The sequence below is a fragment of the Cynocephalus volans genome, chromosome 3 (genome assembly GCF_027409185.1).
Source record: "Cynocephalus volans isolate mCynVol1 chromosome 3, mCynVol1.pri, whole genome shotgun sequence".
Taxonomy (NCBI): Eukaryota; Metazoa; Chordata; class Mammalia; order Dermoptera; family Cynocephalidae; genus Cynocephalus; species Cynocephalus volans.
The window spans coordinates 161,602,413-161,890,770 of NC_084462.1; the positions used below are offsets into that span (position 1 = coordinate 161,602,413).

Below are 288,358 nucleotides of genomic sequence, written 5' to 3' on the forward strand. Positions count from 1 at the left end.
ATGAATTATAAATCAGCTCTAAAATCATGATTTCATCTTATGAGTTTCAGCCTTACTATCTATCTCAGACTTCCATCCTACTATGGTGACAAAATAAATACCCAGTAACATTGGTCAGTGGTTCACATTGGGGGAAACAAGACCTAGCACACCAAGACTGGCTGGGTCTCTATCAAATGCTTTCTTCTCCCATTGACCATTAAAATGGGCAAGGCTCAGGCTCACAGATCTGTTTGACTCCTAGGAACAAAGCTGAGTCAATAATCTTGACTATGGGCAGCATTTGTGCTACTGTAACTTTGGTCACAAAAATGTTTTTCAATATGAATAGAGTACACTGTAGTTCAAATTCAACGCTTAAGTGCTAACAGTTATTATTTTTTGGTGGCTGGCCAGTACGGCTGACAGTTATTATCAGTTGACTCTTGGGGCAGGAATAAAAAAGAAAGCAAAATTATTTAAGTCCTCCAGGAAACAGAAGTAGGCAGGCTTGCTTGCTTTAATATGAGTATTTGATGAAAACTAAGGGTCAAGTAGCCTTAGAGTCTCTGGGTCAATATTCTTTCAGCAAACATTTATTGAATACCTAATAATTTTCCTTTATTTCATGAATATATGTTTGCCTTACCAGCAAGGTGGCTGAACACTATCATATTCCAAACGTTGTTCTACATACTGAAATAAAATAGGTTCCTTGCCTTCCTGGATCACATGTGAATAGAAATTACTCTCATTTCAAATAAGAAATATTTTAAATGAAAAAATTTTCTCAAGGATCATGAGCCCTGCCAATAATGCAGGCTCTTGATATCATGTGACATCTAATTTGTGTTCTCCTAGTAATACCATGTGTTGGTAAAATGAATTCACTTTTAATATTTTCACATTATTGATTACATAGACAGGGACTACTCGTAACCACACACACAAAAAAAATAAATCCAGTTTCAGAGTGGCAAACGTAGACTCTACACATCAAAAAGGCAATTTACCCAACTGTGTTTTTCTATGTAGGTTATTACTGAAACACTAGGTCTAAAAATACATAGTTTTATATTCCCAAACCCCTAAATGCTACTCATAATCAGCTTACAGTAGTAGGAAAATAAATTTGATAAAATCAAGATGTAGGTTTTTAAAAATTAATAAATTTGCTCGCTGAATGTAGATAGCGGAGAAGAAAATTCCCAACTCTTGGTTTAAAAAAAAAAAAAGTCCAGATAAAAGCACAAAGGCAGTGAGAATTAACCAAGGTGGGGAAAATAAGATCCAACCAGCAACACAAATGTGATGCTAGCAAGGTGAAGTAGAGATCTCAACAGGGTGCTAAGTATGGGTGAGTAAGGAAGGTGCTGGCATAACCTTCATTCACCTTGCCAACTCTCCAACCCATCCGGATGTTCTATGAGGAATCTCAGATGCCTTTAGTAAAACAGGAAGAGATATGCTGTGGAATCCCTTGACAAAGACTTTAGGGGACTGCGCTGTATTTCAAGGAGCATGAAAAACCACTTAGGAAGGAAAAGACAACTGGAGTTAAGAGAGTCCTATTACTATTGAGACTAAACGTATATTTAGAAAGGATCTCAGTAGTCATCTAGCCCAATCTGATGTAAGAGTCCTTTTCATAGCACCTGGGATAAATGGTTATTTTAACCTTTGGGTATTTGCAGCAACAGGAAATTTTACTACTTGAGTTCATTCCTCTTTAGAACAACTCTTATAAGAAAATTCAAACTGCCATCTGAAAAGTTGCTCTTTGTTCCTAATTTTTGCCCTCGGAAGCTACACAGAATAAATCCAATTCCTCTCTTTATAGCTCAACAGAAATTTCAAGGCAGCTAGTATATTATAACCTCCTTCTCTGCACTCCCTTCCCCTGTTCCTTATATAATCAGACCCTTCACAACCCTGGTTACCTGCCTGTGGACACAATCAATTTATTAATGTCTCTCTTAAAATATGGTACCCATAATTGAACCCAACCCTCCATCCAGATATTAACTGACGAACAGAGCATGTAGGGCTCACTGAACTTCTACTAATGTGAGTTGAATGCATTAGCTTTGTGAATAGCCATAATATACTCCTGATTCAAAACTGAACTCCCATTTCCCTAAAACAGTTCTACATGAACTGCTGTGAAATGGTGTCTTCCCGCCACCTTTCCTATCAACACATACATGTAAACACACACATCCACAAACACACACATATGCACGCTCCACTCTATATACCTACAGGTTTGCATTTTAAAAACCCAGAATATAGGGTTTCTTATTAATACCTATTCAGTTTCATCCTTTTTGTTTCAGTCCTTTGTTCAGATATTTTAAAATATCCTAATGATTTCGATATCCTAGTTTCAGTACATAGTTAGAATTCAATGAATGTTCATTGAATATATTGATCTTGAATCTCTCAGCCAAAAACTGGAGATATTGTCTATTTCTACATCACCTACAAATCTGGAAAAGTGTGCTTTCTGTCCCCTCACTCTGTTCTTCATAGGAGAAAACACCAGGGTACAAATAGGGAATGGATAAAGAAAAGAATATTGAGTGTCTTGACTCTTTGGAATCAGGATTCAATGTTCCTAACATTAGAAAAATATGGCTTTCCCCCATATCTAGAGGAGTCTTCTGCCTTTCGATCTATTACAATACGTGATTATCAAACTCTGAATTTTAGGGAAAAGCACATGCTAGCTCAGTTTTAAAACAGCTTTTAAAATGATCTCTTCAGCTTAAATTTACTATAAAGTTTGAGATAAAGAGACATGAAACTGTCTATTAGCTATGAGGTATAAAAAGAGCTCCCAAATGCCCCTGACAAGTGCCTGAGATATAGGATATATATGTGTATATATATATATCTATTTGCTTCAGGAATCAGAAATGGCCTGTATTTTTCAGTGTGAATTTGGGAATTCACTGTGATTGAAGCTTTCTCCCAAACTGAATATAATCTTACATTTAATGTCTCTTTTCCCCAGAATGAAGAAAAACAAATTCAATTTTACTTTCCCTTCAATAGCCACTCTTTTGCAGAATGTAGGTCCAAGCACAGAATAAAAAAGAATCTTGTGCCTTTTTCCATTGTCTTTTGTAACTCAGGATAGTAGTAAATCCTGCAACTGAAACCTTAGAGAAATGGAAAAAATGTTTCACCCTAAGCAATCTAGAACCAGGAGGGAAACATCTCAAAAACTTCTGTTGCATAGTGTTAATATTTAAAGAATGGAGTTATGTATAAAAGGTCTAGTAGACCCCAAAAGGAAATTTGTTTTGCACCTTTTCTGAACCTTTTCCAGAGGGAGTGACAGAAGTGATTTCTTAATTACCTTCTCAAGACTGCCTTTATCAGAAACTCATGTGAGTGACAGATGAACATCAGAAGAAAATTGTACCAGCACTGATGTGGGAGGTTCTTTTCTTGTCACAACAAACCACATACCAGTGCTGTGAAATAAGCAGAGACGAGACAAGGAGGCTTAATTATACAATAAGTTCCAAAAGTCAGGCGAACCACATGCTTCAGGCATGATCACAGCCAAGGAGCCTCTTCAAAGCAACCACCTCAGGGGTTCCTGTTAAAATACAGGTAACTGCAAACAGGAAGGTCTGATACACTGTTCCCAACATGGAGTGACCACAGCAGGTATCGACTTGAACTTCAGCTATTCAGAAAGACACCCTAACATGACTCTTGGGTCCCTTGCTGTAGAGCTTTGTCACTGTACTCCACACTCCTTAGGATTTTCCATTTCATCTCCTTCAAAGTCTGGCTTCAAACTCTTTTTTTGCTCAATTTCCACCTGCCAAGAATAGAAGTTGGAGATAATTATCAGAAAAAAGAGAAAACCATGCAAACCAATAAATAAACCAAAGAGAATACTCCAGTAGGTTTTTTGAGATTCCATGTAATTTTGCTAATGTTTTGGGCTTTGGCCACACTGGAGCTACTGACCCTGAGTATATCATGATTCTCAGTTTGCACATGTTCTTTCCTTGGTCTGGAATTCCCTTTCCCTCATGGTCCGTGTGGAAAATTCTTATTCTTTGACTTGCACAGTTGCTTAAAGGTCACCTCTGTGATGCTATTCTTGACTCATTAAGTAGACTTAGGTGCTTCCCCTGTGATTATTTGCACTGTACCTTTTACTCTTGTCTGGCTCCACTATACCATAGGCTCCCTAGGAAAGGGGCAGGATCTTGTTCACTGTTTTATACAATAATGTAAGCATATAGTAGGCAACTGTCAAAGGTTTATCAAATGAATACTTCTTCAAAGTCTGTAACTGATTGTTTATATTCCTCCAATACGTTATCTCTTTAAAAAGCCTTCAAACTGATAAGTATCAGAGTGTTTATAGTTCTACTGTATTTTCTGCAAAAAATATAGTATCTATAATTATAAAGGGATTAATAAATTAATCTTGCCTTGAAAGTGATATACCTTAACTGAAGTCTTTGACAAGTCAGGCAGGGAACTCTTCAAGCTCAGGAATTTTATAATTAAGGCTGCTCTGCTTGGCAACACTCTGGATCTTACAATGCTTGACTTAGAGGGTAATAGTTCAAGACAACAGTTGACAAGGGTCATGTTTGAGGGAAGTGCTATTTTTTTCCTGGCCACAAGATGGAGTATTTGTTCCTTTTAGTAGTTAAATGTTTTAGACCACAAAAATAAGGAAACATTTAGAGGAATAATCACCATATAAATCTCAGATTGTTATTATGAATAGAAAATTATCAAGCCACTTTGCAAAATCCTTCAACAACCCTCCTTTTCAGTCTTTGATATTTAATCTTCTCCCATTGAATTTCTAATTCTTTAGGATATTAACACTTTCTATTTATATCAGAAAACTTCATCTCTGATTACTCCTTCCACAGCCCTGATCCCATTACTATTACATGGCTTTTGAGCTGTGTACTATTACAGCCCATTGACCAGGTTACATGTGTCCTAACTTTGTTCAGATCCACTTCATCAACTCCTGTAGCTGTAATTTAAGCTTTGGGTTAGCACTTTCCTGATACTCCCCTCTGCTTCCAAGTTCACTACTCTGCAACATTTGCAATTCTATTACAAATGAATAATAATAATAATCCCTTTATCCCATTACTTTTTGTTGTTGTTGTTCATGATGACAGAAAGTAATTATATTCTCCTCTTTAATGAGCCTCTTTTTTTCCAACCTTCCTCTTGCCCACAAGAGAGATTATTAATTTAAATCACAACAGACTCATCTACAGCTGTGGACAGTGAACCTCCTCTAAGGCGGTAAGAGAATACCTTGCACCCATGGTAAGCATTGCTAAAAGGAGTAAGAGTGGGGAGGGAAGTGAGGTGAACAAATGGACTTGGAAGCAAAGCCAGATGCCTCCCGAGGCTACCTGGTAGCTGTAGTGTGCAGAATAATTGACCCACTTCCTGACATCAGTCTTGTCTTCCACAGAGATGGATCGTACAGCGGCTTTGGAGGCAGAAGTTGTGGGCATGCTGAACTCGACATTCACGTGATTGGCAAATCTGGAAGGCACTTCCCGGTCAGAGCCAAGTTCAAGGTGGCAGAAGAAACAGTGTGGGTGACCAGAAGCTATAAAAGACAATGAATCCAGAGATCAGGTTTTTTGGGTGGAGGAAGTGGAAGAAGAGGCCAAAGGAGCCACCTCAATAACAAAGGAGGCCTGCAGGCTTGGCACGCGGCAGGCTTTTAGAGGGTCCAACACCAAGCAGAGTCTTTGTCTCAGCAGCAGTCACACTGTGTGTGCCTCAGACCCTTTGATATGTGTAACACCATCTGATTACAGCAGGCTGGTATCCTAGAAATAGAACCCAAGGCCTGAGAAATGGGTCATTCTGTCTGCTCAGGTCAGGGTGATATGTGAATGCAGCACAAATACTAAGAAATAAGGGCTGTAGATTGGAAGAATGGAATAAAGGATCAGCACTTAGCGCCTAATAAAAACATCGGTGACAGCCACCTGAAGCAAAATCACTGTTTTCCTTTGAATATGAATTAAATTTTCTTAATAGCATTTCCTATTTTCAAAAATGCATTTGGCTTGTTTTTTGGGGGGCGAATGATATTTGTAAATGACAAAGACCTTATAAACAGCACCCATGTATTAGGGCAGCAAATGGTACACTGGACAGAACACCCACCTAACAGAGCACCTGGGTTTGATTTCCAGCTCTCCTACTAAATGACAGAGATCCTGCACCCAAGTCCTTTGTTCTCTCCAGGCCTCAATTTCAATTCATGATTGTAAAGTGGAGAGATTGGGGTGGAGAGGCTGGGGGTGGGGGGTCGGGCAGATGGAGAGGTAGAAAGAGTGGGCTGGACAATGCCAAGCATAGTCCCTTGCTGCTCTTTAATTCTATAAATGTATGGATAATTCTACTGTACTTGGGTGGCCAACTTAGGGTTTTATTTTCACATTTGAGAATTGTTATTAGATTTTTGAGGAAAAAGAGAGTTTAATTCTGTGACTATAATCATTGAAGCATCATTTTCATTCATCTGACATAGATTAAATGGGTTTGTTAAGCACCTGAGCCCGGTACTATGCTAAATATTTTACCCAGATTCTCTTAATCTTCATAACAATTCCTTGAGGTCATCATATCATCTTCATTCACAAGACAAGGAAACTAAGGCTGTAGTGAACTGCCTACGGTCGTAGCTAGAAAGTTGCAGAGCTAAGAACTGAACCCATTAGACTGACTCCAGATTGTCCTTAACCACTTTGTCTGAATCATAACCTCAGGGTCCCCAAACCTCGGTTTGCAGGGTGACAGGGTCCAGAGAAGGGAGTAAGCCTTTGGAACCCACATATAGCAACTGGCGATGGAGAAACAAGAAATGGCTTTGACTTAATTATGCATCTGAAATAGCCCCTTAGATATCCCATTTTCCCCAAATGAACAATTCCAATTTTCTTTATTGGTCTGGGCAGGACTTTTCAATTTCAGAGAGAGAGGATACATACACCCTCTCTCCAAGGAAAACACTGCAGAGTGAAATATTTGTTTTGCTCTTGTTTCACAAATGTAACATACTTCAATGGCTATCTCTAAATAATACTTTGGGAAATTAATTGAAAAATTTACACTGGTTTTTAAGAAAGGAATTTAAATTATATATATATATAAAATAGTAAAAATTACATTATTTGAAAATAAATTCAATTTTTAAAAAAATGTGTACCACAGATGTAATTACATAGCTCTCATTTATTGGGCATTTATTATAGGCCAGATACTGTGCTAAACACTTAAAAGCATTATCTAATTTCATTCTGAACGAGCTAGGATTAATAACCCTGTTTTATAGATGAGAAAAATTAGGTTTCTCTTAGAGGGGCTAAGTAAATCGCCTGAGGTCACACAGCCATCAGGTGGTAGAGCTGGAAACAAAACACAAATGTGACACCGACTCCAAACTACATCCTAAATTCTTCTCAGTATTGTGCTATGGAATTAGATCTCACAAAGTATATAGAAGAGTCTTAGTTTAATTCAATAGCAATTTGAACGACGGTTTTTATCTAATTACCTTCATTTGCACATAGTTGGAATACTGAGAAATCATTTCTTTCTATAAAACTCTCCCTCCTCTTGCTCCACCAAGCGTATTCACAGCAAATTCTGAAAGCAACATTCTTTCCTAGATTCCCACCATCAACTGTTTGGTGTGTAGGGCAGGTGGACAGTTAGGGAAATGCAACTTTGAAAGCTGATATGGTTGGTTTAATTCATGGTAATGAAGTAAATAAGCCCACACATTATGTCATCTTCCTTGATGAAGCTGAGAAAATTTAACATTAAAATTCAGATTTTTATTTTCCATTAAAGGATAATCATATTGGGATTGTTTTCTCTTTACCTAGTCTAATGAGAACTGGAATTCCAGCAAAGAAAGCTGCCTATGCAGGACAATATATTATTTGCTGTTGGATGATCTGTGGAAGCAGCAGGACTTGTTCCAGTGCCTCTTAAGACTAAGAAAAACCCTTGAAATTACAGTGGCAGAGGTCCTTGGAGAGCTCAGAGAGGGGAGCTGCCCATATGCTGGCTGGGCTGGGCCCTGCTGGCAGAAGTCGTGGGAATTCAAAGGCGGCTACCTAATGTCTTGGTGGCGGGGACTGGGAACAGCCTGCTGTGGCTGCAGACCTGGGATGCCAGCAAAGCCAGGGTGGTGACCTGCTTGCCCACACTGCCTATGGTCTGACCACCCTGTCTTCTGGGGCCTGGGGAGGCAGGGCCACTGCAGGCCAGAATGGGCAAGGAGAGGTTCAGGCCTCCTAACCCTCCTCCGGGCCTTTTGACCTCAGCAGGGTCCCAGCTTCCTTCACTGTAAATATAGGTATGAGGATTATGACAACCTGTCAAAGGCACGTTCCCAAAGCTGTCTGAATTTCTAGACAAAATAACTCAGAAAAGGGCTATTCCTAATACACCATTATCAATTCTCTGATGGAGGGGGTGGAAGGCTAGACGGGGGGAGGGGGTAGGCTGGAGCTGGGCACAGTGAAAACCAGCAACAAGTAAAAACTTGCATTCTGGCTGGAATTCAGATCCTGTACATTTCAAGTTTCCAGAAAAGGGTATTATCAGTTTCTTGAACTGGTACAGAAATATACCATTGGCCAGAAGCAGCACAAGAAGCTTCTTTTCAGGGTTCTACTACTAAAAATATATAATCATGACAAGCAAAAGCAGTAATGGCGGGTAGGGGTTTAAGTAAGAAACATCCCTAAATACTCATATGCTGTCCCGTATTTTAAAAATCTTCCACAAATGAGGTTCCAGTAATCTGGAAATATATAGGTAATATATAAGCAGCATTTACTTGGCCTTGAGCCTCCTGATCACTTTCTGCTGGGAAGCATTAAAGAAAGCATTTGCTGAAGACCTATTCTTTTTTTCCCTGACTCATGTCCATTCTTCCTTTCTTTGGGTAGCAGTCTTTTTCTCTCTCTCCCTTTGAGAAATAATCTTCCCTAGCGCTGCATGTCATCTCAGTGGTCATGTCAGTCAAAATGCACTGCCCTCCCCTCAACTCTTAGGCCAAGTGGCACAAGGATAGAAGACGCTTTGTGATGATTTGTCCTCAGGTGCTGTCCTTTCCCAAGTCTGCTTGTTCAACATTCCTTCAGCTCTCTGCTACAGCCATCCAACAATTTCTTTCTTTCCTTTTTTTAATTTGTTTTTGTTTTTGCTTAAGGTAATCAGTCAGTCTTTGTTGCTCATACTGTACTTTTAAATATTTGAGAGAAATCACTTTGAAACAAACAAGATATGTTTGTATATACTGGGAAAACTGCAAATCTCTGTTCTCATAGTGGAAATTATTTCAAGTTTGTGTCTATTTGGTTTCATCTACTAAGAGGCAGCTATGGTGTTGAGAAAAGACCCCTGGACGTGGCTGTGTGACTTCAGATGAGTCACATCACTTCCTGGGCCTTAATTTTCTTATCTGTAGATTGAAGAGGTTTGGCTTAGTTATCCCCAAGATCCTTCCTAGCCTGAAAATCCAGGAATTCCACAGTTTTCCCTTCCAGAGGGCTTCTGGGCCAGAGGAGAACTCAGGGTTTTTCCTTTCCTCTGTCAAGGCAGATGGGCCCCATGACTGAGGTAGAAATCACAGGGGAACACAGTGCTGATTTCAGGGGAAAGAAATAAACGAGCACAGAGAGGAAGACTCTTTTTAAAATTCTGTCAGTTTAGAAATAGGGGGTAGCAAATCCAGCCTCCCGCACAGAGGTCCGATTGTCTCTTCAGTTTGCACCACTATACCCAGTGTCTGACACAGAACGCCCTGCTGTGTGCCACTCCCAGGACTGCCTGGGGAGTTGACCAGATTGTACTGCTTCTTGCTATCACATCTTATTACATTTAGGATATGATAACATAGCCACTTCACATGCAGGGCGGGCGAGGAAGACTCGGAACACACTGTTACGACTAAATAGTGAGAATAGAAAAAAGGACAGCCGCATGAGAAAGACATTTCAATCAGGAGTTTTTCCAGGCCTCATTCTTTTTGCTCAGTTAGCATGTGCACTTTTGTTAACAGATGGGCATAACGTACTATGAACAAGAAAAGAAGTGGGTTAACAGCTCACAGGATCATGGGCTTGTTGCCTGCCTTCGGGGTCACCCGGACTCACTCTAAGAAATAAGACTATTAGAGCAGGTTTGATCACTCCCGTGTTTTGTTGTTTCATTAAATCTCACTAGACCCAAGAGGAAAGTAAGTGCTTTCTCGGCTCACTCACACAAAAGCATCCCTGATAGCTGTAAGCAGGCCAGCTATGGCTGGTACACTTTTTCTGTTTGTTTAAATCAAACATTCCTTCCTTTACTTTTTGTCTGATAGAATTTTGGGCATGTTGGACCTCTGGGTCCTGGCTGGATCTTCAGTCTGATTGGAGGCCATTTCTATCCCATCCCCAAGTTTTAGAGCCAAACCCTGAGCTTAAGATGTTATGACTGAAATGCTTTGCACAGAGGGGTTGGAGTCATAAATCTAACTTCTCACGTGTACTGCACATATGATTGGCCATAAACCGACGCTTATACCCACATCCAGGGCATGGTTACAACAATACCTCTTCAGAACCCAGAAGCCTTCTAGGATCTGGAAATGGACCACTTGCAGCACCACAGTTAATACTTTAATGAGTCCCTGATAAACTGCTTAGCAGCTCAGCTAAGAAGAATAATACACAGTTTTATGGAAGATGTGTGATAAGGGGGTGAAAAAATGGAGTGAACTATGTTCATTACTTACTTTGCTCACATATTTTACTTTTTGGTCCCCTCTCCCTCTATCATCATTCCCCCCACATAACAAAAACGAGCACTTTATATAGGAATGGGATATGGAACTCTGATCCAAGCTCTTTCGCAACCACATGGTTGCTTTCGGAGAAGAGAAACCACTGCCTACCTGAGTTTTTGTCGGGCAGTCGGTTTATCCTCCACACGATGGAGTTGAAGGCATGCTCATACTTGGCAGTTCCCAGAGTTACTCTCATGACAGGCTCAGAGCCAGAGACACTAGTTGACCCAAAGCTTGCCCCCCGGTTCACTTTGGCTTTCAAAGACTTTTCCCCCAGGACACTTTCCCTGCGGAAGTTTTTCACCCACTCACTGGGCACAGGGTAACGGACCATCACATTCTCACAGGGAACCTGAGTGAGGGGGTCACGGTTAGAGGAGAAGCCTGTTGACATCCTCAGCCAGCTCTGCACCTCCACCTCGGCTCCGTTGATGCTTGCTGCTGTCCTGAGCGTGAAAGGCAAGGTCTTCTCAGCAAACACTGTCCTGAACCGCATGAGCTCAAACCGGCATGCATCCAAAGGGTTGAACAGAATAACCCGGGAGCTGCTGAACACCTCCTCATCCACACACCCATGAAAATGGCACTCGTGGAGCCTGATCCACTTTGTGGTGGTGGTGGGCATGATGTCCTGCCGTGAAACTACTTCGTTCCCTTTGACGAGGACATCATTGAGGCCCAAGCGGCACTCTGCTAGCCCAGAGAGGAAACTCAGGATGTGGATCCGTGTCAAGACATGGTGCTGGAGAATTTGGTTGTCTCCTTTGCTCAGAATGCCAGAGAATTCATCTCTGACATCCACCGTAATCTCCTCTTCAAGGTAGTTCAAGCCAACTGTGCTCAAGTCCATTGATGACACTGGCAGATACATGAGATGGTCTTGAACTGCACGGATGAAGCTGAGGAAATCATCATAATTGGTGGTGCCCAGCTTAATCACTTGTTCCCTCTCTGCTGTGTGAGTCACAGCAAGTTTGGGCTGGTATTTCTTCTTCTCCTTGTAGGTGACACGGTCTATCCGCAAGCTGTGGATCCTGCCATTCTCATCGTAGTTTTGGAGTCGGGGTTCTGAAATCTCATGGCAGATTTCCAGCTTGAACTCACGGAATGGTTTTTCTAGGCCCTGCTCATAATACAGCTGCAGGTAACCACTGTCTGTCAGTTTGATGTAGATTGGTCCCCAGTGCCTAGAGGACATGATGTTTTTCTTCTCTGGGATCCTCAGCATCATTGGCCACCCATCCCTGGGTGGGGACGGTGCTGACCCAGGCAGGTGAGCATCTAGTTCCATCCAGGCTATTGGGTCATCATCGGGTAGTATGGCACTGCCAAAGTGATCAGGATCATCAATTTGGAGTTGTTTGAGTTTTTCAACAGCATCAGAGTGTGACTGGTTTTTGCTTGAATCATCAAAACTGATGGCATCCTGGTAAATGACAATGAGGGAATCTCTTTGGCTTTTGCCTGTGGTACTGGAAATGGAACTGTTTTGGGAACGCCTCTCTTGCTCCTCAAAGAAAGCACTGAAAGGGTTGATAGGGGAGGGCTGTACATCTTGTAGAGTCTCATTCAGGAAAGGATTGGTTGCCCTCCAAGGTGGAGCCTCGGTTACAGAAGGTGGACGGTTTAAGGAGGAAATGTCCAGCTTCTGAACTTTGGAGAAGTTCATCAAAGTGCTCCTGGGACGGTCCCTCTTCTTAAATGACCCAGTTGAGTTATAAGGTGCCTCTGGTGTCACAGATGCAATAGGTGGTGTATTTGGCTTCAGAGGAGAAGTGATTGGTGGCAAAGGGCCACTGACTTCATTGTCATCAAAAGTGACCCAGCTGGGGAAACGAGCAGAGGTCACTGGAGGGGCAGGGTGCCCATTCATGGCAGGACTGCTGGCCTGCCAGCTGATGGCCTCCATCTCTATCTCTTCATCCTCCTGGGGCGAGGAAGAATTATCTAAAAGGAAAAGAAGCACATATGAGGGGCTGCCATTCAGGGCCTCTAGAGGTATGGGGAACTGAGGGATGGGAATGAGGGATTATTAGAATTTTATGTGGAAGCCAGTAAATCCCAAAGCAGCTCATTACCTGTCTCAAGTGCTTAGTCTGGGCACAAATCTCATAATTTTGTAATGAGCACACCAAAGGGGCTGTCTCCTTAGATGCAGTAAGAATATAATGGCTATATCAATACAAAGCACTGCCTGGTAGGACCAAGGTCCCTTGCAATTTAATTCTACATACTCTTTCTTCATTTTACAGACTAGGTGTTTTCTGCACTTAGCTCCGGGGAGTGTATTTTTAATTTTTAAACATTGAAAACTACCTCCTAAATAAAATGATATAAGCTGATCTCATTGAAAAAAAAATTATCTTCTGTAGAATAACATACTTGGAGGGATTTTAGCTCAAATATGATCACCTGATATTAAAGACAAAATGTTAACATCCTTAAAAATTCATGTAAGTGAATAAGAAAAATATAAAAACCCCAATAGAAATATGGGCAAAGGACATAAACAGAAAACTCATGAAAGAGAAACTAAAAATGTCTAATAAGCATGTGAAAAATATCCAATCTCACTAGCAGTTATAAAAATGCAAATTAAACAAAAAAATCAGTGAAGATTTTAAAAGTTTTTAGTACTTAATGAGGATGAGGATGCCATAAGAACATTAAATAAACCCTTAATGAGACTGTAAGTTGCTACAAATGCTGTGAAAAGAGGTGTGGCAATTTATATTAAGGCAGTTTATATTAACGTCTTACAAATGTTCATAAACAATGACTTAGTAGTTCCACCCTAAAGAAATAAATCACAATTTATTTCCAAACCAAGTCTGAAGAACAGAGATGTCCATGTTATTATATTTATAATAGGGAAAGATTTTAAACATCCAACAATTGGGTGAATGTTAAGAAACCGAAGCACACGATGGAATAACCAGCAATTAAAACGTTTACAAGTATTCAGTAGCGTAAGAAAATGCTCATGATATAATCTCTTCTTTTTTCTCTAAAATACTTTGCCATCTTCGAGTTTATTTTAGGATGTAAAGGTTATTACAAATAAAACTCCACCCTAGCAGGCTTTCAAAGGAGATACAGGACCTGAGTTTTGATGAGGCAAAGATCTATACCTTTTCAGTAGCATAAGGATCCCGTGTGTCTGCTGGGGCTGTAGGAAGGGACGGGAAAATGAGACTTTTAGCAAGCAGGAATGGATTCTGATGAAGGAACGGCACAGACAACAAATGTCTGGCATGTAGTAGATACTCAGTACAGGTTTGTTGATTGAATGAGTGAGAAAAGAAACTTTGCATTGGAGTAGCTTTTCTTTCTATATGTCTCTGGAGGATTGTGTATGGGGATCTCTGTCACCATCTCACCCATGGTATCAACTGCCAGTCATTTGGAACCAAAGAGAAATAGATACTCAAATGGTTGAGTTTTCTGACTGCCTCACTAAACTTTCATGCATGTCACATCCAACCATACAAAATCAGCAATGCCACACATAATTGCATATGTAATTACACATGGATTTGATGGCTAGCTTCGCATCCATCTTTCCAAGTAAATTATTTAACACATAGCAATCCCCTCAACTGAAAACATCAGTTTGAAAATGTAGGCTAAACACGTATGTCCACACCCACCCCAGAAATATAATGAGCGAAAAGTATTTTCTATATACATAGCACCACAAAAGGATTTCAAAGCATTTTAAAATTAAAGATGAGAATCTCCTTTAAATTAATCATAAATCTACTTTTGTAGGTGGGTAAGTGATTAATTTTCTAGAAAGTAAAGGGGGGCTGGCTGGTTAGGTCACTTGGTTAAAGCATGGTGCTGATAACATCAAGATCAAGGGTTTGAATGCCCTTACCAGCCAGACACCAAAACTAAAAAAAAAAAAAAGAAAGAAAGAAACAAAAGAAAGGGAAAGGGTCAGAAAACAACAAACAACCAAGGTTTGTAGTGTCTGTATTTTACTTTTTTATTATTATTACTATTACTAGTATTTGGGGGTGGTGCACAACAAGAGCTAAAAGGAAAACTGTGACCCAGAGTAAAATATAAACACTTCTTTGGAACAGTGACTGGTCTTCCCTAGAGAACTAGGAAGGGGGTGTATCTCAAAACTCATCAATTTCTAATGTGGCAGCTCTCTGGAGCTTCTGTAATACAGTGTTTCCACCCAAATAATCCCTTATTGGACAACTCCTTGTATCAGGGATATCCTTTTCACCCTGGAGTTCATCACCATGGAGGGTGGCTTTCTGCCAAAGCTGTTTATACTTGCTGCCAGAGGATTCCTTTCTGTTGGCAATCTTGTCCCCAAAACAGCATTTTTCACCTTCTTCTCCTAAGCGAAAAAAAAGGAGGAGGAAACATGCCTTTGTCTCTACTGAAGATCATTTTCTTACAATAAATTCCCTTTCAAACCAAGTTATTTAAAATCGCACCAAGTCCTGGACAGTTTCAAAGCATCAGACTCATAATATAATTTAAATAAATTATCTTTAGATTTGGAGGAAAGTGTTTTGAATTAATTTCTAGAGATTCTATTTTCCCTTTGACAGCCATTAAAAAAAAAAATCAAAAGACTTTGTTACAAAAATTTTCTCTCCTTTGGCAGTTTCACGTCCCATAATCTATCCTTTGGGACAATAGTAGGGCATAGGTCCAATTTCCAAAATTGAGAATTTGTTTTTCTCGAAATCATTAATAAACAAAAAATATTTTAGTAATGTAAGACACTTGTACAGATGAAAAGCAGAAGTGCTCCACAGTTCACATGAAAATAAAGCATTTCTCTGAAGTGAATCCCAGGACTGCCAAATACCACTTTTAAAAATTATCCCTTATTAATACTGACTTTCCTGTTTTGAGCTCTTAATTCTGCTTCATTTCTCATGTAACTGAAAGGCATCTTCTAAGCCCCTTTTATTTTATTTTTTATTTTATTTATTTACTTTTTGTTCATGATCCAATTTTATTTACTCATAAAAACAAATCCAAAGCCCTGTGCAGCAGCTCTGAGCTCAGGCCTGGCTCTGCCACATTCCCTGCTCTACTCCCTGGCAGTAGCACATTAATCCCCACAACAAATCTGTGAGGTAGATAATCACTACCTTCCCCTCCTGATCCATGCTGCAAGTGGGGAAACTGAGGCACACACTAAACAGAGAGCAAGAATATGGGGAATTCAGGGTCAGCCCTGGAATCAACACAAAGTGACCTCTTGGTTCTCACCACAGACTAGTCAGTGATTCACCTGTGAGCCCTTTGTTATTGAAGGATGTTCTTTGGACTTTTACACTCAAAAATAAAATAAAATAAAACTTCTGGAGGGAAATATTTGCATTATAGATGACAAAAAGTTAATATCCTTAATATATAATGAGAATGTATTTTTAATAAAAATTAATATTCCTTTATAAATAAATAGGATAAGAACAAACAATTGACTAATGAAGAAATATAAATGTCTAATAACTATTTGGAAAAAAGAGTTTAATAAAACAATGAAAATCAGACAAATTAATAAATACTAACCATTATTGGTGATAAGTGGGGAAATTTACTTTCTCTTGAGAGTGATATAAATTTTTTCTGAAGGGCAAATTTGAAAATTTGTCTTTAAGTCTCAAAAACTACAACAACAACAACAACAAAACAACCTGATCCAAGAATACTACTTGTAGGAGTTTATTTTAAGGAAATAAGACAAGCATACAACAATGTATGCAGTGGATGTTTATCATAGCAATGTTTGTATCATAGAAAAATTGGAAACAACCTAAATGCCTACCAATGGGAAACTAGTTATATAATGTTACACCTTTGAAACGGAATCTCAGGTAGCCACCAAGAGGATGCTCTTGATGCATGTGTACTTGCATGGAATTTGACCATAATATATTGGTCTGTGAACAACAAGAATCTATAATCTGAAGTCAGATTGTGTGGGTGTCAATTCCGTATCTGCAGCTTATTAGCTATGCGACTTTGGGGGGCAAGTTTTTAATTTTTCTGTGTCTCAGTTTTCCCATCTACGAAATTATGAAAATATTAAATCCTACCTGGCAAGCAAATAATAAGAGTTCAGTAGATGTAGGCTGCTCTTACTACTATAACTAGAATGACATTTTTCATTATATAAAATATATATGTATTAGAAAGATTTGGAATATACTTCATAATGTTTTGATGTGAAAGCACATCTTGTGGGGTAAGAGGCGATTTAAAAAATCTTAAATCTGTATTCTTTTTTAAAAAATGCTGTATTGCCCACAAAATAAATAAATAAAAGTTGAAAACATGTCTTTATTACTAGTACTAATTAACCTTAGAGAAAGGAAACAAACAGTTTAGGTATAATCTGTGTTGAGAAAGCAAAGCAGCAGTTAGATTTCTCCTAATATAGTTATGACTGTGCATCTGGTACTAGAAACAACAAAGGGGAAAAAAGGCTGGCAAATTTCTCCAGTAAGAAATAGGCAAAAGCTAATTATCTTGAATACAAAATTAACTACTATCCACAATTCCAATTTACTGACATTAAAATAAAACCAAAACCAAAAATCCAGTATTACTTTAATTATTATCTCTTTCATTTGTGAACTCCAAATTGCTTTTATTATGAGTTGGGCTGCTGCCAAACAAAAGCAATGTATAAAGATTAGGTTCTCAGTCTATATCACAGGGAAAATTTTTAGTGCCTAAGAGATTCCTAGTGTATTTACTGATGCAAACTAAAGAGAAATGGTGGATTCTTTTAATCTGTTATAGACCACAATCTATTTTAAGTTACCGAAATATTAAATAAAGTGATTACAATGGTAATCTAAGCCACCAAAACCAGGAAAAAAAAAAAAAAAGAACTAGGAGTGAGATTTAACAGTTTCTATATTTTGAACATAGCAGATACTCTGCCATCTTCTTTTCCCTGTTTGTTAACCTAATTTGTTAATGCAATGACAAATGCAAAAACATACTGAGAGATGTTCACTGGAATTTATTAGGAGTGGCTAGAACAAATATTCTTCAATTATTGCAGGTTTCTCAACATGAAATAGCAGTCACTGTTATATAAGAGCATATACTTAAAACTGTATAACCAGCCCCAGACACACAGTAGGCACTTAAATATTTAATGGCGTAATCTGTAAAGTGAAAAGAGGAACACAGAATTTTAGGGCTTGGGGGAGGAGAAAGGGGGCTAGTGAGAAGTTGTTTAAGGGTCAAAAAGAATGATTACGTTCTGTAAAGATGAATATACTAATTATCCTAATTGATCATCACGTATTGTATGTAGGTACTGATATTCAACTCTGTAAACCACAAATATATATAATCAATTATGTTTCAATAAAACACACACACACACACAAACACACACACAAAAAAAACAAAACTTAGGGCCTGAAGAGATTTTAGAAGTAGCAAAACTTGCCCTGAGAAGACTGAGGCTCAGTAATTTTAAGTAAACTACCAAAGGTGAGATTAGAAGTCAAGTCCTGCTTTTAATTTTCATTAACTCTGATATTTCCTTAATACTTGTTTATTAAGATAAAATTTGGTTAATTTTCCCATTACCTTTGAGACTGGCAAGAGTTATCTTGACGCAACTTTATAGGAGCATTGTTCAAAGTGGAAAAGAAATTAAACAAAGGCCAACATCCATTTATATAGAGAAGTCTTTGGGCAAAAGGCCAGGCAATGTCACCCCTAATGTATAAATGCGTATGGGTGTGAGAAGGGAGACAGTCATCTGAACCTTATCAAGGGAGCTTCTAATTTGCATAAAATATGCCAGGACCTACTCAGTCGTCCCAATATACTATGATAAAAAGGACAGCCAGAGGATGAGTCTATTTATCTGTCTTCAGCGCTGTCCAGGAGAGAGGAAGCTTTGATACTGATAATAAAGTTGGTCAGAGATATCCCCAAAGCAAAGAAGCCAATTCACCAAACTTCCACTTACCACTACTCAACAGAATCTCTATCAAGAACATACGACACTACATTCCAGTTTGTATTTACTAGGGAGACTATGAAACAGTACTGAGCACCTTTTTCAAGTGACTGTTCCAGCTTGCCCTGCCAACTCCCTCACTGCTTATCAAGACGGGCTCATTCAACACACTTCATTTTTTTTTTTTTTTTTTTTTTTTTTACTCAGAAAAGCTAGTTTGTTGAATGGTCCAGGAATATCCCCAATTTCTTGCCTGTTGCTGAAGTGTATCCTCAAGCGGTGACCAAGAGTCAATCTTTTAAACTTTTGCCTGTTTTCCCAACACCTATGTATTAGTCTGTTTCTGTTACTTATAACGAAATATACAGAACTGGGTAATTTGTTAGAAAATGAAATTTATTGCTTACAGTTTCTGAGGCTGGGAAGTCCAAAGTCCAGGGAACACATCTGGTGAGGGTCTTGGTGGTGGTGTTAGTGACTCAGGGGTCTCGTTTGGAAGAAATGGCAGAGCAGAAAGAAACTCGCACGTGCTCTCCTTTTACAGCCCTCAGGACCACACCCCTGACCACCACTATTAATCCATTCACTATGGCATGTTCCTACAATCTAATCACCTCTTCAAGGCCCCAACTTTCAATTACCATAACAGGATTTCCCACCCTCAACAGTTACAATGGGGGTTAAGCTTCTAATATATGAACTTTGGGAAACACAATTCAATCAATCCACAGCAGCCTACTTCCCCAGTACTCAACCTTTAGATGCCTACTTTTGGCCTCTCCCTCTAACAACCAAACTTTGATTAACTGGCTTACTGATTCCCTGACTTAATGTGCCTTTCTGATGTCAGTTTTTCCTGATGTCTTAGATGAGGGTTCCGTTCTGACTCACAGCCTGGTCAGAGTCCACTATAACTAACGCCTTGCTATTGTATGACAGGGCTGACTCCAGCAGATGTCCGAGGCAGGGGGCAGGGACAGATTCTGACATTTACGGTACACTGAAAAATCAGCATTCTGCTTCAGAAATTAATTTCTTAACATTTTATATATCAGGGTATCTTGAAAAGAAGTAACTAGTGATGAGACCTGTTGAGAACCTAACCTGTGTTTATTTATTTATTTTATTGCCATTGCAAAAAGTATCCCTGCTTCCCTCCCATTCTCAACTACTTATGAGCCCACCAAAGAGGAGTAAACAAAGAGGAGTTGCTAGGGTCTGAGCCTTTTAGATGGGTTGTGAAACGGCTTGATGGACCACCAAACCCTTCTATGAGATGGAAAGAAATGGAAAGGGTTCCTTTGCCTCAGGAGCTTAAAAGAGGAGTAGTGTCCAGAAGTTACCAGAAGGGAGAACACAGGGTAGGAGCAAGGAAAAAAAGGAGTCTCCATCCTAATTGCTTTGAGCATAGTTCTTATGTCCAGGAAGTGCCAGGGCTGGGACACAGGAAAAGCACTTCCTGGAGGAAGTACTGGCAAGTCCCCAGAAGCAATGGCAGGACTACAGTACCTATGCTCTAACTATGACTAGGACAGGTGGCTCATCAGGACTGCCTGCTTCAGTGCCATGGAAGTCTCCCTTGTGTGTGCCTCCACAACTTCACTCATGGGTCACCTGGTCACCACATGGGGATACACCGCAGCAACTACCTAGGACACCTATAAGCTCTAAGGAACCTATGGACTCCCGAAGAGAGGGAAACAGTCAAGTTCCTGGACTTTAATGAAGGACTAGGGTGAATCAGTACACACTCTAAAGTGGGGTTAGAAGAGACTGAAACCTGATGGTACATTTGGTCAGATCAAAGAAGACATTCTTACAGATTGATGGTAGATGCAATTTATAAAACTGTAAACATATCGAATTAAGATGATCTCTTAGAAAAATAGGAAAACAAATTTCTAGCATGGCAATAGACTGATTCTAGCAGGTTGCACTCCTGACATTCTCAAATTTCTCAGAAGACCTCATGAGGTAATCTGTGGGCAAACACAAACTCACGAATATATCACTTCCTCACTGTGCTTTGTAATAGCAGGCTGTCTTGTCAGTCTAAAAGTAAAGATATTTTGGCAAATAAAAAGGATCCATTATTCCTTTAAACCCTTCTATTAATGGGGCAATAATCAAATCTTAAATGCCCCAGCTCCATGGTGGCAAGGCTACCAGCCTCTCTCAGTCTTTCCCTGTCACCTAGACTCCAGCTAAACGTTGACTTCACCACTGCCTCTTCTTCCTGTCTAGAAAGTTTTAAAACCAGCCTTCCAATTCTACAGAAATTATGAAACTGATTTAAACAACTGCTGGAGTCGCTGCCAGGGCCGAGGATCATGTGACTTCACATTAGCACACCAGTCTTTTCATGTCCCTTTCTTGGCTGTGCACTTGGTGCCCGAAGACTACATGGCAATGACAAGAACAGGGGATGTCTGTAAGATCTTGACCTGCTCCAGGGTCATCAGTAGCTAACAGCAAGTGTCTTTTGAGTAAAATGTTTAACATTTTCTGTTTTTCAAGTAACAGGCTCAGACTATTACTTTTGCTTTTAGTAAAGTCTTATAAGAGAAGTCAACCCACACGGTTCAGAAAGGAAGGACAAAGTCAATATAGTGATCAGTATAGAGAGAAGGAATACTGTATTGCCTGCTCTGCATCCCTCCCCTCTACTTTGGGTAGCAACTTCACAATTGCCACTTTGGAGACTTTTCCCCTCTTATTCAAAGCTTCACAGATGTCAATCAAGGTGCCCCATCCATGATGCATTTGACTCAAGCAAAGGCAGATTCTCTTTGGAAATCTTGAGTAGACTGACTCAAATGTGGGAAAACGGTAGGGACTAAGTCATTCAGACGGAGACACCCTAAAGAGCCTGCAAATTAATTCTTGCTGACTGGAGCCTTAAAACTGCCAAGGTTCCTGACCATCTGTGGGCGATAGCAAACATGGCCAGATTCTTCCCTTCTCTATCCATGTTCTTGGGCACTCCTCTCCCACACTGACTCTGAGCTTGCCCATGTTATTTGCTTTAGTCAAAATTCAAAATCAAATATATAGATCACTGTTGCTTTGCCTCCCACAGATTTGTCACCCCTCTTCCCCTGGGTGACGGAGCCACAAAGGATTACTCAAAGCCCATCTCGTCTGAGCAGTGAGAAGCCCCAAAGGGGTTAATTTCCTGGAACCCTCAAGAGAGCGGCATTCCTTCCATATGGGAAATTAACTACGAATTGGGGTCCTCTTCCCGCATTTATTCTCCAGACCAGGAAGTTACAGGAAGAGAACATAGGTGGGGTTATAGTTTAACAATATAGGCTGGTAACATTCAGTAAAACACGCAAGGTGACATTCCATAATGCGGTTTGCAAGAGGTTAAGTCAATCCACCAACAAAAGCTTGATTTTAGCAAACATTCTCTCTCCCTACAGAAATTTCCCAGTACTTTTACATATCAATCAGTAATCTGTCTGTCCCTCTAAGCCAGCAACCTTGCTGTGCTACAATTCTTTATCTTACAACAGAGACTAGCTTGCGGAAAATTTCCTGTCTTTTGCAAGGTCAACATTTTATATGTACTTTTAAGAAGTTAGGCTAAACCTGAAACTGCAAGGCTTTGGAAAACCAGGCCCTGTGAAATACATTTACTTTATGTATACTCCACAGATCATAGGCGGAGACTTGAAAAGTGCTTGTGCTTTTGACTTGCCCTCTTTTGCTGTACTTGGAACTCAGCATGATGTGAGTGAGACTTCCAGGGAATGAGTGACCATATGGAGGAGAATCAAGAAGGAGTAGCCAACCAGGCAACTGACTGCAGACCCATGAGTGAGTCCCTGAGGAGATCAACTAAGCCTAGCACAGACTGGGATGCTCAAGCCCTGCCCAGATTGCTGATTTGCAGAATCATGAGCTAAACAAATGGTTGGTTTTTTTTGAGCCACTCTATTATAGAATGGTTTGTAACACAGTAAAAGCTGATACACCAACTTCCTAAAGCCTGATTGTTCAGCTTCTCTTTTAATTACGTAAACTACTATATCCTTAGGATAAATTCCTTTTCCTTAAAGTTAGTGAAGTTGGCTTCTGTTGTTTGCAATCCCAACCCCTTAGCAGCCAGGCAAGATATAAAAGAAAAGATCCTTGCAGGAACCATGAGCAGATATAAATTCCTAGAACTTTCCAACTTGTCTGACTATTGAGCAAAAATATTTCAGTTTTTTTACTGCTTTCTACCCTCCCTTGTTCTTGCTACAAAAAGATTGAACAGTATTCTTTATTGCTTAAGGCATTTAAGACACACACTTCAAACTCTGTAAGTTTAGAGGGAAGGAATACTAGGACTCATAGAAGAACTTTCATCTTTGCCTGGGTCACTCTAGGCATAAACAGGTGGGAAGCAGAGAGGACTTTCTGCATCATCAGGTGGTCAAGAGCATGATCTGTGGCTCTGTGTGGTTCAAATCCTGGCTACTCCACCTACCAGCTCTGTGACCTTGGGTAAGCTACTTAAAAGCATGAAGCCTCCATTCCCTCAACTAAGGCCTACTGAGATAATATGAAGGTAATTCAAAAAGTTTGCAGAAAAATAGACTTGAAAGATAATATTAATCTTTTCACGAACATTTTGAAGTACCCTTGTGATAGTACCTATCTCTTAAGTTGTGAGAACTGAGTTAATGTATATGAAGTGTATACAGCAAGCATAATATAAGTATTTGATATTATTATCATCATGATTATTCTGTAGAGTCCATGTATCCTTGGGGAGATCTTGGAAAGAGACATTTGGCATTGTGGGCCTTTGATAAAGCTATGGGATAGAAGGTTTTTATTTCTAGTCCTGGTTCTACCACAAACTCACTGTGGTCTCAGGCAAGCCTCTTTGTGGCATTTCCTCACTGTAACATGGAATAATCATAATCCCTGTTCTAGTCCACAAGTTGTTTGGAAGGAAGCATGAAATAACACATGTGAACATGCTTCTAAACATTCAGAAGTGCTCAACCACTCTATGGTAAGGCCAATAATTAATATTCCAATATTGAGGTAGCTTTAGGTTCCAAATGAGTCCTATATTTCTCATGCCGTTTGAGTAGGTGCCAGGTGGGCAGTTATTGCATTTTATAGATTGAAGACCATAACAATGCAGAAAGCATTCCTGGAATACTTATTAACACATATATTAAACCAAAACTTGTCTATACCAACTGTGAATCTGTGTTGAGAGTTTTGGTTACATGTCAGATGAAGGAAGTCATGGGCATTTCAGTCTCCTAGAGACTGTCAGTGTTTCTGTGAAAGGATATAAAATCAAGTAACCACAGAATAGGGGAGAGTAGAAGGGCAAGAATACTCTCAGATCTTTACACATCCTGAACTGACAGATACAACTTAATTGACTTGTCCCCCAACCATCCATAGGGCTGGTTGAGTGTTCTTCGCCTGAGATACGGACGACTCAGGATTTAAGGCACGCTGAATCTAAGGCACTCACATGTGAATTCATTTCAAAGCACACTGGTTTTATAGATGTTCTAGTCATCAGGTTCTAAAATAAATAAGTTTGTTTCTGTAAATATCAAGAAGATTAAATTTCTTGATAATGTTAACAAAGAAGCCTTACGTTAGAAAATTTGGAAGGTGCAGAAACATACAGACAATTCAAAGCACCTCAATCCTGCCGCCTCCCTGCCCCATGATCAATGACATCACAGTGTTTCCTTCAAGCTGTCTTAATCTGCACATACACATTCATAAACATAAACATTTCTACAACATAGGAATCATTCTACATATACAGTTTTAGAGCCTACATTTTCTGCTTAATATTCTGGGATGAGGCTCTTCAAGGGACAACATTCAAAATGGGAAGTGTGGAAGACAGTTCAAGTGGTTGTTGGCAGTGTCTGAGCTCTAAGTATGAGCACTATGTATGCTAAAAGAGTCTGGAGGACAGAGCATTAAAATATATTAAATTCCAGTGCATATATGCAACATCTGGCACCTCAGTGGGGCATACAGGATATGTGAGAAAGTGTGATACTAGATAAAGAATGATCGATGCTGATTTGTTTCATGAAGTGAATTTGATTCTTGTTGAAGTCAGGGACCTCAGTGGACAGAAATGAGGTAATGGGACTAGGATTTCTATTTTCAGATCTAAAGCTCCTGCCTGGCTATGACATACTGTGAAATGTTGACAAACATGCTGCCTTCCTCTCTTTAAAAATAGTAACCTTTGTTTCCTACACTGAGCATTTCCTAGGGATCAGCTTGAATCTTTCTTGTAGCTAGACACACAGCAGATTGGTATGTGTGATTACTTGTTGCCTCCTCTTCTCTGCACATGTGAGAGAAGCCAAGCAGAGGACGTAAAGGTGGAATCGACTGCCTACCTCTAAGCAAGAACCTTAGTTACATCATAGGGCAGGTTGCACAACACAAAACACAGAGGTTTGCTTCCTCAAAGACATTCCAAGAGCATGCACTATATAGCATAGGAATTTCTATGCTATCTTCAAGAGCAGACACTAGTCAGCATGAATTTGATAAAGACTATTAACAAATAAAAAATAAGGTCCCTAAAATATTTAGAGAGGAAGAATGTAACTACCCTATCTAAAATCGTAAAATTTCTGATGAAGACTAAGAGTGTTAAGGGGTGTGTAAGAGGAGATAAGCACAGACTGTCTTTAGCATCAGGGCAAAATTGAACCAGGAAAGAAATTGTCACTGGTGTGCTTTTCTTCAAAGTATTTAATTTGGGATTGGATTTTCTAACCCCACAGAGCTCTTGGTGACTTTTGGAATGTGTCTGGATCACTCTGGTGACTCCTGGAGTAGACTTCAGGTTTTAGAGCTGGAGTGGTAGCTGCAATGAGTGAAGGGTAATAACCCACCACTGCCTGTAAGACAACAGCATGGCCTGGCTGACCCTTGTCAACCATGAACTGAATGCCAGATGCTCAGTCTAGAGCTGTACCAAAATGATCTAATTTGATCCTGGAGACCCCTACAGGAGTCAGGTCCTACCATTACCCCTATTTCAGCAATGGGGACACTAAGGCACAGATGTTAGGTGACTTGGCCAAAGTCACAGAGCTAGTGAGTAATGGAGCTAGGAGATCCCAGGAGGTCCAAGATCACAATCCTCAGTCTTGACCACTCTGGTATATGGCAGCATTGAGACTGCAGCTCAGCGTTGTTGCAACTGTCCAATCTTGAGCAAATTTCTCAATTTCTGAATCTGTTTTCTCACTTTTAAAGTGGGTAATAATAATCTGGCATATATACTACAATATGGTTGTGAGGACCAAATGAGACATGTGAATGCATGTGAATACCATTTGTAAAATATGGCATGCTATACAATTTAAATTATTTTCATTATTACTGATGAAAGATGAGAAAGCAGGCACCTATTAATTCATTTTGAGTTTTGGGGTTTTTTTTGACTAGTATAAAAGTTTCTAATTTTAATAATATAAGGCAATGAAAATAACTGTTATTCACTGGTACACACATTAAGTATTGAAAAAGAACAGAAAATATTCCCTGTATCAGGAACTGTAATCAGAAAAAAAAAAGATTGTGATTATTTTGACAAGACAGTGACTTAGAATAGCTCCTGGGGGGGTGGGCGGGTGTCTGTAATTCCAGTGATGAAGCCACTGCTGGCAGGAGAATGACATTTCCTTACTGCAAAGGGGAAATGAAGAAATGAACTATCAAGGATTTGTGGCTCTCTAGATAATGACTTCCTGTTCACAAAAACAAAGCACAGCAGCTGGAAATAACAGGCTATTTCCAATCCCTATTCCATATCCTACAGCTACCATCCAGAGTCCAGTCTGAAGGAGGTTTCCTCTAGCTCCAGGTCTCTAAAGCCTCAAGTGCTTCAGATGGATAAAACCACCAGAACATAAAAGCCAAGCTTAGAAAAAGTTACCTCTGAGCAAAATTACCCTGGATTCAGACTCCATCTGTTGGAAGCCCAAGCAGGGCTGAAGTCCCTGATCTATACTTCTATCATGCTACACGAAGACATGATCTGTGTGTGTGTTTATTTTCCCACTATGGTCAGCAAGTTCCTAGGGAAAAGAAGCTACAGAAAATCTTGTTGAACATAACTGTACTGGGAGTTTCATCTAGGAACCCAAAGTTGGAACAGAGGGAAAAATGAGTACCTTCTAAACTCAAGTGAGTGAGGGATCAACAAAGAAGAGCTTAGTCGTGGACCATTCAATGGTTTGTGAATGTGTTCCTCTCGGAGATTTAGGCAATGCCCAAATCCAATAAAGGTGACTTGGATATAATTTTAGAAAGATTTGATAAGAATGGGTGTAAAGTCTATTAATCTGTGATCTAATTATATACAACTTTAAAAACTTTCTAAAACACAAGTAGGCCATTTCACTGAAGAAAATTTAGAAAATACAGACAAATGAAAGAAATAATAAAAAGCACCCAAAGTCCCACCTTTACCATCAAAATAAGAGACATCTGTGCTGTGACTGATGAAGGAGAAATTGAAAACAACAGCGTAAAGTGTTCATGAGTTAACTATAGGACTCAGGTGACACCAAACTGTGTATGGTACCAGAGCCATTGTGGTGACTTTACATGTATGGACTTCTTTCCTCTTAGGCAATTCCTCTGCACGCCCCAGCAATATTATTGAAGTTATCTATACATGCATAGAATGAATGTGTTATACAAGAATATACTGAGAGATCATCTCAATAAATGCAGAAAAAGTATCTGGTATAATTCAATACTCATTAATAATAAAATCTCTGAGCATATTAGGAATGAAAGAGAACTTCCTTAATCTGATAAAGGGCATGTACAGAAAACTTTATAATGGTGAAATATCAGTGAGTTCCCCAGTCTTACCATTTCTCTTCAACATTGTACTGGAGTCCGTAGGCATTGCAACAAGGAAAGGAGAAGAAATAAAGAGCAAACGAAGACAACTGGTCTCAGCAAATCCAAAAACGTCCACAAAATTATAAAACTAACAAATGAACGCAACAATGTCTCAGGATACAAACTCATTATTTAAAAATCAATTATATATTGGAATACTAGTAACAAATTAAAAATAAAATTTAAAAAATACTATTTACAATAGCTTGAAAACATAAAATACACAGAAGTAAATTCAATAAAAGATGTGTAAGTCTACATTTGAAAACTATGAAACACTGCTGAGACAAATTAAAGAAGGCCTAAATAAATGCAGAGATTTCATTTTCATCCATTTGAAAACTCAAATCTATAGAATCGATAAAATCCCAATAAAAATCCCCAGGTTTTTTTTTTTTTTTCTTTTGTTAGAAAGCCAGTCATGAAGCAGAAAAATGTTAGTGTATTTACATTAACAAATTTTGAGATTTACTATAAAGTTTCAGTAATTAAGACAGTATAATAGGAAAGGCAAATAGATTAATAGAACAGAATGGAGAGTCTAGAAATGGACCTACACATAGAGACACTTGAGTTTTGATAAAGGTGCCATGGAATTCAATGGGGAAGGAAAGTTCTGTTCAATAAAATATGCCAGAGCAACTGGATAGCCACATGAAAAAAAAAAATCAACCTTAACCCTTTCCTCTATAAATACTAAAATTAATCTGGGAGGGATCATACATCTATATGAAAGCCAAAACTATAAAGTTTCTAGAAGAAAACAGAAAAATATCTTCATGACACTGTGTTAGCCAATAATTTCTTATGATACAACAGGCACTAACCATAAAAGAAAAAAATATAAAGAAATTGCATTTCATCAATTTATTTATCAAGACCATATTTAAAAAGTTAAATGGCAAGCCACTGATAAAAGACTTGTATCCAGAATACATAATGTAAATCAACACAATAAGATAAACAACACTTTGTAAATAAAATAAAAAATAGGCCCTTTGTAAAGGAAGCTATATGAATGGCCAAATGGCACAAGAAAAGGTGTTCAACATCATTAGACACCAGGGAAGTATAAAATTTAAGCTACAATGAAATACTGCATACTCACTAGAGTGGCTAAAATTAGAAATCTTGATCATATAAAATGTTAACAAGAATGTGGAGCAACTAGAACTCATGTGCATTGCTGGTGACAGTGTAAAATGGAAAAATCACTTTGAAAAATGGTTTGGCCTCTAATAAATTTAAACATTCACCTTCCTTTTGACTCAGCAATTCTACTTCTATATTTGCATGCAAGAGAAATGAAAAATGTGTCCACAAATAGATTTGTTAAAGAACGTTCACAGCAGCTTTATTCATAATAAAAAAATGACAACACTCCAAATAACTATCAATAGGAGAATGGATAAGCAAATTGTATCATATCCATATAATAGAATGTTACTATAGTGACACAAATAAATGAATGATTTATACACACAACACCACGATGAAACTCAAAACCACTATATGAATCTCAAAAGTTACCATCACCCCATCACTCATCCTGATTTGATTCATTCATTTAATCTCACACCAACTCTATAAGGTAATGACTATTGTCCTTCAGTTTTAATAATGAAAAAGACTCATAGAGGAAAAATAATACCCAAGATTATATTCATCCCTTCATTCATTATTTACTAAGCATATAGTATTTGCCACCAGGCAACATGCCACTTAACACACTGAGGATATAGTGTTAGTAAAAATAGGCCCAAGATTTAAACCCAGTCCTTCTACTACACAACACTGCCAGGAACTGTGATGGGCCTAACATCAAAAAATGAATAAGACACTCTTACCATGGCCTTCAAGAAGTTCAGAGTCTAGCAGAGGAAACAGGCGTATGCGTGACCAATTATACAAAGTGCCCTTAGAGGTGCACACAAAGTGCTACCTATCCCCCCCCCCAAAAAATGGACTAATATTTCTGCTTAGGATGGTTGGAGCCAAACTGGCAAAGGAGCTGACCTTTCAGCTGGGTAAGATAACAGCGGCAGAGTGGAAAGTGCTCAAGTTGTGGAACTAAACATACCTGGTTGGGATGCCAGCTCAGTATTCACATTTGTGAAATGAATAATTATCAAACAACATGAAGGGTTGTTGTGACAACTGGAAATGATACCTGCAAAGATGTAAGCGCATGCAGAAGAAACTCAATTTATAGCAGCTTTTAGTTTTTGAACAAATAACTGGTGCTAATCATACTGCCAATACACATGTCCTATTGTAAATTGGTGTCAGTCTCCAGAAAGTCTCACCTCTCAGTACAATAATATTAAGTTTCCAAGGCTGAAAGGCTTGAGACTAGATTCTAACCCATGGTGATTTGCTGACTTTTGACCTCCCCCTTACTTGAACATGACTTAAGCCCCAATACATACCTTAATACATGTGTCTTAAGTAGAATTGGCTGTCTCAATTTAAGTGGTTTATGAGAAGCTTAGAGGCCAGGCCCCAAAAACATTAGGAGTAGTGGGAGCAGTAGCCACTCTGGACTGTGCTTCCTTGCAAAAAAAAAAAAAAAATTCCAAAGTATGCACCTTTATCAGCTGCCTCTTCTGTGCCCAGCTCACGGTAATATTCACTTCAATTAGCATGAGATACCCCTATCTGTCTACAAATTTCTAGAACAGAGGCTAGCAATAAGTATTAAATGAATCTGAGAGAGACAGTCCAGTAAGGTAGGACCAAAATGCAGAACTTTCTCAATACACACAGGCTTTTCCTGTAGTGACTTGCATTCGGGATTTTAATATAGATAATGAAATAGGCTCAGTATCCCTTCTCATGGTACAGCAGGTTAGTGTTACTGAATATATTAAGGCAGTTATAAAACAAGAGCTCAGAAGCTGTTTGCAAGGCTGACTGGCTCTTTGCTGATATCCCCAGTAACTAGAATCATTAAAGCGAGAGAGGGAGCACAGTGTCAGAGCTCATGGTGCCAACCTCTCCCAACCACATGTATTTACATGTGCACAGCTGACTGACGAACTGATGCAGAAGGTTGTTTACATCATTTCACCATCAGAGCAAACACAGCAAGCAGCTCTACAAGGAGCATGACACAAGGAGAGAGGGTGGGGCTGTGCTGCACCACAAATAGGCTGTGGGTGATGCTGGGACAATTACTTAAGCCTCCGGGCCTCAGGTCCCTCACCTATAAAATGGGATAATGATGGCCTGCGGAATGTTGTGAGAGTTACAGATAATGTGGGCAAGTGCCAGGCATAGTGCCCTGCATAGAATGGACACCTAATAAATGGTGGTTTCTGTTACTATAATTAATGTAAGGCACTGCCATCTATAGTTGGAGGGGAAGGAGAGCCAGGAGATGATACATGCTATGAGTTGACTACTTTTGTTACCTAGAGACCATGGCAAATGGCTTTTAGTCTGCTTATATGGAATAGGGTTCAGTGGGGGGGGGGGAGCAGAGAATGAACATGCATTAGAATGAGAATATGAGAGAATGTATACTGGGTGAGTGGAGGATAAGGAGGAAGAGAGGGGAGAGGAGAAAAAAGTAGCTTTCAGAAGAGACTTGAATAGCTTATTACTAGACTCTAAGCTATTTGAAGGCAAAGCCTTCAATGTTTTATGTTATTTTACTTTTTTCCCTGTATTTATCATCATTATATGGTCCATCAGAGTCTAACATAGCACCTGGCCTGGAGCAGGCACTCAGTAAATATTTACTGAGTGCACATCTGGATCAGGCACTGTGCTCAACTGCAGGTGTGGCCATACTAAACACAGGAAAAGGAAACCAACAATGGTGGTGTGGGACAAACGTCAAGCAGTGGCTCTGATAAGCAGCAGTGCCCTTTGCCCCAGTGGTTGAGTCATCGTGCCACCACACTGACACCAGTGACATGTTCTACTCACACACCAATAACGACATGAGGTCATTCCCCCAACAAAGCAAAGAACACCAGAGAGAGGCTCTAAATGTTAACACGGGAAAGGTCTGCTTCAGTTTATCATCCTCTAGTCCAGCCCCAGTGAGCAGATCAGGTGCATGAAATATTTTACTGTCCCATCCTGGACTAGGATACACTACCTTCATTAATTCTCATCACAACTCTATAGGAGATATTTTTTATAGTTTCTATAGAAAGGAAATGAAATTAATAGAGCTTAAGTAACTTGCCTAGGTCAAATATCAACCCAGTTTCTAAACCAGTGCCCTTTTCATGTACTTAAAGTAGAACGCACATACAGAAAAGTGCACATAATGTGGGTGCATAGCTCCATAAACTTTACAACAGAACTCATTCATGTAACCAGTACTCAGATCAAGAAATGAGTCCCTCTGTGCTCCTTTCCAGTCATTCCCCCAACCAATGGTAACCATTATCCTGACTTCTAACAACTTTATGAATTTTGCCCAGAACACTGTAACCTACAGTAATCTCTCCTTCCAATGAATCCTTTGGTTTTTCTTATCTTGTATGACCCATTTGGAATTTCCCAGTACTCTCTTGTAGGATCAATTATTTGTTCTTTCACATATCTTGTCTTTCTAATTATAAGCTCCTTGAAGCCAGGGTTTTAAACTTCTCTATATTCCCTTATCACGTCTAGTATGGAGCAGTTACCACACAACATATGAACCTAACAGTTACTTTCTGCTTACTGTGTATCTGACACTACTTTAAGCACTTTACCTGGATTATCCCATTTAATCTTTCCAACAACCCAGCGAGGTAGGTACTGCTATTATCTTCCTTTGGATCTCAGATGACAAAACTGGGGCACAAAGACTTTAAGTAACTCGCCCAATGTCACACAGTTAGGGAGAGATGGAATCAGGATTCAAACTGAGGCATCATTACTTTAGAATTTCTCATTGTTATTTATTTAATTTTTTTGCAAACTTTTTATTGACATATAAAACAGAAAAGAACATAAATCATACATTTAAATTTCAATGAATTTTCACAAAGTGAAGACAACTAGGTTATTCACCAGATCAAGATACAGACCACTTCATGCCCCATTCTGTCACTAACAACCCCTTCCTCCCAGGGTAACCACTGTCCTGACTTCTAACACCAAACAGTAGTTTGCTCATTTTTGAACTTTATGTAAATAAAATCATATAGTATGTCCTCTTTATGTTCATGAGATTCATTCATTCTGTTGCATGTGGTATGTTAATTTGCATTTCTGTATTATATTCCATTGTGTGAATGTGACACTATTTATCAATTCTAGTGTGGATAGACATTTGATGGCTTCCAGATTTGGGCTATTATGGCTAGGGCTTCTGTGAACATTCTTGTACATCTCTTTTGGTGCATATAAGCATGCATTTTTCTTGGGTACCCAGGAGCAGAATTGCTGTCATCAACTATGCAAAGTGATGGTACCAATTACACTCGCACCCACAGTGCATAAGTGTTCTGGTTGTTGCATGTCCTTGTCAACACTTGATGTTGCCTGTCATTTTCATTTTAGCTATGATGGTAGATGTGTTGTATCATAGTGTGGGTTTAGCTGGGTTTTCACTAATGACTAGTGAAGTTGTACTCCTTTTATGTTTATTGGTCATTTGGGTACCCTCTTTTGTGAATTACCTTTTCAAGGTTTTTGTCCACTGGGTGGTCTGCTGTGTTCTTGTTGATTTGTACAAGTTCTTTATATATTCTGGATAGGAGTTGTTAGAGGTATCTATTGCAAATATCTCCTCCTCCTATGCTGTGGCTTGCCTTTAACCTTCATAATGGTGGCTTCTGATTAACAGACATTCTTAATCTAAATGTGGTCTAATTAATCAATTTTTTTCTTTAAAGTTAGTGCTAGGCCGGCCCGTGGCTCACTCGGTAGAGTGCGGTGCTGATAAAGTTAGTGCTGTTTGGGTCTTGTTTAAGATGCATTTTTTAGGGACTTTTCTCATTAGAGATTGACTGGTGAGACTGTCAGTCAAGGTTCCCTGTCCTCCTGTAACGACAGGCTAAGCTAAGTCATTACAAAGCTCTTTCTCTGGAATTTGACTCTTTAGAAAAATGAAAATGAAACTGAAAACAGTGGATGTTCATTCAGCAGAATGGTGGCACTTGGAAGAAACCATGTGCAAGTCCTTACCAGAGAGCCAAGAGCTGCTCTAGCTCCTGCCCTGAGTCTGGCTTTTCAGCTTGATATTTCAGCTTTCTTTTCAATTCTGTGAGCACATCTCTCCTTCCCCGAATCCTTCCAAGAAACTCTCCCTTTTAAATTTTTAGTTAGCCAGAGCCTAATTTTGTTGCTTGTAACCAAAGAATCCTATTGATTCCTTAATTCACTCTCTTTATAATGATGTTCTCTATATTTATATACGGCACTATGCACAGAAGTATAGTCTGATCAGTCATACTGCACAAACAAGAAATTTCACCTTCATGGAACTCAGTCTTCATTCTTTCAGGATGGCAGCATGGCTTTTAAAAACTGGGGCTTCTTGACATCCCCAGAGATGGCTCTGCCTTGACCATCACCACACTAGGAAAAACAAAGGCATTTTCATCTCATTGGTGCTTAGGGAACTAAAAAAGAGGAAATTCAGCTAAAACTGGGCATTTTCCAATAAAGCAGACAATAGAAAAGCACCAAAGGGTATCAACCCCTTAATAAATTAGCAAGAAAAGACAGCTCTGCAGCTGTGCCTAAGCATGATAATTATTATTTTTAGCTGGTGCTATAATACCAAGCACCGATTATTTAAATGGAAGAGCAAACCATAATTTGGGTGGAATATTATTTAAATAAGGAGCACTTCTAAAAATCAAATTTATCCTGAAGGGCCGGCCCGTGGCTCACTCGGGAGAGTGCGGTGCTGATAACACCAAGGCCCCGGGTTCGGATCCTATATACGGATGGCCGGTTCACTCACTGGCTGAGCGTGGTGCTGACAACACCAAGTCAAGGGTTAAGATCCCCTTACCGGTCATCTTTAAAAAAAAAAAAAAAAAAAAAAATTTATCCTGAATAGGAAGCATGGAGAGGCACACACCAACAGAAACACTGACTGTTATAACTGGAAGGGTGTGTGGCGAATCATCTCAATGATCACTCCCTCAGACCTACCGCATTTCACAAAATGTGAGCATAGGCCATCATTAAAAAGAGAGATTAAAAAATCAAATAGAAATTATACCTCCATATGAGTCTAAGTTGGTGAGCCGTGTACCACTGCACTGATGCAATTATAAAATTAGGCATTTCTGGGTTGCCTGTTCTGAAAGAGTTTTCAGAACGGGCCGTGTTATCTTCAGCATGACCTAAGTGGTGGCAAATCTTCAGTCCTTAAGGTTGATTGGTTGTAATTTTTGAATACAGTCAGAACTCACTCAGTGGACTGAAGGATGGCCTTGACCACTGCCAGGAAGACTTGAGCACCCTGGCCAAGGTTGCTTTCTGCAACAGCCACCTGGTGATGTGGGGCTGGGGAGTGGGAGGGGAGTGTGGCACTGCCTGGCTCTCCATGAGCCCCTGGCTCTGACTACCTGGACTTGACCCTGGCAGCTCCTGGTCACTGTGGCTAAACCTCCAGTCCCACCCCAGCAACCACCAGCAACCCTGGGCCCTGGCTGGTGCCCCTGCAGCACCCACACTCTATCTCTCTGTGTCTTTGCCCTGCTTACCTCTCCATGGCACTGGTCAGGTGCCAATGTCTAAACATCCATCATTCTCAAACCCTCTCACCCCCCTAAAAAAAGCAAACCTCAATTGGATCTAAATTTCTATCCATTTATTTGCTTTTTAAAAAATGGACAATACAACATAGCAGTTAAGAGATCTAAAGTCCAACTGACACTTGCTGATGTGTAATCTTGAACACAAGACAGCCTAGTTGAGCCTCAATTTCCTTCTGCCTAAGAAGAGACTATAATAATCTGATGGGTATGGTTGATAAATGAGTTAATGTATTTGAAACTATTATATCTTTAGTTTTTATTATTAGGATAAGGAAGGAGAACGGCTTTTGTTTATTGAATATAAATTGGGTCTGAAAGGACTTCCCAAACAGACATTTACAAGCTTTAACTATTGCCATTATCATTAGTCACTGTCAAGACTTACACTGTTTCAGGATTTATGCAATCCAGCTCAGATCCAGAAATTATTTTTAAAAGGACTCTTAGCAGACAAAACACAACCACAGAGTCCACATGCTCAAGGTGGGGTGTTTTTTCACAGGTGTACTTCTTGGTGTCTAACAAGGCCTAGCCACTTGTGCTGTAACTCTGAGTCCATCTTTAGCAACTCATAGGTAATGGAGGGGACAATGAAGAGAGAGTGTCTTTTGGTGCAAGGAAAAATGAAAGAACTGATGGAGAAAACAGAAATTCTCAAGGGAGAGCCAGATTCCCCGAGAGGACATGGTTTTACCCACAGACATATAGATGCTGCTCAGCTTATGATGGGGTAACATCCTAATAAACCCATTGTAAATTGAAAATATCGAAGTCCACAATGGATTTAACACACCTAACATCATAGCTTAGCCTGGCCTACCTTAAATGTGCTCAGAACACTTACATCACTGTATAGTTGGGCAAAATCATCTAACACAAAGCCTATTTTATAATAAAGTGTTGGAATATCTTATTTATTGAATACTGTACTGAAAGTAAAAAACAGAATGGTTGTATGGGTGCTTGAAGTACGGTTTCTACTGAATGTGTATTGCTTTTGCACCATCGTGAAGTTGAAAAATCCTAAATCGGAACCATCGTAAATCAGGGACCACCTGCAGACACTGAGGAGTTGTGGGAGGATTAGGGACAGAATGGCTGCTTTAATAGGCTGCATCTTTAAAAATCAGAAGGCCTTGCTTCTGGGATGGTGTCAGACAGGTAGAACAGGCTGATCTTCTGATAGGAACACTTTATTTGGTTCAGCAACTAGATTAACGACTTTTCCATGGTGTTTGCCTAAAACCTCGCTTTGCCCTCCTTCTGTTGGAACAGAAATAGGCTGTCAAACACCCAAAAAACTGGTTACCTTGACCCAAGTTTCCACGTCCTTATCAATAAAATGAGGGAAATCATACCAACCTCACAATACTATGCAAATTAATTGAGAGCTCATGAAAAGCATTTATTACTTTGTCTAGCACATAGCAGTTGTTTGATAGATAATAGTTATTATTACTATTGGCTTTAAACAAAGAAGTAGATCCCAAATACTGGATCTGAACTAAGAAGATAATAATTTATAGACTGAGAGAAAAATTTAGTCTAGTATGGATAATTGCAGAATTTGCCGAATCTTGGTTGGAACAATTGCTATCATACCTTGAATGGATATCTTCTCCAAATACTTTCTCTATACCTTCTCATTTATCTACATATACTTTAAAATTTTACTTAGTTAAGAGAATAAAAACAAATTTTTACGAAAATCTATTCATAACTATCCAGGTCTTGTATGCTCTGCAGATCTGATCCTTCCTTGGAGTTGCAGAGCAAGAGAATTAGGTTCCACTATGAAATATTCTTTCCAGTCAATCCCCCAGGCCAAGTATGGAGCTCAGGAAACTTATTTTGTTTTGATTATGATTATGTGTCTAGGGGCACAGAGTTTCGGGAGGAGTTGTCCAACAGAGGGACAAAACAGGAACTGTCTGTCATCATTGCCTCTTTTGAATAACAGATGTATATTTCCTACAGAGAGTCAGGGATAAAGTGCCAAAGACAGGAAGAGACTGGGACAAAGGTGGTGTTATTTGAGAACCCTCCATGCAGATGACCACTCTTACATTTCAAAACAATGGCTCTCAAATTGTTTTATGTTCATGGTCACCTTTGCAGTAGGCAAAGAAGCCTTGTACACAGGGCTCTGAATTAGGGCTAAAAGGCCTGTCCGTCTGCCACTTAATTCATTTAATGCCTTCAGACCACAATTTCCACATTTTAAAGTGAGGGGGTCATGGATTACATGATCCTGAATCTGTCCTGTCTTTAAAATCCTATAATTCATATCCATGCTCCTTCTACTTTTATTGTGAAATGCAACAACGTAAGCCACCCTGCTTGGCCAGAATGAATTAAGAATATGGCACTGCTTTTAATGAGTAACAAACAAAACAAACAATAAAATATGAATTCATGTTAGAGTTATATAGATAGATAGAGCATTCCTACAGTCGTTACCAGGAGAGCTGCCTGCTTATCGTGTACTTTTTCTTTACACCACCTTTGGTAATAATAGAACAATATCCGTGAACCCTCAAAATGGGTCATTTAATTCCAACCTATAATCAGTCAAGACTAACTAGAGCTACAGAGAGATGGGCCAGTGGGAATGGCACCTCTCCTCCATTCATTGTGGTCAACATGTGAGCGGTGGACAGCATTAGGAACAGGCAGTAAGTTTAGGTTACATGAGGGTACTTCAAAAAGTTCAAAGATTCATATTATCTTTTAATTCTATTTTTCCATGAACGCTTTGAAGTACCCTCACATGGGAGAAGTCTAATTCACCTCTGAATAGCTCAGTATCCAGGTGTTATTCATGAGCTAATTATGGCTAACATTTATTGAGTACTTATTCTATGCAGGGCCCTAAAGCCATGTACTTTATATACATTATCTTATTTAATATTAGATTATCACTCCTGTGTTGTGGGCCAGGGAGGCCCAGGGTCCTGGCCATCCTGCTCAGCTGCATTATGCTAACAGCTCCTTCACAGCGGAGGTGAACAGGAAACCTCCTGTTTCCTCTCCCCGTGCCTTCTATCCAGGTCCAATGATACACACTCCTCCTCTTAAGCCTGAAAGTCCTAAGAGATTGGATGGCTCAGACAGTTTCAGACTTGATCGGCACTTTGACTTTTATTTTTTTTAACTTTTATTTATTGTTTTGTTTTTTAATTTATAAAGAAATGAAATTTATTTCTTTGGAGGTTGTGAAGTCTGAAGTCCAGGGAACACATCTGCGGACAGCTTTCTTTTGGGTGGTGACTCTCTACAGCAACTCAGGGTGTCACATGGTAAGAGCATTGCTCTTTGACTTTTTATTTTTATTTATTTATTTTTGGCAGCAGGCCAGTACAGAGCTCGAACCCTGGACCTTAGCGTTAACAGCACCACACTCTAATCAACTGAGCTAACCAACCAGCCCTGACTTTGATTTCTTAGAAGTATTTTCCTCTAAGAGCCCAGTGATTCTCTAACTACCTCTCTGTCTTCCATGATCAGGTCAGCTGGTATCACTGATATCCCTTGAGTCCTTGTTCTGGTTTAAGCATTAGTTCACACAGTAGGTTGGAGCTTGGATTAGAGCTGAACAGCAAGCAAATGTAAAGGACATAGAGAAGAAAGGAAAGTGAGCCTGGAACTTAGATTACCACTTCCTGCAAGACAGAGCTGAATTTATATTCCTTTTTGTATTGCACCTGGTACTGAATCCAGCTGTCAACAGGTAAAGAAGCAGCATGGCACAACATAAAGTGATGGAAGAGGAGGGGAAGAGAACGTGGAGCGTTGCTCTCTGTCACCACCATTTCTGCTCAACCGTCTCTACTCTGGTCTCCTCTCCTCTCTCCATACCCCAAGAGAACCCGTGACACTGAGAAGTTCCAAATGTCAAGAGCATTTCTAATTTGGGAGGGGCAAAGGAGAAAAGAAAAGGCTGAATATCTCAGAGGTATCTATTAAAAACAGTAACAATTTTAAAATTCATATCATGTGCCAGGCACTATGCAAAAACGATTTCTTAGATGATCTTACTTGATTTTCACAAGAATTCTATGACAGAGATATTACTATTAACCCAATATAAAGATGGAGTAAACGAGGCACAGAGAGGTTAAAAACATGCCTGTTAGTTGTATAGCTAGGAAGTGACAGAGCCAAGATTTAAGAGAGGCTTTGCCACTGAAAAGAAAGGGATTGCTTTGTAAAGGATTTTGTTAAAAAGTTATTTCTCTCTGACAGGTCTAGAAAGAGGCAAAACTCTAGAAGACCAAGAGTTTGCTATTAGCAGAACATCTCTGGAACTAGCTTGGGCCATCAGATAGGAAAGCACCATATTCCCACGTATTACCTTTGTTTTGTGTATTTTTGTATAAATGAAGGAGTGGCCATATTGCCCAGTGAGACATACGAGCCTTACGGTTTGGCTACTTGTCAACCCAGCACAATTATTTTCTGGTCTTTGGCCAACATGGCATACCATACTGTCTCTGCTAAAGTAAGTGAAAAAGCAGAATGATGTGTGTATGTGTGTGTATGCGTGTTTGTGTAGCATTTGTGCGTGTAGGCGTAACGCCCACAGGCACACCTTACATTCCTGGCTAAAATTCCTTCCTTCCCATAAAGGAGATTATGTGATTGCTTTAGTCATTCTTCCCTTCCTGAAATGGTTAGGGGAGGGATACAGTCTGGCTGGGGTTTAAGCTCCACATTGGACTAAGCATTAAGAAAGGCAGGCGTCTGGGGGTGTTGGTAAGAAAGGGAACTAGCGACAACTGTACAGAGAAATTCTGTACTTCACTATTAAAGCTGGACTCTTAAGGACAGGAGTCAGATGAGAAACACTACCTGTCTCAACTGCCCATACTCTCTTACCTACACCTGTTCTGAAGATTAATCGAGGCTCCTTCGGCTTTCTGAAGCTAGAGACTTAATGCTTTCTACTGAAACTTACTTAGTAAAACTCTTCCAAGCCACTTCCTCTACAAATTGCAAACTCAGTGAGAGCAAAAGGAGTCATATCTTCTAATTCAATCAGCTGCCCCGCTCCCCCTGCCCCCAGTCTCCTGTACCCAGCTGATGAATACCCATCACACCACCAACCTAAGGAATTTCCACTCTTCCCTCCCGGCATCTAGACTTAGGCTTCCTGCTTAAAATCAAATTGCCCCTCACTGTTTAAATGTGATGTGTGTAATGGCCAGCACTGGTTTCATGATTTATTTGCCTGTATTGACCACAACTGTACTGGTTTACAGAAACCTGCCAATCCTTTTGAAAACTGGTACATTTCTGTTTTTTGGTGTTTTTGCAAAATGATTTCTGGAGTCCAGTCCAGTTAGCTTTTTGGTGTATATAATCATCTTTTGTTAGCAAACTCTTTGTGCCATTACTCAACACTGCAAGTAAGAATTCTATTGAAGAAACATGTCCTTGCTTGTAAAGCCTGGCAGTCAAAAAAGAAAGACTCTTACAGGAAAATTAATAAAAATAGCATAGCCCATGTTTCTACTACTCTCCTGCTCCTGCTCCTCTTCCCTTCCCTTTTTCTTTCTCCTTTGGTCTATTACTTCCCTTCCACATACTCTCTTCTAGAATCTCCTTTCAAGGCCGGCTGGCCTCTTCATGGATTCTGTCACGAAAGACTTATCGGTCCTATCAAGGAAAATGAAAACCTATCTAATGATCGGATCAATGATGAGAACCCAGTGTTTGTTTTAATATCCTGCAGCATATTTTGGGTCTGAGGTACAGATGGTAAAGGAAGAGAAGAAAAGCAGAGAAAGTAAAACTTAGAACCTTGAGGGCAGAGACTGATATAATCATACGGGCCCTCCATAAGGCCTAATGCAGCACCTTCAGTCATTCAACCAGTGTTTGAGTGGCTCCTACGTGCTGATAGACACAATGGTGAAAAAAACCGATTGGGTGCTTGTCTCACAGAGTCCTCAGTCTCTTGGTGAGAGAGAAAATTGATTTTTTTTAAAAAAACATGAAATAGATTATTATAAACTGTGGAAAGTGTGACGAAAGAAAGAACACACTTAGGGAACATATTCTGGGAGTCCTGATCTAGCCTGGGGGTCAGGAAGGCTTCCCTGAGGAAGCAACTTGCAGCAGAGATCTGAAATGTGAGTAAGAGTTAGGGAGAGGCAAGCAGTGGAGCTGTCCAGTGCCTTGCAAATTATAGGACTTCAACAAAGCAAAGCCTGTTCTACTTTTAAACAACTGGAGTGCCACTTTTTTATGTGTGTGGGAAGAGATAAGGATATGGAAGAAATCTTAGACAGCTCATCCAAGTCTTTCACTTTACATATAATGGAATTGAAATCTCCATATGAGCTGCCCAAGGCCACCCCTGGCTAGGACTAGATCTTCAGGTTTCTGGCTCCCAGCCCAGCATCCTCTCAACTACACTGCAACAAGACTGGCAGTTTCAGTGGGACTTCAAGGCAGCGATGATGAGCCCTGAAACTTAAGAGAAGCGCTTATCCCATATTCAAATGGTTTGTAGTGTGTTGGTGAGAAAAGGTTTTCATTTATTTATTGGGGCAGGGGTAGCTGGATAGTAAGGGGATCCAAACCCTTGACCTTTGTGTTAGAACAGAGAAAAGGTTTTTAAAATTGAACTTTTAATAAAAATTCAGTGCTGCTTGTGAAGAAAGGCTCAATATGGTATGGTATTTTTGACCAAAATGTGCTTGTAAACCAGGAACAAAGAGTCAACCAGGCAGATTTCCCTGTGTGCGTGCAAAGTGAAAACAAGATGGAGAAGGGATTGTGGTACTGTGGCAACGTGATCGACCAGTTCAAAGTGATGTTTAACGTCTACTGATTTCATCCATTAGCACAGCAAGAACTGCAATTAGCCCTAAACCTTGATTATTACCACACCTGAGCCTTCTTGGCCCCTCACAGAGATAACAAGAAGGCAGCCCTGAGTAACAGGCTGGGCATTTTTTAAGTGCCTGTGAAGCCTCCTAAGAACTTAATACTACTTAAGGAACCGTCCTCAGTAGCTTCCCGTTTTTTTCTTCTCTTCACAACACTGCTCTACACCAAGTAAAAAACGCCTCCATTTCTCATCCTTGGTTAGCTTTTCCTTCTCAGTAAACACAGGTGTAGAATTGGTTAGAAAGACTGATAAACAAAGAGGGAAAAACCTACATTCTGGTCATTTCTGACATCTCCAAACTTAGAAGTGAATGCAGGCAATAGTCCAAGACCTTTCACTATGGCTCTACGTGCTAAGTAATGACAGCAAGAGAAAGTTTTCCAAATGTTACTGGGGGGGTGTCTCTCAGAAAAGAGGCCTCATTAAGAAGGGAGAAAAAGATGCTATTGACTGCAGATTAAACCTCAGTTCCTTCCCCATCTCACACCTCTTTAGGGGACAAAAGATTGGAAATGTCTCTCCAATCAGAACTAGATCGCTCTCTGCCTTTCCATGATTCTTAGCTTTTGCTTTGTGTTGGCCTGTTTTTCTCTGCAAAGAAGCTGCTTCACTGAAGCATCACAGAAACACAGCTGGCCCCCAGACAATGAAGTCGCTCGTGCACACAGGCATTTCGAATGCAGACGGGTGACAATGCTGGCAGAATTCTCAACCTGTTGCTATAGTAGCAGTAAGAATGTGATTCAAGCAGCTCTGCTGAGATCCATATCCAAATCCCTCTTGCTTCCCCAGAGAACATTAACCCTTCACTGCCCTTTCTCAGGGGCAGAAACACCTAGGAAGAACCCCCAAATTCTTCCTAGGAGCAGGATACTGTAGTCTTAGCATTTGCTTATTGATTCATTCAATAACTATTTATTTACATGTTATGCTAACTCTTAGGTTTTCAGTAGTAAACAAGGCAGACATAGCCCTTGACACTGAGCAAGAGGAGAAGCAGGATATTAAGTTATTGTGAAAATAACAATATATTATGTAGGATCTGTTTGTATGGGAGATGTAGGAGGCTTTCAACAAAGACACCACCAGAAAGGAAACAACTTATCCAAGATAACCAGCTTATTCATTAATTGTAGTGACCCTATATTTTCTGGGCCATTGCAATTATTTGACTGTTTGCATGTGTTAATTTGACAAAAATACCACTAGAACCCCCTGCTTCAGTCATGTCTCCTACAAAGAATTCGTTTAAATGAGTTGTTTAATTAAGCCAATTTTTCACATAAAACAAATAGCATGATCTTTCAGAGAACCACTGCAAATAATGGCTGGCTATGCCCCCTCATTTACAGTCACCAGGCAACAGAAATGGCAGGTGAGGACTCAGAAAATACACAAAAGCAGCACAGTCGTGAGGACCCTGGGAGGACCTCTAAACAGTCCCTACACCTCAATATATTTCTGTGGTCAAGGCAGTAATGAAGAAACTTCCAGAAATATAATTTAGAAATGGCCTATAATCCATTTTACTTTCCCTAACATTGTAATGTGGAAATCTCACATTGTTGAACACCTCCTGCTAGACTTCCTGTTTCCCATGGAGCACAAATTCTAGGAAGGCAGGGTTTCTTAGGAGTATATACTCAGTTGGTAATGATATCTGGATAAGCATTTTGCTAAACAAGGCAGCATCAATCGGATTGCCAAGAAAAAGCTGGCAGGAAAAAAAAGACAGCAAGTTGCTAATCTCTGTAGGCTAACAGATATGATCTCAGGAAGGTTACATAATCCTGTACCTCAGTTTCCTCAGAGGTATATTCGATGCACCATGTATATCCAAAGGCACAGAAAAATCAATATAAAAGCCTATAAATCAGTGAACTGAAATAAAGTGTTCAATTATTATTTTTAGTCAGGAACGTTGTAAGCATGGTTTCTGCCCTGGAGAATACTTGAGAACCTCAATCACATATTAGAACACTAGTTTCCTATCTCAATTAGAGAGGATTAGGCCACAAACATTTAGCAGAACAAACCAGGGAAAAATGGGCCATCAGGAAAGGATATTCACCCATATCTGTTTTGACTACTGCAACATTGGGCTGGGGTTTGGGAAAAGGTCCCAAAGTTCAGACTAAATGAAACTGGCTCCTTTTCACCTGAGAAAGAGGGGATGATAAGAAAAGGATGTTGTGTGATATAAAGTAATGGCTTCACCCAAAGACAAATACAACCCATCCTGGAACTGGGCAGTGGACAACTAAGCCCAGTGACCCATACCCTTTACATTTTGGAGGATGAGGTGTAAATGGAAACACAGGCATTCTATGGGATTCCAATGCCATCTCTGCAAACATCAAGTCTGAGCTATCTTCAGGAAATCCTTTCCCTTTAACCTTCCATCAGATAGATCATAATAAGAAAGAATCCAATGCTTAACGCCACATTACAAGGAAGAGCTGGCTCCAAAAGATAGACACTGCCTCTTGTTTACTCTGGGATCCAGCTGCAACTTCAAAAAAATGCACATACACAGGGTACAAAAGTAATTTCTGGTAATAGATATGCCCCCAGTATGAATCTGGCCCCCACATCATGGACAGGAGGGGAGACAATCAGCTTTGTATCTCATGAATATTCGTAATAAATAAATAAATAAATAAATAAATACAAATGCAACTCCCTCACTTGCCCCTCCCCCATTGTGAAAGATTACTTTAATGGACCTATTTCTTCATCCCTCTCTGTATCCATGCCCTTTGCCCCAAGACTGCAGTTTCTCACACTAAAGTGAAATATATTTCCCTGCCCTTTGACACTGGGCTTGGCCATGTGACTGTCTTTGACCAATAGGGTGTTAACAGATTAATGACATAATCAGCTTGAAATGAGCTTACACACCTTGGCTTGTGGTTTTATCTCTGTCATCATGTGAAGCATATGCTCAGGCTAGCAGCTGGTGCCAGGGGGAGGATGAGGGATGTGGAATAACGCCACCCCCATTTGAGCCCAGCCTAAAATCAGCTGATTTCCCTCCCTCAACCTGCAGGCACAGACATTAAGAAATACATACTATTGTGTGCCACTGAGGTTTTGTGGTTGTTTATAATGCTGCCTAATTGTAGCAACAACTGACACATCCACCACAGTAAAATTTGACTTGTAGTTTAAGGGTTAAAACACTGTTTGCTTTGTTTTCTTAAAATATAACAAGTAGTAGATCGCTGATTTTCTCCTATTACACTATAAGATCCTCAAAGCATGGTCTTATTATATTCCCAATGCCCAGGATTTGTTCATGAGTCCACACCATGTTATAAACCCCAGGGGATACAATGGTAAACAACACACAACTCTAGCCATCAATCTGCATCTGGGAATTTTTTCCATCTAGCATCAGGGTCGATGTGCTTTCGCCCAAAGTTGATTATAAAGCTTGTTTTTGCAGCTTGGAGTATACCGTGTCAGTAATGAACTCTAACTCTGAACCATCTGAGTGTTATTTGCTTAAGTACAGATGAACTGGAATCACTATATCTTTCAGTAATGGAAGGAATTGAAAAGACCATTGAATTATTAGTTTTTAATCCTAGACAATTACCAGAGCTTTTTAACTACAGACTCCTAGTCCCCAGCTATAGATATTTATGATTAAATACTCTGGCACAAGGCCTAGGCATCTGTGTTGTTAAAAACATCTCAAAGTAATGCTGGCGATCACAAGAACTGAGACACGCCCCCCCCCCCCCATCTAATAGACCCCTCTCCATCCAATGATTGAATCTTTTCTGCTGAGTTGAACTAAAGTGTATGTGATGACATTAGCAAACTCAAAAGTGAACACAGAGGGATCATGTCCAGGTAACCACATGTATCAGTGAGATGTTGTTAGCATAACAAACCACTCCAAAACTCAGTAGCTTAAAACAATAAGCATGTATTATTGCTCATGATTCTGTAAGTCTGGATGGGTTTGTCTGATCTCTGCTGGGCCTGTTCAAGTGTCTGAGGGCAGTAAGTTGGCTGGTCCAGGATTGCCTTACTCACATGTCTGGTGTAGGGTCACTTTTAGCTGGAGTGAAAGGGTCTCTGGGCCACAGCAAGTGAGCCCAGGATGTCTACGTGATGACTGGGCTGGATTCCCAGAGAGCAAGCAGAGCATGTAAGGCCTCTTAAGACCCAGGCTTGGGAGTGGCATACCCGCATACCTTTACTTCTGCACCTTCTACTGGCCAAAGTAATAAGGCTGAGCCCAGACCCAGGGGCTGGGGAAACAGACTCCACCTCTTCATAAGAGCTGCAAAGTCATATCACGAGGGAATCATTCAAAGAGGGTAATAATTGGGATCATTTTTGCAATCAATCACACAGCATAACAGGAGAAAAATACCACCTCCAGCCAAATGTATTTCTAAGCAAAGGTCAAAGTTTTCACCCTCATCTCAAAAAATTATAAAGCTGCATCTGATATTTCTCATTGCTACTCCCGCCTGCACAAACACACACCTTCCTTAATCCTCAAGATCTCAGTCTCAAACCAAAGCCAAAGCAATCTATTTATTCTCCACACTATTTTATATTATTCTTAGAGGTTTTTAAAGATGTGGATGACATGCCATCCCGATGAGGATTTGTTCAGGGCAAGTCTCTGTGTGAGGTCTTTTCCTGGCTTAGGATGTACCAGAAATGTGACAGTGATCATCAGGGCTACATCTTGTAAAGGACCCCACATTGTAAACACGAGGAGCACTAAAGCACAAGAAGAAACATTACAGGGAGAAGATAATCCACAGGACCAGCAAATAGCCCAAAGAAGCAGGAAACTGGAGCTCACTAAAGGCTACAGGGTGATGCTAATTGAACTTCAGTCATCAGTGGCTGACTGAGCCCTCTCACTCCACCTCCCTATTCCACTAACCCCTGCCCCAACTGTGACCACTTAGGAAATGCACTAAGACTACAGGGCCTGAATCCACAATTATTTTTCCTGATCTCAGCTCCAAGATGTATGCAGCCAGACTGTGGTATATAACAGCAGTTATCACAGCATCCCTACGACAGCTGTTTTTTAGAAAAATCACCATGACCTTTTGGTTAGCTCTATTTAAATTCTATAGACATCTACTTGTGAGGTCTGGGACAGTAAGGGGTGGAAGAGAAAAGAATTCCAGAAACCAGAAAAACACAGGATAATAGAGGGGTGGCCAAGGCTAGGTGGTGTCTGAAGGCTCTTTGGAGGGAATCCGGCAAGTGGGAAGAAGAAAGTACATGCTATTCAAAGTCTAAGTTGTGTTATGTGCATAGTTTGGTTCTTATTTATATGTCCAGTTTTCAATCTGCTTGGTAGGATCACTGCTTAAAAGACTAAGCAACAGAAATGGATAAAAAACACAATGAAATATAAAGAAATGCTAAATTCACCATGAAGTTGCCTCTGCAAAGCCAAATTCAAGTGGATGTTGCATTCAATTTGGTTTATGAAGAATCTCCAGTACGTTCTGAAAATATACCAAACAGGTCATCAATGGGAGGAAGTGTTGCCTGCCACTTCTAAATCATACTGCATCCCAAGCACTAACTCTGGGAAAGAAGCAGGTTTGGCAGGGATGGTGATGTGTTTATACTGTAATGCATAGTATCCAATGTGCAGTGGCTATCAGTGCTGTCAACTCCACGGGCGGCTTGGAGTGGCATCCATGTTTTTCAATCACAACTGAAAGGAATCTCCAGGTAAAATCATCATAATGGTTCCCACCCCCACTTTTTATCCACTTGGCCTCAAAATTAAGTGGCATTCTTGGATCATCTAATGAGCTGGTTGATTGGGCTGCCATCAACCTATGCTTTCGATGAATTAGCCAAGGGGAAACCAGCGCTGTAAGTAAGGGGGCATTATCACCACAGGAACACTGATAATGACAATGATGAACTACTACTGAGTTCTCTTCAGCAGAGGACATGCGGTCCTTTCCTGAAATGTGGAAGAGTGGTATGTACTCTAAGATGCGGTTTTCCACCCTGCCTGTACCCTCCCCACTCCAACACCCACACACGGCCAACTTCATACTCTTCTTATATGCCAGAAAGTTTAGATGTGCCATCTTGGTACAGTATTTGTTAGGCCTGTTGTTCACTGCTGCTCTAAAAACGTAGATAATGTTAAATATAGGCTTCTCCTTACAGAGAATCTTCAAGTTGTCTGCACAGAGGTGCTAAGAACGAACCTGTGCTGCATTGGCAGAGATACATGGGCATGAGCCAAACATTCACGTGTCCCAGGAGAGCCTCTGGTTTGGGCAACTTCTATTGCAGTTTCCTATGCCGCTCTCCTAGGAAACCCCTTAGCTCAGCATGCTCACACTCTAAAGTAATGAAGATGGGATTCCTCCGGGCTGTTAAAAGAATAGGGCTGTCTCAAATACACTACAGTGGTGTAGTATCAAATTAACTTTACGCACAGTTTTATCTTGCCTACGTTTTTCTTGAAACCGCCCCAGGTATTAACGTTCAGGCTAGGCCAGGAAACAGAGGCAGCAGTTTTATTCCTTCACATGCCAGTGCAATCAAGGGCTTGTGTTGAGAATAAATATTTGAAACCCAGAAGCCTGTTAACAATGCAGCGCTTGATTACTCTGAATTGCTCTCTCACCCACAGCAGTTGAGGAAGCCCTTGGCACCAGCCCCACGCACAAAAACCTGCTTCCCAGCCGCCTCCACTTGCCTTCCGACCCTCCCCTCGCAGAATTCTCCACACACTATACAAAGATCTCAGTTTTCTCCGTTAAATGCCACACGAATCCCACGTTGAACATCAGACTTTTCTTCCCAGAGCACCACAGGTTTAATTCAATACTTCCATGCTCACATATACTTAATGAGACTGACATCTTTTAAATCTTTCCCTCAAAGCCCACTTCTGGCATCTTTCATTCAACACTGAGACCTTCTAAATAGGGTTTTCTGTTTGCTTGTTTTGAGACAAAACGTCATCTTGGTCTATTTTAAAGCTATGGTAACAAATGAGCTACGTTTCAATTAGTCAGAGTTGCCCACGTATCAAAATGCCCGCAATCCTTAGCACTTTTTCTTCCTCAAAACCTATTTGGTAAGCAATATAGTTCTTTTTTTTCCCTGCGGGGCTAAAAGGCTAAGTTGTACTAACCAGAGGTAATTAGTATGTTGAGTTTTGTTCCAAGGCCAAGCTATCAGGTTACAAGTTCTAATAAACCCTGCTGGGAAAAGACGTTTCTTTGTCTTGGGACCACTGAGAACTAACTAACCAACCAACCAACCAACCAAAACACCTTCAATTCTCACAGAAACTCTCCCATCTAAAAGAAAAGAAAAGCCGACACCAAAGCAAATCAAATGAATGAAGTGGGCCTGCTGTGGCAGCCCTTACCATTGGGAGCGGAGGACCCCTGGGGACCCTCGCCGGGGCTCTGGCTCCTCCCGGGGTGGGGCGAGGGTGGCGAGGGGTCCAGGAGGTGGATGCGGGTGGAAGTAGGAGCTTTGCATGCTTGAACAGGACTCACCGCCGTCTGCCTGCCTGTCTGCCACTCAAGCCTCTCGTCTGGGTGGGAAGGGCCAAGACGAAAAAAATGTGCAGGTTACTCACTGGCCTTCCGGGGCGGACACACCCAGGAGGAGGGAGAGGCAAGGCACAGGCAGGGAGATTCTTCCGAGGCCGTGCCTAAGATCTTGCTTCTGATTCCTTTTGTTACCACTTCCTGAACTTTAAGCTCCAGCTGCACAGGCGTGGGTTCTTAGGGGAGGCTAATAACACATGGGGAATTTAGATTCCAAGAGTGTAATGCAAAGTTTACTTTGAAAAGGCAAGACCTTTGCACACAGAGCATTGACACTGGCATAGGAAATGAGAGTCAATCGTTCCCCTGGGGCAGGGGCCTGGAAGAGCCTGGAGCAAGCAAACCTGGGTGTGATTGAGACGAAATTCTAGGGTCTCATTTTCAGGCTCAATTTTAGAGAAATGGGATTTTCAACAGTCTCCCAGGTTCTGTGAACTTTGCCTTTCCCATGAGGCACATTCTTGAAATAGGTATCTGTAAACCAAGATGTTAGAAGTGGATTCACATTGTAAATGCAAGAACTTGTTACCTGATAGCCTGGCCTTTGATAAATCCTGAAATGAAGACTTTCACAAATGGAGGGATACTTTAGTAATCTGTTTGGGTAAGTGTGGGTGTAGCGGCTAGGGTGAGAGGAAGGGAACTAACACTAGTACTGACTACAGGCCAGATACTTACATCATTTAATCCTGAAAATGCCCTTATGAGGGAGGGATCATTCTTCCCCCTTCACATGTGAGCACATTGAGGCCCAGAGATCAGGCAACTTGGCTGGCACTCAGAAGCGCCAGGATTTGGACCCAGGTTTGTCTGAATTCAAGACCGTGTGGGGTCCCACCCCTCCAGAAATGTCTCCCACCATTTCTGAACAAACACTTACCTTTTTAAATTTTTATAGCTTTTCCAAAACTGACATGCCATGGACTATTATTCTGCGGGATATTAATAGGTGCAATAAAAGTGAGGGAAAAAAAGTACTGTATAAGTCTCTTTACAGTAGCTTCTTTAATATGCTGATATATATTGTCAATCTCCAACTTCAGGACTTAACTGTGTGCCATGCTTCCTTTCCCAGAGATTTTTTAAAAATTCTTTTACTTGAAGGGAAGGGATCTTTTAAGTTTGGAGAACACTCTTATGGAGATGGGTTATTGTACTTTTCTCCCTTCTTTTTAAAAATTTTATGAGCTTATAAAAATATTCATCATAAAAAATTCAAACAATATACAAGGGTATAATATAAAAAGTAAAAATTTCTCTATTCCTAACAACCAGTCCCGTTCCCTAGAGGTAACTACTGTTAGCAATTTGTCTTATGTATCTGGTTCAGAAATTTTTATGCATATAAAGCATATATGAATACCTTTTGAAAAATAACACAGCCAGGATTAAAGTGTACTCATGCTGTGGTATTTGGAACTTTTTTTTAACTTAATGATACATTTGAGATTTTCCATATCAGCATATAGAAATTGGTATTAGCAAGTCAGAGTCAAGAAAAGTAAAAGGTGGGTGTAAATTAGGGGATTATTGCTTTATAAAAGGATCCCTACATGGGTCACAGTCTACTTCCTGACTCCACGTCGGAATGCCTGGCTTCCCATTCCAGCTCTACCTGTGCAACCTCCACACTGGATGCTCATGTGTAGAATGGGAGGATCCTACCGCCTACCTCACAGGTTGCTGTGAGGATCCGTAACAATAATAGTAATAATAACAATTCCAACAATCTCAGCCAACACGTATTAAGCACTTAACTCTGTGCCAGGCACTTTTCTTAACGCTTGTCTATAGTAATTCAATTAAGCCTTACCCTCCACAACCCTATGAAGTAGGTGCTATTACTATCTCCATTTTACAGGGTGAGAGAGCCATCTCAGAGTGCATATCCAGAACACAAGAAGGGCATGATAAATGCTTCAGGGTGTTGTATTAACGAAGTAAACATGATCTTGGCAACCCTGATCTTTGCCACAATGTGTTCCTAAAAGTGGCACTATAAAGTGGTGTGGAATATACTAAAAAGCATATGTACTTCACAGGGCCTAGTTTTCCAAAGCCTTGCAGTTTCAAATATTGACCTTGCAAGGACAGGAAGTTTTCTTCAGGCTATAAGTCTCTGTTGCAAGATAAGGATTGTGGCACAGCAGGTTTCTGGCTCAAAGACAGACTAGTTATTGATTGTTATGTAAAGATACTGAGAAATTGCTGTTAAGAAGGAAGGTTTACTAAAATCGAGCTTTTGTTGATAGGACCACTTAATTGTCTACTGGAATGTCATCTGGCTTGTTTCACTGAAAGTTATCAGCCTATATTGTTAAACTATAACCCCACCTATGTCTCCTCCTGTAACTTCCTGGTCTGGAAAATAAATGCAGGAAGAGAACCCCAATTTGGCGTTAATTTCCCAAGGAAGGGATGGCTCTCACTTGAGTGTCCCAAAGGGCGATTAACCACTTCGGGGCCTCTCACTGCTCAGTAGAGATGGGCTTTGAGTAATCCTTTGCATCTCCGTCACCCAGGGGAAGTGGGGTGACAAATCCGTGGGGGGCAGAGCAACGCAAAGCAACAAAGTGGATCCTGTTTTCTTTTAGAAACAATGTCGTAACTGGGAGTTCCATTCCAACACTTCACCTTGGCTTCCTATAAATTCCAGACACAATCAGTGAAATCTTGTAAAAATAGAGATACAATAACAAATCTCATAATCATTTAAAAATAGTAAAATGATGTTCCACGACGCAGAAATTTTGAGAAATTAGCTTGTACAATCCCTCCTTTTTACTGAAGGAAAAAAATAGTATCCAGAAGATTGTGTGAGTCTTCTCTAAGGATACATACTTTGACAGACTGTCTTAGTAATGAAACAATTTTTAAATGTGCATACACTTGAACCACATATTATAGAAGGGACTCCAACATATTCTGTAGTGTGCATACAGAACATATTGTATCATAAATTTCACATAATATTAATATGCAAGTTAGAACAAGCATTACACATTTAATTAGAAATAGCTTTCCCTGCCTGCCTCCTTGGAATTTAAAAGGTCATTTGAGGAATTTTGTTTTTGTTTTAGGCCTATTTATCTTATTTTTATTATTTTTTAGTTTTGTGTATCAAGTGAGCCAACTCATCAGGTGGTAGATCAATCCTTTCTTTTCTTCTTCTTCTTCTTATTTTAATTTATTAATATACAATATAGTTGATTTTCATGACCCTTTACCAGTTCCTCCTTTTCCTCTCTCCCTCTCACCCCTCCCCCTCCATCAACATCATATCTGTTCACTTGTCTTAACAAGTTCAAGGAATTGTTGTGATTATTGTGTCTTCTTCCCCCATCCCCTGTTTGTTTGTGTATTTACTTATTTATTTTTATTAGCTCCCACAAATAAGTGAGAACGTACAGTACTTCTCTTTCTGTGCCTGGCTTATTTCACTTAATATAATTTTTTCTAAATCCATCCATGTTTCTGCAAATGGTAGTATTTCATTTTTTTTTTTTTTAATCGCAGAGTAGTATTCCATTGTGTAGATATACCACAGTTTCCTTATCCACTCATCCAATAATGGGCATTTGGGCTGGTTCCAACTCTTGGCTATTGTAAATAGAACTGCTATAAACATGGGAGTGTAGGTATCCCTTCAACATGATGATTTCCATTCCTCTGAGTATATACCCAGCAGTGGAATAGCTGTATCATATGGTAGATCTATGTGTAATTGTCTGAGGAAATTCCAAACCAGTTTCCACAAAAGCTGTACCATTTTGCAGTCCCACCAATGGCATAGGAGGGTTCCTTTTTCTCCATATCCTTGCCAGTACTTGTCATTCTCAGTCTTTTGGATATTAGCCATCCTAACTGCAGTGAGATGGTATCTCAAAGTGGTTTTGATTTGCATTTCCCGAATGCTGAGTGATGTTGAGCATTTTTTCATGTGTCCGTTGGCCATTCATATATCTTCCTTTGAGAAATGCCTATTCAGCTCCTTTGCCCATTTTTTAATTGGGTTACTTGTTTTTTTGCTATTAAGTTGTTTGAGTTCCTTGTATATTCTGGTTATTAATCCTTTGTCAGATGTATATTTTGCAAATATTTTCTCCCACTCTGTTGGTTGTCTTTTTGTTCTGTTAATTGTCTCTTTTGCTGTGCAGAAGCTTTTTAGTTTGATATAACCCCATTTGTTTATTTTTTCTTTGGTTGTCTGTGCTTTTGGATCATCTCTGTAGATGCTGAAAAAGCATTTGACAGAATTCAACATTCGTTCAAGATAAAGACTATCTATAAATTGGGTAAAGAAGGAAAGTATCTTAACACAATTAAAGCCATATGTGACTCATTTCTCATATATGACTCACATATGACTGACTCATTTCTTAGAAAAACTGCCCAGGGATAATGTGAATCAATACCTTCTTATTTTCTCCATATATTTTCCTTCAAAACCAGAGGCCTTCAAAATCAGTCCACTGGGTTTATCCCTAATAATGTAGTTGCAGACACATCTCCATAGTTTGAGACATCACTCAGGACCTTAGCTGGGTTTGGAACGCAGTGCAGTGACCTGATCCTCCTGCCAATTCTTCCTCTTTCTCTGTCTCTGTCTCTCTTTTGCTCCCCACTCACCTTCCCAAGTAAAGAAAGCATTGTAGGTGAAGTAAGTTACAGAGGGGCAGATTGAGAAAAGGAAGGGAGGTTTACAGGTCTTTAATGTGATTACAGTAGCAGGGATACTATGCATTTACTCTAAAAGTTAAAAAAAAAAAATGACAGAGAAACTACCTCCCTCCCTCCTCCAGCTTTGACCCCCACCCCAATATTAGACTATGACTTTCAGCACAGTGCCTAGAATATGGTAGGAGCTTGTTTGTTACTTGGGTATTTGTTCCCCTCTCTGCCCTCTAATTTAGCATAATCTTCATGCTTGGTGGGATCACCACTAAAAAGATAAATGTTCTTTCTTATTCTCAATTATATTCAACAATGACTGTCCACCCAGAAAGAAATCTACACCTGGAATAGATAGGGCAGTCCTGCTTTGGAATACCACATGTTTAAACGATATAAATGCTGCTCTAGAGTCAGTAGGAGGCAAGAAACAGCAGTGCACGATGATGCTGAAGGCAGGGGTTGAGCCCGGTTCTGCTACTTATGCTGTGGTCAAGTCACAGGTCAGAGTTACAGATTCCTGGTCTCTCGAGTGAGGAAAATATCATCTCAATCTTAAGGCTGTGATCGACAATTAACTGAAAGAAGTATGTAAAACATTCTGTAAACTGCAGAGAACCACACAAACGTTAGGTGGTAACCATCACTGCTTTCGGCTCTCTGAAGGTGGCTGCCGTGGGGTGTGATGATTGCTATAAGAGAGGAACCAAGTTGTTTCTGTGGTTCTTGATCCCCTGGCGCATGGTCTACTCCCTGCTATACCCAAAAGAGGCAGGTCCATCAGAATATGAACCAGCAAGTGGAAAATGGGACCTGCTTGTTTTCATGTAGACACAGATCTTTTCCTCCATTCCTCTTGCTTTCTCAGACCTTCTGAACTACTTACTTCCTTTTAGCATATTTACAAAACCATTTTTTTAAACTTTTTGTTATGGAAAATTTCAAATGTACATGAAAGTGGAGAGAAAGGTGTAGCAAACCCCCACTTGCACATCACCAGCTTCGAGGATTATAGATTCATTCAAATCTTGTTTCACCTATACCTCTACTCACTCTGGATTATTTTGAAGCAAATTTCCAATATCATACCATTTCATCCATAAACATTTCTGAATGTATCTCTCAAAGATAAGGATTCTGTTCTTAAACACAATAAAAATATTATTACATCTAAAAATGAACTATAACTTACTTAATATTATCCAATATCCAGACAATATGAAATTCTTCTAAATGACTCAAAGTTTTTTTTTTTTTTTTTTTTGTACTGTTTGTCAATCCTGCAATTGGTTAATAGGTGTTATCTATTTTAATCTAAAGGTTCTTCTTCCATCTTTATTTTCTCTTGCAATTTATTTGTGGAAGTACTTGGTTCTTTTTCACATAGATCATCCCACAATCCACATTTTGATGATAATATGATTTAATATTTTCCTCTGCCCCCTATATTTTCTGTGAATTCACAGTTAGATGTAGAGGCTTGATGAAATTCAGATTTGACTTTTGGATGGACTAGTTAGTTGATCGGTGGTCTTATATACTTCAATCAGGAGGCATTTGATGTTTTGTAGCTGTGGTTTTTGTGTGCTTAGCAGCCATTGAGAAGCAGTGCCTCAGAATTACTTCATACGGATTTAAAAATGGTGATTTTCTTCCATTACTTCCTAACTTATTAAGTGGTAGTTGTTAAGGTTTACATTTGCCCAAAATCAAAGTATATATTTCCCACTTCTGTTTTTAGCCATGAGACGTGTTATGTTAGATGATATATTAGTTCCTTTCCAGATGGAAATATTTCATTAAAATTTATTATACTGAAAAGATGATTTGATTTAATAAAAAACCTACTCAGATTTCTGGGGAAAACAAATGGAAAACATAATTCAGAAACCTTTAGTTGAAGGATGGAGATGAACTGGTCCAAAGCACATCATTCAAGTTCAAATCTGATCCTGCCACTTGTGAGCTCTATGACTTTGTCAAGGCTTTTAACCTTATCCTCAGTTTTCTCATATGGTAAATGCCTACTATATTAGTCCATTTCTGTTGCTTATAACAAAATACCTGGAAGTGGGTAATTTATAAAGAAAACAAAATTTATGGCTTACAGTTTCAGAGGCTGGGAAGTCCAAAGTCCAGGGAACACATCTGGTGAGTTGTCTCTACAGCAATGCAGGGGGTTACATGGCGAGGACGGCAGAGTAGAGAGATAGCTCCTCATGTGCTCCCCTTTTAAAGCCCTCAAAAGCACACCCATGACCACCATTAAACCATCAACTTAATCACCTCTTCAAGGTCCCACCTTTCAATTACCATAATAGGATTTCCCACCCTCTGAACACTGTCAGAGTGGGGATGAAGCCTCTAATTCATAAAACTTGGGGGAAACAATTCAATGCATATCACCTACCTTATAGCTTTAGTAAAAATTCATGATAAAGTATGCAAAGAGCATGTTTCAGTGTGTGACAAATAGTAGATGCTTAATAATTGTAGTTACTAGTCTCACCATTGTCTCCCCATACCTAACAGATGCCTGGCAAACACTAGTTGCCCAATAAATGTTGGGTGAATAAATAAAGGGTGGGTTGACTTTACTTTGTTCCAAGCTGATGATGGCTTTAATATTTCAAGATGCTGGGCATACAGAAGTGAACAAAACAAAGTCTCTACCCATGAGCTTACATTTAATTGGATGTAGGATGAAAAAGGGGATTATTTGCTCCCGGGTTTAATTATCCCAGTTGACTAGTATGAAATTATGTACCGTTGGTATTCCACAAGGTCGGGGACAGAGAGAGGAGCAGGTTCAATACAACTGCATCTCTGGAGATGTAAGAAGACATCAATTTTCTCCAAAAGAAAGATGCATCAGTATTGCTATTACCTTTGACTTGGCCTAAGTTGCCTTGAGGGCTCACCCAGGGTAGTGGGTTGAACTGTGTCTCCCAAAAGACAGGTTGAAGTCCTGTGAATATGACCTTATTTGGAAATAGTGTCTTAAAAAATGTAATCAAGTTAAGCTAAGGCCACACTGAATAAGGATGGACCCTAAATCCAATCACTGGTGTCCTTATAAGAAGAGACAGAGAGATGCACAGGGAAAAAGGCCATGTGAAGACAGAGGCAGAGATCGGAGTTATGCTGCCACAAGCCAAAGAATGCCAAGGATTGCCAGAAACTACCAGAACTCCTACCAACATGTTGATTTTGGATTTCTAGCCCCCAGGACTGTGAGAGAATACATTTCTGTTGTTTTAGGCTACTCAGTTTGTCGTGATTTTTGACAGCAGCCCTAGGAAACTTAAACATCCAGTGAACTCAGACCAAAAATATGGATAAATTAGTCTACCTTTGGCTTCAACTGTTTAGTGCAAAAGAGAGAGAGAAAGGGGTTCAGGAAATCCTAGACAGGAGAACCTGAAATCAGCTTTAATTTGTCTTACATCAACTGGGCCCACAGCCGACTTGTCAAAGCTGCACAAGTACCAACAGGTAAGTCAGCTTTACCTGAAAAGCAGGTGGGCAGAAGCCACAAAACTTGTTGGCACTGATACCTTTCAGAATGAGAATGCTCTTTGTAGAGAGGCAGCTTTCATTTTCTGACAAGGGGGGAAAGGGGAAACATTAACACCATCCAGGCATTGTGGGAAAAGCACTCTATCCTTATTGTATCTCAGGAAGGCTCTGTGGTCTAATGGAAACATCTACACACTGTGAAGTGAGATGTTCCTAAGCACTCCCGTAGTTACCTAACCATGCTAAGCCTCAGCATGTTACCACTGCCTCTCAGCACTGTGAGAAGAACTCCACGCAATAACGCAGTAGAGAACCTGGCATGCGAGAAGGGCTGGTTTGGCACCCTTTACAGAGCCATGGTCTGGATATCTGTAATAGTAAGCAGTGGTGGTCATTCACAAACATCCACTGAGCTGCCCTTATGTGCCAGGCACTGAGATGGACACTGGAGAGACCAAGAATGAGCCTTTGATAAATGAATTGTTTAGGGCTGTGGGATTTCAGATGGTGTCTCTCTCTCTCTTTTTTTTTTCTCTTAAAATGTCTTTCAGTGTTATAATGTTTTATAATGAAATGGCTTAAAATTAAACCTCTGATCTAATTTTCTAAAAAATGGGAAAAGCTGCCACATTTATTTATTAAAAACATATTTTTTTCAACATTGCCCAATCATTCAGCAAGGCACAGCACTAGGTACAGAGGGGGACAGTGTCCGCCCTCAAATCCACCCTCACCCACACTGAATTCCAACACTGGGTCAGTAGCAAACGATTTAGCGTTTAATTGGTGGCTAATTGTTTCAGGTGTGCTAGTTTTACTTTCCCAGGTTAGCTCCCGCAGGGCAGGAACTACCGTCTTTTACACCATCTTTTATACCTACTCAAAAGCCTACCATGCCCAGGATTAGCTAGCCTTACAGATGAGGGAGACTGTGCAACACACTTCTCTCTACTTCTCTGGAAAACGAGCCCTAACAAGCTGCCTAGTGATTATGTTAGGGCAAGGAAAGACACAGAAAAGACAATGACTAAGAAGAGATCTGCTCACATTTGGGGTCTGCTTAATCATTTCCAATTGGTTCACCCTGAAACGGCACCACCAAGACAAAACATGCAGGTAGGACTAAGAGATCCAGCTATGAGTCACAAGCACCTGGGACACACAACAGGTGTGTGTGTGTGTGTGTGTGTGTGTGTGTGTGTGTGTGCATGCACAATGGCATGTGTACAACACCTCAAGACTACAGCAACTAAAGGCTTTTTTAGGAAGAGATTTTAAAAAACAGCCTTTCTCAGAGACTTCCAGAATATATTGTTCCTTCATGACTGGCACAGATGCTTTGGGTATTTGCTGGAAGCCAACAGGAGACGTCAGCCTCATACGTCTTTGGAAGTGTGGATGGGAGTATTAACTGCCAGACACCATGTTAAGTTCTTTATGTTTGCTCTTTTCTTTTTCTTTGGGTGGCTGGCTGGAATGGGAATCTGAACACTTGACCTTGATGTTATAACACTGTGCTTTAACCAACTGCGCTAACCAGCCAGCCCCTCATTTGCTTTTTAATTTATTCTACTCAGAGGCTCTATGAGGTGGTACCAACCCCATTTCACTGATTGGAAAACTGTCTAGAAAGGGCAGAGCCAGAATTGGATCCCATGTCTTGGTGACTCTGGCACAGACTTTCCGCATGACCACAGCTTGACACTGTTGGGAGGGAAGGAGAGAATCACAGAACCAGTGCCAAGTAAAACTGTCAGTCCTTAGCCGTTTTTCTCCCATCCCCTCCTGCATCACCTACCAACATAAGCAATGAACTTTGACTGGAGACGCTCAAATCAGTCCACAAGGATGGCCTCTGCGCCCAAATCCAGCCTTGGACAGAGGGAAAAGAGAGAACCGTGATGAAGCCACTGAACTGGAGTTCAAAGCTGCATTCTCCCTCCTCTCCATGCAGAGCAGCTAATTGAGGTTCCGGCCATAGAAACCAAACAAAAGGCTCCCAGCAGCCCACACATCCCATCCTAACTGCTGCCAGCCACTGCGGGGAGGGCACGAGGGAGTCCCTGCCGCCCCCCAACAGTTCAATGAAGATTTGGCCTGTTATCTTCCCAGGGAACAAACTCCACGGCTGTCTGACAGAGATTGATTTGTACTCTCAAACAAAACAGTGAATCCTTCTTTAAGGCCAGAAGTCAGCAATAAAATGGGTCATAAACATATATATGGGGTTATAACCTCTTTAGAGTAGGCAATTGGATTTCTCCCAGCCCCTGGGCCTGCCAAAACCAAACTCCTGAGGAAGAAAGTTCCTTGCACCATCCCTGGGGAGGGATGGGAGGTCTGTGGTGGGCATGGCTGTGGGCATGGCTCTGTGCTGTCGCCTCAGATGGCATTCTTTAGGCCAGATCCTCCCTGGTCTCTGGAAGTTAGGGGCGTATTCGCCCAGTACCATCTATTAGCAAATGAGGATATCCAGCTTGCTTTGCAGGTTTGGGATGATTCTGAAAAAAGTCACATTCACACTCTAAAATGACCAAGATTCTATCACATAAATGAAAAAAAAAAAAAAAGTATATACATCCTAAGCAAGCACTACCTTTAAAACCAGCATATAAAACCCAATCATTTTCTTGTTACACTTATTTTATTTATACTCTTTAAAATCTTTCTTTCGTGGGCTCTCCAGAGCCAGGGCAGCGGGGGGCCAAGGGCCTCAGCCACACCCCCCTGACACCTACAACCAGCCCAGCAATGATCACTGAGCCACCACAGGAGGAGCCCCGGTCTCTCCAGAGCCAGGGCAGTGGGGGGCCGAGGGCCTCACCCATGCCCCCCTGACACCCGCAACCAGCCCAGTGATGACCACCAAGCTGCTGTAGGAAGCACCCCAGGCTCTCCTGAGCCAAGGCAGTGGGGGGTGAGGTTTCAGCCGCACCCACCTGACATCTGCACCCGGCTCAGGAATGACCAAGACACCACTAGAAGCCCCCTTGAATTCCCTGCAGGAATAATAGGGGTGCTACAGGCCTCAACCCCACCCCTCCTCCTTCCTCCTCCTCCCACCCTATTTCCTTCCCCCTTTCCCTCTCCCCCTCCCCCCAACCGCTCGACAACAACATCATAGAATGTAAAAATATAACATTAATAAATAAACTTAAATAAATAAATAAATAAAATCTCTCTTTTGGGAATAGAAATTCCTGGGAAGAAGTCATCATTACTCAGATATTAAACATATTTTACTGTGGAGTTCTCCAAGTGGGCTTGAGTATATTAAACCAACCTCAGTGCCTTGAACTTTTTGTCGTCTTCTGTATCTTTTTGTCATCTTTGTAGAACTAAGTTGACAAGCAGACTGTTTGGGGTATACTGAGGATGTTTATTAGATCTTTTCAAATAGGGAAGAAATAGTCATATGGAAAACAAATCAGATTTGCTCTTTGTGGATCTAAGATATGATGATAATAACTATAACAAAAATTATTTTATTGACAGAGTTGACATTAAGTATATTTATTATATAAATCATTATTCTAAGAGCTTTAAATACATTTTTCATTCAATCTTCACAGTGCTATAAAATTGTTACTCTTATTGTTCTGATTTTGTAGATGAAGGAACTGAAGTTCAGAAGAGTTGTCTTGTACTAAGTCAAACAACTAGTAAGTAGGGAAGCAAGTATTCAAACTAGGCAGTTAGTTGCCAAAGGACTAGTGGGGAGATATTAAAACGATATACCTAGTTCATTGTAACATTGCATGAACATGGAATGGGCTGCCTCTCTAGAGAGCAAGGCCTTCAAAACAAGAGGCAGTGACTGTTCAGCAAGAACCTGAGCTTCACCTGGGACACTGGCAAGTTACACTATCATGTCCCTGGCAACACTGAGTTTATGTCACATTGTGTGAAGCTACTTGGTATCAACATGGTTTTCTAGCTTTGAACAGATTCTATAGTTACGCTTTTCTTTTTTGTCATAGTACATCATGCAAAAAGCAGAAGGGGGATCAGTTTGTCATCTCAGGTGATATTCATATTTCTGTCTAAAGAAAAGATTTAGGTTTGTACACCTGTTCTGAAACTGCCTGCCTTTCTTCTTCTTGGAAGCAGATGGTTAAATATGTCTCTGCCAAAGTTTCTGTTTTAAAGCCAAGAAGCTCATCAGGGAGGCAGATGCTACATAGCACTTGTAGCTCGTATGACTCTTACTCAAACCCCAATTAGAATGGATGTCAAGGTTCAAGCATGGTGATGGGGCCACAGGTGACTCTGGCACTGACAGACCAGGTAGGATTCCATTAAACCAGACTTCTCTAAGCCACTGTGCCTCCTCCAAGGCATTAGTAATTGGCCAAGTCCAACACCCACTTCCTCTCTGCTGGAAGTGCTGAGTCCAAGAAACATCTATAAAGGAGAGGTAAAATATTAGATTTGTTAAAAAACTGTTCATTTTGTCTCCTTTAACTGTTTTGTTTTCTCCTCTTCCTTTACTTAAATATTAGGACACAATTCAAACTCCACACATGATGGAGTTTACAAAACAGAGGAAGTGGGTAATTTACTAAGTTCATCCTCCAGCCTTGGGTCATTAAGAATGAGAATCTTGACCAAGCTTCTAGAACCTCTAAAATAGTGATAGCAACCCCCCCCACCCCACCCTTTATTATTCCGAGGGCCAAGCAATTCTAAGCCTCCAGAATTGCAGACCTCAAGCAAGCTCTTCATGTCTTCCTCTCTTTCTACTTCCAGTTCTTAGCCAACTGTGTCCAAAATGCCCTTTCTGGGCACCTGAAAGGAAAGAGGGATATATTCTTTTGTAGGTGTCTAAAGTATGTCATATGTTGTTACCTCTACAAGTGAAGCTAAGCAAGGAAACACTGCAAGCCTAAGGTGAAAACAGGGCAGAAGGAAGACTGGGAAAGAGCAAGACAGGGAGGGAAGGAATGTCCTCCAGCAGTCTGGTTGCCTTCACAAGGAGCTGGGCTGCTCTTTTGAACAGACTTGCTGCCAATTTTAATGACAAGAGTCGGCACTAAAAATGGTGACCCATTCTCTGTATAAAGACTGACCAGAGACACTCTCCAGTCCACTCTTCAAGACCCAACTGTGTCATAATGGGAGAGAAAGAAAAATGGAAGAGAGGAAGAACTAGAAAAAAGAAGAAAAAGTAGTGGGGAGGAGGCCTCAGTACAAGTCTTAATCATGAGCCTCTCAAAATGACCAAGTATATCCCTCCCCACCACCAAATATTTCCTGTCACTTGCACCTAATGAGATGTGCAGGACAGTCTCCAGAGATACACTCAACAGGAGAGGAAGCTGCTGGGTGAAGAATCTCCACCGTTTCACCTCTCAACAGCTGTCAGTCACATTGCCACACGAAAAATCCTGCATCAACAGGGGAGACAAAGGAAGGGCCTGAAGAGACAAAGATCCAAGTTGGAGGAAGACCCAGATTTCAGACCATGGCTGTGGGTTCCACAAGTTTCAAAAATAATATTCTTGTATTTACTATGAAGTCAGTCCTGCCAAAATCCACACTTGAACTTGAAACCTGATTGAGAAAAGTCATTCAAAAGTATCAACATGAGAGGAAGCTGGACCAAAAAACTTATGTTGTTAAGAGTAAAAAATTAATGGAGCATAGAGGGTACTTCTAAAAGTTCATGGAAAGATCTGTATTATCATTCAATTCTATTTTTCCATGAACTTTTAAAAGTACCCTCTTATGTAGGTAAGAGAGAGTATAGGGGTGGGGCAGAGAGACAGATACACACACAGTATGCAAGGGGAGGTTTCGAAGGAGCAAGGTTCTTGAAGACGTAACAAGATTAATACAAGACTTTATGGTTTATAGTAGAGCTCAGCAGCATAGAGTTTATGAGAGTCTGGTAGGGGTTACTTAGGACTGAAAACCCTCCAAATGGTATGGTAATTGGTCAAGGAATCAAAGAATTCTAAGGCTGTTGGTACCAGTACCAAAGGAAAAACTGCCCCTGGAGTCCAGGCTGAGTGAGAAGGCAAATGAAGCCAGGAGATGACTGAGAGAGGCATCCAGGTGAAAATGAGATCCAAAGTCTGGTGTGCTATAGAATAGCCGAGAGAGGGTACCTTCAGTAATGCCTGACATCTGTGTAACAGTCATAGTTCATAAGTTGACTTGCATACCTCATTTCATTCCTTGGTAAGCCCTGTGAAGTGGTTAAGTAGAGTACGTATCATCATCACCACATTCCAGATGGAGAAACTAAGGCTGAGAGGTAGGCGTTCAGTGATTTCCCATGGTCTTATCCCTGCTAAGTGGGAGAGCGAGGCCTCCAGATGAGTTCTCTGATCCCTAATCCAGTCTCTTTCCACTATACCATGACTCCAGGGTACCAGAAATATCATTAAGGGGTAGATGGGTTTGGGGAAGACTGAAGTCAGGGCCCGAGTCAGCAATGCGAAGCGCATGACCTGGGTGGGGGCAGGTAGAGACGGACCCTGGAGGCTTGTGTAAAAATGTGGAATGATGGCAGCTCGACACAGTGTGAAAGTAACAATGGGGAAAGGAGCTCACGCCAGTCCTTCCAAGGGTGAGGAAAGTAGGGGAGAGGGGAGGGGGGAGCCAGACTCCTTTAGGACAAGGAATTATGGGAAGTACAATGCACAGGTAGAAAAGGCAGGACTATCTCCTCATCATCAACAAGGGTTTGAAAGATACAAGATGGCTCAGGATGGAGTGAGTGAATGAAAGAAAGCCAAAGGAGCTGGGCACAGGGGCTCTGACCTAAGATGAATAATCAGCAACAGCAAGGATTAGGGAGACCATGGGTTGAGGAGGGGGTCGGGGCTGCATCAGTGACAAGAAAGGAGGTAGCTGTTGGAGAAGTTGTGGAACTTTTCTAAGGTTCCTAGTCTTAGTCCCAAGCTTCTAACTGGAACACTAATTTGAGCATATGAAAATCACTGTGAGCTTTAGAGTGGCCGATGTATGTGAAAGCATGTGATGGTGCTTTGGTTTAAACTGAAGTTGAATCATGTGGGCCCTGAGAAATTTTGTCCTCACTAGCTGACCTTTGTCTCTGAGCCAAATATTTACTACATACTATTATGGGCAATGTGTTTGGGGTGATCTAACAACGAATGAGACATTGATACTGCTTTTACCCTCTCGGCACAACTGATACAGTTTACAGTGTAATCTGGTAGCAAATAGTCACTTGTGCAGTCACTGAGCATCTACTATGCGCCAGGCACTAGTGATAGGTCAGTGACAACAAAACATCCCCGCACACATGCATTTCACATGGGCATGACAAACAGAAACAGACAAATAATTTCAATTGGGGGTAAGTGCAAGGGAGAAAAACAAAAGAGAGGAAAGAGGTTGAGAACAAATAGGGCACAAAAGGCCTACTCTAGACGGGGTGGTCTCGAAAGGCCTCTATGAGGAGGGGACAATTGAGCAGAGACATGAATGGAGTGAAGGTCTTGAAAAACAGCCTGAGATACAGAACAGCGGGTATGACCAGGAGAATGCAGAAAGTGGTGAGGGACGAAGTGGGGCTGCTGTGACAGAAGAGGAGTTAATCCCACCTTGGGGTGTTGGTGTATGTGTAGGGGGCGATATTATACTATATTAAGAAATATATATTTGGTCTCTGCCCCCGGTTCCTAAGATAGATCTCCTAAACCTCTTATAGGTAGGGGTGCCTGGAGAATCTTTTGTCTAGAAGGGGTACAATGCTAAGTCTATACCAGGTAGTCAGTACTTGATTAATAGTCTACCCAATTTTAAGTTCAGAGTCAAAAAAAGCACAGCACCCGCGCAGTCTAGTCCTTTCCTTGTGACTAGGGTTATGCATGAGATATTCAGGGATGTTCTTTCTGGCCTGCCCAAAGAAGGCTGGGCATTTTTAGCCTTTTCTGACTATAGGGCAAAGTATTAGGAAGGAATGACTTTCTTGATCCTCAAATATTAAAACATTTGTTTTTGTGTTTTTAAAATAATAAAATAAAGCACTGTGCTATAATGAAATGATGGACTACCACTCCGCAATAGAAAGGAATGGGCTGATATGCACAACACCATGGATAAATCTCAAAGTAATTATGCTGAGTGAAAGAAGCCAAGCAAATTAGAAAATCTACTCTACAATTCCACTTACACAAAATTCTTGAAAATGCAAACTAATTTGTAGTAACAGAGAAGTGGGTGCTTGGGGAAGGAGGGTGGTGGGGGCAGTGAGAGAGGGAGGGACTATAAATGGACACCAGGAACTACTGGGGGTGGTGGACAAGTTCATTATCTTGATTGTGGTGATGACTTTGCAGGTGTGTAATGTGTCAAAACTCATCAGACTGTACACTTTCAAGCTGGGGAAAAACTCAGTGGCTCTACAGATCTTAAACAAGGCCCTATAATCTGAGGAGATAAGCACTATGGATTTCTACAACTTTTGTGACACAGATTGCTCATGAATATTTGTATTCTTTCAGAGCACAGAGCTGGACCACATCTTCCACGCTCTCTGGCAGTAAGGTGTGGCCAGGCCCTGAGTTCTGGCAAACAGAATGTGCAGTTCCACTTCCCACCACCACCAGGACGGGGGAGACTCTGAAGACCCACAGTGGCTCAGCTCTCTGAACTCCGGAGCACAGCTCCCTGACACCAACCCGCACCGACAGTGGCGTGAATGAAAAATAAACTTGAACTATTTTGAGTCACTGAAATCATGGAGTTGTTACAGCAGTTAGCCTCCTGGACAGGACGTTATAAAAATTTTTAAATAATATTAATATCAATAGATATTGTTAATAGATAATGCACATTTTATGATACATTAATCATTAATGTAATGTTTTATATCATGCATATTAATATATTAATTGGTATATTAATATTCCTAATACCAATATTAATACTGGTAGCAGAACAGAGGGCAAATCTTTGAAACTTAATAGGCCTTAGTTTCCTCCTCTGCAAAAAGGTAGGACATTTTTCTGCTTATCTCACAGGCTGTAATAATGAATGAACTCACATATTTGAAAGCATTTTGAAAACAATCTATTTTTCACGTACAAGATAATGATCATAACTGCTATTATAAATTTTTGTATTTGCTTTTTTTCGTTTTACTTCCAGTAAGAACCAGGTGACTTTTCTTTGTTCTAAGTCAGACAGCCCTTACTCTTAGCTACGCCAACTCCTTCCCATTTGATATTATCTGAACAGATATGACCTGAAAACCATTCATGGGGACAGTTCTTTTTGACCCAAGATAGGAGATGGATGGTTGTATACATTCAAATGTAAATTCTAAGATAAGGAATACATTTTTTAAAATAATACCATCAGCTATTCTTCATGTTTTATTTACATATTCTTATAAGTTTTTTTTTCTCAAAAGTCTGGCCTTGAAGCCTATTTCTGGAAGGTCACAAGGGAAGCAAAGCAAGACAAATGTATTGCTAAACTACACATCCCTACTGCAATCTGGCAATCAAGAAGCAGCAAAGAGAGCAATTGCATGTGTACAGGGCACACATGTGCTCACCCACAGAACTCCAATAAACTCCTGGGATTTCTTCCAGACTCTTCTGGATAGTGCTACTGTGTATATTATAACAGAAAGTTCTGCCAATGCCATATATATTTTTATTTAAACCCGTAACCTTGGTGTTTTAAGGCCGTGCTCTAACCAACTAAGCTAACCAGCCAGCCCAATACCATAGGTAAAGTGGGTGAAGTCAGACACCTTTCCATGAATGTCACCTGCTCATTTTGCAATCAGTCATCTTACTCTAAATTATGCTGCAGTAACAGATAATCCCAGAATTGTGGTGGCTTACAATTACAAAGATTTATTTCTCCCATTATACCCATTGAGGGTCAGCTGCAGCTCTGTTCCACATCTTCATTCCAGGGCCCAGGCAGGCCACAAGAGCAGCCCTAGACTCATCTCTGGCATTGCTGGCACTAGCCTGAGAGTTCAGATGCAGGCTCCCAAAACATGTCTCAGTATTTAAAAGTAAAAATCAAGCTAAAAACTATTAAATAAAGTATGTCCTATCCTTCTCAACCAGTAAATGTTCACAACAACCCAGAAGGCCAAGATGGAATTTTGATTTCTTGGACTCCTTGGAGCCCCCCACAGAAATGTCACAGTGCAGGAAAAGGTGGCCTACTCTCTTCCCTTTCCCTTCCCCCACGCTGCTCCACCCTGTTCTGTGAAGGCCCTGTGTGCTTGCATGTGGCCCTCCCATCCACACGTCCAAGCTCTACTTCTGGTGCCTGTAAGTTTAGGGGTGCACGCACCAGCAGCGTGGTCCATGCTTGGGCACACACATGCTGGAAGAGGCCTGGGAGTGGGCCTGGGGCTGTGGAGGCAGAGGATTCTGGAGTCCTGGGTACATGAACCATGGTCTAGAAGGTGGGGCGTGGGGACAAGCGAAGCCAAAGGAGCACCAGAACAGCATCCGAGCCAGGGCCTGAAGGCCAGTGGCCTGAAGGACAGTAATAGGTGGCTCGGATAGAGAAAAAAGGAGTGGTGGTGGAACACATGGAAATCTGCACCAGAAGGGTCGCATTGCACTGGCAAAGCTGATGACAGTGGGGCAGGAGCATCATCCTGTTGTAAGGGGCCTGCATCATAGGAGGGACGGGGTATGTTTTCACCAGCCATATCATCTTCTTTCCTCAGACATCAGTACTGAAGGTTTAAGGAGGGAAGAAAAAAGTCCGAGAGTTGAAAATACAGATGAACAGCTCACAACTGGTTGCTTTCTAGGTGCGGTGAAATGACACAGAGCCTCCCACAGAGCAGGCACGTGTGGAAGGTGCAGGAACCGGATTGAAATATGCCCAAGTGGAAAATACCTTCACAATCCCAGCATCCTCTGCGGGAAAAGGACAATAACTTGGCAAAAGGGAAAGCAGTAAGTCTCCCGGGAAACATTCCGGCTCAAAGTAATAATGTGTTGCTTGAGGCAACCAATTTGTACAAACAACCAATCCTGAGGAGGAGGAGGAGCGGTCAAGAAAGTAACCCTGGCAGTTGCTCTCTCCCCCCCAGCCCTCCCCCTCCCCTCCCCCCCAGGAAAGCTTTCCTTCCCGCATCCAATTTTGCAGCAAAATGCCATAGACACCAGCAGCTTCACAGAGCTTGCTGGGGGAGCCCACCCTTCAGTCAATGAGAACCGAGAGAGTAAAAGAAACTGCCCTTTTGGAAAGGCAGTTTACAAAAACTAGCCAAGGACATAAAATGGGACTTTTTCTAATTAGATTTAGCTGTTTTTCTACAACTTTAAAATTTTTCTTCCCACTCACTAAGTCTTGGCTTTAAAATATGAGGAATTCTATTGCTTCTCACCTTTTGGCTAAGATCAAGTGTAAAATATGAGGAATTCTGAGATGTACATTATATTGCTGTCATCATAAAAGCTACTCCTTATGATGTTCCAGGACCTTAAGTACCTGGCCTCACTTAACCCTTAAAACAAACCTGCAAGCTCAGTGCTGCTGTTGTTGTTGTTGTTATTATTATTATTATTATTATTTCCATTCTTCAGTTGAGGAAACTAAAGGTCACTGAGGTTAAAAAATTTGCTCAATATCACAGAGCCCGGAAGTGGTAGAGCTGGTGTTTAAACCTAATCTCTCAAACTCTGAAGGAGGGCTTTCCATTAAACCATATCTACTTCCTGCAAAGAATAAGCAACTAGCATTATGCCAGTGAAAAGTTACATACAGGCACATGGTTCTTTTACACAGAAAACACAGAAATATTTGAAAGACGAGGCCTCCCAAAGCAAACAGGACAGCTCCCACCCCCCAAGCAAATAGTCCAGCCCCCAAACAAACATTATCATAAAAGAAATTTTAAAGTAGCTCCAGTAACGTATTTAATTTTATTTCTAAATGGAAATATTTTCATTCTTTTTTTTTCTTTCTGATTTTTAGAGTAATCTATGATTATTGTAAATAAATCAGATCCTATAGAAATAAATGTAGTAAGTAATAAAAGTCCTACTCCCTCAAGATAACCATTATTAGCATTTTGGAATATATCCTATCAAACTTTTTCCTATATGTTTAGAAATATATATGTGCATATATATATATATATATATATATACACATATAAACACATGCATGCTAATATAGTAAAACTATTCCAATTAACAATATTCTACAATTACTATAGTAAAACTATTCCAATTAACAATATACAAAACTATTCCAATTAACAATTGTATTGTTAATTGGAAAGGTAGGTTACAAAATAGAATGTGTAATACCTTTCCAATTAACAATATAATTGGATACTTCCGTGACTGCATAGCATTCCATATATGAATGTATCATACTTTATTTGACATTTGATTGGACACTTGGGCTTTGTTTGTTTGCTTTTGCTAATATAAACAGTGCTGCATTGCACACACAAGTATATGTCTAATTATTTGCCTGGGATAAACTAATAGTTAAAGAGTATGACATTTAAACTGACATTGATTGCTAGAATGCCCTCCAGAAAGGTCGTTCTTCAATCCTTTCATGCATATTTTCATCTCTCCACACCTAACACTAGATATTTCAACATAGACATAGACTTTGCCAAGCCAACATTCAACATTATTGTTTAATCTGTGCACCTGATTATTGGAATTAGTCGTCTTTTCATAGCACCTCTTTGCAATTTTTCTTTTGTGAACTAACAAATTTACTTTTGAATTGGATTGTAAGTCCATGAGTCCAGCAGGATAAACTAGCTCCTTGGTGAACCACCAAGTCATTCTGTAGATAAGCAGGTAAAAAGGCTAATTGAGGGATTTATTTAGCATAAACAACTCTTTTCTCCTTACTACAGCTGTGGGAAGTAGGCTACAAACTGTGTCACATCCAAAATCCAGTTTCTATGGCAAGTGGCACTGCTCATGACGACTCCAGAAATACTACATAGTATGGGCTTACAGTGTCAATGCGGCTATCTCGGGCAGGGATGGGAAGGGACTTCTAAGTTGTGTTTGCTGAGTGTTACAGGCTGAATTGTGCTTCCTCCAAATTCATGTATTGAGTCCTAACCCCTGGTACCTCATAATGTGACTGTATTTGTAGACAACATTTTAAAGAGATAATTAAGTTAAATTGAAGTCCTTACGGTGAGTCCTAATCCAATATGACTGTCCTTACAAGAAGAGGACATTAAGACACAGACACACACAGAGTACAGACCATATAAAGACACAAGGAGAAGACTGGCCATTTTCAGGCCAAGGACAGAGAGGACTCAGAAGAAACCAACTCTACTGACACCTTGATCTTGGACTTTTGGGCACAGAATTATGAGAAAATAACTTTCTGTTGTTTAAGCCACCCACTCTGTGGTACTTTGTTGTAGCAGCCTTAGCAATCTAATATACACAGCACTCCACATAAGACTAGGAAAAATCAATTTTCAATTTCACAGAAAAAAGACCAATGAGCATCCTTGGTGCTATCACTGGAAAGGGCTGACCTCTTGTTGATGTTCATAACCCTGGTTCCAGAGGCACCACAAGGTGGTGACATAAATTTGTTCTTGAGTCTCAGGCAGATGTGCTCAACAGCAGTGAATTCCACCAAAGACAGCTGCTCTTTTCTAGTCGCTCAGCTTCTTGAACTTTCTTATGATTTGTTTCCTCACTTGACCCCAGTTGTGAACTCATTCTCTCCTTCGAAGCAAACATGAAAGATTAACTCCCATTTTTCTGGAAAACCTATATTAATATAACATTAATGAGGAGCTTTCCTAAGCCCTGAGTAATTTGAGAATGAAAGGAAGAAATGCCCCCGAGGTAAAGTCAGGTGGGTGTGAACGGATCTCTAATATAAAGAACTTTGGCACATCTTCAATAAGAAGATGCACTACAGGGCACCCCAAAGAGACCCAAAGAGAATTACAAAGACCCAGACCTTACCCCACAGGACTTTAGGACCAGAGACAGAGACGTATGATCTGGAATACAAAGGTTGGGAGTCGAGAGACTTTCTATGGCCACATCTCATTATACTGTCAAACTTGCTCTTAAGAAAACAATGTTTTATAGGATCCAGAGCTTCCATCTCCATTGGCTCCATTGTTTTTAACTTTTTGCATGAGTGAATGAAAACCTTAGGAAAGGCAGTCTATTGTTTAATGCAGAAAGAAAAAAAAAAGAACTTCAGAAAGCAATGAAATGAAAAATAACCAGTTGTGCTTGGCTAACCTCTTAGGTTTTTAAATGATTCACAGAATGGTTGGGGGACAAGGAATTACAAGGCCATGCTCTGCTCCTAACACTTTTTCTAGACCTTGACTTTCTCACCCGTACAATGTGGCAATTCTACTAAATAAACTCTCAAGTTTCTTCTAACTTTAAAGGTCTGTGATACTTAAAGAAGTCAATCAATCACTATGATCCTAAAACCAAATAAGAAGACATCTATTTCCCAGAGGCTTTGGAGCTAATCAAGTAATTACAAAACTTGAGAGGGTACTATGTACCAGCCACTATGGTTTGAGTGCTTATACTATTTGATATTTTGTTGAGCTTGAATTAACATTTTATTATCTGAAAGAAGCATAGCTCATAATTCTCTTTGAAGCCTGACTTTTCTGGGCGTTGAATGGTTTGCACAAGAGCCTTAGTGAGCAATTTCCAATCTCATTTAAGTCACTAGTGTTATATCATTTACCTGGGGAGCTACTTAAAGTGAAAGATACCATCCTTCACAGGTGAACTTGATGACTATGCAAAAAGCTACCTACATTTAAAATATTTAGTAAAATAATTCAGAATTATGACCAGAGGAACTTATTTCTGTTTGTCTCAATTCAAGAACTTGGGACCAAGGTGTTTTGAAATAAGGTGAGAGGCAAGGGCATGACGCTGATGCAATGTGCCAAAAAGAGGAGACGTAACTACACAAACATTCACTGGCCATTTCCTTTGTTCTAAGCATTGTGCTGGAGACCAGACTGTGAGGACAATCCATAAATGAAAACATCACTGTTGCCCTGGAAGACCTAATAGTTTTGTAGGGAGATGACATCCATGCAAAGAACCCTCCTACCAAAGGTAGAATAGGTGGTTAAAGGGACTGTGACCTGGAGCAAAACTCAGGAGAGAATCTGCTTGAGGCAGCTTACTTTGAATTTCATCTTTAGGACCATACTTTGGCACAAAGTAAGAACTTTGTGTGACAGAACATCATCTGAATTTCACTTTATACCATGAATAGGACTCTGCCATGGATAAAAAAGGAGTTTTCAGGTGAAAAGCAACAGTAGAAGCATAGAAATGGAAAATTTTGAAGCATAATGGGGGAAACTGTTTGGTTGGGATTCTGTCTATTTGGAATACTAAATGCCTTCTGAATTTGTTCAGTTTTCTCTAACCTAGTCCTGTCCAGGCCACCACCTGTCCTTCCTGGATACTGCCTAGCCTCCAACCAGGGTGAGCCTGTCTCACCCTGCCCTATCTACACTTTCCAACATCTGATCATGTCATTCCTTCCCCAGCTTAAAATCTTGAATGGCTCTCTGTCCCTCTTAGGAGTAATTACAAATTCCTTAATAAGAGTTTACCTAGCATTGTGAATGTAATAATTCCACACAAATTTATGTTTAAAAATGCTTAAAATGTCCATTCTTATATGGTTGCACAGTGTTGTGAATGTAATTAATTCTACGTAATTGTATATTTAAAAATACTTAAAATGGTGATCCTTTGTTATAGATGTCTTACCACAATAAAAGAAAAAAGAATATGAGTTTGCCTATGAAGCCCTGTACGTTCTGCCCTTTCCTAGAGTCTAAGATCTTGCACTGTCTATATACGTAGCCACTGTACAAATGGCTATTTAGATTTAAATTAATTAAAATTATAAATTAAATTCTTCAGTCCCACTATCCACATTTCAAGTGTCCATTAGCTAAATATGGCTAATGGCTCCTATACTGGATATCATCACAGAAAGTACTACTGGACAGGGCTGGCTGGATAAACCTCTCATTGTTCCATGGATGAGCGACACCTTATAGTCAAAGTGAGGTACTTTCAGTCCTCTGAACTCACTCTTCTTTCTCTGGCTAATATTACTGTGGCTTATTGTCTATATCAATAATTGAGAGAAATGCTCATTTCACTAACCTCCCTTAGAGGTTAGAGATAATAAAGATGTAAATCATCCAAGTTCATGTACCCTCTAGATTCTAAGTGGTTTCAAATATCTAGTTTTCATTACCAGTTTAGAACCAAAAAGAAAAACACAGCATCTTAAACTCTGCCCTATAAGATTAGGAGCAAATGAGAGATCCTTCCAGAGGGCCCAGCCATAGGAGGAGCAGAGCTGCACAGCCTTTGACAAGTCTGGATGTCAATCTTAATCTTGTCACTTAACTAATGTGTGACTTGGCACTGGTGTTCTCATCTGTACAAGGAGGACTGCAATACTAAGAAAGACACCACAGAAGGTAATTGATAAAAGGCATTACAGCTGTCACCTCCTCTTCAGGATTAGCATGTTGGCAATTCTAAAATGGACTTACAGAATCTCTGGGTAGGGACCATGGGTTTTTTAAGAGTTCTAAAATATCTACTTAAGATCACCTGTTTGGAACAAAGCATCTTAAACTCTGCTGCTCTTTCTCAGGTTTTGCACCACACAGATGTTTCAATAACTCCAAGAATCCATTTCAAATATCATGACAAAGCTTTCCCCAACTCATGTTCTTTGCACTCTGTAAGGTGAATATATGGAGGGGAAATGGCTGCTTTGGTCAAAGAATATATAGGACAATGAGATTCTGAAATACCCAAACTTAGAAAGCATACCCCCACTGCACCACACACATTCACATACATCCACATAAAATACTAGTAAAATCCAAATAAGAACAAGAAAAACAAAAGGAATGGAGACTACTGGATAATAGCCTAATATTTAAGAATATGGGAAAAGGGTCTTATTCCCACACTAGTCACATCTACTTGTTCTCTTTTAATTCTTCCCAGTCATGAAATGACATTTTGATGAGTAAACACACTTAAGCCTATGTAACTGGAGAGTAGGTTTGGGAACGGGGGCCTTCCAGCCCTATATCAGAATAGTTCATTTATTCCACAAAGACCCACTGTGTAATTTCAATGTGCCAGGCAGCATGCTGGGGAGATAAAATGGACATGGTTCCTGCTTCCAAGAAGGTTTCAGTTCAGTGGGGTCTCCTGAACAAACCATTGCTATCCAATGACATTGGTGCAGAGGGGAGGCTTGTATGTAGCTCCTGGGACGCAGAGGAAGCAGCACCGCATCTGTGGGAGGTTCTCTAACCTGCTCCTTCCTCACAAACATCAGCCTCTTGCAGTGCATCGGGCACAGCACAGGGTGAGCAGAGGAGACAGACTCAGGTTGAATCCCAACTCTACCCTTTTTAGTTGTGTGACTTTGGTCAAATCATTTAACGTCTTTGGCTGTTGTCTTTGCATCCTTAAAATGGGATAGTAATATGCACTTTTAAAACTGTGAAAATTAAATGAGGTAATATATGTATAAAATGTGTAGCACATTCCTGGGACATAGAAGATTTTCTATAAACAATTTTTTAGTTATACAGAAAAATCCTTTAGTGGCAAAAAATTCTGATTGTAGATTATCAGTTCTTCATGAGAAAATATCACATAACTTACTCTTCTTTGTATTCTTAGCGGCTGGTAAAAGGTAGAGAATCAATGACCATTTTGCGTTTATGAGAAACTTTTGAACCTCTCTGGAGAAACGTTCAATGAAAGTAAACATTAGAGTTTTTTGTTTTTTAATACCGATTAAAATCCAAAATGCACAACTAATGGAGACAAGAATACACAGGAACAGAAATGAGGCCAAATCTGTACTTGTTAATGAAAGAGAAAAAAGATGTAATTTGTCTAAAAAAATACTTTGCTCTTCCTCCATTTTGAGGGAGGAAACTACTATTCAGGAAGAATTTGAGTATCTCTGAAATTTGTAGCTAGGGAAAAGAATTGTAAAAATTAGTTGACTTCATTTTTTTGTTTTCCAAGCAAAAACCTTTACCTTTCCAAGGTGAAAATATATATATATGTGTGCTTTAAGAACAACAAAAATCCCCTGTAATCCCATCATGCACAATGATAATTACTGTTTATCTGTAAATCTGGGCCCCTGATTCTGATTTAGAGCTCTACCAGCTGTGGCAGGATTATGACAAAACAGGCAACAGAGAAACATGCTACATCTTGTAAGGGGACACGCAACCCAGGGGATGCTACCCTTAACAAATAACGACAAGAGAACCTTTCTGAGCATTTACAAAGTTGTTGTCACAGAAATTAAAGTCTCCAGTCCATAAGTCTCTTCCCAGCAAGAGAAGAGAAAACACTTGTTTCTGACCAAAAAAATGAGTCCAAAATCTCCAAGGATATTCTACTGCTCTGGCAGAATTCCACTGTAATCAGTTAAACACAGATGAATCAAGAATACCTGTCTTAACTTGTTTTACAGCCCATGAGTATTTAAATACAAAGAAAGTTTGGCAAAACGTAGTCTTGGGTCTGCTGAATCTAGAATTTTTTTAAAAGGCCAAGAGGTTTAGCAGAGGATGAGACAAGGTAGGGCTAACTTTATAAAGCTAACTAATCCAGGCAAGTTTTTCAGCATATTTCACTTTGGTTTCTCTGGTTTTCTAACACTTTAGCAACGGCATGTACTTCGAAGTCAAATTTGCCAATTTATGTATGTTTGGGTTTCCATACACTGAGATCTGACCAAGTAGGCAGTATTAATTGGTGGAGAGCTAAGTTTTCATATATATATATATATATATATATATATATACACACACATATATATATACACACACACACACACACACACATACATACTTATACATACACACACATACACACATATATGTATATATAAATACACACATATATAATTTAAATTATACACATACATACATACAATTTCAGGACTTTTCAAAATCTTTAATAAGCTAATCCATGTTATGAGTCTCCACCAGAGGGGGCCCAGCATGACCTACCACACTGGCCCCAGCATCCGACTTTTTCTTGGGCTTCTACATGGGACACACTCGGAAATGCTGGAATCATCAATCTAAATGGGATAGAAATGTCTGCTATGCAGATGACTCCTGCCCCCTGCAATCTCACACCATTCATTTGAGGATCCATTCAACAGACAAGTATCAACACCTTCTGTGTGCCTCATCCAGTCTTGACATTTCTCAGTCTGCACATATCTCAGCATTCTAACCCCACATTTAAATCTACGTTTTTCTCATGCTTAGAAAAAAACCAGAACCGAAGCCCACCACCTAACAGCACCTTGTGCTAGTGCAAACATTTATGTGTTTTCTCTTCTCTGGTTGAATGAACTTCAAAGGCAAAAGGCTTGTTGTTATTCCCTAGACCATCTCACCATTTATCAACCCATGTAAATCTAGTGGCATTACAGAGCTCCTCTGATTGGTGAAGATGACATGCTGTGCCCGTCTTATCTAGGCAAAGGGAACCCCTGCGGAGATAGGGGGTGAGAGAGGAAGTGATCTTTATTTGGGATCTTGCCTATTTCCAATTCTCCACCATTTGCTCTGGAGATCTGGCCCCAGAGCAAACATCAACACTACTCTGCTGCTCTGTCTCACACCCTGTGATTTAACCAAGATGAGGGGATGTGTTTGTTTTCCTCCTAATTATCCCCTTGGTGAGAAAATGAGAAGAAAGTGTAGGCTGATCATAGATTCTTTCCCTCCACAATTATGCTGGGAATAGGATTGCCCTATGGGGCAGCCAAATCTCTGCAGAACTCTTGCTGCAGATGATAGGGAGGAAGGTAAGACTCGGCTCACTGCCGCCCATGACCAAGTAACAGGGGCCAAGGTAAATGGGCTGGAGCTGGTGCAGCATAATCCCCCTCCATACGAGAGATGAAGCACACACTGTGCCGCCAGGGCAAGCCCGGGTCGGCCAGCTGAGGGCGCTCCTGACAGAGGCTGCAATTCTGCAGGCGCTCATCACGCACCACTTCCTTCTGCAATGCTAAAGGGCGTGGGTGTGGAGTGGGGAATCGATGACAAAAGTCTCCCTAAGGCAGATCCTCCCAAGGATCCCCAAGCTCTCAACACAGAAGCCAATCATACTTGAGCTCCCCACCGCGCCTGTCTGTACATACCTACTGCTTGCTGCTGAGAAATGCAAAGCCCTTCTTAGGTCTCATCCCACAAACGTATAGTTTATAGTCCTCTTCAGAGTAATAAAGGAGTAGGTAGTAATTATCCTTATATCCATATCAAAGGGTAATGAAGCAGAGAGATATTAAATTAGGATTTTTGTTTTTGTTCCTACAGCACTTTGTACTGAACAAAAAAAAACCTTCACATGCACCCTGTCACCCTGCCTGGGCAGGGATGCTCAGCCCCATTTCACTGAGGAAGGGAAGCTCTAGAGGGGTGACTCACCTGGAGGAGACACAGGCACATGGGAATCTGCACCACAGCCCCAGAAGGATCCAGTTTACCCTGATGGAATCATCTGGCCTCAAACGAGGGTTCTCCCAGAGGTTGGCACTTCCACAGGCCTGGCGACAGGCAGAGGACAGGTACTTACCTGTGGCTGTGGAGCTTTCCATGTGTATAGTGCATGAGTATATTGTGGGTTTTGTCCATGGTTCCTGGCTCATAACTCCCATAGCTCTTGTTCTAACCTTCTATTTTTCCCCTGCCTTTCTGTCTTGGAGTTGGCCTTAACAATAACCTCAGACCTACTTTTCCTGATTGTAAGTCACAAGATGCCCATTCCAGAAGGCATCCTGCCCCATTCCCAGAAGGAAGGAATGCTGCTGCACAGAGAGGCCAAGAAGAATCTGATCAAACAGGCACTGCTGGGTGTCCCTTCAGTCTGTTACTGTTAGATCATACCCTTTTTGTCTAATCATATTTCTACACGGTCGTCCATGCTTTAATCATGCCTATGTAATAAAGCTTAGATAAAACCCAAAATAACAAGGCTCAGGGAGCTTCCAGATAGCTGAACCCGTGGAGATTCCTGGAGGGTGGTGCGCCCAGGGAGGGCAAGGAAGGTCCACGTGTGTCTCTTCATCTGTATCTTATTAATATCCTTTATAATAAACCAGTAAATGTTGAGTGTTTCTCTGAGTGGTTGTGAGCCACTCTAGCAAATTAAGCCCAAGGAGGGGGTCATAGAAGCCCTGATTTACAGCCGGCCAGTCAGAAGCACAGGTAAAATAACCTGGGGCTTGTGACTGGCATCTGAAGTGGGGCAGTCTTGGTGACCGAGCCCTTAACCTGTGAGATCTGACGCTATCTCCAGGTAGACAGCGTTGGAATTGAATTAGAGGACACCCAGTTGGTGTCCGCTGAAGAACTGCTTGGTGTGTATGGGAAAAAAACCCCACACATTTGGTCACAGAAGTTTTCTGTGTTGATTGTTGCTGAGTAAGAGTATAAGAAAAACACTTTACTTTGGCTGGGTTTTTTTCCTATATAGACTCAACAGATTTCCTTGAGGATCTCAATAGCTCATCTGAAAGCATTTTTAAGTCTCCACTGCTGGGGTAGATGGATGAATGCTACAGGTTTGAAAATAGTTGGTCGTTCTCCTAAATCTTAATCTTCTTTCTCTTCCTTCTCTCCTAGGATACAGGATGTATTTAAGTAGTAAAGACTTTTCAAAGCCAGAACTCCACCCTGATTGCACAGGTCAGGATGTTCAGGACGAGCCTCCTGGGGTTCCCACGGCTTGGCTGTAACCAGACACTTTCCCCACAGCCTGGGGAACTGCTCCCTGAGGATTTGCCCCACATTTCCCAAGGTCCTGGAGATACACTCCTGTCACCTCTGGGCCTAGAGGAGTGGATGGAGGCAAGACAAGAAGAAAGACGACTTCATCATAAGCAGATAGAAGCGTTCCCAAGCACCTGGGCCAACCCTAGCCCTGACCTGATTACTGAAGAATAGGGAGGTTCCTTTTCAAAGTGGAGTGTCTAGAAACTTGCTTTTATAACACTGTTAAGTACTGTGGGCACACAGCTGTTATCTGTAAGCACTCATACCTGTTAAGGAAACATGAGCTTTACCTTCAAGCTCTCCCTGCTACACATCTTTTAAACCCCTTGATCCTTTTTATGTCAAAAATAGCCCCAAGGCAATAGATGCATATATATTTATACATGTCCTCCACACATATCTGTGCAGAAGGTCTGGAGGATAACACTGGTCACCACAGTGACTAGGGGCACCACCAGGTTTAGGAAACCACTGGAAAAGGCTTTGGAACTTTGATTGAAATATGGATGATCCGTTTCTTAGTGATGGTCTCTTAAAGAAGTTTCTTAACCTTCCTCAGACTCAGTGTCAACTAGGAAAGGGGAGAATGATATCTGCCTTGCAGGATGGTGATAAAGGCCAGACACAATACATCTCATACGCTGGCACACAGCACACACTCAGTAAGTGCCAGCTATGATTATTACTCCTGCAAAAGTGGATAGTTGCCAAAAGGCCATCCATCCATCCTCCCATAGCCATGGAAACTGCCTTTTGTTGAAGGAGAGAAGAGCATCGTTCATCATTCTCTAGTCCTAGTTTTGCATTTGAGTCTCCGGAACTCTAGCCTAGGAGGCTTTTAGTTCCTGGTGGGGACCAAAGTATGGCTATTCTCTATCTGCTCCATGCCCACCCCATTCTCTACCTGCTCTGTGCCCTGGCGGCTGACCTCTGTAGGCTGCCTCGCCAGGGCTTCGTGCTCTTTGGCTTCCGCCTGGGATCTGCCATCTGAGTATTTATTGCCCCCATCTCCCTATTTCGGCAAATCTCTGCAGTGGCTCTGTCGTGCCTATAGCCATAGCACCTGTCAGGCAGCCCTTCCTCTGTGATTCCAGCTCTTGCTTCCTCTGTAAGCAGTCCCTTCATGAAACTCTCTTCAGAAAAAACCCTTTCTAGGGTACCATCTGCCTCCTGCTAGGATCTCGACCAAAGCAACCGGGGAGGAGGCTTTCTTGATGTAAATTATAACACTATTAGAATGACTTTAGAAAAGGAGATGCTAAAAATAATTATAAGCTCTGGAGACAGATGAACAATGTCCAGTTCAGCTGAGGACTCTGATTCTCATCACTTGACCCTCTAAGTATTAAAGCAAATTTCACCTAATAAGAAAGTAGAGAGGCCACTGAAAAAAACAGTCTGAGCTTAGAGAACTTGACTTTTCCTTTTGCAGGGGGCCCATTTTGCACCTCTCTGAAGCAGTAAGAACTCTGCCGCAGGGAAGGGGAGAGTTTCGTTCTTGGCAATCATTTACTCTGTGTCAGGCATAAATTGTCTCACTTGGAGCTGAAAACAACGTGGTGAGGTAAGTACTATTATTATCCCCATTTTTCAGATAAGGAAACAGTCATAAAGAGAGTAAGGACCTTTCCCAAGTAAATGGCAGAACAAGGATTTGAACCTGAGCCGTCAGACTCCAGGGTCTGGGCACGCTTAACCAATGCACACCCCATACCCCCATCCCCTTCTAAGGCTTGGAAAGGAGGCCATGACCACAAGAGGCAGACCAGGGAGACCAGCTCAGCCTCTCTTCCTAACAGCTGCAGCTACTGATGGGGACTTCCCATCCAGGAGACACTCTCCACAGTGGAAATGGGGTTGGGCGTACATATTTCAGCCACTGACCAGGATCGTCAGCCACGGAGACTAACCAGAATTGAAGGAGTGTCTATGACAATGCTATAAAGAATTGTGGCTTGAGAAAAGAGAGTCTGTGATAAACTAGAATTCTCTGCAATATTATCAAATAACAAACCAAATCCTGTCTGAACCCTTTAGTCCATGAGAGAGATCCCTCTTTGTTCCTGTAGAACGTAATACCACACAGCAGGAGAGCAAATGCTACCCAAATTTGAAAAATGACCTGGAGACAAACTCCTAACCAACACTTTTGAGAAAAAAAAAGCAAGCACTGTTGACACACTGCAGAATTTCATCCACAGAGAATCTAGCAGTAACCCTACCACTTTCAGAGGAAAACAATCCCTTGGGCCAAATAACAAAACACCAAGAACATACAACATCTTTCCAATGACATCCCAAACCTCTCCCATAATACAGAGCTTGTTGGAGGCTCCTATTCCACCTGCAAGGGAAAGCCAACATTCCATCCTACACCCACAGCAAAGTTTAGTAAGTGGACCATGGGACACTACAAACTGACATATTGCTCAATTAAGGCACAACAGAATAAACATTTAACTGTAAAATGATCTGTAGTCTGGATACAGTGGCTGAGACCTGATTCTCATTCTGATTCACATAACATTTTACTTTTTCTCTGCTTAAATCTACCTCCCTCTTGCTGAAGAGGGAAGATGTGTGGGAGGGGGGATGAAAGATTCAGTGTTGTGCATATTACCCATAGGTCAGTAATCCAAGGAGAAAATAAATTGGCAGGGAAGGGCACTTGTACCAAACAGCCAGAAAATAACACATCATGATATATTGTCAAATGGTCTCCCAATATGAATAATCTGACAAGCAATCAGCCAATCTGTTTATACATTTTTTCCTAATGCAATTTCAAACCACTCTGGAGTTCAGCTTTTTGACTAGATGACTACACCTGAGCTTACTCTGCAAAAAAGCTGGCTGCAGGGATTTTAAGAGGAACTTAAGAGAACCTGGGAACACCGAAAGTGATTTGCAAAGTCCTGCGGCTTGCAGCTTTGACTTACCAGTCGAGTCAGCCCCAGAAGCCCTGCCACTCATCTGCTCCTCAGCATGGATGAGCTGCAGGTCTGTGTATGAAGGGCCCAAACTAGGACTGCTGGTGTCTTCAGAATGGGTGGTCCAGCTGCTCTCAGAGGTCAGAGGGCATCTCCCCAGGGAGTCAAACGAAGGGCATGTCCAGCAGGGCATGGTCAGTGATGAGGCTGGGGACAGACAGAAAGCCAAAAGTATAAAATATAAATAGTTGTACTTTGTTTCAGTGCTTATCTTACTTTGATGGTGCTCGGATCCTATAAAATCTCAACAACCTCTATCTTTTAACATATACAATAATCAACTCAAAATGGATTAAAGACCTAAATTTAAGACCCAAAACTATTAAAGTACTAGGAGAAAGCATAGGGGAAATGCTACATGAAATTGGTCTTGGCTCTGCTTTTTTGAGCGAGACTACAAATGCACAGGCAACTAAAGCGAAAATAGACAAATGGGACTACATCAAACTGAAAAGCTTCTGCACAGCAAGGGACACTGTCATCAAAGTGAATAGACAACCTACAGAATGGGAGAAAGTGTTTGCAAACTAAGCATCAGACAAGGGGCTAAAATATCCAGAATATATGAGGAAATCAAACAATGCAACAGCAAAACAACAAATAACCCAATTAAAAATGGGCAAAGGACCTGAACAGACATATCTCAAAAGAAGACATACAAATGGCCAATGAGCACATGAAAAAACGCTCAACATCACTTAGCATCAGGGAAATGCAAATTAAAACCACAATAAGATAGCATCTCACTCCAGTTAGAATGGCTACTATCAAGACAGAAAATAAATGCTGGCAAGGATGTGGAGATAAAGGAATGCTCCTACATCGTTGGTGAGAAAGTAAATTGGTACAGCCACCATGGGAAACAGTATGGAGGTTCCTCGAAGAACTAAAAAGAGATCTGCCTTATGGCCCAGCAATCCCATTACTAGGTATATACCCAAAAGCAATGAAGTCAACATATTGAAAAGACACCTGCACTCCCATGTTCATTGCAACACTATTCACAATACCAAGAGATGGAATCACCCTACATGCCAATCAGCAGATGAATGGATAAAAAAAACAAAAAACAAAAAAAACTGTGGTTGTTCCTCAAACAACTACAATAGAACTGCCACACAATCCAGCAATGCCACTGCTGGGCATATACCCAAAGTAATGGAAATCATCATGTTGAAGGGATACCTGCACTCCCATGTTTATCACAGCTCTATTTACAGTATCCGAGAGTTGGAATCAACCTAAATTCCATCAATGAATGAATGGATAAGGAAAATGTGGTATATATACTCAATGGAATACTACTCAGCTATAAAAAAGAATGAAATCCTGCCATTCACAGCAACATGGATGAACTTAGAGAAAATTATGTAAGTGAAATAAGCCAGGCACAGAAAGAGAAATACCACATGTCCTCACTCATAAGTGGGAGAGGGAGGGAGGGAGGGAGGGAGGGAGGGAGGGAGGGAGGGAGGGAGGGAGGGAGGGAGGGAGGAAGGAAGGAAGGAAGGAAGGAAGGAAGGAAGGAAGGAAGGAAAGAAAGAAAAGAAAGAACAATCACAATAATACAATAAACTTTCAAAAAAAAGAGAACAGAACTGTGGTTATTAGAGATGGGAAAGGAGGTTAGTGAGAAATTGGTTAAAGGTCACAAAGATTGATCACGTTTTATAAACGAGTACACTAAATTATCCTGATTTGATCACCACATATTATACACAGGTACTAATAGTCAAATCTGTACCCCACAAATACATATAATCAATTATGTTTCAATAAAAAAAACTGTCAAAAAACCCCACTGTGATTTATATACACAATTCCATTGTGTATATAAATCAGGTATAAAAAGAAGTGATATCCTATCATTTGCAGCAACATGGATGGAACTGGAAACCATCATGTTAAATGTAGTAAGCCAGGCACAAAAAGACAAATATTGCATGATCTCACTCATATGTGGAATCTAAAAAAAAAAGAAAGTGGTTCTCATAGAAGTAGAAGGTAGAACAATGGTTACCAGAGGTGGGGGGGAAGAGAAGTGGTGGACTAATGGTTCCAAAGCTATGCCATCTACCCTAAGTGAACCATTGTGCAGCATATACATGTATTGAAACAACACACCGTACCCCACAAATATGTTCAAGTGAATGTTAAAATTTTTAAAATAATAAAATAATATCTCAGCAGCCATACAAAGCGAGGAAACATAGGAAGTATCACTCGTGATACAGACAGGGAAAACTGATGGACTGAGACCTCATGGTGAGTCGGTATAAAAGCCAGTATTAAAACTAAGGTTTCAGGACCCGCAAATCAAAGAAAATCTCACTAAAGGAATATGAGTTACTTTAAGGTCTAATTTTATTTCTAAATTTAGATTTCAGCTTCATTCAAACTATGTGAGTCTTGAGTTTCACCCTTACCCTTACATTTCTTCCATTTTTGGAGGCACACCAATAATCTCAAGAAAACTCACCAATTTACACTGCAAATTCAGAGCCCGTTTGGGTTAAGGGATAAAAGTATATGTGACTATATGTGTACATGCACACGATATGCCTCTGGCTTGCTTTGAGTTCCATGGGAACTGGAGATTCTGCAGACTGTTACACATACAAATGGAGATTTATTGGGGCTGCTGACCTGCAGGCAATATGATGAAAATCTTTAAGGGGGAAATGCACAGGGCTTGGCTTTATCTCCCTAATCCTGAGCACCAGATCAGCCATCCAAAACCACTTTAGAAAGTGGTTTTTTAAAATGAAACTTTCAAATTCCCCTAATTTGTCTTTAGTTAATTTCCTACTATGAGCTTTCTCCATTGTGCTGCATAAGAATCATATCACTGCAAATTTACCAAGTACTGAAAACAAGTGCCAAAAAGAGTGTGGATAGGGAAGGAAGAATGAAAAATAAAGAAATTACCATATTTACTGAGTACTCATCAAATGTCAGGCATTTTTACAAATATTATCTTGTTTCATCTATCAATCCTGAGAGGTAGGCAGTAGTCTTATTTTGCAAAGGGAGAAGAAATACACTAAGTGAGGTAAGAAACTTGCCCAAGATGGTACAGTCAGTTTTTCTGGCTAGAGAACCAACACTGCAGAGGTGGATTAAGAAACAGAAAGAGAAAATTGAGATTTAAGAGAGAAGAAAGAATAAATAGCAATACTTGAGATATAATATAAATAAAAAACTAAATAGAATTTTCATCCCTCATTTTCTTAGGCATTTATAAAACATGTAGGTCTTTTCTCTGGAGTGCTCATAGCTCATACCCCTTTTCTTTAAAAATGTCACTCTCTCTACAAGATATTCTTGAGCTATTCTCTCCAATGAAGAATAGGCCCCCTTCTCTGCTTTATTTCTCCTTACCATTATCACTGTCTAATGTGCTACATGTTCATGTCTTCCCTAACAGAATTCAAGCCTCATGAGGGCAGGGGTTTTGTTCCCTTCTGTACCCCCATTCCCAGAATAGTGCCTGGCGCAAAGCAGGCAATCACTTACTACCTACCGGTAATGTCAACAGAAGCACCACAAATCATTCCATATATTAAATATAGACTGTTAAAACTTAACTGGTACCTATAAAATCCCCACACAAACATAAAAAAATTAAAACAACTAAAAATAAAAAAGCAAAGCTGAACTCATAAAATCTTATTATAGGACTCCATTTCTTACAGTATAGTGGATTAGTGCTATGGACTGATTGAATTGTGTCCCCCAAAGTTCATATATTAGAAGCTTAATTTCCACTATAACTGTTGAGGGTGGGAAATCCTATTTTCGTAATTGAAAGGTGGGGACTGGAAGAGGTGATTAGATTGTAGGACCATGCCATAGTGAATGAATTAATAATGGTGGTCAGGAGCATGGTTCTGAGGGCTTTAAAAAGAGAGTGAGTGAGGAGGTTAGACTCTCTCTCTGCTACACCATTCTCTACTAATGTGAGACCCCCACATGGCTGTAAAGCCACTACCAAAGAAGGCCCTCACCCTAAGTGCTGCCTGGACTTTGGGCTTCCCAGCCTCTGAAACTGTGAGTGATAAATTTTGTTTTCTTTATAAATTACCGGTTCCAGGTATTCTGTTATAAGCAACATTAATGGACTAATACAATTAGATACTTCGAATTACTGTGGAAATAAAATTAAAATATTAGATAAAATGTATTAATATTATTTAAAATACATCACAGGGCTAGCAAGTAAGTAAAGAATTACCAGAGGCCAGGTGAAAGCTGGAACCCAGGAACAGTATACAACCTGATTTTCACATCCTGAGAATTTTGAACAAACCAGAAAAACTCTTGAGTTTGAATTTTTTAAACCTCTTGTGAAGAAGGTAAAAAAGAAAGAATTTCAGGCCAACTCAAGATATAAAATCTAACAGAGGATCTGATACATAAAGCAAGAACTCCCAAAGGCTTAAGGGGTAAATTAGGAATAACTCCCACCCTCACACTGGAGATAGCAAAGAAAATTGTCTGCCTTAGGCTTGGATGCAGGGTAGAGGAAAAAATATATCTCCTGAGAATTAATAAACACAAATTGTCCCACATAGGGGTTTGGAGCTAGAGCTACTCATGTGACAGAATCAGATCTGCAAAGAATTTGGATACTAGATTTATTAAACAGAAAATATAGCTATGCTTAATATGTTTAAGGAATTAAGAAAAGAAGTGGAAAATATGGGAAAGGAGCATGGAGAATTGAAAAAGAACTAAATGAGCTCCTGGAGAAAAAATATACTACTATAAATACAAAGTTGAACAGACAACATAGAAAGACAGAAAGATGAAAATATGAAAGAGAGATGAAAATACAGGAAGGACACAGTAAGAAGATCTCATTGATATCTGAGTTCCTAAGGAGAGGAGAGAGAAACAGGGAGAGCAGCAATATTTGAGAAAATCCTGGCTGAGAATTTCCCAGAACATATGAAAGATTTTACTCGACAGATTAGAAATTCCATGGCATCTCAAACATGATAACTAAACACCAGTCACAGGTAGACATCAAAATTGTGTAAGACCAAAGACAAAGCAGATCTCAGAAGCCACCAAAGAGAAAATATAGGTTACTTTCAAAAGAATAATGACTAGACTGACTATACCATCTAAACAGCAAGAGAAGCCAGTGTGCACTTCAAAGTTCAGACAGAAAATAACTATCATGTTAGAATTACATACCCAGTGAAAATATCTTCACAGAATGAGAAAAAAACCCCACAATTTAGACAAGGAAAATTATCACTTAAAAACTACAATTAATCTAAAAGTAGAAAAGGTGAGAAGAAAACATAAGATGATAGAAATAAAATTATATCAGTACTTAATAATAAACATAAACGGATTAAACTTTCCAGTCAAAAGAAAAAGACTGTTAGGCTAAATAAACAAATGAAATCCAATGTGCTATGCACAAACGATACATCTAAAATATAAACAATCATCAATACTGAAAGTAAAGGGATGGAAAAGCCATATAAGACAAAACATTGGTGAAATGAAAGTTGATATAGTTATATTACAGACTTTACAGCAAAATGACAAAAAGTTCAGTTCATCAGAAGTAATTCTAAACTTGTATATATTTAATAATACAGCCTCAAAATTAATGCACAAATTGACAGAACTACAAGAAATGTCATTATCATAATGCGAGATTTTAAAATACACCTTTCAGTAATTGATAGATCAAGCAGGCAAAAAAATCAGCAAGGAAACAGAAGATTTAAACAACAAAATGAACAAGCTGATCTAATGGTCATACATAGAACATTACACTCAACAGGTAGAGAATGCATATTCTTTAGAATCACACCTAGAACTTTTATGCCAAGTGACCACATGCTATGACATGAAGCAAGTTTTAACAAATTTTATAAAACTGATATACAGACCATGAACACTGATTACAATACAATTATCTAGTTATCTAAATAATTTGTTTAGATAGCTATCTAAACTAGATAAAAGACCATCTGAAAAATTTAGACATTAAGAAACATACTTCTAAATGATTCATTGGCCAAAGAAGAAATCTTAATGAATGTTGGGAAAATTTAGAAGAAAACAATAATGAAAAACTATATATGAAAATTTTAACAATACAGGTATGCAGTACTATCAGGGAAAGTTGTATTGCTTATATTAGAAAAGAAGAGGTGACATTTAATATAATAAGCTTCCAAATAAACAAGCTACAAAAGAACTGCAAAATAAACCAAAGAATGTTAGAAAGAAGGAAATAATAAACATAAAAGCATAAATTATTTAAAAATTTTAAAATACATATAGATAAAAGATTCTTTGAGGAGACTAATAGAATGGAAAAGCTGTCAAGAAAAAAAATCAAGAAAAAAGAGCATGAATAAATAACAGTAAGAATGAAAAGGGTACACTACTACAAATGCTACACATCTTAAGAAGGCAATGAGGGAAAAATAATGAATGTCTATGTCAATACATTTGAAAACACAGATAAATTTGTAGAAGTCCTAGAAAAATGTAACTTCAAAACTGATTCAAGATGAGAGTTAAAAATGTGACTTGTCCAATAATCATGAAATAAAGTGAATCAGTACTTAAAACCTTCCTATATGGAAAATATCAGGCCAGGTGGTTTTTTAAAAATTATATCAAACTTTAAAGTAAAAAAAGATATTTTACTTTTCCTCTAACTATTCCAGAGTACAGAAAAAGAAGGACTACTCACCAACTCATTTTATGAGGTGAGCATTTCCTGACACCAAAATCTGACAATATATAGCTAATTTATATTTTATTCTCTAATAGAATTTCAGACTAATCTCAATCACGAATATAGTTTTAAGAATCCTAAACAAATTATTATGAAAGAAAATCTAGTGATTTATGAAAAGAAGAATTACATCACGACTAAATTGTGTTTATCCAATTTGTATAACTTTGGTTTAACACAGTGTTTCTCAACCTTTTGTCATTACTGTCCCCTAAGGACTTTTTTTTTGCACATTTTTGTCTTCATCACTCTCTCTCTTGAATTCCCTCTCTAACAGAATACCACACCAGGAAATTGACATTAATACAAATCATCAATCTTTTTCAGATTTCCCCCATTTTACATGTACGTGTGTGTATTTAGTTCTATGCAGTGTTATGAGTGTGTAGGTTTGTGTATCTGCCACCATAGTCAAGATTCAGAAAAATTCCACCACTGCAAGGATCTCCCATGTTGCCTTTACATAATCACAACCATTTCCCTCCCTGCTTGCCTCTATCCCCATGCTCTGTTGCTACCCCCTGGCAAGTACTAATCTGTTATTCATTTCTATAATTTTGTCACTTCAAGAATGCTATTTAAATGGAATCATGCATGTATGTAACTTTTTTGAATGGTGTTTATTACTCAACATAATGCCTTTGAGATTCATCTAATTGTTGCATATAGCAATAGTTCTTTCCTTTTTATCACTGAGTAGTATTCCATGGTATTGATGTACCATAGTTAGTTTAACTATCTACCTATCAAAAGACATCTGGGCTGTTTCTGGTTCTTAGCTATTATGAAAAAAGTTGCTATGAACATCTGGGTAACAGGTTTTCATATGAACTTAAGTTTCCATTCCTCTGGGATAAATGTTCAAGAGTGGAATTGCTGGGTCATATAGTAATTGAATGTTTAATTCCATAAGAAACTGCCAAAATATCTGACATTCTACCAGCAACATGAGTGATCTAATTCATCTGTTTTCTCATCAGCATTTAGTGTTATCACTACTTTTCGTTTTAGTCATTCTGATAGGTCTGTAGTGATAGGTTATTTTAATTTGTATTTCCCTAATGGCTAATGACATCGAACATCTTTTCATGTGCTTATTTGCTATCTACATATCCTCTTTGGTGAAATGCATGGTTATGTCTTTTGCCCATTTTTAAATTGCATTATTTGGTTTTTTATTGTTGGGTTTTGAGATTTCTTTATATATTCTAGATTCTAGTCCTTTTGTTGTATATGTGGGTTGCAAATATTTTCTCCCAATCTGCAGCTTGTCTCTTCGTCTTTTTAACTGGGTATTTTGCAAAGCAAAAGTTTTTAATTTTGATGAGGTACAATTTATCAATTCCCTTTGAAATTTTAATACCACAGATATGTTGTATGTCTATTTATGTACTGAGTAAACAGCTATGCTGTACACAAAAAAAGGTTAAAATTACTTTGCCCCCACCCAAGAACTTATTTTTAGCCCCCTTAGGCTAAAATATGACAATATGTGGGTTAACATTAGAAAATCAACTAATGTAATTCACTGCAATAATATATTAAAGGAAAAAACCCATATTATCATCATAATAGATATAGAAAAAGAATTGAATAAATTTTAATATTCATTCATGGTAGTAATTTTTGGCAAACTAGAAGCAGAGGAGACACCTTAAACCTAACAGAGACAACTCTAAAACCTCATAGCAAACACCATGCAAGGTTGGAAAGTTTTACCCTTGGAGATTCAGATTAAAATGGAGATGTTCATTACCCCCACTTCTGTTCAATATCATATTTGCAGTCAGAGCTTGCACAGTAAGGCAGGAAGTGATAGATGTGAAAGAAACAAAACTCTTATTTGCAGATGATATTTTTGTGTACATAAAATAAAAGACCCTACTGATAAATTATCAAATTAATAATCTTAGCAAGGTACTTGTGATTTTAAAAATTAACATATAAAAATAAATTGCACTTCTCAAAACTGGTAACAAATATTTAGAAAATGAAACTTAAGATAGCATCTATAAGAGCAATAGAAAATACGAAGCATATATACTAATAAACCTAACAGATATGTGCAAAGCCTCAGAAGAGATATTTCTAAAGTTTATGAACAGGCAGTAAATAAAGAAGACCTAATAAATGGGTGTGTGTGTGTTTATATACACACTTATATGTTTATATATATATATATGGATTGAAAGATTTCATATTGTAAAGATGTTAATTCTTTCCAAACTGGTTTATAGATTTACTGAAATCTCAGTTAAAATCCTAGTAAGTTTTTTCTCCATGTTAACAAGCAAAATCATACTATTTAGATATAAATAAATTACTATTTTAATATATCTTTATAAGTATACATGAGGGTACTTCAAAATCGTCATAGAAAGATTTGCATTATCTTTTAATTCCATTTTCCACAAACTTTTTGAAGTACCCCCACCTATTAAAAATAAATAAAATAATAGAAATGGTATTGGGAAAATTGGATATGTACAAGTAAAAAATTAAATTAGACTTACACTTCACAGCATACAGAAAAATCAGTTATAGGTGGATTGAACGTCAAGGTGGATTGAATGTCAAAGTTGATTGAATGTAAAGGCTACACAAGAAATATGTTAGAAGACAATATTGCCAGATGTACTCATGACTTTGGGGTAGGGAAAGATTTCCTTTACCAAGACATAGAAAGCACTATGCTTAAAGAAAAAAATAATAAAATTTCATGTCATTAAATAAATAACTTCTTTTCACCAAAAGGTGCCATGAAGAGAATGAAAAGACAATCCACAAGGTAGGAAATAGTATCTGCCATACATTGCACCCACCAGGAACTCCTAGAAATCAGCAAGAACAAAAGGAAGAGAACCCAACAGGACTATACTTAAAAAGGCATTTTATGAAAAGAAAAAATCTAAATGGCACACAAAAAAAATCTCACCGTTTTGGTAATCTAGGAAATGCACATTAAAACCACATAAAATACTCTTTTCTCTTCTTCTTCTCTGCCCCTCAAAATGAAAAAAATAGAAAAATATGACAATCCCAAGTGTAGGTGAGAAAGTAGAGCCACAGATCCTTCACATACAGCTGCTGGAGAGTAAATGGAAACCACATTAGAAGGTGATTTGGTGTTATCTGATCAACTTGAAGATAAACACATCCTACAGCACAGCAATTCCTTTCCCACTTTTTTAGACAAGAGAACCACTTGCACATGCTCACCAGGATACAGGTTAAGAATGCACATGTAAAAACAAAAAGAATGCTCTTGGAAGCCTGTTCTTAACTGCCAATAAGTAGAAACAACTCAAATGCCCATCAATAACAAAATGGATAAATGAATTATGGTATATTACTATAATGGTATGCAACAGCTATAAAAACTAAAGGACTATAGCTACAGATAATGACACAGACAAATCTCACAAAGAATGATGTCTTAAAGGAGCGCAGTGAATTGAATGGCCCCCAAAGTCACTGAAGCTTAATTCCCATTTTAACTGTTGAGGGTGGGAAATCCTACTATGATAATTGAAAGGTGGGGCCTTGAAGAGGTGATTAGATTGTAAGGACCATGCCCTAGTTCATGGTCATGGTTCCGAGGGCTTTAAAAGGAGAGCATGTGAGAATCTGTCTCTCTGCTTTGCCATTCTGTCATGTGAAACCCCTGTGTCACTGTCACCACTACCAGGGCCCTCACCAGGTGCATTCCCTGGACTGTGAACTTCCCAGCCTCTGAAACTGTAAGAAATAAATTTTGTTTTCTTACAAATTACCCAGGTCCAGGTATTTTGTTATAAGCAGCAGAAACAGACTAATACTAGGAACAAGCCACAAAATAATAAATACAATATTATCCCATTTATATAAAGTTCAAAACCAGGCTGAATTAAATTATATCATTCTTCAAGCATGTGTAGGTGGTAAAACTATCAAGAAAAGTTAATGCAGTTATTATCCCAAAACTCAGGAAGGTGGTGATACAGGGAGAGGGAGGGGATGGGGTCAGTGCAGAAGCACGGGGGGCTTCCGGGTGATGGCAATATTGTATTTATTAAGCTGGGTGATGGGTTGTACTGCTGTTCTTTATAACGTGATATACATTTTTAAAATGTTCCTGTGTATTACACAATAGTTAATAAAACGTATTAAAACCACATTTCAAAAAAAGACTGATTACTCAGAAAGGAAGCTATTTTAATTATCTGTATCTTCACATTGGCTCTTTATATTTGTTAAATAAAACACCAATGTTTCCCTTGAAAGCGAGACTAAGAATAACACAGCTAGAAAAGGCAAAGTCCCTGCAGCTCACAAACTGTTCTCATTTGGTCTAATATACTTCATTTATCAGCTCAGACATCTTGGATGAGCTATTTTATTTAGGCTCTTAGCTGAATATCCTGAGGCCACAAGCTTAGCTTAAGCAAGAAAGTATTGAGCCTAGAGCTGACTCTCCTCCCACAGCAGATTGTCGCCACATCATGATGCTTCACAGCCACGTCCACCCACTTACCACATTACCTACCACACTCGCTCCATATCTACTTCTTTCTTGTGTTTCTGGTACACCTTCCAGCAGAATTGTGCTGATGAGGCAGGAATATTTGGCTGTATCCACAGTGCCTCAAACAGTGACTAGCACATAGTGGGGCTCAAAGCGACATTGGTCAAATGGATAATAAGTTTACAAGTTGTCAGCTGATACAATTAATACAACTAATACAATATTTTTCTCTTTTTGTCCTTTGGGAGCCTGGGTGGATTAAAAATGTAAACACTTACATAGGTTTTAATGTCATGTCCTTTATTTTTACTTTGATGTCTAATCACTAAGGCTATACAATTTTTCCAATGCTGTGAACGTCCCCACCCATGAATACAAAATAGATCAAATTCCACCTTTGTCTGTGGCTCCCCTGCTACTTCATAGTTGGCAATACCAAGCAGCTGTCCCCAGGACTGGTTCAGAGGAGCTCTTGTTCATTCCCCAAAAGCTCCTTTAGCAACAGACTGCCCAACTGTTAAGTAACCTCAATTTGAGGAGAGCAGGGACTGTGTTCAGCTTTCTCATAATTGTATTGCCAGCACCTAAATATTTTTTGCATGAATGAACTAGTTAATTGATGCATGTTTGGGTAGTTGATTGTGTTCTATGTCCTACACTGGGGGTGAGATAGGCCACAAGGCCTCTCTGGGTGAGCTAGCACATTCTCTGGAGGAGGAGAATATTGGGGTTTTAATAAAATATTTTAAGGTCCCTTTTGAATAACTGGAATAAGTTACCTTTGAGAGTACTTCACCACCTACCATGGCATGGTGGTACCTTTAAATACAACAAAAATATAAAGGGTAGTTTTCAACATGCTTTTGAAAGCAGCTCCCAGGAAAAAAAATGTGTACTTGTGTATATATATATGTATGTATGTGTGAATATGTGTGTATCTATCTATCTATCTGTCTATCTATATATATATGTGGTATGTATGTGCATATGTACATGTGTATGCATATGCATGTATGTGCATGTGTATGTATGTACGTGTGTGTATTTGTGTTGTATGCATAATAATGATGTATTAGTCCGTTTCTGTTGCTTCTAACAAAATACTTGGAACCCTAGGTACTTTGTAAGAAAATGAAATTTATTGCTTACAGTTTCAGAGGCTGGGAAGTCCAAAGTCCAGTGAACACATCTGGTGAGGGCCTTGGTGGTGACAGTACCACAGGGGTCTCATATGGCAGAATGGCAGAGCAGAGAGAGAGAATCATGTGCTCTCCTTTTAAAGCCCTCAGAACCACGTCCATGACCACCATTATTAATCCATTCATTAGGGCATGGTCCTCAGAATCTAGTCACTTCTTCAAGGCCCCACTTTTCAATTACCATAAGAGGATTTCCCACCCTCTTAACAATCACAGTGGAGATCAAGCTTCGAATGCATAAAACTTGGGGGACACAATTCAATCCATATCAAATGGGAAATCATAAACTGATTACAATAGTTAACGAGAAGAGACCATGATAGGTAAAGAGGCCAGCCTAGCTTCCTTGCCTATTTTGTTTAAAAAAAAAAAAAAAAAAAGCTGATTTCATTGAATAAGCCATCCTGCAGGTTCTACCTAACATCTCATTAGCTCCATAAATGGGAGTTGCTTAGTCATTCTGTAGTAGGTTTTATTTACATCTTTCATCTTATCATTCACTAATACCACAAATACTAAGTGAGCACCTCGTAAGTTCCACGCACCATATCCTGGGATGGAGAGTAAATCAGATACACAAAGTCCCTTCCCTCTATGGGGAAGAGAGACAACAAACAAACAAATAAATACATGACCAAGTTTCAGGTGGCGACATGGGCTGTGAATAAATTTAAAGCAGGAAAAAGCTACAGAGTGGAGGTAGAGTGCTCTGGGCCTCCCTGAGGCGGTGAGCTTGGGCAGAGTTCTGAGTGAAAACATGGAGAAAGAGCCCTCAGGATGGAGGGAACAGCAAAAGCAGCAATGAACTTGTCTGGAACAGCAAGAGAAGCGGTGAGGATAAAGCAGACTGGAGCCCAGCAGAGACGATCTGAGATGTTATCAGCCCTGATGAACAAGGGCTCTGTTGAAATTCATTCCTGGGTACCTCACTGTATTAGTTTGTTTTCTGTTGCTTGTAACAGAAAACCAGAAATTAGGTAATTTTTAAAGAAAAAAAATTATTTCTTAGTTTTGGAGGTTGGGAAGTCCAAAATCTAGAGAGCACATCTGGTGAGCACCTCCTTCTCAGTGGCAATTCTCTACAGCAATGCAGAGTGTCACATGGTGAGAATGGCATAAGCAAGAGAAAAAAAGCCATCAGAACCACTCCCTGATAACTCATTACTCCATGAACGTATTAACCCGTTCATGAGAGCATAGTCCTCACAATACAATCACCTCCTAGAGGCCCCAACCTTTCACGAGCAGTAATTGGATTTCCCACCTTCTTAATGTTACAATGGGGATCAAGTTTCCAACACATGAACTTTGGGGGGACATTCAACCCATAGCAATCACCATCTGTGATGGACTCCAGAAAGGTCATCAACTACATTCAGAAGCAGAGAAGAACAATTCTAGGTATTAAAAGAAAATAAGCCCTCCTCTGTTGAGGAGAAAATACATATGCATGCAAAATGCAGTGGGTCTTGTCTAAGTATTCATCAAATGGGTTGGGATCTTATTCCACCCCCACCCACCACCTACTCCCAGTAGCCGGAATGAACAACATAATAGAAATTAACTGCTGGACTAGACTTCTTTGGGATGAAGTCTCTCAGCTGTCACCCCTGCTTCCCTCTTAAATGGCTGACGTCATCTCTGATCCTTCCCCAAACAAGTGGTTCTTTCTCTGGTCCTAGATAATTAGCTTCTCCAGACACAATGGGAAGGCCTTAGTCCACGCTTTTAGGGAAGATATCGGAAGCACAAGGGAATACTAGTGTTTTCCTTGGGCTGTGGGACAAATGCTCCAGCAATGAAAGTTTTTTTATGTTTGTAATTATGCACATCCTGCAGTATCTGCATAATGGGTCCAATTCAGCCGTGGCCTTGCTGAAAAATAGCCATGTCCATGGAGGGAGGTCAGTGCATGATGAGTGAACAGGAAGCCACATGCTGATAATAGCGCCTTAATTTTATTTTATTTTGAGAATGAACTTTGCTCTTTCAGTCAATTTGTCTGCAAGCATTTGCAAGCATATTCTAAACACACACACACACTCTAAAATGCACATACTTAAAACCAGCCTTTGCTCTGTGAGAATCTTCATAAAAAGATTTTAGGTTAGGTGGTAGGTAAGCTTACTGGTAGATTCTTCCTGGTGCATGGTAGATTTTTAAAGCCAGAGTGGGCCTTAGATAAGTTAGTCAAATGTATTGCAGCTAGGGAAAGTCAGGAACACTACTGCTAAAGCATGCAATGTAACTAAAACATGAGCTGGGTTTAGGTTCATCTTTCAAAACATTTCTTTAGAGAACAATACAAAGTTTCAATTTTGATTTAAATAGATTCACCAGAAGCTCTTTCTCCCCTTTTTACACTTTGGTTTTGCTCATGGCTTAGCAGAATATCTATGCATCTAGATCAGGGCTCAACTAAAAAGTTTTCAGATAAATTTCTTGACATTTTTCACTATGCAAGGAACATCAAAAAGTTCATGAAAAAATTGAATCCAGATAATACAAATCTCTCCATGAACGTTTTGTAGACCCCTCATATGACCTTAGTTTGCAATGGCATCTTCTAACTGGAGCTGTGTACAGTGTTCTTGTAGCTAATTTGTCTCAACTTTAAGTATGTGACAAATGTCAAAGGTTCTAATAAAATCATTCTGAAGAGATCATTTATCAACATGGCCCGACCCAAAGTGGTGTTATTAAGTCAAAGAGATATGAATTCCTTATTTGCCCTCTACTAAATATCAGGGTTTTAATGGAGGAAACAATTTTCACAAAATGTTCAAGGGGAAGGATTTTATATGCCCCCTCATTCCTAGTATCCTCAGGTCCAGAGAATTGATGCCACCTCTCTTTCTCATATATGTGTTTATAAAAAGGCTTTTATGGCTCTCACTTTATTTTAATCGTATTTTTCTAAGAGACAGTGTGTATCTCCTTTTTCCTGGAGCAACCACAATGGCACTCATTCACTTCAATTCCTGCCCTAGTTGAAGTCCAAAATAAAGTTGTTCCCTCGATGAACTTAATCATTTCTGGAGGTGTTTTCCCCACCAGCTGTTGCTCCTGGTTATCCAATCAACCTTGGTATGCTTCAGTACACAATTAAATAAGTAGCCAGTTCACCAGGGTGGGTACTAACAACTCCCTGGCTTCTCGAAGCTTCCCACTGCAGCTTCTGGCCATTTAAATGCCATAAAAATAAGAGATTTACCACCAATGACAGTTTCTTTGTCCCTAACTCCACTGTGCCTACAGCCTTCTTGCATTTTAATTAGGGCAAATAGTACATTCCCATTCCAGGCTGAAATCCAATGCTCCCTTGGCTTTATTCTTAGGTGGCACAGTTTAAACGATATATTCTTCTGTTTTTCACTCTTCATCTGCCAGAAAAACTTCGAAGAGTAGAGGAAAGGGAACTGGGGACTGATTGGGAAAGCAGTATCCCAGACAACATTTTTCCATCTACCTACTCCTGATGTGTGTTTGCTATCCTTTCTTTCCCAACTTCTCTTTGCAAGCCAGGATGTTCAGGTATGGAACAGCTGACTAAGTAAGGCTTCACTTTTACTTCCAAAAATCAAGACTGGGAATAGCACTAATCAGTCCCACTTCTCCTCCTCCTAGTCCTCCCACTTATTTCTCTTAGGCCAAGATCATGATCTCAAAAAAGGATTCCACAAAGAAGTTGTATGGGACAGGTACCAAGATAAACATTTTTACCTTTCACCTGACACAAAGACATCCTATCAGAAAGTCGGGGCATCCTATCAGAAAGTTGGGGCATTTAACATGGAAAATAAAATGGAAGTAACTGAAAATTGCAACTATATATTATACAGAAGAGTCAGTTTGCTCTGGTAATACTGATGTGACTGGGAAAATGACTGAAGCCAAAAATCAGTTTCCATGGTTCATTTTCTCTAGTTGGACTTTGCCACCTGGATGCATGAAGACACAACCTACATACTCCACACTTCATCAAGGATTCCAAATTTTTGCGTGTTTAAATACACAGCATATCAAACATCTCTCTTGCCCCAATTCCATTTCATTCCATACTAAGAAATGTTTGCTTGATATATACAGGTGAAACTAGTCCAAAATAGACACAGGATCTGACTGATGGAAAGTAAAAAACTAAGAAAAGCATTTTTTAGAGTTAATAAATGAGAAATTGATGGACAAATCATTTTTATGTTGTTAAATTAGACTACAAAGCACTGGATGGCCACTCACTTATATAAGTTGGCCACCTAGCAATGAATTTTGTCCAAGTGGGCACCACTGATCTAGGGAAAAACTGAGTAGGGGCTTTGAGGAAACCCCAGAAGTAAATGACAACTAACAAGGGAAGTTACTTTAAATTCTGACTTTAATCCTTCACAGGAAGAGACAATGGATGCACGTGGCTATAAAATGAACCTCTCAGGTAAGCAATTCTCCCAACATCTACTTCTTCCTTTGCTTCCCCTCAGAGCCAGTTCTAAATTCTCAGCTGCCATGAAATGGAAAACACTAAACAAAATAAATAAATAAATAAATAAATAAAGAAGAAGGAGACATGCAGGAGTTGAAAGATGAGGGAAATCACAGGAGCACAGGTTAGCTCTGGTTTCCTACCAGAGGGCCCAAGAAGAAGCTCAATGGATTTCTACTAAATTCTGAGCACTGTACCTATGTCTGAATATTCACAACTAGCAGAACTACAGAGAGGAAGTGCTTAATAAATATTTGGTGACTCAATGAATAAATTATAAAGAGCTGTAAAGTTTGGAGACAAAGCATAGTGGCTAGTACACATCTGCTTAACAAATGGCCTGGGCTACAAGGGTGCTTCAAAAAGTTCATGTAAAAACAGAGTTAAAAGACAGTACACATCTTTCCATGAACATTTAGAAGCACACTCGTATTACAGAAGCTCTCCTAGCCTAGACTGACTCATTCTCAGCTGTATGCAAATAGCTCCACTTTAAGAATTTAGAGACTTAGTGTATTAGTTTTCTATGGAGGCTGTAAAAAAATGGTAACAAACTTGGTAGCTTAAAATAACAGTAATTTATGCTTTCACAGTTCTGGAGGCCAGAAGTCAGAAGTCAGAATCTCTGTACTGAAATCAAGATGTCAGCAGGACTGCACTCCCTCCAGAGGCTCTAGGAGAATCCTTGCCTCTTCTGGATTCGGGCACCTGCCAGCATTCCTTGACTGTGGCTTCATCAGTCCAGTCTTCAAAGGCAGCATCTGCAAACCTCTCTCGGTTCCATCTTCACATTGCCTTCTTCTCCGTGTGGGCAAAATTTCCCTCTGCCACCCTTGCGTAAGGATACACACGATTGCTCTTAGGGCCTATACAGATAACCCAGGATTATTTCCCTATCTCAAAATCTGTAACTTAATCACATCTGCAAAGACCCTTTTTCCAAGTAAATAATCTTTACAGGTCCAGAAACTAGGACCTGATATCTTATCCATTATTTCACCTACTATACCATGAAAATTTAGTATTACCAAAAGAACAGAGAAGGCAGCAGTGATTACAAGAAGTCTCACACTGTCCTTATCACTGTGAGGATACTTGATGCAAACGTGTTATTTCTGCCTACAGTTATGTATGTGGTATTACGGACATAGCACACGTATCCAAACATTTTGGATTCAAATGAAAATCTGAGCTGCCCAACAGCCTCCAGAATAAAACAATTATCTAACTTGGGGAATGTCTACATTATCCATATTGAGTGAGCTAAAGCCTAGTTTCTCCTGCTTATCACTTTGCCTTAGCTTTACCAACCACTCTTCCTTATTGGTAAACACAGTATGTGGGAAGAAACCCATGAGGGAGTTAGCTTATGCAGAGAGATTAGTTTGTGCAATAAGAATGTACCCTATGGTAATATACAAATTCACACACACACACACACACACACACAAAAACCGGGGGTGGGGGGGAAGAAGATATAACAACCACAATTACTTGAAGTTGATACGACAAGCAAACAGAAAGGACATTGTTGTGGGGGGGGGAGAAGGGAGGGAGGTTTTGGTGATGGGGAGCAATAATCAGCCACAATGTATATCGACAAAATAAAATTTAAATAAATAAATAAATAAATAAAATAAAATCACTCCAAAAAAAAAAAAAAAAAAAAAAGAATGTACCCTATGGGCAATAAGAATATACCCTACGGCCTTTTATTTAGTATATTCATTGATGGGTCAAGTTGGGTACTGGCAGGAGATTTGGAATTGAACTCTTAGATTTATTGCTATTTTCTTTACCACTCTAATGTTCTGCACAGTTCTCCATGGTTCTTGGGTTCCTTGGTTAGAAACACTGCCTGAGGTGGGGCCAGCCCTACGCATGCATGGTTTATTCCTGCTCTTGCCTACTGTGAGACAGTGAGCATAGCTTACTCCATATTGAAGCCCTCACCACTCGTTATGTCCTTTGTGTGAAACTTGCCTGCAAAGGCCTACAGTAACTAGGGGTAAGATAGTTAAAACAATAGGTAGAAACAGCTTGTTGATACAATGATTGAACATTGAAATTGAAATTAAATATTGAAATTGACTTTTGAATTTTTACTATGAGTACACAATGGCTAGAAATTTAACCCGCCATTATTTTTGCACCATCAGTGCATATGTCAATGCAGTGAAAAAGGCAAATAACATCTTAAAATTATTACAAAAATAATTTAGACCCCACAGACCCCTGGAAAAGGTCTTGGGAAACTGAAGGGATGTATGGATCACATTTTGAGAACTGCTGCTTTAAAGGATAAAGTTTTAACAATACGTCAAAGCCATTGTCAATAACAAGCTAAGATCTTCAGTCAGATGGGGGCAACATAATTATGACTAATCCCAAAATTAGTTTTGCAAAAATAAGTGGTGAAAAGGTCAAAGAAATTGACCCCATTTATCATGTAAACAGTTTTGAGCAATCAGGAAATATTTGAGGCTAAAGGTAAGCTATGAACAAGATGTGAAAGAATCTGAATGACATGGATATAATCAGTGACTTGAAGGCATGGCCATCCTAGGGCAACTGAGTGGAAAAACACCTCCCTATCCATCCCTTACCTCCCACGCCTCACCTCCCCTGCCTCCCACGTTATGAGGGAGCAAAGGAAGCCAGAGCAGCTCAGTAGCAGCAGGAAGAATGAGGTAAACAGAGCACAGTGTATCTCTTGGTTGCTCTGACATCCTGGGGCCAGCCTTCCTGATGATGAGGTTCTTTCTTGCCACTTCCCAGCAGACAGCCTTGGGCAAATTCCCAAACCACTATCTGTCTCAGTCTCCTCATAGAAATATGAATATAATATTAATACTTTCCTCATATGATTCTTGTAAAGAGTCCATGAGATGATGTATTTAAAGCATGGAGCACTATGTCTGAGAGAGCAAGCATTCAATAAATATGTCTTAATAAAAATAAGAAACATATTTCTACACTGATTCACTGCCCAGTTGTCTTAGTCTGTTCCTGCTGCTATAAAGTACCTTGGACTGGGTAATTTATAAACAATAGAAATTAATTCCTCATAGTTCTGGAGGCTGGGAGGTCCAAGATCAAGGCACCAGCAGGACAGTGTCTAGTGAAGCCTTGATCCTCATTGCTATGGGTCAAATGTGTTCCCCAGAAGTTCTTGTATAGAAAACTTGATCCCCACTGTAGTAGTGCTAAAAGCGTGGGAAACCTGATTACGGTATTTAGAAGATGGGGCCTTTAAAGGTGACTGGATTGTGAAGATTATGCCCTTGTGAATGGATTAATCCATTCACAGGGTAATGGGTTATCTGGGGTATAGACTGGTGACTTTATAAGGAGAGCACATGAGAGAGCTCTTGCCATCCTTGCCATGTGATTGCCTACATTGCCATGGGACCCTGTAGAGTTCCCACCCAGAAGAAGGTCCTTACCAGATGTGCCCCCTGGACTGTGTACTTAACCAGCCTCTGAAATTATAATAAATAAATTTTGCTTCTCTATAAACCACCTAGTTTCAGGTATTATAACCAAGAGAAAATGGGCTAATATACTCACAGATGGTGCATTCTCACTGTGTCCTCACATGGTGGAAGGGACAAGTGCTGTATCCTCACATGGCAGAAAAGGGGGCAGGAAACTCCCTCAAGTCTCTTTTATAAGGGCACTAATCCCACTCATGAGGGTTCCAATCTCATGACCTAGTCACTTCTCAAAGACCCATCACTTAATACCAACATATTGGAAATTAGACTTCAACATAAATTTCGGAGGGACACAAACATTCAAACCATAAAACCAGTGTTCGGTAACTTTTCCCTACATGTATAAATGCTTAGCCCAGCATCTTGCCAGTGATAAATGTGTAGTAATGTTTACTTCTGCCCTCTCCAGCCGGACTGGGAAGCTTGTCTGGACCTGTCAATTCGTCCACGCTGCTTTGAGTGTCATTGCTCTCTGAAAATCTGATGCTTAAATATGAAAAAGTATACACAAATGTACAAATTTTTATGTAAAAATGGAAACATTTGTTATATGGTAGAATCATGTTTTACATTTTCTTAAAATCTTTTTATTGGTGTTGAAAACATGTTTGAAAAACAAAGGAATCATTTCTAAAAAGTACAACTAGCAAAACATTTAACCCACCAACAACAGAAAAAAAACGTATCAATCCTTTTTGCTAGTAGGTTTCTGTGGTAGAGAGAATAATACCCCCCCCCAAGATGTCCACATTCTAATCCCGAGAACCTGTGAATGTGTTGCCTTACATGGCAAAGGGACTTTACATATGTGATTACGTTAAGGACCTTAAGATGGGTAAATTACCCTGGTGAGCCCAATATAATCACAAGGGTCCTTAAAAATGGAAGAGAGAGGCGGAAGTAGAGAAAGTTGTCACTTCAGAAGAAAGGCAAAAAGAAATGCTACATGCCTGCCTTTGGAGAGGAAGGGGCCATGTGCTGAGTAATGTGAGTGGCCTAGAAGCTGGAAAAGGCTAGGAAACAGATTTTCTCCCAGAGCCAACACCTTGATTTTAGCCCAGTGACACCCTTGTTGGTCTTCTGAAACACAGACTTGTAAGATAATAAATTTGTGTTGTTTAATTCTCTAAATTTGTGGCAATCTGTTACAGCAGCAAGTAAAAAACTAATATAGCCCCAAAGATTACCCAGTCACCCATGGTATGCTTCAGTGCACATCAAAATAAGTAGCCAGCTCACCGAATGGGGACTAACAATTCCTACGGCCTCACTAAGCTCCCCAGTGTAGCTTCTGGCCATTTAAATGCCATGAAATAAGAGATTTACCATTAATGACTGTCCTCACCCCTGAAGATTTAGATTCAAGAGGCCTGGGGCATTAGAATACCTATGTCTAACAAGTCCCACTGGTGACTCTATTAAAGACAGCCAGTGGTCCATACTTTGAGAGACATTCATTCTAATGTGTAATGAGTTTATAATTTAGGTGCTGAATACATATAATTTCGATCCCTAATAGATAAATATATATGCATTCTTCCAAAGACAGGTCCACAGCAAGGGGCAAGGGTAAAAGGTTGAAAACATCCCAGACCACATAAGTTCTTTTGCATGGCTATGTCAACAAAAACTAGATACAGAATTAAACCAGATGAGATCTCGTCTGCTCTCTCCTGTGTGGCCGATGCTTCAGGGCTCTGGAGCAGGTAAAGCAGAATCCTGGCAGCCCAAGCACATGCCCAAGCCAGAACCCCTCCTAGCCTCCCACCTGGCCCACCTGTTTCTTTAGGAGGTGGTGACATGCTGGCCCAGGGTGTGTCATCTTCAAATTGAACCCAGTTGCTGATGGCTGAGGCCAGGTCAGGTGGGGGCTGTTCAGGGCTCCCAGGAGGGGTGGCCGCTTCAGAGATGAGGCCCATCTTTTCAGAGGAGTCATCCTGCTCTGAGTGGGAAAGGTCCTGAGAGCCTCCATCCACCATGTGATTCTCCCCAGAGGAGCTCTCGGACCGGTCTGAGGACGACGACAGTACTGGGAGGTGCTCTTCGGTGCCCCCTGAAACAGATACCAGACACTACCATCATATGAGGAAGGCCACTCTTCAGAACTGTCTCATGGAGGCAAGAACTAAGGATGGGCAAGGGTGACTGCGGCACCAGTAGGTGGGGGAGAAGAAACAGCCTCGCCTATCTGCCTCGGTGCTGAAGGATTACCTCCCTAATGATGTGTAAAAATGATAGCCTCAGCATGTCCTCAGTCAGTATGCAGGAAGAGTGAGACCAGGAGTCTTGTTCACTATTCCTATCCCAGCACCTACTCCAGTGCTTGGGGGTCACAAATGAAAATGCCTACGGAGGTCAAGCAAGAAGTATACTTGAGTTGAATCGGATGAGTGAAAGGCAATAGAGACTGGTGGAGACTGTGACTGAACAGGAAAGCTTCTATCTGAACTAAAGACATTTAAATTCAAATTCTCTCTTTTTTTTCTTAAAAGATGATCAGTAAGGCGATCTTAACCCTTGACTTGGTGTTGTCAGCACCACGCTCTCCCAAGTGAGCCAACCAACCATCCCTATATAGGGATCCAAACCCATGGCCTTGGTGTTATCAGCACCACACTCTCCCAAGTGAGCCACGGGCCGTCCCTTAAATTCAAATTCAAACTCTGTGCAGTCCAAACTATACACATCTTCAGTCCACCAGGTAGAAACCTTACACAAATGACCAGATGAACATGACATAGTCTCTTCCTGAATCATTTTATTGGTCCTGGAATATTCAATAGCCTTCAAAAATTTTTTTTGAAAATAAAAGATCTATATCGTGATTATGGTGGTGGATACACAAATCCATACATAGGCTAAGATTCGTCAACTGTACACCAAAAAATGTCAATTTTACTGTATGAAAACTTTTTCAAAAATCAGAGAATATGAAAATCCTTTATCCCATCACTATCCAAACCAACTGGTCTAACTGCCTGTGATCCAAGCCTCTAGACTAGCACTGTCCAATAGAAATAAAAGGTGAGCCACATACGCAATTTTAAATACTTCAGTAGCCCCATTTTTAAAAGTAAGAAGAAATAGGAGAAAGTATTTTTATAATACATATTTCAACCCAGTGTCATGAAAATTTATCATTTCAATATGTAATCAATATGAAAATTGTTAATGAGATATTTAACCCTTTTTTTTTTAAACTAGGTCTTCAAAATTCAGTGTAGGTATTTTACACTTATAGTACATCTCAATTCAGATTCACCACCATTTCAAGAGCTCAGTAGCCATAGCCAGATAGCCACCATATCAGATAGCATACCTGTAGACTCACTCTTCCCAGGTATTATAAATGAAGGTGGGATAATTTCAGTTGGTACTGGCAGCTATAGTAGAACAGACCAACTGATATGGCTTGCAAATATCCCCCAGATCCTACCTTGACCTTCACACCTGAGCCCCAGTTCCCTAGAAGTGAATATGCCATATTCACTGTGTTCAAGGATGACAACGCTGAGCTCTTTCCATGTGCCAGACTCTGTTCTAAGCACGTTACATATGTTAATTCACTCAATCCTCACAACAACCCGTGAGATAGGTACTGTGATTATCCTACTGTACAGATAAAGAACTACGCACAGAGAGGTTAAATAAACAATCTACCCAGGGGCACGTCACTCATCGGTGATGGAGCCAGTCCTTGAGCCCAAGCAACCCGGCTCTAGAGCCTGTCAGTCTTAACAACTACACTTTAAAAATTGAGAAATTCCAAGTTGTTGGTGGGAGTAACAACCAAACAGGCTGAGAGTAATGCACTTTGTAAATATTAAGTTTACATTACTGGGAAAAAAAGAAGATCGTGTTTCCAGGCCCCTTTTAAGGGCCCAAAGTTTCCTAAGATGCCTCTTCCGGGCTTCTAAGGGAAAGAATTCACACATCTCAGGAAAATGACGAACTAGCACTTTTTTCTGTATTAGGATCCCACCCAAAGAATGATCAAGTAGAAGCCACAACAAACAGACACAGTTCTTCGCCAGTCTTTTTACCTTAGGAAACAAAAGCACTCCTTACCCTCAGAAGGGACAGGAAAGAGTGGCTCTTCATTGAAGGACACCCACTCTGACTGGTGGCTAGCGATCACATGGTCCAAGGTCGTCATGCTAGAAAGGCACTGGTCATCTTCAGACTGCTGACCTCAGGCGGACCCCAGAATAATGTCTGGGGTGGTAGCACGGTGCACTTGGGCTTAGGGTCTGTTACACGGGTCTTACCAAGGACAGTACTCAGAACGTAGACCAATTAGTCCCTCTTGCCTTTATTATATCTGCCAGTCAGAAATCTGTTTAAAAAAAAAAAAATTAAAAAGGATAACCATCACATTATACCCAAATCCACATGGGTCTAGGGCCTTTAGCACTGCCCACAAGGAGGTCTGAGGTGGTTTCCAACTTGCCTTACTTCTGTCTGCTCCTGTCTTTCCCCCACCTTTTATACTGAAATATCTGCCTTTAGCATCAAGATCTCTGGATAAGCTTTCACATGAACTTGTAAATAATCCAACAAATTTTAGCAATTAGATTTCCTAATTTCCCCAATTATTATATTTTAGAAATACTATCTATAATATAGTGCTATCATTATAAAACAAATATTAAAACTTTTCAAAGTGCTTTCACTTTCTTTTCCCAGGCGGTTAAATAAAAGCATGTTGTTTTCTATTAAATCAGTGCAGTTTCTTGCCTTAGGCAGGTAACTCCTCACAAGCCTAAGTTAAATCTTTGGCAGAAACCCAACAATATCCAGATGGTATCTCCAAGCGTGGTTTACCAGTCAAGAAAAATAGAAATGGAGTCATCTCGTTCATTTGGAGTAAGAGGATAGCGAATATCCACGTTAGAGAAAAGTGTGAGTTAGAGAAACACATTTTCAATCTAAGCCAGTTCAAATTAGTATGTAAAGGTCTAGCCTTTACTCACATTGCGATTATGTTCTATGTACATTGACTTATAACTTTGTTTATGCCATTAGGTCTTTTTCAAACCTGAATCTAGCTCTTGATCTAATAATGAATTAATAAAATCTGAATTAATGCAAAATTAATGTGCTTCCACAAAAGAGCTACTATCTGCCTTGAACAAAGTCAGTTCTTATGAACTGAATGCTCACAATATTCAGATAGTTTCTAAAACAACTTAAATCATAGCCTTTCAATTGGCACACATAAAAAATAAAATGTTGAGAAAATTTGACTACAGGTTATTATCTGCAGCAAATAATCTACAGTGGGGAAAAATCAGAGCAGAAACAATGAACAACTTTTGCTTTTTTTGGTGATTAAAACAATTAATTTTGCTGTATGATACTTCCTAAAAACAACTAGTGTTTACATAAAATCCATAATTTTCAGAAATACATTCTCATACCATACGTCATTTGATTCAACAGCCATTTTAGTTGAATAAGACAAGTGGTACATAATTCTTCCATAGATATATGAAATTCTTTCATAGATATATATACTCTTTCTGTAATTCTTTCATAGATAAAGAAATCTGGGCTAAGAGAAGTTAAGTGACTTATCCAACAGTTTTAGTATTTCCAGGTCCTTATGTGGTACCCTAAGCTTCCTAAAATGCTTCCTCTAGGCTTCTAAGAGAAAGAATTCATGAATCTCGGGAGAGTGACAAAGTGACTCTTTCTCCATTATGAGATCCCACCTAAAGAATGATCTACTAGATGCCATTACAAGCAGGTGAGTTAGATGCACCAAGCTAGGAAGTGATCAATCCAACCCTCGAACCCAACTCTTCTGATGCCAAACACTCTAACCTTGGGTGACAGCCACAAAATAGTACCACAGAATACTGTGTATATAGACTTGCACCCAACTTTACACCCAAGTACTTTACAAATATCAATTACAACGGAACTACAATGAAATGCCCTGCAAAACTCCCATTGTGGAAATCTGCCAGAATACCCAAGCTATACATGGGAAGGAGAGCCCAGAAATCTCTTCTCCAAGTGCCTCTTCTAAGATCCCGGGACTGCAAACAGCCTGGAGAGTGCAGGTCTCCTAAGTCAGATCGTATCAGAGAGCAACAGAGTCCAAAAACCCAAAGAGCTGATTCCCACAGGCTTCTGCCTAGGAAGCCTTTCTCAAGCCCTGTCAAGTGTTAGTGCTGCTCAGTGTGGTAATGGCTATAGGCCAAGATAAGACAGTAAAACTGAAGAGTCAGATTCCTCCTCTCACAACAATAGCAGCATGTAAACCAGCTCCCCTGCCCTCTCCAAAAAAAAAAAAAAAAGCCACAATACAAGTCCATGTGCTGACACATGCAGTGTCATAACTCAATGGGGAAAACATCCTGCCAATCTCGTGATGATGAACCCAGCGAAATTCATGGATAAGGGGTGGGGGAGGGAACAGAGGGGGAAGAGAAGAAAACATGTAATGGGGAAAATATATAGAAATTTTAGAACTGGAGGGTTTTAAAAATCAGTAGTCTACCGCCCACGTTTTACAGATGAGAAAATTAAAGCCCAAGGAAATCAAGTGTAACGACAGAGTTTGAAAGCATGGGCCTGGGCGTTAGACTGTCTAGATTTGACTCTATAAGCCTCAGTTCACCTTTGTACAGCAAGAATAACAAAACTCACTTCATAAATCTGAAAATTAAATGAGTCAATGTATGCCAAGTGCTTAGTACTGGGCATAATAAACCCTATGTAACAGTGACAATGATAATAATAGCAGGTGACCTTACAGAGGGCTTACCCTGTGCCAGGCCCCATTCCAAACTCTTTGTAAAGGTTAGCTCCTGCCACCACTGTTGCTATTGTTAAATGACTCACCCAAGGTTGCACAGTTTGTGAGTGGAAGTCTTGGGACTAGAATGCAGATTTCATGAAATCACCCCATTTCTGTCATTTACACATTGTGGTTTTAGTGATTTCCTTACGGCTAATGCTGGAATCCTGCCAAAGTGGCCAACTGTGGAGCTCTTTTACCTGCCCATAATCCCGCACCGACTGGGCTGATTGTCGAGCTAGGGCTGGGCCTGGAGCTCACAGACCCTGCAAGCCCATTGTCCAGACTGGGTCACAAACCGTTCACACACCAGGCTGCATCACCAGACCCCTTACACGTAGGTCTATGAGCTAGGTAACCGGCAAACAGGTCCTTGGAAGCCACAGGTTGGAAAAGCAGGGCTGCATGCCTGGCGGCCGCCCAAAACAATAAACTCCAGCCAAGGTGGCAGCACCCCACAATTGCACTATCTTCACCCACACACAACCTGCCCACAATTTGTTTACTGAACCACCCCCAACCAGCCCCGAGGCGAGGGGAGCCTGATTTAAAAATTCCACTTTCCCAACTGCTTGTTAAAGCAGTTCACCTAGACCATTCTAAGTGGAGTCAAATGCTCAGTTACAGGGCCCGGAAGACAGTCTCTGAAACTTCCCCCTTACAGATATAGGCACATTCTAGCTGAGGAACCAAGAACATTTACTCAGAAAGTATGAATGAAAAGAAAAGCCCAAAGATTTATCTATTCTTCCTTAGCTTGTCCATCCCAGATCAGACATGGGCTGTTTACAGAGAATGAGTAGTCCCAAGAAAGGCTGGTGGAACAAGTTTATTACAGAGAACCCCCTCCATTACCCTGTGAAAGGCATTCTAGGGATTTGCCACAGAACAACCCCATCCTATAAGCTTAAGACACTGGATCTTGAGAAGTGCTGTGCTAGCAGCTACAAACCCACAAAGGAACCCAATAATTGAGAGCCTAAGTTCACACTGGAATTAGTTTCTTGGTAAAAACCTCACCCCATTTTTAGAGTGTGAATCATAAAGTCAGGCTTAGAATCACCACAGATGAGTGGTGACTCAGTACCAGCAGCAGGATTGGCCAAGAGACACTAAATATTTTATTGAAGTAATTGGGTTGCCATTTCAGAGAGACACTTCTGTCTCAGAATCCCTTACACACTAAAGCTTGAGGGTGGAGAATGCAATTGGCTGATAAGATGGGAGTCAGAGGAGTAGATTTGTCTCTAGTTCTCTAATATGGCAATCTCTAATATGCATTCATGGGCTTCATGTGTCTGGAAACGTACCAGGTACCCTTTGAAATAGTGACCCTCAGCAGCTCACTCTCTAGTTGGGGAGATGAAGATACACAGAATAGCAAACTGAAGTCCGGGGAATAACTAACTGCCTTGGGCACGCTGGAAGTCCCACTAGGGAGGACTTTGGGGGCTGAGACCATAAGGGACCGGGCAGGTTTCCTGAATTTGAAAGAGGTCCTTGGTTCCACCAGAAGGGAAGAGTGAGGATGTCCTTGGGACAGAAGACCAGCATGTGCGAAGACTAAGAATCAGACTCAGTGAGGCTTGTTTTGGGGTCAGTCTGATGACAGCAGAGGTGTCTACTTGGGTAATTTGGGGGGAAGGGATGCATGGACCTTAATAGCTAAGGAGAGTTCAACAGGAAATGAGGAGCTGCTGAAGAGTAGAGAGTGACTCAAGCAGTGTGCTTAAGGGAAATGAGCATTCTTCACACTGCTGAGCAGGAGCTTGGGGATGGAAGTCATCAGCCCCAACAGTACCTCTGGCGTGTGCCACAAAGTCAGGGGCCAGCATCATCAGGAACACGTACTGTGTGCTGGGCCCATCTTGGGCCTGGGGGTGCAAGAAAGAACAAGACAGCATTATTGCCCTCAAGCAACAGGGAGGTGTGACTTCCAGGAGGTGTGACAGCCACACAGAACAATTACTAACCTCTGCTCTCTCCCCCTATTCTGACAGGTTCTCCATCAAAACAATAACAGCAGAGAGTATGGTGCTGAAGAGACAACTGAGGGCTTGAGCAGTGGGTGGTCTTCAGCTGCACCTTAAACTAGAAGGAGGGCTCTCAGCAAAAGAGCAGAGGGGCAAAGGCACTTAGGAACAGGGAGCAGGAACGGCATCTGAAGAGGGCAGGAGTGGTGTTGAGTGCACTGGAAAAGGAGGGGTTGGAACAGTGGTAGCTTGGAATTTCTGCAGGAGTTTGACCTCTCGAAACTACCCTCTCCACTGCCACTGCCTCAGCTCAGGCCCTCATCATCTCTCAACCAGACTGTTACTAGTCTCTTATCTGCCTCCCTGCCTTCAGCATCGCCCCTCCAACCTATTACCCAACCTCTCATCCTAGAGCAGTCTTCCTAAAACCTGAAAATGGCCATGCCATGGCTCTGCTTAAAAACTCCTCGAAAATTGTGCTCTCCAATTCCAAAACAGGAGCCACTAGACACAGGGACTACTGTGAAATGTGGCTAGTCCAAACTGAGTTGTTCTTTAGGTATAAAATACACCATATTTCAAAGAGTACAAAAATGTGTAAAATATCAAAATTAATAAACTTTATATTGATTACATGTTGAAATGACAATATCTTGTACATACTGGCTTATGTAAAATATATTGCTAAAATGAATTTCACCTATTTAAGTTTTTTTTAATGGAGCTATTAAAAAATTTAAAGCACATACGTGGCTCGCACTACATTTCTATTGAACAGCATTACTCTAAAGCAGTCCATTCTTCATTTTATCCTTGTTTTTGAAGGCTATTTTTCACCAGACATAGAATTTTTCCTTGAGTATTTTGTCTTTGGGTCTGAATGTTTCTAATGTGGAGTTGGTCATAATTCTCCAAGCATATAATGCATCCTTTTTTCTCTAACTGCTTTCAAGATTTTCTCTTTATTTTTAGTTTTCAGCAGTGGACTACGGTATCTGTAGATGTGGTTTTTTAAATAACTCATCATACTTGAAGTCTGTGGAGTTTCTTGGATCTGTATGTCAATTTTTTCATTAAATTTGGAAAAATTTAGTCACCATTTCTTCAATACGTTTTTCTGTTTTCGGCCCCTTCCTCCATCTTTTCTATTGATCCATCTTCAACTTCACTTTTTCTTCTGTCATCTCCATTCTCCTGTAAGTTCATGCTATGAATTTTTCATTTTAGTTATTCAACTTTTCCATTCTAGAATTTTCATTTGATTCTTTTATAGTTTCTATTTCTACGCTGAGATGCCCTATATATTCACTCATTGTAATAATATTTGCCTTTAGTTCTTTGAATATATTTAATAGCTTTTTATTCTTTGAATGGCTGCTTTAAAGGCTTTGTCTGCTAAATCCAACATCTGGAACATTTGAGATTAATTTCTATTCACTACTTTTTTCCTTGACTATAGGTAATATTTTCCCTTTTTTTTTTTTTTTTTTTTTTGCATACCTAGTAGTTGTTGATTATACTTGGACACATTCTGAATCTAATCTTTCTCTGTAAAGTGCTGATTTTTTGTTCTTAGCAGACTGACTACTACTGGATGCTCACCATGAGCTTGTGCGGGCTTGGTCTTTCACTTTGTTGGATGAATTTGTTTCCTAAGCCCCTCTAATTGCTGCAGGACTCAATTTCCGAACTCTGTCTTTCCTGCAGATCTTGGCTTGGTTCTAGGCTTTGTTAGAGTGGGTTTAAAGTAAGACTTACTCTAGAGCAAGAATTGGCAAATGTATTAGTCTATTTCCATTGCTTATAACAAAATACCTGGAACTACGTAATTTATAAAGAAAACAAAATTTATTGCCTCACAGTTTCAGAGAGTGGGAAGTCCAAAGTCCAGAGAGCTCATCTGGTGAAGGCCTTGTTGGTGGTGACAGTGGCACAGGTGTCTCACATGGCAGAATGGTGGAGCATAGAGAGAGAGAGTGATTCTCACATACTCTCCTTTTAAAGCCCTCTGAATCATGCTCATGAACTAAGGCATGGTCCTTACAATCTAATCACCTTTTCAAGTCCCCATCTTCCAATTACCACAATAGGACATCCCACCTCTTCACACTGTCACAGTAGGGACCAAGCCTCCAACACATTAAACTTTGGGGGACACAATTCAATCCACTGCAACAAACTACAGCCATAGCCTAAGTCAGGCCTCTTGCTTTTTTTGTAAATAAACTTATTTTGGCACATAGCCACACCCACTAGTTTATATATTCTCTATGGCTGCTTTTGCTCTGCTGTAGCAGAGTAACTGTAACAGATACTGTTTGGCTCACAGGGCCCAAAATAATTACTGATTCTTAATAATAATAATAATTACTACTTACCTTTTATAGAAAAATTTTATAAACCCTCCTTGACAGCATGGTCCTTACCCCTAAGACACAGACTTTCTGTATCTTGGCTTGCTTGGAATGTTAGTAAGTTGTTAACAAAGTCTTTCCATTGTGGCTGAGCTGGATTGCCCATGTCTTCCAGTATGGCCTGACTTCTAGTGTCTCTGTCCCATTCTCAGTCGTGAGGCAGCCACTGTTAGTAAACTTTATGTGGTTTCAGTCTGTAGATGTGCTCTCCAGCTTGGCCAGGACTCTCTGGGTCACCCAGACACACTTTTGCTCCTCTCTCCCCATCCCCATGAAACTCACTCCTCTCTATCCCCTGTCCTGCAGATTCCAGCTGCTTCCATTGCCCCACACTCTGATCTCTGTGTCCTTAGCTCAGCAGGACTGTTGTGCTCAGCTGAGACTCCTGCAGGGGATTGTGCTGCAGTCAGGAAACTCTCCCCTGGAACAGAGCCAAGAGCTCACCTCATGAGTTTTCCTTTCCTCAGGATAGAAATCTTATGCTGCCAGTTGACCAATGCCTTAAAACAGTTGCCTCAGACATTTTGTTGTTTTGTGGTTGTTTACCAAAGAAGGGCTAGTTTGTTACCAGTTATAACCAGAATTGTTCCTTTCCTGGAACATTCCTTTCTGACTTGTGCTCACTTTTAAAAGGAGAAAAAGAGACCAGTTCAGATAGTCTAAATCATTTAATACTGATGTCCTGAAAATTAATTAGAAGTTTTATAAAACTTTTATAAATCATTTGAGAATGAAAGGAAGGTTTCATACAGCCATATGGACTAATTCTGTCCCTCCAGAGCTGGGACAATGTTTTATTTTGTCAAGTTAGCTATAACCGTATAATACAAAAACAGTATTCTTGCCTGATTAGTGATCCAAAAGAGGTTGCTTAAGTCTTTGGCCGTTTTCCCTTTATACCTCATTTTCATTATGTATTCAGCTAGACAGCTTCTTTGAAAATATCCATATCCACTTGTTGGGTTTGAGGCTACTGACAAACACTATCCAGCCATCTGTTTAGCGTTTATGCAGAAACATCTTAAACTATGTCCTGGTGCCAATTTCAACTCCCAAGTAAGGCCTGTTTTTTTCTGATCAAGAACAAGCATCTAAAGGTCAAAAGGCAAATGAGGAAGAAAGGAAGAATGGGAAAAATAAGACTACATGAATTCTATGAACAGTCGGCCCTCCATATCTATGGGTTCCACAGCCATGGATTCAATCAACTGTGGGATGAAAACATTAATAATAATAATAATAATAATAATAATAATAATAATAAATAACCAAACAATTCTGCATGACAACTATTTACATGTGAGGTATTATAAGTAATCTAGAGCTGATTTACAGTATACAAGAGGATATGCATATGTTACATGTAAATATTATGCCATCTGATAACAGGGACTTGAGAATCAGTGGATTTTGGTATTCACAGTGGGGGGAGGGGTGGTGTCCTGAAAGCAATCCTCCACGGGTAATGACTGTATTTCTTCACAGCTTTCTTCTAAGGCATTCAACTAACTTATCGAGCATCTACTATGCACTTGGAATTGTGCACAATACAACGATACAAAATAATATTGAACACAGTTTTATGCTCTGAGATCTCTGTCATAGTGGACAACAGAAGCCACAGAAGTTTAATGAGGAAGCTGAAGTAATCATGCTCCTGGCTTCACAAGTTCTTAGAATAAACAGAATACTGGAAGGCCCCATTACCCATGAGAAAAACCTAATTCAGATTAAGGACTTCGCTCTTCTACATTCTTTTCCTTTATATGAGAACAGACTTCTCATTAATAGAATGAACAGAATTCACTGGAGAACACACACACACACACACACACACACACACACACACACACACACACTTTAATTAACAGGTGCCCTGATTCTCCTTTAAGAGAAAGAGATTTGAGAGACCCTGGTTGTTTGCTCTTCTTATTTCAAACTTTTTTCTTTCTTTCATTCTTTTATTTAAAATTTTCATTCTTTAAAAACAAAAGGAGACTGACTACTCTTCTTCCAATTTCCAATGGAAAGTGGAGAATAGAATAGACACCTCAGCCTCAAATCAAAAACATATGAGAAAGAACCCCAAAAGGAACATATGTCATATTCGGACTATAGTCAGGATCTATCCACAATTCTTCATAAACTAACTTCCCCCTTCCTGTCTTACAATCATACACACCATCATCCCCGATCCCTAGGTGGCTTCTCCTCTCTCAAGTCACATTAATTGTGTGTATGGATGTGTGTATGCATGTGCATATAAGTATACATATTCATAAATACACACATACATGTACATGCATATGCATACGTACATCACAAGATTATAGTTACAAAATTTTCTACTGTGTGATTTTTCTTAAAATAAACAATCTTGATGGCTGTGCTATCCAACAATTCCATGGCTCCACATTTGGAGACAAGGATCTAAATCACACTTGGCTTGAAAAACAGGTTAGGCATTGCCTCTGATCTCTGGTACATTCCTGAGGCAGTGACCTTGAACGACATTTCCAAGCCCCAGAACAGTGTGTCAAATTGGTGAATGGCCCTGGTAGGAGGTCAAGCTTTAAAGTCTGGAGAACACTTTCATGTCCCTTGAACTCTTAGAAGGTGCTGGCTTATCCCATCTTTGTAAATTCATCTTGGCTCATCTTTGTTTCATATTTTTGGAAAGAGGACACTAATATTTTACCTGTATAAAGGGAATTGATGTGGATAATTTCTTCTCATCTATATTTTAGAGCCATAAGTCCATCATTTTGGATGCTCCAACATGAAACTTTCAGTTCTACAAAAGTCTACAGGAGTCTTCCGGGTCCTAATGATGGCCATATTTCCTGGGCATAACCTTAGGCTTTCCAAGAATCTTAACAAAATATTATTACCATATTTCATTGAGCTAGGATGCCACAGATTTGTAAAATGCATCTAATTTCAGAGATGATAAAATATTTACATACAGAAATCCGACTCATATCATATAGTTTTATATTTATGCCAAATAGTTACCAAAAATCATAATTAGTATATAGTTCCAGAATGCAAAGAACTTTATAGGTTATTTCAATTCATTTTTACAACAACCCTGAGATAAGTAAAGCAGGTATTTCCCTCACTTGATAAAGGAACTGCCTCAGAGAGGTTGTGTGACTAGTTCAAGGTCACACAGCCAACCATGACAGAGTTGGGACAGATCACAAATCCCCTGAGTCTAAATTCTGCACTCTTTCCTATACACCACATTCTGCCTTCTGGAAAGCAGGTATAACAGACAGCGTTAGCTGCATCTCCCACATCTATTTCCTCTCACCACCCAACACCAGAGGACGGATCATTATTGGTTTCAGCCAATCACAGCAATGCCTGTTGCTGCCTTCCCAGCCTCCCTTGTACCTAGGGATGGCCACTCCACCACATTCGGGCTACTTAGGCATAAATGGAGATATGATGAGAAATACAGTTCTGAGAAGTATTTTTTGTCTTTATTGATTTTGTTTTGATTTCCCAGTGAAGAAGACAGATATAGCTCCTGCAGCCTCACTTTCTCTTTCTTCCTGTCTTAAATACAGTCATGATAGCGGGAGCTACGGTGATCATATGAAGGACAGTCTAAGAGAATCACAGTCATTGGCCCTGAAGTCACTGAGCCTCTGACCAGTATCAACCATCATTCATCTATTTCTTATGAGAAAAAAATATATATTTTTTTGTGTAAGCTATTAATATTAGGTTTTCTGATGCATACAGATGAATGCAACTCTGACTGAAAAAATATCAGAGATGAGTTGTGGTAAGCAGAATTCTGTGATCACCACACCTTGGCATTACTCCTGTGATTATATTACATTGCATGGCAAAACAGATTTTACAAATGCAATTAAGGTTACCGCTCAGTTGACCTGAAGATAGGGAGATTATCCAGGTAAGCCTAACGTAATTAATAAACCCTTTAAGCAGGAACTACAATCCTATACTCACAGGAACTGAATTCTGCCAACCACAGGCTGAAGCTTGGAGCAGACCCCGAGTTCCAGTGAGAACACCACTGGCCAATCCTTGATTTCTGCCTGGTACCCTGAGCAGAGAGCCCACTCATTATGTGCCAGACTTCTGACTTAAAAAACTCAAGGTAATAAATGAGTGTTATTTCAACACTTATTTTGTAATAATTTGTTATGCAGCAACAGAAAACTAACATATAAATCAAGAAAATCTCTGATTTTCAATTAGATAGTAAAAGAAAAAGGAAGTACAAGAATAAAAAATGGAAGGAGAATTTACCCTGGAGCTCAAAATCTTGAGGTCCTGGACATAGCCATTTTTAAATAATTTTCCAATATGGATAAGGGACTGAACAACTAAAATCAACCATCATCCATAGTAGGAAGTAACTCAAAGATAATACAAAACATAAAACTTATACATGTGGCACTTTGGGATATATTACATGGTTATTCTCTCTCCCGAAGGCTTCATTCCTTTTTGTGCCTTGCTTATTTAGGCCACTGCAAAATTAGCTTGCCTTTCAGAGACATGGGGCAAGCCTGGGGGGGTGATGATCATTTTTAATGCAAAAAGTCAAGAAACAATTTTGGGTACTTTCCCTATGAACTTCAGGAAACCAACTCCAGTTTACTGGAGCAGGAAGGATTATACCACGCCAATGACTCTTCCTAACAGTGAGAGATTTTAACATTTTGGAATGCATTGAAGGTGGCATGAGTGGAGTGTGAGCAAAAAAGGAAGGAAATGAAAAGTAGAATGGATTGTGAAATTTTCTCTCACACTCTTCTTAAATAGGACATTTATTAATTCTTAAAAAAAATGGTTATTAACAGCAATCACAACAATTCCTTGAATTTGTCAAGACAAATGAACAGATATGATGCTGATGGGAGGGAGGAGGGAGAGGGAGAGCGGAAAGAGGAATTGGTAAAGGCACATGAAAATCAACTACACTGTATATTGATAAATTTTTTAAAAAATTAATTAATTAATTAATTAATTAAAATGTTTATTAAACATCTGGTGAATGTTCCAGATACAAAAGTAAATGTGATAGATATAGACCCTGCCTTTAAGGGGCTACATCCAAGAGGAAAAAACAGGTATAAAACAAGTCAATTATAAACAGATAAAATACCTGCAAAATAAATAAAGCATTAAGACAAGGAATAACAAGGGATCTTATAATACACAGGGTGATAGGAGACGATCTCTCTGAAAGGTTACACTTATCTACTACCTCAAAGATGAGAAGAAGCCAAAATGAAGAGTATTCACCAAAGACACAAAGAGTCAGAGATGGGAAAAACAAACAAAAACAAGAAAAAAACTCAACTTGGGAATAGGTCAAGAGTAGGCAAGAAGGAAAAGGTATGAGATAAGGCTGTAAAGGTAACTAGTCTGCAAAAATATGGGGTCTTGTGAGCCAGATTAAAATGTTTAGGTTATATTCTAAACACAGTGAGAAGTCACTGAAGGATTTTAAAGAGGAGCAACAAAATTTGTTTTACCTTTCAGAAGCCAGTGGAGAAGAATTGAAAGGAGAAAGACTGGAAGTGGAGAAAACAATTAGGAGGCTGTGGAATAGGTGAAACAAAAGATGATGTGGCCTGAAACAACCCAAGTGACCATCGAGGGACAAATGGACAGACAAAATGTGACATATCCAGACAATGGAATATTATTCAGCCTTGAAAAGGAAGGAAAGTCTGACACATGCTACCACATAAACCTTGAAGACATTATGTTAAGTGAAACAAACCAGTTGCAAAAAGATAAATACTGTATGATTCCACTTATATGAGCTACCTAGAGTAGTCAAATTAATAGAGAACAGCAGTTGCCAGGGGCTGGGAGGAGAGAAGAATGAGGAGTTAGTGTCTAATAGGTAAAAGTTTCAGTTCTACGAGACGAAAAGAGTTCTGGATGGATGTAGTGATGGTTGCACAACAATGTGAAAGTATTTAATGCCACCCAACTGCAGTTGGTTTTGGGGTTTTTTTTTTTTTTTTTTTTTTTTTTTTTGGTGGCTGGCTGGAAAAAAGATCCAAATGAACCGTACTCTTAAAAATGGTTAAGATGATAAATTTTATGTTGTGTATTTTAACCCAAATCTAAAAATTAAATTTTTAAAAAATAACCATGCCAGCTGAAATTAGGCAATCTTCATAATCAAAGGGAAAAATAAGGTTGTTTTGTGACCTTTAAAACCTTTTGTCAAAACATTAAAAACTCTCTTACTATTCTAATTTAAAATATTAGACACATAGAGGGTTGGCCAGTTAGCTCAGTTGGTTAGAGCACAGTCTTGTAACACCAACGTCAAGGGTTCAGTTCCCCATACTTCCACCCACCAAAAATAAATAAATAAATAAAAATTAAATTAAATATTAGAAACATGGGAATAAAGTGGTTTCTTTCTTTTACAAGGAAAAAAAAAAAAAAGCTGATGGTTGCCTGAATCCTGATGGGGCAATGGAGATGGAGAGAAAGAGAAGTTATCTGAGATATCTTTTAGAGGCGGAGTCTACAGGACGTATGGATGCTGCAAGGGTGGACGTGGCTCCCGGGATTCTGGTTCAGGCTGGGTGGGCGACAGTGCCTTTGACTGCAATTGAGGAGACGAATCAGGATTTGGGAGTAAAACAAGCATTTCTTTTTAAATATGACACATTTAGGATACTTATTAGACATCCAAAAGACGTGTCAACCAGGCACTTGGACGTGCGAGTCTGGAGCTCAGGGCTGGAGAGACAAGTTGGGAAGTCATCATCATACAGAATGGATCGGGTATCTAGGGAGAGGCTATGGCAAAAGAGGAGAAGCATCCTGTAGTGGATTGAATTTTATCCCCTCAAAACACTGAAGCTTGAATTGTGTTCCCCAAGTCTTATGTATTAGAAACTTAGCCCCCACTGTGACTGTTAAGAGGGCGGGAAATCCTATTATGGTAATTGAAAGATGAGGCCTTCGGGGAGGTGATTAGATTGTAGGACTGTGTAGTGAATGGATTAAATTTGGTGGTCAGGGGCATGGTTCTGAGGGCTTTAAAAGAAGAGGAGAGTCTGTCTCTCTCTCTCTCCGCTCTCTCTGCTTCCACCATCTTCCAATGTGAGACCCCTGGGTCACTGTCACCACCAACAGATGGACTTTGGACTTTCCAGCCTCAGAAACTGTAAGCAATAAATTTTGTTGTCTTTACAAATCACTCAGTTCCGTGTATTTTGTTATAAGCAACAGAAACGGACTAATACACAGCCAATGCTGGCACATGCCAGGGGCAGAGTGAGTGCAGCCCTTGAAGCTCCATCCAAGTCCCAGAACCATGTGGCTCCAAATGGACAGAGAGGATGGGGGAACCCCAGTTACGGAGTGCTGCTGTGCCCTGCTTTTCAATACTTGGCTATGCAGGGCTTACAGGACCTAGACCAAGCAGGCCATGCCATATCTGGCCACTTGGAAACAGAAGAGTTTGAAATGGAGCTTTTCTCCATGAGATTCCTTGAATCCCAGCTTTGGAAAATATGAAAATGCTGCCAAAGAACTCAATAAATACAGGATAAAATACCCTCTGTGATGACTCTGCCATTAGGAGAGGGGCAGGGGCCAGTCATGTTATAACAAGAGCAGGAATTTCCTGAAACCAGAGACAATTTAAAAATTCTGAATAATTTTATTCAATAATTTATCAATGAGATAATGTGGGTGAAAGTGCCCGGTAGACTGCAGGGCATTATTTAAAAAGAGTGGTCTGCACATTGTTGTCAATCAAGTGGTAGAATGAAGAAAGGGATAAGGACCCTGGGAACAAAATTAGGTGCTTTGGAGACTCCTTGGGCCACCAATCCTTCTTCTCCATGCTGGTCAGGGAGGCAGAGGCAATGGGAAGGGAAAGGAAGTGGCTGGAGTGGCTCCTGCTTTCCTTAACCTGCCTCCTACCACCCCACCCTGGACCCAAGCACTGTCCATGTGCAGGCTAACTTGTGCCATCCCATAGATGAGGTACATTATCTCCTTTGTTCCCCTCACCAACCTCATGAGGTAGGCACTATTATTAATAATATCTCCATTTTAGAGATGACAAAAGCTGAGGCCAGAAAGGTCCAGTAACTTGCTTAAGGTCTGAGATTCCAACCAAAATCATTGCAACTTCTAAGACTGTTCACAGACAATTCATTGTAACCAACTAACACAGATTAAGTGCCTCTAATATACCAAGTCTTGACCCTATGCTAGATGTTAGGGATATAGAAAAAAATGATACAGAATCCAGAAAGACCAATTAACCAGTGGCCTTGTACTCATGAAGGACTTCAAGTATTATGCTGAAAAGACTGAAAGATGTGCTGCCTACAACCTTAAATTCATATCCCAATACCAGACCACTCTGCATAGAGAGTTCAATAAGTATCTTTCGTAAGTCCTATAGTTATCTTGAGTGTAGCAAAATTATATTACATTGCAGGTTTCTATGTGTGTGAGTATATATTAAAGGTTTTAAGTTGGTCAAATAGAAATATACAAAAAAGATCATAATATTTTTCTAATACTGTCTTGAAAATTCTTCAGTTTCTAATATAATGGGAAGCTCACAAAAAACAAGCAACATAGGTCTTTCTCCACCACTTCTGAGAGGTTTTGAACTTGAAATGACAGTGCAGGTAACTGTGGAGGATGGTAAAGGTCACAGGAGTGGGGTTTAGGAAGCCCAGGGAGGCTTCCTGGAAGAGGCTACATTTAACCTGAGTCTTATGGGGATGCAGAACATACTGATTCAGACTATAAGCTCTTCAGGCAGGCAGGTCAGGTCCCCATTATTAACTATAATCATGGAAATATCTCTTATACTCTCTAAGCCTGAGTTTCATCTAATAGTATCTACCTCAGAGATTTCTGTAGGATGGACAGATGCTACATGTAAGACTTTCAGCACAGTGAGTAATAAGTGCCCAATGAATGTTATCTATTACCACTGTTATTTCTACCAGAAGGAGTGAGGCTGGTAAAGAAAGAGGGTAAGAACTTGCTGATTTCATTCCTGTGGTGATGGCATTCAGGAAGTGAAAGTGGAAAGAAGCGGGGAGACCTTAGAAATTTGGTGAAAAAATGAAGTAGTGGTGTGAGCTTCATTCAGCCTGAGAAAGGAAATGGCCTGGCCAGCTCGATATGAGGCGGTGATTGGCCTCGAAATGAGCAGAGAGAGAAAGTACTGGAGGCAGGGCCACCATATTGGACAACTTTGGGACCCCATTCACATGGTCATCTGTGTGACCAGTGCCCATGGAATGTGTACTACGCAGTGTGTGCCTGTGCAGCTGAAGGTAGCAACCTGCCTGGATGGGTGCCCCAAGGGCCTCTGAACAGCAGACCCTGCTGTGATAGACATCAGCCAAGGTGTCCACAGCTGGTGTGTCATCTGAGCCATTCCAGTCAATAGGGGCAGCTATGTGACCAGAGCTATCACCAACCTCTGGGCCATATGGAATCTGTAGTGGATTGAATTATGTACCCCCCAAACTGCCTGAAGCTTGAATTGTGTTCCCCAAGTTTTATGTATTAGAAATTTAGTCCCCACTATGACTGTTAAGAGGGTGGGAAATCCTATTATAATAATTGTAAGGTGGAGCCTTGAAGAGGTGATTGGATTGTAGGACCATGCAGCAGTGAATAGATTAATAATGGTGGTCAGGGGCGTGGTTCTGAGGGCTTTAAGAGAGAGGAGAGTCTGTCTGTCTCTCTCTCTCTCTGCTCTCTCTGCTTCCACCATCTTGCAATGTGAGACCCCTGGATCACTGTCGCCACCACCAGATGGACTTCGGACTTCCCAGCCTCAGAAACTGTAAGCAATAATTTCATTTTCTGTATAAATTACCCAGTCTCAGATATTCTGTTATAGCAACACAAAAAAGACTAATACAGAATCCATATCCAAAGATGTCCAATTGTGACATGAGAGTCTAGGATTATCATAAGTTATCAGTACAGCTGCAGGAACACAGAACCTTCATTTCAGAAGCTCCTGCCAACATTCTCTATACCAAGAACAGCAAGGATTAGAGGAAATCAGAGCTCCAGACCACAAATCTCAAGCTTGGTGAGAGACTCTACAATGAAGTTAGCTCAATAAAGATTTGTCTAGAAAAACACAGAGCTTCATCCCCCACGTAGACGACAGAGAGAAAAACTATTCTTTATCCTTCCTTCTTTTGTAGAAATGAAAATTTCCTCCTAGGCTGAACTGCCAGCTCCCCTCAACTCTGTGCCTGCTACTCAAATCTTCCACATCCCAGAAGCCCTTGCACCCTGACATTCTCACAGCACGGTTGTACAACTGCAGGAGGCACCACGCATGTATGGTGCAATGTGAACTGTGCCCCCTTATCCGAAGGCTGCCCTGGATGTGTGCAACCCATCGCCTGCAACGACACACACCCTCCCACACCACCTTCCACACTTTAGAAAAAGCAGGGAAATGTTGAACAATCAGGAAAAATCATTGACTGGTCAAGAAGATGAAAGTAGAGAAAACACCTACAGCCATAGGACTTGGGCTTAGTCTTCATTCAACAGGATAAAAGAAACAACAGTGATAGGAAACAGCAATTAAGCTTGGGTGATTAGGAGAATGGTCATGCCATTACTAGATGAATTGAGGGCAGAGAAGGTCCCAGTACATATCCTAAGGAAATTAGGGGTGGCCCTTTAAAACGTGCAATTAATTGCAATTAATGGGGGGTGGGGATAGGAAATGAGTTTTATTTGGGATATGTTGAGATTCAAGCATTGTGAAACAAGAAGGTGGTTGTAGAAAATGTAGATTTGACACCTAGAGAAAAATTAGGGGTAAAAAGTTAGATTTTAGAGTCATCCAAGAAAAGATGACATATACAGCCAAGGGAATGAATAGGTTATCAATAGGGGAAATAAAAAGATAGACAAAAAAAGATGACTGACTCTTGCAGCATGTCCAAATACAGGGGATGGGAAAGGAGTTAGAAGGGGGGTGGAAAGGAAAAAAACAGGACCTAAAAGAGTCAGATGGTGGGCCGGCCTGTGGCTCACTCGGTAGAGTGAGGTGCTGATAACACCAAGGCCACGGGTTCGGATCCTATATAGGGATGGCCGGTTTGCTCACTGGCTGAGCGTGGTGCTGACAACACCAAGCCAAGGGTTGAGATCCCCTTACCGGTCATCTTTTTTTTAAAAAAAAAAAAGAGTCAGATGGTTAGAGAAAGAGAGGAAAACCAGAAGCCTCCAGGACTATAAAGGCAAGAGAGAATTTTCAAGAAGGAAGGTTTCTCTAGTGGTCCAATGCCGTAGGAGGACATAAAGGGGCTTGAATGATCAGTGGGGACTCTTAAGAAAATTCGCTGGAATGTTAGCTCTTTGAGGGATGACGCTGCCCTTCCTTGCATTATTTCCAATGCTCAGCGCTGGCTACACAGAAGGAAAGTGACAAGCATTTGTGAAATGAAGCACAGCAGCTGATCTGGAAGCTTGATCGCAAGGAATTAATAATAAACCATGATTACAGTTTAAAGTTTACTGACTCTTAATACAGCTGTGTAAAAGAGGGCAAAAAATTACCAGCGTACACGTTGTTAATCTTGATTACACGCTTCTACAGAGGAAGCACTGTTCTATCTACCTGGCACAAACTGAAACTCCCCTCAGGTAAGGGGCAAGAAGCTATTTCCTGGGATCTTCTCTGAATGACCACAGCAATACTGCAAAACCTTTCCACTTTTATTTCCACAAACGTATTAATTTGGACTGATATAAACATATTCGCAAAGACCTTAAAAAGACTTGGAAGATAGGAACTAGATCTCAAACCATATGTGGTTCTCATGCATTTCCAACAAGATAAAATACCTAGCAGGTAAACACTGCTTCCATAGAAGCTTTTTATGATGCCTTCCCAACCTGTTTTAGCAAGATTAAAACTGGGCCTGAGATTTTCAATCCCTAGAAAAAATTTCCAGACCAAGAAAATACCTTTTGAAATCCCGATAAAATCTCCAAACACTACAAATTCCAAACAAGCCTCATCTTAAATTTGTTTTCTATACAGGGATTAACACTCTGATTCTTGTGAGAAATGTCCTCACCTGTCCGATGCCAAAGGATGGACACGGAGACATGAGGTACAGTGAAGCAAGACTTTAATTACGGCCTTGCAAAGTTGGGGTGTATGAAGGGCAGGCACACACGAAACGGTTACATAGAGCAATTTATTCCCTAGAGCAAAAGTCCCTCCCTACACTTCCTCATTGGTTGACTACTACGGGGTGCACAATCTTCACAAATAACGCCTAAAATTTATTACCCCCTTGCAAGGAATTCCTTTTTCTGGGGGCTCAGGACAAGCCCGTGAAAAAGCCCCGCTGAAGCCCTGTGAAGGGAGAAACACCAGAGAATGAAGAAAACAAAAGGGGCTAGTAATTACTTACCATGTCAATAAAACACCCTCAGATAAATCATTTCTGAAAATGAATAACTTAGATTATTTTTTTACAATTCTCAAATTGTACTTTGAAAAGAGAATACTAATAACTATAGTACATTAGTCTGTTTATGTGGCTTAGAACAAAATACCTGAAACAGGGTGATTTATAAAGAAAACAAAATTCATTGCTTACAGTTTCTGAGGCTGGGAAGTCCGAAGTCCAAAGTCCCTCTGGTAGTGGAAACAGTGACCCAGGGGTCTCACACTGCAAGATGGTGGAAGCAGAGAGAGCAAAACAGACTCTCCTTTTTTTTAAAAGCCCTCAGAACCACACCTTTAACCACCATTTAACTAGTCTCTAAGACATTCCAAACTTTCCCTTGTTTCTTTGTCTTCTTCTGAGTTCTCCAAACTCCTCTAAACTTTGCCTATTACCCAATTCCAAAGCCACTTCCACATTTTCAAGTATCTGTTATATGCAACACCCCACTTCTCTGGTACCAATTTTCTGTATTAGTCTGTTTATGTTGCTTATAACAAAATACCTGAAACTGGGTGATTTATAAAGAAAAATATTTATTGCTTACAGTTTCTGAGGCTGGGAAGTCCAAAGTCCATCTGGTGGTGGTGACAGTGACCTAGGGGTCTTACATTGCAAGGTGATGGAAACAAAGAGAGCAGAGAGAGAGAGACAGACAGACTCGCCTCTTTTAAAGCCCTCAGAACCATGCCCCTGAGCGTCATTTTTAATCCATTCACTACTGCAGGGTCCTACAATCCAATCCCCTCTTCAAGACTCCACCTTTCAATTACCATAATAGGATTTCCCACCCTCTTAACAGTCACAGTAAGGGCTAAGTTTCTAATACATAACTTGGGGGACACAATTCAAGCTTCAGTGAGTTTTGGGGGGTCATAATTCAATCCACTACATATAGCTAGCATCTTTTTTTTTTTTTTTTTTTTTTGGCACATGGCTGGTATGGGGATCTGAACCCTTCAACCTTGGCATTATAACAACGCACTGTAATGAACTGAGCCCTATGAGATACTGTGAGGGCTGTACCTACATTCTCTTATCTAATCTTTACAACAGCTTCATGACATAAGCTGCTATTACAAATGTCTATTTTCCAGATGAGAAAACTGAGGCTTAGGTCAGCTGACTTTCTCAAGGTCACACAAATAGTTAGTGGCAGAACTAGGATTGAAAACCACAATACATCACAGATCCTCATAAGGATCCATTTTCACAACTATCTAATATTCCATTGGAGCACTGACATTAAAGTTATATATATTTGATTTTTTTAATTAGTAGGATTTTTGTGTTTATCATTATACAATGTAATCAATTTTCATAGCCATTTTCCCCTCCCCCTCCCCCTTTACAACCCTGACAATCTCAGTTCTGTTCTCTTCTCTTAAAAAATTCAATAAGGGCCGGCCCCGTGGCTCCCTCAGGAGAGTGCGGTGCTGGTAGCGCAGAGGCCGCAGGTTCCGATCCTATACAGGGATGGCTAGTGCGCTCACTGGCTGAGCATGGTGCAGACCACACTGTGCCAAGCATTGCGATCCCTTTACCGGTCAAAAAAAAATTTTTTTTTCAGTAAATTATTGTGATTGTTGTATCTTTTTTGTTTATTTGTTTGTTTGTTTATTTTTATTAGCTCCCTCATATAAGTGAGAATACACAGTATTTCTCTTTCTGTGCCTGGCTTATTTCACTTAACAATTTTCTCCAAGTTCATCCATGTTGCTGCAAATGGCAGTATTTCATTCCTTTTTATAGCAGAGTAGTATTCCATTGTGTAGATGTACCACATTTTCCTTATCCATTAGTCTGATGATGGGCATTTTGGCTGGTTCCAACTCTTGGCTATTGTAAATAGACCTCTAATAAACGTGGAAGTACAGGTGTCCCTTCAACATGATTATTTCCATTCCTTTGGGTATATACCCAACAGTGGGATAGCTAAGTCATGTGGCAGTTCTATCTGTAGTTGTCTGAGGAACCTCCATACCATTTTCCATAATGGCTGCACCATTTTACAGTTTCACCAACAGTATAGGAGGGCTCCCCTTTCTCTGCATCCTCACAGCATTTGTTTTTCTCAGTCTTTTTGATAATAGCCAGCCTAACCAGAGTGTGATATCTCAGTGTGGTTTTGATTTACATTTCTCGGATTGTGAGTGATGTTCAGCATTTTTTCATGTGTCTGTTGGCCATTCATATATCTTCCTTTGAGAATTGCCTATTCAGCTCCTTTGTCCATTTTTTAATAAGGTTACTGGTTTTTTTTACTGTTTGAGTTCCTTGTATATTCTGGATATTAATCCTTTGTTGCATGCATATTTTGCAAATATTTTCTCCCACTCTGTTGGTTGTCTTTTCACTCTGTTGATTGTTTCTTTTGCTGTGCAGAAGCTTTTTAGTTTGATATAATCCCATTTGTTTATCTTTCCTTCAGTTCCCTGTGCTTTTGGGGTCATATTCATAAAGTCTATGCCCAGTCCTACTTCCTGAAGTGTTTCCCTTATGTTTTCTTTTAGGAGTTTTATAGTTTCAGGTCAAATATTTAATTCTTTAATCCATTTTGAGTTGACTTTGGTATATGGCAAGAGGTACTGGTCTAATTTCATTCTTCTACATACAGATGTCCAATTTTTCCAGCACCATTTATCGAAGAAGTGGTCTCTCCCCCAGTGTATGTTCTTGGTGCCTTTGTCAAAAATCAGATGGCTGTAGGTATATGAGCTGATTTCTGGGTTCTCTATTCTGTTCCATTGGTCCATGTGTCTGGTTTTATGCCAGTGCTATGATGTTTTGGTTACTATAGCTTTGTAGTATAATTTGAAGTCAGGTAGTATTATGCTTCTGGCTTTATTTTGTTTGCTTGGGATTGTTTTGGCTATTTGGGGTCTTTTGTTGTTCCATATGAATGTTAGGATTTTTTTTTCCAGTTCTGTGAAGAATGTCATTGGTATTTTGATGGGGATTGCATTGAATCTATAGATCAATTTGGGTAGGAAATAGGAAAAATAGGAAGTCGTGGAACAGCTGGCCAACCTGCACAAAGACCATTTCACAGATTCCAAATGATGGATCTTTTCCTACTAATGGACCCATCCTCCCAGTTCCCTGAAATGAGGGTGGCCAATGCCACTCAGTACTGCACAGTCCAGGAAGGACAGAGGATGTCTGACTGAAGCCTGGACTCCTAGCTGAGCCCTGCTGTCCCCATGCTCTGGAGACCCGACCTGTGGCAATCCTCCCTCTTCTACCCTCCCTGCCCATGTTTCTCTAAGGTAATAGCAGCAGGTTTGACTGTGTCTCAGGTTAAATTCTCTAGAAAACAGAGCCTGAGGCCAACCTTCTATGCCAGTGCTTTATAGCAATCCCAGGGAAGCCTTGAGTGAGGAAAGAAGAGAAGTGAGCTGGGCAAAGGAAATATATAAGATGGAGCATGACTGAGCTGGCCATGACTTCATAGTTTGTTGCTTGGTCATCTCCTGAGAGGCTCAAAACCTGCCAACAGGGAAGGTGGTGCTAAGAGAGGGAATGTATCTGCCACCTCCTCCTGCTTTTTGTTCCCCTTTGGTCAGAGTGCACTCATGGTGACCCAGCTTCCCCACACTTTTGGGTTCCTTCAGTCTCAGATGGGGAACTCAGATTCTACACCCTTCAGTATGGCACTCATTGAGTCCAAGAGTGGTGAGAGACCCTGGCAGTTGCCTGGGATGGCAAAATGGTCAGTCCAGCAGTCAGTCATCACAGCAGCCCAGAGGTAGAGGGTCTGAAGTGGTGTCCAAGAGGTAGTTAATACAGGAAGTTTAAATCTGGACAGGAATCAATGCTGGTGTGGAAACCCACAAATAAAAAACATAGAAGAGATGAGCTAATAGGTCTTGTTGAATTCTGGGCTATTTGTGCTCACTTTGCTTCTGCAGGTTATTAGAATTCTGTCTGTCACAGAACATCACCCATTTACTTAGGCATTTCTTCATTCAATAAGCATTTATTGAGTATCTCCTATTGCTCAGCATATTCTGGTGAAATACTAGGTATAGAAAGAGGATTAGGATCCAGCCCCTGCCTTGAAGAGAGAGACAAGCAAAGAAACAGACAATCAGGATATAGTGTAATCAGGGCTACCCCAGGAAAATACAACAGTGCCCTGGGTGCAGAGAGGAGTGGCACCTAGACCAGTGTGGGGTCAGCAGAGAATAACTTAGGGAAGGTGACACCTGGCCAGGGGTTTGAAAGATGAACAGAAGTTATCTGGGGGCAGGGGTTACTGGCAGAGAAATAGGACATTCCAAGCTGGCAGTATGACTTCTACAAGAACAAAATGTGACAACATAAAACAGTCAGTTAGAGGGTGCTGTTTTACTCAGCCATGTTTAAATGGTTGAGTTAACATGCAAAACCACTGTTTGCTACCAAAAAGTGTGTGCAACAGACATCCCTGGTTCTTACGTGCATCCCCTGACCTCCCGCCTATCTAACTCTATACCTGAACATCACCCATCCCTTACCCCAATCCCTGCAGTGTGTATCAGAGATGGGGTAGGATCTGGAGATAAGACTAAGACATGGTGTGTGGGGAGTGTGAGGCTCAGAAATGAGGTTTGAGTTCAGGGAGGACCTGAGGTTCAGGGTTAATGTTAGGAATAGGGCAAGAGGAAGGGAGGGAGTGATGCACAGAAATGAAATGAGGATGTCTGTTTTGTATATCACCTGGAAGTTTCAAGTATGGTAGTTTTTTATAAAGCCCCCATGCAAACAGCTGCATTAAAACGTAATAGGCCCACACAAAGCCTAGGAGATGAATGAAAGCATGTTGTGTTTTCCGAATTCCAGGTAATTCAGTTTGATGAAGCAATAAGCCAAAAGGAGAGTAGTAAGACAGGAGGGTGGAAAGGCTCAAAGAAGTCAGGTCAGACTGGCTCCTGTAGGCCATGCCAAGCAGGGTGGGTTTTATCATAAAGGCAATGGAGATCAATTAAGCAATTTAAGGTGGGAAATAACATGGTTCCATTTGTATTTTGGAAAGATCATTGTGGAAACAATGAGGAAGGTGGTCTGGAGGGTGGGAAGAAGGGCTAGTTATTATAGTGATCAGGCACTGCAAGGTGATGGATAGAAAGGAGGGATTTGTTTACAGCCACATAGGATATAAGATCACCAAGACACAGGGATAAAGCCTCTTTGGGTTTCATATAGATTGAGGAAGTAGTGATGTGATGGGTGGATGAGAAATATCTGTGGAAAACTGGATCGATTTTTGTACCACTCACAAAGACAAGGACTTCAGGAGCAAGAAGGGGTGAGGGGTGGCAGGGATGTGATGAGCTAGGTCAGTGCTAGACCCAGTGGGTTTGATGAGATGTGCAACCACCACCTTGAGATGTCTTTGGGGCCTGTTAAGTAAGCAGGTCTGGAGCCCAGAAGAAGGGAAATGAGCACTGATAAGATAGACTGAGAGGTCACTGGAAGCCGGGGCTTTGGATTAGGTCACGCACAGAGAATAATATGAGGAGAAACAAAAGCCACAGTTGAGACCCTGCGGAAGGTCAACATTTATGTGCTGGGCACAGGATAAATAGCCACTTGGGAGTTCATTATAAATGTCTTCTCTTATCACCATGATGGAAGCCTGGGTCAAATTCAACTTCCCAGTGCAGGGAAAATCAACCTGATTCTCTTAGAACCCAGAGGAAGACCAGATAAGAGATATTTGTGCTGACTCCAACTAGTGAACTCTTCAGGTAATACAGGGTTAAGCAAGCTCTGCATAGGCTCAAGACAACAGAGAGAGAGGAGAATAGGAGGCATTAGGACAGAACTCCGGAGGTGAAGATTTCTGCATTTCCAGCTTTTAGCCCTTGATGAAGTGAAACCTTCTTCATCTTTCTGCAGCATGGGCTTCTGTGGGTGCACCTAAGGTGTCTTCCACGCTTATGTAGATACTTCCAGCACATACACATAACGCAAATCAGGAAGAGTTCTCTAGTAAGGGTCAAAGTCAAGATGCACAACTCAAATTTGAAGGCCTCTCCATAGAACTGGTTGTTAACCTTTTTTAAAAATATGCTCTCCGGATCTCTTTGAGTTATAATGTAAACCAAAGACTCTCATCTCTGGGAAAATAAACAAACATGCAACATTATTTATAATTTAAGGTGCTTCACAGACACCACTCCCAAAGTCCATGCATGAATCCCCTCGGGATCTCTGGACTCCCAGTTAAAAGCTCCCACCCTAGAACAATTTATCTAGCTCAAGTTGCTTTCAGGCCTTTCAAAACAAAATGAAATCATTCCAGAGGAGCACAGCAGAAGGAAGCCAGGCACTGTGGCTTCTACTGACCCCAACTGATAATTCCTTATTTCCATTTTCAGTAACGCAAAGGATATTTCCTTCCCTTTTCTGAGAATCCTTCCCCTCCCTCTTCCCCTAACAAAACAGACACACAGGAATAAAACCAAAACCTCCGAGCCAAACACTAAAACTCAGGCTGCAGCAGTGGGCCTCAGAGGCCACAGCTGCACAGGGTCCTGAGCTGACTGCGACGTTACCTTGTGACCCAGCTTCTTCCAAACAAGACGTATCTCAAGTTTGTGTCTGCTGACTGAAGGCAGGGGCGTGTGGATGTCTCCAACTGCCAGGGACAGCCACAAGGAACCAGATACCCTGGGTGGGCTTGGCACAGTGTTTGAGTCAAAGAAATATCTGTTGGCTGAGGGCTGTCTCTGCTTTGGTAGAACAGCATCTGGGATTTTGATACATGAAATTCACTATTGACATCTCACGCTTTTTTTATATATTGTAAATTTAGAGGCCAGATATGTTAAGAAGTGTCACAACTGTTTAGGACAAAAGAATTCTCACATTGGGCAGGCTGGTTAGCTCATTTGGTTAGAGCATGGTGCTGATAACACCAAGGTCAACGGTTCAGATCCCCGTACTTGCCAGCCACCAAAAAAAAATAACTCTCACTTTATAAAATGCAAGCAACTGAGAATCTTTAAATGGTGAACTTATTCATCCCCTTGCTCCTAATTTATATCCTTCTTTTAAATTTATTTTTCTAATTTCTATACATTTTTATTATAAAAAGAACACAATCTCAAGAAAGAAAATTTGAAAAATATAGAGAAGTATAACCACTGGTGTACTTCTAAAATGACTGGATTTATAAAAATTCCGTTTGCATGCACTTCAACTTCCCAGGGACACTTCTATTGTTTAAGGGTAAGGCTGTCCTTGTAGGGGGAGGAGAGGCTGTCATCACAAACAAATGGGACAGGATCCTCTGACCTTGTGACTCTCACCTCCATGGCTAAGAATTATTTATTCTATTGTTTTTTCCAAGTTGATGGAAATTTCCCACCATTTATGCCTATCCCCTTTATTTCCTCAATCTGAAAGACCAGAAAGAAAAATTTAATCACTGGGAGCTCTTTCCTGTTAATTTTTCTGTTCTGGTGTCTCTAATGTTTTCTTTCAGTCCTCACGTCACCCATGTCCATCTGGAGAAGGTTTCTCAAAAACTCTACTTGGGATTTAGAAACAAACCACACCATTACATATATTTGGTCCTGCCACCACTAATAGTAGTTATTTCTTTTGGTAGACGTCTCACTGACAGTAACTCTTGCAAAACAGAAAAACCACAAATTCAAAGCATCTAAACCATAAATGCAAACACAGCAGACATACTAATTAGAGAATGGAGAGACCAGAGTTCAGAATGTGATTCTCCATATCTCTGGATTCTTATTTAGCTTTAAGAATGAGACTTTAAAAAAAAAAAATAGATTCAGAAAAATACTATCTGCTGAGTTAAAGTGGCTTAGATGTATTTTCCAACTGAGTGTAAAACCTGAATTCAAAACAGTAGGGAGGATCAGTTAGTCTATAAGAAAAAGTGAGTGCCTGCTTACCTAGCTCACAGTGATAAAGAGCAAGTATGAATTTAGTGTGAATAACATTGAAACACTGTCATTGCCAGGGATATCCCTTTTTTCTGTTTCAGTTTTCAGACCTCTGAATGCTTATGCATCGGTATTTCATGCAGTAATTGCTAAATGCACAGGCCAGACTCCATCTTTGGATGCAGTGTTGCAATTACAGAGGAAACATAATAAACTAAAATATGTGTGTGGAATTTATTGCACTCTCCCTGACCTCTCTTCTATTTTTAATAAAAAGAAGGAAAATAGTAGCAGTACGAGTTAAATTAAAAAGTGGTTTTCAGCTTAGGGAAAATTCAAAGGGCTTTCAAAATGTGTGAGCTGCTACTGCTCCTTACTTCTAACACACTGGCATGAACGGTGAGAATTCTGCAGTGATAAAGCGGTGAACAGCTTCATAGCATTAACTGTGGGTGTACTTACTAAGCCCTCAAACCTATGAGATAAGCATTTTTACTACAAGTTCCCATCTCACAGATTAAAAAATGGAGTCTCAAGAGATTAAGTAACCTGCCCAAGGCCACAAAATGATTAAGAGGACAAATGGTATCTGACCCTAGCCTATTAACTCTAAAGTCCATGCACTTATCCATGGTCTTATAGAGATCAAATGATAAAACTATCCAAAGAAAATGCCAATATCCAACAGGTCCACACTTCATTTCACATTGGCATAGTGAAGAAAAGAACAAACTAAAGCCAGCTTGACTTTTCCACTAGAGCTGGAATGCCCCATGGTTCAGCCCTAGGACCCTTTCTCCGGCTTTCATTCCTTCATCGCTTTAGACCCCATCTATAAGCTAGGAGGGATGCCCCATAGATGATTCCAGTTTTGACTTCTTACCTGAATCCACCTGATGCCCACTGAGCATCTTCATTTCAACGTCTAACAAGCCTCTCAAACTTAACATATCAAAAATTGAATGACTACTCTCCCTCCCCAAGACTACTGATGCAGAAGCCTTCCCCATTCAACATGATAGGCTCTATCTTTCCGGTAGCCTTGGCCAAAAACATCAAGTCACTCTGACTTTTCTTTTCCTCTAACACTGTTTCTCTCACACTCATTTTACAAAAAGGACTTTACAAACATATTTCTCATATGATTCTTTAAAGGGTTAGTTCCCCTAGTACACTTAACAAGATTTCATGTGCATGTAACTCATCATGAGGACCCCTACAGAAGCAGTTGCATGAGCTTTACCGACATACATAAAGATGTTTTCCTACCACTTTGTTTTTTTAAATTTTAAAAAATTTTTTATTGGTTATGAATATTCATGAGATACAATCCTATCACTTTATTTGTATGTGCTATTTGATAAACACTTATGTAACACTTCCTATCCCCCAGATGTTGATATCAAAGTGCCTTACAACTCATTTAAAAACTTATGTAATCTTCATAAGAATTCTATGAAGTAGATTCTATTATTATCCCCTTTATAGAGATAAGGAAACTGAGGCATGGGGAGGTTAAATAATTTACCCAAGACCATACAATTCAAACCTGGACAGTCTGGCTTCAGAGTGTGCTCTTAACAACTTTACCATGCTTCATCTATAACACATACTTTTTTTCCCTTTGAAGTTTTTGTGCTATAAGTAGACACATATGAATAAATGAACCTACACTCTCATCTGGTTTTCCTATAGCCACAACCCACTTCTGCAAAGTGCCCAGCCCTGACTGGGTACATATTCTCTACCCTCTTCAAAGGGAAAAGGCAACCAAATGACAGTATTAAAGTCCCTGGTCCCACAAGCACTGTGCTAGGACCAGTCGAGTCACCCTGACCAGAGTCTGATATATGCGGCAGTCAGTGACTCTGACTCCTCGAACTGGCTCCCCAAGGCCTGCACAGGGATCTGGAACTTAAAACCAAGCAACAGCAGTCGAGCATGTGAGCTGCAGGGCGCCTGAGTCTGATGGACAGCACAGCTGGGGGAGCCCCAAACAGCCCCGCCCCACCGTGCCCATTGGGTTGATGGTGAATGGCTGAGAGACATGCTGTGGTTCCCCACTTAGATCCCAGCTCCCAGACCCACACCCTTTTTAGAGGTTACTTTAGTATATGTGCTGCCAAAGCGAGCACAAGAGGTTACTTTATAACAAAAATACTGAGGAAGAGAAAGGGAAAAGAGAAAGAAGTGGGCTTCAGCGGCCTTGCTGATGGTGTAAACTGACAGCGCAAAAACAAGGACAGTTTTCCTCCTACTGGGCTCTCCAAGTGCGTGGTCAAAGTGACAAACAGCTCCTGTTAACTCCTTTTTTTTTTTTTTTTTTGGCGGCTGGCCAGTATGCACAGGGGATCCAAACCCTTGACCTTGGTGTTACCAGCACCACGCTCTCCCAAGTCAGCCACTGTCCCGGCACCCTGTTAACTCTTTAGGGCACTTTTTTTTTGTTTCCAGATACCATAGTGCTAAAGGCAGAGGTTCTAGTGCTGAGAGATTATGAGAGGTCTTTGAAGCCCAGTTCCACTACAATCCTTAACAAATTACGTAACCTCAGCCTCGGTTTGTCTGTCGGTAAAATGAGATACTACCACTCCTGACCTTTCAGTGTGGAGGTGCAAATAAGTGAGATAACATGGTGTAAACCGCTCAGCAGAGGACCTGGCACACAGCAACACTCAGTGAATAACTGTGATAGTGATTTTGATCATTTCAATAACGATAAAATTTTTCACACCCTTCATCTATTCAAAGTCTGAAGTGGAGGGAAATGTAGGGACAAGGAGAGACGCAGAAATATATTACTATTTTATGTTTGGCAAGGGTGGGGAAACACGCACATAAAGTATATTTCTGACAGCTCTGGGTTCACACAATAGGCAACCTTTAAACAATGTATAACCAAATAAGTCCATTGAATATGGGTCACCCCAGCCTTATCCACATAACCACAATATTATAATTCTTCACTTTTAAAAGCTTAAGTCAAAAAAGACAGGCAAATATATGCAGTTTCTAAAGCAAACAGTGAAGTAAAATCTGATTTCATTTAAAGCATATCATTTTTTTTTAAAGAAGCAATTAGCCAACTTCAAAATGCAGCCTATGGAGTGATTCCATCAAGCTGGTAATGATCTGATATCTCACTTCAAAGTTCAGGCAGATTGAAAGCCACTGACAGTACTGCTATACTGGCTGGCTTTTGGCATGAAAAATGCTTGAGAATGCCATTTCATTCAGATGGTGTGTTTGCACAGATCCACAGCACTAAAATGGTTCCTTCTTTCAGTGAGAGCCAGGGTTACGCTTGAAAGAGAAAGGTGTAATTACCTCACTCCCAATTTAAAGTTAATGAGAGCCTTTTGGGGTACAGTTGAGGGTCTCCATGTTGTATAATACTAGCTGGAGAAATCCTAACTAGATGACAGGGGCCCTAAGTTCTCAGTACCACCATCCTTTTGGGGATCTGTGAAGCAATTTAAACTAGACACCACCAAATGTCAGAGGAGGTGGGGGTCTGCTAACTAGAAGTGCCAGGCGAGTCCTGCACAACTTTAAACAAGCCACTTGACCTTTCCGGGTCATTTTGGAAGCGGGGAGAGATCGACTGCCTGCCAGTTTGACAGAATTTATGATAGGATTAGGTTTTATTTATAAAGAGGTTTAACATCCTTAGTTCCAAAGTGCTTTCCTATTAATAAAATGAATACGTTAAGAAGGTAAAAACAGAGTTCAGTGTTACTCATCCACTAATGAATCGCTGAATGGCCTCGTTTGTTAGGAGGTTATGCTAGCTGTCAAAACATTCAGATTAGAAGGTCTGTCAAGAAAGGAAGACTTCAAGAAGTCACCTAGGTCGGACTTCCCTTCTCCTCTCCTACTTGACCCTTTCACTCCAGATACAGCAGTCTAGTCAGTGGGCCTGAACCAGGCAGTTCACATAGGTCCATTCCCTAAAAACCAGTGCTCCAACCTAGCTATATCCTACTTCTACAACCTTCCTACCCCAACATAACCTCAGAAAAATTTCCTGTCTGAATTCACAGCACTTAGTACCCGCTTCAGTATTTTCCTGATAGTATATTGTTAACTAGTATTGATTTTGCATAAATAATATGCCCCTTTTCTCTCAGAATAGAGGCTGTGTCAGAAGCCTGAGCATTACATGTCTCTGAATTCCTCATAACATCTTCCTCAGAGTCTTGTGCCCAGAAGATGACCAATGCCATTTACATGAAGCCATCTTCCAAAGGTTTAACTGGGCCATTAGCAATGTGCAAAGCAGCTTCACACTCCTCATTGTGACTAAACCTCACAAGGAACACTGACTACCCCTTGCTGATTAGTGAGACTACCCCAAGGGCACAAGTATGGGGCCAGTTGGACTGACAGAGGTGTACATAATCAATGAAAAATTCAAGGAGCCTTCAGTTTTTAGTCCTGCCCTTTTATCATCTATCTATAGAATTTTGACCAACATAATCAATGAAAAATTCAAGGGGCCTTCAGTTTTTAGTCCTGCCCTTTTATCATCTATCTATAGAATTTTGACCAACTGTTTCTATTTTAGTTATTACATTTCAGAAAGACAGCAATAACACTGAAACTTACCCCCTAAAATTGCTAGAGATGTTAAAAAATATATATGATATATATGATAGCATTTATTCAATATAAACATATAGAGAAGATATTATTTATCTAGTGATTCAATACTTAAATTTCTTAAATATCAAATTGCTGAATAAATGTTATCCAGCAGGTATAGTAGCACTTTCTAAGGAATATGTTCAGCATTTTAATCCCTCCTGGCTAGTTTAAGCATCCTTTCTCTCACTGGCTCTTACTCTTAAGTCTAGGGTATTGTTTGCTGCATCTTTTGAAACTTTAGGCCAAGTTTCCTAGAAACCTAAGATTGACAGTTAACCAAGGGAAGGTAGCACTGAGGCCAAGCCTGCAGGAGGAAGGGAAACAGCTGGATTTCCAAAATCACCTGGAGAGGAAAACAGAGTTGGCCTTAGGCCTCCTGGACAGAACTTACGGTTCTGAGCTTCCTCATCCACCTCTGGAGGTACACAGAATCCTGGGAATTCTTCTGTCTCAAAAAGCACACCTTCAAAGTGTGATTTGTCTGTCAAATCTCAATTGGGACAAAGGTCTTTTCAAATGTTACTCACTTCATTTTATAGCTTGGGCCCACCATGATATTTCTTCTTTTATAAAATTTAATATGAATAGAATTTCTAGAATTTTCTATGTACACCCCAATGGACCATTTTACACTCATCCCACCTTGAAACAAATATTCTAACCCGCTAGCCAGCACTCAAAATTTTGACCCTGGAGGTATTGCACGTATCCACATGCTGTCTGTTGGGTGGGCATATCACTGATTATCTGGACCCGCGGCAGAGTTCAAACTTTTGCCATGTCCACAATTGAGAAAAATTTAGTAAAATGAAAAGAAACTCTCACTGTGTTTTATTTCCTGTGTCATGTTATACATCCCAACAAATTTTGTCCTTAGTGTTCATTTTTCAAACGCTCTGTCATTACAGAAGTGATGAGTCACAGCTAGGGGAGTTGCTGTGACTGCTCTACCTATTAGCACAAGCCAAACCATTGGGTTCTCAGAAGGTAATTTATCTGGAGGAGGGAGGGAGGATTGACCACAATTTGCATGACCACATGGTACAGATGTTTACTCATGATCTCAAGTGAAGCTGGTAATTTCTTGGTCTGACTATAATAAAATTAAGCCAAATATATACACAGTGGGCAAACTCAGTGTCCAAAGAAATTACATCTGGAATGATAAAAAGTGTGATGGATCAAGATTGGAATATGTTGACAGGCTTGAGTGAGTTTGGAGCCAGAAAAAAGGGTGTATGCTCAATGACAGGATGGGGAGTCTGGGCAGAATTACAAAGGGAGGGGACAAAGCAGCACTTGTACACTTCTATACTTCTCTTTGAATCTGGGCTTTTTCATTTCCTTACTATGAGAATTGCATCAGAGACTCAGTCACTCTTACAGACTCCACTGCCCGTGGTCAGAGCCAGCCTTTCGCAAAAGTGCTACATGAAGAACACTGGGACTTCCAGCCTTTGTCCTCCTTCATTTGGGCCCTTTCATTCAAGATGTGGGCCTCAAACACATCTTAATTTCTCCCTTTAGTTCACTGGCTTTCAAAGTGTGGTCTTTGGATCAGCAGCATCAGCATCACCGGAGCACGGATCAGAAATGCTCATTCTCAGGCCCCACCCCAGACTGACTGGCTCAGACACTCTGGGGGTGGGGCCCAGCAATTACTGTTTTCTTAAGTTCTCCAGGTGATTCAGGCGCACATTAAAGTTTGAGAAGCTTTAGATGATATTAGAAGATAACTTTAAGGTGAGAGAGCATGTGCATTTTAGGAGAAGACTTGTGAAGAGAACAAACCACTCAAGTGCCAAATGCATTTTCTAGTCATGGAATTTCAAGTCACGTGACAGTGAGAGAGGGATCTGAGAGTGCTGTACTCCTTCAGGCCCTCATCATCTCGTCTTTAGTCTCACCTATTTCAATCTTCTCTCCACATAGTCACTAGAGGTGTACTTGGCCTTATAATCTGACTCTGTCAAACTCCAACTTAAAACCCTTCAGTGGCTTCTCCCTGCCCATAGGATAAAGCCCCAAACCCCTGGCACATGACCAAGGGCCCTTCATCACCTGCCTCTGGGCCACCTCCCTGACCTTGTTTCCTCCTGCACTTTCCCTCTGCTCAGCCATACCTGCTGCCTGCAGGAGGTTTATACTTCTCCATAGCACTGCCATCAGGCTTGGCCTTGGGATTTACTTTGGCCAACAGCATGAGAGCTGAAGTGACAGTAAAGTCTGCCTATTTCTGGGCAGACTTTAAGTGCCACAGTTTGGTTCTGTCATGTTCTCTTTTTCCCTTTGCCACAAATGAGATCAACTTTGTCCAGAGAAACTGTTTCTTAAGCCTCAGAATAAAGGCAGCTGAGGAGTAAAGCTATAACTGGCCTATGCTGGACTTGTAGCATAATCAGGAAATAAATCTTGGTTGTTATCGACCACTGAGATTTGGGAGTTATTTGTTATTTACCATAAGTCGACTACGACAGCATTTTTGATCATTCCTGTCTGCCTGGAATATCTTCTCCCTTCTGCTCTACCCTCCTCTCCAATCCCACCTCACTGCTGTCTGCATAAGACACTTGCTCATCGTTCCATACTCAGCTCAGATGTTACCCCTCAATCGAGCCTTATCATCTTTCACAGGTATAACTAATCACTCTCACCTTCAGCACCACCTCCAGATGCTCAGACCTGTAACTATGTCCCTGGGACTGAGCTAGGGGCTTTCTATTCATTAGCAATATCCTTAGAACAACCCCTCTAAAAAAACAATAATAATAAAATTAAAAATTTGAGTTCTCATTTTACAGAGCAGGAGACTGGCTCAGAAAAGCAATGCAACTTGGCCAAGTTCCCCAGACCAGTCAGGGCCAGAGCTCTCAAGAGGTGGGAGTGTGGCTCAGAACTCAGGAATCTGCCTGGCCCCACACACTTCTCTCCTTTCCCCAGCAGCAAGCTTTCAGATATTCCCACTCTACTGGAGAGAGCAAAAGTTTCCTCATCAGCAACTGAAAAGGCTGGCACATTAATTGGAGACTTAAAAGATTTGCATCTGGAAGTAGGCTTTTACCCCCCAAGAAGATAATCACTTTCTCTAAGTGGATGTATTTATTCTAAGTTTCCTGGCAAAGGCACTGAAGACCCTACAAGAACTAGTGTATTTTATCTGGGCCTTTTTCCCAGGTCCCAGGCTATTGGGGATAGTATGGGGTAGTAAGACAGGCAGATATCCACTGACATCACCCTAGAGAACCTTTGGGCAGGTCCTTTTGGGTTTGTCACAGGGTAGGGGGCAAGTAGCAGAGAGTTCAGAACTCCAAGCAGGTTGGCTATGTGTTGAAATTTTAGGTTTTAAAAAGAAAAATGAATGGGGGCAAATGTTTATTTGACTCTTCAGATTAAACAAGAAAAGTGACACAGTGGCAAAGAATTAACTTGACCACCTAGGTCAGACAAGGGGACAAACATCTAAAAGTAGCAACTGCAATTTAGGTTTCTATGAGCTGCTGGCATTTTATTATGTGGTTGAGTTTTTTGTTTTTCTTTCTCTCTCTCTGTTTAACTTTATTGGTTTGTTTAAAGGAGAAATAGAAAGTATAAAAACCTTCCAATATTTCCCCCCAAATCAGCCAAACTAATGAATGACGAGCATTCAACAACATACCATATTCTTTTCACACGACATTCATACTAATTTTTTCAACGGTTACAAAGCTCTTCTCACTTACTAGATGGAATCCATTTATCTCTCTCACCATTCCACTCTCTCACCATGCCAGTGGAGCAGTTTTTGTTTGCTTGTTGGTTTTTGTTTGGTTTGTTTGTTTGTTTGTTTGTTTGTTTTACTCCTTTCCCCCAAGGATATAGTAGTACCTTTAAATGATACCATCAGTAACAATAGCATTTTTATCCCTTCGAGTGTAGAAAGCTGTTCAGAGCACAAAATGGTTGCTGGGCCGGTTTGGACACGTGTGGTTTACTCTTGAAAAGACCATCCACTCCGCATAATAAATAATAAGAGCCAGCATTTATTGAGTACTTAGCACTGCGCTGGACGTTTTTCAGACACTGGCTCAGATAATCCTCAAAACAACGTTATCGGGCAAATGCAATCATTATCGCCACCTTACAGATTAGAAGAGTGAGGCCCAGAGAGCATGAAGGACTTGTTCCAGAGAGAGAGAGAGGGAAGGCGGGGAGGAGAGAGAGAGAGAGAGAGAGAGAGAAACGGACAGACAGAGAGACAGGAAGGGACGGAGAGGCAGGCAGAGGTCAGTAGCTACACAGACCACAGTTAATGATTCACTCACAACCCTCTGGCAGCTCCTTTCGGTAGGGGCTGCACCGGAATACACACACGCACGCACACACACACGTATACACACACAAACGCACACGCACACACACAGTCTCATCTTCAACTCTCTTCATCACAGCGAGAGGCGAGTGTCCTGCAAATTGCTTGGCACCAGAATACACACACACACACACGCACACACACACACACACACACACCACACACACACCACACACCACACACACACACACACACACACACACACACACACACACGAGTCGCATCTTCAACTCTTCATCACAGCGAGAGGCGGGTGTCCGACATACACACACACACCACACACACACCACACACACACCACACACACACACACACACACACACACACACACACACACACACACACACACGAGACTCATCTTCAACTCTTCATCACAGCGAGAGGCGTGTGTCCTGCAAATTGCTTGGCAACGCGCGTAGGAAACTCCATCCAAAGCCCCGGGTCCAGGCGGCCTCTGGGCGCTGTCCAGCGGGCAGCGCGCCTGAGAGGCCAAGCTGGGGTCCCGTCTCCCGACACCCCGCAGGTGGGGCGTACGCCAAGGCCGGGACTTCAGGCCAGGGGGGGACCGTCCCCAGGGACACCTGTTGTTGTCTCCCCTCGGGCCAGTGAGGACGTCCTGGGCGACCCGGACCTTGGGGGAAGACACCCCTTGGCAACATGTGTCTGCGTAAGGGTGCGGGGGTCTCAGGTGTCCTCCCCCACCCCCGCCCTCTTTAGGCAGACTCCCCTCATCCCCTCCCTACCCGGGACGCCCGCGGCTTATGGAAATGTCGCGCCTCTCGGTGACTCCGGCTGAAGCAGGTTTGGGGAGCGCGAGGGGGCGCGGAGCAGCCCCGCGGCGCTAGGACCTCGCGGCCGCCCGCCCCCCGCCCGCTCCACCTGCGGGGGCCCCTCTCGGGGGGCGCGCTCGCCCTCTCGCCGCGGCCGCGGGGCAGGTTACCTGCGACGCCGTCCGCCGGGTCCCGGGCGTCGGCGCAAGATCGCGACTGCAGAGCCGGTTCTTCTCTCCGGAGGATCCCTGCCAGCCGCGCCGCTCCTGCCGCGCTCCCTCCCGGCCGCAGCGCCGCCGCCGGCTCCCGACTCCCGGGCTCGCTGCGCGCCCGCCGGCTCCCGGCGCCGCTCCCGCCGCTCCCGATTGGCCGCGGCGCGCGCCCGAGCGGCGCCCTGATTGGCCAGCCAGGCCGGGGCGGGGGGATGGGCCGGGCGCCGCTGGGATCTGCTCCCCGAGCTTCCCCCGCAGTAGCCTGGCGTCCCCGCGGCACTCGGGGCCGGATCTGACCTTGAACCCGGGATCCTGTCCCCTCTGCGCCGAGTGGGGCCGGCCGTCCAGGCACTGGCAAGGTGGAAAGCGTCGCTTCGAGTCAAACGGGAGTGGCTGGGAATGGGGATCGCCTTGGAGTCTCCCCCACACCCCTTGTGGGCTGGTCGGTGGGGCCGAGGCGCGGGAATCATTGCTCCCGGCCTCCCTCCTACATGAGGCTTTGACTTCATGTTCATTTGTTGTACTTTTTACTATACAAAGGGCGTAGGGTTCTGGGCAGTGGCTTGCAAACAGTGGGCGCCAAATAGTGTTTGTGGACTCGGACTGGACTGTACACACAATCTCTGTGCGATCCTACACGAGCTCGAAAGGGGAAGCCTTGTCCAAAGTCTTCATCGCGTCAGCAAGTTGTAAAGAACACTGTGCTTGGTGTTGTGGGAGAGAAAAAACAGAAGGTGGTGAGATCTTCATTTACAGGGAACTTACCTAGCTAGGGAGATGAGGCTGAATAATAATAAAGATGATGATGACCCTAACGCTTTCGTGGCGCATCTTATTTGCTAGGCACTGTTACAAGCGCTTTACATCTATTAATCCAAAAATACAGGGAAAGGCTATCATAAAAACGTCCATGTGTCCTGTGAAACGTGTGGACAAGTGACATCAGTTCTGAGTAGGGAGAGATTTTCCTCTGAAAGACACCAACAGTGAGGCCACACCGTGGTGGAGAGGCACGGTTAGAACGGAGAGGGTGTACAGGGAATTATAGTTGCTCTCCTCTTCCATCTCTTCTCCCCAAATCCTTTAGTCCTCCCAACATTTCCACCCACCTGCACTGAATCTTTCCAAAGAATAAAAACAACCACTGTAATTCTGGGTGCCACCAGATTTTGTTCCACCACTCATGAAAGCACCCCCTCTAACACCCACATAGGAAACGAGGTAGTAAACAACACAGCTTATTTTCTAGGACCTTTGACTTTGGTTGCACTACCACCTTGAAAGCAAGTATGTAACCATTTCCTGCAGCTATTTCCCTCCAGTTCTATTCTCCTATGTTGACAGAACCCTTGAGTTAGAAATTTGGCTTGGTAGAGAAGTGGTTAATGACCCAAGTGAAAACCAGTTGACTCACTCTGAACAGTCTTGGCTCTTACCCTAAGGTGAGCTGAAAGTCATTTACTTTGAGGAGCCCAAGACCCTAGGAGGAAATTAGCTCAGTTTTCTCTTATATCAATGAAGAAACCACCGATTCACCTTGTATTGAAAAGATGGACTGGGCATGCGTTGAGTGTTCCCCCGTAGGAACATGAGAGCCCAACAGGGTGTGGACTGTGTGAGCAGAGTTCTTCACTGGCATCCCTGTGTAAGCATCAGAGACACATGGAGACACTAGCCCAAGATTCTGATTACTTAATTTTCATAGCTGTGGCTTTTGTCAAAGCAGAAGTTCTATTTGGATTTGTCATACTGTCACTCCAAAGAAGGACTGTTTCAGACAGAGTTAGGCTGACCTAAGATGATTTGTCTCACTGCTCAACCCTGGTCAAGTGGCACTAAACGTAGCCCTTCAGAAAAATGACAAGTGAAAGAAGAATGTGGATCCCACCACAACCACCCTAAAATCTTCTCATAGGCAAGAACTTCTCATGCACAACAGGTCTGTCCTCTGTCCCATCTAGCAGAATGCTTTACTTAATGCATCACATTTCTTCTCTGGTGACTCCTACTAAGTGCTCCAGACTCAACTAAAATATCCCTTCCTCTGAGAGGCCTCACTAATTCTCCCAGGCAAAAGTAGTGAACCGCTTGCTCATATTATTTTCCCATTACAGCACTAAGCAACAGCATGTGATCTGTTTATATGGCTGTTCTTCCAACTAGAAAACTGCCATACTGAGCAATGTATCCCCAATGTCTGGCCTAGTAAGTGGAACATAGAAGGTTGTCAATAAAAATGAATTGACTGACTAAAATACCTGACAGGCTAATAGGGTGGCATAAGGAGGCTACAGCCACACCCTTATCCTGGGCTTTAACAAGGCAGCCTTTAGTTCCAGACTAGATAGACATTTGGTGTGGGTCAAAGTGAGCATCCTTCCAATCCAACAGTGAATGGGTAGTGTCTGTACGTCAGGCACTGTCAGGTAAAGAAAAGAATAAACTCTTCAATATACCCAACATGAAATGGTGCAGCTGATTTAGAAAACAGTTTGGCAGTTCCTTAAAAGGTTAAACATAGAGTTACCATATAACTCAGTAATTCCACTTCTAGGTATATACCCAAGAGAACTGAAAACATATGCCCCCCCACACACAAAAAATGTAAACAAATGTTCACAGCATCATATTTATAATAGCTGAAAAGTAGAAAGAAACCAAATGTCTATCAACTGCTAAATAGATAAACAAAATGTGGTATACCCATACAATGGAATATTATTCAGTCATAAAAAGAAATAAAGTACCAAGACATGCTACAACATGGATGAACTTTGAAAACATTAGGCTAAGTGAAAGAAGCCAGACACAAAAGGTCACATGTGTGATTTTATTTATATGAAATATCCAGAATAGGCAAATCCTTAGGGACAGAAAGCAGATTAGTGGTTGCCAAGGGTTAGGGGAAAGAGGAAATGGGAGTGACTGCTTAATGGATATGAGATTTCTTTTTGGGTAAGAAAAATGTTCTGTAATTAGATAGTGGTTATGATTGCACAACTTTATGAATATACTAAAACCCACTGAATTTAAAAAATATGCGTACACAACATTCAATCTGAGAGTGTGGAGACAGTCAATGAAGGAAATGCTAGTTAATTCTTAAGGCATACGAAGCTGCCCAGTTAGCTCAGTTGGTTAGAGCACAGCCTTATAATGCCAAGTTCATGGGTTCAGATCCCTGGACCAGCCAGCCAACCCCCACCCCTCCATCCCTGAAAAAACAAACTTAAGGTGTAGATCTATGTTGTCCAATTGAACATTCTATGGTGTTGGAAATGTCCTTTATCTGAGCTGTTTTTATACGGAAGCCACTAGGCACATGTGGCTATCGGATACTTGAAATGTGGTTAATGCAACTTAAAAAACTGAATTTTAAGTTGTACTGAAATTTAAATAGCCACATGTAGCTAGTGGCTACCAACATGGCAGTGCAAATCCTTCAATAAGATCTCACTGCTCCCACGCTTCTTCCTATGAACTCTCTCTCTCTTTTTTTTTTTTTTCCTTTTTCAGCAGCTGGCTGGTATGGGGATCCAAACCCTTGATCTTGGTGTTATAACACTGCGCTCTAACCAGCTGAGCTAGCCAGCCAGCCCTCTATGAACTCTTAATGAACCTTTGTCCATAATACAGGGTGAAGTTTTGTCTTTATGGCAAGATGTTTTCATGCCACAAATATTTATGGTCCAGGCACTGTGGAACATGGTAGAAATAGGAAGGATTGTAGACAATGTCAGCCAATTTCTAAAGGGGTGATCTTGAGAAGGGTGAGAGGAAGAAGGAACAAGAGAAATCCCTTATAAGAACCTGGCTCCTTCCTTCCAACACGCCCCACTCACACCCTTCCAAGTGGGAAACCTTGCATTAAGATGTTGAAGTGGTGTTGAAGAATCTTTATTTAGATTTCCTCTTTCCTACTCAAGCCTTGTAATGTCCTTAACTCCTTCAATACGTCCAGTTCATGTTTATCTTTACCTTCTGTGAACTTCCACTAAACTTGAAATCAATAATATAGAATGTAATGACTTTCTAAGTGTTATTCTATAATGTGGTGTCCCCACAGTGAGATTTATTTGCTGCACAAATATTTATTGAGCTCCTGCCTGATGTGCCTCAGAACATTCCTAGCTGCTGTAGGTAAAAAGAATGAAAGACAGAGTCACTGAGCAACTTAGAGACAGGTGATGAGGCACGTAAAGAAATGTTCTACAAAATCTTAGTGTAGATGCATAGGAAGCTTTGCTGAAAGGCACAGGCCCAGGAGAAGCTGAGTGTACATGGAGAAATCAGGGAAGGTTTCTCAGAGGAGGTGACATTTGAATTGAGAAATTTGAAGGATGAGTAAGAGGTTTTAAAAGTTATTATTTTTTATTTAATTCATTTATACTGTCCACCTACCAAAGGTGGCTTTTCAGAAGTTTTGAAGTCTAATGTTTGAAACAATGCATTAACATCAAGGTCCAGGTGCATATCTGTGACACTTTGCATTGCTGATGTGGGTAATTGGACTCGCTCTTGCTGCTTTCAAGACTTATTCCTGTGAGAAAAACAAAATTAATATGAGATCAGACTCTGTGATCTCAAGGAGTTTAAAATCTCTCACCTGTACTATTACAATATCCTTACTGGTCTCTTGTGTTTAATCTTATTTTCTTCTCATACAACATATCCCAAATTTTAGTCATTTTTGTCCCACCATCACCATTCTTACTGTGTCCATGTATCATCTGCACTATTATGTACTTAATATTTTCTTCAAATTGACTCTCATTTTGCTCAACTTTAATGAAAAGAATTTTCTATTTTATTATGATTAATGGAAAACCAGTATCACGTGCCATAAATGGAGCATGAAGCACAAAAATAATACAATGGAAACAAAACTACATTATTTAACCTTAACTAGATATTGTTGGCACTGAAGGTTCTGAATTTGAGGCCCTGCTTTCTCTTCGACGAAAAAAGAGATTACCAAGTTTAGGTATTAAAGACATACTGACACCAAACTGATTATTTCCCCTTGCCTTGATCAAACAGACTGGAACAGAACAGAAAAATAAAATAAAATAACGCTCTCATTACATGAGCCAACTGAGATTTAATACCCCTTTTGCAAACCACTCGGAACAAGCTCCTGCACCAAGTAAAATCAGCTCATCGTGGGTACCACACCCTATACACAGTGCTCTGATCCATCCCTCTCATGGCTAACGGGATGATCTAACACATAAATGTTATCATTTCTGTCTCCTATTCAAAATCCTTCAGTGGTTATTTATTCCTTAAGGGATAAAATCTTAGTTTCTTACCATGGGATACAAAATCCTCCCTGATCAGGCTTCACCTACTTCTCCATTCCTAACTTTTGTCATCCTCCTCTTTAAGTTTACATTCCATTGATACCAAACTATTTGCAATTCCTGGAATGCACCGCATGTCTCTATGCCTTTTGAACATACTTTCCCCACTATCTGGTATGCTGCTTCTCAACTACCCCTGCTTATCATTTTCCATTTCCCTTTGTGGCTCACTCCTGTCTACCTGTCTAGTGCACACATGCACACAACAATGACAACAGCATTCCTTCTGGAAACACCTGGCTCCTTCTTCTGTGGGGTCTTCCTCCACCACCTTCAACCATGTGATTCTAGCAGGTACAAGTTCTCACACAACTCTGCACCCTGACCACAGCAGATTGGCCTACACTTGGGCAGCAGAGCTAAGGTGAACCAAAGTTCCTGACAATTTCTTGCCAGGAAGAGAAAATTGAAGTTGCTCTTTCTCTGTTTGAAGACACAGAGAGAAACAGAGGCAAGCAAAGCAGAGATTCTCCACTTCGTTTGTGTTGCAGACCAAGTTCTTTCCTCACCCTTCCTTCTTTCAGGTCATTCAACTTTTCCTTTTATTTTGTGAGAGAGATTCTCATATCCTTACAATTAAGTCTCTTTTTTCTAAACTATTTGAGTTGAGTTTCTGTCACTTGCACCCAAGTGTCCTAATATTTTTAATTGTCTTTGAGGACTCAACACAAATGCTCCTCCATTCCCTGAAACCTTCCCTGACAACCCCAAGCCTACAAAGGTGCCCCTTCTCTTATACGTCCCTGGATTTTGTAACACCAGACCCCCTTTTAGCAATTACCTTTGTGATCTTGACATTTTTGTATGGAGAATAGTGTGTTCTGTCCCCTTTGCCTGTTTTGATTATTCCATTTAATACTCCTGATGGGGAGGAAAGCTTATTAACCTATTAACAACCTAAAAACATTAAACTCTAAGAGAAGTCAATATTTAGCAATAAAAAGCTTTGTTTAACTACAGGCTGTTCCACTAGGAAGAATTATTTAAAACTAAGCTCAATCCTAAGGAGAGTGTTAAGAATCTACCAATGACGAGGATCTTTCCTTTGTTGTCTTTCCAGGATGGAATAAAAGCTGAAGAGTTTCGTGACCATAACCACAAACAGTAACCACCAAGGTGGGGTCAGCACCTGGAGATGGGGGCATGTGGAGGGGAGGATCAGAGAAGAAAAGGACCCTGGAAGTCCCATCTGTCACTAAATCTTTGTGAATTAAACCTCTGTAGGGGCCAGCCATTAGCTCACTTGGTTAGAGCATGGTGCTGATAACACCAAGGAAAGGGTTCAGATGCCCATACTGGCTAGCCTCCAAAAAAGATCTCTGTGAACTAAATCTCTGTGGGTGGGAGTATTGTTGGGAGGGAGAACTCTGATTTCAAATGGCCTGGATTGATGCCCGGCTCTGTGGCTGTTGGATCCTGGGTCAGTTTCTGAGCCTTGGTTCCATATTTATAAAGTAGGGATAATACTACACCTATGTCAGGGGGTTTTGGTGATCATTAAATGAGGAGATGCCTATAAAGAACCTAGCACTATACCCGGCACTTGGTAAATACTAGTGGGTACTTGATAAACATTAACTGTTATTATTATTTTATTACATAAATTTTTGTAGCAGGGCCGCATGTCTCCTGAGCCTCAGCCCTGCTGTGCACTAGAAATAAGTTACGAGAAAACACTTCCAAAATGAGATTACCAGAGGCTGTAGCGATATGTTAGATCATCTGGCATTTGAGGGGCAATATAGCAGACGGCGAACGAGCACAGCCTCAGGAGCCAGCAGGCCTGGGTGTGAATTCTGGCTCAGTCACTTAATGGTTATAAGAATTTTGGCAAGTTACTTAGCCTCTCTGTGCCTCAGTTTCTTCATCCCTAAAATGGGAATATTAACACCCACCTCATAGGTTCTTGTGAGGACTGGATGAGGTAAGGTACATCAAGTCTTTAGGATAGTGCCTGGTGCACAGTGGTAGAAATTATTAGATATTATTAATATTGTTATTTTGAATTCATTTAGAATTCAAAATAAAGTTTGTTCTTAAAAATCCCACTTGGCTTTTATATCAAGGGGCCTGCCTTTTAGTGATTTAAAAAAAAAAAAAAGAGCACAGAGATATACCCTCTTTCATTGTGCCTTCACCTGTGCCTGAAATCTCTCCTTTTTGACTCATGAAACCACCAAGTGTTCCTCTCCCAGCAGATAGAGCTCATTCTGTCATACTGCTGTCCCTCACATGGATCCATCTCTCCTTTTTACTAATCTGTGCACTTCCTGACATCCTCAATAAATGTTCCTTGAACGGAAAGGTGAAAGAGAGTAAGGTAGACTCGAGTCGTTTGCATACAAATGCAAAACTGTAGTTCACAGGGGACTGACGTCCTCCCTCCCAGAGGATGAAGGGACTGGCAGAGTGGCTTAGGGGGATGGTGCTTCTCTCAACTGCAGGAATAAAAGCACAAAGAACAGCAGACAACCCAAAGTTTAATTAGAAAGGGCTCTAGTCCCTGACACAGTGTTTTCCTGGGTTGGGGAGGCAGAAGCAGAACAATGAGCGAACCAGGGTGGGCTGTAGATGCAGGACCACCTCCCTACAGATCCCAGTTCTGTCATTCAACAGCTGCTTAACCCTAGAAACAAACATCTCTGAGTCTGTTTTCTCGCCTATAAAATGGGGGAATAACAGCTGTGAAGGATAATTTTTTTTTTTTTTTTTTTGAAGATGACCGGTAAGTGGATCTCAACCCCTGACTTGGTGTTGTCAGCACCACGCTCTCCCAAGTGAGCCATGGGCCGGCCCTGGGAAGGGTAATTTTGATGAAATGAGATAATAGTGCAATGTCTAACACTTAGAAAATGCTTAATTGCTGTTTGTTAAATGAACAAAGAGGACTTTTTTAAAAAGTGCCACTGTTGGATGAAGCTGTGCTATCCCTGAACGTGCAGCATCACTTAACGTTGTCCACTGCTCACCATCATCACTATATCATTCCCCAAATTGTCACGGGGCCGCCTCCACACAGCTTCTCAGCCTCTCAATCCCAAGTTGAACTGCAACCAGAAAGCCTGGGAGGCAGAGATTTGGCAAACCCTTTCCCCAAACCCTTCTCCTCTCCAGCTGGCACAGAAAACACTACACATTTGCAGCTTCCACAGCTCTTACGAGAACATACACCCTTTTATTGTTTTTCTTTTCCTAACGATGGAGCAATCACATGATTTTAACAGGAAAAACAACTCTGGAATTGGAGACAAGTCTGGATTGAGCCATGGACTTTCTGGTCCCCGTGTCTGAGCCCCTGGAGAGAAAAGACATTCGAAGCTGGCAGGCTGGGGGCTGAGCTGGACCAGAACCACGGCCAGCACATGCTCCTATCAGGCTGGCCAACTGAGCAGGTTGCATTTCAGGATTAAAATCAGTAACAATCCTAACAAAATAGGAGCTTGTATTCACTGAATGCTAAGTACCAGGTGCTTTACAGGTGACATCAAACTTCATCATCACAGCAATCCAAGAGGAAGGTTTTATTATCTTCATTCCATCAAAGAGGAGAACACAATGGAGAAGTCAGGGGCTTAGCTAGCATTTCACCCCTTTGTAACCCCCCCTCCCCCAGCCTGTGTGTTCCTTCCTCACCTCCATGCCTGCAGCAGCAGTGCTTCAAACACTAAAGTGCACACAGATCTCCTGGGGATCTTGTTGGAACATAGATTCTGATTCACTAGGTCTGGGGTGGGGCCTGAGATTCTGCATTTCTGACAAGTTTCCAGGAAGTGCTGCTGCTCCAGGGATTTTAGCTGCAAAGCTTAGACTAGTGGTCTCAACCTCGACTGCAACACTGGAATCACCTGAGAGCTTTCAAAATGCTGATGCCTGGGCCCTCACCCTTGACAATCTGATTTTGTTGGTCTGGGGTGCAGCTCCGGCATAGGATTTCTAAAGCTTTCCCAGTGAAGGCATGTGCAGCCAGGGCTGAGACCACTGTTTGGGAAGGAGGAAATAGTTGTAGGCTCCTGAGTTCACCCCAGTACCCTGCGCACCCCTTTCCCAGCCACAGAGGCGTCTACAGCTGGGCTTCGAGGACGCCCTTGAAGAGGCCTCTCCCAGCAAACTCCAAGCCTAAGAAGAGGCCAGAGCCACCACCTGTTTCCTTGAAATAGTTCGCAGCTGTGCCGGTGACCTCATCGCTCTGGCTCTGCAGCGGGCCAAGCTGCAATCTGGGAAGCCCTCTTCCTAAGTCAGGGCTCCCCCCTGTGTTGGGGGTAGTGGAGGGAGAAGAGCCAGCTACCCAGAGCAGGAGGAGCTGTAGGATGAGGGCTGAAGGTCCTGGGAAAGACGGTGGCCCACCTCCAGGGACCCCATGATGGGCAGCCCCTGTTGCATGGCCATGGCTGTGAGCACAGCTGACAGCCTCACCCCTGGCTTCCTCCCCAAACACTTGGGAACTGCTGAAATCACAAGGGGATTCTCCTCCTCCTCCTTTAAATGATGTACAAACAAACATTGAAGTATGCAAGTAAAAATGCAAAATCCATCTCTTCTTCCCCTTACACTTCCCAGAGGCAACCACCCGTGCGGTTGGACTCATATCCTTCCAAACCTTCTATGCATAAATACGTATATTGCTACACACACACACACAGACACATACATGTGTAATCCTGTTTTATAAACAAAAGCACATCGTGGAATATTATTCTGAATGCTACCTTGGATATGTTTTCCAATTAGTTACACAGAGATAGACAGGTCTTACCCTAGACCTGCTGAATGAGAATTTCTCAGGAAGGCCTCTGCAAAGTCTTTCATGTTGGTATTTTTAATCAGTGTCTTAGGTGATTCTTACAGAAAATGCCCTTTTAATGGTTGTGCACGTCCTATATATGGATGTACCATCATTTATTAACCAGTCCTCTGTTGTTGAACATTTAGGTTGTTTCCAGCTTTTTCTTCATACTATACACTATGCTTCAAGCATATGCACATTGTACAGGCACCAATGTGTATGTTTCTGTAGGATAGTTCCCAAAGAGTAGAATAGCTAGTCCAGAGTGGAAATTCCCTGGAATTTCTTTTCCCCTCCAAGACTGTTCATGTTTGAATCACGGAATCTCATAGTAGGACAGAAACTTAAAACCTATGTAGTCCAGACCAGTACTGTCCAATAGAAATAAAATGTGAGTCATGTATATCCTTTGAAATTTTCAGTCGCCACATTAATTTTAATAATATATTTTACTTAATCCAATATATGAAAAATATTATCATCACAATATATTATCAAATAAAGATCATTAATAAATATTTGCTATGGTCTGAACATTGTATCCCCTCAAAATTCACATGTTGATGCTTAATCACCAAGGTGATGGTAGGAGAAGGTGGGGCATTTGGGAGGTGATTAGGTCATGGGGATGGAGCCCCATGAAACGGGATTAGTGCTTCACATTTTCTACCATGTGAAGAAAGAGAGAGAAGTCACCATCTATGAAACAGACAGTGGGCACTCATCAACACCGGATCTGCCAGGCCCTTCATCTTAGACTTCCCAGCCTCCAGAACTGTGAGAAATAAATTTCTGTTATTTATAAGCTACACAGTCTATGATATTTTGTTATAGCAGCCCCAAATGGACTAAAACATTATTCTACATCTATTTTTCATGTTTAGTCTTTGAATACTGGCATGAATTTTACACTTAGCACATGCCTCAACTTGGACTTGCCACATTTCAAGTGTTCAGTAGACACATGGGCCAAATGACTATTGTATTGGACAGTGCAGATCTACACCTTGTCTTTTACTTGGGGGGTAATTATAGGGGACAAGGAGCAAACAATTGTGGGTCAGCTACTGTCTACTTGTCCCTGAAGGACACTTAACATCCTTTATTGTGAATTGCTCACCGAGAAGCTGCTTCCCCCACCTTGAGTTGATGCTGAGTCCATGTCCATTTCTCCACAGTTGGGACTATAGGTGTCTCCAGAGCTGCAGTGCTGGAGGAGGAGGAAGTGGGAGGGAGGGGCAGGGTGCAGGGAGGAGAGATTGTGAACTCTCATAGAAGCTTGGGGGTGGGTGTGTAAGGAAGGCAGGGCATGGGTTATTATTATGCCCATTATTTCCACTTGAAGTGGATGATTTGCCAGCATCACAGCCAGCAAACACAGAGGCAGAACTAGAATCAGGTCTTCAGATCCTAGAGCCTATGCTATGCTTCATTTTTATTCCATAGATGTCTCCAAAACAGTTATTCAAAGTCTATCCTTACATTAGGAACAGGGAGAGCTGTCAAACAATTAATTATGTGAATTATTAGAAGTCACATGATCTAATTTGTTCAACCTTTGAAAGGAAAGAATGGAACTAAGGAAACTAGAGGTGGAAAAGGGGGTTGGGGAGCGGGAGGAGGTTTAGCCAGAAATTAGTAACTGGCCACAAAAACTGATTATATTGTGTAATGATAAATACAGTAATTATCCTGATTTGAACACCACATATTGCACACAAGTATTCATATTCCATGCTGTACCCCACAAATACATACGATCAATCGTGTTTCAATAATAAATAAACAAACAAACAAACAAACAAACACATAAACAAATAAGTCCCCAAAGTTGCAGAGGCAAGAAATCATATGTGAGATTCGTAAACGAAGTAGATCGTTTTAGGCTGCAGTGGTCTTAGTTGTATTTACTTAGGGTCTAGAAGGATGAATGTGAATTTGATAGAGAGGAGAGACAGGGATGCTATGGTTTGAATGTTTGTGTCCTCCTGGAATTCGTATGTTGAAGCCTAATCACCAATATGATGATATTAGGAGGTGGGGCCTTTGAGAGTGATTAGATCATGAGGGTAGAAAAAAAAGTCACACTTGTCATCCATAGACTAGCGATTACATCATGCGCTGACGTCCCCTGGTGGAAGGCAGAGTGATTGCAAGAAGCTGGCAAACGCTTTTGTGGGCTTTCCTAACTTATTTACCGAATGTATATAAAATATGACACCTATTACATGGAGGTCCTTGAAATAAATAAAATAAAAATAAAATAAAATAAAATAAAATAAAATAAAGTAAAATAAAATAAAAATAAAATAAAAAAGTATTCTCATACTGGGCAAAGTTGGGAATGACTACAATAGACTCTTCCGTCTTGGACCGTCAGACGGACAGTCACAGAGATCCTAGTTGCAGGTTCTGCTTCAGTTATGTCATTTTTTGGGTGTGTTCAGCTGTATTTGATTATATCTCAGTTTCCAAGTTCACACATGGGTGTGTTAGTGCATCTGTCCTCCAGCTAGATCGTCAGCTCCTCAGGGTGAAGACTTCAGCCCCTAGTTTATGGCTCTGGACATTCTGGGTTCTTAAATGCGTATTGTTGGTTGCTTAAATAAAATGGTATAAGAGCACAAAATAAATATGGCCTTTGTAATGGAATATACGGATTTTTCCTGCCCAGAATCCCTTTCTCTTTCTTTGGGCTGCAGCTCCCCCCACCCACTACACACAGCCTCAATGAGGCTGTCAATCAAGTGCCCTGCCCTCCCCAGGGTGGCAGCACTGAGTTATTTCTGAAGATCTTATTAGCAAATCTAGGGTGTGCACAGAGATCTGAATCTTAAACAGAGTGACAAGAAATGCTGCTTCATCTCCATCAGCTGCGCTAACAATTACATCATCAGATCACTAAAGTCTGCTTTTTCAGCTTTTGTGTGTGTGTGTGATACTGAGAACTACCCCGCACTCTAACGATAAGTTCATTTTTCTTTATATCTGGAATATGACAAAATAAATCTAAAAGATAGCATTTCACATTTGTACTTAATTCTGCTTCAATTTGGAGATTTAAAGACGTTTTCATAAGCATCAGAGGAAGGCAGACTTCCAGCTGCCTAGTGTACAACTTGCTATTTCTCTCTAGAGGGCGAAATGACGACCAACAGCTAATTTGGTAAAAATTGTCTTTTAAAAATCTTATACTACAATTTGATAATCTCTAAGGCTTTGGCACCAGTAAGAGCTATTAGATGAAGACATTGTGAAGAAAGTAAAACAGCTTTAAACTGGCACCTGTTCAAGTCAGAAGACTAGCATTCCTGCCTCCTGGTGTTGGGTCCTGCCTTGTAGCCCCTCAGCCATTCACAGTGGCTGCAGCAGATGACTTGGGGGGCGTGGTCCTCCACCCCAGAGAGCCTCTTAGAGGGTCAGCTTTTCCTCCAATTCCCATAACCCCTACACTCCCTACAACCCTCCATTTTACCAGCCCCATGCTCCTGATCCACCAAAACCCTCATGAACCCCAACATTTCAGTAGGAAGGGCCACGTCCCCTCCTTTACCCACAGATCCTGAGATTGCAACTCTACTTTTGACTGGGCCACACAGCGCAGAGGGAGGCCCAGGTCCACCCACCAAAGCCAAGGTGGCAACACTGAATTATTTTTGAAAATCAGATTTGCAAATATTAAAAAATTGGATATTGATACATTCAAGGTGATAGGACGAAATCACCAACACAACCTCTGTTGGCTGTTAGCAGCTGTGGACATGCTACCATATTCACGGTTCTTCTACAATGTATGGAGAGAATGTGATCCTCTGGGGTTTTTCTGTTTTTTGTTTTCCCCATAATTACATACGTGTTAATCATTACCAAAAAGCTCTGACAGGAGCTTTGGACTAAATTACACATTGCTATCGAGAGCAGTATCCACGCTGATCCCATGAGTCCACAGTCAGCACTCAATATTGTTAATGGCAACCTTGTGACTAAGTTCAGATAAGAGCTTAACTAAAGCTTCAGTAGATGGCAAAGTATAATCCAATTGGGTGACAACCTTAATGACAAAAAGAGGAAGGATCCAGGAAATTGAAAATGTAAAGAGCTCCTCATTGGCACATGATTCTCCATGCCTAGAAAATGAATCATTCAAGGCAGGATTTTTAAATTTAAAAAAAAAATTTTTTTTAGGGCTGGTGTTGATACACACTTCTTAGCGGATTTCAACTTCCACGTAAGACAGGAATATTTGGGGGAAATTTTTGGCCTCAGAATATTTACCAAACCAGACAGCGATTCTTTGCTCGAGGACAAAGTTACTGTGGCAGGTGTGAAAAGTCATTGCACAAACCACGGTGTGGACAATCACCATGTGTCTATACCAGAATAGACTGTGTGTTTGAGCAGAGAGATGAAAACAGAAAGTCAGGGAAGCTCCATTTTTAAGAGCAGCATAAAGTTTTCTTCCAGTTGTGGAGGTGTTCTGGAAAACCCCGAGGTGATAAAACCTTACTCCTAGGTTGTAGAAATGGGAAATGCAGGCAACAAGACCTATTCTATCAGGTCATTAAATTCAATGAATGAGGGAATCCTTCAACTGGTGATATAAAGGGGAATGCTATTAATTTTGCTAGCAGTAATGTTTTAACAAGATGCACCAAAAGCATAGACACTAACTTTAAATTCAGATTTTTTACTTTTAACTTAAGGTTTGAATAGGTAACACAATCACATGGTTCAGAGTGCACAGTCAGAAGTTTATCTCCCATCTCTGTCTTGTTATCCAGTTTTGTCCCCTCTAAGCACACCAATGTCAGTAGTGCCACACGTATCTTTTCTGTGATAATTTAGACACATACAAATACATATACCCATTCTTCCTTTCTGTTTTTACAAAAAGGGCACCGTTATACACATGGTTCTGATCCTTCCATTTTTCACTTAAATATATTTTGGAGACATTATCATATTAGTAAATAGAAGAATTTCTCATTCCTTTATGTGTCTACAGAGTATCATACTCCTTGGATGTAGCATAATTTATGTAACCAGCCCTTTCGGTGGACATTTATTTCTAATCTTTTGCTGTTACAAGCAGGGCAGTGATCTCCTTCCTCACACAGTGTATGCTCTACGGGGGCCTTCTGGCCACCAAAGGGGGGGAAATGGGCTTTTGACAGGGGCAAAGAAATCTTTTTCTGTTCTCCCTCTCTCTCTTTTTTAATAATTACAATTTTAATAGAAGACAGTTTTTTGTTTGTTTGTTTTTTTGGCGTGTGGCAAGTACAGGGATCTGAACCCTTGACCTTGATTTATAACACCATGCTCTAACTAACTGAGCTATGGCCAGCCCTTATTTTCTTTACAATGCAGACATATGCATACAATGCATAAACAGATATACAATACATCTGTGGTATTAACATTTCCTGGAAGGGGCAATTAGGGAAAAATATGTAAAATGGTTCCTGAAAATGCCAATAATAAGAAAAAACTTGAGTAACACCACCCTAGTCCAATCACCACTATCAAAAGGAAACGGGATTGCTAGCTAGGACTGGTTTTGACCTGGCTGGCATGACACATCCCCTGGAACCGTGCACATTAGTGTTGAAGTGAAGTTGGAAGGCTGGTAACAAGGAGGAATTGGGGTGACCGCTGAAGATCTCCCAGGAAGTCTATAGACCGGAGACTGCTGGCATCCAGGGCAGGGAGGGCTGTCCTACCAGGAGTTTGGGACCCTGGGGGCCTCGCTTGGGCTCTGCTGTCAGTGTGTGCAGCAGGACACACAATGAATGGGTGGACATAGCTCTCCAATGACAATCTCGCCTCTTTCTTGACTTAGAAACATTTGATTTATTCTCATAGTTTTAACTTTAGAGTTTCTAGATTAAAAATAAAACCCTCACCACTGCTGTCAGTCAGTAAAAGTCTATTCCTTCTTCTCTACTTATAAACTCATTTGACATCAATAAGAATTTAGAATAACCCTTAACCTCCCTTGTATGTCATTACAATGGACACTGTGATTAGAAGAGGAATGAAGGAGGTTGTTATAAAAACACAGTAATTTATTTTATTTTATTTTATTTTATTTTTTAATTTTTTTAAAAATTTTACTTTGTCGATATACATTGTGGCTGATTATTGCTCCCCATCACCAAAACCTCCCTCCCTTCTCCCTCCCCCCCTCCCCCCAACAATGTCCTTTCTGTTTGCTTGTTGTATCAACTTCAAGTAATTGTGGTTGTTATATCTTCTTCCCCCCCCCCGCGGTTTTGTGTGTGTGTGTGTGTGTGTGTGAATTTATATATTAATTTTTAGCTCCCACCAATAAGTGAGAACATGTGGTATTTCTCTTTCTGTGCCTGACTTGTTTCACTTAATATAATTCTCTCAAGGTCCATCCATGTTGTTGCAAATGGCAGTATTTCATTCGTTTTTATAGCTGAGTAGTATTCCATTGTGTAGATGTACCACATTTTCCGTATCCACTCATCTGATGAGGGACATTTGGGCTGGTTCCAACTCTTGGCTATTGTAAAGAGTGCTGCGATGAACATTGGGGAACAGGTATACCTTTGACTTGATGATTTCCATTCCTCTGGGTATATTCCCAACAGTGGGATAGCTGGGTCATATGGTAGATCTATCTGCAGTTGTTTGAGGAACCTCCATACCATTTTCCATAGAGGCTGCACCATTTTGCAGTCCCACCAACAATGTATGAGAGTTCCTTTTTCTCCACAACCTCGCCAGCATTTATCGTTCAGAGTCTTTTGGATTTTAGCCATCCTAACTGGGGTTAGATGGTATCTCAGTGTGGTTTTGATTTGCATTTCCCGGATGCTGAGTGATGTTGAGCATTTTTTCATATGTCTGTTGGCCATTTGTATATCTTCCTTAGAGAAAAAACACAGTAATTTAAAAATGACTGTGGGTCCTTCTCTAGATAAGGGCCGGTTAGCACACTTGCCAAGCTTTTGTCCACACGTGGACCCACACAGGGTCACACGTGGCTCTGTGTCTCTCTCAGGTCTCTCTGCTGCCTGCACAGACAAGGGAGGCGCTTCTCTCACCACACCCAGCCGCTTCCTTTCACGGCCCATCAGGCATGTTTTCTTCCTCCAAAGCCATTGCCAGCCCCCGTGGGGCCCTCTGGGGGATGAACTGGTGTCCTGTGTCTGACTGGGGCAGGCAGCTTCTGCTCACATTGTTGGTCAGGAGCAGAGTTAGGGTGCAGGAGGTGACAGCTAGGCAGACCCCTTCAGGGCATGAGAGGAAGAAAATGTCACCAACATGCCTAGATGACCCTTGAAATACAACCAGATGAAGCTGCATTGACAAGAATTCCTCTCAGGGAGAGTCCAGCATGTGATTGGAAGGTGTGTGTAGGGCGCTGGGGTGGGACCCCTCGCCCTCCAAGGGTCCTGCCCCAGGAGCCCCCGATGGCTACCTGCTTCCCTCTATGGAAAGTGGGCCCCGTGTCCTCCTCCACCTTCCACCCTGTTTTCTACACAAATTTAAATAAATATTTAAAGAATATTAGTTTGGAATGTCTCTCTTTTAGCCTATCAGGGCACCATGTCCAGCCCTAACCAATTTTCCTATTTTCTAAGGAATCCTTTCTTTGTTTGCTGGAAATAAACATTTAAAAAGACAAAAGTCTTCTAATTATCACTCAAATCCTGGAAACTATAGAGGAAAAGATTGACACCTTACACTACATAACTAAGAAAGGATGAATGAAAAAACCCACCGAGATCAAAGTCAAAAAGCAGATGTCAACCTGGGAAAACACCTGCACTTCATTAACAGCAAGAAGTTAATTTCCTGAAGCCATAAAAGCTTGTAGAAATCAATATGGATCAGCAATCTAATAGGGACAGGGAGCAAACGACATGCATAACAGTTCTCAGAAAAAGAAACACACATGACTTCTAGGATATGAAAGATGGTTGATCTCATGAGTACAAGAAATGCAAACTAGAACAAGACTGAGAGCGTTTTGGAGAGTCTTCCTGGGAAATGGGATCACCTCATACAGCAGACACGCCCTTCCCTGGAGACGCTTTATCTCTGAGTCCCCATTAGCTGGCGAAGCTCCCTGCGTGCACCGTCCTCTTCCCACAGTGGGTCTGGGCTTCCCTCTGCCTCTCGGCTTCTCGTGGGTGTGGAAGGAGCCACATGGGAAGGCAGCGGACAAGGAGGCCAGGAAGCAGCTGGGGGAGGACCTGTGGCTGTGGGAGCAGGTGCAGAGCCTCTGGGTCTTTCTCATGTCACTGCACTCAACAACTGGGTAGACAAGATGACTTGCTGGGTTGATGTCAGCAGCCTCTGTCCTCTGTTACCTCTGTGTTTAAAAAACAAAAAAAATATGCAGAATGAGAGGGGCCATGAGGCAGCATTGATGATACCAAACAGAGGCTCAACTGGTAAATAAAATGAGCTCAAAGGATAGAGAAATGACTGTGGCTGGGAGGGTCAGGGGACCCTTTAGTGTGCCTCAAAAGCCAGGTGTTTAGAAGCAGAGGGCCTTGGTTTGAGAACCTAAGCTGTGCTTGCTGAGAAGCCATGCTTGTCTCAGGATCTTTCATGGAAGAGAACTGATCACATATTAGCAGTCAAAGCTCAGAGGTGTATTCCAAGGATAGTGGCGTAGAGATGGAGGTGGGATGAACGAAGTACAGCCTGGGGTCTGGACCTGGGTCTATGTCCTTATGCCCAGGCTTCATGCAGAGTCTGAAGAGCCACCATAAAATGGAAGGAGCTGTCCTTGAAGCTCTCCCTCCAGTGTGGCCAGGACACAGCGATGCTGCCTTAGAGCCAGAGAGTTGGGAGGGTGTCGTTCCCCATGGGGGGTACTTAGAGCACTTTGGGGCAGGGGCCCACATCACATAAGAGAAGTATCCTCCACCAGAGAAGGCAGGAGACATTACCCTAGAAAGCGGGAGATTGTAAGACCATGTCTGAGCCTGCCTGAGGACTCCAAGAACTGACTGGGAGGAATCCGAGAGGGGTCCAGTGTTCTCAAAGAGAGGTTAGAGCTGGAGCCAAAGAAACAGCCCTCTTGTTACTGTCAATGTGGTAATATTTTTACCTCTAGTGTGATGATATCTGGGACAAACAGAATCGGCTAGATGAGAGAGGAAGGAAGATGGGATGGGGTTGTTAGGCTGAGTAGCAAGCTTGGGGAGGGTTTACTCTGTAGTGGTGAGCCATGGAAGGTTCTGAAGCAGAGGAAGTGTGTGTGTTGCAAATTAAGGAAAATTGGTCTGGTACACAGGGGAGATCTGAAGGGCAGGGGGGCAGAGATGGCATGAAGACTGTTGCTGGTGTGATGTGATTGGGGGACCTCAGCCAAGGTGGTCACAGCAGAAAGGAAGCGGATGGAGGGCCTGAGACAGTGGAAGTGTCTGTTTTCCGATGTGAGTGTCCCCCTGCCTACAGCCCCCGCCTCTCCTGCCTGGCTAACTCCAACTTGTCCTCTACACCCCAGCTCCTTCTCTTTCCAGAAGGCCCCCAAATTCCCACCCTCTTTACCAGCCCAGATGGCATGGGAGGCCACACCTCCACCATAGCCTTTACCATTGGGTGGAAAGCATGGCTTGGCCTGTCCTTCTCTAGACTGTGTCTCTTGAAGGCAGTAAGCTTGTTTTTCCATTTTTATATCATGCACCTGACACGCGTTTGTGGTACTTACTGGGCTAGAAAAGAGGGAGGAATCTAAAATGGCCCAGTTGGTTACAACACAGTGTTAATAGCATCAAGGTCAACAGTATGGATTTCATTACCGGCCAGCTGCTAAAAAATAAAAAATAAAATAAAATGGCTTTCTCCGAGGAAAAAGCCAAAATAGTCATAGGTTCCGGTTATTTTTCACTTTTCTTTTTGTTTTTGTTACCTCTTAATTTTTCCTTAAGTCATCTAAAAATTAAAATAGAAAATATACACTTCACAGTGTAGGGCGACTGTACTAGTTTCTTAGGACTGTTGTTACAAATTACCATGAACATAGTGGCTTAAAACAACAGAAAGTTATTCTCTCACAGTTCTGGGGCCCAGGAGTCCAAACCCAAGGTGCAGGCAGGACTGCGCTCCCTCCAGAGACTCTAGGGGGACATCCTTCCTTCCCTCTTCCAGCTCCTGGTGGCTCCAGATAGTCACTGGCTTGTGGGAGTGTAATTCCAATCTCTGCCTCTGTCTTCACATTGCCTGTTCTGTGTGCCAAATCTCCCTCGGCCTTTCTTTTATAAGGACACCTGTCACTGGGTTTAGGGCCCATCCTGATAATCTATAATATCTCAAGATCTTTAATTTTTTCCAAATAAGGGCATGCCCACAGGATCCAGGGGGTAGGACATGAGTATGTCTTTCTGAATGCCATCACTGAACCCACTGCAATGACTAAAACATTTTGGGATGCAGGGGACCCATCACTTGCCAACAGTGGAAGTATTTACTCTTCACCAACAAAAGCCAGAAAGATTTGTGTGCCGTTCACAACTCACACTACTCATCTACTGTACTTTGTAATAAGCTGCGATGCTTCTAGCAGTTTCAGTGATTTTATTGTATTTTATGATTTTATTGGAAGCTGGGGAGCTCATGCCCCTGAGATTTCTCCTATCTCCAGAAAAGACTGAAAAACCCACAAGTTTTTTTGGCTTCAGTTTTCCCTCAGAGGCAGCCCTTTGGTGCCATCTCGTGGAACTTGTGATAACTACAGCCATACTTTTCGGAGGCACCGGTATTTGCAGATGGAAGCGATTCCGTAAGACGTAACGTTGAAATGCAACACACACGAAAAGGAGCTTCGAGCGCTTAAACTATAACCCAGTACAATTTACTGTTCACCCTGAGAGAGGCAATGCTGGAGTGAGAGGAGACTGCCTGCGTGTGGTGCTTCCAGTAGTGAAGTGATATTGAAAACTACTTAGTACTTTGGCTGGAGTATCATTACTCGGTAAGACTTTGGAGGAATCCTAAGCCAATCTCCCAGCTAGTCTCATGACAGTAACCTACTGGATGAAGAAAGGTACCTGTGGAAGGGCCTATGCCCCACATAAGAACATACACACCCAACACTGACACAACAGCATCCCTAGGTAGCATTCGCAGTCCAGTGAGCCCCCAGCAGAGTTCTCCCACTTCCTGGCACAAGGCCTGGGACAGGATAAGCATTGAGGCAGTATTGAGTACAATCGCCACACTGTAGCTATGAGGGCAGAGGCTGTCTTGGTTTCTTTTTCAATGGTGGCCTAAGTACTCAGTGTTTCCTGTTTTTCAGTTTGCAAAGGGCTTTGTTACCTCAGTGGGCTGCCTTCTGGCCCTATTTCTGGAGCACAGCCACCTGTGGTGGGGTAGGAATTGTCATTCCTGGGTTCCCTTTAGGCCATGAAAGCACCTGCCAGACATACTCATTTTCCTCTCCCTCCTCTAAGCTGTTTTCCCAGGAGGGATTTCTTCTGCTTGCTTAGGAATAGGGAGAATTGGGCAAGGAGTTAGGGGAAATCTTATACGCAGCGGGTAAGTCATTCCAATAGCACATAAACCCTTTGAGTACATGTGCATTTAGGTAGGTTTTCTCAAACACAGACTCTGGATCTTAACCATCTTTTATAATGTTATTTCTACTGGAAAGTCCATCTGCCAATTCAAACATGAATTAACTTTTGTGTTGGGCATCGTGCCAAACTCTGGGCGTGGACTGGTGGATGAGACAGACTGGTGCCTGTCCTCTTGGGAGTTACCAACAGGGAGACCAAGATTAAACAAATACTGTAATCAATGATAAGATGTGCTCTAAAGAAAAAACACAGAGCGGTATATAACAGATGGACCTGATTTAATGTGGGGACAGGCAAGCCTGAGCAGAGACAAGGAGGAGAGTGAACCTGCCAAAGGGCAGGGGTAAAGGCAGAGAAGAAAAGCACGACAAAGCCTTAAGGCAAGAGCAGTGAGACGAATCAAGACAAGTCGGATTAACACCGCACAGGCCCATATTCCTCCATTAGCTCCATCAATCTTTTCCACTGGCACAGCTATTTCAGGAAAATGGATGTGGGAGGTCTAGTTCTAAATATGTAGACAACCAAAGGAAAAATAAACAAACGGGATTATATCAAACTAAAAGGCTTCTGCACAGCAAAAGAAACAATTAACAGCAAAAAGACAACAGAGTGGGAGAAGATATTTGCAAAATATACATCTGACAAAGGATTAATAACCACAATATACAAGGAACTCAACATCCAAAAAACAAGTAACCCAATTAAAAAAATGGGCAAAGGAGCTGAACAGGCATTTCTCAAAGGAAGACATACGAATGGCCAACAGACACATGAAAAATGGACCCAGAGGAATAGAAATCATCATGTCGAAGGGATACCTGTTCTCCCATGTTTATTGCAGTGCTATTTACAATAGCCAAGAGTTGGAACCAGCCTAAATGCCCATCACTGGATGAGTGGATAAGGAAAATGTGGTATATCTATGCAATGGAATACTGCTTTGCTCTAAAAAAAAAAAAAGAAATACTGCCATTTGCAGCAATGTGGATGGACTTCGAGAAAATTATATTTAGTGAAATAATCCAGGTACAGAAAGAGAAATATCGCATGTTCTCACTTATTTGTGGGAGCTAATAAAAAACAAATAAGTAAATACACAAACCAACTAGGGGGGTGGGGGTGGGGTGAAGACGACACAATTACAATTCCCTGAACTTGTTAAGACAAGTGAACAGATATGATGTTGATGGGGGAGGGGGAGGGGGAAAGAGGAATTGGTAAAGGGACACGAAAATCAACTATATTGTATATTGACAAATTAAAATAAAAAAATATAGACAAACTGGGTTGGGAGCAGTTCAATTACAAGCTCTTAAAAAGTAAAATCAGGAAAACAGCTTTGGTCTTGAAAAGCTGCTGAAGGTCATTGTTTTTGAAGTTCTTGAGGATGGGGCTGATGTCTGATTCATTGTGTCACCTCGTATCCTCACATTAATAGCACAAGTCACACACAGAGAAGTTATCTAGAAGCAAGTCAAACACTGATGAGTCCCGTAACTATTTACAAACTTTGAAGGTTGCTGATGCCACAGAGAAAAATGAATCTGATTGTGGCAGCCTAATTTCCAAGTTGGCCACCATCAATTCCTTTCCTCCTTGTCTGCCCATGCTGTTCCTCCACTGGAGGTGGTCTATTCCTTCACCCATCATCCCTTGAATCTGGGCTGGCCTAAGTGACTTACTGGCCAAAAGGATGCAGTGGAAAATGTCTGTGATTTCCAAGACTTGCAGCTCCACCTGGGCTCCTGGAATGCTCACTCTGAGGCAATTTTGCCCACCCCGAGACCCCCACAGGCAGAGAGGGTAAAGCTGGACAGTACCCAGTTGTTTTGGCCAGCCCAGCCCAGTCACCAGGCATGTGAGCGAAGGAGCTATCTTAGATATCCTGGCCCTAGCAGAGGTCAAGTGCAAAAGAGCTTAAGTCCCATCCACATGGCTCCTCAAGCCATTCAAGCCACCCCATACCACCCTAGACATGGTGGAGCAGAGAAGAGCCAACTCCAGTGTGGCCTAGATGCTTTTTTGTCTTTAAAATTGTAAAGCAGCAGTAGATGCCTGCGAGCACTGCTTTAGCGGCAAATGCAAAATAGAACAGCACATTAGCATCAACAAGGTTGACATGTAAGTGGGAGAAAGCTGTACATTTTGTTGTTATCCTTTCGGGTTCCCTCCTGACACTGTGTTCACACCTCCATGATAAATCCTACCATGCTGCATGAAAGAGACAGTGTAGCACAATAGTTATGAGCTTGGGTTTTACAGTCAGGACAGGCCTTTATTTAAATTCCAGTTTTATGACTTAAACTAGCTGAGTGATTCTGAGCAAGTTGCTTAGCCTCTCTGTGCTTGTTTCCTCATCTATAGAACTAACATCATGGAGTATTTATGATTAAATTCAATAGCGCATGTCAAACACTCAGTGCCTGTCACATACAGCGTTCCATCCATAGTGAAGATGACCCCCAGAGGACAACAGCCTCTTTACATTCTTTTATTCATACTCATCTTTAAATTCATTGTACCTTTCAGTGCCTGGAACATAGCAAGTGATTAATAAAGGCTGTTGAATGAAACCATATGTTACATAGGTTAAGACTGACTTTTTTTTAACATAAAGGGCAACTTTGTAAGTTATGGAGAGCCATCCATTTTAGGACAGTGGAATGTGTCACTTCCACCATGAAGCCCCCTAAGGGTATGGCATCAGTGAAAAGAACCAATTCAATCACCTTTAGCACTTAAGGCCTCCAGCGGGCCTTAACGACTGTCCACTGCAACAGTCTCATGATGTTTATGACATCTACGAACGGTGAGTAGCTTCCCCAAGGCTACCCACCCGCGTGAGGTCCAGAGTACTCTGTCTCCTTACTATGGCACCCTTCCCTTTTTCCATCGCATTTCAGGGCTACTCAGTTGGGTTAGGATGGATCACTAATCTCTTTTATGAAGGGATTAGGCAACTCAAGAGGGTGAACAGGAGCATCAACTGGGAATGCAAGACCCAACCATGGCCATGGAGGTTGTGTTTGGACCCTCCCATTTGTCATCCTGACTCCTGCACTGGATGGTGACACAATTAAAAAGCCCCTTTCATTGGGGGTAATGGGTCTGATGGAATGCAGTTTAGTTTTTCTGTAGTTAAGTTTGAGGTTTCATCCCTGTTGGTAGGTCTCTCCTCTATTTCACTGCTCTCTAAGGCATAAATGTCCCGTCCCTAATGTATTGTACTATGTTTGGTGAAATCTAATAGATTCTTCTTTGGTTTAACTAATCTGAGTACACAAAACACCAATTTAGTAATGAGGTTTTTAATTACTCTTAATTCTCAAATGAATGAATGATAAAGCACAGATATCAATTAAACTGAAGGCTTCTTCATTTACTTTTTTCCTTGCCTTTGAAATGCTAAAGGCTGCCGTTCACAGCTCTGGTGTGAACACTTCCACTTACAGCACACACTTCGTCTGGAGTCCAGATGGGGCTACAGGGAAAATATGGTGCTGTTCTCACCTCTCTGTCCTCTAAGTAAATTTCCATGCGTTGTGTGAGATGCTACCAGCCAAAGAACGTTGTCCCAACAGTAGGTAAAAGAAAATAACATACATGTGCAGGTTGTAAAACTTCAAGTAAATTCTTTACTAGTACATAAGGGAAACAAAGTGAGCTGGAAGGTTCTCTCTACTCACCACCGCCACGAGCACGCACAGTCACGATTAGTCTTTATTCGCTTTAGAATATTTCATTTAGAACCCAAAATTTCAATTAATCAAATTTTCCTAAGAAAAGCATACTACAGGCAAAGCCATGGGGGAAGAGTGGGGAAACCCAGATGGGCAAACTGTGAAACCCACAGCTGTGCTTTCACATCTTGAAATAAATCTGTCCCCAAGAGTGGAGGTTTCTGTTGTTCGCATTTAAATATTGAATCATGTAAAACTCAAAGACCTCTTCACTCTCAAAGTTAGAGTTCTTAATTAGGATACTTGAATCACCTAACTAATACTTACAAGATTTATGAGAAATTCCTTTGAATCCCTAGAGACTGAAGTTGTATTGGGAGGTAGAGAAAAGGCAAAAAGAAATTGAATTAAGCCACAAGAAAAAATATTTATGAATGTTCTGAAGTCAATTAACTGACCATGTCTTATTCAACTTACAAGAGAAAAAACAATGTGGCTTTTTTAGAAATGGGATTTAATACACAAGTCAGCATTAACACTAGGTCATGTTTAAAATAAATTAATCCATGTAAGGATAATTTGGCTCTAGGAACATCAGGAGTTTTGCTCAAAATGTAATACTAACAATTAGGTTGGTAGAATTTTCAGAATCCAATTATAAGTTTGCTCAATCTGGTGGCTTTCTAAGTAGTGGCAGAAGTGACATTAGAAGAAACATACAAGGACCATGACATAGCGGTACCTCCTTTTGAACTGAAAGATCCTAAAGCTCATTTTATTTTACTTGCTTATTCATGGAAAATATCCAGAAAGTAAAAATCTTCTTTTTTTTTTTAATAGTTTCTACTACAGAAATTACTTCTAATTTTTTACTTGCACATAATCCATGCATATGCAGTAACTTAATGCAAGCACATTTCAAAGCTGGTATAACCAATCTAAATTAGTATCATAAAGAAAGTTAAAGGGGCTGTTTCTCATCAAGTTGCACCCAAAGATGACTGAGGACTCATTTTAATGACTTGTCAGAAAGAGACTGAGCGGGAAATAGGCATCACACCCAACTTCAGGTTGAATGGCCAAACTGAAGTTACCGGCTCTGACACCCAACTTCCCCACAACTTTCATTATAGTCAAGGTCAGTCAAGGTCTGGGGCAGGATGACTATGCTCCCAGAACTAAAATTTGAGATCCAGTTTCTCACTTGCCTCAATTTGCAGCATCCAGACTTTTTAATCCAAGAACCCGATGCTTCTAAGCTGTAACATTTTATCTACATTGTGTCTTTGAGTTGGCTGCTAGAAATGGCCAGATTTGTAGCCCACTTCTAACTTGTATTTTGGATACAAAGTTCATTCCTGGTTTAATGTTTTCTTTTTCATTTCCTCTTTTCTCAGCTCTTCTTCCTCTAATTTTATGGTGGTGTATTGTGTCTCCGCAAGCTCTCTTGAAAACTTCCCAGGACAAGGCAGTGCATAAACAAACTTTAGATAAATTATACTATAATCAGGCTAAATTAAAGTGAATCATGCTTACTATATATCACAGGCTGATACAGGTCAAAGATAGCAGAGATTTTAAATAAAGGCAGAATTTTTAGCAAATTCATATTCTTCCTAGGGCAATATTCAACTTACAAGAATCTGAATTTCAGGAGTTAAAAATGAAAGATGAGATCAAATAGCATCAAATGAATGTTTTCCAGAAGCTCTGGAACTTCCAAAAAGGTTCATTATAAAAATTGAATCATTCAGGTTAAAAAAAGAAGTCTGACTGGAACGGTCCTTGGTGGTGGTACATTACAGCATACAGGACAACCAGAGGTGGAGTCTTTATTTCACAAGTTTCAAGATACAGTACAAAACGAATCTGTACATCTCTCTATTAACAGGATTTGTTTGTTTACACAATTATATTACACTTCACCAGCCTTCATACTGCATTTCATTAAATACAAAATAAATTTACAAAGAAAAAAAAAGTCTACCATGGTGTCCTTCACAGTGCCAGCTTAAGGTCTTTTTAAGCTTCTTTTCCCAAATATTTATAGTGGTTACACTTTGATCATATCAACATTGTAAGTTTTTTTTTTTTTTTAATCAAAGAGAATAGTGTTAGTCTGTTTGTCAATCCAAATAAGACAAACAGTACATGTGAGATGGTGCCCTGCACACTACCAAGGAATCCTTCTCACGCACACAAAATCAAATTTTTAATTGTACAAATAGTCACTATAAAATACAAATCATTTTTACTTAGAATCGTTTTAATTTCCTTGAAATACCAAGTGGATGGAGAAATTTAGCTTCTCTTCAATGAATACTACACATTTAAAAATCAGGTAGTGCCTCAGACAATGACATTCAGAAACTTTGTATCTTCACTTATATTTTAGAGCAATGACTGATGAAAAATATTTGCATGAAAATAGTTTTTTTTCTGCTCTGATTTACTGCATACTTCCAGTCATATATATATATAGTAATATAATATGTGATATATATTAGATTCACTTTTAAAACAAATACCATCTGTCATTGGAGCAAATATATTCCTGCTCTTCTTGGCAGGTAAAGGGACTGTCTACCTGAAGCATATTATTTTCAAATGTGTATGTGAAATGTTAGTCCAAACCTCTGTAAAGGAAGTTTTTGCATATGTAGTTAGACATTAGTACACATGCTACACACATGGAGAATGATGGTTTTCTTTTTTTTTTTTTCCGTGACCGGCGCTCAGCCAGGGAGTGCACCGCTCATCCTTATATAGGATCTGAACCCGCGGCGGCGGGAGCGTCTCCGCGCTGCTAGCGCAGCACGCTACCGAGTGCGCCACGGGCTCAGCCCGATGGTTTTCATTTGTAGGCATGCATGCATACTTCCAAAACATTGGTTTGAAGAACAAACATGAAGAGCAAAGAAGGGAGGGAAAAAGAAAGCCAAAAAAAAAAAAAAAAAAACTTATATGTAAAATACTTTAGTTTCCTGGAGGCATCAGCAACTCCTTAATTAAATAAATTATCAAATCATCATCAGATCACTGGTGGAAAGTTTCTAAAACTTCCCAGTGGTACAGAGATAAAACAGTGTAGTGGTAAAACTCTCAAAAATTAACCTTATATGCAGAAGGGTAACAAATCCTTAAGAGCGTCAAGATTAATGATTCATAAGTTAATCTTAGTTAAGTGCTAAATAATGAATTTTTAAAAAAGAAGGCTTTGATTTACTTTAACTGTGCCATTGACTATTAATCAAAAATAAGCCTTATCCAGAAAACAGAAAAACTTTAAACATAAAAAGAAGAAGAAGAAAAAAAAAATAACCCACCAATGCTACCTTTGTAAAATAAAATAGAAGTGAAATGGATAGTCTCAAGACTCTGAAACAGCTGGCTAACCCATAAACCAAATGCACAAGAGAATATAAGTGAAATAGAGTACCACTGTCGTCATTTTTGAAGGCAAGAAGACAGACTATAAAAGGTATCAGGAGAGATGGGCTACCATGGAGAAATGAAGCCACACTCTATCTGTTAAATCTAAATTCTAACATTAAAACTCCTGAATCCTGGAGTTAGTGTAATGTCACTGACATTAACTAGCTTTAGTTATTGTCACTTTACTCAAATGGATGCCATTTGATTAGGTAAATATTGAGTATTATTTTAGGAGAAAAACCAAACCCAATTCCTATTTGCTTAGGTACCATGTCCCATGAACAAAAAAGAAAAAGGAAGCAAAATATTTTGAGGCCGTCTTTAAATGAAGCCATAAGAACTAAGTTACTTTATATATACCACCCAAATTTCTGGTAGCAAATGACCCAGGGCAAAACAGGAGGTAAGAACAAGCCAAGAAAAGGATATCTAGAATACTAATAGTAATAATAATAAAAATCACATGGCATGAGGTAAACTAACAGGAAGTTTGTTATTACATGAAGAACAAGACTCCACTTTCCCATCCAGTCTTAAGAAATGTTTTCTGAAAGTACTAAAGGAGGGAAGTAAAGATATATAAAAATGCTGCTAAAGGAGAAATTGTGTGGATGGCAGAGGAAAGAAATGGAAGGTGATAGTCATTTAAATAAATTAAACCAGTTCCTTCTAAATGAAGTTTGGCTGCTACAATGGATTACACTTATTTCAAAGGGGAGAGAAGCAGCAGTGGTGAAGACACTGACATACTTTCCAACTGTATTCAAATCTCTAAGTGTAAGAGACCAAACAAGTAATAGTCACAAGAGCTGCCCAAAGCGACACTACACTTCTGAGGGTAAAATTTCCTACCTTTCAGAGATATACTTTAATACATATGATTCTCTCTGTTACCACCTCTTCAAATTTGGAAGCAATTATCTGGGAGGAAAGTTTGCTCACCAGGTTTCCCATAATACTCTAAACACAAAAAAAGTACACAACTTCACATTTAAAACCTTCATGTTCATTATAGACTAATTAAACCTAGTTCAAAATAAATCCTTAACTTCAAAAACCAAAGCATTACAACTCTACAAGTAATAAACTCTTCAAGTTTTCTGGCAGATGAGGGATTATAGGAAAAAAGTATAAAGGTTAATACAAACAGCCCAATGTCAGCAGGCATAGAAAGCCTGCTTAGATATTAAAGCAGCATCAGACTAGATATTGGCAGGTGAACACTACCGTTTGACAGTAAAAAGAAATATGAATTCAGTTTAATTCTTTCATTTGTATGATTATGTGAAGTTCTGTTTTCTTTTTTGTTGTTTTTCTCCTCACTATTTAATCAGACAATTCTGAATTGTAGTAGCCTTGATTTTCCTGATGTTAATAGTGGGAGGATGGTGAACGTGTAGCTAAACAAGTGGCTGAGTTTCTCCTGTAACATAAAACTGTCAGAGATCAGAAGCTATCTGAACAGTACAGAATGGTGTATGGCTTTGACCTTCATCAACCACTGAGTTTATTCCATCTTTGATTCTCTGAGTTTTAGTATTATAATGGTAGTCACGGTATGCCATATCCTGACAACAATATTTCATATTTAAAGAATTCAGGAGGGTGATCTGTTCTTTGTGCAATAAGAAATGCAAAGTAAAATAAATCCTGGGAACAAATGCTTCAACTTTTGGGAAAGTGTATCTATGATCTTGGTTCCCCATCCAGAGTTCTTTAATATTGTTTTTTAATTTCTCCCATTTAGTCCATCCTCTGGCTTCCGGATCAAGGTTCTCTATACTCAAAACAAACAAGCAAATTATACTGAGTAGGTGGGGCAAATTCAAATGTTAGTGCAAGGAGTCAGTCAGTTCACAAAGTTTTATATATATATTCCATTCCAAAGAAGTGAAGTTCACAAAAAACTCTAACAAGGCCTGTCAGTCTTTGAAGGAGAGATGTATGGTATAAAGTGTGACAATGACCAATAATAAGAAACCTCCCAAACTTTCCTTTCAAAATAACGAATATGCTCAACATGTATACTTGCATGTGGACTGGTAAAAGTTTTTCAGTTTTTGTAGCTCCAAAACACTTTGAAATCATCTTTTTTCTTTTCTTTTTTTAACTTAAAAGGCAAGTTCTATTTTGAGACTTTCAAACATGTTTAAAGTTAAACTTGCAACTAACTGGGTTTTCCTTCTTACAAGGATTAGTTTTTAATGTTGATGCACAAGATCTTAAAGATGGTTAATATAAGAACTTATGCATATTGAGAGAATAACCAGAAGGACCCAAAAAAGAAAGCTGAATACAGTAGACATTACTTTGAGTGTCTCACATATGTTTCCAGAAAGAAAAAGAAAAAAAGAAAAAGAAAGGAGAGCCACTGAGAGCTGTTATTCCATATGGCACTGAAACAAACATTCAATTTAGTTTAGGTAAGAGTTACTTATCCCTGAAAATAAAGGCATCAGATTCTAAGCAGCTTTAGGAATTCGATGCTTCCTTGTGCCTCTTCCAGGAGGTGGCCACTGATCCAAAGTCCTAAATCAAATGCAAATGTTCTCAGCAAACAACCTCCTTAGTTGTCACTGATCAAGGCTGGACACAGTGGCTGTTATTGTGGTGGCTGCTGCTCTGGTGGCCCCTCCTGCTGGGGTGGAGCTGGCCGAGGCCCTAAGGGCCTGGGTACTGGCATGTCTTGATGCTGCCTCTGCCTGTAGGCTATAACTGTTCCTAACAGCAATGCAATGATGGTCATGAGGTAAAGGTCCCATTCTGGTCCCAAAAGCTGGTCCATATCAAGTTGGGTGAACATATCTCGAACCTTAAGAAAAACAATATAAAAATCATTATCATCACTAAATGTCAGGGAAGGAACTGGGAAAGTACATCACAAATTAAAGATAAATACAGAACCTAAAATAACTGGTTTTAGGAACACTGTACAATGCAATTTTTTTTTAAAGGTTTTAAAAGCCTTCAGCTGAAGCTCAAAATAATGTCTCAGGAATTGAGCTATTACTTTGTAACCGTTGATTATATAAAATGTCTAACAGAGTTCTTTCCATCAGTAATCTAATACACTAATTTCCAACCATTTCTTTGAAAAGAAACACTGGTTCAACAGAGTGCCAAGGGGGAGAAACAGTGTCTTGGCACCTGTAATCTATTTGTAGTGATGGCAGACCAGCTGAACAGCTCTGTTCTCAAGTAACTGAAGATTACAGGAATTTGAACATTTAACAGCTGAATGAATGCATTTTAGTTGTGATTTAAGGAAAATGGAAAATATTTAATAACTGAATTTGAACTTAAAAGTTATGCTCTTAGTCTATGATATTTTCCTTTAGTGTCAGTTAAGTTGTTCCTGATACTTTCTGACTGCTACTTACCCATAAAGAAAGTAAATATGGGGTGTAATCCTTTGTTTAAATAAAATTACATTTAAAAGGTATCCATAATACATATTTGTAGGAACAGGTGCTAAATTTTTCAGGAAAAAAAATTACAAGAAACTACTGAGTTCCCTGGAGTCGAACCTGGGATGGAAGATCTTGTGCTTTTCTGTACTGTTTGACTTTCTTGACATTAATACTTATTACTCTTGTGATCTTTTTTCTTTTTTTTTTTTCTAAAGTTGGAATATGTGGGTGGTAGGATTATGAGACATTTTATTGTCTTCTTTCTACCTCTGTATTGAAAAAATAGGAAAGATATAATATGCTCAGTATGGTGCACTGCAAGATCAAATCCTAGACTGAAACCAACAGTTTATTAGTGATGAAAATTGTGGGAGACAAGGGTCTGAAATAGTCCTGAGACAAACAGTAGGTTGCCACACTATTAGGCTTTTCATTAAAGGAACACACATCACTTCAGCTGGCAAAAGGCACAGCACACCCTGGCTCATGCTACCAAGCAATTATAGCAATTGACATTATACATATATAGGCAACCAGGAGGACAGAGACCAACATGCTCAGTGCTCTGGAGCCCTGAATAGGGAGGACCTCAGTAACACCGGCTAAGGCAGCAAAAGAAAGAAGTGCATTTCTCTGTATTGATGCTGGAGCAGCATGGACTACATTCATGTCTGTGTAACATATGAAGAAAAGCCCATTCTTGAATCTAATGCTGAAACAGTACACCCACCTGTTCTGAAAGAAATTAACAACAGGTATAAACATCACCCTTTTCTGTTCCTGAATGAACTAAAGTTAAATAGCTCTTGTTCCTAACAAGGGCTCTGCACATTTTAGGGCTTTCAGAGTTAAGTGCTGCACCAGTTAATCCGTTATTAGGAATTACAAATACTGAAAACAAAACGTAAAACTGGCAGAACCCAAGAGCACCTACAAAGTACTGTTCACTAAAGTTGGTAGGTTTGAAGAGAATGGGTAACCCATCTCCTATTTAGGTTCTACCGCTAGCCTACTTATATGACTCAACCTATTTTTAGAGAAGAAAATTCTAGCGGCATTTTTAACATGTTTCACTATTAGAAGAATCTGAAGTACAACAGCCTGGCCAGCGTATCAGGTTCTTCTCCTTCTTTTTTTTTTTTTTCCTTCTTTCTTTTTAAGGGACTGGTTTGAGTCATTGCCAGGCAGTCATCTGATTTAATGTTTACTGAATTTAGTTAAAATTGCCATGAGTTAGTCTCAGCTTTCCCTGAACCAGAAAACATCTGCATCAGTGAAAAATCCTTTAGCATTAGGAACCACTGTCAAATGCGACCTAAAAACTGCATTAAATGACCCCTCACCTGATGAGGTCCTTTGGTACTTCACCTGGGGGGAAGAAGGGAAGGGACCTGACACTTGCAGGACATTGCTCCCTAAGCCCCTCAACTTTTTAAATACAAACCTCAAGGACTGAGAAGGTTACATCATTTGTATTTTAATTAAAAGAGGCATGAACCACTTACATTTGTTTCCCGTATGTACTGCAAGAAATAGACAACACCCAGTTTGCAGAGTGCTAGGAAGACTGGTACTTGTGCATCTGGGCTGGCTTCAGCTGCCATGTCATAAAAACGTTTTGCAAGGTGAATATCCTGTAACACAGGTAATAAACCAAAATTCATTGCTTGTCAAAATAAGTAAAAATATTTATTTAGTTTATATATTAGGAAAATTTATTTTATCATTCAAATTTTCATTTTAAAGTGAATTTCCCTCTCCTAAAGAAAAAAACCCAAGGTTTACTTGGGTAAAATTTCTTTAATTAACTATCTGCTTCATTCTGAAAAATTTAATTAAAAATTAGAAAACTTAACTAATTTCCCCCAATTTAACATCCCATTTGCTGTGCAGATATGCTGGATACAGCCATCTATCTACACATCACACTGTTAACTTGGAGATTTCCAAGGGCAACCTCTAAGTTTCAGCTAATTTTTTCTTACTTAAAACTTCAGTCAGTGTAAGCAATTTCTGGTTTCAGTTTGAAGTAGTGATCTTCAGACTGGGGTAGACACGCTCAAGATTTTTCCAAGAGGTACTTGCATGCACAATTCAAGGGACTCTATCTGCTGTTTCCCAACTTCCATATGTGCTTTTTCCTAAAAGGGATCTGTTTGAGAAGACGCCTATGAGCACAGCAACTTTCTCCACTTTACAAAAGAAAGGCACCCCCTCACTGTCCCACCCCTTCCTCAGGTGTATTGCCTTGGGGTGTAAAACTCTAATGGTCACCACATAAAATAATGTGTGAAATTATTTCAATGTGTGAAATTTTATTATTTCACACATTGAAATAATTGTTTTAGAGAAGGTATTATTGACTAATTATAAACCCATAAGAGGGCAATTTCTGTTTCACTCTTAGACATATTTCTTACAAAGGGTGAAACAAGTCATTATTAATTTTGGCCCAGGTTGGTGTCTTTTAAATTCAGATATATGTTAGAATAGGATGGTGGGAGTTGTGACGATTTTCACTTAAAACCTCACTTCTTCCATGCCCTGACTATTGTCAAAGAATACCAAATTCTTAGGAAAGAATTCCAGGAGACATGGGAAAGAAAGGCTAAACCCCCAAACTGACTTTTTTCCCTACATATTTAAATATAAGCAGTTACTTTTAGCTACTCCTTATACTTGACCCTAAGCTATGTCACTAGTTAAAAAGAAGAGCACCTTCAAATAATAGTAACAATATGGTTAGTGTTTATAATTTTAAAAAATATAACTCATACTTTTCAAGATCATGGATCAAACTTTATGTGATAACACAGACTCTGGGTAATTAAACAGATTCAATAGGATAGTTAAGAATGATCATATCCAGAGCTATTTTTTCCAGTTATACCCAATCCTCATCTTATTTAATACTAAATATTTTTATAGCTATACTAAGTAATGGATTAATTTTTAGCAGTATGAATATCTCTTTCATTTAAAAAAACAGGAAAAAAAATAGAAAAGATCATCATGTCTTATAAAAACTAATGGAGTTATTCTGATTTTTATACATGATTATTTAATTATTCTCAAAAGCTGAACATGAGTTCCCTCCCCCCACTCTTATCAAAGGACTACTATGCCTTTTATCGTATTTTTTATTCTCAAAGAATTTTTAATATTAGCTATACATTATATTACATTACAAATTATAAGACAAGTACATTAATTTTCTTGTTTTATAACCTACATAGAAACAGATTTACTAGAGCTACATCATTTTAATCTTGACAGCTTTCAGTAAATTATTACTAGATTTATCCCATAAATTCCACAACTTATATGTGATGTTTATATTACTATCAAACACACTGAACTTCATTTAAATTACAAAATGAAGTCAACTTTCACGATGAAGAAGCTTCAACAACTATGTTACATGGCAAATCTTCCAGAAACTGAATGCACTGAGTCTGATGCTCCGGAGTTTGATAAAACTATATTTAAGTACCTAACACTAATAATCAATATTCTACATATTAAGATAAGTTTAAATATAAAATTTACATATTAAAATTAAAATTAAATTAATATCTAAATATGACCACAGAAGCATTTTGTCAAAATATAGTGCACAGGCACATGAGGTCAACAAAGTGTCTCTAAGTGACAGAGTAATAAAGTGTATTATTAATAGTCATTTCATAAGGCTTGATAAAGCCTTTTGAGTACTCTTTTCAGAAACTCAAGTGAATTACTCCAGTGATCCTTCTGTAAGTCACTGGTTTCCAATTCTTTGCTTTCAAGACAACTGAAAAGTGACTGAATCAGGTTGTCAGCAGATGGACCACTAAAAGTAATTTTTAATGACATATCACTCTGATTTTTTGTATATAACTCTAAAGCAGTTTTAAAAATTAAGTAACCCTGTTATTAACTCTTTCCATTCTCATATACTTACATGAACAGGTTCCAGTCATACATTAATAAAAATAAATAATACAATCAAGGCTAAATCCACTCAGTGATACATAAACTTATTCTAAAAAAATGTTCCATCTCATTAAAAGATGTACTTTTAATAATTAACACAAAAAGTATAACTTTATCAAAATTAAAAATAAATTTATATGCTTGTTTAAGATAAGTATGATAGAGTAATCAGTAAAAGACCTAAGCATTAAATACATATATTAGCTTAGTTGGTTAGAGCTCAGTGCTGATAACACCAAGGTCCAGGGTTTCAATCCCTGTACTTTCCACCCACCCAAAAAGAAAACAAACAAATATTACATTAGTATATAACTCAATGGAAGTAGTGGCTGCAAATATAAGTTTAAGGAGAAAAGAAAAAGATACAAATTTTCAATTAAAGAACTTGTTTATATACTTTTAAAAAACTGATAACGGTGGAATAATTTTGGTGTTTATGTTCTATTAGATATTTTAATTTTGAAATAACTTAGAAACAACAGTGTTTGGCTGAAGATGGACAGTTTCTCAAACAAGGAGTTATTGATAGAGGCAGCACTGAATTTCTGTTTTCATGAATCTGTCTTCAGCTTAATATCCTAAACATAACAGTGTTGATATTAACATGTGTGTGGGGAAGATGAGAAAGATGCAAGGGCAGTTTTTTGAAATATTAGAAATCATGGGGCTGGCTGATTATTGCAATTGGTTAGAGTGTGGTGCTGGTAACGCCAAGGTCCAGGGTTCAATCCTCCTATCAGTCAGCAGCCAAAAAAGAAAAAAAGTCATTTCATAAGTTAGTCACCTAAAATGTGGCACACTCACCTGTTTAATGCCCAGTCCTTTCTCATGCATATATCCCAGATTAAACATAGCTTGTGCACTGTGTTGTTGCTCAGATGCCAGACGATAATGAATAAATGCAGTCTCATAATCTACATCAGTGCCAAATCCATAGAAATGGTAGTCGCCAAGCTTAATTCTAGCCACAGTATAGCCTTAAACAAAAGTTAAATGCAAAACTGTCAATGAATAGTGTTTAAAACAGACCAAACAGTTATTCTTCCTCCTGTTAACATGCTTATGTGAAACAAAGAGTTTTAATTTGTACACAAACTGTAATAAATGCTTTAGCCAAAGTATAAAGTCAGTAAAGATTTAAACTAGAGGTGTAGCTCTTCTTCAGAATGCTTTGTAACAGTCTGGGAGAAGTAAAACATTATGGGTAGTTCTCCCTATTTCACTAATACTCTTCAAATGATCATGCTCTATTTTATTATGTTATTTATATTTAAAAAAATAGTTCAGCTTTATCACTGTTTAGGCTTAGAGAAGAGGTAGGCAGACAATGTTGAGAGGACTATGTGTGAGAAAAAATCATTCAAAAGAAAAATATGGGGAAAAGTTGGAATCTTTTGAGCTGATATTCTATTATTTTCTATTTGATTCTCATTTTACACAACATACTGGCCTCAAAATGGAAACCAGAGTAAATCATAGCATGACAGAAATGTCCAGTACAAAGTCTTTGCAATTTAATTTAGAAACCCTGGCATTTTAACCACCATTTTAGGAATAAAAAATTATATCAACCCTAATACAAATAAGTTAAACAACAGTATCTCTGCTTAATTTTAAGGTGATGAATGACATGATTTAATGTTCATGGGAGATAAAAAACAATATAGAGAGGTCCCTGGGTGAAACTCTTATCCTAGAATTCACAACTCACCTTGAGAGGCAGCCCTGTTCCAATGTAGCAAAGCTCTGGGATAAGTTTCATTCTCACCTACAATGGTTGCTTCTCCTACAGGAAAAGAAATGAAATACAAAATTAGGCATTTAAGGAAAGGCACTAGACTTTCAGGCTTCATTTGCAAACTAGGGTGGATATGTGGAGCATAATTTAAACAAGAATTAGATATAACAAGTATTAAACAAGTATTGGAATAAAATACTGAGCTCAAAGGAATCACTGGACTCAGGATGGCACTTCCTAAAACATGTTCTTTCCACAGTACCAATAAAAACACTAATTACTGAGACACTTCTAGGGATCTACACGGTGTTGGAAAATGGCGTTTTTGTATCCACCATTTTTTGGAAAATATATTTACTGAAAGCAGTTAATTTAAGATGAATGTCAAATCCATTTTTATTGTCAACTCAATAATTATAAAACTAACTTTGATGGCTTAGTGATCTGAGGTAAAATAACTTAAGCATATGAGTTAAGTTCTATCCACAACAATAAAGAATGTTTCTTGGTGGCTTTTCTTTTTAAGCAGGTTAACCTGATGTGAACTCTCGTACTGCAAACCTAAGGCAGGACTAACATGAACCTTACTCTGATCGAGAATGAAGGCTGCGTTGCTTTGTGCCACTTCATAGCCTTGCTCGGCCAGCAGGAGGTACTGGATCACTGCGGCATTGTAGTCGCCGTCTTTATAGCTGTTATAGGCAGTCATAAGCCTCTCAGACCAACGGCCTCGTTCACACACATTCTTAAACAACTGTGAGAAGAGGAAAGGAAAAAAAATCAGTAAGAAAAATAAGAGATATGCCAGAAAATAACTTTGTCACTCTGGCTACATGTGATTGTTCAGCTTGCTCTCTGAATCTCTGGAAGCTTGCTTTCACTTACCCTTTGGAAGTCAACAGATTTATAAAAACAGTAGCAAACATTTACTCTGGGAAGGCACTGTTCTAATGATTTATGTATATTATAGATATTAATATACTTAATCCTCTCAAGAGGTTCATGAGGGGTCCACCCTATGAGTTAAGTCCTATTAATAGCCCCATTTTACAAGTGAGGAAAATAAAGCAAAGAGAGATTTAGAAACTTTGCTACACATTTATCAATATTGTTCTAAAGTGCCAGGTATGAGACAGCTAAACATGAAAGTGTCCAATTAGGAGATATCAGCATTTCCCTTTGGAACATTCATTTAACATACACTTTTTTGATGCTATGTATCAGATACTGTCCTAGGTGCTAGAGATAATGCAGACACCAATATCCGCCTCTATAAATGTTGATTCTATTAGGGAGAGCAATAGTTATACACAGACCCTTACAGTCTTCCCTCAAGTATATATCTGTGCTAGTAGGCAAGAGTCTATTTTTACTGTAGAAGAAATTATGCAAAGAAAACCAGAATTAAAAGGGCAGACCTTCCTACAGGGCAAATCAATTTCCTATATACAAGTTAGTAAAAATTAAGAACTTACCTCCACGGCAGTGTGACATGATCGCATCACACCTGTGCCACTAGCATGCATCTGTGCTAAGTTATAGAAAGCCAAGATATGGCCTCCCTGAGAAGCCAAATTAAAATACTTCAAGGCCTGTTTATAATCTCTCTTGACTCCAATGCCGTCTGTAAGAAGGAAAAAAAAAAAAAATCACATGAAAGGTTAGTAATAGCTTTAAATAAGATATAGTTAATCATCAGAGAAGCCTTTACACAGGAGGAGGAAAACTCCAATGAAAGTCGGGATTCTTACTCAGTAAATATGTGAATCTGATTAATATAGATTAATACATTAATATAATTTACAATGAAAAACAAGATGCATAGATCACTGAATTGGGAGAACATTAATCCGCTAGAATCATTTCCACATCATAGTGCCATCTAGTGGAAAATAGGTTAATTTAGATCTTGCTATAATACATCATTAATTCCAATGTTACTTACTATAGTACATAGACCCAAGTTGCAGTTGTCCATCCACCCAGCCTTGTTCAGCAGCTTTCTGGAAATACTTCAGTGCCAGATCATAATTCTATAGAAAAATATGATAAAACGAGAAAGCTCAAAAGGCTGATATATTCAGAAGTTAGAAGATACATTCATTAAAAGGAATGAACAAAGCACACAAAAGGTATTCTTAAAGATCCATTAAAAGGACTACTTTCTGATTTTACAGATGGTAATATACTTTAAGTCATAGGAGGATTAATAGTTAAGACTGTGAAGAAAAACAAATAGTTTTGTGAAACAATTTGTGTTTGCTCTCAGAAAGCATAAACTCTAGTAGAACACCAGATGAGGAAGTAAGAAATAGTCAGCCTTTTCTACTAACCAACTAATCCTTTTCAGACCTCAGCTTTTCTAATATTAAATAAGAAAAATTATTCTCTTTATTTGCTCCTTCCCTGTGTACCTTATTAAATATTATATGATCATAAGATGTCAGAGGTCATATGCATCCAGAGGAAAATTAAAATAAAGATTACTACAGAATTTTAGTAGATGGAATCAAAATGAGATCTTCTGTTAGGGAATACCTATAGATTAGGCTCTTAAAACTAGCTCTAGTTTTGGGCTTAAATTAAAAGAACATATTGTTTGGAGAGACCATATAGAGAAGAGAACAGCAATGAGAATCCAGGGACATTTGATATGAGGGGGTAACACAGAAGAGTGAGATGCAACGACCAAGGAACACCAAGAGAACTTGCAGTCACAGAACTCCAGGGAAAAGAGTTCAAGTGAGGCAGAACCCAAAAATGTCAACTGGACTGACACTCAGGAGGTATTTGGTGACCTGAATAGAGAGAGCAGTTACACGAGGCAGGGGCCTGACTGCTAAGAACTAACGAGTAAACGGTAGCAGTAAAGTTCATTCTTTGAAGAAACTCGGCTTTGCATTGAAGGGCTGGAGAGAAGACAGGTGGTAGCTACAAAGGGGACAGGGTAGAGCAAAAGCTTTCCCCCTCCTAAATGGCAGGAACTCAGCATTTTCCTAGGCTTGAGTAAAGATGTAGGCAAGGGAGATGTTTAAGTCCTGGAGAAACGGAAAGAGTAGGAAGGGTAGATATCATAGATGAAAGAATGAGAAACAGCTTCACACCTTTAGTAGAAGGTGCTCGACATGAAGCCACCCTAAGAAGACAGTTGAGATGCGGGGGGGGTGTGAGGTGCAGGGTGGCAGTGAGCCAAACCCAGGGACAATAGGAAAAGATTTAGCTTTGGTTACAATGAAATAGCTTCACCTGGACTGACTGAAAGCTAGTTAAAGAATATTTCCCTACCTCACTAACTGACAGTTTATTAAAGTCAATGTTAGATTGAACACTTACAACTTGAACTCCTCTCCCATAGAGGTAAGCCATTCCAAGCCCACTCTGTCCAACTGGGTTGCCCTGCAAACCAGAGCAGTCAGACAAGAATGGAAAGGATTCATTAAAAAATAGGCAAGAATAAATGACTACAAAATAAATTGTTTACAAGTATATTTGAAACATGTCTTAGTACTTTTCAATTCAAAACAAAACTTTCTCCTTCCTATCAGACTAAACATAATACTGACTTTTAGAAATTTGGGAACTTTTGATAATTTGCTGAGAAAAAATAAATAATAAATTTACTGAGAATTAAATTTTGGTGACTTACCTTATGACCAATTGTACAACGAATTTATGATATAAAACATGATTAATGTATTTCATCAAAATTAAAAGCAGTTCACAACTTTTGGGTAGTTTGTCATTGGTAACCTCCTACCCCAATAAAGAAGGAATATGTCACAAGGCAGCGTCAACAATCACCTAATAACAGCAATACTGCTCTCAGGTGGTGAAGACATAGAGTCATCCCTCGGTATCCATGGGAGATTGGTTCCAGGACCTCCCTCGTATACCAAACTCTGAGGATTCTTAAGTTCCTGATATAAAATGGTGTAGTATTTGAACATAACCTATGTATTAGGTATTACTTATAATACCTAATACAATGTAAATGCTATGTAAATAGTTGTTACACTGAATTGTTTAGGGAATAATGACAAAAAAAATCTGTACATGTTCAGTACAAGTGCCTTTTTTTTTTTCCCTGAACATTTTGGATCTGCGGTTGGTTGAATCCATGGATGGTGGAACTCACAGATTTGGAGGGCTGACTGTACTTACTATTACTGGAGTGTCATGGAGCAAAGTTAATCATTGTTTTCAAAAAGAAAAAAAATCTAGAATTTACCTGAACTTAGACGGAATAGAAGGCATCTTTAAAAAAGTGTCACAGCCCTCCTTTGGGAGGCGCTCCTGAGACACAGGAACTACAGTAACATGTAGTTGGCAAAGAGGTAAGTGTATGCATTGGAGGCATACAGGGTTTTAAGTATTCAAACAGTTTTCTCTGGGCCAACAAAAGTCTAAATTATGTACCCTAATATGTAAGCTTTTAAACTTTAAGTTGGCATACAAAAAGGTAGATTATATAACTCCCAGTCCCATTACTAAAATCAATATTTCCCTGATGAGGAAACTTCTCAATGAAATTTAAACAGAGAGTTAATATTTAACAATTTGGTCCCTAAAAGAAATTGTTTTTTATTGGGAAGGCTTTGTCTAGTCAATACATTCACATGAATCATCTTTACCTAAGCACTTTCAATAATTCTTGGCATGAGTTGTTTATCATTAATCCTTCAATATAACAAATTTATTTATTGAAACATTAGTAATATGGACACTGTGATACACTGAGTCATGAAGTCTTACCATGTCAGCAGCTTTCTTAAAGTAGTGAAGAGCTGTCTCATTACTCTGAGGTACAATATCACTTCCCTCTGAATACATCTGGAAAACAGACCCCAATTTCATTAAGAGCTGTAACCCTCTCTCCAATTACATTTTTCTACTATCTCATCTCATTTTGGTTTTTGTTAGATCTCATGAAATCTTTCCACAAAGTTTAGAATTCCCCACAGAATATTTTAGAATTAAAAGCAAATATTTTTAAATCATATATTTGATGTCATATCAAATTTATGACTTATCTGCAAACATGAATATATAAAATCAGCTCACAGATCAGTTTTAAGAGAAGAAATCCTTAAAAATCTTTTCCCCCGCTCTATCCCGGGGCAGTCAAATGGTTATTTACTAAGTTGCTTAGGATCAGATCAGTGATCGAAGGAGGAAAAGGAGAGCTGTTAGCAGTATCCACTTTGCTTTCTCCTCTCCCACTACTTTCCCCAGGATAAGATAAAGAGTGGGTCTTATGTTTAGGAAAAGAACTAAAAGGTTATTTTAAAAGGGTTTAAACACGGAACAATTAGAGTTTCAGCTATGGAACATAACAAGTGAAAAGAAATGAAACAGAATGGTCAATAGTGTTTTTATCCTTGTATATATTAAGGAAACAACAAATAAAATTGTTTTTGGAGATAGGGACAGTTAGTGATTCAGAGCAAGAACCAAAAGAGCTGGAACAAATAGTTTTTAAATGCTTAACAAATATAGATTGGGGAGGGGGGCCCTACCAATTTCTATGCTATAATGGTTGGAATGTCTAAAAGTAAGGTTACCAGGCCTCAATGAATCAGTTGTAATCATAAGGCAAATACTGAGGAGATTTTCCTATTTGTAAAAACCTGTGAGAGAGATTCCATCTCAATTTCCTTACCTTAGGATTTGGTTACAGATGAAAATACCATTGTTTTATACTGTATTCGTTTGCAAAATAATAAAAAAGGAAGTTTTGAGATTCTTCCATGACATATGGAATCATTAAGTCTCTAGACTTAAATGTTTCCTTGCTCAAGGTAAGAACTGCATTGAAAGGTGGGTCATGGCTATCACATTTAAGACAATTAGGTCTGCAGATAGATTTCAACAAACTCTAATCACTTATATTCAACAAGAAAGGAAGTAGGCAATTGTCACAGTCTTAGCAAAAAACTGAACAGAACAAAGAATAATTTCCTCATTATTGCATATAATACACAAAAAGTAGGAGCTCAGACAATGATACATAATTTCAACGGAGAATTAACATATCGATGAGCAAATGCTACGTTATTTTAAGTTTCTAAGAAAATGTCTCAGAATAACACGTACCTTAAGGCAAAATAAAATATCCTTGCACTGGAAATTTTATTTCCAATTTATTTTTGGTAAATTGTAGATCCTGAATACAATAAGTACTTACTATGCAAACACCTCTTGCTATTACATAATACATTCACAGGATGTACAGTACCTTTCCCAAGAAGGCCATAGCATGTGAATTGCCAGCATTAGCTGCTAAATTGAAGTAGTCAAATGCTCTCTGTAAGAAAAGAATTTATTAAAATAATTAATTTTTAGTAGAATCTGTCCTTGGCTTTTAGCAAAAAGAATTATTTAAGAAACATTAAAAATAATCTTGTTATATTGCAGTGGCTTTAAAAATAAGAACACCCAGTTATCAACATTTCAAAATAGAAATCAGTACATCCAGAAGTTTTATTTCATTAGACAGCTGCATCAAGGTACCATTTATCATTAAGCTGTTTTATAGTTTTAGACACAAAGGAATTCTTGTGTTCCCTAAACTTAAGAACTTAAGAAGACTTCTGTTATTTACAGGCAAAGACAGCATCAGGTTTAAAAGACATCTAACAGCAGCTTAATTTCTTTTGTCTACCTCTCTCCCAGTAATCTGGGAGAAAGAAAAAATTAAGAAACCTTTACAAGGGGTCAATTTTGGTCTCCATTCTCACTTCACAGTCTCAAAGCAATCTTATCCACTCCCATGGCTTCACACAGCATCCAGATGATGGCAATTCCTAAATTTTTATTTTCATCTCTAAACCAGTCTATTCAACTACCTCTGAACACCTCATCCACTACTGCTTGAACATGTACTTGAAATCTGCTCTCCTTGACCAAAGCTTGCTTCTTTTCCAGTATCTCAGTTTAAATAGCAATACCATCTATTGGTTGCTCAAGGTACCCGCTCCCTTCATTCTCATATCTAATACATCACTAAGTCCTGTTACTTTTTACCACCAAATACACCTTGAATCCATCACTATCTTCCATTACCACATCTGTAGTCCAAGCTATATTATCTCTCATCTGAACTTCTGGAATACTCTCCTGCCTTATCTCCCTGCTTTTATTTTTGTGGTCTTCTAAGTCAATCTCTATACTGCAGCCAAAGTCGTTTTAAAATCTGAACATGTTGGTCGCTGTAGCCCCTTGAAGTGTGAAGTGACCACATAAGCACTGCTTATCTCAGCACTGTTTTACCTTGCTCTCTGCACTATGGGCTTATCAGCCATGTTCCTTCTTGTCTCAGGGCCTAAGCACATACCTTACTTCCAGTGTCAACTTAAATGTCATCCACTTCTCCTTAGAGAAGTCTTCCCTGACAACTGGTAACTCCCACCCATTAACCATTATTGTATCCTTTAATTTTCCTTTGTAACAATGATCACAATTTATTATGCACTTGTTGGGGTGATCATTTAAAAAATATCTAATTCTGCTATTAAACTGAAGCTCTTTAAAGACAAACACAAAAGCTATTTTGTCCAGTACTGTATCCTGAATGCAGTGAATGACACATAGTAGGTACTGAAATATTTGCTGAATCAATGCAATTATGTATGGGAACTCCTTTTCTTTCTTCTACAAAGCTGGTGAAATAATTTTCAAGGTGTGGCTGCTTTAGGCAACTACACTGGTAGGCAGCATTTAACACCAAGAGTATTTCCAATCTTTTTATAAAAAAGGTAGGTAGCAAACTCTTACTCAGGATTCTATTCTCTCATCTGATGCTTCACTGGCCTAATGACATACATTTTAATTACCTAGGGACAACGAAAGCTGTCAAAAGCTGTCTAGATAACAATAAAAAAAACCCTATAGATATCTGGCATAGTTTTGGTGGTAAGCGTATTTTGTTAGAATCTACTTCTTAAAGTTGATGGGATATGGTATAGGGAATAGCGTTAATTATGGCAGAAAAACAGTTTTATTAGTTTGATGTTTATGGAGAAGTTACTATGTGCTAGGCACTGTCAGGGTCTGGGAATAAAGTGACAAACCAAGCAGACATGGTTCATGCTCTTTTGGACTTTAGGTTCTAGCAGGGGAAACAACTTAATTACATGATTACTTAATTTGCAATGGACCAGGGCCACAAAGAATACAGATTTTCAGAAATCCTACTTCTGCTATAGGAGCTATTCCTGCCAGGGGTCGGGGGAGACATATTATAGGTTGCAGTTGAGTTCTGGAGGATGAATAGGAATTAGCTACATGAAGAAAGTAGGTGGGTAATAGTTACTCTAGACTGAGGAACTAACACTGTGAAGCCCTGACACAGGGAGGTTCTTGCTGTGTTCGAAGACCCAAGAAAAGGTCTGTGTTCCCATGACTCAGAGAACGGGGAGCTGGTGAGGTAAACAGAGAGTGGCACAATGCCTTCGAGGTCATGTTAAATGTTATGGTCTTTACTGGAGATTATTGACTATTCAGAAGTTTTAAGCAAGGGAACACATGATCAGATGAGTGGTTTACAGAGATAGGCTGTTTCTTACGAAATGCAGGTGGCAGATGATTCACACAACTGATAGATGTAGTGATGAAAAGGCAAGACGAGTGACGTTTAAGACAGAAAGCAGACAAGACTTGGTGACTGGATACGGATCGAACTGCAATAGCTGTATACTCCTAATTTCTCACAAACAACAAAATATTCCTCAGTTCTATAAAATATTCTCTAACAGGTGTTTTAAGACTCACTTTTCTGCATGCTTACAGAAAACCAAGACTGTATATTTTTTGGGCAGTATTGAGAACTAGGTTTTAGAATTAATAAAATCTTTACCATCACTCTGAGGTATATTCACATTTTCATTCTTCAGCTTCCTCAGGGGTTGGTTAGTTCTTGAAAGCTCATTTGTGCTGGGTGTTTCAGTAATACAAGCTTGATACTGGCATTGATTCAGCAAGAAATATCTGGAGCATCATTTTTTGCTACAATGAGAAGTGCAAAGCCCTAAGACAGGGTAGTTACCTGATGATTTTGTTCCACTCCACGCCCTCCATGCAGATGCAGCTGTCCCAGACCAACCTGAAAATTGACAAAAACAAGGTAAAAGTAAATGGCAGCATCTGGTACATAATTAAAACCAGTCCGAAGAAGACTCCTGGGAGCGCCCGAGCGGCGCCGCGACTGAACAGCCCGAGGCGGCAGCGCCGAGAACACGGAAGGCAACAAACCAGAGACAGAGCGAGCGCCCGACCTGGCACAGCACTGTGAGTGATCCCTGGCACAGCTCTGTTCGGGGGGTGGATGCCCACGCGGCTCCCCTGCACCACCAGGCCACTCACTACCCCGGTGCTGCCTCCATTTTCCCAGGTGCGGGCAGCTCCGCCCTGCTCGGCCATCACTGAGCCCATTTGCTTGGCCTGGCGCGGGGCTTTCCGGACCCTGCGGGCCGGCCTCCTCTCCCACTCCCTCCACGGTTCTCTGGCAGGGCTGGGGGTGTGGGGCGTCCCGACCAGTTTTGGGAGGGCTAGGAAGTACGGGCGGGCCGACTGTCACTCCACCACACCCTGGACTCCGGCCCGGTAAACTTCCTGTTACTGGGAGGCAGATACCATCTCTGCGACCACCAGTTTGGAAAAAAGCCTAACGAATTTCTGGTTGGGAATAGTGTGGTAGGAGAGTTCCCAGGTCCGCTTGAACCTGCCGGAGAGCAGGCTGCAGGCGGGCACTAGACTCGGTTTATACTGGGGGGATACAAAGGTGAACAAGACCCGAGAAAGATCTACACAGTGCTACAAAGGCACCCAGAGAGACCGGTCGTCTGTGCCTAGCAGAAACCTGGTAGACTTCCTGGGCGAGGCGGTGCTGAGCAGGGTCTTGAAGGCCCAGCTGATAGACGAGGGGTGCAGAAGACACGCCCCAGCCCAGCACAGTGTGCACAGAGGGGGGAGACGTGCGGCCAGGGAGGCGGAGACTCGACAGAAACCACACACCCGGTGGGGTCGCCACTGCACGATCTAACAGCCTGGGCCAGAGCACACGGAACGGGGAGAAGTCCTGTACAGAAAGTGAAAGCTCAACAGAGATCACACACCCTGTGGTACGTGATCCACCAGCCCAGCAGAGTACAAGCTGACCAGAAAGGTGGATCCCCGGAGAAGCCCAAGACCCGAGGCAACCACACACACAAGACACTAGAGGCCAACTGAGCAGTCACGGCGGGAGCCATACCAAATTGGCAACCACAGCAACATCCTAGTTAGTCATTAGTCTTAAACCGGTGGACTGTGAAACCCCCTGCCACAATGAATAAACACCAAAAAAAAGACACCAGAAATACAAAAAATCAAGAAAGTACACCACCAAAAGTTAATAAATCTCATACTCTAGATCCTATAGAACAAGAAGCCCTTGAAATAACTGACAAGGAATTTCGAGTGATAATTCTAAGGAAACTGAATGAGATACAAGAAAACTCAGCTAGACATCATGATGAAATGAGGAAAAGTATACAGGATCTGAAAGAGGAAATATACAAGGAAATCAATGTCCTGAAAAAAAATGTAGCAGAACTTGCTGAACTGAAGAAGTTATTCAGCGAAATAAAAAACACAACGGAGAGTTTAACCAGCAGGCTTGTCGAAGTTGAAGAGAGAACCTCTGAACTTGAAGATGGGCTGTTTGAAATAACACAAGCAGACAAAAAGAAAGAAAAAAGAATCAAGGACATGGAAGATCTGAGAGAGATATCAGACAACCTCAAGCGCTCAAATGTCCGAGTCATGGGTATTCCAGAAGGGGAGGAAAATGGAGATTCCATTGAAAACATATTCAACAAAATAGTGGCAGAAAACTTCCCAGGTATAGGAAAAATCACAGATCTTCAGATCCAGGAAGCTCAACGATCTCCAAACGTATTCAACCCAAAAAGGCCTTCTCCAAGACATGTCATAGTCAAATTGGCAAAACTCAGAGACAAAGAGAGAATCTTAAAAGCTGCAAGAGAGAAGCGTCAAGTCACCTATAAGGGAGCCCCAATCAGGTTAACATCAGACTTTTCATCACAAACCCTAAAAGCTAGAAAGGAATGGGATGATATTTTCAAAATACTAAAAGACAAAGATTGCCAGCCAAGAATACTCTACCCTGCAAGGCTATCCTTCCGAAATGAGGGGCAAATAGTATATTTCTCAGACAAACAAAAACTGCGGGAGTTCACTACCACAAGACCACCCTTACAAGAAATCCTCAAGGGAGTACTGGGTTTGGTTCCTGAAAAATAACTACCACTGCCATAAAAACCCAAGAAAAATCTAAACCCGCTAGTACAATAAAAATGGCATTCATGAAGAGAAAACAAGCTAACAAAAACACTATCTACAACCTAAGGAACCAACAAACAAAGAAACCAAACAGTAAATCAGAAAGCAAGGAACAAAAGACACCTAAGACAACCAAACAACCAATAAAATGCTAAGAATAAATCAACACCTTTCAATAACAACTCTTAATGTTAAAGGTTTAAATTCCCCAATTAAAAGACACAGACTGGCTGACTGGATCAAAAAGCAGGACCCAACTATATGCTGCCTACAAGAGACCCACCTCACCCATAAAGATTCACACAGACTAAGAGTGAAAGGATGGAAAAAGATTTACCATGCAAACAGAAAAGAAAAACGAGCTGGAGTGGCTATTCTTATATCTGACAAAATAGACTTTAAACTAAAAACCATAAAAAGAGACAATGAGGGACACTACTTAATGATAAAAGGACTGATCCATCAAGAAGACATAACAATCATAAATATGTACGCACCCAATGTTGGAGCAGCCAGATTTATAAAACAAACTCTATTAGACCTAAAGAAGGAAATAGACACTAATACCATAATAGCAGGGGACCTGAACACTCCACTGTCAATATTAGACAGATCATCTAGGCAAAGAATCAGTAGAGAAACACAAGATCTAAACAAGACTCTAGACCAATTGGAATTGGCAGATATCTACAGAACATTCCACCCAACAACCTCAGAATATTCATTCTTCTCATCAGCACATGGATCATTCTCCAAGATAGATCACATATTAGGTCACAAATCAAGTCTCAATAAATTCAAAAAAATTGGAATTATCCCATGTATCTTCTCAGACCACAATGGATTAAAACTAGAAATTAATAACAAACAAAACTCTGGAAACTATACAAACACATGGAAATTAAACAGCATTCTACTTAATGACATATGGGTCCAAGAAGAAATCAAGCAGGAAATCAAAAAGTTTATTGAAACTAATGAAAACAATGATACATCATACCAAAACCTGTGGGATACTGCAAAAGCAGTATTGAGGGGAAAATTTATTGCATTAAATGCTCACTTCAGAAGAATGGAAAGATGGCAAGTGAACAACCTAACACTTCACCTTAAAGAACTAGAAAAACAAGAACAATCCAATCCTAAAGTTAGCAGACGGAAAGAAATCATTAAGATCAGAGCAGAACTCAATGAAATTGAAAACCAAAAAACAATTCAAAAGATCAACGAATCAAAAAGTTGGTTTTTTGAAAAGATAAATAAAATTGACAAACCATTAGCATGGCTAACAAAAAAAAGAAGAGAGAAGACTCAAATAACAAAAATTAGAAATGAAAAAGGCGATATTACAACTGATTCATCTGAAATACAAGGAATCATTCGAGACTACTATAAACAACTATACGCCAACAAATTTGAAAATCTGGAGGAAATGGATAAATTTCTGGACACACACAAGCTCCCAAAACTGAACCGTGAAGACGTAGAAAATTTGAACAGACCAATAACAATAAAGGAGATTGAAGCTGTTATCAGAAGGCTCCCAACAAAGAAAAGCCCAGGACCAGATGGATTCACAGCAGAATTTTACCAAACATTCAAAGAGGAATTGACACCGATTCTTTACAAACTATTCCAAAAGATTGAAACGGACGCAAATCTCCCAAACTCATTCTATGAAGCAAACATCATCCTGATACCAAAACCAGGTAAAGATATAACCAAAAAAGAAAACTACAGGCCGATATCCTTGATGAATATAGATGCAAAAATCCTCACTAAAATACTAGCAAACAGAATACAGCAACACATACGAAAAATTATTCATCACGATCAAGTGGGATTCATCCCAGGGATGCAAGGTTGGTTCAACATACGCAAATCAATAAATGTGATACACCATATTAATAAACTCAAACACAAGGACCATATGATCATCTCTATAGATGCTGAAAAAGCATTTGATAAAGTTCAGCACTCATTCATGACAAAGATCCTCTATAAGTTAGGTATAGAGGGAAAGTATCTCAACATAATTAAAGCCATATATGACAAACCCACTGCCAATATCATCCTGAATGGGCAAAAGCTGAAAGCTTTTCCTTTAAGAACAGGCACCAGACAAGGATGCCCACTCTCACCACTCCTATTCAACATAGTGTTGGAAGTACTAGCCAGAGCAATCAGAGAAGAGAAGGAAATAAAGGGCATCCAGATTGGAAAAGATGAAGTCAAACTGTCCCTGTTTGCAGATGACATGATCCTATATATCGAACAGCCTAAAACCTCTACAAAAAAACTCTTGGAATTGATAAATGATTTCAGCACAGTAGCAGGATACAAAATCAACACACAAAAATCAGTAGCATTTCTTTTCTCCAATAGTGAACATGCAGAAGGAGAAATCAAGAAAGCCTGCCCATTTACAATAGCCACCAAAAAAATAAAATACTTAGGAATTGAGTTAACCAAGGAGGTGAAAAATCTCTATAATGAGAACTACAAACCACTGCTGAGAGAAATTAGAGAGGATACAAGAAGATGGAAAGATATTCCATGCTCTTGGATTGGAAGAATCAACATAGTGAAAATGTCCATACTACCCAAAGTGATATACAAATTCAATGCAATCCCCATCAAAATTCCAAAGACATTTTTCTCAGAAATGGAAAAAACTATTCAGACATTTATATGGAACAATAAAAGACCACGAATAGCCAAAGCAATGCTGAGCAAAAAAAATAAAGCTGGAGGCATAACACTACCTGACTTTAAGCTATACTACAAAGCTATAATAACCAAAACAGTATGGTACTGGCATAAAAACAGACACACTGACCAATGGAATAGAATAGAGAATCCAGAAATCAACCCACACACTTACTGCCATCTGATCTTTGACAAAGGCACCAAGCCTATTCACTGGGGAAGGGACTGCCTCTTCAGCAAGTGGTGCTGGGATAACTGGATATCGATATGCAGGAGAATGAAACTAGATCCATACCTCTCACCGTATACTAAAATCAACTCAAAATGGATTAAGGATTTAAATATACACCCTGAGACAATAAAACTTCTTAAAGAAAACATAGGGGAAACACTTCAGGAAATAGGACTGGGCACAGACTTCATGAATACGACCCCAAAAGCACGGGCAACCAAAGGAAAAATAAACAAATGGGATTATATCAAACTAAAAAGCTTCTGCACAGCAAAAGAAACAATTAAAAGAGTTAAAAGACAACCAACAGAGTGGGAGAAAATATTTGCAAAATATACATCTGACAAAGGATTAATATCCAGAATATATAAGGAACTCAAACAACTTTACAAGAAGAAAACAAGCAACCCAATTAAAAAATGGGCAAAAGAGCTAAGTAGGCATTTCTCTAAGGAAGATATCCAAATGGCCAACAGACATATGAAAAAATGCTCAACATCACTCAGCATCCGGGAAATGCAAATCAAAACCACATTGAGATACCATCCAACCCCAGTTAGGATGGCTAAAATCCAAAAGACTATGAACGATAAATGCTGGCGAGGCTGCGGCGAAAAAGGAACTCTCATACATTGTTGGTGGGACTGCAAAATGGTGCAGCCTCTATGGAAAATGGTATGGAGGTTCCTTAAACAATTGCAAATAGATCTACCATACGACCCAGCCACCCCAGTGTTGGGAATATACCCAGAGGAATGGAAATCATCAAGTCGAAGGTATACCTGTTCCCCAATGTTCATCGCAGCACTCTTTACAATAGCCAAGAGTTGGAACCAGCCCAAATGCCCATCATCAGATGAGTGGATACGGAAAATGTGGTACATCTACACAATGGAATACTACTCAGCTATAAAAACGAATGAAATACTGCCATTTGCAACAACATGGATGGACCTTGAGAGAATTATATTAAGTGAAACAAGTCAGGCACAGAAAGAGAAATACCACATGTTCTCACTTATTGGTGGGAGCTAAAAATTAATATATAAATTCACACACACACATACACACATACACACACAAACCGGGGGGGGGGGGAAGAAGATATAACAACCACAATTATTTGAAGTTGATACAACAAACAAACAGAAAGGACATGGTTGGGGGGGAGGGGGGGAGGGAGAAGGGAGGGAGGTTTTGGTGATGGGGAGCATTAATCAGCTACAATGTATATTGACAAAATAAAATTAAAAAAAAAAAAAAAATAAAAATAAAAATAAAAAATAAAAAAAATTAAAAAAAAAAAATAAATAAAAATAAAGTCTGAATGCAAAAAAAAAAAAAAAAAAAAACCAGTCCAACAGGAAACCATTTAGATGGAAAAAGATTTCTGTTTATGGCTCAAAAAACAAAAGATTTAGTCTTAACTCCTAAAGATATTAATCTACTTTAATCAATCTAAACATTTAAAAAACTAAAGATGCATGCTTTTAAATGCAAAGAATCCTTCTGAAATGGAGGTGAAATAAAGACATTTTCAGACAAACTAAAACTGAATTTGTCCCCAGTGAACCTGCTCTAAAGGAAATACTAAAGGGTACTTTTCCAGCAGAAGGAAAATTATCTGAGAAGCTTGGAGATGCAATAAGAAATAAACAACAAAAAGGTAAAAAATTTGTGAGTAAACCTAAATTAATATGTATAGTTTAAAACCTATTATCCTGTGAGGTTCAAAAATATGTAGACTTAAAGCACAAAGACTACTCTAAGGTCTCTGTGTTGTCCTGGAAATGGTAAACGTGCTCACTCATACTAGACTTTGATAAGTCAAGGATGCATTTTTTGAACTCTAGATAACCATGAAAAGAGTGGTGAATGACTATATGTTATGCTAGCAGGGGAAGAGATGCACTAGCAAAAAATCACTTGAACCAAAAGAGGGCAAGAAAGGAAAGAAAAGGGAACATGGAAAAGCAAGATAAACAGAAAGCAAGTAAAACAGAAAATTTAAAGCACAATGTATCATAATGTAAAAGAAAGATATTTAATCAGACACGACAGCTTTCTCATAATTTCCATAAGCTAAGATTGAAGCTACCTTTCACTATAGTTTTTTTTTTTTAAACTTAAGACTCCTCTGTTAGTCTTAAAACTAATTGTTTTTAATAAGTACCTATTGCTCATCTCTTTGTACCCTAAATCAGAAATAACTGCAAAGAGAAAAAAAGATAGACACTGAAGTTCTTTTTAATATCATCAAAACAAGCCACAAAACACACTCACACACACACACACACACACACACACACACACACACACACAATACTCTGATGGAGATCATATAATTTACATTAAACAGCCTACTTGACGTTGAGGAAATTATGATCTAAGATGAGGAAAAACAACATGAACAGTAAATAGCTCTGAAGAGCATCTGATATTCTAAATGTTCCAGAGACTTGTTTAGAGAAAACAAGTTTCATCTTTGGTGACTCCAGGAAGAGCCTTCATTATCAGTGTTAATGCTGCTCCATTCGAGCAGTGATTTTTTTTCTTTTTATTAGCATATTAGTTATTGTAAATCATGATTTTCCTTTATGCCCTTTACCCGACCTATCTCTCCCCAAGTCCCCTTCCTCCCACCTGTCCCATCTGTAGTAACATTAGGTTTGTTCTCTCCTTCTGAAAGTTCAATGAATTGTTGTGGTCTTTTCTTTCTTTCTTTCTTAGCACCCAGTTATATGTGAGAACATGCAGTATTTCTCTTTCCTTGTCTGGCTTATTCCACTTAACATAATTTTCTCAAGACTCATCCATATTGCTGCAAATGGCAGAATTTCATTCTTTTTTAATGGCTGAATAGTATTCCATTGTGTGTGTGTGTTTATATATGTGTGTGTGTATATATATATATAGGTATATATATACATATACCACATTTTCCTTATTCAGTCATCTGTTGAAAGACACTTAAGGTTGGCTCCATATTTTGGCTATTGTAAATAGAGCTGCAGTGAACATGGGAGTACAGGTATCCCTCTGACATACATGATGATTTCCATTCAGTTGGATATATATCCAGTAGTGGGATTGCTGGATCACATGGTAGTTCTATCTGTAGCTGTTTGAGGAACTTCCATACTGTTTTCCATAGTGGCTGTGGTATTTTACAGTCCTACCAACACTGCAGAAGGGTTACCCTTTCCCCACATCCTCGCCAGCATTTGTTATTCATGGTCTTTTAAATAATGGCCAGTCTAACTGGGGTGAGATGATATCTTAAGGTGGTTTTGATTTGCATTTCTCTGATAACTAGTGATGCTGAACATTTTTTCATGTACCTGTTGGCCAGTTGTAAGTCTTCCTCTGCAAAATGTGTATTCATCTCCTTTGCCCATTTTTTGATTGGATTATTTGTTGTTGTTTTTTTGTTTGTTTTTTGTTTTTAACCAAGCAGTGATTTTCAACTGTGGTACATAGGGGAGTCCCCTGGCCAGCTTTTAGAAACTATCAGTGCCTAGGCTCCATCCCAGAAGAACCCAAATGGAACCTCGGGAGAGTGTGGGACTCTTGGTAATTTTAAAAATGCTCCTCAGGTGATTCTAATACATAGCTAATAACTTCACAGCAACTAAAATGGTACTTACAGACGTAAGTGCCTGCCCACTTCCCACTACATTAAAATATACAACACAGTAAAATATTCCATGAGATGTTTAAACACGTACCTGTGCTTGTACATCACCCTTTTCAGCTAGAAACTGGTAATACTGAATCAAATCTTCTTCTAGCATTCCACTGTTCATTCCTGGATTTTCCACTTCATCAGGCAGCCGTATTCTCTGTACTACTGAGCCTCCTGTTAGTGATATATCACTAGCAACTGAAACAAGAGGACAAAGTAACAATGTGGAGGCAAGTCAGAAGAATTGTCCCACAGAAAGAACAATTTCAGCAGCCAAATGTTGACAGTCACAATATTAAAGGAAACTTTCCATAGGAGTCTATAGATTATAAAATAGTAATCTATTAATAAATTGAAGTTTTTCCACAAAATATTTAATAAGTGAAACCCAAAGCAAAATTAAAGAAAGAAGTACTTATTAATCAACTAGTTTAAAAAGAAGTCTACTTAAGAGAGCCATACATGATATTTTAAATAGTGTAACAAAAACAGATGTATTTAAAATTAATCTGTACTTTTTTTTTCCTGAAAGGTGAAAGGGAAAAGAAATAGATACCATGATTGGCAACAAGACGATAATGAGTCAGTGCAGATTCACAACTCTGGAGGACCCCGATGCCAGCCCAGTATCGGTAACCCTGTAAAACAACTTAAAGTGAGAAGACGGTTGCTTCATATGCTTCAATGGTATTCTTCTTGGAATAAATAAAGCTAACAATACCCAGGATATAATTTTGCTGTCTTTTGATCCAAGTACACTAACACCTCATTTATCCTCAGTTTTAAGTTCTGAGGTAATCTATTCAGCAACTTCAACAAGCAGACTATAGCTAAGAACTAGGAAATGAATAATAAAGTTCCTAGAGCAATCAAAATAGATACCATAAACTTTATGTACAAAGAGTGTGTATTTTGCTCATAAGAGAAAATCACTTAAGGTTCTTGCTTAGAACCAATTTTAATCTTACTTTAGACAAAATGTTATCAAAAATGAGTTAATCTTCCAAACTGGAAAAGAATTAGTAACAAATCAGCAAAAAAAGAAAGACGAGAGACTACTGAAAGCAGACACAGTCATAAGAGCAATACATGACTTCAGAATAAGTGGGATGATAGCTAATAATAAAGAGTAGACAACCAAAAATAGAGCTCTCTGGAGTCATTCTACACAAATAAATTTATAAACTTTAACAATCCTCAGAGCATTACTATATAATAATGCGTATAATACTTAATGTTCTTATTCTGTAGCCACTGTTTAAGAGGACTGGTAAGTATAACTAAAAAAAGATTTCTGTCAAAAATATTTAACAAACTTTTCCCATACAGAAGTATAAGTTTCATTTTTCTTAAAAATTCACCTGAAAGGAACTTTTCAATTACTGTTTGATAAATAAATGTTACTGTAGATTAAACAAATGAAAACATTTCAGAATTAGTGACGGGTATTTCAGAAAGTTAGAGCAACGCTCTAATTTTTCATTTGCTTAAACTCCCTCAGCAGTTTACCCTGTAACAGGACAAAGTCCAAGCTCCTTGGCAGGACTTATAGCCTCGTTATAGGATGCTGTCTACCTACCTAGCTCATGCACTACCTGGCATTCTACTCTCAGACACACTAAAGTGCATGTATTTTCTTGCAAACACCACATTTCTTCTTGTTGCTGTCCCTTTGCATTTACTGCTGCTGCTGTCTGGGCACGCTGCTTCTTCCATTCATTCAGTACTATCTAACCTCCCCAAAAGCACTTCAGTTGCTTCTTTCCTCAGAAGTGTCTCCTTAATCCCCCTCCCTTCCAATCTGTGTTTCTTAACATTCTCACACTGTACTGTAACAGTCTCCTTACCTGCGTCTCCCTTTCCAGATTAAAAGCTTGTTTGCGGGGGGGGGGGGGGGGGTATGACATTTTATTCATCTTTGGAATCTCAATGATAAATACTCAAATATTTTTTAAATAAATATGGGTAAAATTATCTAAGATCCGCCCAGTTGGCCAGAAAACTAGATTTTCCTTCTTTGTTAAGTCTCATATCCCATCAGTGACAAAGCCTGCCAATCCTTTCCAGATTTTGGACTGGTTTCTCTGCTTTCAGTCTCATTTCCACTCAGTCTATCCTTTACATTCCTGCAATAATGAACTTAACATATTCATTTGAAACATACTAACTTTGGATCAGAGGTCATACGATTTACCCAAAATCTGTTTATAAAGTAGAAGGCAGTTTAAACACCTTAGAAAAAGAATTTGGCGGATTCTATATTCACCATTAAGCTATTTAAGTAACCGATGCTATCAGGTAACACGTAAGAGATACTCTTTAATGTCCTTTACAGTACGCAGTTTTTGTAAAGTAAAATCATCAATTTAAATGTAAAGTCTATGATAATCCAATCTAAAAAGTGATTCTGACAAACAATTCCAACTCAGAGAAAATAAAAAAGAACCATTTATCAGATCTCTATTTTTAAGGGCAATCAGCCAAACTAAACATTTTAAATTTGGACTCTACCAATTCTCATCCACATATAGATTCAATTTGATATATCAATCAACAAGAATTTGAAGGATGTTCAAGTGAATATTTGGTCTTAATTATTATAAGCAAATTTCAGTCATGAAGGCTGGAAAAGTTGTGGCCAATGTAAACCACAAATTTTTTGTGCTACTTAAGATTATCAGTCTTCCACTGAAGTCATACTTACCAAAACCATGTGGGCTATCAGATTGCCCCCAAGAGCTCCAAAAGTATAATATACAAGGGCCTGTGAAAGAACAAAAGATGCTTAATTGAACATTGGTATAGATTTACTAAATTCAAATTGTAATATACAATAAAATTTTAATAGTATTACCTTTGCCTGACTTGAATTAACACCAAGTCCAGAAGCATAGAGAAAGCCAAGAGCCTGAAAAAAATGATAAAAGTAAGAATTCTTCCTCTGATGAAAGTTTATCCAAGACAGACAGTTTTATGCACTATGAAAAGATGTAAGACTCTTTAAATGCTAAAAGATTTGGGTGCAAGTATGCACAACTGTGGAATTAAAGAGCCTCAGACATGCATTTAGGGTTTTATAAATTACACAATTAAATTTAAACAAGTCGAAAAGTTTAGCTTGAAGATTAAAGACAATTTAATAAAATATTAATTAGAAAAACAAAGGAGAACACACTTAAAAATGATTTTTACTTCATCTTTATGAACAGCCATTATGAAGACAAAACAACTTCCACATCATTACATCAACATTTTTCTCCATCTATGCAGAGTAGGCTACACTATGAATGGACAAGAGATTACTAAGATAAATTATCCCAGGAAAAAAAAGAGGAATCAAGGAGTCAGGCTGAAGAGATCAAGGGAGAAAGGTCATTTTGCAATGCAAGAGCACACATAATTTTCTAAAAAAAACAACCAATGTATTGATAAAGTTCTACCCTTTGCCCTCTGTGGATCATTCTAGATGACAAAGTATAAGCTAAGGTTAGAAATGCAGGTGTGGCAGCAACTGCTAGTGCTCATCAAAGTCCAGGAGCTCAGAGGAGCTGAAATGTAGAGACATTTCCCAGCCCCCTTTGAAGTTACGTAGGACCTTACGCCTGAGATGTGGCTGGAAGGGATATAAGGCATTTTAGGCCCGGCCCTTAAAAACATCCCAGAGAATCCTCCCATTTTTCTTTTCCCTTCATGCTGGCTTGGAAGCCCTGTGTTCCAGACGGAGTAGCTACATGATACAAGTAGCCCATGACTGGGATCACCATTTGAAAGAGATTAATGCAAGCAGAAGAACTGCATCAAACCTGGCATGAGCAAGAAATAACTCTTTGTAGTGTTAAGCCACTGTAATTTGGGGAGTTTTGTCTGTTGCGTTAGGTAGAATTAACTATCATGGAGAGAGTGCTTTGCAATGTATAAAGTGTTATGGCATTGTAACAACAACAACATCATCATCATCAACATCATCATCATCACCATCATCACCACCATCATCCTAATAGGGAAAAGATGCCTTCTAAAGTAAAACCATTCTTTAGAGCAGAATGCCTCTGAAGATAAGGAATATATGTGTGAATTTTACATAAACTGATTTATGCAAAGAGAAAAAAGCTTTGAAAACAAAGGAGGAGAATTAAGATATAATCTGTTTATAAAATAAAACTGAGAATATTAAAGGGCTGCAGACTTGCTAGGTATTCAATTCTACACAGAATTATGGTTATGATTCCTGTTATTGTTTAAATAGTCTGAAAACAGACTTTTTCTGTGATTAGAAATTTTGTTCATCTTTAATCATATCCCATAGCTTGAATAAACCTGAATTACTGAAGGCATTTAAAATAAATGTGGCGGCCCCCTAAATCCATGTGTCAATCTTAGCGTTACTAATGGGGAAACAACCAGATACGATGTCATCAACTAATGTGATGTAATGTGGAATACAGAACCTCCCCTCTAGCCAAAAATATTTTACTTGAGTTCTTTAGCCTTTATCTGTGACATTCTGTTTACAGGAAATACAGGTGATGGAGAAACAAACTAAAGGACACCAGGAAGAAGCAAACAAATAGAAGTAGGACATTCTGTAGGAAAACTGGCCCTATCTCTAACACAGGAAGAAAAAGGCAGGAGCTATACTAGAAATAACAATCAAATATAAGGTGTAATCCTGGACTGGATACTGGTTTGAACAAAACAGATATAAAGAAAAGTTTGTGATTAAACAGCATATGAATATGGTATGGGTACTATATGATGTAAAAATTTGCTGGAATGGAAAGGTGAAGGTTGTTGTTTGAAGTTATGGAACAGTGTGCAATAGCATCTCATTTTAACAAAAAATCCCTATGTATATATACACAAAGAGAAAGGTCTATAAGGGTAATATGTTTCATGCACCAACATATTACCACTGCTCATATCTGTGTGGTACATATGTGATGTTTACTTTTTTAGTTTTGTTAGTTTGTATTTCTAGTTTCCTATAATGGACATGTACTGTTTCTGTAATAAAATATATTTTTTAAAAAGCACAAAGATTAAAGAGAGATGCAGCCCCCTGAACATTGAAAAAAATGCAATAGTGAGTAATTTCAGATAAAAAAATAATTACCTTCATATTTCATTCTCTACATATCTAATTTAGAAAACTACAAGTGTAACTGTGGCAAGAAACAACTGCAAAACTGACTTTACTGACCGTAAATGTTCTCAGACTAAGGAAAAAGACTATCCAAGAAGACTGCTAAAATAATCTGCCACAAAATTAATATTTAAGGATATTTTCTTTTCTTTTTTTTTTTTCCGACTTTTTCGTGACCGGCACTCAGCCAGTGAGTGCATCGGCCATTCCTATATAGGATCCGAACTCGAGGCGGGAGCATCGCTGCGCTCCCAGCGCCACACTCTCCCAAGTGCGCCATGGGCTCGGCCCAAGGATATTTTATTATCTAATCTTACTTGTTAAAAAAAAGCCAGGGCATAGAGAGTAGAGTGCTGTTAAAATTAAGAAGTGTTGTGTGCAGAGGATTCTCCACTAAAAGTGCACTTACAGTTTGTCCTTTGGGAGAGCCTTCCTCAGTCAGTTTCTCAAACATCTCTTTAGCTGCCTGGATATTCTGTGTCAGGTAGTCGCCAAACAAAAGAGCATATGACACTCTCTCCAGGGCCTTGGTATGGTTCATGCCTGCTGCCTTTTGAAGATACCGGTATGCTCTTTAATGTAAGAAATTAAGAAACCAATTAGTAATGTTTTGGAACTGCCATTAAACATTTTTTTAAGATCTCCTAAAATGTAGCATAAATAATTTCCTTATGCTATAGAATCCCCCTCTGTTATCTTATTTCTACTAAATAATTAAATATGTAGAAAACATCTGGCTATTTTGTTTTTACATAAGGTACCAGTTCTCCCTGTATCTTGGAATAGTCTAATTACACTAACAGTAATTTAAAAAACTATTTAAAAAGTTAATTTAAAATAAGAGAACTCTAATATGATGATGTCCAGTAAATAATCCAATAATAACTGTTGCAATTTTCTTTTTAAATCTTTGCAGACTATAACAAAAGTCAACTGAAATTAAAAGGACATAAATGTTAGAAGACAATAACTTGTTTTATGTTCTTCCAAGTGCAAATTTCTAAACTCTAGTCAAAAATTACAAAGCAAAAACAAAAAACAAACACCACACCTGATGAGAATTCCTTTTGTTTGCTTTATATCATTTTGAATTCTGAATAGTATATGCATTCTTGGTTCTTAGAAACTACTACAACTTTAGTCAATTATTTCCATTTTACTCATTTTTCATTCTTCTGATCAGTATTTATAACAATTTTATTCTAACAAGCAAAAATCTGTTAAGAGCAATGACACTAATGCCCATAAATCATATTAAGTTTTCTTGTAATGACACTTAGGAAATCCTGTCTCTCGGTACAGTCTTTTTTAAAAAAATAAGTACTTGGCTATTTATTTCATTAACGACCTATCTTGGGGGAAAAATGAACTTGGCAGTGCTACCTACTCTCTTTTTTGGCTTTTCTTATTGCTTCCATTGAGGATTTTCATTCCAGTCTGATACATCATTTCTGCTTCCTGCATTTGCCGTCTTTTAGCAGCCTCTTCTTCAGCTAAAAACAAAATGTCAAGTGCATTTATATGGATTTTAATTCTATACCAATTATTTATCAAACATCAGTATTTATTCTTTCTTTTGCATAGCCATACCAGCACGATAAATCATCTTCCACTATTTCCGTATATGACTCTGAAAACTCTTGGTTTTAAGTATGGCCTTTACTTGACACAAGTCAAGACTTTTAAAACAAAATATAAAAACCATTGAAATCACTTTCTTTTAGAGAAAGCAATACCAAGTTGCCTTTGAAGGGTACTTTTCTGTTAGAAATGCTAACATTTTTTATATAATTCAACTAAAATTTCAGACTAAATGCCAAGGACAGCTAAAATAAGGACAGAAGGACAGTAGTTGGAAAAATACTGTTGTAGTCAAAGGACACTTTAGCCCTATTTGAAATGCTATGTATCATTATAAGAAGACAGTAATTTATTAATTACACAATAAAAATTAATAAAAAATGGATTTTTATATAATACACATCCTGATTTAATGTTCAGGTTCACTAATATTTTCATACTCATTGATATAACACTGAAAATGACAGAATCATAGATATTTTCAAAAGTTATTTTGCTACTGTAATATAGCATTTTTAATAGAAATCTAGAAGTCATCAAAAGATATAAATATTTCATTAGGACTAATATTTATAAAAGTAGAAGTGAATTCCTCTTATTAAAAAATCTGATGTATTAAACTAGAGTACCCAGTCATACTGGTCTATGTCCAAAGATGGATTATATTTGATGTTATCTTCTAGGAATGCCCAAATATTCTATCAGAGCCATTATTTTGAAAATGTTAATTGCTATTAAAGGTGATATGTTCAAGATTTTCTGTTGTTCTTTTATTAGAAAGTTTTTCCTGAAAACACAGCTTGCTAGTAGAGGTCAGCCCCTTTATACTGAGATTCAACTCAGGACGGTTAAATATATTTGTCAAATGTTACCTTAGCACAGCATGTTTCACTCAAAGTGTTTTAAAAAGGTATTATTTATTTTTCTTCTAATCACTATTAACCTTCACCAAAATGGTCTGTTTCCTTTATTGCCAAAAAATGTTTTATGTTAATTAATTAAGCAGCCTGCCTGAAGGATTTACAGAATAACCTGTGCACGACAATGGAAAATCACCTCTAAAAAAGACATGAGTGTGATAAGCTGCCTGAGCAACAGCCTGGAAATAAAAGTCACCACATGCTTCCTTTTCTTAAGTCCATTCTTTAGGGCTACAACCACATCATCAATACTGGCCATTTCTGAAAAAGGTGGAAAAGGATGGCTAGAAAAAGGCCTTAAAAATGTTACCCTATACGCAGAGCAATGTGGACATGTCTCCTACTAAGCAATACTCACTTTCACAGAAGCCCCACTTTTCATCTGCCTTGTAGTCATAGGTTGTAGCACACCACAGTCTGCCATCTTCCCTCCCGTCTGATGTACATTCATCATATTCCTTATCCAGAAAAAGAAAAGGGAAGTGGCAGGGTTCCCCATGTGCTGTGCCTTCAATGGCGGTCAAAACTGGAAAGACGAGAAACCAAAATCTAAACATGAACACTACCTCTGGTATTAATGGATTCAATGCTGTCAGTTTCAGCTATTAGGATTTTAAGGCAAAGACACATGATGTATGATTTGTAATGGGAAACATAAAAGGGTCAGCACTGATTTTGATTAGCGAAGACTTGAGGTTAAGTCACTTTAGTAAACATGGCCAGCTGACTACTCAGCATCTATATCTAGCTTATACTTTCTGAGGTTCTTGAGATACATATAACCTTAGAATGTTAAGTTTATTGTAAAACTCCTGTCCAACAAGTGAACAAAAGATGAAATGCAACTGGATCAGTTCCACTGCTCAGTACAACTCACCTTTTTTTCTGAATGCTGTAAGTCAATTTCTTTAATAATACAAAGTTATACAGGGAAAATGCTCCCTCAGGTAAAGTTTATCACTCACATACTCGTCTGCGATCCCACAGCATTTTATGAGAGTACTTATCATATGTACCAAGGTTATTTCTTTACCATAATCTAGCTCCCACTAGACTTTGAGCTTGTTAAGGGTAGAGACCATATCTTTGATTTAACTAATTATTCTATAAATTCTTTCCCAGTATCTCTTAGGTGCGGGAATTATGCTGGGTGCTGGAAATGAGGTGGAGCAGAGGTCTCTGCTACACAGAACTTACTGCCTAGCAAGGAAGAGAGACATTCAGCAGAAATGTGATGTATGTTTCAGACAAGAAAGCCTCTCCTGCTGGGAGCTGAGGTTTTAATTAAACCTCAAGAATGTGCAGGAGTAGGAGTAGATGAAAGGTTGTGGGTAGAAGTATTGTAGATAGAGGAAACAGGATGTGTTAAGAATCAAATGGTTGGCGAAAGTGGCAAGAGAGAGATCCTTATAAAGTTTTAATAAGGAGTTTGGACTTTTATCCTGAGAACAATGGAAATTCACTGAAGAATTTTAAGTAGGAGTGACATGCTCATACCGGTTGAGTATTCCTTACCTGAAATGCTTGAGACTAGAATTGTTTCAGATTTCAAATTTGTTTGGATTTTGGAATATCTATATTATACTTACTAGTTCAGCATCTCTAATCCAAAGATCTGAAATCCCACATGCTCCAATGAGCATTTCTTTTGAGTGTCATGTCGATGTTCAACAAGTTTTGCATTTTGGAACATTCCAGATTTTTGGATTAGGAATACTCAACCATACTTACATTTTATTAAGAGAGTGGAGAATAAAATGGAGAGAAGCAAGGCTGAATACAAGGTGATCAGTTTAAAGATTGTGACGGCAGTCTAATACAGAGGCAACGGTAGCCTCAAGAGGGCAATGAAGTATGAAAGATGTGGATTATACTCAAGTGATACTGAGGGGGTAGATATGGAATCACTCACTAGATGTGTGGATGAGAGGAAAGATGAGTCAAGAAAGACTCCCAGGTATTAGGCTTCAGGTGTGGATAGACGGTTGCCCTTACTAAGATAGAGAACACTAAAAGGGGAGTAGGTTACTGGGTAGGGATGATATGGATCAAGAGAAAGACAAATTAAGCATTGATTCTGCTACATTCCAGGTGGCTATAAAGCCAAACAAACAAGTGAAGATGTGTCAGACATCTTTTTGGCTGTAGCTAAAGAGAAAATTCTCCAGTACATAGATAGCACTTGAAGTCAAGGGTATAAATAAGAATGCTGAGTGAGAGGTATACATGAAGACCAGAGGTCCAGAACTAAGCCTAGAACCACAAACCGTAGATACATGTCAACTGCCGCTGGTCATCCTTACATGGAGAACATAACTGGGCAGCAAAGCTCAAGGACGAAGAGTATAAGTTGTGGAATCAGAACACCTGATGCAAATCCTACCACTTATTAGCTGTGCATTCAAATTACTTAATCTCTTTCCTTATTTATCAGATTATTTGGAGGTAACTTCCTTATCTCCAAATAGGGATAACTGTCTTTACTGCATAGGGCTAAGATCGACAGAGACCATACATGTAAATGACCCATCATGGTGCCTATCACTTTAGGTAATAAGAGTTCAAGAGATGACAGCTGCTATTATTATTACTAGCATCCCTGTTCTGAAAGACTAGACAGTAGCACTTCTTTCCAACTTAGAAAAACCAAAAAAACAAAAAAACCAGATCATAAGGTACAAATTTTAAAAATATTTTCAGTAAGTTATGAGTGACAAAATGAGTTTCAAATTGTTTAACACCAGGTAAATGTCATTCATTATTCTGGTAATCACTAATCAGAGGCAAATAACTTCTTCACCTTTGATCTGTCCATGTTTTAAAGAAATGATCTTTAATGCAATGTATAGGCAAAGCATCCTTTAGTAACAACCTCGGAAGAGTTATTCTGATTACAGAATTTGACATGGACATCTCTATGCACTGCTACTAGACGCAAATCTGCTTTGAAAGACAGTGTCTGTAGAAAATGGCTTGTAAACCTGAACTTCAAATTAAATAACATATGATGGTTTAAAGAATATTTAATTTTTCTGTGATAATAGAAATCTTTGTCTTAAAAACAAATATCATTGGAATTCTATTTGTCAAACTTATACTTTCTAAATGTTTCAAATATACAAGAGAATTCTTTCATGTGATGAAACTATACAGCAGAAAAGAAACTGGAGAAAACCAAAAGGTTTTCTGTCAACCAAAAGTTTTAATCTGCTGATTCTGCACTAACATAAGCAGGAAGAATCCCCAGGATGCACCTGCTTCATCAAGTTAGTCAAAACTGAAACTTGTCAAAATAATGCGCTCATTAGTAAGTTACTAGAAAGAAAATTTGTATTTCTTGCTACATTCTCCAAGAAAAATCAAAATATGAAAACTTACTAACTTGTTTGTTTTAAAATTTTCCAAAAGTTACTGAGACTTCCTAGTTTCAATCAATTATATGAAGTAGAAATTCCTCAAAATGGTGTTAATTTCAATCACTTTTCTTTCCATGGAGAAATTCTGCAATAATTTCTAAGCTACCCTTTTGAAAACCTCCACAAGAACAGTACCAATTTTAAAAACAAGGTAATCACTGCTCTGGTATAATGAAACTGACTGGTTATGCAATTTAAATTAGTGATAGCCAGTAATCACATCTGACACTTTTCAAATGAAAGGAGGAAAATGTGCCATTAAGTAAATTCTGAAGCTTCATGTAAAAATTCACATTTTCTAGATAAGAAATCATATTTTGACTCTACAATGACATAAGTATTATCATAATCTATCTAGATCTGAAGAGTAAGATATTTAATTTATGGTAAATGGGAACTTACTGTAATAATGAACAGACTGCTTTACATGAGTGCCTTCAAAAAGTTCACGGAAAGATTCGTATTGTCCTTTAACTCTATTTTTCCATGAACTTTTTGAAGTATCCTCATAACTAGTAGAAATCTGCTCTTGCAAAGTCAATTAAAATTGCTTAAGAAAGCTAGAAAAATAAAAAAACAAACAAAAGAGCAAAATGAAAACATTCAGTGTTGGCCAGAGCATGGGTAAATGGACACTTTCACACTGTTGCCAGGAGTATAAATAGTACAACTCCTTAAAGAGGGGCATTTGGTAATAGCTATTAAAATTTAAATGGTCTACATCTTTACATTTAGCTTTTCTACTTCTAGGACGTTTACTTGCAGAAATGCTCCCCAAAATATACAAACAGATCATATGCACAATACTTGTGTAGTATTATAATCTTAAAAACAAAAAGAACTTTGAGTCTGTTGATAAAATTAGTTAAATCAGTTATGATGCAGCCATTAAACAGAAATCTGGGCATCACAGACACAGATAGATTAAAGGTTACTATAGAGTCCTATAGAAAGGGAAGAGAGCCAAAGGCTGAGTCCTGAGGCAAGCTCATGTTTCAAAAGCAGGCCAATATAAGGAACCAGCAGCCAGGTGAAGAAAGCATCTTCAGAGAAAGAAACAATTACTGGTGAGGGGTCATTAAAATGAGGACTAAGAACTGAGCAGGCATTCAGCAATTAGAATGTGATTCGTGGAGAATAGTACATTTAGTGGTCTGGAGGGGGCTCCAGCCTTGCTGGAGTCAGATTAGAGAAGGGAAAGAGAAGAGGTGAAATCAGCGATTATGCACAACTTTTTCAAAGAATTATTCTATAGAGGGGAGTGAAGAGTGGGGTGGTAGCTGGGGAGGAACTTGGGCACAGACGTTTTTGTTTTTTTAACATATAAGATATTACAGCTTGTTTCAATATTAAAGGAAAGAATCCAAAGAGAAAAATGTAAATGTGGTTAGAATGTTGTTATATATTGTCTTCAGAATACAAAATACATCTCTTCCTCCTTTTTCATTGTAAAATTAAAACAAAATTCAGAAAGTTAACATCGTGATCTATACATATAAACACAAAGAATTTAACTTTATAAATTTCTCAAAGAATTTTTGTAGTGCTATTAATGATTGATATTGTATCTGCAAGTTTAGACGGGTGTTCTGTTAAATAAGAAAATAACTATTTAATCATGCTGCTTGTCTAAAGCAATCTTGTACTTCCAAACACAGAGTAAAAGTAGCATTTTAATCAAATATATTTGCAGTCAAAGACAGTTAAAAACAAGGATTTAATGTTAAAAAGCTACCAACTGAAGACAACTGTCATAGTGTTCACCAATTTTAGTAAACACCAGATGAAATCTCAACCAACCAACCAATCGTCACCAAAAACAAATCTCCGAAGTACTAAAAACAAAGCATCGGTATAGATGATTTAATGTAAACCATACCTGATTTTTTTTTTTTTTTTTTTTTTTTTCGTGACCGGCGCTCAGCCAGGGAGTGCACCGGTCATTCTTATATAGGATCCGAACCCGCGGCGGCGGGAGCGTCGCTGCGCTGCTAGCGCAGCACGCTACCGAGTGCGCCACGGGCTCAGCCCTAAACCATACCTGATTTAAGTAAACAATGTAGGCCAAAGAAAGAGGTATTTACTGTTGCCCAGGAGCATGCTGTAGTAATATACTGAAGAGAATACCAATGTTATATGATTTGATACAATCAGATTGCATCCACCAAAAGTTGGGAATTGGTAAATACAGTTGAGAAACTATGTTTATAAACATGTAAACACACACACACACACACACACACACACACACACACACACACACACACACACACACACACACACACACACACACACACACACACACTATAGCAAGGAAGGCATTGCCTTACAGATTAAAATGTATTTTTCAGAAGAAAAATGAAATGTAGTCATATGGAAAATGAACAAAACATAAGACCAGAGTTCATACAAAGCTCAGTTCTCTCTGTGAGAAGCAACTAATGATTTTAAAGTAGAAACAGAAGTACTGGCCCATATGCCAAGAAAAAAGTGACTACCGGGTGACAGGCACTGTTGAAACCACACAGAGTAACAGTGAGTTTCTCTAAATAATGGCTTTAAACATAGTTCCTTGAGTTTCAAAAGCCCTGGTGAGCTGGGGGCTTTCCCATAAGGATGGTTTCCTAAAGGAGTTTCCTTGCATAAATAATTTCTTGTAAAACTAAACCAAACAATAAGAAAAAATGCCTTTTCATTAAAGTTAAGACCTGTTGCAGGCAACAGGTCCTATGTTTCCTTTACCTTTCAACTTTTGTTCCATCTGATTACTAGGTAAGGATTGCTCCTTCCCTGCCAACCCCATGTGAGCAACAATGAAGCAGAAACACCATCCTATTACTAAACAAGCTCGCTCCCTTCAGAATCCAGTTTTAAGCAGGATTTAGTAAGTTTAAACTCAGTTCCTTTTGTGCCATTCAAAATAAATCAAGATGCTCATTATTCTATTTAATTTTTCTTCTTTTTATTTTTTAAGACTATAAGGATAATGTGTTTATTGCAGAAGATAATACAAACAGTAAGAGTGTATACAAAATTAAAGAAAAATCACAGTCATCTTTTACCTGCTGCTTCAAATTCTTTTTCTCCAGAGGTAATGACTGTTAGTAGAAAAGTAGTACTGGAACTTCTTTTGCTAACAGATTTTTAAAAAATGGCTTCTTTTCACATAAAGGATCTATGATGGTTAATTATGTGTATCTAACATTATTCTGTATGTTTCTGTGAAGGTGATGTCTGGATAAAATTAACATTTAAACTGGTGGATTCTGAGTAAAGCAGATGACCCTCCACAATGTTGGTGGACCTCATCCAATCAGATGAAGGTCTGAATAGAACAAAGACTGACCACCTTGAAGAAGAAGGAATTCTGCAAGCAGATTGCTTTTAGTTCTGTTTCTCTGGAGAACCCTGACTAATACAGGATGATACTAAGTGAATTACTTTACAATATGACATTTTAACTTAATATATCACTGACATTCTTCCAGGTGGCAGTCAGGCAAATTGGCTACTGGTTCTTAACCATTCCCCAGGTGATGGTTTTGGCAGTGTTAATAGTGTCTTCTGAGAAGGCTTCTGCTCTTCTCATGCTTGCACCACCCCTTCCTGAGGACCCGGGACCTGGAAGTGCAGCCACCATCAGGTTTGGCCATGTGGAAAAAACATGATGAGGAAACCAATCTACTAAGGAGGCCAAACAGGAGAGAAAGAAAGAGCTGGAGTCTTTGATGGCACAAGTCCTAAACTGCCTACCTATGGAGTTCTGGTTATGAGAGCCAAATAAACCTCTCTTTCTGCCACTGTTTGATTTTCTGTTATTTGCAACAAAACAGGTTCCTTTTAAAATGGCTACGCGTATTCTTCTATAACAGGGAATACCACAATGTAATCACTCCCCTCTTGATGGCCATTTAGTTATTCATTTTCAACAAATGTTTATTGATATGACGTGCAGAAAATAGTTAACACAGCAGTCTTGTTATCCTTTGAAAGGCCTTCTTGTAATGTGGGCATGTGCTGGTGTCTGGGAATGTAGATTTCAGAAACGTTCCCACCATTGTAACTTATATGTGGCTCCCTGTGCCTAAACTGTTTGTACAAATATGTGGTTTAAGCTCAACACCTGTTTTCTTTCTGGGAATCTACAATTTTGTGACCTGCTAGGCAGAGAGTGATTACATGACTAGTTCCCAATAAAAACTCAAGGCACTGGGTCTTCAGTGAGCTGCTCTGGCAGACAACGTTTCACATGTGTTGTTACAATGTGCTGCTGGGGGAATTAAGTGCATTCTGTATGACTCCCTCAGGAGAGGACTCTCGGAAGCTTGTGCCTTGTTTCCTCCAGACTTCGCCCCATGCACCTTGCCCTCATGCTGATTTCGCTTTGCATCCTTTTGCTGTAGTAAATCATAACTGTGAATACAACTTTATACCAAATCATCAAACCTGAGGATGGTCTTGTGGACCCTGGACACAGTTGGCATCAGAAGTGGGATTTGCTAGAACGACCCAGATTCACTGAAACATGGTGAAAGCATTGTTTGGGAAGGGGAAGGATGGGGAAAGGATATGATGAATCTTCTTGCCCAGGTGGTTATGGAGTCATCCATGGTGTGAAGCAGCAGCTGAGCTACTGTCTGTTGTGAGAGGCAAAAGTTACCCATGAAATCTGAAAGTGATGGATGCAACTCCAGGAGAGTTGGTTTGCTGGGTCCCCTGGCTGCTTTTGGCTCTGCTGGCCTAAGTGAGGGAAAAAACTGTATAGCCCAGGTGAGGCTTTTGGTTTTTGTTCTAAATGGGAGGAGAAAGGGACTGCAAATTCCCAAGTATGGGCCAAAAAAAAAAAAAAAAAAAAAAAAGTTAAAAGCTTACATTGCTCTCTCCTCTAAGTAGGGGGGAAAGTTAAGTAAGGTCCCAGAACAGGAGCAAAATTTTAGAAAAGAAAAAAAAGTGGAGGCAGGTAACACTCTAGCATTTTTTTTTTTTTTTTTTCAGCCTGGCTGCTGCTGCTGCCACTTTAACTCAAACATTTCAGCCTGAATCTTCCCTCACAGCTGTAATGTTAACACTGCAAATACTAAATTTATTGCTAGGAGTTTGAGTATATCACAGTGAGGGGAAAAAAAAATTGTATTTTATGGCTATTGCATCTCGATGTATGGTAAAATTGATATAAAAGGTCAAATACTTGTAATTTCATAAATTCCAGATCCAGGGAAGCTCAAAGGTTGTGTTAGTGAAAAACAACCTCCACGCTTTTTGCTGCCAGTGGGTGGGTTGGAATTTAAACTGAGTACCAGAAACAGAACATCTGTAACTGATGATTTCTGCTATGGAAGAAAACGTGGGTTTTTGCTTATTAGAGCCTTTGGAAAAAGGGAGACATTTAGGAAAAAGAGGTAATCCTCAGATGGAGATAGGCTTTTGGAGTTTTAAAAAGAAGATTTTAGCTTGCTAATGAGTTCTTGTGAAAGCAGAGGTCTGACCCTTCAAGGTTTAGGATTTTCCAGTTTGATGAGCACATTTTTGAGTGGGTCAACTTGGACTCTATGACTGACAAAAGGACTTAGAAAAGCCTTGCTTATCACTTGGACTTTCAGGCCCTGCAGTGTCTTGCCTCTGTTGCTGCTGAAAAAACCTCTCTGGCTTTTTTGAATCCTTAATTCACAGATCTTAACTACCTGGATCTGATTCTAAGCTGGTAGAGCTTGCAGCCTCAGTGTGAGCTGTGCTGAAATGAAAGCAGGCAGAGGCTCAATGAATAGAACTCAGACTCTGAAACCTTGCACACTTAGGATACCTCTCTCTGGGGCCCTAAACTGTGAAAAAATCATGAATACTTGGCTAGACTGTCTGGGTCACAGGAAAGCGCTTGTTCTTTGATAGGACCACCTGAAATCCAGCTGCTCATTTGCTGTGTATTTCTGATACAGACACTAACAGTATTCTTGTGATTATTGCCAAAGCTCAAGTTGGGAAAAGAGGGTACAATGCAGGGACTGTGGCCCTCTACTCACTCCTGAAAGGCTGATCGACTTCCAATCCTGTCTGGAACATATCTTGCTGCTGCTCACTCCTTGTGTCTGGCTTTCCCTATTGGTTGCAGTTTACAACAATGGACTGGTCATCTGACTCCACTTCCCTTGCCTTCTCCTGCTCCACATGCCTCAGTGCAATATCATTAGTAAGTACACTTGTCTTCAGAGAGTGACTGATCTTTTCTAGGCTGCTCACTGGATAAATGGTCAGGATGAAAGGGGTGGGAGGTTATGTAAAGCCAATTTGAAAATTTTCGAAAATGCAGGATTTCATCCTGACCAACTGCTGAACCTGATGTCTTTCTGGTTAAGTTGTATAAAAATGCTTTTCTGTGAAGATGTTTTGTCCCTCTTGCACACAACCCCTTCACACAGAAGGTCTAGATGAACATAGGGCATAACTAAGTAAAATTATGATTTCTGAATGGCAACACTGATTTTGTATAACAATCCAAAACTCCTGCACCTGAGTAGGCACAGAGGGGAGCTGGCATCAATGATTTTTTCTTAAAACTGTTTTTGGAAGTTTCCTCCTCTTCCTAAAGCAACATACTCTGCATCTTTCTAAGCTGTTGAGTGTGCTCTGAATTCATGCCCCTGAGCCTATGATTGCACCTGATAGGGCTGACCATAAGACAGCAGGAGGTGGCCCAGGTCCTGCACTTTCCATGCAGAAAACCTTCAGATGTTGTCCACATTCATGAGGTAGGTAGATGGACTGGTGTCGTGGACAGCAATACCACTTGGAGCTGACTGGCAGTCCCTCTGACACTGAGGACTGAACTAAATTATTTGGGCTGGACTGGGAACCCTAGGACAAGGCACCCATGGTGGGAGGCCACATTGTACTGCCTGATTAATGCATGCCCTGCTTGGGATGTCACAACAATTGTAAATTCTTTGTTTCCAGGGTCATCGTGTGCACCCTCTGGGATCAACTCTCATAACCCTGTCTCAACACTGGAAGGCTTTCAGGTCAGATTCTACTTACTGACCATAGTCATGCAGTGCCTGAATTAATGCCTTGGGCCAGGTAAAAAAGGTTAATACAGAAACTTAAGGAGGAAGTCATCTGGCTTTCTGAAATAAAACAAATCCCATTCATCATAATGGTTTAACTGGCTAAGTCTAGGACTCTTAGAAAGACATTACTAAAATCAATACCGCAGGTTGGTCTCACTACTGTCTGGGTCTTATTGATAATAACTTCGCTGTAAAGACACCTTGTATAATGACCAAGAGGGTAGACTGTGCAGAGGAGAGTTAACATGGCAGGCCTAAACTTCTGTCCTTGAAAACACCTGCTCACAAGGTTGGCCCGTGGCTGACATCGGGAACTTAGATATCTGGAGAGTTCACACCATTCTAACTGATAAGAGTGGCTCACTTAAACTGTACAAATATGGTTTATGTTGAACACCTGCTTTCCTTCTGGGAGCCTGCAATTTTGATACGTGCCAGGCAGAGGGACTCAATTTAATCACTCCGCAATAAAACCTCCAGGTACTGGGTCTCTAATGAGCTTCCCTGGTAGAAAACATTCCACATGTGTTATCGTAACTTGTTGCTGGGAAAATCAAGCATGTCTTGTGTGACCTTCCTGGGAGAGGACCCTGGGAAACTTGCACCTGGTTTCCCCCAGACTTCACCACAAGCTCCTTTTTCTTTGCTGATTTTGTGTTGTATTATTTTACTGTAATAAATAGTAGCTGGGAATACAATTCTAAGCTAAGTCCTTTGAGTCTTCCCAGAAAATTATTGAACCTGGGGGTGTGGTCTTAGGGATCCCCAACACAACCAGGAATAAGTGTGAAATGTCCAAGAAATAGCGAGAAGGCGAGTGTGACTGGAGTCATGTGAGTGAAGGGGAGTGGCAGAAGATGAAGTCAGAGAGATAGGAGGGGCCTTATCATGTAAGGCCTTGCTAGTAAAGGTAAGACCGTTGCATTTTACTTTGAGTATGACAGGAAGCCATGGGAGGCTTCTGACAAGAAGGAGGATCACTCTGGCTACTGTTAGAGAACTGAACTTAGGGAGAAAATGAAAGCAGGCAGGCCAGATAGATGCTCTTATAAAAAGGAAACTCTTCAACTGGGTGGTGTGGCAACTGTGTCAGAAAGAAGAAATGCCAAGTTTATGTTTATGTTTGAGTACATCTTTATGGATGAGTAGAAACTTGATAGATGGATTTGGGCAAGGGAGTGAGGAAGGCATTTTAAGCACTGGTAAGAACCTGTACAAAGGCTCAGAGGCAAAAGTGCATGGTGTATCTGAAGAACTGAGAAGCGCTTAGTATTGCTGAAAAAGGCTGTCTGGGGGAGAGCTGTAGGAGATAAGGTTACAGAAGCCGCTGTCGTGCCAGACACTGAAGGCTCTGTGAATCACGCTAAGCAGTGTGCACTTCATCTCATAAGCTGGGTTGTGAACAGGGGAGTCAACTTTGTGTTTCAGAAAGATTGGTATGGCAGCCACATGAGAGGCTGACAAAGGCACTCCCTTTTGAAGAAACTGTCACATAACCCAGTTCTAATGTGGCTGGAATTGCACACACACAAACCTATATATATGCAGCTTACATGCCATATTTGCATAAGTTCTTAAGCCTTTTCCTGTATCAAGAAATTAAAAACAAGTCAAATTATTAAAAAACAAACTGAAACAAATGAATCTAAATGTTTATAAATTTGATATAATCACACAGAAAATTACTCAAGTGATTTTAAAATACCATATTATTACAAATCCCTAGTTAAATATATCTTAAGGACAAAAAGAACCATAAAGGAATGTTAGACTGCATTTGTGGTCCCATGGTTAGTGGTAGCATTGCCATTATTATTTTGAAACTATATATACATATTTATTGGGAGACAGCAAATGTAACCTTAATGCCATTAAGTACTAAAATTTTCAGCATCAATGAAAGGAGACATAAACGTAAAAGGAAAGAAGCAAAAACCCTGATGGGGAGGAAAAAGCTAGCAGACTTGCAATATTCTCTCTTCTTACTGGCCCAAGAAAGAGAGAGTGATGTTCTAATCAAATTACCTTAGAAAAAAACTTAGGAGAGACCTGATAAACACACTAAAAGCATTTACTACTGGAAGAGTCTTTAGTTATGGAATGCAGGACAAACTTGTTCTGTCTAGATTGCTCATTACACATAAACATGGGATGTATGTAGGCAGGACTCTCTAGGAAATATCGCATAAACTATGCAATTATCAGGGAATAAACTGGAGATGTCTCATAATGACAATAGCTCCCTTTTGTGGAAGTGACGTTCCATATGCATCACTTAGAGGCCTTATATGTTAAAATCTGGGCCAGAACACATCCTAATTGAGGCAAGAAAGGACTTAGGAGAAGCTCTGGTAGTCTCAGACTTCTCTGCACTTTGCCCATGTCTTGTGATAACTGTATCTTTGAAAATATCTAGCAAGTTAGACACTGGGTAAAATCTCCAATTCCTGTAAGTCCAATTTGTCAATCCAACCCTTTTCGTTATCGCACCTGTAATATTTAATTTGAATTGGAAGTATCAGTATGAACGATACATTTCTTAACCCAATCCACCATAAAGGCCTACAAGTAGTGATAACTCAGTAGTAATGCATACCCCTGGTGCCTAGATTGTAGTATCTAACCTACTAAAAGGAACCAGTTTCCTTGAAGAAACAGCTGACATTCATTTCTGGGTCAGGAAATGTATAAGATGAATTTGGGACATCTTGTTCTTCCTGAAAGGAAAAAAAGTTATATAAGATCACCAGGATCTAGCCAAAACAAAGAAATGGAATTCCCAATAGCTAAAAATGCAATAATTTGAGAAACAACAAAAAAAATGGCTGCAATAGAGTGAAACATAAAAATCCACGGAATTACAATGCTGCCTGTGATATTGTGAAATATATATTTGGTCTTTTGTCCTGACAATATAGCTCCTAAAATCCTTGGAATCTCCAGAGAGATAAGAATTTCTTTTGTATGCTAATGAAGTGGGTGGTAGATGGGGGCTCCTAGATAGCCTTGGGATGAGGGCTGGATGCCAAGGGAACCAACCATGTGATCAGAGGGTTGGAACTTTCAGTCCCACCCGCTCAACCTCCTGAGGGGACAGGGTTTGAAAGTCAAGCTGATAAATCAATGGCTAATGATTTAATCAATCATGCCTATATAATGAAGCTCCGATAAAACCCCAAAAGAATTGAGTTCTAGCGGTTTCTGGACAGCTGAACTCATGGAGTTTCTGGTAGGTAGCATACCCAGAGAGAGCATGGAAGCTCCACACCGATTCCTACATACCTTGGCTTGCCCTAGGCATCTCTTCCATCTGGCTATTCATTTGTACCCTTTCTAATAAATGTGTAAATGTAAATAAGTGTCTTCCTGAGTTCTAAATTCTAGCAAATTACTCAGACCCAAGGAAGGGGTCTTGGGAACCCCAATTTATAGCCTGTCAGTCAGAAGCAGAGGCAAAACAATCTGGGGATTGCAACTGGCATCTGAAGTGGAGGGTAGTCTTGTGGGACTGAGCCTTCAACCTGTGGGATCTGATACTATCTCCAGATAGACAGCATCAGAATTGGAATTGAGCTGAATTAGAGGACAACCCCATGATGTCTGCTAGAGAATTTGCCACAGATTTGATTGCTTGCTTATTATATGGGGAAATAGTCCCATATAACTGGTGTCAGAAGTGTTTACTGAATGAGTGAGAGTAGGAAAAACATTTTGATCTGGGGTTTCCTATATCTTTACAATGCTCAAAAGCAAAGCAAAGCAAAGCAAAACAAATACAAACAATCAAAAATATATTCATTGGTCTTTGGAGGTTGCTAGGGCGTCAAATTCTTCTCTGAGAACATTTCAAGGGAAAGAATCAAGAATTTATCCTGCCTTCCGTGTACAGACCATATGTCAGGGTAATCAAATACTTGATGAGGGAAAGTTCTTTATAAAAGAATCCCAGTAACCAATGCAGGAGGAATGGTAGAATTACAAAGGTACCATTTTGCAACTTCTAATGAAATAAAGGATCCAGACAACAAACGTAAAGTGGTTGCTGAAACTACTAGGCAAAAGATCAAAGAGAATGGCTGGATCAGGTTTCCGCCATCTGATCTCACTGATCAATCTCAACACGACTAAAAGTGGGACAATCTGATACTACATGCCTCACAGTGTAATGTAATAGAAAGTACACAACACCACCTATGAAATATTCTCTATAAAAAGACTGAATCAAATCTACCCAAGCCTCTAGAGCTAACTCCCAGTTTATAGAATATACAGAAGATCGGAGAACAAGCTAAAATGACATCACAAGGATGTGACCAGCTAGATCCAAAATGTGGGAAACAGTACAGCACAAAGGACATTATTTCTTTAACAAATAAAATGACACTTTAGAACAAGTGAGGGAGAACTGTTAAAGAGTAAGAGAAACCTAAGATCTTGGCTTGTATCAAACAAACCAATTATAAAAAGACACCTGAAACAATTGGGAAAACTGAACAAAGTCTGGATATTAGGTGATGAAGAAATAATAGCTAATTTTGTGATTTTGTTGAAAAAAAATTCTTACTTTTAGAAACACATAGATAAAAGAACATGTAGAATTTGCTTAAAAATACTCTAGGAAAGAAAAAAAGGGCAAATGTGTGTGGGGTGGTAAAGAGGAAACAAGAATAGCAGAACGTTGCCGCCTTCTGAGAGACGGAGGGCACGAGGGGGTCACCACACCCTCTACTCCTGTGCATGTTTAAAAATCTCCCTAATAAAAAAATAAAGGAATGAATTTAACTATATTTGGCAAAAATGTTAAAATACTTGGCTGAGGTACAGGAAAAGAGGTAGTTTCAAAGGAAGTAAACAGAATTACTTTCCTGAAGAACAATTTAACAATATATATCAAATGTCTTAAATTTTTACATTCAATTCAACAAATTTACTTTTAAGAATTCTAAGGAAATTTTCATGTTTGTGCACAAAGATACATCTAAAATGATCTCTCAGCAAAACATAAGCAACCTATGTTTAAGTTATGGTATATTTACATATGAATATTTTTCATAGCCATTAACCATCAAATTGTAAAAGAAATTAACATGGGAAAATGTTCACGCTAACCTGTTAAATGCAAAATGCAGGCCGTAAAATACTATAAACAGTTTGACTCAATTTAGTTTTCTTAAAACTATTCGTACACGTAGAAAAAAGCCTATAAGAGTCTCCATGATGTTCATAGCTATTATTTCTAGTTGACGGGATTAAGGTACTTCTAATTTTTCTGAAATGGTTTTTCTATTCATGAGTATGGCAGTAAAAAAATTTTATTTTTTCAAGTTCAAATCCTGAGAGCTGTTAATAATGGAATAATAAGTGGGTAAGGTGGTAATCTTTGAAATAATAAACTAAATGACAGAAGGGTGGTGGGACAAGGCAGAGTGGACATGTTAATAATTAATTTTTAAGAGAATAGGTACTTAGCACACTATTGTGAGAAAGACCAAGTTTTAAATTTAAAAGGAGAGGTGTCAAAGTGAAAGTCAGAAGAGGATTAAAGTTTATGTAAGTTTCAATTTGAGAGGGATAAATACCTAAATCAAATTACTTAGGATGATTGAAAAGGTTATTGTAGTAAAAATCTTAACACAATTCTGAAAACAACCAAAGCAGCATGTTAGACAATTCTTCCTGAGTTTGTATTTTTGTATTTACCTGACAGATTATTTTTTAAAATTTCTTAGAAATTTATTTACATATCGGAGTCCAAAAAGAAATGTTAGGATATTAATATAATACAAATTCAATTTCATTTACTGAATTCAGGTCATGTAACCTGGATCAAATGTGTTAAGAGAATAACTTTGATATACTAAAATCTAGAAAATCCAGTAAAACTATACTCTATACACTATACATGGTTAATAATCAGTAAAACCAGCCTTCTTCAATATCTTCACTCACTAGCTTTAAATTTCAGTTATCTCCTTCCTATATCAGGCAAAAGCCAAAAAAAAAAAACCGTCCAGACTACCTGGTTTCCGTGCTTTCTTTGGTTCTTCATAGTCCTTGTTTTCTGGATTTGGAGATTCTAGAAAGCTGATTTCTTCTGTGACACTTTCGCCCTCCTGGTTCGTGAGGCTGTCTTCCTCTTCTTGAGTAGGGGATTCCAATTCTGACTCCTCCGAATCAAGAAATATCTGACCTGCAACTACTCTGCCTGCAGTTGTGTGGTCCTTTACTGACTCATCCGATGGCAAAGAAGTCTGAGAATATAAAGTATTTTTAGTTATCAACAGTATCAAGACTCTCACCAACCCACTTTGACCATTACTTTTAGTAATCCAGGTATCATGTCTCCCTCAGCTCCCTGAAGTGCCACACTTCCTCATCTCTGTGGGCTTTGGCATGCGTTCATCACCTGCCTAACTCTTCCTCTTCCTCTGAATTTCATCTTATTTATTTTATTTATTTTTTCTTTTTCGTGACCGGCACTCAGCCAGTGAGTGTACCGGCCATTCCTATATAGGATCCGAACCCGCGGCCGCTGGGAGCGTTGCCGCGCTCCCAGCGCAGCACCCTCCCGAGTGCGCCACAGGCTCGGCCCCTCTGAATTTCATCTTAGATGTTACTTCCTGAAGTGTAGGTCAGGTTCTCCCTCTACAACCTTCCTCTATGATAGCCCTGTATCATTACTTCTTGTTTTTATCTATATTCCCTCTAACCTAGAGATCAGAGCTCCTAACTAATTTGGTCTCCTTGGATATGTAAGAATCGGTCTTATTCATTCAATCAACCAATAAGTCCATTAACTCAGACTGTCTTTTTTGAAAATTGATATAAGAGAAAATAAATGGCAGAGGTTAAGTCTTCAAAATTAAAAGAAACTGCAAACAAAAAATAGGAATAAAATCAATATCTCATCAGGCAGTAAAAATGTTGCTGCTTTAAGACACTTACACCCCCCCACCCCTCACGGAGTACATTCAAGTTGAAATTAAACCTACTAGCCAACACTCTTAATGGAAATACTTTCTCTTTTGTAGGTAACTGACTCCCCCCTCACCCCTGAAGAACTAGAACTAATACTAATAACACCTAACTTTTTCTCTTCTTTTTAATTCAATTCTGTCACTCAAAAGATGCAGATTTCACATCCTTTCTAAGGTTACACAACTCATGCTTTTAAACTGAGCAGCCACTATTGGCCAATGCAAATTTTAGTACACACCTTAGAATCTAAGGATTCATCTTGGCTGCCTTCTTCATCTGTAAATAAATTTTAAGACAATTTAATCATCTTTCTTGTTGGGAAATCACAGGTATTATTAAAAGAAAGCATCTGGTAAGTTTAGCAAATAATCAAACATGGGTATACAAATCTAGAATTATTTAACAATTGGTTGTATTCAGAAACTGTTCAGAAAAGACTAAATGAAAGAAAAAAATGGATTGTGGGGGATAGTTTTTCTTTCTCTAGGGAAGACATTAGCTTCATCTGTTATACAAGTGAGAAGACCAGCAGGCCCCAATACCAAACACAAACACTTCTTCAGATTCCATCCAATACTTCTATATACATTTAGTCTACTAATGAGAATGAATTACTAAGTTCATAAAAATAAATCTTTAATTTCATATTCAAGGCTTCTACCTACTGTTTCTCTGCTCAGGATCTGGGGTTATAATGGTTTATTTTAGTGCTAATTAGCATTCTATTGTTCACTAATACTACTAAGAATTATTATTTGACAGAAGAGTTGCCAAATATATTTAGGATTTGTGTTATACTTTTCTGAAGAGATTAACCAGATATAAGTAAAAAGTAACATCATACTATCATGTATTCAATGACATGATAGCTATTTATTAAGAAATCAATAGCTTATATTAAATAAATCATGAATCCAGACACTAGTTACACCTTTCTTCCAAATTCACACAGTCTGCTCTGATTTTGTCTGATTCCATTAGTTTTCCTTCTATTATTCTTTCCATGTTCACCGGCTATTACTTCTATTCTGGCTGCTTGTTATTCTTTTCCCTGTTCTTATGTAAACACATGCAACAGCCCAATATCCAGGTGCAAATGTTTAATCTTTGTATTCCTTGCCAGTTTTAAAAAAACAAAACTGTCAGATGTTCTCTAAGTTTCCTTCTTGCTCATAAAATTATCTCATTTTATCCAGGAGTGCGTTTCAGTATGGCCTGCTCCATAAGCTATATGAGAAATTAATCAGTAGACAAAATGCTGTAAGACTATGTGATTTTTACTAGAAAATTTGGTATTATAGTTGCCATTTATCTTTACTTCATATGGTTATATCCTAAATATTATTCATAACTTATAACTCTCTAAAACATAACAGAAACATGTTTGAAGTTTGTTATCAAAGTTCTGAGCTAGCTTAAGAAGTATAACCAATTCATTATGCACAAAATACACAAATCTATTTCACAATAGTTATTTTTGAAATTTGAGAAAACCAGTCTACTATTGAGGTTTTGCCATATGTGAAAGTGCTGTCAATTAAAAGAAAATCTAAACTATAGCTACTGTTCATATTCACTTACTTTTAGATTAACTTCAAAATATGTTTTATTTTTGGCAGATGGAGAAAAGGGTATGACATGTAGTCCCATAGTGCTCATAACATTTAGGCAGTAGTGTCAATTAATTGATAATCAACCTTCACACTAACTTCTTCACAAGTATCACCCAAAGCCCAAATTTTAACAGATGGTTCAAATTCTATTCTCAGCAAGGATAGAAGAAAAAATTTATCTCTATTATATATCAAAGCTGTATGTATAGATGTAGTTAATTAACCACAAATATCAACTAGGTAATATATCAAGAGCAGACACTAAATGTGCAAATGTATATGATATATCCCCACATACTGAACTTTTAGTTACAACTGTAAAGCACTCATCACTAAATTTAGTACCTCGTCATAACAGGTCACATAGGTAGCAAACAGGTAAATAATATAGCTAGCTATAAATAATTTGAAGATATGTACGTTTGAGACACTGCAAGCTGTTAGGCATTAGAGCAGCAATAAGTGTTTTTGAATATCAAGAGACATGACTTGTGACATCAGGGTTATTTCACGTGAATTGCATCATACTTCTCTCTCTTTCCCTCTCTCTTTACAAACTAGGAATATATACTAAGATTACAGGTAAATAGAATTCTTTCTCAGTTACTAAACTGGGAAAGCCTCTTCCAGATGGTAGTCTGAAAACATAATTATTGTCTCTTTCAAACTGATGTACATATCCACATAACATTTCTTAAAAAGTTTCTTATAACCTAAGAACTTCTGATATGTAGTATTCAGATAAGGTTTAAAGACCAGAAGTTATGCATAAATAAAAAGCAAACAGTAATGCTTTAATAAGAACACAGACATCAAGCAACAAGAAAAAACACAAAAGGATTCAATGCAAAGTCATGGATTTCTCACTCATTAGTATCACATTCAAAACACAGTTCACTGTAACTGTACACCTTCCTTTGAAAAAGATTAATTTTCATTTTTATTCTATTAGCTAACAAAGCTCCAACGTACCAGGGATATTCTTTCAGGGAAAAGTGATCATTACAAATTCATTTTCCCATCTGTCATGTAAATTAAAAGACTGATACACCAAACACAGAAAGTCTAAAGAGTTTGATGAAAAGAGACCAGATATCCTGTCTTCTGCTTTGCCACTGAATCTGTGCAGATCCTAGGATATTCTTGATTCTAAATTACCCCAAATCTGAGGCACGGTGAGCTAAGTTCGAGACCAGGTTTCATCACATATTAATACTGACACACATGGTTCAGTATCGAAAGCTTGCTCAATCTCCATTTTCTCAATCTGTCCAAAGGGGATAATACCATCTGTCCTGCTGACCTACAATAATGTTTTTAGGAACAATTAAAATAGTGAAATTAAACATTCTCTGCAATCTGAAAACGACTCTCTGAATTTACAGTACTGTTATAACTATTACCTGAAATACCTGGCAGGGGACCTAAGTAAAAAGACTCTAATATTGTTTGGCACAAAGGAAAAAAGGGTATAAACCACCTACTTTTTCCTGCCCAAAATAAGAAAATATGCATTTCTAAATGAGAAAAATGATAGCCTTTTCACTATCATCTTGAGAAAATGAAAAAATATCTTTTTAATCTCCTCTTTTAGATTTACTTATTCACAAGGAAAATGAGACATTTCTAATATATTTTTACATGCTTCTAAAGAAAATATTAGATAATAGCTACTATCAATGATAGGATCAAGATCCACTTTGTTGGCTGATCATACTCCACCTGCTAATAAATGCAACTTGTTTTGGGTAACAACTTTTTTTTGGTCAAATACAAAATTACCATCAGAAACTTGATTTTTATATAGAAGCAAAACTTTAAACCTAAGCTTTTGAAATGAGGCTGAAATCCCATATAAATAAGCACTTTAATGAATGAAAAAGCCAACTGAAAATCCATGTACTTAATTTATAAAACTTTATCTCACCCAAGTATTTTATGACATTTGAACTTCATGTGAGCACAGTACTGCCTTTTTTACCAGTACTTTTCAGCATGCACATCTATATTGCTTTAGTTCTGGCTAAATAAGGTTTTTGCCTTTACCAGAGAAATGTTTTGGCATAGCTTTAATTATGACGGAAATCAGAGCAGACATTTCTTGAACACAATCCTCTACTTCAATACAACCCCAAAATTTAACACTTGAGTATTAATAATCTTTATTATACCACCCTGAGAGTCCCAACTGTCGATCTTCACGTATCTCCACTGACATGGAGCTCTAATTATATGAATTATAATCAAAGAAAGTTGGAGGCAAATTTGTATGCTTTAATTTTCTTTAAACTCTGCAAACTGAATTCAGAGGAATATACACCATGTTCTTTAATTACTGTAGTTCTCAAACTTTAGTATGAAGAATCACTTATGGAGCTTTAATCTACAGATACCCAACCCAACCTGTTCCTGACCTAAAACTAAAGTTTTAACAACCCCTAAAAGAAATTCTGATGAAGGTGGGACCCACGGTCCATCAGGTTACTCAACCTATTAAACTTAGCTTCATTTCATACTTTCTTGATCAAACAACTGCTAGAAGTGCTTCAACAGTTATGTACAGTCTTTAAAGATGTGGTCATGAACACAAATCATCACTACAACTGGAGGGAGGGGAGTGGACCTCAAAGCATGATAGTGGTAGCAAAGTAATTAGCAAATGCTTGTTGTTTCTGAAATGGTCTCTCAAACCACATCATGGGTAGAATTTTAGGTTTAGGCCTCCCATTTTAGAAGCAGAATGACGTTATGACATTGATTTACAACTAGGACAGATAATTTGGGGATTCGAATAACCATCCGGGAAATTTTGTTTAAAAAAAAAAGAAAGAAAAGAGTTGACATTTATACTCTGCCTTGCTCCAAAAAAATTTAAATCCACAATACAGCTGTCTTGTTAACTGAAACTGATTAAAATTCCAAGGCTTTACTGTACTAATTGTTGCTCTGTCAACACTCAAACACTTTTTTATCAACACTCTCAAAATGGAGGTTTTCAGATGTAGGCAGGCTAAAACATTAAAAAAGAAAAAAATCATTTTCAGAACCAGAGTATAAATCAACTAATTGCAAAATCAATTCAAGACCACATAAATATCTAAACAAAAAGTTGAAACTAAAATTTGCTAATCATTTTATAAGGACTAAAATTTCTCAAAACTCATAAAATCACTGTCAACAAACATGGGGCAACTAAGAAACACTGTAACAGAGGTCACCACTTTCTCAGAAAGGTTTTTAAAAACAGGGGCAGAGAGGGGCTATAATTACATCCGATGTCTTCGTTTTTAAATAGACAAATGGACCTGGGACCACCTCAGGTGTTAAGCAAACCCACCAAACCACTGTCAACATTCTGGTCTTGATGGACCCTGCTCGGCCCAAAGTGACAGCTCCAGGTGTGTCAATTACTTCACTGACAAATCCCAGACACAGGTTCCTGACCCGATGCAGCACCTCGTCTACATGAGGGTCGAGGAAGCTCCACTCGGGCTCCGGTGTCACGGTGGGTCATAGCCAGCTGTCGGGGTTCACTCCCATGGAGCCAATTCCTCATTCGTGAGGAGTCGTTTAAAGTTTGTTACCTGGGGGAGAGGTGTGGGCAGGGTCACCGCCCCTTCTTTTCCTCCCCTCTCCAGCTGCCTAAACACCCCCTTTAGCCCAGGCCAGCCGAAGACCAGAGAAAAAGCGAATGACAGTCCAGTGCGAGGCGGGACTAGAGAGAGGGTTGTCCGCGCCTGGAGCCCCCACGGCCCTGCCCACAGATGGAGGCCGGGGGGCGGCGGCTCCGGGCCTTCAGCCCGAGGGGGCGGATACTGACCCGAGGACGCCGAGGCCGTGCCCAGCAGCACCGCACAGAGCAGCAGCGTCAGCCCGAACTGGACCCGCATCCTGCTCTCGGGGCCGCTGCCACCCCCTGGAGCTGTCGCCTTCGCCTCTGCCACCAGCGACTCAGCCGCCGCCACCGCCTCACCGCTGCTCTTCCTGTCCTGGTTCGACCGCCCCTTCCCAGGCCTCGCTAAGCTAGCGCGCAGCCAATCCCCGCCCGCCGCCTCGGGCTCGTGGCCCAATCGCTGTGCTAGCTCCGCCCACCTCATTGCCCCGCCCCGGGGGTCATCTAGTGACCAATCATTGTCCGAGGCTTTCCCACCAGCTTTCCCGGTTGGGCCACTGCGCCGCCGACATGGCTCCAGCTAATTGGTTCAACCATCCCGGAATCAGAGCGTGAGTCAAGGACTGGGAGAGAAGAGACTCACCCAGGACCACAATTCCCACAATGCACTTTATGTAAGTCACTAGGAGTGTGCTCTTGGGAAACGTAGTTCATTGTGGGCAAGGGTTACAAGTGCAGGTGGCTGTTAGAATTTTACTAACACCTGGGTTAGATATTACTCCAAACTATGAATGCACAGGACTTTTTTCTTTTCTTTTTTGAGTCAAGATAAATATCAAGGAACACACATTATAAGGTTAGGAACTTGTGATGCCTCTTCCTATTTGTTATATTTAGAAAATTTGAATTGGGCATGGTGATATGAGCACTGAGAAAAATGCAACAGCTAGACTGAATTCGAGGTAAACTTGAAAAAATTTAAATAAAAAAGTACCGTGGTATACGGAAATCAGAGAGTAGCTTAATACCTATCCTTGTTCCCCGACAGAACAAAAGAAAATAAATCCACACAGTGCAGATGATCTCAATGTTATTTATTTTCACTATGACCGCTAGTAATAATCATCTGGAAAATGTGTCAACAGCCTTTTCAAAACTCTTTCTGAGACTGTCCTCATCTCTCTCTTCTTGTGAGTTTCATTGTTTTCTTCTTCCCTAACTAGATTTTGGAGGCTGAGTTGATGTGTGTGGAGATAGTGATAAGTGATAAGTGTTTGTATTGAAGACATAGAATTACTCTTGTGTAATAAGCATCAATTCCAGGCATGCTCCCAGCGGGTGGTAGGGCAATGGCTTGGTGTTCTTGCTCCTTCATCAAACTGTGTTATTCTGCTTTCTCTAGCACCCATCCACGATCACCTCTTAGGCCTGGAACCTATCCAAGCCAAGTGCAGGGATTTGGAAAAGTCCATGCTGGCCATATATCTAGACATCTCTGGGCATTTTTCTTCCATCTTCTTTGTGAGAGAGCCCTTTGTTCCAAGACGATGGTAAAAAAACTAACTGCTGTTTCTCATTCACATCAGAGGGGATAAAGGAAAGATATTATCTCACCAAAAAAAGTTCTCTTTTCTGCTACAGTCTTCTTGGTTCTCATCTCCATTTCTGTCACTAACAATGTTTCCTCAGAGTTCCTCTGATTTTAAGTCAAAGAGTAAAATATGGTATATTTTCCTCCTTTTTTCCATCTTATCAATCATCGAGTCCTATAATTTGAACAATGTAATTACTTTTTGTGACTTTTTTGCTCTTTCTCACTGAAAATTCCCCTAATGGCCCTCATTTCCCCTTACCTGGCCTATGCACCTGAGTTATAGCCAAATTTACTACATTACTGTCCCTTCACTCTGACCTAAATCACATCCCATGGCCACATTAATTTCGCTTAAACACTGCTTTTATATACCTATTCAAAATTTTTCAGTGGCTGCCCTTTTCATAGAATCAAAAATATTAGAACTTCTTCTACTCTCAAGAGAGGAACTTGTGCTGACAGTTCTCTCTTGGGGTAGTACTGGAGAAACTTATATCTTTTTCAAAGCAGCAGTGATTACCTGATTGATGAGACTGAAAAAAGTTCACTGCTTCATTAAGGGCCCACTTTTTTTCATTTTTGTCTTTACTGAGTGCTTCTCAAATTTAAGGCGCTGAGCTGGGTGCTGCATGGACTAATTTCCCACTTCTACTGCTTTCCAGATTTCCACATTAACACAATCTTGCCTTCCCATGAGCTCCCCTACCCTCTCCCCAACTGCCCTTGCTTCTTCATAGCCACAACCCTGTTATCCTTTTCAATTTCACTTGTATTTTGTCTTGGTTGAGAATACTCCAACCAGGCTCATCCTCATTAATCTTCATTTCTCTAAGTATCCATTGAACATTCACAACCTTCCCTTTAAAACAGATTATAAACTTGAAACGATCACATAATTTTGTGTACAGCTATATAGCACTGGTCTTGCCACCTACTAGCACTAGATTATATGTTGGTAGATACACCTTTTCTGTTTGTTGTGAGGTTCAAAAGAGAGATGCAAGAAAAATACATTTTTTACATGTAGAGTGTTTTACAAATGTTGTTTTTTTTATTGATTGCTTGGTCAAAGTAGGGGAGGGAAATTAATTTTATTCCCTTAATTTGAAAAGGTTTTAGAGCTGCTAGAGGTTTTGCCTTTAGCCAACAGTGGGTAATCAACACGTTCTGATAATGATCATAAGACCCTAACTTCCTGGGAAAATTCCAGATCTCCAAAGCAGGTTCAGAATATGTCATGGGAAAGTCATTTATTTCATCAGCCTGCTACATCACATGATGATTAATTTGAAAAAAGTTTGTGAATTCTCCGTGGCCTTATCCAATCTGAGCATATACTCCTCAAAGTTTCCTGCCAACATTCCTAGTTGAAGTTGTATACTCGCTCTGCTTATACAAAATGTTAATTCACGTGTTTATTAATTTGCAGACTTATTTAATATTTGCTCAGTTGTCTGTATTCTATTCAATCTATCCATATCAGTGTTCTGGGTCATTGTCATAGATTTCCAAGTTGCAGAAAACCTGTTTGCTCTGCCTTACAACACAGCATAGAGGTAGATAGTAAGTGCCTTTTTATGCAGATGGCATTGATGTGACCTCATTCCATTGAAATTAATTATGCAATGAGCAAATGTTGAGTACCTCCTGAAAGTGTTCAGGATATAAAACCCAGCTTGCTTTTCACTTAAGGATGGTGAGACAATCCCCAGAGACTTTTCTTGAGAATGGAGTGATTGTTACTACCTCTAGTGGGGTATGTCCTTTCCTGTGCTATTCTTGGAGATCTGGTTAAGTTGGTAATGTACACAGGCTGCCTGTGCTTGTATCAAGGTATCTGCCAGGGAAGGATTAGAGAGAAGCAAGAAGCAGATTATTTTTCCTTCAGGACTTAGAAAAGAATGTACTTTCTTTGATTTTGAGGAGGTGAATTAAAATCACTTTTATTGTGTTTCTTTTTCACACACAAATGAAAATATAAATCCATGCTCTGTGAGATATAACCTGGCATTTCCTTATGTACATTCTGATCCCTTTGAGTAAATGGACGATGGCGTTATACCTTACTGTGTCCCTCATAACTTCAGGATAGTGTATGGCAGGTACCTGATGAATAAAATAAATAAGCTTTGAACTTTCTTGTCACTGTCTATGATTATAATTAAGAGTCATAAAGTTCAGAGTGTAGATCACAGATTGCGGAGGAATGTATTCAATATATCTAAACTTTGAAGCTGATAGAAGGTGAGGGGGAAGGGGCCTCAGGCCATTTACCAAATCTCATCCTGAAGTGACATTTACTTAGGAGCTGTGTAATCTTTCTGAGCAGTGCTGACTCATACTAGATAAAGGAAAAGCTAGGATACCTTTATATTCTGAATAAATAGGCAGGTATCACTGGGTACAATCTTTTCACAGATTTGTTAACTAGTTCTGCAGAGAGACCGGATTAAAACTAAATTTCAATAAGAACTTGATTAAGTGAACTTTATAAGATAGAGATAAACAGCTTGGCGCTCCCATTAAATTCTGCATACTTAACCCCTGTGAAGATGGCAATGGATTTAATTAGTGAATTTAATTGCACTAGAGACATTATATTCTAGGATCTTCCTTCCTTCCTTCCTTCCTTCCTTCCTTCCTTCCTTCCTTCCTTCCTTCCTTCCTTCCTTCCTTCCTTCCTTCCTTCCTTCCTTCCTTCCTTCCTTCCTTCCTTCCTTCCTTCCTTCCTTCCTTCCTTCCTTCCTTCCTTCCACAAATATTTTTCAAGCACTGTCAATTCCTTCCAGCCGAAGTCCACCAGGAATACACCTGTAGTTGAACCTGTCCTGGCTCTATTACTCATCACAGTGTGGAAGAACATACATCATGGGGTAGCTCAGTACAAGGGATTATTGAACCTATTATAGAATTTGGGCTTTGGTTGGGTGATTTGTGGGAGGGTCTAGGGAAATTGGGTTTGCTCTAGATTGGATGCTGTTATTTTTTTTATTTTTATTTTTTATTTTTTTTTAACTTTTATTTTGTCGATATACATTGTGGTTGATTATTGTTGCCCCTTACCAAAACCTCCCTCCCTCCTCCCTCTCCTCCCTCCCCTCCAACAATGTCCTTTCTGTTTGCTTGTCGTATCAACTTCAAGTAATTGTGGTTGTTATATCTTCTCCCCACCCCACAGTTTAGATTGGATGCTGTTAGAAGTGACCTCGCTTTCTATAATTTGGCAGAAATAAATCAATAAATCTTAAGGGAGGGGAGATTAGAACAAGGATTAATCTGTAATTGGTAGAGAAGCAGCGGTTAATCATTTTGGCCAAGAGAAGAAGTGTTTGGTATTTTGTGGGTGGCACAGGGAACTTGTTTTTGTCTGTGCTTAGACAAAATTATAAAATGGACTTGCTTTTTCTTATTGTATCCTGGTCTCACAGTAACCTGTCAGTGGTTGGTATTCTGTGAGTTAGCTTATGTCTAATCGGACATAATATGGCCTAGTTGTGTGGGCCAGGTCAGCTTCTGAATGTCAGGGGCTGCTCTTTATTTTTCTTTCTCAGCAACCAGTGTGTGGCACACCCAGTGCTTGATGATGGGGATTTAGCAATGAATAAAACAGACAAAGATCATGGAGTTTATATTTTAAATAGAAGTAGAAAGAATACAAAGTAAATAAGTAAATTATAATATATTAGAAGGGGATAAATCCTATGGAGCAAAAAGTAAAGCAGGGAAGAGGAATAAGGATACTGGAACAGGAGCTAGGGGGCATTTAAGTTTAAAACAGGGAGGTCAGGGCAGGCTGCCCTGTAAGTTCACATTTGAGCAAGGACTTACAGGTGCTGAGGGAATGAACGTGAAGATGTGGTAGTGAAGGACTTTGCAGGAATAGAGAGCAGACAGAGTGAAGGTTTCAAGGCAAGAGCATGTCTGTTGTGTTCTGAGAACAGCAAGGAGCCCTCGGGTTTCAGAAGAAGGTGGGGAGAGGGGTGGTAGCAGGATCTGAGGTCACCGAAGTGAGTGGGGCCAGTGTGCATGCATGTGCGTGCGTGTGTGTGTGTGTGTGTGTGAGAGAGAGAGAGAGAGAGAGAGAGAGAGTTTTCCTGAATCTCATGACATTGACATTTTTTAAGTGCATAAAGCCAGTTATTTTGTAGACTGTGCCCTAATTTCAGTTTGCGTCAATGATTAGATTCAGGTTATGCACTTTGGGTAAGAACACCGCAGAAATGATGCTGAATTCTTTTCAGTGTACCCTACCAGAAGACAAATGCTTTTAGTTAGTCCCAATTCTGGCAAAGATGATTATGGCCAATAGGTTAAGGTAGTATTTTACCTTTTGTAATTAATATGTATCTTGTAGGGAATACGTTAAGACTATGTAAGTATCTCGTGGTTCCTTCAACATTCACCCACTAATTTTACCATATGTATTCATGATTCTTCCCTAAATAATTATGATGATTGCCAAATGGTGATTTTTCTAATTCCGTCATCCTTCTATGTTTTTTATTGGCATTCTAGTGTAGGCAGAGCTTTCTCTTTTATTTATTTATTCATTTAATTAATTAATTTATGTTGGTGTAGACTCTTAGATTCTTACTTTATTCAATAGGTTATAATCCTTTACTATCATTGTTATCAGATTATCTCAGATTTGGCCAGTTGATGCCCCTTGAGAATGACACGTGTGTCATTGTGACACATCCCTATCATTCTTTGAGCACACGTTTACATTTTTGCACTATTTACATTTTTTCTACTTTCTTTGATTCAGCCCTGGAATCAGCCATTTCTCCAAGGAGCCCTGCTTCCTTTCTGTGGAAAACAGTCTTTATATAGAAATACTCATTGCTACTAGTGTATTATTGCTTCTAAAATCTCCTAGTAAACAGATCTGGGAAATATACGTGTGTGTGTTTGTGTGTGTATAGATGTACATGGAAGTATGCATGTTTGTATGTGTACCTATGTGAGTGCATACACACACATAATATACACAGCCACAAACATCTATGTCCATTTCTATCTATCTGTCTCCATATTTTAAAATCTCTAAGGAAATGACTGAACGAGCTGCAAGGAAAATAGGAAAAAATATTTGCAGTACATATATTTTAAAGAGAACATGTGTCCAAAATATATGAAAAACTCAATAGTAAACTATAATAAAAATATTATAAATCACTATGTAGGATATAAACATAGATGCAAAATAAGTATGAATTAAATAATATAAAATATAACAGAAACTATATTATAAATACATAAAGAACTAATAATAAAAATACTAAAAAAAAAATGGGAAAGATTTGAATAGGTACTTTGCAAAGAAAATATGCAAGTAGAAACACGAAAAGGAGTTCAATGTCGTTAGTTATCAAGAAAAGGCAAATTGAAAGCACAATGAGATATCACTTACTTCCACTAGAAATGGATAAAATTAGAAAGCTTGACAATGTCAAATGTTGATGAGAATATGGAGCAATTGGAATTCTCATCTATAGCTGGTAGTGCTGTAAAAGAGTATAACTACTGTGTAAAATTAATTTACATTGGTGTAGACTGGTGTTTAGCAATATTTCTTATTAATTTAAATGTATTTCTATCCTATAACCCAGTACTTTCATTCTTAAATATTTACTCAAGAGAGATGAAATCATATGGCCACAAAATGTCTTGTGCCAAAGCGTTCACAGAAGCAATACTCACAATAGTGAAGATATTAGAACAACTCAAATGTCCACCTTCTGACGCATGGATAAACAAGCTGTGATATATTCATACAATAGAATCCTACCCAGCAATGAAAAGGAAATAACTAATGATACATGCAACATCATAGATAAATCTTATGCTGCATGAAACATTATGAAACATTGTGCTGAGTGAAAGAAACCAGGCACAAAAGAGCACATACTTTGTGATTCCATTAACATGGAGCTCAAGAAGAGGTGAAACTAATCTATAGTGGTAGGGTTCAGAATAGCAATTGCTTGGGGTAAGGGTGTGTAGGGGGAAAATTGACTGGTAAGGGGAAGGAGAGAATTTTGGGGTGATGGAAATCCATCATCTGATTTGTGAGTTGTTAACACGAGTATACACATTTGTGAAAGCCCACAGAACTGTGCCTTTAAGATCTATGCATTTTACTCTATGTAAATTACACCTTGTGATAGGCAGAATAATGCCTCCCCCTTAAAAATATTCATAGCCTAATCCTCAAACCAGTGAATATGTTACTTTACATGGTCAAAGGAACTCTGATGTGATTAAATTAAGCCTCCTGAGATGCAGAGATTCCCCTGGATTCTCCAGTGAGTCCTAAATATATTCAAAGTGTTCTTCCAAGAGAGAGACAGGAGGGTCCAAGACCAAGAGAAGATGTGATGGTGGAAGCAGAGTTTGGAGTGACGCCATTGCTGGAAGTGGGCCGTGAGCCAAGGAGTACAGACAGTTTCTAGAATCTGGAAAAGGCAAGGAATGGATGATCTTATAGCCCTGCCAAATTTGTTCTTTATTTTTTGGTGGCTGGCCAGTACAGGGATCGAACCCTGGCCATTGGTGTTATCAGAACCACACTGTAACCAACTGAGCTAACCAGCCAGCCCCTCCAACTTCTTGATTTTAGCCTCGTAAGATGCATTTTTGTACTTCTTTTTTTTTTTTTTTTAAAAAAAAGATGACCGGTAAGGGGATCTTAACCCTTGACTTGGTGTTGTCAGCACCACGCAAACCGGCCATCCGTATATGGGATCCGAACCCGGGGCCTTGGTGTTATCAGCACCGCACTCTCCCGAGTAAGCCACGGGCCGGCCCTGCATTTTTGTACTACTGACATCCAGAACTGTAAGATAATAAATCTGTGTTGTTTTAAGCCACTGTTTGTGGTAATTTGTGACAGCAGCAATAGGAAACTAATATATGCCTTGTTTAGAAAAATATTTTAAAATGCACTACTTAAATGAGCAGTCCCATGTGCTACCAGAAAAAAAAAAAAAAAAAAAAAAGGTCATGTTGTAGAACAGACCTGGGTACTACTCTGGATTGTGCCATCTGTCAGCTCAGCCATGGAGCTGTTGGCCCTGAGCCTCAGTTTCTTAATCTGTAAAATCAGGATCATTACACTTGGCTTACCTCTCAGACCTGTCATGAAAATTAAAAGCAACAGAATAAGAAAACACTGACAGCAGAAGACCAAAAGAGTAAGGCCTTCTTCTTCCTATTTTTTAAGGCTTTATTATTATGCCAGACTTTTGTCCAGCATAAATGTATCAATGACCAAATGTGGTGGGGTAGTTTGAATTCTCCTTCCTGTGTGTAAGATAACTGCAGGGGAGGGGCAAAGATCATCTGGAGAATTTTTTATCAGGCTATTCCTATTCATTTTTTAAAAAATAACTTTATTTTGAAATACAGGCGTACCTCAAAAAGTTCATGGAAAGAATAGCATTATCTTTTAATTCTATTTTTTCATGAACTTTTTGAAGTATCCTCATAGTTTAAGATTCATAAGAAGTTGCAAACATATGTTCCTGTTCATTTCTGAAGGGAGGCTGCCTATTTCTCTCTTCTTATTCTGCTCCTGCTGGCATTCTGGAAGGCTCCTAGGTTCACTGAGTTCCTAACTGTAGTAACTGAGGTTTGCTGTGCACTCACAATGTGCCCAGCGTTGTGGTAAGCACATTACATATAATATGCTGTTTAAGCTTACTATTAATAACAACATGAAGGAGGTATTTTAGTTATTCCTGCTTTGCAGTAGAAGAAACCAAGGCATGGTCAAATATTAAGCAACTTCCCTAAGTTATACAGCTCAGAGTGTGGTATGCAGTATTTCAACCCAGAAGCCTGATGCAGTATTTCAACCTCAGAGACCAAACACAAACGTGGAAGATGAACACATCCTTGTATCACAGAATAACTAGAGATATTTATATATTTTGCGTACAAATATACATGCATGTATATATACAAGGGAGATAGAGTATACATATTTATATGACGGAGTGATTTTTGTGCCAAGTCAAGGTACAAAGGCCACACAGTTTTCACGAGAAAGTAGGAAGAAAAAAACAAAAAAAAACCCAAAAATCAACTGGAGACCGTCTTGAAACAGTGAGAACTTTCCCCACTTTTTAAAGGGAAAGTAATTAGTTGGCAACTTATGAAGAGGTTAATCTGGGTATTCTTTCCTTGAGTAGCCTGACTAGGGGTATCAAAACCCAATTTCAGTTATATATGGATTCTGCAGAAGACCTTGGGAGTTCAGTCATGGAGCACATGGGACAGGTGCCCCTGGGAATGAGTGCCAGGTCCCTTCATCAGCTCCTCCATGTGAATTAGCCAGGCCTGCTCTGTCTCCCTTGTGAGAATTTTTCACTTGTCAAGCTTAAGAACTGATTGCATTACTTTATAGCAATTAAATTCATCTCCAAGTCCTGGCAGTTCTCATCCCCTGATATATCTTGAAAATTCTACTTTTTAATTTCTGTGGTCACCATCATAGCACAGCCCTTATTACTTCATGTCACATAAACTTGCCAACAGGATCATTATCAGACTCATCTTCCTCAGACTCCCTTGCTGAAGAAGTTATAAGGGTTTCCTATAACTTTGTGCAGTGATTTCAAATTCCTCTGCTTGACCGCCCAGCATCTTTTCTCCCTCCTCTCCTCTACATCTCCAATCACGTTTCCTTTTGCTCTAATGCGTACATCCTGCCTCAGATGCAATCACATCTGCTTGCATGACCCTGCATCTTCCTATGTTTCCTCTAGTTGGACTACTTGCACTCATTTTCTGATAATCTTCCTTTTCAAAACCAAACTCGAAAATCACTTTTTCTATGAAGCATATGTCCAGTTTAATCCTCTTTTTGTTGGACTGTCTCCCTTTTCTAAAATATTTCTTTGTGCTATTTTAGTTTGCACGTATTTGGTCTTAGACATTTGCTGAATATTTTTACTCCAAAATTATAATTGGGGTGTAGTGAGGCAAGTGCCATGTTTCACAGCATAAATATCATTATAAAGAAAATCTCTTGATTATGAAAGGATCTTGACAGCTCAATTAACTAGCTACTTATACTCATCTTTGCCTCTAAAAGAACCCATTATAAGAAAAAAAAAAAAATGGTACAGTAACTGTCTTAGTCTGCCAAGGCTGCCTTAACAAAATACCGTAGACTGGCTGGCTTAAACAACCGTTCTGGAAGCTGGAAGTCTGAGATCAGAGAGCCAGCATGGTCGGGTTCTGGTGAGGGCCCTCTTGCTGGCTTGCAGATGGCTGCCGTTTTGCTGTGTGCTCACATGGGCTTTCCTTGATGTGTAGGAGTAGTGAGTAGGAGTGGAGAGAGACCTCTCTCTGCCTTCCTCCTCTTACAAGGCCACCATTCCTTTCAGATTAGGACCCCATCTTTATGACCTCCTTTGTGGCAGCCAAGCAGACTAACCCAGATAGATAAAAGGAGCCCTGAGCTGCAGCAGCAGTTGATGAAATGCAATAAAGAGAAAGAGTATTTTTCACGACTCCACCTCTCCCCTGTCTCCACACAGATGTGTCTTATGCCTTTGTGTGTGTGTCTGTGTGCTGCTAACAGTCATGAGGAAGGTCCTGGACAGGAGGAAAATTTCTACCATGAATCAGAGGGTTTGAGAATAAAGAAATGTCATGCCTTTTTTTGCCTGGGCCTTTTGAGGCATTAATCCAATAGATTCTCCTCCCACCACCAGGCATAAGAGAAGCTGTGAAAATGGGTACATGGCATATCTAGGCACAGGAGGGTCCAGAGTGTGGTTTGGGGTGTGGAGGGTGATCTAAATGTTCTTATGTACCTGAGGAGAGAGGAAGTGGAGCATGACTGCTGGGAACAGAGAGGTGAGTAGCCCAGACCATCTATGTAAAAGTATAGTGCTGAAGTCTGGCAGAAACTTCGACTTCACAGGGCCAAGCTAAGAGCTACATCTGCAGGGGGTGGTCAGAGGCACTGATGACAGACAGCACCTTACACTAGGAGAGGACTCCAGTGAAGATCAGGGGCCAGGAGCATCTCCTTCCTCCCCACTGTATGCAACTATGTGATTTAAGAAGTCCCCCTGGGATGGGGTGTGTGTGTGTGTGTATGTGTGTGTGTGTGTGTGTGTGTGTGTGTGTGTGTAGGTCTTGGATTGATTCAGTTTTAAAGTGGAAGTGTTGGGCCGAGCCCATGTGTGTGTGTGTGTGTGTGTGTGTGTGTGTGTGTAGGTCTTGGATTGATTCAGTTTTAAAGTGGAAGTGTTGGGCCGAGCCCGTGTGTGTGTGTGTGTGTGTGTGTGTGTGTGTGTGTGTGTGTGTGTGTGTGTGTGTGTGTGTGTGTGTGTGTGTGTGTAGGTCTTGGATTGATTCAGTTTTAAAGTGGAAGTGTTGTTGGGCCGAGCCCGTGTGCCCGTGTGTGTGTGTGTGTGTGTGTGTGTGTGTGTGTGTGTGTTTTAAAGTGGAAGTGTTGGGCCGAGCCCGTGGCACACTTGGGAGAGTGCGGCGCTGGGAGCGCGGCAACGCTCCCGCTGCGGGTTTGGATCCTATATGGGAATGGCCGGTGCACTCACTGGCTGAGTGCCGGTCACGAAAAAGACAAAAATAAATAAATAAATAAATAAAGTGAAAGTGTTAAAAACAAAATCAAAACAAGGAAAAACATTTGCTGCATTAAACCGAGGAAAAACGTAACCTCTAACAGACTGAATTGAGTGGTGTGCCATTTGGTGAGGCTGCTGACACCAAGTTCCGCAGTGAAATGAACGGTAATGCTTTCTGTTCACACCCTGTCACCCTCTGCCAGCCGCTCTCGAAGCCCTCAGCGCCCCCTCGTGGCCATCATGTGACACGGCCCCGGCTCAGGGTGGAGGGAGGAAGCCCCTTTCCTGAGTGTCTGGAGGCAGGCAGCTCATAGGGAAAATGGCCTGAGACTCCGACAATTACAACTCTTGGTGACATACACATGACCATTTCCTGCAAAGCATGTCCATGGTGTCAAGATAGCGGAAGCTGGAGGGTTCCAGAATCAGTGCCCCGCGGTGCCCAGACCAGGCCTCTCCTGGGACAGTCTGAGTCCCAGGGAAGATTCAGTGTCCAGCCTCTGCTCTCTGTGGGGAGTCTTCTTTGGTGACCCTGTTCTCCTTTTCTGCTAGGCCTCAATTGAGGCCCTTTTGTCCTTCAGACATGTTTCATTACACTTTTTAAAAAAATGAACTTTTAACCTTAGCAGTTTTAGGTTTACAGAAAAGTTGCAGAGATAGTACAGATTTCCCATATTCTCCACATCCAGTTTCCCCTATTGCTAACATCTTTTATTAATATGGTACATTGGTCACAACGATCAAACCAGTATTAATACATCATTATTAACTAGATTTTTACTCTATTCTGCTTTCCCTAGTTTTTCCCTAATGTCCTTTTCTGTTCCAGGATCCCATGAAGAACCACATAACATTTAATAGCGTCCCTTCAGTTTCCCAGATGGTCCTTGTTTTTTGGTGATATTGACAGTTCGGAGGGGTACTGGTAGGGAGTTTTGCAGAATGTCTCTCCATTGGGATTTGTCTGGTGTTTTTCTCATCATTAGACTGGTGTCATGTGTTTTCTTATCACTATCAATGCGACTTATCACTGCTGTCAATCTTGATTACCTGCCTGAGGGACTGTTTGTGAGGTTTCTCCACTGTCAAGGTTCTTTCTTGCCCCTTCTATTCTGTACCTTTTGGAGGGAAGTCACTATACACAGCCCTGTTCCATCACTTTTGAATCTCAGTGAGGAAGAGTCTTTGTCTCCAACTATTGTGTTTTTCACTTATTACACAATCAATTTATTAATTGTGGTACTAACTACATTACAAAATAATGTTTGGACCCATTTTCATGTTTAAATATTCTCTGAAGGATGTTGCCTCACAAAGAGAAGAACTTACACTTGCATTGAGCAAAATGCAAAGCAGCAGGGAAGGAAGATTTCATCGGGGATGCTGAGTGCCAGTGCCAAGACTGTGTTCCCTGACCAGGGGACATACCTGGCACACACCTGGCAGGGCTCAGGGTGAGAGTGCAAATAGAGGCCCGTATACTATGTTTCTAACAAATTAAAAGTTATAAATCAAGCAAACAATCATAAATTATGTTCTGTCCACCTGCCAAAATAAATATACCTTCTCAAAAAATATGAAAAGCTATATAGTCTTATGTAACTGAAAACCGGCAAATATTAAAGACAATTGAATGCGATTATTACTGCACATACCTGGGCGTTCTGCTGATGGGTTGGCCACGTTTGGGTGAATCATAATTCAGACACATATGTAATTTACGAATAACACATTTATTACAAATTTTTATTTTTCTTGACTTAATATCAGCAATATCTCCTGTTAATTCAAGATTTTCACAGAATTTCTGTTTTATTGATGTTAATGCCAAATTTCATAATCTTTCTCGAGTTGTTGAAGTTCTTATATGGTTTTTAATTGCAATTTGGGGAAACCACCTTACTGAGGCTGTAATAATTAGAATTGCCAATAAACTTTTAAAAGGATTACTTAAATTATAAAAAATGAACCACATATATTACTAGCATGTTCAAATACTGTTATAGGTTTGCATATGGTAAATTACTTTTATAACAGAAAATATCGCTACATATTTTAACTCATTATCTAAATTATTATTATAATTCTCTTTCAAAGCAGTGTCTAGATCCATTCACTATTAAGTTATTCTTTCAAATTTTTCAACAATGAGGTATTGTAAAGAGAACTTGAAATACTGAATTTGTTAACTCTCTTTTCAATTAAGAATATATACCTTGATCTATGATTTGCCTTTCTGAAATTTGTTTCAGAATTTCTTGTACATGAATCTTTTTTCATGGTCATGAAAGCTTTTTTATTTCTTTTTTCTAAATTCTTCATATTTTATTTGAATATCGTCTTTGTTGCATATTTCACACCAGTTTCTTTCAGTTTAGAAAAAATTTCTGTAAAATTAAAATTAATATATATAATTTAATACTTTAAAAGTGGAATATCAAAGTAAATCTGTTTTGGTTTGCACTTTTTAAAATTAAAAATAAGCAGTGAATCATACTAAATAAATATGGATAGCACAAATTCAAAATTAATTTCGTTTCTGATGATTATTTGCTCTTTATCTGGGGATGTTATTTTGCCAAACTTTCTTAACGCGTCTGGGATGTTGTCTACATGAAACCTAATTGCTCTAACAGCATGTAGTACACATTCCCATGAAGTGTCGAATTATGGTGTCGAGTTATAGTTCATTTTGGGGCAGATGCAGAAGATACTGCATTTTACCTCGGAATTTTTCCAAAGAACAGCATTTCTATTGGTGTGAATGACCCCATTTCTTCCAGCAATAAATTCCAACTATGTGCCATATGTAGCACAAAGAAATGCTTCTGGATTTTTGTTAAAATCCTTGCTTAATCACCTTTTTCTTTGCCATTCATGTTAGTGAGATCAGGCAAGCCATTAATCTTACCTCATTATCTCTTAAAGCACTGGCTTAAAATTGAAAATTATTTTCTCAGTTTTTTGGTAAAGTCTAAACCTACATTCACAACTGATGCCAACTAGTGAAATACTGATGAACTTTGATGAGTTTTCTTTTTCTGGTAGTTCAACAATATATACAGTGAATATTAGCTTTTCAATATGAATTTCGAGTGTGGTACAACCTAGTTGGACTGAATAACAATAACTTTTTAAACTTTATATATGTGTTCTTCTCTCACCCTATGATTCATGACTATGAATCTCTCACCTCTGATTCATTAACTTGGTGGCTTCCTTTTGAATTTTGTAAACCGGAGAGTGATCCTTTGCTTCATTATATTTTTGTTCATTTTACCATCAAAACTGAAATGATTTCTACTAAACTTACTGTGTTTTTAGTGCCACAAAAAGCATCATTATGCTTAGCAAATTTTGGACGGCTAATGTTTTCCTTTTAAGAACATCACAGTAAGATTCTCTATTGGTGTTTACATATCTTTATTCAATTTTATTGATTGCCCTTTATTCTTCCTTTTTTTTTTCAGTTTTAGTAATTGCATTTGTGCTTTTTCTCTGTGCAGATTGTGTTTTGTGACATATAATTACATCTTCATTTGGTAAAGAATATGAGGCTGTAGGAATTTCATCAGACTTTTGCAGATTGTGAATTGATGAGAATAATTTGCTAATTTAATATTTTAATAGCAATTAAATCTTCACTAAATAAAAAATATATAATATCTTGGGCAAGAATTTGATGTGGGTCATACCTGACAGAAATTTGCTCATTTTTCTTGTTTCCAGTTTTAAAATATCCACACAATCTGCCTCTTTGAAGAACTTCTAACTTATTTTCTTTTTAGTGTATTTTCTGAGTTCCACCTTCATATATTCTATTTCCATAATGATCTCGAAGATCTAAAGCATTAGATAATAAAACTTAAAGTGCACATAATTTAGATACATTCTCATCTAAATATAAATGAAAATAAATTTAAAAATAAAAAAATTAAAATGAAATATTCATCTTCCCAAAATTATTTTTTGTTAAATATTTAAAATTGTATGCTAAAATTAAAGGTAAGGTGTAAATTATAACGAATTAATATAAAATTTTTTTTTTTTTTTTTTTTTGTCTTTTTCGTGACCGGCACTCAGCTAGTGAGTGCACTGGCCATTCCTATATAGGATCCGAACCCGGGGCGGGAGCGTCGCTGCGCTCCCAGCGCCGCACTCTCACGAGTGCGCCACGGGCTCGGCCCAATATAAAATTTTTAATAAAATAATTTAAATGAAGTTGGAACACTTGTATTTAATTTTTTGAAAATTTAATTAAATCACATTGTTACAGGGCCTTGCCTGGGAAGGCGAAGGGCTGGAGAAGACACTCAGAGAGCCTCTAGCATGGACCTCTGGATCTCTGTGGTCTGAGTCTGGTCTGCTCCATCCCCTCATTTTCCCAACAAGGGCCAGGGAACCATGGATTTCTACCCCAAGCCTGTGGCCGGGTATATGCAGAGTGGTCATGGCCTCCACCCCACACCAGTCCAGGGTAGTTTCACCCTCCAGGTGTGTGCCTGCCGGGAGCACAGCTTGATTTTCTGGGACGATGCCCCCAGGTGAAGCTACGTGAGCCTTAATCTGGGTGACCGTCTCCTGGCTGGTCACCTTAAGGGTGTGTAGCTCCTGGGCATGGACAAAGAACTGCATGTCGGGGACTGAACCGGTGACTGAACTGTGGCACCTGCTGTCGCTACCGGGAAAATGGAATCAAGAAAGAGGGGACTAAGGTTATGGAATATGGGAAGTGAAAAGCAGGAGAGAGGGGGACCTGAGCTGAGGGGTCTCTGTCCCAGGAGCCAAGTGCAAGTTCTCGCCAAGGCTCCGTCTGTTTTCTGTTCCCATCCTTGGCATTATTTTGGTCCTGCTGGAGGGGTGGGATCGGTGTAGCTTCACTGATGTCTTCCTTGGTTTCTCAGGGTCTGGATAGTGCGTGTCTCACTGCAAGTCTGCAGCTCCAGGCTGACTGGAAACAGCTTTACATTTATGTAAATAATGTCATCTTGCCTCCTAATCAAGGTTCAAAATATCAACTGCGGGAAAAGAGGGAACTCAGAAAAATGCATCCAAGAAAAAAACTTGTGTCCTTTTACAATTTGCCTACAGCCCATACGGTTTTAGGTCCCAACATGGCTTCAGTCCTGCTCACTTCAACAGCTTCCCCGCTGTCAATAGTTCCTTCCATTTCTATGGAACGAAGGGACAACTCATCTTACTGCTTCAAGTAGTAAAAAGTCCCTGCAGAGTCACCAAAGCTGTTGGAGTGAGCAGGTCTAAAGCCATGTTGGGACCTAAAACTGCCTGGGCTGCAGGAAATGTTAAAAGACAAAATTTTTTCCTCAGTATGTTATTCTGAGTTCCCTCTTTTCCCATGGCTGTTTGATATTTTGAACCTTGGTTGTGGGACAAGATGACATTACTCACGTAAATGTAAAGTTGTTTTCCAGTCAGCCTGGAGCTGCAGACTTGCAGTGAGACACATACTATCCAGACCCTGAGAAACCAAGGAAGACATCAGTCAAGCTACGCCCATCCCACTGCTCCAGCGGGACCTGAGATAACACCAAGGAAGGATGACAACAGAAAACAGACGGAGCCTTGGTGAGATCTTGCACCTGTCTTCTGGGATGAAGCCCTGACAGCTCACGTCCCCCTCTCTCCTGCTTTTTACTTCCCACTTTCCATTCCCTCAGTTTCATCTTTAAGAGCCCCTCAGTAAGTTTGAGTCAAGGAGATGCTTTTAGTCTGGATTTTCTCTTTCAGGTTTACTGGAGAGATGGGTTAGCTGAACATCTTTCTTCAGATCACTGGTATTCCTGAATAAAAGCTGACTTCCATTTTCACCAATGATTTGACATTTGGGCTGTTTGTTTGGGGGCAGGCAGCCGGACTTGGGTTTGGTAGTAACCTTAAATATTTTATAAAAATAAAATGATTTGCACTTCTAGCATTCAATGTTCATCTAGCTACCAATGTGAAGAATCAGTGTTGAGCTTCATATTTATTATGTCTAGACCTATTTCTATAAATTTAAGAGTAACATAAAATGTTTTAATTTTGCAAAGTGTCCCTTTGCCACTGTGCAACTGCTGCGAACATTTGTGAAATTTGTGAGAATCTGCAGAACCATGCACTGGAGTCTGAAGTGGATCAAAAATGGATAATTGGCACTACTGGGAAATGATGGTTTATTTTGAAAGAATCTGTTACATTTATGCTCTCTAAGAGATGTAAATGAATTGGTGTTGGCTTTTACCGAAGCCGCGTTTACCTCCTGCACTGGCATCAGATCAATACTTGGGTGTCAGATCAAGCCTTTCAGGACATCAGAATACAATGGCCTTCTGTTTCAAGGTCTTTGGGAAGAGATACATGGAATCATTTTCCCAGCACAGATGGTGTTAGTTGCAAGTGATGTTTAGGTTGCAGGTCACACTGAGCCAGAGTGCATTCATGGCTTTCATGGGCACAAGTGTGTGTGTGTCCCCTAAAATATAGGTCCAGGGCAGTTCCCCTTTTGCTCAGGCCAGGGCAGTACTGACACCTGGGATAAGAGCAGTGTGAGTTGAAGTGTGTGCTTCAGAATTACAAATTCTTTTTTTTTTTTTTTAAATTTAAAGTCTTGTTAGTTAAATACAAACATGGGCTGAAATTCTTACAAAGTAGTAGCCAAAAACAAACCAACCAAAGCAAACAAAACACCAAAAACAACAACAAAAACAAAACTACCAGAAAACCCTAACTCCCAAAACATTATGTTGAATTTTTGTCAAGTGATGGTCATATTCTTTTGCTAGATCATTCCTTGTTTTTTATAGCTCAAAGTCCATGTGTATCCCCCCCACAATTTATCCAAAAATGCAAAAGAGCTTGTGCATATTATCAACAGATGTGACCTCCCTGTTATACTTCATGGTGCTTAATCCAATTTGTAGTTAATTTTTTATTTATGTATTATCTGTTTAATGTTTATTTTCCTTGTTGGACTTTGAGGAAGACAATCCTACCTTCTTCCCGCTCTGGGTTCAGAATCCATTAAGAAACAAGACATGGAATCAGATAGGTAAAGTATCAGCCTTATTACTGATAATGCTATTCTGACAACTCCACTTGCTGCTGGTATTTATGACTTATTCAAAGGGAGATGGTTTTTGCAAATTCAGCTAGGTTCTTGGAGGATATATGCAACCCTCACAATCCTCCTGTAGTGGATAGAATTATGTTCCCCCAAAACTCACTGAAGCTTGAATTATGTCCCCCAAGTTTTATGTATTAGAAACTTGGTCCCCACTGTGATGGTTAAGAGGGTGGGAAACCCTATTATGGTAATTGAAAGGTGGAGCCTTGAAGAGGTGATTAAATTGTAGAGCCATGCCTTAGGGAATGGATTAAAAATGGTGGTCAGGGGCGTGATTCTGAGGGCTTTAAAAAGAGAGTGGATGAGAAGTTCTCTCTCTGCTCTGCCATTTTGACATGTGATACCCTGTCATCAGTATCACCATCACCAAGACCCTCACCAGATGTGTTCCCTGAACTTTGGACTTCCTAGCCTCCAAAACTGCAAGCAATAAATTTCACTTTCTTTGTGAAATACCCAGTTCTGTGTATTTTGTTATAAGCAAAAGAAATGGACTAATACACCTCCATTCCTCAATTCTTGTAGGAGATATTGTAAACATTTCCAGAAATTAAAAAAATTAAATGCCATCTCTTTTAATGAAAAAAAAAAATGGCCATATGGCCTGCTGGGAGTAGAATTGCAAGAGGAAGGATGTGGACATGCTACATGAACCACAGGACAGTTCCCGAAATCTCATGCATAGAGCTGGTACACAGCACCTGGGCCATTCTTTCTAAGCATGTTGGGTCAGGGATGATGGAGATGGACATTTAAGGAGGAAAAATCATGCAAGATTTTAGAGTTTCTGACCCTGCAGGCGTCCTAGAATCTCTGGCATAAAAGAGAAATCTTAATTTTCACTCATTTTGAGGGAATGGCTTGAAAGAGTTTAGTGAGGTTGCGTGAGATTGCCAGGGGCCTGGAACTGGGAGAGAGATAAGAAAGGAGTGAATTAGCAAATGACAGTAGCTCAGAATGAATGTTGAGACAGCACAGAAACTTGCATGTTCATTGAAAGTAAGCAGACAAAGCCAGATTAATGCTTACAGTGAGACCGCGGATGGGGAAGGATCAGTTCTGGCTGGGCCCAGGAGGCGAGGAGCAGGAGGTGAGCCTCCCCGCAGTGTTAGTGGAGGATAAACAAGAGAGAGGAGGTGTAGGGAGATGTGATGAAGCTTGCCTGGCTTATAGATAAAAGGCAGAAAGTAAAAGTGTGGTCACTTCTAATGAAATTGATTTGGGAAACTTGGGATCCTGCAGCACACCTGATGGTTTGCTGCTAATGGAACAGACTAACAGCTTGGTGTACTCAAATGGAGCTGAGTAAGAAGCCATAGCTAGGAGGAATGTTAGTGAGAACTTGCCAGGCAGGCCTGAAGGCCAGGCTGTCTTGCAGAAGAGCATTTCATGTGTTTGAACCTTAAGAAACATTGATTCAAGTTCAAGGTTATGTGAAGTTGTGAGCGAATGCTCAGTAGGGTTTACTTTAGAAGAGGACATTTCTACACACAAACCAAAAAGACCAAAATAAGGCATGTACTATTAGGCTCAGGCAGCACTAAGTAAACCGTTCTGTCCACACTGGGGATCCCAGCCATTCTTTGTTTATTTATCTAGTCTTACTTTAGACTCTACTTTACTAGGGCTGTAGTAGAACATCTAATAAATCCAACCATAGGTACAGAGTGATCTTTAAACATGAAGGTAGTAGCCAAGCAAATTTTATGTGTCCTGTGCAATTCTGTGGGAAGTAAGCTGGAAGGTGGAAATGCATTTGCAAATCTGCAGCTTCTGAAACATTTGATTTTGAAGACTAACAGGTGACAAGGCTGGCCGTTTGCTTTCACTATTTTAAAAGGAAAATTTAGGGCTGAGTCTGTCCTTGGAGATCATCTAATCTCACCCTTTCTTTTAGAAAGGGTAACAGACACATAGAGGGCCTGAGCTTTGTTAAAGATTGCAACACCTAGCTAGCAGTAGGGATTCTCTCAATTCCCTTATTCCTAACCCAAAGGCAAGCTCTGATAAGGCTAGAAAGTGGGAGTCAATGTCTTCGGGCTGTGTGTGACTTAATGAGCAGTAGGGCCCCTGAGGGTGCCCTCTAATCCCTCAGCCAGCTTGTCCCCATGCATAGGTCCCACTCCCCTGAACCACGGGGAGGACCACAGAGAACCCCTAGGAGAAGCGATGAGCCCCGTGGGAATGCTCGTCGTGCTCCCACCACCCGCAGCGCCCACTTGTCTCAGAGAACACAGGGACTTTTGTGCTATTTTCTTTCCTTCGTGATTCAGGAAGAGAATTTACACTCAGGCTCCTGACGCTGGGGGAAAGTAAGGATTCAGCTTCAGAGACCTGGATTTCAGAATCGAACCACCCTGCAATCGATCCGCTGAGTCTGTGAGGACTGACCTTCCTGCCAGACCCTTTGCATTGCCACTTTTCAAGCAGGAACGTCCTCTTTTAGGTTTAACTCACCACCACAGCCACCTCCTCATTCCCTTTCTACTATACTTTGGAGGCCTTTCAGCCTCAGGAAAGCTGCTTGCCTGCTGTGCACCCCCCTCAGATAAGAGAGAAAGAGGCATTCAGGAACTCACAAAGGCTGAGCACAGCCAGCAAGTGAGGGCGACTGGGGAGAGTATAAAGCAGTGACATCAGCCTTCCTCCCATTTAAAATCCAGCCCAGGGCTACCTTAAGATAGTGCACGTAACATTATTCACATCTTTGTTGATCGAATGAATAAATTTGCAGTCACAAAAAAGAAGATTGAGATTGCAGAACACGGTGGGGTCTGTTTAACATTGATTCTCTGATCTCAGAGAAAAGAAAACAGAAAGGCAATTTTCCTCCAATTTCAATCAGAATATTTGGGAGATGAAAGGGATCTTAGTGATGATTGGGTTTCCTGGTTGTTTTACAAATAAGAATTTAATAACTTGCATTTCTCTCTGTCTGAACTTTGGTTCAACGACGTAAACTGAAATATTTTTATTTTTGAATTGAACGGAATGTCTATTGGATAGATACCCAAACTGCTCTTCCCTCAGATTTCCCACTCTTTGCTTATGTTTCATGAGTGTTTCACGGAGGAGGGGCTCGTTAAGTGAGAAACAGGCTGTGGTTTGGGGGTCTTTATGCTTTAATCCTAGGTCTTGCCATGGTCTCATGATTTCTAAAGCAGGGCCTTTTGACAGCGACAAAAACTGCCTGTGGTTCAGATTTACAAATTCTGACAATCTGCCAGAGCTTCTTTGAAGGGTGCAATTAAAAACACAACACACAGACACTTTTTTAAAAAAAGTTATTTCATGCCACTAACTATTAAGTAATTTAAATAATCCAGAATGTTAATAATCAAGGTCTGTGCTTCAAAACCCCACACAGCAAATACATGGCAGGATCGTAGTCCAGTTGCAGCTGTTAGAGAAGTGAAGGGAAAGCCAGGCAAACTGGCTGGGAGGCTTTAGACACATCATTTGAACTGCTCAGGCCTCACCACAGCTTGAACTGTGTTCAACACATGCTTTAATATATGCTTGTTGAATGATGAATGCAAGTGTGTATGAATAGAGGGTGCTTAAATGCTTTTAAATAATGAGCTACAGAATATATCAGAACAAGTGTTAACTTCTCCCTGGTTGAACATATTCAAATAAGACATGTGCATAGCAGGCACTCAACACCTGACAGAGATACTGGTATACATTCAGGCGCTGCATAACAACGTTTCAGTCAACAATGGACTGCATATATGACAGTAATCCCATAAGATTATAATGGCTATAGCCTAGGTGTGTAGTAGGCTATACCATCTAGGTTTGTATAAGTACGGTTTAGTATATTCACACAACCTAGGTGGTATAGCCTACTATATACCTAGGCTATATGGTGAAGCCTGCTGATTCGATCACCATTGTGTATGTAGTTCATCATTGACTGAAATGTGATGCGACACGACTGTGTGTGTATATATATATATATATAAACTGCTGTTGTAAAGCCACTACTGCTGCTATTGTTATTCATCAATTCAATAAATATTTAGTGAGTATCCACTGTGTGTAAGGCACTGTAGACACAGCTATGAACAAATTATCATATGATGTAGTGGAAAGCATATGGGCTTTGGAGTCAGGCACACCAGGTTTTGAATTCTAGCTCTATGACTTACTAACTCTAAAGTGAACTTGGATATACTAACTTCTTTGAGCCTTAGTTTTCTCATCTGTAACATAGGGATAATAGTAGCATCCTTGCAAGTAGGGTTGTTATGATGATTAAATGAAATAAATAACATCTGTAAAGATTACAAAGTCATGGAATGTGGTCTAATTTATTCGTAGTAATAGTCCAGGATGTTTTTCTGCTGAAATATTTCTGATGCTGTAGCATTTCACCACATGAGGGCGGCATAACCATGCTTTTGGAAATCTCCCTTTCTCCGTATACAGATGGCTCTCAGCATTGAACGCAGCAGTGGTCTCATATCGTGAGTTTAGCAAAACACTTAGAGACTTAAACAGCTTCGTCTAATATTTTAAAGTGGCAGGTTCTAACCTCCAGGCTTCCATTCAACTGGGTATCAATAGGAAGGATTAATTAAGTATTCTACATTCCAGATGTTGAAAATATTTTTGAAATTAGGACTCAGCTGGATCTGAATTTTTGTCTTAAAAATCAGGTCAAGTTATCTAAAAGAGTTAGGCTGTCTTTGGGTACATCCAGAATTTCTTGCCGAGTTGGTCAAGCTATAAACTCATGCAGCCATTTGAAGGTGGTCTAAATTCTATTCACTCTGTATAAGGTATTACTAGGTAGAGGAGAGAAAGCTGGAATCTTTCCTTCAACAAATATATATTGAATACCTGCTATGTACCATTGTTTTAGATGCCCAGTATTTAGGAAGGGGTTAAAAAAAGAGAGAGACAGAAGTTAAGACATCTTTACTGTCATTATGAGATTTATCAAGTTCCTAAATAAAAAGCAAGAAGAAAAGAGCAGTATATGGGGCTGAAAGACCCTTTCTCCACCAGGGTTGAGGTCCCTCTGCTGGAGAGACCCAGCTCTGGCCCTCCAGCATGGCTGCTAGGCAGGACTCTGCCAGTATGAGGTCCCAGGGGGGAACACTGTCTTCAGTGATTCTAAACCTTCATGCTGTGACACACAGGTGTGTTACTAAGAACTGCAAGGAGTATGTCAGAGACAATTTTCTTTTACTGTGAATCTCAGCCTAGACATCAGGGAGCAAAAACTGCTTGTTTTATCTTCCTATGAATCACTCACATTTTATTTTGTCTACTCATTCTGTTAGGATGGCAGAAACTTCATTTTAGTCAATTTGTGTTACTTGTTCTGGGGTGGGTGGTGCAGCAGGGGGCAGAGGGTGATGTAAAGGCATTGGTGTGTGTGGGGCAGTCCTTTAGGCTTCAATGTCATCTGGCCCCATAGACACCTGTTGAGATGTACGTCACTCATCTGATCCTTGCTTATCAGTTCATTCAGGTTGCCAAGGAGACATCCATCCTCTCTCCATCAGTTTCAGATTTATTCGCTCACTGTACTACCTCCTGGTCCCTTTGGAGGTGCAGGAATTGCTCTGTCACACTGGAATTCAGCAAACTCTTTGAGGCCACCCCAGTCCTATCCAGCTGTCCCCAAAATACCAGGCAGCCATTTCTTCTCTTGTCTCACTACCTCCCAGGGCTCTTCCTGAGAATGGGAGCGTCTTTCCAGCTGTCAGATACATCACACCTGACTGGGAATTTTAGCATCTCCCTGGGGTCAGCCCAAGGTGCTCCTTCCTCTGTCCTCGACTTCCATGATCCCATTGCTCGCCGTAGGTTTTCTACCCCAAGCTTGGGAAAGCCTTTTAAATCTAAGAGTGGGAAGGATCTTTGCTCCTTTCTTCATGATTTCTCTCTAAAAACCCGTAGCCCACATTCTTTGTGTTTTACCTTTCATTTGTTGGATAAAACAAAACCCCAAAAGAATCTTAAAGACTGTTTGATTTTCTCCCTGCTGTGTCTCTTTTCTGCCTCCCTTCTCCCTACAACACAAGTGCAAGCTAAGCCAGCTCCTTGGGGTGGGCATGAGGAGCAGTTCAGAGAAGTGGAAGCAAATACGTGGAAAAAATATTGGTTAGTATTTCAAATACATTATCCTGCCATACCGATAATAAAGTACCAACATCTGTGAATGATTTATCTTTTTTATAAGCTGGAGTGGTGTCAAGGTTATCCCTATAATAATGTCCACCCTGTTGTTTCTTTGGATTTCAGCTCAATCATTTCTTTTTCAGGGAAGGGTCTCCTGACCTATCCTCACCTATGCTATCATAGCAACGTTTATCTCCCTCTCATAATACTTTGTTTCATTTTGTAAAAGTTGCAGTAAAACACACATAACAAAATTGACTGTCTTAACCATTTTTAGGTGTACAGTTCAGTGGCATTAAGTACACTTCACACTGTTGTGCTGCCATAGCCACCATCCATCCATGGAACTCTTTTTATCTTACAAAACTGAAATCGTTTTAACTTTATGCTACTTGTGTGATTTTTTGATTAACGTCTGTTGGCTCCACTAGGCTCTGAGCTCCATAAAGGCTCAGGCTGTGCCCCGTCTCCTCATTGCTATATTTTAGTGTTTGGCACAATGCACATCATGGAGAAGTTGCTCAACCAGCAACTAGAATGTGAGAGTAGCTCTCACTTGCTTTCCATATGTGCATTTTTGAGTGGGAGAGAAAGGAAGAAGGTACCATTGTTGTGCCAGAAATTGCTCACAACCCTGGGTGCACGAAAGCTTTGTGTTGCACAATTATACATCATCTAGAAAAAGATGAGACTTTGGGCTAACATGGCAGACTAAAACTACATTCTTTCCCCAAAACATAATGAAATAAGGAAATACATAGTAAAAGTAAAAAAAAAAAAAAATCATAAACAGTAATCAAATAAAGTGACATAATATAGTACAATAAACTTAATAAAACAAAACAAACAAACAAAAAACTGGCCACTATGGAATGACCGAGAAGATGCTGGAATGGAGTGGAATCCCAGCATGGCCAGGAACCCCCAGAAGTCAGACTGGTGAGACAATAAAATTCTGAGAATTCTATCAACCCCAAATTTGAAGAGAAGCAAACTGACCTTATATTTTTCTTCATCTGACTGAGGAATTGTGGAAATGACCCTGGAAGGAAGGAGAGAGTGAAGACAACTCCATGGCCAGGAATGGGATTGGAGACACCTACTCAAGCCCAAGGTGACTGAGAAATGAGAACGAGACACACACAAGACCATCTTCTATAGGTAAGGTGATCCTTTGTACAGTACAGATAGCAAAATACTGGATGAGAGAGCAAGATTAAGCTTTCCAACCAAATCTGCCCTGCCCATCATCTCAGGTGAGTTCTCCCAGCTGTGTTTCTGATAGGAAACTAAACTGGTCCCAGATACAGTAGGAAAAGAACCAAGAAGTTAGCCCACTATATCGAACCAGATAGAAAGTCTGCACAGGGCTGTCACGCATGAGCAAAATACAAATAAGCAGCATGGCAGCAATGCAAACCTACTGCAGTCAAGGAAATAATGAGCAAAACCACAAACCAAAGCAAGCTAGCAAGAAGAATATTAGACAGACTCTGTTTTAGAAAAAAAATATAATTCAAGGAACAGAAGAACATTTTGTAGTCATTTATGTTGCAGAACAATTTGACTTTATAAGAGAACAAATATAATAAAGCAAGAACTCAAGGATAATAACACAATAGAATAAAATCAAAGAGTTATGAAAGCACTGTGGAATTAAATCGGAGAGCTAAACAATATCACCATCAAACTAATAATTGGTAACAGCAAAGAACACAATTTAAACATTGCTGAAATTTGAATTACTAATGTAGAAGAAAGGCTTGAGACAATCTGAGTCAGTGTAATTAAAAAGACAAAAGTTAAAGCAATTTAATTGAAGCTAATAGATATAAAAGACAAAAAAAAAAATCTGTGGAGCATACTAACATTTATAAAGCAAATGTATTTCACAGGGTCTAGTTTCCAAAGCCCTGCAGTTTCAGGTTTAGCCTAACTTCTTAAAATTACATATAGAAATGTTAACTTTGCAAAGGATAGGAAACTTTCCCCAGGCTAAAGTATCTGTTGTGGATACTGTAACAGAGAAAAGTTGTAACAGAGCAAAGTTGCTGGCTCTCAAGGATGACAGTCTTTGGAGCAGGTTAGCCTACTGATTGATATGTTAAGTTGCTTTATTGTTATGTAAAAATACTGAGGAAGCTGCTGTAGGAAAACACAGTATTTGCTAAGAACAAGCTTTTGTTGGTGGATCGACTTAACCTTTTGCAAATTGCATTACGGAATGTTACTTTGCTTATTTCAGTAATGTTACTAGTTTTCCATTTGTTAGCCATAATTCTGCCCATATCCTTGTGTTTTTGTAATGGTTAAATCAACTGAATTTTCTTATAAAACTTCCTTGTCTTTACAGTAAAAGGGAGAGGCTAACTTTGGAGGGGTCTGATATATTCAGTTTTGCTCCTCCTAATGGGGAAATTACTGAAGTGCAGTCCATCCAGGCCTCAATGCATACATAGTGCTTGAGTAATCACGTAATTCTTTTTTTTGTCTCCGTTACACAGGGAAAAGAGGTGTAACAAAAATCAACATAGAAACGTTTACTCTGAAGTATTCAAGGAAATGACATAGAAACTTTTCTCAGAATCAAAGATAATACTGAATCTGCAGATCCAACCATTGTATACCATTGGTGGAAATGCAAAATGGTCCAGAAAACAGTGGAGAGGTTCCTCAAAAATTAAAAAACAGAATCATATGTTCCAGCAATTCCACTTCTGAGTATTTATCCAAAAGAATTAAAATCAGAATCTTGATGAGATATTAACTTTCCCATGTTCATTGCAGCACTATTCCCAACAGGCAAGTTGTGGAAGCAACCTAAATATCTATTGATGGATGAATGAATAAAGGAAATACGGTATATACAAACAAGGGAATATTATTCAGCTTAAAATAGGAAGGTTATCTTGGCATGTGTGACAACATAGATGAACCTGGAAGACACTATGCTAAATGAAATAAGCCATTCACAGAAAGACTAATACTGCATGATACCACTTATATGAGGTACACGAAACCGTCAAACACACACAAGCAGAGAGTAGCATGGGACAGGGGCTCAGCTCCTGCAGAAGCATGCGGTGGCTGAACCCCTCCCTGACTTCTGAGCTGGGTCAGCCAGTTGGCAATGGTAGTTGCCAAGGGCTGGAAGGGAGGGGTTCTGGGGAGTTGCTATTTAATGACTATAAAGTTTCAGTCAAGCAAGATAAACAAGCTCTAGAGATCTGCTGTACAACATGGTGCCTATAGTTAACATTACTGTATTGTGCACGTAAAAATTTGTTAAGAGGGTAGATCTCATGTTAAGGGTTCTTATTGCAGTAAGAAAAAAAAATGTCTCAAGGAATGCAACACGCTTAAGAACTTCTTGAAAGAAACTACATGCAAATAAAGCCAATTAAGTTATGAATTAAAAAAGGGAACACAGGAATCTAGAAGTCCTGGTGAATACTGTTGATGAACATTGAATTAATAAAAACGTAGAATTAATACTAAAGGGCTATGGGCTTTATGGTTAAAGAACAAAATGTGAATGCTATAAACAGGGACAATGTAAACATCGTGTAACTACAAACATGAGGAAGAACCGGGGAGAGAAGAGGAGGAAATAGGAGAACCCGAAAGTCTTCATCTTTTATAGCAAGTTTCGAGGAGTGAAGAAAAAAAACAGTCCCTACTAAAATAAGTAGCTTTAAAAAACATTCCAATCATCTAATGTTTTTAATAAACTCATTTCTTAACCTCAGACATATCTTTTTTTTCCTCTTTAAAAATGTATTTTTAAGAAGTGAGCTAACATTTATTTGAAGTTCAACAGTTCTTTCAATTTCACTGTAGTTTCTTTTACTTCTGTGAAATCAAAGTAAATTTAAAGTGAACACTTTTTAATAAAAAGTGCAAATATAAGAATAAGCCCATTTTTACAAATGGATTTTTTCTTCTTCCTTCTCTTTCTCTATTTACCTGTTCTTCCCCCCCCCCCCCCATTAAGGCTGTGCCCCATCTATTTGTTTGTCTGTTCTTATTTCTGTATTTCTGTGTAGAAAGATTTGAGTGATCATTTTAACCTAATGTGGGCAAATTATTCCTGGCTGTGGGATTTGGATTTTTGAAAAATTACATTTGACTTTGTGATTTTCTGCATTTTTATAATAGGCATGTATCATTTTTTTTACAAAATGGGTATTTTAAAATTTAAATTCCAAAGAAAGGGCTAGAAATCAATATGACAAGATATGAATAATTGTCAATTCTGGGCAGGGGGATAACTGGATGAGTACTGTAAGTTTTTCTTTGTACTTGTCTGTATTTTTTTAATTCTCAAAAAATTTATAGACAGGAAAATAAAAATAAGGGTAAGTTGAGATTACCTGCTTTATACCACCTGAATAGCAATCACTCTGATCTCATTAATGGGCTGCCTAAGAAATTGAAGGACAGGTTGATAGAACAACTGGCTGGCTAGAATGGGTTGTAGGATCTGTCATAATGTGCTGCAGGCTAGTGTGGTACATGGCCGCTCTCGGGTAGTCAAGGAGAAAAGTGACAGTGTGTGGGTTCTGGGAGTCTCTTTCAAGGTGCTGGGGGAATCATAGAAATTTCAAGAGAACAGTCAGACCTATTCATCATCACATATATTTAAATATGCCATGACTCAATTTTTCCCTTGAAGCATAACACCTAGTAAAGTCTGAGAACACTCATGGGTGTTAGTTTTTTCATTGACGTTATAATGGAATTTTATTCTAGTTTTTCAGCATTTGACAAAGATGGAAATATGTTAATGAAAACTAATTAAACAGTAACATTTTAATACCAAAAATTAGAGCAGATTTTGCTATAGTAATAGGAAGAGGATACAATGCTCAAACCACAACAGGTGAAACATAAAACTAGCATGGCTGAAAAGTAGTTGTACTATAGTCAGGTCCTAACCATGCAGCCTGACCCTTCCTTTGGTGCTCTGAGACAGACAAGCACGGCACAGTCGAAAGAGGGTGGAGTTTGAAGTCAAATTTCTGCTCCTCCGCTTACGGTTTCCTTCTTTGGAAAATGGAAATCCTTATGCTGACTCTGATTTGATTAGGATGACATATGTGTAAAAAGCAATGAAAAGTTCAATGGAAATCATGACTATTGAAGCATGAAGCAGAGAATGACCACTGCCTAGCTATTACCTGAAATGTATGTATTTGCTTCCTAATTACTCTCTTTATTTCCAACTTGACCAATTACCAACCCACATGGGGAGTCCTCTGGGGGATCCACAAAATTAAACATGAATGAAACTTTGTTCAGAGGGAGAGGTGGGATGTTCTGAGCCAATGGTCCTGAAGCTGTAAGAGAGCACATGTGTGTGAGGTCCAAGTGTTGCCTTGTATTCTGAGAGCTGGAGGGACCACAGAAATGACCTGGCTCAACATCCTGACCTTGTAGGAAAAGACACTGAGACCCAGAGGGATGAAGACTTGCTAGGCTTATATTACCAGTAAGCAGTAATGCTGTGATAAGAGGACTCGGCATCCTGACTCTCTCTGGGGCTATCAGACACGTTTTAATGGGAGGACTGACTAATCAAGAAGCACAGAGATTCAGAAACCAGACTGGGAGAAAAAGAGTAGACCCTGAAAACCCCTGGCAATTGTCACTCCTTGTTGCCAGGAAGCCTTACCATCCTTTCTCCTCTCCTTGGTTTACCTGATGATCAGTTCATTGTCCAGTTCCAGAAGTGGGCAATCACTGTTCTCTGTGATGTGTCTCTGGGGCTGGCACAGAGAAGACCCGAACGCGAACATTCTTGGGCCTCAGAGAAGACCCTGTTGAGCAACAAAGCCAGAGTTGGCACAAGAAGTGCTCCTGGACACAGAAGTGAGGGGCCAAGGGAAGGGGGCAGACTGGCAACCAGGGAGTTGGTGGCAGCACAGTCGGTAAGGTGGGTCCCTGTATGCAGTTGTTGGGGTCTAACCTAGAGGGGTGCACTTCAAGACCCTGGGAAGGAAAAGCTCAGTGATGAAATAGTGTAAAGAGGACACAGGTCCAGAGAAGCGTAGGAGCAGGCGGGAGTGGCTGTTATGCCTCTTCTAACTTTTCAGACATGAAGTCTCTAGCCTGAAGTCAGCGGATTTGGCTGACCACGATTCCATTCTGTGGGGATTGCGAGTTTGTGTCTTGGAAGCGTGTGTTTCTTTCAAGATGAGCCTCAGGCAGATACTCTTGACAGGACTGGGCTGAGATTTGGGCTTTGCAACGTTTTTATCTCCAGCCCCCACCTGCCCCTACTCTTCTCACCACCTTTCCCTTTCTCCAGGGTTTTCTCATTTGCAAAATCAAGAAAGCACACATTTAGAAATTCCAGGAGAACGGAACAAAAATATTTTATAAGAAGGAGACATGATCTCATAGAAAAGGGATGTTTATGTACCCTGGCCCTGGAGAAGTTCATTCTAAGAGCACAGTTTTAGAGCCGATGAGACAAACACCTGTGAGGGGGCTGGATCAGTAAGAAATGAAGAATGGTTACTGCCCGGGGCCCCTAAAATCTAAAGGAACTAGAACAGATTTAAGACCAACTTTTAAAGTTACTTTTTCCTCTCCACTGACTTTAATTTTCTATTTTGCTGTTTTGTTTTTTCCCTGAGATTTTCTTCATATTTGGAGAGAGAGGAGAATGTTCTTGGGGATTCGAGAGAATTGCATTTAAACTAACAGCTGCAGACTTTGGGTGTTACTAATGACTCTCAGAGAGAGAAAGTCAGTCCCAGCAGAAGGTGGGTGCAGACTTGACGTCTGGACCTTGTTTATCCTCGTACCCATTCTCCCGGAATCTACTTTCCCTTTTCTTGCTGTCCACTTGTCCTCCTTCTACTGAAGCTGTGGCATGTCCATTTGTCTTCTCTGGCTTTTACATGCTGAGCTGAAGATTCCATAAATAAAGCCACCCCCCACTCCCAAGTTCTTAAAGAAAGAAACTGTGGTTAGGATTGACACATAGTAGGTACTCAGATATTCATTAATGTAATAAGTAAGTTCTAGGTTTACATAAATGGAGAAACTGAGGCTCAGACACTCACTCACTGTCCAAGGTTGTATCCTAGTAAGTAGCAGAGTTTATAGTCTAGTTGAGGTTAAGGAAAATGCCTATAAAAAAATAGTGAGCTGGTGGGTGCAGGGTATTCTCAGAGTGATATGATTAGTGCAGGGTGTTTGTTGTCTGAGTCACTGGAGGAGGGCAGTGTGGGCTGCAGCCATCAGGAAAACTTCCTGGAGAAGGTGGGGCTTGGACCAGATAAGACACAATCAGAAAAGTGGAGGGGGAGGAGCAGAGTGTCCCAGCAGGAAGCAGTGAGGTTTGTGGATTATTTTGGAGAGACCCATTTGGCTGTAGGAGCCTGAGTAGGTCTGAGGCAGATGAGGCTGGAGGAGGCAGCAGCAGGTGCCAGACTGAGAAGCACTGGCCCTTGTCACCAATTGTGTCATCTTGGTTGTTGATTGCCAGGGAGAAGGTGCACGCTGTGGCACATACACTGCCAGATGCCCCGGTCAGGACAAGCGTGTTCCCTCAGCTGTCAGGAGTGTTGCCTGCTGAGAGCTCATAGCTGAGTCCCTCCCTGGGAAGCAAGCTGCCTCATTCAACGTGGCACCTCCTATTGAATAACTAGTTGACATGGTGTGCTGGGTGTGGTCCTCATTCCCCAAAGTGGATCCCAGCTTCAGAACTCCTGTGGGATGGGCCAGAGTCTCCTTCTGCTCTGTTTTGCTCCTTATTCCCTTGCAGGCGTGGTTTGGGCCAGCACTCTGCAATACATTTTCTGCAGGGAAATCTACTCTCTCAGCATCTGTTTCCTATGCAACCTGACCTAAGCCAGTAGAGACAGAAGTCATCCTAGGAAGATACTCTAAGCAAACATTTTGGAGCTGCTGGCAATGAAAACCCCATTGCTGGTGGCAGGTGGAATAATGCTAGCTCTTGGCATTCTGCAATGGTGCAATTGTTAGAACTTTCACTAGTGGTGAAGTGGGATGGGATACCAGTGAAAGAGCCATTGCATGGGGGGCGGGGGTACAATAGCCCAGCCACAGGGGAGGTTTGGAGGAAGTGGCAATTATAAAGACTGTTAATTGAATGGCTCTCGCTGGCATCTATTGATGCACTGGTGAAACACGGAGAGTGATTAATGGCCAATTTCAGGCCATTGATTTGTGAAAGGCAGAGGTCCTCCTTGGTAGATATATTCTTTCATCTCTTGAAGCCAGAGGGCAGGAAAAGCTAAAGCTCAGCCTCAATGTTTAATCACAAGGACTGCTGACCTCCAGAGAAGGTTGAATTCACGGCCCAGCAGGTGCACCTCACCAGGTCAAGACCCTGAAAGGGAGGAAGGAGGACTCTGAGACTCAGGATGAAGACATCTGAGTTGATGCACTCAGAATTTTTTTATCTTCAGAATTCCCTCTGGGCCTGCAGAATTGGCTTCCTCTGCTCTTCAGTAATCTTAGGCTTCAGGTGTTGAAGCCTGGGACTAGGATGGTTGTAGTAAGACTAGACATGAATGGAAAGGTGTGGGAGATGATGGGAAGAAATGAGGCTGTGTTCTCATGGTCACTAAGGCTCCAGTGGTCACTGGGATAGGAGGCAATTTAATACATTGGTGAATAAGGTATTGTAAGAGAAATAAATATTGTTTGTCTGTGTACAGGTTAGATATACTAAATCTTACATGTCCTAAAAATAGAATGTATTTTTCTTTCATATTTTCCAATTTCCATTTTCAGTTTTATTTCATGAAATAATGATAACAATTCTCACAACAGTGATTAAACTAATAAATAACATTGTGCATGAGTGCACGAGAATGAAGAATATACATTACAAATAATAATAGTTTATTTATGATACTGTGTCTACTTGCCTTTTCTATTCTCCCAGCAAAGTGCTTGGATCTCAAAAAGCTACCAAATACACCCCACACATGTATATACATAGGATATATATACATATATATGTTTTACCACAAATAAGTAATCTTCCAAATGACAGTTCATAAAGAAAATGTTAATCCTAGAAGAAAAGTCATTAGAGGTGGTGGACATTCATTAAATTTATACACTACTGAAGCATGGTTTTATGCATCTGAAACTCAATTTTGGGCATTTTGGAGTACAAATGGATAACACTCTTAGTAACTAACACTATTGACTCTCAGGTAGAAAGATACATTTACTTGGCTTTTTTATTTCTGAAAAAGTTATGCATAGACTGTTAATTTCAGTGGTTTGCAGATCTAGATTTTTTGGATCAATACACTAAAAAAAAAAAAACCAACTTTCTGAGGACTAACATAGGGTTGTAATCTACTTTTCCAATTAAGTTTATTTGAAAAAAAAATTACTGTTCTTTTATGACCGTTATTCCATAAAAAGAGTGAAGATTTAACAGTAAAAAGGTAGGAAGGATATCATCTCACAATAAGGAATTTTATATTTATTCATTGAATTAAAAAAATTAGCATCCTGAAAAAAGTCTTGATTGTCTCATTTATCTCATTTCACTGGGGATCAGTGAAAAATTTTGTCAAGATAAGCACTGATGCTGTACATGGACAGAAATTTAGGAACCCGTAATGTAATGCTTTCCTATGAACTGGATGTAAGAAAGTTTTGATTATTTCCACTAGTGAGATGCAGAGAGCATATCTAAGGGTGATTTGATGTCCCTTGCTCTGGAGAAGCTCATCTCGCTGTTAGCATCAGCATCCCTTGGAGAGCATCTTAAAACACAGCTTGCTGCTCCACTTACAGAGTTTCTGAGTCAGTGGATTTGGGGCGAGGGGGGGCAGTTGGCAAGAATGTGTATCTTGAACAAATTCTCAGGTGATGCTGATGCTGCTGGTCTGGAGACCACACTTTGAGAGCCACTGCTGTATGTTAATAAAAGGCAGTTGCTAAAATGAAATTTCTGTTTTTGAGGAATGTTATCATAACTTTGTAGTCTTCTTTCTTATTACTCAAAAAGTAGATTCAGACTGTAACCTCTATTTTATAGAAGGGAACATGCAAATGTCTTGCCCAAGTGTTCCTACAGCTTGTTCCTATAGCCTACAGGTAAGGATGCCCTTATCACCCTGTTTCTTGTGTAAATGCTGACATGTCCTTTTGGAGCTTGTTTAAATATTATCTTCCTTTCCTTAACACCCCCTGCCCCAGGTAAAATCTATCTACTTTTTCCTTCCCTTTTCCCTTCCCCTTCCTTTCTCCCTTCCTCCTTCCACGTATAGGTGTCCTCACTAGATTCTGGGCTTGTGGAGAATAGATGCTGTAGCTCATTTATATTTCAATCCTAGCATCTAGAATCATGCCTGGTGTTGCTTTTGTCTATCTGTTTGGCATACTATGGCAACAGCCAAATTAGAGAGTTGAGTAATCATTCATTTCATTTGTTCTGTATAGATGGCTTGGGTTGTTTAGGTTAAATGTTTTGTCTCTCCTGCCCCTTATAATTCATAGCACAGTGCTATTTTTCTTAAATCATGTGAATAGCTTCTTAAGATGCACACTTAAGAAGTATCTACTATGGGGGTACATTTTACTAGCCAACTAGTCAAATACTAGAGCAAACATATGGAAGCCCCTAGTTTCCATATTTATCAATTGCTAGCCTAACTGGCTTACCTAGATTATAATCCTATTTAATATATTGCTGACAAAAGTTTGCACGCTATTCCTTCAGCCTTGAAGAACATCAAAGTGTGATGCTTTACTTAACCAAATTCCAAAATTCTTTAAGGTTTAAAAAAAAATATCAAAAGTATGTGAGGTAGTAAACATGCTTTACGTATTTTTCTAAATTCCTATGTGGGAACTGAAAGCTGGAGCAATCTGCTGCACCTGAGTTTTCCAGTGGTTCAATGCCCTTTCTCCCCATTTCTTATACACTGTATTTCTTTTGAAATCAGGGACAACATAATGCAATAGCAAAAAGATTAATAGGTAAGGATAGGAGGGGTCTTCAAAAAGTTCAAGTAAAATGCACATTATGAAAAAACTATACACAGATTTCAAATTTTCTTTTGAACCAAGATAAACTTGTACTAACACTATGACGTATCTGAACAGTATTTAGTTTGAGGCACTGAGAAGGAGAAGACATTAGTTTGAAAAGATCCCCTATCAGAGCAACATGGATACTGCTAAAATCGAAGATAGAGAAAATATCAAATTTATGGTGAAGCTTGGGTGGAAGAAAGGTGGAATCATTGATGCTTTATGAAAGGTTTATGGGGATAATGCCCCAAAGAAATCAGCAGTTTTCAAATGGATAACTCATTTTAAGAAGGGATGAGATGATATTGAAGATGAAGTACACAGTGGCAGACCATCCACATCAATTTGAGAGGAAAAAAATTAATCTTGTTTGTGCCCTAATTGAAGAGGACCGATGATTAACAGAAGAAACAATAGCCAACACCATCAACCTCTCAATTGGTTCAGCTTACACAATTCTGACTGAAAAATTACAATTGAGTACGTTTTCTGCTTGATGGGTGCCAAAATTGTTGCACCCAGATCAGTTGCAGACAAGAGCAGAGCTTTCAATGGAAATTTTAAGCAAGTGGGATCAAGATCCTGAAGCATTTCTTTGAAGAATTGTAACAGAGATGAAACATGGCTTTACAGAGAATGATCCTGAAGACAAAGGTCAATAAAAGACATGGCTACCAAGAGGTGGAAGGGGTCCAGTCAAAGCAAAAGTGAACTGGTCAAGAGCAAAGGTTATGACAACAGTTTTGGGGGATGCTTGCAAGCCATTTTGCTTGTTGACTTTCTGCAGGGCTAAAGAATGATAAATGATAATGTCTGCTTGTTATGAGAGTGTTTGCAGAAAGTTAGCTTAAGCTTTAGCAGAAAAATTCCCAGGAAAGCTTCACCAGAGAGTCCTTCTCTGCCACAACAATGCTTCAGCTTATTCCTCTCATCAAACAAGGGCAATTTTGCAAGTGTTTCAATGGGAAATCATTAGGCATCCATCTTACACTACTGGTTTATCTCCTTCTGCCTTCTTTTTGCTTTCTAGTCTTAAAAAAAGTCTTTAAAGGGCACCTATTTTTCCTCAATTAATAATGTAAAACAGACTGCATTGACATGGTTAAATTCCCAGGACCCTCAGTTCTTTAAGGATGGACTAACTGGCTGGTATCACTTATGACAGTGTCTTGAACTTGACGGTGCTTATGTAGAGAAATAAAATTTATATTTTTTATTTTTATCTTTTAATTCCATTTTTCCACAAACTTTTTGAAGCCCTCTTGTACATGCTGAATGCAGATAATTTTATATCTTTGATTCCATGGATTTGTTTTTGCCATTTTGGCCAGATTTTCAAGAACAAAGACTCCCGATTGTGTTACATAGGTACACAGGAAAAGACTGATTGATTGTGGAAAAAAGGGATTCACAACTTGCATTATATTTATTAATGTTTCTAGATCCATAAAGACAGAGATGAGGGAGCAAAACATGTTTGGGCTGTACATCTGGGCTAAGGAGCAGAAAGATATGCAGATGATATAATAAGATGGAACAGATAATGGGAGTTGGGATATTAGAATTCTTAAGTAATTTTCTGTAGCCGACATAAAATATAACATTTTCCTGAACAGCATAAGTTAATTAAATGAAATAAAAAGAGAGGGCAACATTTTATTAATTTTGATCAAAAGATGCTATTTTCCATCATACTCAGTGAACAAGTGTTACTCATTTCTTCTTAGACATCTTTAGATTACTTGAACTCTCTCATTCCAAAAACATAGAATGTCCCGCTCTTAAACAGAACTACATGGTTAATGAACATTTGTTTGAAGTGCTTTGTTACATTTCATTCAAAGGTGTCTACAAAATGCCACATACCATTAGAAGTAGTGATCCTTGTTTTGTTTGTAGACAATTCAATTATGGAAAGTACCCAGAAAGAAGTTGTGAAAAGAATATCATTAAACAACTAAGTAGCTCTCCTCTCTTATGTATATTTTAAAGAGGGATCAGCTTATGAGCTTGCTTGTAATTGACTGCAGAATGGGGTTGTCCATTGAGAAAGCATTTATTGAGACTGTAAGGGGTGAGAAGTAATACACAGCAGGCTTCCTTATAAGAATGCCTAGGAAGTTTTGGGGGAAGGAAAGAGAGAAGCAAATTTATCTGTGGTCTTACTCGATGTTGAGGGACACTTCTATGCTTAAAGTAAGAGAAATTCTGTAGAATAATATCCCATTATCTCCTTTATTATTCTTGCCCAGAGTGAGTTCACTCCTCTTTGAGTTTTATAGCATTTGCTCTCTGCCATTTTCTTATCAATTAATGATAGACTGCTCCACGGCATCATTGGGAGTGGTCAGACTCCTGTCCACTGAGTAGGCCATGTTTACTAGAGGGTTAGGGCACTCGTGTGTTAAAATGCCTCACACACAGGTACTTCCTCCTTCCAGTGCCCTTGGTAACTTAACCAGCATTTGGACAGGGAGCCCTTGACAGGTCCAGCCATCTGTACTCACTCTCTTCCTCTTCTCCTGTGGGCGCTCGTCCCTTGTGCCACTCCTGCACAAAGTGTTTAGTCAGAGGACGGTTCAATCCCAAGATTTAGGTTTGGTCACAGGAAGATGAAAAAGGCCCCTTTCACCTTCAGGTAGAACACATGCCCCACGCGAACCCCTTACATTTTAGTTTTTCATCATATGTATGTCTTGTATTCATTTTACAAACATTTATTGAAGATTCAATCTTCTGTACTAGATTCAACTAGATTGCAAATTCCTGGAAGGTCAAGGGGCTATATCTTAAACTTCTTTGTAGCTCTCCTTTTCCCTCTCTTTATTCTAGAATCTAGCAAAATATTATGCACTTTGTAGGCACTCAATAATTATTTCTAATTAAATGAAACACTGAACAAAGTCCCAGGTTTCTGAGATTTCAGACAAGAAGCCGATTATTGGGTAGAAAAGGAGAAAATCTAGTAATTAGTGAGTACTAGGTGCTGGTGACTTTGGTAGATGCATTATCCAACAGTTCTGCCAGGTAAAGCCTGGATCTAGTCCTAGGGATTTTGAAAGGTACCAACAGGGTCTGTCATGGAGACAGTTCATGAGTAAGAGCGTTCTGAGGCCACACCAAGTGTTGGTTCCTGGAATGACAGTCCACACGAATGCTCAATTTGAGAGTCAGACACGAGATAAAAGAAGAAGTAATGGGGACTCCAGGGCTACAAAAAGGCTGCAATGGGGAGACCCAAGGGAGAGTTGGATGTAGAAATACTGGTTAGAATTCACTCCATCCTTGTGGCCTTCAGAGCTCTGGCATTAACAGGTACAATCTTTCTTCTGCACAGGTTGCTTAGTAACTGCAGAAGGGAAAGGAACAGACTGTTATGCTTGTGTAAGATAAGGGAAATGATGCCAGCAACCCCAATGATAAGCAACAGGAGGCTGTGAGGTGCCTGGGAATCTTCCACTTCTGCAGCCTTTCTCTCTTTGGCATAGCTCTACTTTTGTCCCTAAATCCCTTATAAGCTTCAACTCTTTCTGCCCTTCTCCCTACCAGGGTTGCAGAGAAAGCAACTGTGCAGCACGTGGTTAGATACTTCACGTGATCCCTGTAAGTAACTCACATAATAATAATAATAATAATAATAATAATAATAATAATAATAATAGCAAACTCCTTGTAAACCATGTGGAGCTGCCTGCTTCATTCTTAGGTCTCTGGATACCTTTTCAGTTTGGTGGGCATTATACTATTAGCTCACACTTGAACAGCTGGATATGGACCTTAGAGAAGAAATAAAGAGAGTAAAGAAAAGATGAGTGATTTGAAACAAATCTCATGTTTTCTAATGCTCCTTGTGAACCGATGAAAAGAACTATTGGATGTATAGACATTATTATTCTCACAGGGGTTTTTGAGTCAAGAGAGGCCCAGGATACTTCTCAGGTTGCTGGTATACAAAAGACTAAAGAAATGCTGGAAAAGTGTATAAAAAATGTAGGTGTTTAAAAATTTTTCTTTTACTGTACACATACATACATTTTACTTGAAGACAATGTAAACAATCTAAATATGAGGCTCTTTTAGATGTGAGGCCCTGGCCAAATGTTCATCATGCTCACTGTGATAGCCCCATCCTCATACTATAGATAGGGAAACTGAGGCTCATAAAGAATGAGTGATTTGAAGAAAATCACACTAGTAAGTGGTGCAGACAGGATTTAAACTTAGATCTATTGGACTCTAAAGCTTTTTAAAAAATGATACCATATTGTCCAGGCAGGTGTAGAATTAGACAGCAAGTGCTATGTTGCAGGTTGGGGCATCCAGAACACCCTATGCCTGTACCTACTATTTGATTCTTGTTTACAGAGCCCAGTGCTGTCTTCACCAACACTGCTGCCTTGCTGGTTGTGCCTTTTTTTTTGCAGACCTGATGCAGAACATGTTTAATAGTCTTGTGGAGTTTGATTCTGTCAGGTAAAAGAATCTGCCACTGCCCCAAAGCAGAACAAAATGTTTCAAAGGGCCAAAACAGTGTCCTTGATGACTTGATAATTAAAAACAACACTACACAAGTGCAGTTTAAATGTAAGCAAATTACTTGGAAAGGAAAAAACACACTCAAACTCCTTCAAATGATACACTATTTGTTTAATTAGAACAGAATCTTTTTTCTTTAAAGCCATTGGCAATGGAATCCTTAATGAATTGATAGAAAAAAGTAGTAATTAAAGACATTTTCCCTTATAATAGCCTAGGAAGAAAATTTCAGCATAGATTGTGAAGTCTAAGGATACTTGGCATGGGTCCAATAGAGGAGTTGCTCTCTGAGTTTAGTCTCTCTTAAAGCAGAGCTGAGACAAACACAGGGAGTTTATTTGGGATCGCAGGAAGCACGAGTGAGGGAATGGGGAAGGTAGGACAGAGAATAGTTTGTTAATGATAAAGTTATTGTTATAGGCAACTGGGGCTCCAGTTTAAGAACACACCTTAAAATTGTCCTGCAGAAGAACGGCTGAAGATGGGCATTTATTTACCACTTCCTATTGATTGATTGAGTAAGCTCCCAGGATGCTAGAGAAGGTCTTCAGGCAAAGAGATGTCCCCTTGAGGTGGAAATTGGGAAACCCTTGGCATACATAAAACTGTCCTTGGAGGCTGCTGGTAAACTCAGAAATGGGACAAGAGGACATGGAGTGGGGTAATCAAGAGCATGTGTGGCAGATAGTCTTCTGTAAGATGTCATCCTTCTAGATCAGTGCAGTCCAATAGAACTATAATGCAAATCACACATAGGAGTCACATAGGTAATTTAAAATTTTCTAGTAGTCACATCAAAAAAGTAAAAAGAAACATGTGAAATTAATTTTAATAATGTGTTTATTTAATTCAATATGCCCAAAATATTATCATTTCAGGGCTGGCTGGTTAGCTCAGTTGGTTAGAGTGTGGTGTTGGTAACAACAAGGACAAGAGTTCTGACCCTCATACTGGTCAGTCACCAAAAAACCAAAAAACAAAAACAATCAAACACACAGTAGCAGAATACAAAATCAACACACAAAAATCAGTAGCATTTCTTTTCTCCAATAGTGAACATGCAGAACGAGAAATCAAGAAAGCCTGCCCATTTACAATAGCCACCAAAAAAATAAAATACTTAGGAATTGACTTAACCAAGGAGGTGAAAAATCTCTATAATGAGAACTACAAACCACTGCTGAGAGAAATTAGAGAGGATACAAGAAGGTGGAAAGATATCCCATGCTCTTGGATTGGAAGAATCAACATAGTGAAAATGTCCATACTACCCAAAGTGATATACAAATTCAATGCAATCCCCATCAAAATTCCAAAGACATTTTTCTCAGAAATGAAAAAAACTATCCAGACATTTATATGGAATAATGAAACACCACACATAGCCAAAGCAATGCTGAGCAAAAAAAATAAAGCTGGAGGCATAACACTACCTGACTTTAAGCTATACTACAAAGCTATAATAACCAAAACAGTATGGTACTGGCATAAAAACAGACACACTGATCAATGGAATAGAACAGAGAATCCAGACATCAACCCACACACTTGCTGCCATCTGATCTTTGACAAAGGCACCAAGCCTATTCACTGGGGAAGGGACTGCCTCTTCAGCAAATGGTACTGGGATAACTGGATATCCATATGCAGGAGAATGAAACTAGATCCATACCTCTCACCGTATACTAAAATCAACTCAAAATGGATTAAGGATTTAAATATACACCCTGAAACAATAAAACTTCTTAAAGAAAACATAGGAGAAACACTTCAGGAAATAGGACTGGACACAGACTTCATGAATACGACCCCAAAAGCATGGGCAACCAAAGGAAAAATAAACAAATGGGATTATATCAAACTAAAAAGCTTCTGCACAGCAAAAGAAACAATTAACAGAGTTAAAAGACAACCAACAGAGTGGGAGAAAATATTTGCAAAATATACATCTGACAAAGGATTAATATCCAGAATATATAAGGAACTCAAACAACTTTACAAGAAAAAAACAAACAACCCAATTAAAAAATGGGCAAAAGAGCTAAGTAGGCATTTCTCTAAGGAAGATATCCAAATGGCCAACAGACATATGAAAAAATGCTCAACATCACTCAGCATCCGGGAAATGCAAATGAAAACCACACTGAGATACCATCTAACCCCAGTTAGGATGGCTAAAATCCAAAAGACTCTGAACAATAAATGCTGGCGAGGTTGCGGAGAAAAGGGAACTCTCATACATTGTTGGTGGGACTGCAAAATGGTGCAGCCTCTATGGAAAATGGTATGGAGGTTCTTCAAACAATTGCAGATAGATCTACCATATTACCCAGCTATCCCACTGCTGATTCTTTGCCTAGATGATCTGCCTACTATTGACAGTGGGGTGTTCAGGTCCCCTGCTATTATGGTATTAGTGTCTATTTCCTTCTTTAGGTCTAATAGAGTTTGTTTTATAAATCTGGCTGCTCCAACATTGGGTGCGCACATATTTATGATTGTTATGTCTTCTTGATGGATCAGTCCTTTTATCATTAATTAGTGTCCCTCATTGTCTCTTTTTATGGTTTTTAGTTTAAAGTCTATTTTGTCAGATATAAGAATAGCTACTCCAGCTCGTTTTTCTTTTCTGTTTGCATGGTAAATCTTTTTCCATCCTTTCATTCTTAGTATATGTGAATCTTTATGGGTGAGGTGGGTCTCTTGTAGGCAGCATATAGTTGGGTCCTCCTTTTTAATCCAGTCAGCCAGTCTGTGTCTTTTGATTGGGGAACTTAAGCCTTTTACATTAAGAGTTGTTATTGAAAGGTGTTGATTTATTCCTAGCATTTTATTGGTTGTTTGGTTGTCTTAGGTGTCTTTTGTTCCTTGCTTTCTGATTTACTGTTTGGTTTCTGTGTTTTTTGGTTCCTTAGGTTGTAGATAGCGTTTTTGTTTGATTGTTTTCTCTTCATGAATGCCATTTTTATTATACTAGTGGGTTTTGATTTTTCTTAGGTTTTTATGGCAGTGGTAGTTATTTTTCAGGAACCAAACCCAGTACTCCCTTGAGGATTTCTTGTAAGAGTGGTTGTGTGGTAGTGAATCCCGCAGTTTTTGTTTGTCTGGGAAATATACTATTTGCCCTTCATTTTGGAAGGATAGCCTTGCACGGTAGAGTATTCTTGGCTGGCAATCTTTGTCTTTTAGTATTTTGAAAATATCATCCCATTCCTTTCTAGCTTTTAGGGTTTGTGATGAAAAGTCTGATGTTAGCCTGATTGGGGCTCCCTTATAGGTGATTTGACGCTTCTCTCTTGCAGCTTTTAAGATTCTCTCTGTCTTTGAGTTTTGTCAATTTGACTATAACATGTCTTGGAGAGGGCCTTTTTGGGTTGAATACGTTTGGAGATCGTTGAGCTTCCTGGATCTGAAGATCTTGATTTTTCCTATACCTGGGAAGTTTTCTGCCACTATTTTGTTGAATATGTTTTCAATGCAATCTCCGTTTTCCTCCCCTTCTGGGATACCCGTGACTCGGATATTTGAGCGCTTAAGGTTGTCTGATATCTCTCAGATTTTCTTCAATGTCTTTGATTCTTTATTCTTTTTTTTTTGTCTGCTTGTGTTATTTCAAACAGCCCATCTTCAAGTTCAGAGGTTCTCTCTTCAACTTCCACAAGCCTGCTGGTTAAACTCTCCTTTGTGTTTTTAATTTTGCTGAATAATTTCTTCAGTTCGGCAAGTCCTGCTACATTTTTTTCAGGACATTGATTTCCTTGTACGTTTCCTCTTTCAGGTCCTGTATACTTTTCCTCGTTTCATCATGATGTCTAGCTGAATTTTCTTTTATCTCATTCAGTTTCCTTAGAATTATCACTCGAAATTCCTTGTCAGTCATTTCAAGGGCTTCTTGTTATATAGGATCTAGAGTTTGAGATTTATTAACTTTTGGTGGTATACTTTCTTGATTTTTTGTAGTTCTGGTATCTTTTTTTTGATGTTTATTCATTGTGGCAGGGGGTTTCACAGTCCACCGGTTTGAGACTATTTACTAACTAAGATGTTGCTGTGGTTGCCAATTTGGTATGTCTACCTCCGTGACTGCTCAGGTGGCCTCTAGTGCCTTGTGTGTGTGGTTGCCTCAGGTCTTGGACCTCTCCGGGGAGCCACCTTTCTGGTCAGCTTGGACTCTGCTGGGCTGCTGGATCACGGGGCGGTACTGTAGGGTGTGTGGTCTCTGCTGAGCTTCCACTTCCCGTGCAGGACTTCTCCCCGTTCCGTGCGCTCTGGCCCGGGGTGTTGGATCACGCTGTGGCGACCCCACAGGGTGTGTGGTTTATGTCGAGTCTCCGCTTCCCTAGCCAGATGTCTCCCTGCTCTATGCACACTGGGTTGGGCTGGGACGTGTCTTCTGCAGCCCTCGTCTATCAGCTAGGCCTTCAAGACCCTGCTCGGCACCGCCTCGCCCAGGAAGTCTACCAGGTTTCTGCTAGGCGCAGATGACCGGTCACTCTGGGTGCCTTTGTAGCACTGTGTAGATCTTTCTCAGGACTTATCACCTTCCTCCTGGTATTGCGGTTATTTGTGTACTTGTCTTATCTCCCACACCAGAGTGTGAGCTCCTTGGGGGAGCAGCCTGCAGCACACGGTTCACCTTTGAATCCCCCCGGCGCGGACCGAGTCCGGTGCCTGCCCGCAGTCAGCTCTCCGGCGGGTTCAAGCGAACTCAGGAACTCTCCGACCATACTATTCCTAACCAGAAATCGGTTAGGCGTTTTTCCGAACTGGTGGCCGCAGAGATGATATCTGCCTCCCGGTAACAGGAAGTTTATCGGGGGCTGGAGCCCAGGGTGCGGTGGCGTGAGAGTCGGACCAGCCCGTACTTCCTTGCCCTCCCGACGCTGGCTGGGGACGCCCCACGCCACCAGCCCTTCCAGAGAACCGCAGAGGGGGTGGGAGGGGAGGCCGGCCTGCAGGCCCCGGGAAGCTCCGTGCCGGGGCAAGCAAGTGGGAAGGCTCAGTGAGGAGTCTAGCCGGGTGAGGAGGACAGGCTTGGCCAAGCCGTGCTGGAGCTGCCACCACCTGAGAAAATGGAGGCAGCCCCAGGGCCGGTGAGTGGCCCTGGTGGGGCAGGTGGAAGCAGGGCAGGCGTCCGCCCCCCGAGCAGGGCCGGGCCGGGGGTCACTCACAGGGCTGTGCCGGGTCGGGCACCTCCCTCTCTGCCTCTGTGTTGTCACCATCCCCGTTCTCGGCTGCTGCCACCTCGGGCTGCTCACTCGGTCCCGTGGCATGGCTTGGGTGCTCCCAGGAATCTTCTTTTATGCCGGCCTGAAACCTCGCATCCTGAGTAGGGCAGCTGGACGCCTTCAGCGTGGCCCTGGCCTCCAGGATCCTGGCAGCGTCAACAGCAGCCCAGGTGCCGTGTTCCCTGTTTAGAGACTCACTTTTGCAGCTAAGAAACAGTTCTTTTCCTGCTCCATACTTCAAAGCTGTTGCCTGTAAATGAAGCAGCCTCTCCTGCCAAGGGCAAAGTGGCAGCCAGACCCCACGACCGGCCACCAGCAGTGGTCCTCCCTTAAGAGATGGCAAGAGGAAGGTCCACAAATTTCCCGGCTGCCTGAGGCCCAGTGGCCGCCTTTTCCACCTCAGCTACTCCGCGCCAACTGCCAAGCCACCGCCATCTTAGGATCCGCCAGTTTGATCCAACAAAATGAATTTCTATCTGAGATAGAGGGCTTGCCAAAACCACCACTGGAAAAAACTTGGTGTGCATTTGCTTTCTTGCTGCTCCCAACAAGTGGCTAATTAAGCAGTCATCCAGAAACACAATTAAAACAAACAAATACACAAAACACTGCAAATCTGAAGATGCCAATTCTCCAGAGACCTAATTAGATATCTCATATTTTTTAAAAGTTATAGATGGATCAAAGCATTTACCTTTATGTTCCAGCTCCAAAGTCCCTTATTAAAAATAACTGCAATTTCTTCTTCGTATCCTCACTGTCTTCATTTAAAGGGACCATCACTTAAGATCACCCATCTTTGGATCCTCAGATCTTGCCTGGAGCCTGGCATATAGAAGGCAATCAGCAAATGTTTATCATATGGATAAAATATCTAGTGCAAGTAAAAATAATTTCTCATTCAGGATTTGTTCATTTTTACCCTTTTTGGGAAAGCTTTCTCAGACTTTTAACAGGCTGCCCCAGTATGTGGACAATACTGGCCCAGTCTGTAACTGCCCCAGAAGATGTCTTTTGGAAGTTGTCTGAGACCTTCCCATAGGAGGAAAGACGGAAGGAGTAGGTTACACTAATTAGGGAGCTGTTTTTCTCAGACTTTCCCCTCCCACGGTAACTGCTCAGCATTTTTAAGGAACTGCAAATAAGGGGCTGTAAGTTTCCATATTATCTTTACTTTCTCAGACAAATAATCCCAAATAAGTACTTTTTAGAAGCAGGAGGAAATTTCCTCGCCTCTCCACATGAATGAAACTCAAGGCACCTATTGTAGAAGGATGAAAATCTCAGAGTTCCGATCTGGCAACTCACTCCAGAGGATCAAAATCTAGTGTTACTTTCTGACCAAACCCGCCTTCTATAAGTTGTTAAAATAAAGCTTCTCTATTGGCTTACTCAAATTCTCTGTGATCTCTCTGAGGTCAAAAATCTATAGGATTCTGACTTCTACCTTTACCGATTGCTTGATGGTTAAGCTTTCGCAATTTAACTTTGTGCTGCAACAAATATGCTAGCTGTCTGACCTTAGATAAGTTACATTCCCTGAGTACCAGTTTCCTGATCTTTAAAATGGGAGTAATTATAGTACTGATCTCATGGGTTCTTGTGATGGTTAAATGATATAATATATGTGTAATACTTAGCACAATGCTTTGCATAGACTAAGTACTCAATGAATGTTAGTTATTAATAAAATTAATTTCATTAAATTATTTGTTACAAACAATAATTACTATTACCAATAATAATTGTTTATAAAAATAATTAGTAAAATGATATTTATAACTATCTGACAAGAATTTATTTTATTTTTATTTTTTATTTTTTTTGTGTGTGTGTTTATAAACTTTTGTTTTTATTTTTTTTATTTTTATTTTATTTTATTTTATTTTTTTTAAATTTTATTTTGTCGATATACATTGTAGCTGATTAATGCTCCCCATCACCAAAACCTCCCTCCCTTCTCCCTCGCCCCTCCCCCCCAACAATGTCCTTTCTGTTTGTTTGTTGTATCAACTTCAAATAATTGTGGTTGTTATATCTTCTTCACCCCCCCCCCCCGGTTTGTGTGTGTGTGTGTGTATGTGTGTGTGTGAATTTATATATTAATTTTTAGCTCCCTCCAATAAGTGAGAACATGTGGTATTTCTCTTTCTGTGCCTGACTTGTTTCACTTAATATAATTCTCTCAAGGTCCATCCATGTTGTTGCAAATGGCAGTATTTCATTCGTTTTTATAGCTGAGTAGTATTCCATTGTGTAGATGTACCACATTTTCCGTATCCACTCATCTGATGATGGGCATTTGGGCTGGTTCCAACTCTTGGCTATTGTAAAGAGTGCTGTGATGAACATTGGGGAACAGGTATACCTTCGACTTGATGATTTCCATTCCTCTGGGTATATTCCCAACAGTGGGATGGCTGGGTCGTATGGTAGATCTATTTGCAATTGTGTAAGGAACCTCCATACCATTTTCCATAGAGGCTGCACCATTTTGCAGTCCCACCAACAATGTATGAGAGTTCCTTTTTCTCCGCAGCCTCGCCAGCATTTATCGTTCATAGTCTTTTGGATTTTAGCCATCCTAACTGGGGTTAGATGGTATCTCAATGTGGTTTTGATTTGCATTTCCCGGATGCTGAGTGATGTTGAGCATTTTTTCATATGTCTGATGGCCATTTGGATATCTTCCTTAGAGAAATGCCTACTTAGCTCTTTTGCCCATTTTTTAATTGGGTTGCTTGTTTTCTTCTTGTAAAGTTGTTTGAGTTCCTTATATATTCTGGATATTAATCCTTTGTCAGATGTATATTTTGCAAATATTTTCTCCCACTCTGTTGGTTATCTTTTAACTCTTTTAATTGTTTCTTTTGCTGTGCAGAAGCTTTTTAGTTTGATATAATCCCATTTGTTTATTTTTCCTTTGGTTGCCCGTGCTTTTGGGGTCATATTCATGAAGTCTGTGCCCAGTCCTATTTCCTGAAGTGTTTCTCCTATGTTTTCTTTAAGAAGTTTTATTGTCTCAGGGTGTATATTTAAATCCTTAATCCATTTTGAGTTGATTTTAGTATACGGTGAGAGGTATGGATCAAGTTTCATTCTCCTGCATATCGATATCCAGTTATCCCAGCACCACTTGCTGAAGAGGCAATCCCTTCCCCAGTGAATAGGCTTGGTGCCTTTGTCAAAGATCAGATGGCAGTAAGTGTGTGGGTTGATTTCTGGATTCTCTGTTCTATTCCATTGGTCAGTGTGTCTGTTTTTATGCCAGTACCATACTGTTTTGGTTATTATAGCTTTGTAGTATAGCTTAAAGTCAGGTAGTGTTATGCCTCCAGCTTTATTTTTTTTGCTGAGCATTGCTTTGGCTATTCGTGGTCTTTTATTGTTCCATATAAATGTCTGAATAGTTTTTTCCATTTCTGAGAAAAATGTCTTTGGAATTTTGATGGGGATTGCATTGAATTTGTATATCACTTTGGGTAGTATGGACATTTTCACTATGTTGATTCTTCCAATCCAAGAGCATGGAATATCTTTCCATCTTCTTGTATCCTCTCTAATTTCTCTCAGCAGTGGTTTGTAGTTCTCATTATAGAGATTTTTCACCTCCTTGGTTAACTCAATTCCTAAGTATTTTATTTTTTTGGTGGCTATTGTAAATGGGCAGGCTTTCTTGATTTCTCCTTCTGCATGTTCACTATTGGAGAAAAGAAATGCTACTGATTTTTGTGTGTTGATTTTGTATCCTGCTACTGTCCTGAAATCATTTATCAATTCCAACAGGTTTTTTGTAGAGGTTTTAGGCTGTTCGATATATAGGATCATGTCATCTGCAAACAGGGACAGTTTGACTTCATCTTTTCCAATCTGGATGCCCTTTATTTCCTTCTCTTCTCTGATTGCTCTGGCTAGTACTTCCAACACTATGTTGGAGTGGTGAGAGTGGGCATCCTTGTCTAGTTCCTGTTCTTAAAGGAAAAGCTTTCAGCTTTTCCCCATTCAGGATGATATTGGCAGTGGGTTTGTCATATATGGCTTTAATTATGTTGAGATACTTTCCCTCTATACCTAACTTATAGAGGGTCTTTGTCATGAATGAGTGCTGAACTTTATCAAATGCTTTTTCAGCATCTATAGAGATGATCATATGGTCCTTGTGTTTGAGTTTATTAATATGGTGTATCATATTTATTGATTTGCATATGTTGAACCAACCTTGCATCCCTGGGATGAATCCCACTTGATCGTGATGAATAATTTTTCGTATGTGTTGCTGTATTCTGTTTGCTAGTATTTTAGTGAGGATTTTTGCATCTATATTCATCAAGGATATCGGCCTGTAGTTTTCTTTTTTGGTTATATCTTTACCTGGTTTTTGTATCAGGATGATGTTTGCTTCATAGAATGAGTTTGGGAGATTTGCGTCCGTTTCAATCTTTTGGAATAGTTTGTAAAGAATCGGTGTCAATTCCTCTTTGAATGTTTTGTAAAATTCTGCTGTGAATCCATCTGGTCCTGGGCTTTTCTTTGTTGGGAGCCTTCTGATAACAGCTTCAATCTCCTTTATTGTTATTGGTCTGTTCAAATTTTCTACGTCTTCACGGTTCAGTTTGGGGAGCTTGTGTGTGTCCAGAAATTTATCCATTTCCTCCAGATTTTCAAATTTGTTGGCGTATAGTTGTTTATAGTAGTCTCGAATGATTCCTTGTATTTCAGATGAATCAGTTGTAATATCGCCTTTTTCATTTCTAATTTTTGTTATTTGAGTCTTCTCTCTTCTTTTTTTTGTTAGCCATGCTAATGGTTTGTCAATTTTATTTATCTTTTCAAAAAACCAACTTTTTGATTCGTTGATCTTTTGAATTGTTTTTTGGTTTTCAATTTCATTCAGTTCTGCTCTGATCTTAATGATTTCTTTCCGTCTGCTAACTTTAGGATTGGATTGTTCTTGTTTTTCTAGTTCTTTAAGGTGAAGTGTTAGGTTGTTCACTTGCCATCTTTCCATTCTTCTGAAGTGAGCATTTAATGCAATAAATTTTCCCCTCAATACTGCTTTTGCAGTATCCCACAGGTTTTGGTATGATGTATCATTGTTTTCATTAGTTTCAATAAACTTTTTGATTTCCTGCTTGATTTCTTCTTGGACCCATATGTCATTAAGTAGAATGCTGTTTAATTTCCATGTGTTTGTATAGTTTCCAGAGTTTTGTTTGTTATTAATTTCTAGTTTTAATCCATTGTGGTCTGAGAAGATACATGGGATAATTCCAATTTTTTGAATTTATTGAGACTTGATTTGTGACCTAATATGTGATCTATCCTGGAGAATGATCCATGTGCTGATGAGAAGAATGAATATTCTGAGGTTGTTGGGTGGAATGTTCTGTAGATATCTGCCAATTCCAATTGGTCTAGAGTCTTGTTTAGATCTTGTGTTTCTCTACTGATTCTTTGCCTAGATGATCTGTCTAATATTGACAGTGGAGTGTTCAGGTCCCCTGCTATTATGGTATTAGTGTCTATTTCCTTCTTTAGGTCTAATAGAGTTTGTTTTATAAATCTGGCTGCTCCAACATTGGGTGCGTACATATTTATGATTGTTATGTCTTCTTGATGGATCAGTCCTTTTATCATTAAGTAGTGTCCCTCATTGTCTCTTTTTATGGTTTTTAGTTTAAAGCCTATTTTGTCAGATATAAGAATAGCCACTCCAGCTCGTTTTTCTTTTCTGTTTGCATGGTAAATCTTTTTCCATCCTTTCACTCTTAGTCTATGTGAATCTTTATGGGTGAGGTGGGTCTCTTGTAGGCAGCATATAGTTGGGTCCTGCTCTTTGATCCAGTCAGCCAGTCTGTGTCTTTTAATTGGGGAATTTAAGCCTTTAACATTAAGAGTTGTTATTGAAAGGTGTTGATTTATTCCTAGCATTTTATTGGTTGTTTGGTTGTCTTAGGTGTCTTTTGTTCCTTGCTTTCTGATTTACTGTTTGGTTTCTTTGTTTGTTGGTTCCTTAGGTTGTAGATAGTGTTTTTGTTAGCTTGTTTTCTCTTCATGAATGCCATTTTTATTGTACTAGCGGGTTTAGATTTTTCTTAGGTTTTTATGGCAGTGGTAGTTATTTTTCAGGAACCAAACCCAGTACTCCCTTGAGGATTTCTTGTAAGGGTGGTCTTGTGGTAGTGAACTCCCGCAGTTTTTGTTTGTCTGAGAAATATACTATTTGCCCCTCATTTCGGAAGGATAGCCTTGCAGGGTAGAGTATTCTTGGCTGGCAATCTTTGTCTTTTAGTATTTTGAAAATATCATCCCATTCCTTTCTAGCTTTTAGGGTTTGTGATGAAAAGTCTGATGTTAACCTGATTGGGGCTCCCTTATAGGTGATTTGACGCTTCTCTCTTGCAGCTTTTAAGATTCTCTCTTTGTCTCTGAGTTTTGCCAATTTGACTATGACATGTCTTGGAGAAGGCCTTTTTGGGTTGAATACGTTTGGAGATCGTTGAGCTTCCTGGATCTGAAGATCTGTGATTTTTCCTATACCTGGGAAGTTTTCTGCCACTATTTTGTTGAATATGTTTTTAATGGAATCTCCATTTTCCTCCCCTTCTGGAATACCCATGACTCGGATATTTGAGCGCTTGAGGTTGTCTGATATCTCTCTCAGATTTTCTTCCATGTCCTTGATTCTTTTTTCTTTCTTTTTGTCTGCTTGTGTTATTTCAAACAGCCCATCTTCAAGTTCAGAGGTTCTCTCTTCAACTTCGACAAGCCTGCTGATTAAACTCTCCGTTGTGTTTTTTATTTCGCTGAATAACTTCTTCAGTTCAGCAAGTTCTGCTACATTTTTTTTCAGGACATTGATTTCCTTGTATATTTCCTCTTTCAGATCCTGTATACTTTTCCTCATTTCATCATGATGTCTAGCTGAGTTTTCTTGTATCTCATTCAGTTTCCTTAGAATTATCACTCGAAATTCCTTTTCAGTTATTTCAAGGGCTTCTTGTTCTATAGGATCTAGAGTTTGAGATTTATTAACTTTTGGTGGTGTACTTTCTTGATTTTTTATATTTCTGGTGTCTTTTTTTTGGTGTTTATTCATTGTGTCAGGGGGTTTCACAGTCCACCGGTTTGAGACTAATGACTAACTAGGATGTTGCTGTGGTTGCCAATTTGGTATGGCTCCCGCCATGACTGCTCAGTTGGCCTCTAGTGTCTTGTGTGTGTGGTTGCCTCAGGTCTTGGGCTTCTCCGGGGATCCACCTTTCTGGTCAGCTTGTACTCTGCTGGGCTGGTGGATCACGTACCACAGGGTGTGTGATCTCTGTTGAGCTTTCACTTTCTGTACAGGACTTCTCCCCGTTCCGTGTGCTCTGGCCCAGGCTGTTAGATCGTGCAGTGGCGACCCCACCGGGTGTGTGGTTTCTGTCGAGTCTCCGCCTCCCTGGCCGCACGTCTCCCCCCTCTGTGCACACTGTGCTGGGCTGGGGCATGTCTTCTGCACCCCTCGTCTATCAGCTGGGCCTTCAAGACCCTGCTCAGCACCGCCTCGCCCAGGAAGTCTACCAGGTTTCTGCTAGGCACAGACGACCGGTCTGTCTGGGTGCCTTTGTAGCACTGTGTAGATCTTTCTCAGGTCTTGTTCACCTTTGTATCCCCCCGGTATAAACCGAGTCTAGTGCCCGCCTGCAGCCTGCTCTCCGGCAGGTTCAAGCGGACCTGGGAACTCTCCTACCACACTATTCCCAATCAGAAATTCGTTAGGCTTTTTTCCAAACTGGTGGCCGCAGAGATGGTATCTGCCTCCCAGTAACAGGAAGTTTACCAGGGCCGGAGTCCAGGGTGTGGTGGAGTGACAGTCGGCCCCCCCATACTTCCTAGCCCTCCCAACACTGGTCGGGACGCCCCACACCCCCAGCCCCGTCAGAGAACTGCGGAGGGAGTGGGAGAGGAGGCCGGCCCGCAGGGTCCGGAAAGCACCGCGCCAGGCCAAGCAAATGGGCTCAGTGATGGCCGAGCAGGGTGGAGCTGCCCGCACCTGGGAAAATGGAGGCAGCACCGGGGCAGTGAGTGGCCTGGTGGTGCAGGCGGGAGCCGCGTGGGCATCCACCCCCCGAACAGAGCTGTGCCAGGGATCACTCACAGTGCTGTGCCAGGTCGGGCGCTCGCTCTGTCTCTGGTTTGTTGCCTTCCGTGTTCTCGGCGCTGCCGCCTCGGGCTGTTCAGTCGCGGCGCCGCTCGGGCGTTCCCAGGAATCTTCTTCAATGCCGGCCTGAAACCTCGAATCCTGAATAGGGCAGCTGGCCGCCTTCAGTGCGGCCCCAGCCTCCGGGATCCTGGCTGCATCCACAGCAGCCCTGGCGCCGTGTTCCCTGTTTCAAGACTCGCTTTTGCAGCTAAGAATCAGTTCTTTTCCTGCTCCACACTTCAAAGCTGTTGCCTGTAAATGAGGCAGCCTCTCCTGCCGGGGGAAAGTGGCGTTGAGCCCTCATGACCGGCCAGCAGCAGCCGTCCTCCCTTAAGAGATGGCCAGAGGAAGGTCCACAAGTTTCCCGGCTGCCTGAGGCCCAGTGGCCACCTTTTCCACCTCAGCTACTCCGCGCCAGCCGCCGCAGCCGCCGCCATCTTGAAACTCCGACAAGAATTTATTTTAGATTGAGGTAGGTAGTGTTAACTCATCTTCATGAGCACATGGCTTCCATGTTCTTTTTTCAAACTAATGATTGTAATGACTTATCCAGAGTTTCTTTGGTTTTCTTGTTTGATCTGTTGGATGGTCTTTTTGGAAACCATATCCAAGAATTAGGAGCTTTAACTTAAAGAAAGGTTAAGAGCTTTCTCTCCAAGTTGTCCTAGGAAGTAATGAGAAGTGAGTGATTCAAATTCAACGTTCCTTTCCCTAACCCATGCCCCTGGATCAAGACAACATCTAACATCAGTGTTAGAACAGCTTCCTTTTCAAGAATTCTCTGTGCCTTTACAGCTACGTCGAAGTGGAATTAGGACCCCTATTATCAAAAGAAACCTCATTTGTGTTTAGTTTTGGCCCTGCTTGATCCTTAACAGGACAGGATGGCTTGGCAGTTGTGGAAGAATGAAGTTGTTCAACATTTTTAGAGTTATGAAAGCTTAGCATTTAATTCAATCAGGGCTTGGAAGGAGGAGGAGGAAGCGTTCTTTGTTTTGTTCCTACTAGTTTACCCTGAGTTTGCAGCTGGTTAGAGTTTCTAAGAGGCTGTTAGTTCCAATTAATTTGGTTTACACTCCTGTATGTGTGCTTGATGAATTTAGAGGCAGCAACAAATTTATCTGTGCACCAGCCATAAAATTTCCATTACTTTTCTTAATGAATGTTATATTTGATTCTAAAAGCTTTTTAAAAAGTTGCTCATTTTTTTTTCAGGGCTTTCCCCTCCTTCTTCTATATAATTCGTGTCAAAATAAAAACTTCACCTAGAGAGATTGAACATTTCTGTAAGACATTTTGTATTTAGGGCCAGGGAGACTTTGCCCTTGCTAATATCTGTAAACTTCAGAGGTCGCATATCATCACACACTTCTTGGGCTCCTAAGTAGGGTAAAATAGAAAGTCCCAGCAGAAGAGGATGGGTTTGCCAGAAGGTTCAGTTATCATTTGCAGAGGGAAAAGGCAATGTTCTATGAAGCAAGTCTAGAGGGGAGTGACAGAAGCTGATAAACCTGCATTTCCAACGTCTAAGCAATTTTCTTGTACAATATGAAGACTGCGGTATACTTTTGAAGCAGCCTGTTTCTTTGTTCTGTAAATACCACTCAAACATACAATTTTATTAGGTAAATGTAATCACACCACAATCAGAAAACGTGTTTAAGAGGCTGTGACTCTAAGGAACTTAACTGTGAATGTTTATGCTGTCAGCTTCTTGCATCTCTGAAGACTCATTTCTTTCAGAGAAATGCTTCTTTTCTCTGTATTAGCTTAGAACAGGTGATGGCTCAAGAGTGTAACTTATTCTTGTGGAGGTGTGAGGACTGGAAGCGGGCAGGACAGCAAGGTATTAAGAAAGGAGCAGGTGTGACTTGGGGGAGCTGACTGTGGACTGTATGTAGACTTAATGCCACACATCGTACTGTAGAGGTGGGAACAGCTCAGACTGAGATATGGAGCGGTCTTCCTGTTGGTCACTGGGGTCAAGTCTTATCCTACTGGGAATGGACCAGTTTCTTTGGAAGGAAGTAAACATTTCCAACATTCCTATTGCCATTTGTTGTTAGAAATGGCAGGAAATGAACATTTGAGAAGGTGGGCCTTAGACGGGGGCCCCTCCAGCTTTGTTCAAAGAGCCTGGTCATCCATGAGCCTGGACAGGCTGACAACAGTCCAAGGGTCGAGGGAGGATGGCCTGCTGAGAGGCATCCCCTGGGGGATTTCTGAGAATAGGCCAGACTTCAAATCCTTGAGACAGCCAAATCTAGGAGTTGCAAGTCATTTCCTGCATTTACTATTTTCTGTGCTCTCTGGGCCTCTCATAAAATGTTAAATATTACAGTCTGCTCTCCAACATGTTGTGGAAAATTAAGGTGAAATTTGAAGTCACCTCGGTTAATAAGAGGAAGAAGAGCAGCTACTCCTGTGAGTAGGAGGGGCCTGATAGTGGGTGGGTTTGATAGTGGGAGGGGCCTGGTGGCAGGTGGGGCTTGAGAATTGGAAAAGATTGAGGGAGGGGCCCAAACCGAGAATAGAAATGCTAAGTGAAAGTAAAGCACATTTTGGAAAATGTAAGGTTTGACCTGGCCTTTGAGAAGTAGCTATGATGAAAAAATGGTAATAAGAGATTGGAACAGGA

General features: G+C 39.9%; 2 protein-coding genes across 5 annotated transcripts; both read right to left on the reverse strand.

The window, feature by feature from the left end:
* Window positions 1–574: 574 nt before the first annotated feature.
* On the reverse strand, window positions 575–145,112 carry STON2 (stonin 2). 2 transcript variants are annotated; one of them, XM_063088493.1, is made up of 7 exons: window positions 144,986–145,112; window positions 107,523–107,790; window positions 105,232–105,507; window positions 82,949–83,146; window positions 10,967–12,805; window positions 5,403–5,605; window positions 575–3,817 (listed from the first exon to the last, which is right to left on the reverse strand). In XM_063088493.1, exons 2-7 carry the CDS (start codon window positions 107,608–107,610, stop codon window positions 3,734–3,736), a joined length of 2,688 nt encoding a protein of 895 aa, XP_062944563.1. In that variant the 5' UTR covers window positions 107,611–107,790; window positions 144,986–145,112; the 3' UTR covers window positions 575–3,733. The 2 variants fall into 2 exon arrangements, with proteins under 2 accessions (XP_062944563.1, XP_062944564.1); XM_063088494.1 differs by lacking the exon at window positions 107,523–107,790.
* Window positions 145,113–172,231: 27,119 nt separating this feature from the next.
* Window positions 172,232–231,635, reverse strand: SEL1L (SEL1L adaptor subunit of SYVN1 ubiquitin ligase). 3 transcript variants are annotated; one of them, XM_063089703.1, is made up of 21 exons: window positions 231,477–231,635; window positions 226,282–226,319; window positions 225,085–225,316; window positions 208,947–209,114; window positions 207,475–207,580; window positions 206,497–206,659; window positions 203,799–203,852; window positions 203,649–203,708; window positions 201,501–201,582; window positions 200,988–201,142; window positions 192,022–192,078; window positions 189,214–189,282; window positions 187,731–187,808; window positions 186,312–186,374; window positions 184,924–185,011; window positions 184,454–184,602; window positions 183,567–183,732; window positions 182,952–183,026; window positions 182,045–182,217; window positions 178,771–178,899; window positions 172,232–176,667 (listed from the first exon to the last, which is right to left on the reverse strand). In XM_063089703.1, the coding sequence occupies exons 1-21, from the start codon at window positions 231,544–231,546 to the stop codon at window positions 176,458–176,460; spliced, it is 2,385 nt and encodes a 794-aa protein (XP_062945773.1). In that variant the 5' UTR covers window positions 231,547–231,635; the 3' UTR covers window positions 172,232–176,457. The 3 variants fall into 3 exon arrangements, with proteins under 3 accessions (XP_062945773.1, XP_062945775.1, XP_062945776.1); XM_063089705.1 differs by lacking the exon at window positions 231,477–231,635 and adding an exon at window positions 231,113–231,182; XM_063089706.1 differs by lacking the exon at window positions 208,947–209,114.
* Window positions 231,636–288,358: the final 56,723 nt, after the last annotated feature.

What these genes read in the sequence shown, in the direction of transcription:
- SEL1L (XM_063089703.1), bottom strand. Translation starts at nt 231,546, where the DNA reads ATGCGGGTCCAGTTCGGGCTGACGCTGCTGCTCTGTGCGGTGCTGCTG. An exon ending in CATGTCACACTGCCGTGGAG is followed by an intron (nt 183,733 to 184,453) that starts GTAAGTTCTTAA and finishes CTCTTCTCACAG; the next exon opens with TTGTTTAAGAATGTGTGTGA. An exon ending in AAGGACTGGGCATTAAACAG is followed by an intron (nt 178,900 to 182,044) that starts GTGAGTGTGCCA and finishes CCTGTGTTACAG; the next exon opens with GATATTCACCTTGCAAAACG.
- STON2 (XM_063088493.1), bottom strand. Translation starts at nt 107,610, where the DNA reads ATGACGACCTTGGACCATGTGATCGCTAGCCACCAGTCAGAGTGGGTG. An exon ending in ACCACCTCCTAAAGAAACAG is followed by an intron (nt 83,147 to 105,231) that starts GTGGGCCAGGTG and finishes GTCTGTCCCCAG; the next exon opens with CCTCATCACTGACCATGCCC. An exon ending in ACTGCCCGACAAAAACTCAG is followed by an intron (nt 5,606 to 10,966) that starts GTAGGCAGTGGT and finishes TGTCTTTTATAG; the next exon opens with CTTCTGGTCACCCACACTGT.